This window comes from Colius striatus, chromosome 1 (assembly GCF_028858725.1).
Source record: "Colius striatus isolate bColStr4 chromosome 1, bColStr4.1.hap1, whole genome shotgun sequence".
Taxonomy (NCBI): Eukaryota; Metazoa; Chordata; class Aves; order Coliiformes; family Coliidae; genus Colius; species Colius striatus.
The window spans coordinates 21,458,108-21,745,829 of record NC_084759.1 but is presented as its reverse complement, the minus strand read 5'-3'; the positions used below and the strand labels follow the sequence as shown (position 1 = coordinate 21,745,829).

General features: G+C 43.8%; 2 protein-coding genes across 3 annotated transcripts; one reads left to right on the top strand and one right to left on the bottom strand.

Moving 5' to 3' along the window:
- Nucleotides 1–55,582: 55,582 nt before the first annotated feature.
- On the top strand, nt 55,583–97,874 carry SLC7A1 (solute carrier family 7 member 1). 2 transcript variants are annotated; one of them, XM_010200756.2, is made up of 12 exons: nt 55,583–55,647; nt 73,570–73,953; nt 77,966–78,124; nt 81,174–81,348; nt 82,792–82,916; nt 84,511–84,733; nt 85,540–85,679; nt 87,210–87,312; nt 88,793–89,004; nt 89,334–89,482; nt 91,659–91,767; nt 93,144–97,874. In XM_010200756.2, exons 2-12 carry the CDS (start codon nt 73,584–73,586, stop codon nt 93,251–93,253), a joined length of 1,875 nt encoding a protein of 624 aa, XP_010199058.1. In that variant the 5' UTR covers nt 55,583–55,647; nt 73,570–73,583; the 3' UTR covers nt 93,254–97,874. The 2 variants fall into 2 exon arrangements, with proteins under 2 accessions (XP_010199058.1, XP_061849318.1); XM_061993334.1 differs by lacking the exons at nt 55,583–55,647; nt 73,570–73,953 and adding an exon at nt 75,784–75,865.
- Nucleotides 97,875–102,947: 5,073 nt separating this feature from the next.
- On the bottom strand, nt 102,948–279,469 carry MTUS2 (microtubule associated scaffold protein 2). Its single transcript, XM_062020432.1, has 14 exons — nt 277,163–279,469; nt 268,569–268,809; nt 258,866–259,072; nt 167,597–167,758; nt 155,299–155,397; nt 150,328–150,536; nt 119,913–119,979; nt 118,044–118,258; nt 113,481–113,586; nt 111,336–111,409; nt 109,964–110,062; nt 108,182–108,301; nt 104,143–104,240; nt 102,948–103,688 (listed from the first exon to the last, which is right to left on the bottom strand). The coding sequence occupies exons 1-14, from the start codon at nt 279,452–279,454 to the stop codon at nt 103,472–103,474; spliced, it is 4,206 nt and encodes a 1,401-aa protein (XP_061876416.1). The 5' UTR covers nt 279,455–279,469; the 3' UTR covers nt 102,948–103,471.
- Nucleotides 279,470–287,722: the final 8,253 nt, after the last annotated feature.

Here is a 287,722-nt window from a genome sequence, read left to right as displayed (position 1 = left end):
CGAGTCCACAGGTGCCCAGGTGAGAGAACCCTGTGACCATGTACCAGCAGCTGAGCTTTCTTTCTTTCACAGAAATAAAGTCAGTGGGTATTCCACTGGAAAGCAAGTAAGCAAGAGTCTTCTCTCACACGCTGTGCTAACTAAGCAATGTCAGACAAATGTTCCTCATCGTCCCCACTGCCGGCGTCTCAGGAAAGGTCTTCTCTTAACAAGCAGATATGAAGGACACCTCAGACTTCTATTTTTGTTGTCCCGTGAGCAGTGACTATCTCCAAAGTCTTCAAGCATCTCATTGTTGTGTTTTTTTCCCCACCTGGTGCTTCAGCAGCCAACACTGGACACTGCTCTGCTGAGCTGAGTCCATGGCAAGGGCTAGAAAAAGACGTTGCCAGTGTGGCTGCAACATGTCACCGCAGACAGGACTCCCTGGCTCTGGTTGTTTGGGGTTAGTCTGAACTGCCCAGAGGAGAGGAACATGCTTTGATCCTCCAAACCAAGGGCAGACCCACTGTTCATGCCACTGTAGCCAGGCCCAGCTGCATCAGCTTTTTTCAAGTTGGATAAGACTTAAGTGTCGCAGCATAGAACCTTGATGGTGATCAAACTGGTCACTGGCATCCTGCAGCAGAGAGGCCATAACCCCTGGGGGTGTTTTTCCAGGTCATGGTGAGAGCAGTGGTGGGTCAGAGGAGTATCCTTAGCTCTGTCCATGCTGCAGAGGCAAGCCCATGCTGGCATGGAGCTGCACCTGAGGGTGGGGGACAGGGAGGGGAAGAGAGTTTGGGGAGCTGTTTTGGGATCTAGCCATGCTCCTCCTCTCACTGCTGGAGCTCCTTGTCACAGTGAACAGGACTGGGACCACCAGCCCCAACTCCAGCACCCTGAGCTGCCCTGGGAGGGCCTTGCCTGGTGGCTGCTCGGTTGCCAAAAGCAATTTTACCACCTCGAGGACTGTGATGATGATAATAACCTTATGCTTGCTGTTGGGTGGATTGGGCATGCAGCTGTGGGGCTGGGGTGCCCTGATGCAGCCCTGTCATTGGAGAGTGGCTGGGGAAGTGCAGTCGCTGTAGGTCAGTTCTGCCATCATCCCAGGGCTGCACAACTTGTCTGCACTCCCGGCCCCCGTTTCAGAAGCTGACCTGGATTAGCAGAGTACTGCATGGCTCAGCCTGAACCAGGAACAGCCTCACTGCCCTCTCCTTGTTCCCTAGGCCAGCACCCATGCCTGGGCTCAGAGCAACCCCGAGGCAAAATGCTCCCTGACGCTCCTTGGAGGCATGCTGCTCCCAGCAAGATGGGGGGACCTGAGCTTCCAGAAAGTGTCACAGGGGCCCAGGTCTGAGCCCGTGGCTTTTGTTTCCCTGGTTGACCCAGCAGCTGCTGCCAGGCCACAAACGCATTTGTCTCCCCTCCAGTGGCCTGTGTGGGAATGAGGGTTGTCTCCCTCTCAAAAGACAGTTTCTTCTGCCTGGTGGTTAAAAGGTCTGAGGAGGTTTTTGTTCGTGTTAAGTAACATCTATAGGCCTCTGTTCCTGGTCCTTTGTATCAGCTGAAAACCAGTGGTGAAGCCTGGGAGCAGCGTCTCCTTACCTTGGCAATGAAGGCAGCTGGGAGGTGTGGTGGCTTGCTGCCCAGCACCTCTGAGGAGGGCTGCCTGGTCAGGGGCCCGTGGCTGTGCTCCCTGTGTCTCTGGAAGGACCTGGCTGTGGCAGGGCTGGCACGTGCAAGTGCACCGGTTGCTGCGGGGCCTTAAAGACACTGGGTCAGTGCAGTGGTGTCTGAATCCTTAACTGCACTTTGTAACAAAGCACTTTCCCCCCATTCTCCTGGAAAGGGGAACTGTTTTGCACAAGTTATTAGACTCAATTATTTTTCTTTTTAATAACAGTTCTGCTGGAAAGGGTTGCCTGGAGCGTGGGTGTAGGTATTCCCCTGTGCTCCAGGAGGGAAGAGCTGGCCAACAGAAAGTCAACATGGAGCTTCCTCGCATCCTCCTTAGGGTGAAACGTAGCTTCTGCCAGGGAAAACCTGAAGGGTTCCTCTGATTCTTCACAGGCTGATCCCAAAACCTGGAGAGAAGCTTCTCCTTTCTCAAGTGGAAATATGAAAAATTGGATCAGAGCAAGCACAAATGCCTGGAGATAATAAAAGCTTCTGAGAGCACAACATCCAGTGCACAGCTCACCTCTTCAGCTGCTGAGAGGTATTTAAATGAGAGCGATTCAGTTCCTGCACCTTTGGGACGCTGCAGCCCTCAGCACCTGGGATCTGTGTGAGGCAGGGAGAGAGAAGGGCACCCTCTGTATAAAACCCTGAGGGCACGCAGGCATAATGGAGTCTGGCAGCTCCACACACTCCCCAACTTGCCAGAACCTCTCCTTTAGGGAAACTAGCAGGGTTTGCAAAGTCACAGACTGAAGCTTATTATGTGCTGAGTGAGCAGATAATGGGATTCAGTGGCTCCTGGAGTCCCCAGCCCTGCGCTGGGCAGGAGATCGTACATGCAGCTCCCCTGAAGCACAACTGCTGTGGGGACTGATGCTGGGCTCTGAGGTGACAGGCAGCGTGGTTAACAGAGAGAGGGGGAGGGAGAAAGGCTGAGGGAAGGGTACTGCAGTGCCAACGCCAGCCTAGCTGCAAATAATGCTGCTCCCAGCACTTTGGGGTTTTGCAGGCTGTCATATTGAGGCTGCATTGATTCCTGATACAGGTGCTGAATTTCAACATCTGATAGTCCTTTACAACTGCAGTTCTGGAGCTCATTTCTCTATAGAAGTATGATTTCCTTGGTGAAAAGAGCTTTGTGCCCAAAGGAAGAAGAGCTGGTTTGGATAGGGAAGGCAACAGTGGCTGGTGTGGGGGGCAGAGGCCATGGTTCTTCCTCTGAGGCTTTCACCAGGCCCTGCCAAGGTGCTGGCAGCAGCTGCAGACTGGAGTTCCCCCTCCTGTACCCGTTGACACTCCTGCAGTGGAATGTTTCTGCTTAGTGCTGTTTTCTTAAATGTGAGAATAAGGTCTCCACAAATGATGAATGCCAAGGCAGGTACTTTGAGTCAGCTTTATGGTGCTGAAAAGTGGCTTGACTTCTTGTCTTACTTTTGGCACAAAACCAGTTTCTACTGAAAACCACAAAAAAAAATTTCTGTCTTCACTAAAGATGCAGAAGCATGTGATAGATGCTGTTATTCATCTCCAGACTGAACACCCAGCCACAGTATTTGGACCTTACTCAACAAAATTTTACTTTTCCCCATGCAGTGTCCCCTCTTTCTACCTCTCCAGTACTGCATTCACTTCATCAGCATGAAAAATCACCATTCTGTGTTGCATAAACTCTTGGCAACACTGCACCATCAATCCTGCCATACTAATAAGAGGAGCTATGTTTCCTCTATGGCTATTCCATCACTGCTCACTTTTGGGACCTCCCTGCCCACCCCTCTACTGGATCAGACCCCGGGTGAGACTGCCAGGTTTCCAGGTGCTATCAGGGCACTACGAATGGACAAGTCTCTTTAGTTGTTTAAGAAGACCTTTCAATAATTCTGTAGCTCCGCATGGGTCTTGTACCAGTAGCCCGTGTATTTATTTTACCCTAGGAAATACCGAATTTGGCCAGCCAGGCTGCAGCAGCGGGAATCAATCTGCTTTCCTGATATGAGGCGTGGATCTTTTAGGATGGAGTTGTGTGGGGAGTACTAGCTGCTAGCTCTAAAGCTGTCATTACTAAGCAATCATAGGGAAGGTTCAGAGAAAATAGCTGAGAAGCACATCCCGCAAATCACGCGGGGAAGGAGGAAATGAGGCTGCTGCGCTCCAGCCCAACAGGCAAAGTGCTCTTGATTACAGACGGGAAGGTGGGCTGATGTGCAGGAACATCGCGTTATGCCTGAGTTTGCTCTGCTGTAAAAGAACATCGTGGGACACTGGGCACCAAACTGGAGGGCTGTTGTCTGCTGCCTCTGGCAGACCTCACACAGCCTTGCTCTGTTTCCTCTTCCAGTGCATTGTCTCTTCCAGGCCTTTTGCATTTGTATAATGCCAAGCCACATGTGATAAGGAGGAGGAGGGAGAGATGTTCCTACCAGCATGCAAATGCAAGTCTGGGCTGATGTCATATCCCTGTTAGGAAAAGGGCAGATGGGAACTGTGTCCAGTTCTGGGCTCCCCAGCTCAATAGGGACAGGGAGCTGCTGGAGAGTCCAGCACAGGGCCACCAAGATGATCAGGGGACTGGAGCATCTTTCATATGAGGAAAGGCTGCGGGAACTGGGGCTGTTTATTCTGGAGAAGAGGAGGCTGAGGGGAGATCTCATTAGTATTTATAAGTATATAAATGGTGAGTGTCAGAAGGTTGAGACATCCCTTTTTTCTATTGTATCCAGTGACAGGACACGGGGTAATGTGGAGTCTCCTTCCTTGGAAGTCTTCAAGACCTGCCTGGACAGGTTCCTATGCGACCTGATCTAGGTGACCCTGCTTCTGCAGGGGAGTTGGACTAGATGATCTCTAAAGGTCCCTTCCAACCCTACCATTCTATGATTCTATGAAAGGAGGTTGCATGCACTTTGCCCTCTGTAGCTTCACTGCTGTTGCTGAGGGATATGGTTTAGTTTAGCGATGGGCTTGGCAGTGTGAGGTCAGTGATTGTACTCAATCTTAAAGTTCTTCTCCAACGATTACGATTCTCTGTATTGGTCTCTTTGCATCTGTCTTAAAAGCTGAGGATTCACCTTATGTAAGTGTGTGAAGCTCACGTGACACATGATGCTGTTGTGCAAACCAGTCTGTTAGATCTATCAGACCTAATGGGGCTCTTGAACTGTTGGAGAGCTACAGCTGCCCGATAAATCTGCTCAGTTCTCCTCAGCCCAGACTACCCTGGGATTTATCAGTAAACTGGAAATTGCTCTTATAATTTCCTTCCTTTCTTTTCAAAGGCTACAAGCTGTGACTGGGCTGCCTTAGTTGAGAACTATTCAGCAAGCCTATGTTGTCTCTGAGCAGGCATGTGCTCTGCTGCAAAGGTTTTGGAAATCAGAAAGGCTGATTCTCATTTATGTGAAGGACCAGGTGTGCCACGAGGAAGGTTTCAGCATCAGCACATGTGAAACCTGGCTGTGGATGGAGCCTTCCAGTGCTTTTGTGTTGACAACAATGCAAAGGGCTTCCAGCCTGTTGAATCTAGACGATACATCATTCATTGGCAGAGGGTGCCTCACTTGTCCTCTGTCTGCATGCTTCATGACCCTAGACATCCTCCTCATAGAATCATTATGGTTGGAAAAGATCTTTAAGATCATCGAGTCCAACTGCTAACCTAACAAATTCAAATCAAAGTGATTCCTATTTATGGATGTGGCACAGCATCCTGACTGAGCACCACACAAGGGCAGCAACTGCAAAAGGGCTGATCAAGGACCCAAGGCCTTTTGGAGTCTCCTCCAGAGGAAATTGAATGAAATGACCTACAGAGTGCTGGAGTCCCAGCACCAACGCAGCTGGTTTACAGACTTTAATTAGCTGAAACTTCATTGCTTCAAGTTACCCTTGTTGCAGGAAATGATAATGCACTAACTGAAGCAGCCAGCACAAGGCTATTGATTTTTAGGTGTATGCTGATGGATGAGGAGCACAGGAAGCAGACTTGGCTGGTGTCCCAGGGTTGCCAAGGAGTAGCAAAAAGAAAAAAAAGTACTGAGAAATGCAGCCCCATCTGACTCCCACGGTGAGTTTTCTGTTGACTACAGTTATTTAGGTGGACCTGCTTCTGCAGGGGGGGGTTGGACTAGATGATCTCTAAAGGTCCCTTCCAACCCCTACCATTCTGTGATTCTGGGATTTGTCCCATATCAAACATGGTGAGAGCTGTGACAGGAGCTTCCCCGCTGAAAGACTTTATGTCTCTTCTGAATTCAGGAGATCTGAGTCCTCTCTGAGGCCAAATTCAAGTCTCTCTGGGATGGAGATGCCTCTGGATGTCTGAGAGCACCAAAATCCAGGCTGCATCAGCCTTCCTCTCCCACCATTTTCCTTTGAGGATGTGCTGCAAGAGACTAGAAGGGAAGAGTGGCTTTTCTCTTGGTGGCTTGTTATTTTGCTCTTCCTGTGGTGCAAATGCAGCCACTGAGGGATCTGAGGACATGTTTATCTGTCCAGGTGATTATGGTACCACTTCACTGGGGGGTGGCACAGCACTGGAAAAATGCTGTCCTGCTCTTGGAAGTGGACTTGGGGAAGACGGGAGGAGCAGGAATGGCTGCAGCGTCCAAGCTTCGTCCTGCCTTGGATGATGGTGGCTCTGCCTGATGGGTGATAAGGACTCCTATATACTTACAAGTTTGGCCTTGCAGTCTGGAGCGACATGAGCGATCCACATTAAGACCAATGTAAGAAAGGCCAGTCTGATAAAGGATAATTTATTTTCTCTGTTGCCCTTAGTAGCTCCAATTGAGGCCATTTTGCCAAAAAATATGTGGGTCATGAGACAAAGTATGAGGTGGTTCAATTGCTAACCAGACCATCTTTTTCCTCTGGCAAATATCTCACAGCTTAAAAAAAACCCCATGAAATTGTAGGGCTTCAGCCAAACAGCCCTGTTTTCCCTGTGCATCCTCTGCACAGGAAGTGGTCTCTGAGACCTTACATCAATATATTCCTTCCTGCCCCTCAGAGATCACTTATCTGCAGTTAGTTTGCTGCTCTTCCTGCAAACTGCTGAGCTCGTTGCTTTGCCTATTGAGCTGGGTGCCTTGCAAGAAAGCTTCAAATTCCCCTGCCTGGCTCAGTGTGTGGGTTTGAAGGCATTTCCCTCTCGTTGCAGCACAGCCCTGTCCCTGGAAGCTGTGACTGCAGCTCTGTCCCCGCAAGGCCATTTGTTTTCGGTGACACAACGAGAAAGCAATACCTGAGGGATAAAGAAGAACTTCTCAGCAAATGATGCCTTACAAGCCCATGCAGTGGAAATCTAGCTGTTTATTTTGGAAGGTTCAGGCAGGGGACACTGCTGGCTCCTTGACTCTCCAGCCCTTGCAGTGCTGCACCCACTGCATTTCTGACCCCAGGGATGCAGAGTGGAGGCCAGATGGCTCACAGTCATGTGGCACACACCACAGCTCTCACAGGGTCCATGGTTCACTTGCTTGCTTCTAAAGAGAAGGAGAAAAAGAAATACAAGAGGTTGACAGCAGTTTATGCAGCAAAGACACATATCATGGTGTATCAGGGATGGAGGCAGCAGCTTTCCACAGCCACAGCCTTGACCATCAGTGGGAATGGACAGATCCAGAGGCGCCTCCAAACTCGGGAGGTCAACTGGGCCACAGCTCAGCCCTGCCCCTCCCCCAACCATGGAACATGTGAGCACACATAGGTTTATGCTGGCACGTCTGTCCTAGGGTTTCATCCTTGATGCAGAAGGCTTCCCGAGCCATAGGCGTTGGCTCTGTGGTGAGAGGTTGACTCCAGGAGGATGTACTGGCACCCAAAAGCTTGAAAATTTCCCTCATCCTCTTAATTGATATAATTATCCAATTGCAGGAGTGAGATGTCAACCAGATTTGTGTCAAAGGGAGAGCCAGGAGGGTGGCTGCAGCCAGGTGAAACTGGCTGAAACACACAGTCCCTCAGCTGCGACTTCTGCTTGAACACCACAAAATTTCCCCTTGTCCCTGTGAGTTGTCTGAGCCACTTCCACTGACCAGAGCAGTGTCCCTGCTGGTGCCCCTGGTTTTCAGCAGGAACTGACGATGTCCTGGCAGGTTATTCCAGGAGCACAGAGCCTGTCAGTGTGCCCTCGCCAGGCGCTGGACCTGTTGCTGCCGTGGAGAGCATCCCAAAGGCAGCAGGTGTGTCTCAGGGCGCAGCCTGTGCTTCATCTCCTAGAAACCACCAAGAAGAGGGAGAAGATGGGGAGGAAATCCGTCCCAGTGGTGTATCTTATATGCAAACTTTTCTTGTATTGGCCATTTAATCCTGGCAGAGATGGCTCCAAATCTGAGGGCACCTTGAATGCTCACGCTCTGCCTGCAGAGATGGGCATGGCTGGGTGTGATGGCTGCAGGTGCTCGCTCCTGCTCTCTGCACAAAGTGTTGACAGCTCCTCAGTGCCAGCAAACGGGAGTGAGAAACTAAACTGGATGGTTACAACCACACAGGGTGTGTGGGCTGCAGGAAAGTGGAGGAGCCCTGACCAGTGTCCATTTCTCAGCCTGAGGAACAGCCCCTGCGTTTTGCTCACCTGTTTTAAAGTACATGTTACTGAGACTGAAATGCCTGCAGTGATGTGGTGCTGCAGCTGAGCTCTGAACATTATGAGAGCGTTTGGGCTCCTGGACAGGCTTTGCTAAAGGTAATTTGTCTAAAGTGAGGTTCAGGGAGACTTCTGCTCCCTTCCTTGTCTGCTGCTGCTGGCATGGTCCCAAGCATCCCCCTGCCCGTGCTGACCTCTTGACCCCGTGGCTGGACGCGGGAGATGCTGATCTCTCAGCTCCTGTCTCTTAATCATACTTTTTAAATTTGCTTTTTAATCTTTTAGTGCCATAGGTGCAAAAGGCTGTCATCACGTGGGCAAAGCCTCCTGTGCCTCCCTCCAAGGAGAAGCAGGAGGGCTTGGGATGAGCTCCCCTCAGGGTGGAGGGGATGGTCTGTTCCCCTCAGGCTCACCCTCACTGTGCATGCAGTGGGCATGCCGTTTGGGAAGCACTCAGGGCTGTCCTGCTCTGACCTGGCAAATGAGGGAGGAAAGGAAGAAAGCAGAAAGCTACAGCTGCAGACAGCTCATGGGGGCTCTTGGCTGAGGACTACCCACATGTTGTTAGTGTTATTTCGATCTGACTGGAGCCAGATGAAGCTGAAATGAAGGCAGTAAGAGAAGGATCACTGTGCTCTTCCCCTGATGTTGGGAACAGCCATGCTATGGGCTGGCAGGAGCCAGTCAGGCAGCTGTGTGGCCCCTCGAAAGGGATGTGGCTGGGCAGTGGGGCAAGGCCTGTGCCTTAATGCCCCAAGTCACTTGCATCCTCCCCATCTCAGTGAGATGGATAAGAAGGGCAGAATAGGCTTTGTCCTGGGCTCACGCAGTGCACAGCTTTTTTCTGTGAGAGAGGGTGAACTGAATGATGCTTAACTGGACTGTTTTCAAGGAAGTTGAGCAAGGTGAGCTGGAGTCCAATGCTGCATGAGCAAAGGTCCTACTGGCCATGTGGATGTCTTCAGGAGGCTCCTTAGAACATCAGAACTGTAGAGGGTGGGTAGATGTGTAGTCCACAGGCAACAGACAGACTCCCCTGCCCCCTGGGACTGGGTAGGGGCAGGGGGTGCCAGCAGAGGAGCACAAGACTGGATTAATATTTGAAGGCTTTTCCAGACTTGTTTTCAGTGACATTGTTTCTGTGCTCAGAGATGGATCTCTTTGTCAGACACAGAAATAAGAAAGTCTGGGTTATCAGGAGATTTTTATTGCAGATATATGTATCACTTGACCACTCAGTTGCCCAAGATGTGCAGTGAGCTCAAAGCACAACCTTTTCACACCGTCATAGGAGCCACTGCTGGCATAGCACAGCCCTCTGAGGAAGCAAGGTGTACAAACTCTCACTGCCTGTCCACTCATCTGTCTCACCAGCCAGGCAGCCAGCTGGGGCTGCCTGCTCTCAACAGCGTCTGGTGCTCTTGATCAGCTCTATCTCCATCTGGCAGGCAGGTGCCAGTGGTGAGGAGATCCTACAGGTGATGGGAGGAGTGATGGCTGCGTGGGCGAGAGGGATGGAGATATAAACGGGGAAGGCAGGAATGTGAGCTGGGTTATTGGTTGTAGGTTTGGTCTGTCAATGGCCAACACAAGGAGCTAGGGGCTCCAGCAGCACTCTGAGATGGCTCATCTCCCACTGGAGTTACTGGGGTGGGAAATGCAACATGAGTTAGGACGTGGTATGGGGATGAGCAACTGAGAGGTGAAGCATTTGGACGCAGGTCAGTAGGAAATCCAGCCTTGCTCTCTCTGCCATCCCCAGGAAAACCAGCCTCTGCAAAGCAGAGCTTTGGCTGGGCAGGTAGGAAAGGCAGAAGGGTGGGAGAAGTTGGTGGCCCAGCGAGTACCTTTGCTCCCTCTTATTTCCCCATGATCAAATCAGGGCAGTACATTTGCATCTCATGTGAGGTCCGAGGGACCAAGCACTTCGCCTCCCTCCCTGCCTGCCCCTGCCTCTGGGTCCTGCTGCCTTCAGGAGGCCACATGCTCATTAAGTTAACTCCTATTGTGCAGACTGCCACCACCCCTTAGGAAGCCCTGGTGAGTGCCAAGCATGGCAGACAGAGGCCGGGGCAACACTTGGCACAGAACAGAGAGGAAAATGGTCCTTTTTTTCCCTCCAACGGATGTACTCTCTGAACTCAGGGCACCCTGGGGTTCATGGGCTCCATGTGGCAGGAGGATGGTGGAGTGCAGTGACGAAGGGTTCTTCCCATTTTGAGAACATTATTTTTAATAACTATTGCATCACTTATCCTCTTCTGCCTATCTAGCCCTTTAAACAAATGGGCTTGTTTATAAAAAGAATCTTTGTGAGTTTTTTTACTTCAAAATCATTCCGTATCTCATCAATTCAAACACACTGCCAGTTCTGCTTATGGGGATAAAACTACTGCAGAGTGGGCTCCAGGAGCCCCTGGCCTAACTTCTCTGAACTGTTTTAATGACCTTTGTTTTTTAACAGATCCAGATGAGAAGTAACCTTCTCTGACTTATAGATGCCATTTTGCTGTATTCAAATTCAAGAGTCTTGAAAGTTGTTCTCATCTCGAGAGAAAACAGCCCCAGGATGCTTTTCGGTGTATTTCAAGGACTTCCTCTGCTGTTACCTAGAATTTGTGTCTATTGCCCTTTGATCTTTTCAGCTCCCTTTTTAGAGTCATGCCTGTTCCTATTTGTAAATATCCAGGCAAACCTGCTCCTATATTTTGTCATCTGCCTGGGCCTTGCCAAGATATTGCCAAGAGAGGAGTTGTGTGCACCTTATATTTGTCTGGAGTGGTGTCTTTCATGCCAGTTGTCACCCATGGGATCTCCAGGCTCCATTGAGACAATGTCAAGGGGAAGCTTTTCAAGGGCAAAAAGATGACCAGCTTGTAGGTTGGTCACCTCCTGGGAACCAGATAAGGATATGCCAAGAAATGCAGGTCTGCAATGCTGAAAGGCCTTTTAAGTCCAGCAGACGAGGCCACAGCTCTGTACGCACCTGGTTGTACGATGTGACTGGGTATTGGGGCCCTTCAGTGGAGCAGCCTTCTTTTGCCAGGACTGCCTCTTCTAGGAGTCTTATGACCTTCTTGAGCCTTTCAGAGTCAGTAAACTGTGGAGCAGCGCCCTGGGGTGAACCCTACAACTTACAGGGTGTTCGTGTACCCAGCTGCACCCGACTCCTGTGGATTGCATGGCCTCTTACGCTCGTGTTCATCACCATGATGATTTTTGGAAGTAATTTGGGGCAACTGTATGTACCCTGAATTTCATAGAAAGCACATCATGGTACACCAGAGCCAAGGCCTGTCACACAGTGCCTGGTGTTGGTGGAGTTGGGGACATGGAGGTCGACTGATCTGAGCTTGCAGTGGTGTTGCGGGAGGGGTGTCCTGGAGGCACTCCCCCTTCCCCCGCTGGAAGGGGAAACACTCTCATCCCTGCAGAGGACAAATGCAACCCATGAGAAATACACTCCATGCTCTCTCACTTGTGTTTGCTCTGTCTGTTAGTTGTGATGGAGAGGAAGGGCTGGCCTCAGTTTATGTATCTATTTTTCATTAAACGAGTCACTCGGAAAGAGGTGTCCTGCACACGGGTTTCCTTGATTAATCCTTGTCATAGAATCATAGAATCACAGAATCACAGAGTCATAGAATGGTAGGGGTTGGAAGGGACCTTTAGAGATCATCTAGTCCAACCCCCCTGCAGAAGCAGGTTCACCTAGATCAGGTCGCACAGGAACATGTCCAGGCGGGTGATTTCTGTGAGTCAGAGGTCTCCCCTTGCAACTCCCCTTCCTCACAACCTTTTCTTCTGGCTTAACTGGTGCTGGAATCAGATTTTAAAACTACCTGATAATCGCTGCAAGTCATTATGGAGAAGTCTATATATGGAGTTTGATGGGAGCCAGGTGAAAGCTCTGAGCCATGCATCACAAAGAGCCCCTCACCCCGGTCACCTCAGAAGCCCCGTGGGAGCAGGTGGCCACATGTGCTTGCCCAGCCCAGCCTGGCTGGTGTTTGTCCTCAGGGATGGGGAATGGCCAAACTGTTTCCACCAGTGGGTAGCAACCAGATTTTTCAGTCCTTGGGGGAGTCTCCCCCTGCTTCTTTCAGAGGAAAGGTATCGATGGTGAGACACCAATACAGGGAACATCCCTCATCCACCAGCGTGGGCCCCAGGTTCAATTCGCAGGCGCTGGTGGGGCCAGGGCTTGGTGAGATCCAGGCTGGGTGTCCATGGAGCTTGGCTTCCCCCAGGCTGGTGAGTCTGTACTTGAATAATGAAACTGTTGGGGATTAATAGACTTTTTAACTGGGGCTAGGGCTTGGAGGCAGTCCAGAGAAGCACAAGCTGCTCACAGCAATGCCATGACACACAAAGGAGCTGTGCTTATCAGATAAATTATTCATTGCCGTTTTCCCAGCTCAGCTCTCTTATTGACCTGATATAACAGATGAAGAAAGGTCTTCAGAAACTAACGGATGAGGTGGGACCGAAAGAGCAGGAGGTTTGGAGGGAAGCTCAGTGTGCAGGTAAACACCGTGTCAAATGGAAAACAACAGGAAAAGATTGAATTGGGAGGTGAAAAATGAGGACAAGCTGAAAAAACTGGTGGAGAACTAAGAGCAGAGGTGAGAGCTGTGAAAGTGGCAGCAGGAGAAGCACACAGCTAGGAACGCTGCAAGGAATAGAGCGTGCTCCTGCTATTTTGCTGAGGCCAGGAAAGAGCACGCTGAGGCAGCTCTGCTGAATGGGTCAGGGTGCTGGAGCATGAGAAACAGCAGAGACTCAGGGATGGGGAGCTGGAAACAAGCCAGCTGTGAAGGAGGCTGCCAGGGCCAGAGCTGCAGAAAATAAAAGATGATGTGATGAGGGAAACAGCTAATATGAGAAACTGCCCTGCTACTGAAGAGTTGAAAAAGACAGCTGTGATGACTTGGATGAGTGTCAGGAATGGTCCCTAAAAGATACCCTATATGGCAACACACACGGGAGTGTGGGAGTGTGAGGCACTGCAAATAGAATAATACCGAGCATGGGACAGGCAGAGTGAAGAGCAAAACTGAGCTAAATGGTTTGAAGACAAGGGAAGCTACTCCAAGACCGACAGGGTGGAGAGAAACCTCTTTATTGAGCTGGTGGACTAGGGAAAAAGTCTATTGCATAGAAAGGTTTAAACCTTTAAACAAGTTCATAGAAGGGTTTAAACCCTGACTTGACTCATCCAAAGAGCACCTCTCACCCAGGCACGGGGCTTGGGCAATGCCCTGGCGGGGAGGTGGAAGGAGGCATCCCACCTGCAGAGGGGGTAAGGATCCATTCATGGTCCTTTCTGTGTTTGGGGTTCACAACTCAGGATTGGGCCTGGATATTTTGTCAAAACCTGTGAAATAACGATCTTCAGACCACCTGGGCACCTCCATCCCACTGTAATCCTTGGAGCAGTGGCTGGAATTGGAAGAGCACCATCCCTTATTTTTTTTTCTATCAGGGAAGAACCGTGGGGCATCACAGCTGGCTGCTGGGAGCAGGGACGGTTCAGGAAGCTCTTTGATGGCTTTCTGGAATTCCTCTTTGCTTTGATTTACATTGAAATTTATATGTGCCTAGCTCCTGATTTGGAGCTTTGAAGTGTACTTCAGGTAGCAGCAAAGGGTCGGCGGATATTAAACGAATAATTAAATGAAGAGAAGCAGTCAGTGCAGACACAAAGCAAGAAAGCACTGCTGTAAGAAGATATGATCCCATCACTCTTCTCATAAAGATAAACCACGTTCCTTATGCAGATCAGGGTATTTGGCTTTCAGGGGTTCAGACAGGATTTACTTAGTTGAAATAACAAACATAGGCAAGAAAGAAAGCTTTGATTCATGTTGGTTGCAGTGCCTGTCTTGCCCACCAAAACCAGCCAGGGACTGTGCCTCTGGGCACAGCTACCAGGGAGAAGTGGGGTGGGAATCAAGGCATCAAGTAAGAATGTCACTGCTTGAAATTCCTTATCTGAAAGCAGTGCTTTGCAAGCAGTGGTGCAAGCTGCTCATCTCCCGCTGCCCATTGCCTTTAGCAAGACACCCCAAAACCAGGGACCTCCCTGCTTCCTACCCCTGGTGAGGTGCACCTTGCAGCATGAGTGCCTGGATTTGCAGGGCCTCCTCGCCCCAGGAGGATCATGGTTGATGGAAAAGTGAGGACATGGATAAAGGCTTTGTATTTGCTTTCTTACCAACAAAAACCTGTAGCCACAAATATATATGCAGAGCTCTCCTGATTGATAGATCCATCACGACTTGCTCCTCTCCAGGATTTAACTGTCAGCCTGTCAAATGCAGCTGCCCAGAGGCTGAATTTTGTTTCTGCTCCAACAGTTGCCAAATTCTCAGTCAATGCCAGCCTGTATGGCTGCTGTAATCCCCCACCGCACAGGCTGAGCCTTGCTCTGTCCCCTTGGCAGGGGCCCTGGGATAGGAGGAGAGCTCAGGGCATACATACCTCCAGCAGCTCCCGGGTGCACACAAGAAAACCTGAGAGAAAGGAAAAAGTGTCTTCATTTTTACAGGGAATGCCTTTTCAAGCATTCAAGAAGTGCTGGAGGTGAACTTGTGGCTGGGAAAGCAGTACATTGCTTAGCTTTGTTAGCAGGAGTAACACGGGAGTAACACAGTTTCCCAGGGGAAAACATCATTTTAAGGGTTTTTTTTTTTAAAGTAAGAACTAGCAAAATAGATTGAATAAAATCCTTGAAACAAGGAAAGAGGCATTACACTAATGAAATCACTTTGCTTCAACCCTTTCATAGTGAAATATTTGGCTTATTCTTTTGTGGGGCTGAATCTCATTTATTGTACAACAACAACAACAAAAAAGCCTTGCCAGCAGTTGAAATTACAACAACTGCTTTGACAGGCATCAAAGGATCTGCTCATCTTCCTCAAGTCTAGTTTCATAGGAAATTCCAAAATGTGTTGGTTTTCATCCAGCAGAGAATAAAAGCCCACTGCCAACCCGGGGAATTCCCCACAAAAATGGAAATTCCACCTCCCACACAGCACGAGTTACTCTCATTAGCTTTAGTTTCTGGCTTGCACACCCCTGATTTCCCTCTGCTTGCTGGAACTGCCTGCTCTCAGTGCAGGAAAGCAAGGCGGCAGGGTGCTGCCCAGCCATGTCTGCCCCAGCACTCCAGGAGAAGCAGCAGCTCCCAAGAGCCAGGAGCGAGTGGGAGCCCACATGGTTTCTCTGTGTTTTACCACCAAAAGCAGTCCAGGAAAAAACCAGAATGATGCTGGCAGTTTGGCTGAATGTGGTCATGAGGGCTGGGAGTGTGTTCGTCCCACTGAGAGGGAATATCTCATGGAGGAGGGAAAAGCTCTCCTCCAAACTTGAAGGCAAGCTGGACTAAAGCTTGGTCAAATTGTCTGCAAAAGGGGAATATCAAAGCCCTGCTGGAGCTGCAGCATGAACCAAACCTGATTCCTCCTGGGCTTGTTCTTGGCAGAAGTGTGTCCATGTGTCCAAGACACCTCTGCCTCGGTAGGAGTGAATTCTTCTTCTGGACCTGATCTCTATATCTGCCCAATGAACAGGATTGCTCCCACTGCAGCTTATCTCAGCTCTGTAATCAGGTTTCTTGATGAGGGGTGGACAAACTGATGTAGAAGCACTTGTGGAAAAACTGCTTTTCCCTCTTCACAGCATGAGCATGCCAGCTCATCCCCTTGAAAACTTGACCAGAAGCAGGTTGAACATAAAATGATTTACCATTGGATGAAAAATTCATGGGAAACTTTTTCCAACCCCCATTGGGTTGTTGGTTTTTTTCTCCATCTGGTTTCCACGCTTCAGCATCACACAGAAATTTTCCATGGAAAAAAACCCACATACTTGCCACCAGGAGAACCAGCTTACAAGCAAGTATGGTGGCAAGTATGTGGGTCACCATCCCATCCTAGATGTGCATTTGTGTGGACTCACCCTCCTGTGGCTTGCCCATTAAACCCTCCTTGGGGTTTAATGTTTAGATTTAGTAAGTGTTGCTGTTTCATCTAGTTTTTCATTCCATGTTTCCATTTATAAGGCACAACTATTGTTAGCATCTGGAGTACTTAAGTGAGCAACTGGGATAATTATTTATATTAAGGTAACACCAGAAAGCCCTCAGTGAGGGTGAGTACGCTGTGATTTTGCGTGTTGTTCAAAGATATGGCACAGCTTGTTTCTGCTCTGCCTTGTAGTCTGTCTCTTGCTTGTTATGTATTAAGGTAACAGAAATCAGTCTCCTAGATGGGCCCCGAACAGAGACTGAGCAAAAGTTGAGGATTTGGCCCACTGATGCTGCTGCACAGTCACAGGTAACGCCATGGAGAGTTGTCCCAAAGAACGCAGGTTCCTTCCAGATGCAGATCCTGGGGCAAGCTGGTGGGCTTTGCTTGCAGTGTCCCTCACCGACAGCTGGGGCACGGCTCGCTGCTGTGGCAAAGTGCCACCCACGCGGGCTGAGCTGCGCCAGAGGTGAGATGCTGGGGGCTCACAACCTGGTGACAACACAGAGCTGCTTTGGGGGCCAGCAGAGAGAGGTTTCCTCTGCAGAAAGGCTTGTAGCGCTTGACTACTGCTCTACAGAGACAGTAAAAGTGAAAAAAGACCTGTAATAAAAGCCACCTGGCTTGTTATTTGTGAATAACCTTGTTTCACTAACAGTAGTGTTAAGGGCTAAGCCTTAACAGATGGCTGAACCCTTAAGTGCACAGCTAAAACACCTCCTATGACATTGATATCCAAGGGAGTGGTTTGGACCTCTGACTTCCCTGCACCAGCTCTGTATAACCTGGCTGAGGAGCAGTGCCCAAATTCAAACTATAATCTGCATGTACCTCACTAGGGTGTTTTGATGGCCTCCCTTTGTTGACCACATGAGCAAGCAGGATTTGGGAATTGCTGGATAATTGCACTTTGAATTGCTCACTATTCTCTCAAACACAGACTCCACAGCAGGCACTAGTGCCAATTGTCAGTGCAATCCAAAATGCTCTGCCTATTAGTCTCTTTTTGAGACATTTGTCTGATCCAAGGCACCGTTGATCTGAACAGAGGTTCTTAAATAGTGATTTTGCCCAAATAGAACTCCAAATAAAAGTCCACAATTAAAACTTTAATTATTGCCTAAACATCTTTAGCTTAATTGACAGCTGACCAGACCCATGGGGACATTAGGGAATTAGAGCTAGTGCAAACAGAACTCTGATCTACTTCTTCACAATATTGTGTTAAGTAAAATCCTTGAATTCCTCCGGTGTTATTTTAAAGAACTGCATGTGATAAGTCAACCTGGGTTATGTGCGTACTGTGAAAAATTGCCAACTGTCCCACAGGGTAAATATGAAAAAGCAGCAGAGAAGACATTCTGAAGAAATGAGACTTTATTGACTTTTTTGTCCCACCTACAAAGGCCATCAATCAAATATTGCTGAAGACTGAGATTTGGCAATTTCGTTGTGATTCCAGAGGGTGGATAGTAAAGTGAATCTCATGTTGGCATGTCACTAATTGTGTGATTTTTCTTTTTTGAAGCAAAAAACGAAACAAAGCCAGGGAGAGAACAGGGACAGAGAGCAAGGAAACAAGGATTGTCCTTGACTTAGTCCCTTCTGACATGAATGACAGCTGGTGTTGGTCTCTCACAGGGACAGGACTCACATAGAAGAGGAATAAGAGGGGAAAGAAAAATTCAGCATCAGGGAAAAGGAGTTCTGAGCAGATCAAGAAAATCTGGATCCCATTCTTGGTTTGGGTTGGGTTTTTTTAAGCAGAGGAGGAAGGAGTAGAGACACAGGTATTGATTAAGTCTACAGTGTATTTTTTTCTTGATCTTTCCTCCTTTGCAGTTGCCAAATACAGCAGATCAAAACTGAATAAGGGCTTTTTGCCTGTGCCATACGACATTTCTGTTTTTTTCTGTCTCCTAAGTGAGTTTGTGGTGTGAGTAACAAGGGAAGAGGAGGAACTGGGGAGAGCTGTGTGCTGAGGGAGCAACAGGGGACAACAAGGATGAATGAAGGGTGTTGTGTGTGGAAGGGTAAACTGGGGAGAGTCCAGATAATAAATAATGAAATAACTTGTGCTAAATTATAGGACTCAGTTGCGAGTGAATTGTTGCCATGAAGTGGTGTCCCAGGTGAACCCAAAGTGTACAAGGACCTTTAGAATTTTTCCTGAGATCCCATTTTCAGATGTTGCTGCTCAGGGTTTGAGTCCAGTTAGAGATGGGACAACATGAGTTCAAACACTGTCAGTCATTAATGCTAGGGGTCTTGGTGGACAGTAGGATGATCATGACACAGCAATGTGCCCTTGTCGCCAAGATGGCCAGTGGCATCTGGGGAGGTATTAGAAGGGCAGAAGGTTAAAACAGGTTCTCCTCCCCCTCTACTCTGCCTTCATAAGACCATATCTGGAATATTGTGTCCAGTGCTGGACCCCTCATTTCAAGAAGGACAGGGAACTGCTGGAGAGAGTTCAGTACAAGGCCACAAAGATGATGGAGTGGAGCATCTCCCTTATGGTGAAAGGCTGAGGGATCTGGGGCTCTTCAGCTTGGAGGAGACTGAGGAGTGACCTCAGTAATGTTTACAAATAGCTAAAGGGTGGATGTCAGAAGGATGGAGCCAGGCTGTTCTCAATGATGGCCAATGATAGGACAAGGGGCAATGGGTACAAGCTGGAACACAAGAGGTTCCAAAGAAATACAAGGAAGAATTTCTTCACTGTGAGGGTGAGTGAGCACTGGAACAGGCTGCCCAGATGGGATGTTGAATCTCCTACTCTGGAGACATTCAAAACCCAACTAGACAAGTTCCTGTGTGACCTACTGTAGGTGGTCCTGCTCGGGCAGGGAGGTTGGACTAGATGATCTTTCGAGGTCCCTTCCAACCCTTAAGATTCTGTGATTCTGTGACATCTTTTTTCTTAAAATTTGAAATGAAACATCCTTGAAATGTCGGTGACAGTCCGATGAAAAGGGTTTATCACATAGCTGCCTGGAATGTGTATGAGAGGACAATGACAAGCAAGGAAAGAAGAAAAGAAAAAGAAGAAAGAAAGAAGAAAAGAGAGCTGTAAATGAGTGAAAATATAGGGTTTGTTTATTTATTAACACAGAATTTAACAATCCAGTTCTTATCACACCAGAATTTGTGTGGCAGTGGGAGCCTTTCCTTCCTATTTGAATCTGATTTCCAGATTATCTTCATTACTTTCCAGATGAGTCAAGACAGTGGAATGTTTCTTGTAGAATTGCCCAAAATGAGCTTTTCTTTTTTTATTCTATTCACTTGTGTTTCCATATAAAGTTCATAAAGTGCCTAGTCTTGAAGTCTTCTGCAACTGACTAGTTTCAATGGTAGCTTTGCACACAAACCAAAAAGGTTTTGTCCAAACAGCCCCTTGGTGCTGCTGCAGATGCAACGTATCAAATGATCTGTGTGAAACTGCCCGAATAGATGAGTATTTTTCAGTAAACTTAAAGGGAGGAGAGTATCCAAGCTCCTTGGACAACTCTAACCAATCCTGCAGTTATTTCTGTGGTGATAGAGGCTGATGAGAAAGGAAGTGCATGATGGGGAGAGGCACTGAGCTGCTTATCTTGCTTACCATGCCTTGATTCATCCATCTTAAAGGCAGACGCTGTAGTTGGACATGGCATCCCATGCTGAAGGCACTGACTGCTTAGACAGGGGAAGTGCAGATAGGCCAAGCTGAATTTGGTGTATGAATATCACTAAGTATTACGTTTACCTGAGCGCTAAGGAGAAACAAAAGTAGAAAAGAAAAATGGGCTCTTCTCTGGGTTTAATTATTACACAGAAGCTAAATGATCAGTTCTGAGCTCTTAAAAGTCTAATTACATGTACCATTGACAATGTGAAGACACCAATCTTATTTAACATATTCAGTTCCTGGAATGCACTTTGGGTTTTTTACTATGGAAAAAAGTCCCCTGAAAGTAACTCCTTTATCAGTGGGATTAGCTCCATCCAGAGTTAACTCCCTACTTAAGCCAATGGTGCCTCGTGAAACACCCAGGACCATACTTGGGTCTTGTGAGTGGTCATCCTTCATCATGCAGAGGTGCTTAAAACAGGGAGAATGTAGCTGGATGGCAGAGCCACAGCTATGGGACTGCATATATCAGGATGCTGGGGAATGAGTTGCTCACTCTACTTTTGCATGAGCTGATTTATTTTGCTTTCTTGTCATGAATGCAATTACTTAAGGGGAAAGACTTCCTGACTGCAGTTATATTTGCCCTTGCTACAGAGACATTCTCCATCTCATTGTGCTTAATTTACTTTCCTAACGTTGCTCTCAAAATTAGAATCCAAGCTTTGATACACCAAAAAGCATCAAGCAGGCCTCTCCAAAGCACAGGTAGTCTGAAGCCTGTGTAGAATCACCACCTTGGAGACTAGTGAATTACTGGAGACAGATTTTTTAGAGACAGATAATAAATAATAGGGCTATTTTTGGATGTTCTTTTAAAATCAGTGTCTAAGAATGGCAGCTTCTAGCAAAGTCTTCATTGTAACTGGGAAACGGATCCATCCATGGAACTCAATCACACACAGATCCCACAGGCTGACAACTCATGTTCTGTTACCTTTCTTTAATGCTGCATTTCTAAGTGATAATTATTTTAATGGGTGATTATTCTAGTTTCAAACAGTTCAAGGAGTTTCTGATATGGGTAAGCAGGTGTAACTTTTAAAAACCTTAGCTTCATATAACTTTGCTCTATAATTGATCATAGAAGTCTCTGTGACACAATCCCTAGAAAATGATGTGGGCAAAACCCATCATTTTATCTCCTTTGAGATAATTAGATCCATTAGACAAGGTTCTGCATTCTCTCTTTAATTATTTCCTCTGGCAATAAAACCTTTGGTGACTGTTTAAGAAATGATCCTAGAGTTCAAAAACTCCCAGGAGGAACTGTGGTGAATACAATTTCATTACGCACGGCGTAGAAAACTTATTATTCTATTTGCTGAACCTTTTGTGGTCTATTGGGAGAATCCTGGAACAGAGAGAGGGAAATGCCTCCTTTTTCTATGGGTTGCAAATTGGATCATATCTAAGTTTTAATTTTGAGTTCTGAGAGACCACTGCCAAATGAGTCAGTGACTAGATGAAAAAGAAATGCAACAAACTCCAATTTTCTTTTCTGTTTTTCAGTCTTGCCCTGGCTTTGTTTTGGAGGCAGGAGAGATAGAAGCTTGTATAAACCTCCTACATTCTGAAGGGAACCGCGGAAAGTAACTGCCTGGGTACAGACGCTCGTATTTTGGTGGTCATTGGATGAGAAAGAAAGGCATAACCACAAAAACTGTGCATATCAAGCCCCTCCCAAGCAAACTGCAACAAGTGCATACCCAAGGAAGGAAAACATCTGCTTTTCAAGAACTGCCATTGCAAGGAAAGGCTCTGGGGCTACTCTGGTGCCTCTGTTTCTCATGGTGAAGACTGTTGTGGGGGTGGATATATCTATGTTGGAAGTTCTCCCACATTCTGCCATTACAAAGTAGGGGATTACCCAAGGATTTTCCCTGTTATGAGTGGTTGTGAAGGCAGGTGTGCAAGCATCTGATGGACACATTGGGAAAGGGGAGCTGCTACAAACCACCATCTTCCCTCCTTATGGTCATGGGTGGGGAGGGCAGATGGGTAAGGATCTGATCTTGTCCTGTTTCTTACAACCCAGAGAAGATGTGTGGGAGGAGACTAGGCAGGGCAAGGTGTGGCAAGGAGAAGAGTACATGGTTTTCAAGTAGAAAAGAAGACATATGGGATCTTGACATTTTCTTTGAGTTGCCACTGCATGTATACATCAGCACCAAAGACTAGATTGGTCCATTTGGGATTCAGGAGGCCTCTGGTGTCCAAAATTCTCATTTTATTTTTTCTATTCTGATTACCTTCTTATTCCTGATGAATATATATGTATATGTATATATCAATCACAAATTTGTGATAAACCATAATAACTGAGCTTTCCCTGTCACAGTAGGACATGGTAAGTCAATAATACCTTGTATGTATTATCAGCTCCTCCTAGACAGACTTTCACAGTATTCACTACTCTATGTGGTCTGTGAGCCAAGAGGTCTCCAAGTGATGTGGCTAAAGCTGCAGCCTTTCTGAAAAGTCAGGTCTCCTCTAGCATGCTGTGTCTTGCAAAGATGGACTTTGTGATTAAAACCAGTATTAGGAAAAACCCCATCACATGTTGCTGGCTCAGAACAGTGTGATAGCCTCAGACATGAAGTGAAAACACTGACTGATCTGGTGAAATAGCTCAGCTCCTCTTCATTGACAAAAATATTTGGAGAAGGCTGATCTCCTCAGTGGTTTGGGCTGCTCTGCTGTTCCCACACAAAAATCTGGATCCAGCTCATAGAACTGGTCTGGGCCTAACGCAGTGCATGGTTACAGACCAAGCACTCTTCAGTGCCTCCACAACACCTACGTAGCCCTGGAAATGTTTTGGCTTGCATGGTTCTTGGATTAACAAAAAATATGTCTTTGTCAGCTCTCCAGGAGGACTGGTGATCTTTCGTCTGAATTCCTAACTGAGACCCATCCAGTGTCCTGAAGGATGGAGATCCTTTGATCATGTTTCATCAGCTTATTTGCCAAGCGGGTTTCTGTCAACTTTTGTTCTGTGGCTAGTGATGCAGTCCTAATTAGCCAGCAGTCTATTCTGCAATTAGATGTCAGCCTCTGGCTTCAGGCAATGGGCTTCTTGAGGAGGGCACTGCTGTGGCAAGAGTCTTACTCTGGGCTTCCAGGACCATGAGCTACTGCTTTGTCTCATACATCTGGATTCACTGCCCTCCTAGTGCGAGCAAGCTGGGACATCCTGACAGGAAGAACACTTTGTGGTCAGCTGTGAGAGCTACACAGAAGCCTGTGGTGAAATCTCAAAAGCAGCTATAACACCCAGCCAAGAGCTGCTCTTCTTACTGGCAGTTGTGCTTTCTCTCTGTGGGATAGCATTCTTCAGGCTTATGTCACCAGCCCAGTTGCACCATGTCCTTCTTTCTCCATGGAAGATCTCTTCCTCAATATCATGGCAATGGCACATTTGTGCTGGCAGAAAACAGGTGGGCTCTAAACAGAGAGAATCATCTTGTAACATAATCCTCCTATAGAACCATAGAAACAGAGAGAATCATCTTATAAAATTATCCTCCTATAGAATCATACAATCATAGAATGGTGGGGGTTGGAAGGGACCTTTAGAGATCATCATCTAGTCCAACCTCCCTGCTAAAGCACGGCCACCTAGATCAGGTTGCATAGGAACACGTCCAGGCAGGTCTTGAAGACCTCCAAGGAAGGAGACTCCACAACCCCTCTGGGCAGCCTGTGCCAGGGCTCCCTCACCTCAACAGTGAAATAGTTTTTTCTTATATTTAAGTGGAACTTTTTGTGTTCCAGCTTCATCCCATTACCCCTTGTCCTGTTACTAGCTACTATAGAAAAAAGGAGTATTCCAACCTCCTGATACCCACCCTTTAGATATTTGTAAATGTTAATAAGATCTCCCCTCAGTCTCCTCCAGACTAAACAGCCCCAGTTCCTGCAGCCTTTCCTCATATGAAAGATGCTCCAGTCCCCTGATCATCTTGGTAGCCCTGTACTGGGCTCTCTCCAGCACTTCCCTGTCCCTCTTGAGCTGGGGAGCCCAGAACTGGATACAGGACTGCAGATGAGGCCTCACCAGGGCAGAGTAGAGAGGGAGAAGAACCTCCCTTGACCTGCTGGCCACACTCTTCTTGATGCATCCCAGGCTGCCATTGGCCTTCTTGGCCACAAGGGCACATTGCTGGCTCATGGTTAGTTTATTACCAACCACCACTCCCAGGTCTCTCTCTGCAGAGCTGCTCTTCAGCAGTTCAAGCCCCAGCCTGTACTGGTACATGGGGTTGCTCCTTCCCAGATGCAGGATTCTGCACTTGTCCTTGTTGAACCTCATGAGGTTCCTCTCTGCCCAACTCTCAAGCCGATCAAAGTCCCGCTGAATGGCAGCACAGCCTCAGGGGAATCAGCCAGTCCTCCCAGTTTGGTGTTATCAGTGAACTTACTGAGGGTACACTCTGTCCCCTCATCCAGGTCGTTGATGAAGATGTTGAACAAGACTGGCCCCAGGACTGATCCCTGTGGAACTCCACTGGCCACAGGCCTCCAACTCGATTCTGTGCCAAAAACTTGGCGTTTCCACCCTGTTTAAAATTGAGGACCTTTCATGTGTTAGGTGAACATGATAACCACTACACTACAGAAACCTCTGCCAGTGCTGAGCCTCACTTCCATTACTACACTTCAGTCAAAGCAGAGCAATTCAAAGACTGCAAGTGCCAACAATTTGAGGATACCATCTTTTTCCCCAATAGGTTGGTCACAGTCAGATAAGAGTTCAGCTCCATGGTGCTTACTCATTTACCTGCTCTGCAGATGGCTTCAGATGGCTCTTGTCATGGGAATACTGGGCATGGAAGTGAGTGCTTTCTCTTGTGAAGCATGTCTGCATACATCTTGGTGAGCCCAGCTTGAAACCACCATGGCATTATGCTCAGGTGATCACAAAGCATTTAGACCATAAAACCATGGACTAGGATGTAGTGAAAGCCACGCTTGATGAAGACAGGGTGGCTAATTATTTTCCAAAAGGTCTTGGATGCAAAAGAAGTTTTGAAGAATAAATATCTGAGTCTGCACCTTTGAATGCAGCTGTTAAGTGTCTACAAAACAGCTCACATATGAGAGAGCAATGGCCACAAAATGCCATCAAGTATGGCGTCTTGTTTGCACTGAGTTTTCCAAGCTAAGTGCATGCCCAGCTGCTAGCTTGGAATAGAGGTTGTGTTCCAGCTTTTCCTGGTCTCTAAGTTGTCAGAAACACTCAGGGGGGTCTGTCACCAGGACAAGAGCACCCACCAGCCAGAAGGCACACAATCAGTTCCCCAGCTGGGATCATGCCATGAACCTGCCTCCTTTACTGAGTTGTATTATGGAGGGTTCATTTTGATGAACATCAGATAGGCTTCAGTAGCAAACAGCCTACAAAGAGAGAGGATAATTTATCCTAATTGTTACCGAATCTCCTGGGTGGGAAGAGGGGGAAGGAACAGAGAGGAGAATCTGTGTCACTGATCCTGCTAGGCATAGCTGGCTGACTTGGTATCACTGGTTTAAGTCTTGTGACAACAAAACATCACATTACAGCTCCAAATAGGGCCATGTGCTGTAAGGCAACTCTTCTGCAGGATCTGAAGCTGTGTAGGGTCTGTTGGCCAGTGATGGCTTGCCTTTAGCTTCTCAGCTTGAGATGGGATTCTCATTAAGCCTCTGTCATGCCTAGTTCTTCACTTAAATTACAGCTCAGCAGTGGTGTTTTAAAGCTTTTAATTCAACAGATGCCTTTGTGTGTGGACACTATCTCAAACCATGCTGGTGCCCTGATCTTGGCTGCAGTGACCTCTTTGGTCCATACAATTGCCTGCCAGCAGGGCAGGGCTTCTACTGAATCAGAAGAGATTTGTACATCTCCTCGGGAGTCTCTGTCACTATCACAGTCTTGGAACAAACTATCCTGTCTCAGTATGAAATCTCTCTATTCCAGTGATTTATCCCAAGAGTCAAATGTGTGCCTAATGGTCCTTGTGTCCCCTATCACCTGAGTCACTGGAAAAAGGCAGCTACTGCTGCACTAGATGCACACAAAGGTTGTTTAGTTTTGCCTTACTGTTAGTCAGTGCAGGCTGCTTTCTGCTTGTTTGAGAAAGCTGCTGCAGATGCAAGTTAATGCTGACATTTCTTTAACTGTTGGCATCAAGTAATAGCATGGCTGATGTTGCCTAGGGGATCAGCCAGACCCTGCAATGTCTCCTACTGCTCCTTGGTGCTCTTGGCTTGTGTATTTGCTGTAATTGCTTTCCCTGGCATCAAACGAGTGTCAAGCCATGGCCTCTCTGACAGACAGCAATCTGTCTCACAGCAAAAAAGATAAATAATTCCCGTAACATTTAATCATGAAACCTGGTGGTGGATTCTCTGCACTGTGCTGGAGTGTGCAGGGTTGGGGAAGCTGCTTCAATAGAATCAACCTTGCACCGAGGAAAAAAAAAATCCTGTCTCTGATGAAATATTAATTCGAGTTGCCAGCATCAGCATTCTAGGATTTTGCTTTTTCAAAGCCATCAGGTTGAAGGAAAAAAAATCTTTTTAGCACTTGGCCCACCAAGTACTGAACAGAGTTGTTCTGAGAGTTGTTTGTCAGCCTGATTCTTGCCTAAACTGCTTGAATCTTATTTTCCATTTGGTCTAATTGTCCCCAGCCTTGAAAGAAATTGTTCTGGAGCCAGTATCTGGCAGCAGGAGCACTCAGACCTTGCAGGCATTGTTAGAGCTGGGTTCCTGCAGAGATTGTTCAGAGAACTCTCTCATTCTTTTCCCAAGTTTGTTTGCCCACTATCACCATACAGCATTTTCTCATTTAAATGGAAGCTGCCCATCTGGTCTGGTCTCTGCAGTGTGCTTCTAGTCAGCTTCTAGCAGACCAGTCTGAGGGAGTGCAGCACTTTCTGGGAAAAATCAAAGCAACCCCCCTCTTCGTTAACTAACGAATCAAAGGTTGTACTCCAGCATCCGCTGGCAAGACAGCACAAAAATGGTGTTACTGCAAATGGGGAGGGAATCCCCGGAACACAGAGAGAATAATAAGAGGAGACTTGTGATTAGGCATTCCTCAGCTATAACAGCATTTTAGAGGCTCTTGCCAGGGCTGCTTGCTGTGGTGCTGTGCAGAGTCTCCTGCTACACAGTGCTAAACAGCTACGGGTCAGCCAGCGCTAGAGGAGCAGCCTCTGTCAGCAGCCTGAGCTCCAAGCAGCAGCTGAGCCCCACGTGGTACCATATGGCAGATAAAATGGAAAATGTCCCCAGTGAGAGGGAAGCCTTTCAAGGAAAGGACACAGCACAAGGAGCTGCAGGCTCAGTGGTAGCCACCACAAACAGAGGTGATGCTTGTCATCTGGAAGGAGATGCATAACCCACTGCTGCAGGCTCTCCATGGCTTTGCAGCAGCTATGGGGCTGCTGACAGCTCCAGAGCACATATGGGGGATCAGTCTGAAACCAAACTGGATATTTGTTGATTTTAAACTGTATACAGATGCCCAAATCAGAGTGGTGACAGAAACAGTTTTAGTAACACTGGAAGAAACACCATAGATAACAAGACATGCAGTAAATCTGAGAGACCACATGAACTAATCTTTACCAAGGAAGGGTGGGAAATGCAAGCTCAGATAAGCACCAAAGTGAACGTAAGTTTGCTATATTCAGGACTGTGTACATGCAGGCAACTGAATTTCTTTATTATTTGTGAAATCTTACATGCTGGATTTTAACAGAAAGGATGGGCTCTGAAGAAGTGAGAGATCGGAACTGAGGAGCATACAAAAACCTCTGCTGACGGAGAGGTTTCAAAGGATTCCTGTAAACCTGTTGGAAGGGAATGATTTCACTGCATGCAAAAGGAATGTTTTCTTTAGGGTATACTTGATGCCATATATTTTTCTACACTTGACACTCCAGCACTAGCAGGTCTCTGGCAAGGCCATGAAAAAACAGCATGTTTGATCACATTGAGCGCTCTGTTTAGGAGGTATTTTCTCCAGCCATCACTGAATTTGCATTCAGCAGCTCAGGTGTTTCATCAGGCCAATCAATCATCTTTTGTTTCTTGAACTATGGGGAGGGACGGAGTCTGCTCTCACAAGTCTTTTAAAGAGGACATCAAGTGAGCAGCTATCTAGTGTAGTACAGGTATAGCTGATGCTGCATTTGGGTGAAGAACTTGATGCAAGGCCCCTTCATTCTGCATTTTATCCTACACTAAGGCCCAGGAAAGCACATTGGGAAAGATTGTGCCAACACACCAAGCTGCTCTGACACCAGCTGTAGCACTTATGGAACACAGCTGCAGTACACTTGTCATGTCAAACAGAAAGATTTATGGAATACCCTGTTTCTCATCTTCCTCAAGCAACACCTGGAAGTTGCACAATGCAGAGAATGAAAAAAAAATGCATGCAAAACTCCTTTAACTGAAGAAATTGAAGGAATCACTTAAAGACCTTCTGTAAGGGCATCAGTAGGTCAACAAAGGTAGCTGTGGGCAGAGCCAGAGGATAGGTTTGTCCAGAGTGCAGATATTTCAGCCCAAGTGCCAACACATGAACCTCAGATATTACTGGGCCATTTTAAATCAGTGAGGTTGTTTAATTACTAGAAGTTACATGTTGTGATCATGTGTAGTGGCTTTGTCTGGGACAAGTTTTGGTAGCGGTGGGGCTACGGAGGTGGCTTCTTTAAACAAAGAGCTGCCAGAAGCTTCCCCTGTAGCTGACAGGGCCAGTGCCAGTGAATTCTAAGGTGGAACAGCCACTGACCCAGGCCTGGCCAATTAGTGACGGAAGTAACACCTCTGTGAATAACATATTGGAGAAGGGGAAGAAGTTACTGTGTAGTTGCTAAAATGCAGCAGCAGCAGGGAGGGAGAATGTGAAAACATCTCTGCAGACACAAAGGTCAGCGGAAAAGAAGGGGGAGGAGGTGCCCAAACACTGGAAGAAAGACTCCCCTGTGACCTGTGGTGACGACCATGGTGAGGCAGCTGTGCTCCTGCAGTCCATGGAGGCCACAGGGGAGCAGAGATCCACCCACAGCCCATGGAGGACCCCACACCGGAGCAGGTGGATGCCTGGAGGATGCTGTGACTCCGTGGGAAGCCCACGCTGGAGCAAGTTCCTGGCAGGACCTAGGAGTCTGTGGGGAGAGAGGAGCCCATGCTAGAGCAGGTTTGCTGTCAGGACTTGTGATCCTGTGAGAGATTCAAGCTGGAGCAGTCGATATCTGAAGGACTGTTCTCCTGGTGGATGACCCATGTTGGAGCAGGGTGTGAGGAGCTGCCCCCATGGGAGGCCCCATGCTGGAGCAGTTTGTGATGAACTGTAGCCCATGGGAAGGACCCAAGCCGGAGAAGTTTGTGAGGGACTATCTCCCATGGGGAGGGACCTCACAGTGTAGCAGTAGGAAGTGTGAGGAGGTCTCCCCCTGAGAGGAAGCAGCAGCAAAGTCCACCTGTGATGAACCGACCATAACCCCCATCCCCTGTGCTTGCTGGTGGGGGAGGAGGAGGGAGAGTCCTGGGAAGGAGGGGTACAAGGAGGTGTTTTAAGATTAAGTTTTTTATTTCTCATTTTCCTTGCTCTGTTCTAATTGTTCATTAATAAATCAAACTATTTCTTCCCAGGTTGAGTCTGTTTTGCCCATGACACTAATTGCTGAGTGATCTCCCTGTCCTTATCTCGACTCACAAACATCTCATCATATTTCTTTCTCCTCTGTCCAGTTTAGTAGGGGGAGTGATAGAAGGACACCTGGCACCCAGATAGGGCTAAACCACCACATCATCTCAATTGTTACTTGCTATTACGCTTAGCTTGAGGAAACAAAAATGGTGTGGAGAGCTGCCTCTTTAAGGGAGCCTGGCAAGAGCCTGGCAGAAAGAGCTGTGCTTGCAGAGATGTGTCAGGCAGCCCGGAGAAGCTGGACGTCAGGCTTTGAAAAGCGCCTGTCCCCATCAGCGTCCTTTGCCAGGACTGATTGCAGAACGTATTTAGCTTTCTACCATTTAAATGTATAAACGACTGCTCTGCAACTCAATTACAGCTCCAGTGCTCCTGGCCAGACTCTCCCTTGAAGGGCAAAAGGTGGCTTTCTGTGATTATTCACACTCCTAAAATGCTGCCGACTTGTTCTGACTGTTGTGATGCCACACTCCAGACCCAGAGCTGACAGTGGCCTCCCAGCTGGCTCTCCTGGACCTGCCTGCCCACCCTGCTCTCTCTGCCGGGGCAAGATGTCATACATGCCCTTCCTCAGAGACAGACAAAGACTAAAACTCTTCTTCTTGTTTTGGAGAAAAATTGCTACCATTTCTGATGAAATTTGATTTGCTGGGAATCAATTCATTATCTCTGAGAAAAGGGTTTCACAGTGGACACCCATCTCCTGTCCAGGCAGTGCGATGTGCTCTTGACTTCTGTGAGCAATTCTGTGCAACCCTACATTGAGGGGCCTGCGGGGAAAGGTACGAGCCTGGTGCTCCTCTTGTCTGTGCTGCACATGGTCACCAACGCACATCGCTCCGAACCCTGTCATGAGCTCCTGCAGCCATGGGGCACTCACGGCCACTGTGTCATTGGTGGGGAGTGTGGTGGCTCCACCATGAAGGAGTGTCACGGAGCCAGTACTTGCTGAGGGTCAGCAATGGTTTTGTCAGGCTCAGTGAACCCTGCTCAAGGTCAAGCCCGTGAGCCAGGTGATGGGCCTCCAGAGGCACGAGCTTTCCCAGTGATGGAGACGTGTTTTCACATAATGCTTCTTCAGCTTCCAAAGGCCAAGAAAGCCAGACTTGTTTGGGGTGAAAACATTGTGTGATTAGGGTAGTTAGGTATTTTCTGACTGAACTGAACGTTGTCAAAACTTGAGAAAGGAAATGCAGTGTGGGAAGCTGGAGACCAAGCTGCTACATTTCAGAGACAGCAAGTGTCCAAGAGGACAGGGCAAAGATAGAGAAGTCTCTGCTGTCAGAAAGACAGATGTTTACTGAGAGATTGGAGGATGATACTGCACTCTGGAGAAAAGTATTCAACACTATCAATGGGAAGGGAAGGCTGGGGAGTTTCTAGATGGCAGCACAACTTCAAAACCCATAAACAACATCCAACCACCGTGATGTCTCAGGGGACTGCATCCAAGATCTGGGCATTAGAATAAAGCCCTATTATAAACTTAGAAGTGGGAAGAAAATGAGTGATAATGCCCAAAGTCTCTTAATGCTGCAGAGGAATGGGTCACATTGGGAAAGCAGAAAGAGAAATCACCACATGCACTTAATTCCACGCTACATTTTCATTGTCAGACTCAAGTTTCCTGCAAGGGTAGCTCTTTCTCCCTGAAGACTGCATAAACTGTTCCTTCCTGATTTCCTAGTTGGAGGTAACTGTCTCAGAGCAGAAGGAGACATAGGCCAGGGGGTGGGGAAACCAAGTAAGCAGAAGGCACAGATTCTGTGGGAAGGGCAGTGAGCAGAAGTTCTGGAAACATGTTCCTATCTGGGAAAGATGTTCATATCTGCTTCTCGCTCCTTTGGTATGGTGCAGCTTGAGGGAAGGAGGGAACAGAAGGAAGCAAGCTCAAAGATGCTAGCTTGGGAGAGACTGTTTTGAGGCTGCAGATGGTCTACACAAGCTCACCCTGCACCAGAAGGGCTGTGAGACTCTAAAGCAGAGGAGAACTGCTATAGGCCTGAACTGCCTCATCATGGCAGGGTTATTGAACACAGATGAAGAAAAATGAGGTCTGAAGGGCTGGAAAGGCTAAACAAGCCACCTGAAGAAGAGAATCTGATCTGAAGTGTTTGAGCTTCTCTTTGAAGACTTAAATAGGAACAGGAGCAGGGTCTTTGCAGGGCTACCTCTGGTAATGCTGAGGGCACCCCTACTCACTGCTGGTGACATTACCCAGGTAAATGTGGGAGCCCATGCAACAGCTAGCAGCAAAGATCCCCGCTTACTGTCCTGTGGAAGAAGTGACTGACAAGCAAACCTGAGTGACTCCCAGCATCCAGACTGTTGGTGTAGCTGCAGAAGTAGAAAGGGATACAGAGTGTCAGGGAGCACAGACCACCGCAGGCACTGAAGAAGAAGAGGTGATGCTGCTGCAGTGATGGGGACTGCAATGACATATACAAGGTAGCTTTGCTCAGATATGGACTAAGACAACCAGGAAGACTGGGAAAGTCAAGGCTTCTGAAGGCTGTGAGCTGGTAACCCCAGCTGACCAAGAACAGAAGATGCCTGGTTCAAGGCATGGCAGATCAGTAGATGTGGGGAAAGGCACTGACCATGAATGGCTCCTTGAGGGAGGGATTTTAATCATGGGAATGCCTTGGTGTGCTAAACATGATGCTAGAAGGAAGGATAAGGCCAGGAATAAAACAATGACATCTGAGATCATGGGTGGAAGGTTTGCTGGAGGTGTCAGAGGAGATAATCTGGCACTTAAGGTAGGGAAGGTGGCATAAGTCTTTTGTGAGAGCTAGGCCAGACCATAGGCCTGGAAAGATCCACTTTTTTAGGATATTGGAACAGTTTTCTGAAGGACAGCAGGGTCTGAGTAGGGGAATGCAAGCAAAGAAAGAGCAGCTAGCTCAGATCAACGAAGATTTGAGAACCAAGAACAGACTGGAAATTGGTAAAGCCGAGTAATATATGGCTTCTTTGTGTGAGGTCCAGCTACAAGGTGCAAGAATTTGACCTGTGGAGGGCACTGACCTCGCCCCTAATGGAGAATGGGAAGAGCAAATGGGTATTTCTAGATGGTGTGTAATTTTTATGGGGGAAAGAACAGTCAAAGTCTAGGTGTCATTTAGTAACTACAATTAAGCAGGTTCAAGTAAAAGCTGCAGTAATAACTTCATTTGCAGGCAATACACTATGTGTGGGAACACTTGACAATAGAGGAGGATGCTCTTCACTCAGGAGAGTTCTTTGGGGCCACATCCAGAGAGGCTGCTCTCACAACAGCAAGAGCCAGCCTTGGGACACTTTGGTTTCAGCAGGTGCCTCACTGTGTTCTTCACACTGGAGGAGTTATGGGACTCAGTGAACTCACTTCTCAGCACCTGACCTGGCCAAGACTCGGGAGACCACATTAGCACATTAGCTGCACACTTTACAGCACTTTACAAACTGTTTGTATCTTAAGCCAGCCAAAATACTCTCCAGAGTACAGGCTTTGGGTGGGAACGGTTTTCCCTTTATGTGTTTAATGTGCTAGAGGGGCTGGGGTTTTTTCTTTGCTTTGTTTTCATAGCAATAAAGGGGAGATTGTAGGATCTTTGTTGAGGAGTTTCTCCAGCAGCCCAGCAGGAAATTCCACCTCGGCTGGAGAACGTGGAAAGAAACGAAGACCTACAGAGATAGTTAGGTACCGACATCCCACTGAAATATGGAATTTAAGCAACCAAATGTCTTTGTGGGTTGGATCACAGAATCACAGAATGATAGGGGTTGGAAGGGACCTTTAGAGATCATCCAATCCAACCTGCTGGTAAAGCAGGTTCCCCTCAATCAGGTCACACAGGAACATGTCCAGGTGGGTTTGGAAACCTCCAGAGGAGACTCCACACCCTCCCTGGGCAGCCTGTGCCAGGGCTCCCTCATCTGAACAGCAAAGAAGATTTTCATGTGTTTAAGTGGAACTTTTTGTTTTCCAGCTTGTGCCCATTACCCCAATTCCTGTCACTGGGCACTAGAGAAAAGTGTGGCCAGGCAGAAGGCCACGCCAGGGGCCCAAGCTTCTGTCCTTAAAGACAGCAGTGACTCTTCTTACAGGAACCCTCCATACCTCCCCGGGGATCTCAGGGGAGTGGACACTTGAGGCCTGGCCCAAGGGCTTGTCTGAGGACAAGGTGAAGCCCTATCAGCACCTGCTGGCAGGCGCGGCCCGAGCCCCGCTGAGCTGCCAGAAGGAAGGAGGCCATGCTGCGGGCCCCAGCCGCCGGCGGCAAGGCCCCATGGGGCCGCACGGGGGCGCCGCAGGACCTGGGCGCATGTCTGCGGCCGCGCCGCGGCCCGGGAGCGGCTGCTCGGCAGTTGCTGCCAGCCGCTGGGGTGCTGCGGGCCGCCCGTTCTGCCAGCCGCTGGGGTGCCGCCCGTTGCTGCCAGCCGCTGGAGTGCCGCCCGTTCTGCCAGCCGCTGGGGTGCCGCCCGTTCTGCCAGCCGCTGGGGTGCTGCGGGCCGCCCGTTCTGCCAGCCGCTGGGGTGCTGCGGGCCGCCCGTTGCTGCCAGCCGCTGGGGTGCCGCCCGTTCTGCCAGCCGCTGGGGTGCTGCGGGCCGCCCGTTGCTGCCAGCCGCTGGGGTGCCGCCCGTTCTGCCAGCCGCTGGGGTGCTGCGGGCCGCCCGTTGCTGCCAGCCGCTGGGGTGCTGCGGGCCGCCCGTTGCTGCCAGCCGCTGGGGTGCCGCCCGTTCTGCCAGCTGCTCGGGTCCCGCCCGTTGCTGCCAGCCGCTGGGATGCTGCCCATACCCCCGCCCCTGCAGATGCCGGGGGGTTCAAGGTGGAAACGGGCGCTGCATCGTGATGTGGCCCAGTGCATGGGTTTCTGGTAATTGCGCTGTCATTAGCGCAGAGGCGGTGGTCACAGGCACGGTATCCTTGCCCATGCTGGGGCTTGGCTGGCCTTCTTTAACAGAGTGGTCACATGCTCTGAACCATCACGTAGACAAGTCGCAGAGGTACTAAGAACGGGACTTATAATGGACTGCCTGGGTTATCAGGTGAGATGTGGACATGAAGCTAATTAGACCCCGCACCCAGAGGATGCATGTGGAGCCCCACCATCTAAGTGTGGTCCTGCTGAAGAAAGGACTATGTAATTCAGGTAGGAGGACAGAAATAACAACACCCGTGTATTACTGCAAGAACTGAGCGAGGGAAAAAATAATAGGGAAGCAGCAGAAGAGGGTGCAGGGATGTATATGATGTAAAACATCACAATGTGCTGTGTGAAGAACTGGCTGAAGGGGCAGAGCTCAAAGGGTTTTGGTAAATGGGGTTGCATCTGGCTGGTGACCAGTCACCAGCAGTGTTCCTCAAGAGTCAATTCCAGGGTGAGCCCTGTTAAATTTATTTATCAACATATATTTATCTAGATGTAGGAGTTGAATTAGCAACTTTGCTGGCATCAAACTAGGAGGTGCTGTTGACTCTCTTGAGAGACAGGAAGTCTTTTGGAAGGATCTAATAGATTGGACATTGAGCTATGATGAAATGTAGTGCTGAATTCTGCACTAAGATGGGCACAGGTGTAAATTGGGAGAGGAGTGGCTGGAGAGCAGCCCTGCAGAAAGGGATCTGGGGGTGCTGGTCGGCAGCAGGCTCAGTATTAGTGTATCCTGGCAGCCAAGAGGGCAGATGCACCCTGGGGTGCATCAGACTCTGCATAACCAGCCAGGCAAAATCACAGATTATCTGTTGTATCCAGTGTTTTGTGCAGCTGACCTGGAGTGCTGTGTGCAGTTCTGGACCCCACAATTTAAGAAGGTTGTGAAGGTCCTCAAATGCATCCAGAAGAGGGCAACAAAGCTGCTGAAAGGGCTGAATGTCCTGTGAGGAGCAGCTAAAGGCTCTAGGCTTGTCTAGTTTAAAAGAGAAAGAGGCTAAGAGGCAGCCTCATTGTTCTCCACAGCTTCCTGAGGAGGGGACACGGAGGGAGATGCTGATCTATTCTCCCTGGTATATAGTGCGGATGTGTGGGAATGGTTCAAAGCTGCACAAGCAAAGGTTTAAACTGGACATTAGGAAAGGTCTGTTAGGTGATCAAGCACTGGAATGGGCTTCTTAGGAGGTGGCTGATTCCCCATGCCTGTCTATGTTTGAGACATTTGTACAATGTCCTTAACAACATGCTTTAACTTTTGGTCAGCCCTGAAGAGGTCGGGCAGTTGGACTAGATGACCATTGCAGGTCTCCTCCAACTGAAAATTCAATTCTCTTCTCTTCTCTTCTCTTCTCTTCTCTTCTCTTCTCTTCTCTTCTCTTCTCTTCTCTTCCCTTCCCTTCCCTTCCCTTCCCTTCCCTTCCCGCTGGCTCAGATTGAGGATTTGTCCTCCAAAGCTCTTGGATTCCAGCAGTAGCTATAAGAAAGTTGTGGTTGTTTAGCCAGGTGTCCACCAAGTTGTAAAGTCATTCCCCCTTCCTAAAATGGACAGGAGACAGAGAGAAATATAATGAGTGGTTTGCAAGTCGAGATAAGGACGGTGTTGTGGTGTGGCCCAGCTGGCACAGAAGCACCACGACAGTGTCTTGCTTGGTGCCCCTCATTCACCTCCACCCTCGTTAGGATGGTGGAGGCCCCAGCAAGACGGGAGGAAAAAGGTAACCAAGGTTGTTGTGGATTGAGACAAGGGCAGGGAGGGCTTGCTGCCAATTACAGTTCCAAGAAAAATAGACTCCACTTCTCAACTTAGAGAGGAAAGTAGGAAAGTTTATTCTACTACCTACAAGAAACAGAACAGAACAAAAAGCAAAAAGGGAGTAGGATGATGAGCATAATTTTAATGAGCTTCTCTGGTGTGGGTTCCTCCCCAGTTACAGCTTCTGTGAAAATTCAGTCCCTCCCTTGGGACATGGCCTCCTTTGGCCATAGTCACTGCCCTTGGTGCAGGATCTTTATCAAAATCAGTCTCTGCCCCTGATGCAGGGTCTTAAGCAAAATACAAACAAATCTCAGCTTCACCAATTCTCTCCGTAGAATGCAGGGGAGTCTGTGCTCCAGCACACCTCCTCCTCTCTTTCCTCACTGACCTTGGAGTCCACATGGTTGCTTCTCTCTCTCTTCCCACTCCTTGCACCACCACCAGCCAGAAAAGAAGAAGAGACAGAAGAAGAAAAAACAGGAAGAACCGTCCTCTTCCAGCTTCATTTTAAAAAGTGACCGTGGAGGCGTCTAATTGGCTCAGCCCCAGAAGTGGGTCTGGCTCTGAGCTGGGGAGAGTTTTGAGCAACTTCTTACAGGAGCCATCTTTACAGCCCCATCCCTTACCAGAAACAGCTGCATGTCAAAAGATGATAGACAAAGAGATCGCTCAGCAATTAGCATCATGGGCAAAACAGACTCAACCTGGAGAGAAAAAGGTTTAATTTATTAAAGGAACAACAAGAACATGGAAACAAGAAATAAAACTGAATCTTAAAACACCTCTCCTTCCCAGGACTCTCTTTCCCTCCTCTCCAGCAGTGCAGTGGGTGGCGGATGAGGGTTCTGGTCAGTTCAATACAGGTGGACTTTGCCCCTGCTTCTTCTAAGGGGAGGCCTCCTCACACGTCCCATTGCTACAGTGTGTGGTCCCTCCCCACGAGAGACAGTCCCTCAAGAACTTCTCCAGCGTGGGTCCTTCCCATGGGCTGCAGTTCCTCATAAACTGCTCCAGCATGGGGCCTCCCATGGGGGCAGCTCCTCACACCCTGCCCCAACATGGGTCATCCACTGGGAGAACAGTCTTTCTCCACTAACCTTGGTGTCTGCAGAGATGTTTTCACATTCTCCCTGTTGCTGCTGCAGTTTAGCAACTGTGCAGCATCTTCTTCCCCTTCTGCAATACATTATTCACAGAGGCGTTACCTCAGTCACTAATTGACCAGGCCTGGGTCAGCTGCAGGTCCATCTTAGAATTCACTGGCACTGGCCCTGTCAGCTACAGGGGAAGCTTCTGGCAGCTCTTTATTTAAAGAAGCCACCCCTGTAGTCACCCCCCTGCTAACAAAAAATCTGGCCCAGGCAAAATCACTACAGAGGTGCATAGTGAAAAGTAAGAGCGGTGCAAGTATATACATAAACATTTGCTGTACTCCCCTGGGAGTGCTTTCCCAATCTCCATCTCTTCTCAGTTCCAGGGATTTCCCAAGCCCAATATAGTTTATCTGTAGCTCTGATGGGTCACTTTGATGGTTCTCTCTGCCAAGCATTTGTCCAGTGCTGCAGCACGTTTTGCATCCTGAACACCATTTGCATTTGACAGCTCCTGGCTCTTGTTCTGGAAGAGAAGTGAACACCCTCTCTATCAACTCATAGGATCCACTTTTCCCATCCGTCATTTCACAGCTCTGTTAGCATATCTTCTGTTAGTCGTCTCTTTCTGAAGCTACTGAATCCAAACCTACTCAGCCCCTCCTTAAATGTAAATCCTTCCATATCCTCAGTGTTAATCTTTCTGTTAGCTGAACCTTTCAAGTTCTGATATCTTCGTTTTGAGATGTGGGCACAGTTCTTGAGATGTGAGCAAACCAGAGCCATGACAAAGCTTTCCTTTCGGTACTGTTCTGTCTTTCTTAATGATTCCCTATGCTTAATTTGCCTTCTTAATCATTACTAAATGCTACAGTGACAGGTAATAAAGCAAGCAGAATGAGGGAAAGGATGGTGAAGGGGAAAACGGGATGGTGTTAGAAGCCTCTTTTATAAAACTCTAGACCTTTAATGTCTCCTTAATATCAAGAATAAATATTACTGAAAATTGTCAATATGCAAGAGTTTAATGCTCCAGCTGCCAACCCAAGAATATAGAGAAGTGATATTACACTTGTTCATCCCCACAAGCAAAAAGGGATATATTTTGGATGTTCATTGCATTTGGATGTTGATTGCAATTAAATGGAATCGGAGAAAGGATAAAAATTGCCTTTCTGTGTTTGTTTTTGGTAGGGATTTTTTTCCCAGTGAAAATGTCAAGAAACTTAAGAAAAGTGTTGAGTGGAGTTAACCAGTTTGACAAACTCAGGGTCTGCATATGAAAGAGTATAAGAGTTTACATCAGAGGTAGCAAATCTTTCAGGAATTTGCATGCTAAACAAGGGGAAAATGAATGAGGAAGTTCTCCAGCGTTACCTGGATGGATGACTGCCCAAGGAAGGACACTAGGTGTAAACAGTCTATGGGACCGGATAAAGAGGTCAGTCAGTCTAGGCAGCTATGTTTTGAAGGTCAGAAAATGTAGGAATTCAGTACCAGTTGCCAAAAGTCAAGCTGAGTTAGACCTTGCAGAGACCTGTGAAGATAAGTACTGAAAGGTTTGGTAACTGTATAAATAGAAACAACATTTAAAAAGGAGGAAGTAGGGGTGCTGTGTACAGAGTAGGAGGCTGAGATCAAACACAGTATTTGGACCACACTTAGATAAAGGGCCAGGAAGTTAATTTTGCTCCTGGAACAAAAATTCACAATGCTGAGGAAGGTGTCTTATTCCTTTGTATAGTAAATGAAAGTTACATTCCCAGGACTAAAATGTACCGCACCCGCTGTGGTATCTGAGCTGCTCAAGGGGAAGTGTTTAAGTCACCTGTCCAAAACTCTGACGTGTCTGTCTCTAGGTCTGTAACAAAACTTCAGCCACTCTGGCTACAACTAAGTTAGTAAATAAAACATGGTGAGTGACCAGGATGGTGTACTAGTCCATGGTTGCCCATGATGCTTAATAGCTCCTACTATAGGTATGGCATGTGCAAGAACACCCTCTCCCAGACAATGGCACAGTTCATGGGACTTGCCTATGGGCTTGTTTTGGAGAAGGTGAAGTCACCTGACACCAAACTGGGAGGACTGACTGATTCCCCAGAAGGCTGTGCTGCCATTCAGCGGGATCTCGACCGACTTGAGAGTTGGGCAGAGAGGAACCTCATGAGGTTCAACAAGGGCAAGTGCAAAGTCCTGCATCTGGGAAGGAACAATCCCGTGCACTAGTACAGGCTGGGGATTGACCTGCTGGAGAGCAGCTATGCAGAGTCCTGATTGATAATAAGCTAACCATGAGCCAGCAATGTGCCCACATGGCCGAGAAGGCCAATGGCATCCTGTGATGCATCAAGATGAGTGTGGCCAGCAGGTCAAGGGAGGTTCTCCTCCTCCTCTGCTCTGCCTTGATGAGGCCTCATGTGCAGTCCTGTATCCAGTTCTGGGCTCCTCAGCTCAAGAGGGACAAAGAACTTCTGGAGAGAGTCCAGTGCAGGGCCACCAAGATGATCAGGGAACTGGAGCTTCTTCCTTATGAAGAAACGCTGCGGGAACAGGGGTTGTTTAGTCCAGAGGAGAGGAGACTGAGGGGGGAATCTTATTTTCAAATATCTAAATAGTGGGTGTCAGGAGGTTGGGACATCCCTTTTTTCGATGGTATCTAGCAACAGGACAAGGGGTAATGGGATGAAGCTGGAACACAAAAAGCTCCATTTAAACATAAGAAAAAACTATTTCACTGTTCAGGTGAGGGAGCCCTGGCACAGGCTGCCCAGAGGGGTTGTGGAGTCTCCTTCTCTGGAGGTCTTCAAGACCCACCTGGACACATTCCTATGTGACCTGATCTAGGTGGCAGTGCTTTAGCAGGAGGGTTGGACTAGATGATCTCTAAAGGTCCCTTCCAACCCCTACCATTCTATGATTCTATGAGGGGTTTGCTGTGTGGATGCAAGCTGTGCTGTGCATCTTGCCCTCACCAACAGCAAACAGGACACAGCCCATCGTATTCAGTTAGTGCTGAGATGGGAATGATCTAAGTGACTGAGATGTTACCAAGATATCTTGGATGACCTCAGCCATATACTGTCAGGGGCCATTAATGACTGGATAACTTTTATTCTTAAATTGGTAGTGATCTCTTGAATTGTATATTCAAGGTTTCTTATATGTAACTTAATCTTAGACCCTTAGTGTGCTCTTGGTCTGACTTGCTGGGAGAGTTCTTTGAATGGCAGGATGTATGTCACTTTGTATCCACACATTTAAGCAGAGCCCCTAGGTTCAGAGGAGTGCAAAATTCCTGGGAGAAAAATGAGCGCAAGAGGGAGGCAACTTGCCCTTTGACAAGGGCAATGAGCTTGGCAGAGGGATCCTTGGGGTTCAGTTGCTGCTTTGAAAGGCACTGCCAGCCTCATCTGAACTCAGCACTCACACTTTCTGTTCTTTGAGTGCTCCTGATGTAATTTGGTCATAGGTGCTGATGGGAAAGTGGGGATCATTTGATTAGATGGTCTCTGAGCTAATGAGCCTTCATAAGTTTGGAAAAGATTAGGATCACTGCTCTGAATGCAGAAGCCTTTAATCAACTAAAGTTTCATTTTGGGCTGCCAAGTCCTCCTTCAGGTTTTGTCCTAAATGTCCAAAGTTTCCAGCAAGGACATTGAGAAGGGAAAATCTGTTGGGAATAGAGATGTGCACAACTGATGATGAAATGGTTGGAAAAGAAACCACAGATTTTAATGCACACTAGTTGAAAAGCAGATTGTCTCCATCCCAGAACTGTGAGAAGGTTTGAGCATGTAATTAAAAATCTGGAAGATTTTTCTTATCCTTTTTTTTGTTAAATTAGAGGTAAAACTACACAACTGGATTAACAGGAGCCACAGGACTCTGATTTTAGTAGTACACAAGATATTAAGACAGACTTTGAAGTAAAGCTCTAGAAAGGCACATGTTTAGATGAAAAATGGAACACAAAGGCAAGGGAGTTCTTAGAAAGAGATCATTTGGTTTATTTGACAAAAGCAAGTAACTTTCTTGACAAGAGAAATACAGCATATCTAATCTAGTTGGACTGCAGTAAAGTAAATGATACAGTGCTATCTTGGACACTGGCTGAACAGAAGAAAAGGTTACTACATAAACCAAATAGAAAGGAAGGTGAATGGCAGTGAGGCTAATGAGAAGGAAGATGATGTTGACTGTGTTGAAAGAGGACCGCTGATATGAAGAAAAGTTACTCATAGGTTTCCTTCAGGATCTATCTTGGGCTCAGTTTTATTTTGTTGAGGTTTTTAAAAATGGATTTAGCAACAACAACAACAACAAACCAGATTGGGTTGATAAAAGATGATTAGATTAAAGCTGGGAGATACCAGAAAGTGAATGGCTCAGAGTTTCTGATGTCAGTTCTATTGATTTGCCTGGGATCCTTCAGTGCTACTGATTTGATTTCATTATATGAAGAAAAGGTGTTACTAGCTGGAACGGTGCTTGCTATTTTTATTGCTATAGCACCAAGAGACTTAGCCACAGTTGTGTAGCGTCATGGTGGATCAGAAGAGGAAATCAATTTGTAAATACTAAAGAGGAAATGAGGACCTGCAAAGCCCTGCAGAGTACAGACCAACAGATGCCATTTCGTACAAGTTACAAAGACAGCCAGTGAGGGGCTGCAAAGAGGTCAATGCAGCAGGCTAGGAAGGGGGATATTTTTGCTGCATTTGGGCTGGGTATGAGCAGGGCATGCTAGAGTTTATCAAGGCAAAAGAAAATAATTCCCTCTCAGTCACAAGAAAAAAATCCCACAATCACCAGCATCATTTGTTCCAGGAATGCAAAGAACACCCAGTCAACACCTTCCATCAGTCAACACCAATGCGTACTGCAATGCACAAAGCGTCCTGTCCCTCTGCTTCTAGTCTCTCAGCTGAGAGTTTTACCTGTAGAGAGTGAGTGAAAAAATCCATAGAACTTGGATGTAGCCTGTGAGCTGACAGCAAGAGAATGAAACTGCTTTTTCTCAAAATTCAGTTGAAATTTGTCAGGGTACTACTGCAGATTGGGAGGCAAGAAGGACTTTCTGTGATTTGAGTAATTTAGTTCATCCTAAATCACAGTTTTGGTCAGCCTAAAATTCTCCCTATGCATAATTCTGGGCAGAAATTTTGTCGTGAGATATACAGAAACAAAGACAATCTCTCTTTCACCTGTAATGAATTTTAATTTTTTTTTAAGACATACTGAAAATCCACAGATCTATGTGAGGGTGATTTGAACCAATATTTTGAATCTTAGGGCTGATGCTCACTGAAGAAATAAATTATCCCTGAAGTTTAACTTTGGGTTGCTTCTTGCTTGGCCCCATGATAATAATCTTCATCAGGGAAAAGTGTAGTGGGTCTGGGATGTTAGTGATTTTTCACAGCAACTTTTGCAGTGCTGTGCTTACTGTTGATATCAATATTATGACTACTGCTCGCACAGCATCAGGGCTGTCCCTCCAGCATTCCTTCCCCCATCTTCACCAATAGCTGTGGGTGAGCACAATCTTGGGAGGGACCACAGCCAGAACAGCTGACCCAGGCTGACCAAGGAGATATTCCATACCATATGACATCAGCTCAGTAATATAAACTGGGGGAGAGGAGCAGTAAGGGGAGGCAAGATTCATTTCTGGCCTTCCAAAAGCAACCGCTATGTGTACTGCAGCCCTGCTTCTCGGGAGGTGGCCGGACATCGCTGCTGATGGGAAGTAGAGAGTAACAGCTTTATCTGCTTTTGCTTCTCTTCTTGGACGCACGGCTTTGCTGCTTCTTTATTAAACTGCTTTTATCTCAACCCACGAGACTCCCATCTTATTTTCTCCCCTTCCCTGGCTTGCTGAGGAGGTGGAGGATAGAGCAGTGTGGTGGGCACCTGGCATCCAGCCAGGGTCAAACTACCACAGCCTTTTTGGCGCCCAACGTCGGGCGAGATAATAGCAGTTTTACATTAAATGCATTGTAATTACAGTAAGCCAATGAGTGCAAAGTTCCTGTGCTGGTCACGGAGCCTTGCTGCTATGCAGCTTATCTTACACTTTCTAATGTTTGGGAACATGATGCTACTAACATTGACTCCATGCTACGCTCTAACCTTGATAGCTTTGCTAAGTTGGCTATATGATTTTGTGAAAAGGATGAAAGGGCCTGGGAACATGATGGCCCAAATAATAATAGTGAGTCTCATTCTGTTACTGATGGATTTACTGTGCTGTGGGAGCTATCTTATGGAGGTCGTGGAGCAACGCACTTCTTTCCCCTCAGCTCAGACTGATGTAGACAATTTTGTTATACAGACTTCCCAGGTCCTTAGTCACCCTTATATGAGAGTTTTAATATTACTAATTAACATGGCTGGTATATTACATATTTTGTGGAATCTGGATTCATCTGGGTATCAGAGAGGACAAATTTGGGATGGAAACATGTTAAAATGCCCCCTGAAGTGGCCAGTCCCTGGGTGGCAGGGTGTGTGGATGAATTTGGGCAAATTCCTAGGACGGTTAACACCTCCTGTTACCTGGGATTTTACACCTGAACAGATAAAAAACCCTGCTTTACTGGCACGCCACCTGATAGAAGGGTGTCTTACCTACCCTAATGAGGCCCATCAGGTTCAGGCACTATACTGGGGCCTAGCCTCTGCCTACCGAGCCACAGTCCAGTCCTCTCAGAGAACTATGGCCGAGGTGGAAATTCAAACTGTATCTGAGACCACCATGGTTGAGTCAGGGAATCAAACAACAGCCACAGTGGTTGCCCCAGTAGTGAAAAAGAAACAGTGGATAAGGAGGTAAAGTCCATATCATCGATTAGTAAGGGCAGAAAAGGAGGAAGAGGAAAGGTTAGAAGAAGAAGCTAGTCCTTCAGTAAAGAGATCAGGAGAAGGAGTGAAAGAAATCGAAAAGGAAATGTAAACTACTCGGTCCCTCACCTCAACAGAACTTAGAGATATGTGAAAAGATTACAGTCGCCAGCCAGGTGAACGGATTGGTGCCTGGCTGCTCTGATGTTGGGATAACAGGGCTGACAGTCAGCAATTGGAAGGTAGAGAAGCCCAACAGCTAGGATCTCTTGCTAGGGACCGGGAAATTGATAGAGGCATTGGAAAAAAGACCTCAATTTGTAGTCTCTGGAAACAACTCCTCTCAAGTGTACGGGCAAGATACCCATTCAAGGAAGATCTTGTAAATGCCCGAGGAAAGTGGACTAGAGGTGATGAAGGCATCCAATACCTAAGGGAATTAGCTGTGCTGGAAGTCATCTATGGTGATCTAGATAATGCTGAGGCCTCCACAGATCCAGACGATGTCCAGTGTACGTGGGCCATGTTGAGAAAAGTGATTCAGAGTGCCCCAGCTACATATTCTAATATCCTGGCAATGGTGTATCATCCAGACATGGACATACCAACAGTGGAGAGGGTATCTTCTTGGTTACAGAACTATGAAGAGAGCTCCTGCCCCTCCTCATCAGTGTGGGATGATGGCCTGACTGCCAGAACCGCCCCAAGAATTCGGTCATCCACTGCCCCGACCAGGGGAAAAGGAAGTCCCAGACGTATGAGTACACCACGAAATGAACTCTGGCTCTTTTTACATGGCCAAGGAGAGAATATGAGGAAATGGGATGGTGAACCCACTTTTAAGCTGGAAGCGTGTGTATGTGAACTAAGGGGGAAGACAGTTGTTAGAAAAGGACCACCCAAGAGGGCTGTCAGCATAGTAGCTGCCAGAACAAAAGAGGACAATCAGCAATCTCCAAGACATAGAAGAATTGCAACCACTTCCTTCGATACCAATGAGGAGACTTCAGGTCTGCAATTGCAAGGATCAGATAGCAAATACTCTGATGAAGAACAGAAATAGAGGGTCCCTGCCTCCAGCCAGGAGGAGGAAAGGGATGACCGAATCTACTGGACTATGTGGGTTCGATGGCCTGGCACATCAAACCCACAAAGGTATAAAACCTTAGTAGACACAGGGGCACAGTGTACATTGATGCCATCAAGGTAAAGAGGCACAGATTCTGTCTGGATCTCTGGAGTGACAGGGGGATGTGAAGAATTATCTGTATTAGAGGCTGAAGTGAGCTTAACAGGGGACAAATGGGAAAAACACCCCATTGTGACTGGTCCAGAGGCACCTTGTATTCTTGGCATAGATTACCTCAGGAGAGGGTACTTCAAAGACCCCAAGGGGTATTGATGAGCTTTTGGTATAGCCACTGTAGATGCAGAGAAAATCAAACAACTCTCTAGTTTACCTGGCTTCTCAGAAGACCCTTTTGTTGTGGGATTGCTGCAAGTTCAAGAGCAACAGGTACCAATTGCTACCAGGACGGTGCACCGGAGACAATATCCCACGAACTGAGATTCTGGCTCCCATCCGTGAGTTGATTCAACAACTGGAGGCTCAAGGAGTTATTAGCAAAACTCACTCCCCATTTAATAGTCCCATATGGCCTGTGAAAAAGATCTGATGGAGGGTGGAGGTTAACAGTAGACTATCGTGGCCTGAATGAAGTGACACCACCGCTGAGTGCTGCTGTACCAGACATGTTAGAGCTCCAGTATGAACTGGAGTCAAAAGCAGCCAAGTGGTATGCTACGATTGACATCGCTAATGCATTCTTCTCAATTCCATTGGCAGCAGAGTGCAGGCCACAATTTGCCTTCACATGGAGAGGTGTCCAATATACCTGGAATCGATTGCCCCAGGGGTGGAAACAGTCCTACTATTTGTCATGGTCTAATCCAAACTGTGCTGGAAATGGGTGATGCCCCTGAACATTTACAGGACATTGATGACATAATTGTATGGGGCAACAAGGCAGAAGAAGTGTTTGAGAAAGGGAAAAGAATAATTCAGATTCTCCTAAAAGCTGGTTTTGCTATAAAAAGAAACAAAGTAAAGGGACCTGCAAAGAGATCCAGTTTTTGGGCATAAAATGGCAAGATGGGCATCGGCATGTGCCTATGGATGTTGTGAATAAAATAGCAACTACGTCTCAACCAACTAATAAGAAAGAAACACAAGCTTTCCTGGGCCTTGTGGGATTCTGGAGGATGCATATCCCAGGTTATAGTCAGCTTGTGAGCCCTCTTTTGAGAGTAACCAGAAAGAAGAACTGTTTTGAGTGGGGCCTTGAGCAACAAGAAGCTTTTCAACAAATTAAACAGGAAATAGCTCGTGCAGTCACCCTTGGGCCCATCCGTACAGGATCAGATGTGCAAAATATCCTCTACACTGCTGCTGGAGAGCATGGTCTCACCTGGAGCCTCTGGCAGAAAACATCTGGAGAAACCCGAGGTCGACCATTAGGGTTTTGGAGCCGAGGATATCGAGGATCAGAAGCCCACTACACCCCAACTGACAAAGAAATACTAGCAGCATATGAGGGACTTTGAGCTGCTTCAGAAGTCATTGGCACAGAAGCTTACCTCCTCTTGGCACCATGTCTGCCTGTGCTACACTCTATGTTCAAAGGGAAAACTCCTTCTATACATCATGCAACCAGTGCTACATGGAGTAAGTGGATGGCGTTGATTACACAACGATCTCGGCTGGGGAAATCTAATCGCCCAGGAATCCTGGAAGAGATCATGGACTGGCCAGAAGGCAGAGATTTTGGAGCATTGCCTGAGTAAGTAGCTCGTGCCCAAGAGGCACCACCATATAATGAACTGTCAGAAGATGAGAGGCATTATGCTTTGTTTACTGATGGATCCTGCTGCGTGGTAGGAAATCATTGTAAGTGGAAAGCTGCTGTGTGGAGTCCCACATGATGAGTTGTTGAGGCCACTGAAGGAGAAGGTGAGTTGAATCAGTTTGCTGAAGTGAAAGCCATCCAACTAACTCTAAAGATTGCAGAATGAGAGAAGTGGCTAGTACTCTATACTGACTCCTGGATGGTGGCTAATGTCCTATGGGGATGGCTACAGCAATGGAAGAAGACCAACTGGCAGCGCAAGGGTAAACATGTCTGGGCTGCTGCATTATGGCAAGACATTGCTGACCAGGTGGAAAACATGACTCTGAAAGTACATCATGTAGATGCTCACGTGCACAAAAGCCGTGCCACTGAAGAACAATGGAACAACCAAAAGGTAGACAGAGTTGCCAAAATTGAAGTAGCTCAAGTAGACCTCGACTATTTATAGCTTGATGGGCCCATGAAACATCAGGACATCTGGGAAGAGATGCAACATATAGATGGGCTCGTGATCAAGGGGTGGACTTGACCATGGAAGCCATTACACAGGTCACCCACGAATGTGAAACGTGTGCCGCAATCAAGCGAGCCACACGAATCAAGTCTCCCTGGAACAGAGGCCGATGGCTGGGTTTTCAATATGGTGAGGCCTGGCAAATTGACTATGTTGGACTGCTACCACGAACACATCAAGGCAAGCGTTATATACTCACCATGGTGGAAGCAACTACCGGTTGGTTGGAAACATACCCTGTAAACCATGCCACTGCCCGAAATATTGTCTTGGGTCTTGAAAGGCAAGTTTTGTGGCAACACGGCACTCCAGAAAGAATTGAATCAGACAATTGGACTCATTTTTGAAATAATCTCATAAACTCCTGGGCAAAGAATCATGGCACTGAGTGGATATAACACATTCCCTATCACCCACAAGCCTCTGGAAAGATTGAAAGATATAACAGATTACTAAAGACCACGTTGAGAGCACTGGCAATAGGGCATGGAAGCAGTGGGATAAAAATTTAGCAGAAGCCACTTGGCTGGTTAACAGCAGAGGTTCAACTAACTGTCCTGGTCCTGCCCAAACAAAACTACTACATACTGTGGGAGGAGATAAGGTCCCTGTAGTGCACCCAGGGAAATGGCTGGGGAAGGCAGTATGGGTTGCACCTCCCATGGGAAAGGGCAAACCCATTTGTGGGATTGTCTTTGCTCAAGGGCCTGGGTGTACTTGGTGGGTGATCAGAAAGGATGGAGAAACTCGATGTGTACCTCAAGGAGACTTAACCTTGGGGGAAAAATAACCTGTTATGTGAGTTATCTGTTGTAGACAATGAGGTATGAACTTTGCAAGAAAACCGGACAAGTGGACAAACCAAGCCAGTGCTGGTGCCCAACACTAAACACACTGTTTCCCCTGGCCTGGATATTCATCTTGATGGATGACACATAAGTTATGGCCTGCTCCAGTGAACATCTACAGAGGATGAAAGATATAAGAATGACGTTTGTCTGTTGAAGAGTCGGGGTACTGGTTAATGAGAGTATATAAGAATGTATATGGGTTGTTAAGATGGTTTGTCTGAGCATGACATAAATGGTATGGAATAAGGGGTGGAGACTGTAGTGGGTCTGGGATGTTAGTGATTTTCCACAGCAGCTTTTGCAGTGCTGTGCTTACTGTTGATATCAATATTGTGGCTACTGCTCACACAGCATCAGGGCTGTCCCTCCAGCATTCCTTCCCCCATCTTCACCAATAGCTGTGGGTGAGCACAATCTTGGGAGGGACCACAGCCAGAACAGCTGACCCAGGCTGACCAAGGAGATATTCCATACCATATGACATCAGCTCAGTAATATAAACTGGGGGAGAAGAGCAGGAAGAGGAGGCAAGATTCATTTCTGGCCTTCCAAAAGCAACCGCTACGCGTACTGAAGCCCTGCTTCTCGGGAGGTGGACAGACATTGTTGCTGATTGGAAGTAGAGAGTAATAGCTTTATCTGCTTTTGCTTTGCTTCCCACTTGCGCGGCTTTGCTGCTTCTTTATTAAACTGCTTTTATCTCAACCCACGAGACTCCCATCTTATTTTCTCCCCTTCCCTGGCTTGCTGAGGAGGTGGGGGATAGAGCGGTGTGGTGGGCACCTGGCATCCAGCCCGGGTCAAACTACCACAAAAAGAAATACCAAAACAGACATCTTTTGTCTCCCCTTGAATTCTAACTTTAAAAAAATCATAGGAATGTTATTTGCTCCTTTTTGTGTAAGAAAGCGGATTATAGGATTTAATTGCGCCCCAACACTGGAGGAAGATGGCTTCCACTAACGAGCGGGAGGATGGCCTGACCAAGTGGAATAGACAAATTCAGCATATAATTTGACAGGGAAATTCAGTTTAAAACCACTCAATGTGTACTTTACACTAAGTTCAGCAGAATCAGAGGTGTATCTTCAGGTGCTAAAATGAATGTTTTATCCACTCACCTGTAAATCAAGATTCTGAAATGTTCCCAGAAGAGGTCACATGGCTCTTCTCAAGTATCTTTGTCTCCAGCACACAAAAGAAGAGTGTGACAAAGCAAGTCTTGTGATGAGGGTCCTTCTGGGGTGAGGCTCCTTCTCCTATGGGGCATGGCTTATCAGGAAGCAGCTGTACTTTGAGGAAAACAGTCTGGTCCTGTCTTGTCAATGAGTAAGCTACGTGCAGGCTCAGCTACTGAAAAATAGAGTCCAGGAGGTGATCAGATGGAGCTTTTTGCTGTTTGTATGAGATGTCATGAATCTGCTGAGTGTAACATGAGCTATAGGATGTCAGCATCGACACTGTGGTCAACTATGATGAGACTATATAGATGTATGGCTTGTAGGTCTTGAATGTTTATTTCTAAGGGTTTTTTTACTGGTTTTAAATACATAATTCAAATTTCACTTTAAAAAAAAAACCAACAACCCAAACACCTATACTCCCTGAAAATGAAAACTAAACCACCTGTTCCTCAATGCATGGAAAGTTTCTTTGAATCCAGACGAGTCCTCAACTTTTTAAATAAATGTACAAAGCCAAAAGGACACTGTGGTTTTCCCTAGAAAACTGTCTTAGCATTTCTCAGTGCCCTGTGGTGTGCATGGGTGTAGCCTTGTCTGTGCTTCACCTGTGTGTGACACCATTTCAGGGCATGTAAAATCCTAAATGACTTTGCCAGGAACAATGAACTTTCAAGAGCAGAAAGTACAAAAGTCTTTTTCATCTCCAGTGCTTTCAGAGAGCACAAAACACGTGAATTATACTAATCATTTCCAATAAAATCATGACTTTCTTCCCCTCAAATAAACACAAGATTCTCAAGGAAGTGTGCTACACCCATTAAATCTTAATGGGAAAAAGGAAAAAAAAAATAGGGAGAAGATGAATGAGCAAACTAGCCCAAGCGTGTTAGCAGGTGAAAGAACAGCTTTGCTCAGCACGGGACTAACCCAAAGCGGTAACAGGATGTTAGCTCTGGTTATTTTGAGAAAAGATTACAGAGAAAAGGGTGGTATTGAGGGTGTTGGCTTCAGATAAAAATCTGAAAATGAGTACAAAAAGCCTTGCCTTACTCCACCACCTCCCACGGCCTTGGCCAAGTGCATTCCAAGGCATATCTTTAGATTTATAATAAAATGCCCAAAACGCATGGAACACACTTCTTAGTATCCCACTTTCATAAGTCTGGAGTCACTCCATTCTTGGCAGGCACACCTCCCCTTGTTTTCAGCATTTTAGGAATAAAATGTGGCTGAGAGGACTTTAAAATCCACCACCTGATTCAAAGGTGACTTCTTGGCCCAGTTCTTGTCTCAGCAGTTTTGTTTGATGCATCTCCTTTGATTACTGGGTCTTGAACTACTACTGAATTCAACACACAAGCAAAGAAAAAAAAGAAATGGCATAAATCAGAGGGGATGAAACATGAGAGTATCCCTCTGGCCAAAGCAGGAAAGAAAATCCTCCCACTGAAATGGAAATACCTGTTCGTAATTATCTTTCACTAGTTTTATTTGCCAGTGGTTATTACTGTAAGGCTGAATAACTTGAAATAACTCCCACAACCAAACAAGAGAAGGAAAAGAGACAGATAAGCAGATCATTAGAGTTCATTTGGTTCGTTCTGTGTATTGCAATAAGGTGCATTTTAAAACTGCTTTAGAGACTTGCCTTAGCTGTCACTAGGATGCATCATACTGTTCATTCCAAATGTAAGGGTGACTAAAATGTGTAGATTGAACAACACTCTTCTCAAACACAACACACCTCCCTAGATGGGACTGGGAATTCCAAGGTTGGAATGCCACCTTCCAGCCCATAGAGTTCTATGGTGGGCTGCAATGTAGCTTTTCTGCAATCGAAATTGTGGAGCCCTGAGGACAGAGGCTTCTGTCAAAGGTGGCAAATACTCACCTTATGCCAATGGAGGGGCACCTAGCAGGACTGCTGCCAGAACATGTCAAGAAAGGCATTTACAAGAGAGCATCTGCCAGCTCCCAGTAAGAACCAAATGCTGTAGGAATTGGGAGGGACTACTTCACCTACAGTAAAGATACCACCAGTATTTTGGCTCTTTGAAAAGCAGTGTATCTTTCTTGCAATGCTTTCTTCCAACACACTATCTCTAATCCAGGAAAATCCAACCTGGCACACTTCTCTTGAAAAGCAGGAGCTCCCTTTCAGCCCCTGAGCTTGGAAAATGGGTGCAGCTTCCAGACCCTCCTCTCTTGCTCTGATATTTTACCTCCGGAGCACACAATGTATGAAACTTAGGAGTTTCTGGTGCCTTCTGCTGGAGACCAGGGCCTAGTACCTTGCTCTGACACCATGCAGTTGGCTAGTCTGTGTGCTCTTGGAAGGAAAGGTCATTGCCAGAGCCATGGGAGTTTCCCACCCACACGATGATGCCGGTAGAGCCCAGAGTGAGAGGTGATGGCTGCCCTTTGTGAAGCTAAAGCTTTTGAAAAGCCCATCCACCTCCTCCATCTTTCCAATTTTCCCCCTACACATTTTCCTACACCTTCATATTTGGCTACACAAATTCTGCAGGGAATGGCCAACTGCTTAGTCACAGTAGGTCTGCCCACCCCATTGCCTTTGTTATCACACTGCTCTGGTATGCAAGACAGTATTCACCTCACCCTAGTTTTACACATCTCGGCCACATCCACGCTCTTTATTGCAACAGGACTAGGGCATGTCCCTAAGCACAGTTCCGCAGGCAGGTCTATGGACTGCTTTTATATTAGACTAAGTTGGCCCAAGACAGAAAATGCTTATGGAACACAAAGGTTAATGTCCACAATATTAAATTATTTGACCCTCCAGGAGAGCATGATTTTGTGTAAACAGGGAATGGGCACAGGCCGTGCTAGCAGCTCTTGTGCCTAAGGGTTATTTGGGACACTGTTAGTTGGTGTGGATGAAAACTGGGCCACAGGCCTTTTAAAAAAAAATAGACAAACAGTGATTAAGTTCCATGAATATTCCTTAGCTTTGCTTAACTTAGAAGTATAGATGGAGTCAATGACACACTGTGTGGTCCCTGGCACAGTTTTGGCCTGGGGCAACTAGGCATGGTTGGATGTTGGCAATTCCACTTGCTCAGCTCTTGACGTTGCCACATCTTCTCCAAGGAACCTGAACATCAGAATGAATAATATTTCCTTCCTTCCAGTCCATTTCTTTCGTATTGCCCAAAGTTCATATAACTAGAGAGAGTGCACCTTGAAAACTGCCACCTGGCACCTCGTACCAAAAAGTTCTGAGCATAGGTTTCATACCCTCCTTGGTTTTGTTCAGGTGTTGCCTTTGCAGCTGCATCACCAGACAGGATTTCCTCTGTAAGCAGGCGAGGATGCCTACATATAGCCTGACTGTGAGACATAACCAGTCCATCCCTGTCTGCAGCCTGGCCTTTGGCTGGACATTGACTCACCTGGATGATCACAACAACAAGGTCCAGGACAGCAGAGAACAGAGGAAATAATGCTATTCCTGGGTTCTATGGATTAAAATGAGCTACGATGGGCTGACCAGCTTCTGAATTTAAAAAAAAAAAAAAAAAAAGCAATGAATGATTAAGGTACAACAAGTGATTTTTAAACACAGAATGTCTAGCAAAAAGCAGAGACATCCCAGAGCACTTGTTTGGTTGGGTTTTTTTTTGCCTGTTAATTTGTACGTGATGTTCTTGGGTACCTCAGCTTAGCCTAAAAAAGGGGTTTTTTTCCCTTAACAATTTTAGGAGCCATACTGTCAAACCACCAACCCCCTTATGTATGCAACCACATCTACTAATAAGCACAGGAGATGAACTATGGCAGTAAGAGGCAGAAGCAGACTGCAACATCATAGGTAGTGCTTTTCATTTCACATGGAGCAGCTGTTGAAGAAACATGGCAGCAAAACATTGTTCTAAGGCTTTCTGTGAATGCACAACCCAAAATGTCCTCCAGCCTTTGCAGTGGGTAATCATTAATGAGAATGGTGAAGTTATAATTGACATGAAGCAATTTCTTTATTGTTTATGCCTTTGCCTGCTTATTCACTGAAGGACCATTCTACTGTTCTGCTTTTGTTCTGGAAAAGACAAAGTTACTTCAGCTTTTCATTAACAAATGTGTTTCTTAGAAGCCTTCTTAAAACTATTATTTAGGTTTCCTCCAAATAGGTGTATTTACGGTTAAATGTCAAAATAGGCACAGTACTACAGCTGACGTTTCAGCACTACTGATTACAGCTTCATCATTACTTTCTACATTCTGCATATGCTTCCAGTAAGATGCTTTACAAAAAAGATACAGTACTTTTGAGTGGGCTGTTTATTTTTTTTTTCCATAGTACCATAAGTAGCATGCAGTAGTCTCACAGGACTTTTGGGATCCACTGTAACCTCCAGAACTTATTACTAAGTGCCTACTCAACCAGCACTTCCCCACTGCTTATTTGGATTTCTTTCCAAAACCATTCCTCCTCCTTTCTAGAATTCCACTTCAATGGGTTCTTCAAGATCCATGTTAAGTCCCACTCCACAGCACGCTTGAAACTTCTCCCATAGTAGTCTTACCACGGACCTTATGGATACTCTGAAAATGGGACTTAAGCCCAGCATTGTTCCCCATCCAATATCGACAGCTCTTTTTGGCCATTCACCCCAGTTTTCGGAGGCAGCCACATTAATTTCATCAACAAGAGATTTCCTTGGCTGGGACTATAGTACTGCATGGGAAGCAATGTCAGAAGCCTAATCCAAGTCCACCAGTGTCCACCTTTACTCCCTGCATCACTTCCTTGGTCGGCCACGTTTGGCAGGAGTTCATAGAATCATAGAATGGTAGGGGTTGGAAGAGCTCTTTAGAGATCACCTAGTCCAACCCCCTCGGCTATCAGAGCATGGCGAGCAGCACAGGAATGGATGGCTCAAACTCAGCCTCTCCATTCCCCAGAGCTTGAGGGAGCAAAAACCAAGCAGGTTTTCTCCCCAAACTGGACTAACGGCATAAATCGATCGCCTGTAACCTGCCCTTGAGGAACAAGCCCCTTCTTGCTGCCCAACCGCACTGTTCTCCGGCTACGGGCTCCAAAGGACGGGTTGCTCCCGCGCTCCCCTCCCACGCTCTGCCGATGCGCTTCCCGCAGGGGCTGCCGGCCTTCCCGGGCCCCCGCCCGGCGCTCCCAGGGGCCTGCCCAGGAGGGGGCACACGCTGCCAGCTCCCGTAAACCCGGCACTACCGGAAGGGCCCCACCTCGCCCGCCTCCCCATTCATTGAGGCTGCGGAGGCGGGGCACCGGGTAGAAACAGCGGCATAGGAGCTCCTCTGGGCCGCCGGCGCCGCCTTGCTTCCTGCCTGAGCCCGCCGGCGCCGCTTTGCTTCCTGCCTGAGCCCGCCAGCGCCGGGCCGCCCCTCGGTGGGGCGTCGGTGAGTGCGTGCGGGAGCACGGGGCTGCCCTGTGGCAGGCGGAGCGGGCCGCAGGCAGGCGGGCAGCGCGGCTCCCGCGTGGGGCATCCATGTTTGTATGATGCAATTAAAGCGGTGCAGAGAGCTCCCGGAGCCCTCCCGCCAAAACGGCCGCCCCTCCGTTTTCTCCCCGTGGCTTGCTCGCATCCGTGGTCTCCGGCCGGTCCTTCCCTCGGCAGCGCTCCTGGGAGCCGTCCTTCCCTGGCCTCCCCCCTACCTGCCCCCCACCCCACGCTGGAGGGGCAGTGTCCCGGTCCCTCTGCTGAAGGGGGGAGCCCCAAAAACGCCGGGGACGCCAGTCTGGTGGGAAGGGCCTTGGCTTGGTATGGGGATGAGGCCTATCATCATCAGTGCCCAGGTGCTGCTGGAGCATGTGCCCTGTACCAGCAGAGGTGGGCGTTGCCACCTCCAGCCCTGCTCTCCTTCTTCCAGAGCACCTAAGCGTGTTCCTGTTTCCCAGGTAACTCTTTTCTCGCTTATCTTGGCTTTGTGACACGAGCAGCGGCACAGAGAGTATGCTTTGTTGGCTGGCGAAGGCCCAGGTATCAAGGGCTGTTTCCCTGATGGTCTTCCCATGTTCAGGATAGCTGCCGAGCCTTGCTTTCTCTTCCAATGTGCAAAAGAGGCCAAGAATTTAAACACAGCTGTCATTTGCAGTGCTTGAGTCAGCCCTGTACCCTGCAAGTCCTGTGATGAGAACAGGGGCTTATTTCATTTTATTAGTCAGTGTTTTACAGGCAGCTGTCCTGACGTAGATTTGTATGTGTGTTTGTGGCAGGGCAGGGGGTGGGGAATGTGGGAAATACTGGAAAAAAAACTCAAGAGGGATTTCATATATAGCTAAGATTGGACGGAGAGATTTGGACTGCGTACAGAAAGACTAGTTAGTTTTGTTGCCAGCTGCTGGAAGCCTTAGTTTTAGAGGAGGGTGTCATCATTTTCGTAGGTTCTGTACAGACTTGGGGCAGAAAGGCAGTTGAACCTCTAAAGATTTCACAGGCTGCACATCTGGGCAGAAGAACCGAGGTGATCATGGTGCTGCAGCTTTATGAGTTTAGCAGTCTCTTCACTGAGTAGTTCTGTCACTTGTATGTGGTGTGCTTGAGCAGCAAACTCATAGTGATGTCCAGCATCAGGAGAACCAGCGGTCACCCTTCCTTCCTCTGCCCACTTCTGTGGGCTCCACTAAGGTGTAGGGGCATGTGAGGAAGAGATAATCAAGCATGTACCTGCTGCATGGGACCCTCCATGGTGGGACAGCTCTGCTTGTTGAAGCTACTCAGTGACATTCTGCTGTTTCCAAGTGGGAGGCGAATATAATGAACATTTGGAGATAAGAGTCAGAAACTTACTGTTCTGATCAGTTATTCTGTGGACTTTTGTTGCCTTCAGCAGTCATCCAAAATGCCTTTTAGATTGAATTTCTCTATATAGTGAGAGAATAGTTATTGCATGTCTGGGAATACTGCCCCTGACACAAAGAAGGAGCAAACTTGTTGATGGCCACAGCCTTTCAAAGGTTATTTTACTCTCAAGTATTTTGAGTATTGTCTGTTTTGAGTAATCTGAAGGGGACAGACCTTGACTGTGCTGCACAGCATGTGTGCTTTAGATAGTCAAATTGACTTTGAAATAAACCTATTTCCTGAACAGAACTATGAGAAGTTTAACTCTGTATTTGTGCTGGTTTTCTAGAATGTGTAAAGTTTTGAGCCTCACTGCTCGTAGGCTTGTGGTTATCAGCAAGGAGATGTGTTCAGAAGGCAGTCCTTGTTTTGGATGGGCTGTAACAGAAACCTGAAGCCTGCTAGGCTTCTAATTCAAGTACTTCATTTGTGACTGTGAGTGAGACATGATGGCATATATACAATATGCCCTTGACTCCACGTGGAGAGAGAACAGTTTGCTATACAGAAAGAATTAGCTTAGAAAGAAGAGCTATTAACTCTTTCTCTAATCTAACTTTGCCGAAACCTTTGTCACTTCCCCTTAAAAAAAAACCAAAAAAAACCCCCACAACATTCCTTCTCTTTTTTCCTGTGTAGTCTACTGCCAGATTTCAGTTAGGGTTCATCCCATATGGTGGTGTGTTTGAACACTGTCTCTGCGTTAGATTGTGTGACATGAATGAAGGTTGATGTGTGCCAAACAAACTGGCATTGAGTGTGATTGATGCTCTGGTCTGTGCAAGAGGGAGGGCAAAAAGATGTAGTGGTCCTTGTTTAGTCTCAGATGGGAAAGAAGACCAGGAGAAAATATGATTTAAGTGAAGGAGGGCAGAGATCTTTTGATATTTTTGCAATTGCTTCCTCTACTGCCCTTTGTTCACCCTTGAGGTATCAAGTTCCTACATCCACCATGACAGGTTAATGAGACTTCAGCGGCCTTTCATAAATGTCACTTGCAGCTGTATCCCAGCTTTCAGAGTGCAGAAGGTAGCATTCCTCTGGCCAGATGTAGTCATCTACTCCTGATGGCCAGCCAGGGGGAGGGGTGGACGTTCCTGGGGTGTGATTCATCTCAGCGCAGTGTGTTACATCAGATGAGTTGTGACCTTAAAGCCGCTTACTACTGCCTATAAAAGGAGGCACTGGGGGGATTAGCTCTGGTGTAAAAGCCTGCACTATAAATATGTTTATCTGAATTAACTTGTGAGGTTCCCAGATTCCTCTGTGACTTTGGGAAGAGCTGTGGCTGTTTGCGCTACAGGTGGGTTTGTTCAGGCATTTGAGCACTCCCTTCGTAGTGCTGTTGTTGCAATGTCACTGGCTACCTAAACCTACAAAAAAAAACCAAGCATAACTGTTGGTCAAACAAAACAGAGGCTCATACCTGCCCTGTGGCTGTGTTACTGACTGCACAATTCCTGACACACCTACCTGTGGTTTCTGGGCAGTTTGGCATTGTCAGGGATCAGGAGTAGGGGCCACCAACTTCCTGCTGCAGTTAGTGGAAACCTCAGGACCCCACTTACCTTGGCAGCACTTGCTGGACCAGCCTTCCCTTGGTGGAGGGTCAGCAACTGCTGCTTTTGCCAGGGTCCCTGATTGTTGGAGACCACCAAGGTCATAAATCCTATGAATGGTATTTGATACAGAAATGCCTTATTTCACAGTTTCCCAAATGAAATACTGTGAGATTTTTTGATTCCAGCTACATTTTTGAGTTTCTGGGGCTTTTTTTTTTTTTTTTTTTACTCAGCTGAAAAACAGTTCAGAAAACTTTACTTTTCTAGAGGTGCAGTTTTTGTGTGTTCAAGAGTTGCAGTAACTACTATAGGAAAAATGTACTGTTAGCTTCTTTGCTGAGCAGGATCTCTTGTTAAATTGTCCCATTAATCTAACCTTTTCTTCAGTGTCTGCTGTGGCTTGACTCCTTTTCTGAGGAATCCATGCGATTGATATAGTTACTAAAATACTGAATTTATTACCACCTACTTAATGGCAGTATTTAGCTTCATATTTTCTTACACCTCGTTCTCCTGCCTTCTTCTGAAGTGAGGAATTCCAGACTTCCACAGAAATCCCTAGCTGTCTTTTCTGAGCTGTACAGATTTTGCAGTTCACTCTTGCCTCGTTACTTTCTGCATCCTTGTCGTTTATGTCTTTCCTGGTAGGTCTTACTTGCCCATATGATTTTTAAATTACAAGGTTCAGGATTTTACTTGGTATCACAATTAATTACTGTCCCTCGTACCAGATCGTTTATTTATTCCTGGAACCTCTTCTGTCAAATGGGGAGGTGTTTTCTCACAGAGGTGTGCCGTGACCTGTATTATTCCTGGCTGCGTGTGAGCCTCTGTTTTACATTGCCGGGTATTTTATGTAGGTGAGACGAACTGGCTTGTAGGGTAGATGCACATCATCTCTGGCTGCAGTCATTCCTACTGAGAAGTTGACGGCTGCTTGCTGGCATCCCAACAGTAGGGGCAAATGCTGCTTCAGCTTCTCAGCTCCTGAGAGAGCTTGCCTCTGACTTGTTTCAGCTCCAATGAGGGTAGGTAGGACAGACTGATTCAGTGGTAGGGCTTTGCTAGCTCAAGTTAGCAGCTAGGCTATCCCTTTGAATTTTCAGCTAGCAAAGTAAAGAGTGTTGTGTATCTCTAGAAAATATTTTCTAAGTCAAATTAACAATGTTTGAGTGATCTGGGATGCTGTGCAGATAGCTCAGTGCACGGAGCAGAGGGTGGTGATGTCTGGGAGGTAGAAGGCAGTGGTGGTGGAAGCATTTGGGGACACTTACCTCTGCAGCTGATGCACTTGGAGTCCTGTGGAAACCTGTGTCTCTGCGTGTCGGCAGTGGACCACATCGGCTCAGTGGTTTGATTAAATCAAAGGTGAGTTTGCCTTGGGGTATTGGTGGGGTGTGGTTTAGTGCCACTTTTCATTGCTATAAAAGAAATACCATACAAAATGACCTTTTAATTTTATGGGTACAGCATGCTGGGATCAAGGCTTGCAAGAACTTGCTTCCAAAAGATCTGCTTCCTGCAACTGCCTCTGCAGTGGGGTTGGGAGGTGGTGTAACTGTGGATAGCGAGGGAACAGAAGGCCCCTCCTGCGAAACCTGGAGTTAGTAAGCAAAATAAATTCTGAAAAATAAGAAAAGAAGGGGGAAAAATAAATGTACAAGCTATAAATATTTAAGAAAATCAGACCACTAGCAATGCTAGTAGTAGTTTAATTTGGGGAATGCTGAAGTCAAGAGGCTTATTTGGATGTGTATATGTCAGGAATAAACTTATTGTGTAAGAAATTACTGTGATTTAATAACAAAACTGTTTCCTTAAGCTGAAGGAGAGCTTACCTCCTTGACAGATTCTTAAAATAAACTAGTTGGGAAAACTAGTGTTGTTGAGTTTGTGGAATTGGTTTATTTTATTGAAGTTACTCTCTTAGAAGGCAATTTCAGCTAGCAAAATAAGACATGAAATATACCTTTAGAAAATATTCCAGAGAGGATTAGTTGGCTCGTGTAACTAAAATACAGCCTTTCATCCTGAGGTTGCTGATTAAACTCCACTCGGGGTTGCACGCTGCCCGACAGCTGTTTGATGACCCTTGTGAGATACTTCCCAAGCAAAGGATGCTGCTGCATGCTGTGCTATTTGATTTGTTCCTTCCAAAAAGTTCACAAAACAGGATGACCTATAACATATATCTAGTGAAGATTTTTATTCTTTGTCTCACTTTGCAATTGGTCTGTGAATCAGGCTGATTTTTGTTCTTACAGCTTCTGAAAGTTGAGAGCAGGCTATTAAGAAAAATACAGCAAAATCAACCCCTCCTCTGTTTTGCTTTACTTGGAGCAGCAGCAAAAAGTTTTTTGCAAGTTCTTTGCAATACGAATTGTGTAGCTGTTAAGAGATATTGGCAATGAATCTATAATATAATTGTCACTGCAGAAAAAAATGTCATGGAGTTGAGGACCTGCTGGATAACTTGTCCAGCACTGTTTTAGCAACTTACTGAATTAAGGCACAGTGGATGCTGTATAGAAAGGAAACTTGTATAAGCACTGTTGTGCTTTGGCTACTCCAACATCACAGATGTTGGAGTACTTTTGAAGCTGTTTTTTCCTTTGAAGGAAATACCTGGGGAGCAGGACAGTGTGGTGCAGGGCACCATCAAAAGCACAACAGCAGCTCTTTCCATGCTACTGTTCAGACCCTTGGGGGAAAATGATAATTATCATTTGTCTCAGAGTTATTTTGCTTTAAAATTGTCCATATTTTTTTCCAAGTCCAAGTGCAGTGGAACTGATGAGAGTATTTACAGCCAGTAGTTTATTTCCTTCTTGCTGTTGCTTAAAGAGCCTAGCAGCAGCAGAGCTTATTGTACTTCAAAGCTTCTTGTTTTAGGTAAGTGACGTGGGGAGAGATGACACTGTATGTGCTCAGAGAAGTATGTAGAAATGTATAATACAACACTGCTTGGAGACTGTCGTATTTAGGTCTCTATGCATACCCCCTCCAGCCCTGTAAATATAATTAAAGGTGAATTCCTTTGATGCCAGAATGAGAATATGGAAAGATGCATTAAGGTTTTTAACATGTCTTAGTAAAATTACTCATGTTAGTAATTTTTATCTCAATAAAAAGTGCATATTTATTCCAAACATGATATTTTTGCTGCTAGACACACAGTAATTTTTCAGGTTAGCTGTATAACTTCCCTCCACAGGACTATGTGCTGGGTGGTTTTGTTTATCCCTGTCACTGTGTTCCAAGTGCACATTTTGGGGCAGAATAAGCTCTTACACAAAGGCCAGGGAGGTGCAGATGGCAATTCTAGTAAAATTAGAAATCTGAGTAAGATTTTAGCCTACAAACCATGCAACTACTGAGCTGATGGGGTGAATGACAAGTATATGGCCATTTTTATTTTATTTTTAGCTATGGAATTTAATCTCTTGTGTAAGCTGACTTGTACTTCTGAGCAAGTCAGAACAGACTTTCTTGGTGGAGACGTGAGTGGAGAGCTGGCTTTCTGCCACACAGGCAGCAAACCAGACTGTAAGGCTGGCTACAGCAAAATGCCTCCCCTCAGCCCCAGCAAAATTGGAGGCCAAGTCCAGACTGCATTTTGTACCAGCTCTCTGGAAGACTAGGCTCCAGCCAAACCTGCTACCTGGCTCTCAGTGCTCCCCCAGCTATCATGTCCATTAGGAATTGTTACAAGCTTTCTGCACAAATCCCTCTTGGGGCTGGTCAACCTCGAGTTAAGGGGATGCAGGGTCCTTTGGTGTGGCATTGTCAGCAGTGAGACCCAGAACGTGTAGCTTGTGGTCCTGCTTTCCCAGTAAAGCAAAGGATTCCTTTGTTTTGAGTCAAGACCCATTATGATAATGGAAGAAGTTTTTAATTGTGACAACAGCGTGGTGCTAAGCCATGCAGCGGTGCTGGGAGTATATCTGAGAAACATCTGGTCTGCAAACGTGCTAGCCCATAGGGGTAGCCAAACCCTGGTCTGTAGTCCAGCATGTTGCATGGACATGGGTGACCAGGGTCTGCTGCTGCTGCCCTGTGTCTCTGCCTCCAGCTGGAGCTGCCACTGCCCACCACAACCTACCTGCTGGCCTCCACCTGCTCCCCACTGCTCAGGGCAAAATCCACTGATTTGTACTCAATTTGATCTTCCCATTGTCTGCTCCTTAAAAATGCATACTGAGCTGTGACCTTACTCCGGTATGGCTGTCTTTGGGAGAGTCTTCTCCTTCCTGAAATCTGTCTCATTGCAAGTGTCTCACGTCTGTTCTGGGGCTGTTAACTTTTTATTTGTTTCCCCACTTCTGTTTTAATAACAAACTAACTTCTGTCTAACTTGTTCCCTTATCTCCTAAGAGACATTTCCTGTCTTTTTCCAAGGACCACAGTTGGAGCATGCTGAATGGCACAGCCTTGTCTTCATTTTATCTGGGTTTAAGAAGACAAGCTCACTTATTAAATATCGTTTATCAGAACATATTTTTTTTTTTCCTGCTTGATACTAAGGCTGAGTCCCTGGCAAATTCTGGGCAATGTGTGACTTCAAGAAGATCCCTATCAGTCTGTTTCAGGCTTTCATTCGGGAAGTGTAATTATCAGTGGAGATCCCCTCAGGTTTCATGACAAATTGAGGGAGTTAAATCAAGCAATTTTCTTGCAAAGTGTAATTTGAATCCATGCTGGGGAGCTATTTGAGGAAACTGTGCAAGAGCTGCTGGGAGACTTTTCAATTAGATGCTTTTTCAACAGAAAATAGTGATTGATGTAATGAGAGAAACGTGATGCCCTTTATTGGCTAGGCAGAAAGACTTCTTAACTTTTTGATCCCTGAGGAACTGTGGATGACAAATGGGGTGCTGTCCTCCTCCAAACAGCTGGGTACCATTTTGAGCTGCCAGAGGATCCTTACTAGCTGAAGTCTGGAGTTCAGGCTAAAAGAGCTGAGAGTGCTGAAGGCATCTTTCACTGGTTGGTACTTCTTCAGTGGGAATCCATTCTGGAAAGTGTCCCATCCTCTGCCTCAGCTGCTGGCTGTGGTGGCTTGCCACCCAGTTGGTTGTAGGCACAGCGCTGGGTTCATTTTGATGATGCTGCGTGCAGCACGATTCCCCAGGTGGTTATTCTGATACAGCTACAGGGGAGATGTACAGTATGTTGGAGGAGGAACATCTGGTTTCATGGTTTAAGCTTGCCAAAAGTAACATGCTGTCTGACTGGATCCGAGTCTTCCTTCCCTTGAGGCAGGATGCAGTATATCATTTTGTGTCCAATAGGTATTTCTCTAACCTGTTCTTATAACACTTGCGTAGTGGAGACTAATCTTGTGTCCTGTCTCAGCCTTCCATTGTGCCCACAGATAGAAAGTGATCCCAATGTCAAATTCCTCTTTGCAAATTAAGCCTAATACATTGTGTGTTTCTGCAGAAGCCAAGGAAGGGAATTAATGCCTGTCCAGCCTTTTACCTGTTGAATAGCTTATGATGTTTGATGTTAATCACAGTTCAAGCTTTGTGGAGAAGAATGATTGTCACTGAACTTCCATTCTGGAGACTGTGAAGCTTGAATTCTGGGAAGTTGAAATGTTCCCCTTTGCAACTTTGAGAGCTGTAACCTCCCTCCTTTATTTTGGTAAAAAATCACTACTCATTTCAAAATGGGTTTTGTATATCACCACAAATAACCCAGACAGAGTTTTCTACATGTGTGGAGATAAAATGTTGAAGTTCGCTGGCTTTGAAGTTTTGGGGAAGTTGAGGCTTCTTGTCCAGATCTGGGGGAAAAGGACGGTCTTTGCCATCTCAGATATTGTCCTGGGATGGGAGAGGAGTTTCTGACCTTGATACAACCAGTAGCTGTAGCAGTCTGGGAAGGAAGTGGGTGAGCTTGCAGCTGCAGCACCTGGCTGATCTCCCAAGGCAATACTGGAGCACCAGCACCTTCCGGATTGTCCAGCAGAACTTGGTGTTCCCCTTTCATAGAATCATAAAATGGTAGGGTTGGAAGGGACCTTTAGAGATCATCTAGTCCAACTCCCCTGCAGAAGCAGGTCCACCTAGATCAGGTCACATAGGAACATGTCCAGGCAGGTCTTGAAGACCTCCAAGGAAGGAGACTCCACAACCCCCCTGGGCAGCCTGTGCCAGGGCTCCATCACCTGAACAGTGAAATAGTTTTTTCTTATGTTTAAGTGGAACTTTTTGTGTTCCAGCTTCATCCCATTACCCCTTATCCTGTTGCTAGCTACTATAGAAAAAAGGGATGTCCCAACCTCCTGACACCCACCCTTTAGATATTTGTAAATGTTAATAAGTTCTCCCCTCAATCTCCTCTTCTCTAGACTAAACAATTCAGTAACTGATTGCTGGTAAATAGGTGGCATAGGGGTTAGAGAGAGCATCTCACTGTTTCTTTTCTAAGGGAAGAACCTAGACACCTAGAGAAGAGTGGGAAATGCTGTCTTGGAAATGTCCCTGGTGCACAGGAGTTTGAGGAACAGAAGCCTGCACCATCAACAGTGAGCTGATCCCTCAGCACTACCTCCCTGTGCTGTTAAAGCAGCTATGCTCAACAGAGGAGAGTAATATGGTTCCCTTCTTATGAGCAGTGTGTCTTTAAGCAAATGGTTAAGACTATTTTGTACACACTGCACACTCATGTGTATATGTCCCTTGGCTCTGTTTAGTGTGTAGTTTATATTTAACTAGATACTTTCCTTCTTTTGAGCAGCAAATGCCTTGCTAGTGTTTGGTCTTGGTTTTCAATGACATAAGTGGTCAAGAAAATCACATTTAGTATCTCTCTGTATATACTGATGTAATCTGCATTTCTATTGTGTAGTGAGATATATGCAGACATAGGCACACAGGTGAAAAATAAAAAAATTATGACAATCAAGAATGGAACAGTTTTACAGCACCTGAACATTCTTTGCCTGGTTACAGTACTTCAGCAGGAGAACATTCCTTTACAAGCTGAAACCAATGCAAAAAAATAGTTATTTTGGTGGTGTTTGGTTTGGACCCCATGACATTACTGCTGCTGTGGTGGGATACCTTCCAGCTTCACATATTGCTAACACTTGCTCATGCCCTTATTTTTCATCAGCCTTTTTGCTGGTGGCAGCCATCTGAGTCTGTTCTCAGCACTTGTCCTATGTGTGTCCTCTCTGAACTGCCTGCCTTGTCCAGCACACCTGACGGGGACACTTGCAGCAGCTTTGGGAATGCAGCAAGACACACTTTAGGGTCTGATACCTTCTTTGTTTATGTTTCTAGAAATATCAAGGGAAGTGTTCAAAAGTCTGTGGAGAAAGTTCAGCATCTGTTTTGTCTGTGCCCTGTCACTAGCTGCAGCGTAACGAAGCAAAACACTGGAGGTTTTCCAAGACAAGGCTTTTTGGAAGGACATAACCGCCACAGTTCCTGCATTACACTATAATGGTTTGCACCCAGGGCTGACGTGTCGTGGTGACTGTTGAATTTCCTCGTCATATTTCTGAATGGTGCTTCAAAATGCATTCAGTGGTTCTGGTTTGGCTCCTTACACCATAGCCTCTTTGCAGGCAAATCTAACACCTCCAAAACACCACCTAATGCTAATGGCATTAGGAGGAATTGAGGTTTTCTTTTTCTAGGGAATACTTCTTTGTGAGTGATGCTACTTTGAGGATAGAGTAGCAAAAATCAAGCTTTCAAAAGGCTGTCAAATGAGTTTGTTACCTGTCTGTCAATCAAAAAGTTGGCATCATCACTACATGCTTGTTCAGAGAGCTGACCAATGTTTAAACTGAAAACAGAAGGCCAAACCCATTTCATATTCTTTGCCAAACATGCCAACGTGGCATAAGCACAAGCTCTTTGTTCTGCAGCTTATTGGCAGTGATGGTACAGCTGTACAGAGAATATGTTTGTTGAAGACCAAAAGGGTCCTGAGGAAAAATAAGTCTGTCTGCAGGACATAGCTTTGCTGTGAGAGGAGAGCACTGATGGCAGCAGAGGTTTCCACGTGTTTCAAAATGGATATAAGCATACATGGGAGAATATTGAGTGGGGATTTCTGTCTGTGCATCCTCCAAGGAGGTGGCTGGGGAGTTCATTGGACTTGCAGCAGGGTCAGGTTTGGGTTTTCTTCTTCCCTTAGTAGAAAACTCCTTGTTCTGCATAGTTGGCTTTAATTTTATACTCTTCTGCAAATTCGAGAGCAAAATTCTCAGAAGCAGCAAAGCCTTGAAAATAGATAAGGAGTGGTTTTTCAGAAGCTGAAACAAATTGTAATTGTTTAGGAAGTGATAGTACTGCTTATGTAAAATGGTGCCTTTTCAGCTTATTTTTACACGTGGTGTTTTATGTTTAGCTGGACAGATGTTTGTTATGGTTTATTTTTGCTGTTAACCAGATGCAAGATTGCTTATTTTCTTATGGGATTGTTTTCAAGAATGTCCCTTTTTAAAATGTTGTCAATGGGGAAGGAAATCTGACAACCAGATATAATAGGTATGTTAACCATTAGATAAGAGGAGGAAGAATATCTTATTTTATTTGAAAGTTCAATACAGTCAAGACAGAAGAATTTGGATGGGGAACAAGAGTAACAAACAAAAAATGCCCTGTAAATAAAAGGCAAGGACTAGTAACAGTGGGTGGAATTTGGCCCCTATTGAAGTCGGTGGGAGCTTTGCCATGGACTTCAAGGGGACAGGATTTTGCCCAAGGATGTGGCCCCTGAGCCGGGGTCCACCCTGCTAGGTTAGCCAGGTGCGTCATTGCTTCCCACTGCTCTCAAAGCCCTTGGCTCCTGCTGTAACATGAAGGTGCCCACAGCCTTGAGGTGAAGCCATTTCCTACCCAGGATCTGAGCAGCCAGCTTGCAGCTTGGTGTTTCTCATTGGAGAAATGAGAGCCAAAGCAGGGGTTAGAGCTAGGTGTATGTAGAACAAAACTAATCTATGTTCGTCCACATCAAGTTTCCTCAACTTGAAGGTGGTTATGCACCATCTCATAACCCTTCTGGAATCATTTATGTCTTTTATGTGAATAGGACAGCGCTATGCCACAGGAATAGTGGCCATGCATTCACAAAAAGGCTCATCGTTTCAAGTGTGGTTGGGAGTGGGAGTGAGAGGAACCAGCCCAGGACACATTTCCTCACTTCAAAGGCAGAAGAAGGGCTGTTTGAGAAAACGAGATCACACCCAGATCCAACTTCTAAGGAGGGAAAAACCATAATCTCCACGAAAATCACCCTTTGATACAATTGTGAAGATAACAAATGATATCAGAGGAAAGCTTTGGGGCAGAGGTGTAATGGCCCCTGTACTGCAACCAAAAGATTGTTCTGCTGAAAAAAAACCCCTACTTGTCTTTATTGAAGGTCTCTGCCTAGCTGCAGTGGATATAATTGAAAGCAGAAGGTTAATTTGATACCTGATGATTCCAAAGCTGCAGAAACATGTAAGAGGTGCTTAGGGTGGTGATCAGTCATCTGTGAGGTGAGGAACAGTGCTGTGTGTGAGGGATGCAGAACACAGCTGTGGGGACTGTGCACTGTATCTAGCTCCCCATCTGTTATCTGTGGGTTAGAGGAGGTATTTTATTCAAAGCTGAGATGCTCAGAATTCCTGATGCTTTCTGCGCAGGATGAAGTTGATAGCTTCATCTTGCAGTCAGCCAGAAAAACACTGGATGCTGACATTAAGCCAACTGCAGGATGTTAGCTTTAATTTCCAGGTCTGCCATAATTAAATAGCCTCTCTTCTAAACAAATTATCCACAAGAATCAGTTCTGCTTTAGTCATGACAGCCATAGTACAGCTGTGAACACCTGTAGCTATTCCTGAGGGAGCTTAAAAATGAAATAATTTTGAAATATGTTTCTTGTGGGGGACTCTTTGGTGATACATAAGCTTGAAATTATTCATAGGTTATTATTGTTTTTCAATGAATAAATCCTATGTCTCCCACCCCCATAAACCTTACCAAATTAATGCCCAAATCTTTGATCACTGCAGTGATGGGCCGTTTCTGTCCTGGGGCCACTGCCCCTCTCCAGCCCCATTCTTGCCAAGGAAGTAGTTTGTTTTGACATGTGTGGCAATGGAGGGTACTAGATCTGTCTTCATTTTCAATGCGGAGATAAAACTTGGTTTGTGACCACTGAGCTAGGTTTGTTTTACGAGAGGTAAAATTTAGTTAAATTAAATGGCTAGGTAGGAAAGAAAAGATCTATTGTTATTGTTAGGTAGCATATATTTGAAGAGAAGCATTAGAGAAAGAGACTTAGCATCCACAGCTCCTCCGGTACCAGTGGTGCTGGAAGGAGGAAGGAGAGAGGCTGTCAGCTGCAGGGTACTCAGTCCACCTCTGGAGGGACTTCTTAGGTGAAGATAATGTCAGGGTGTGTACTTTTTTGTTCACCACAGAGCACGTCCACCTTGGAACTTTTGCAGTGGATGGTGGCAGGTGATCACTCACACACTGCAAGCAAGTGTATTATGGGTGCTGTCTAGCTCTTAGGGTTAGCCCTGTTCCCATTGTGTGGGCAGTGTAGAAACTCGCCTGTTGATGAGTGAACACACATCACAAACCTTTTTCTTTTTACACATTACCTGCACCAACCCTACAAGTTACCCTCCTCCCTCACCTTGGTTTTATGTGTAAGAAATGCTCAGCACCTTGTAGGATGAAACCCAGTATGGTCAGCAAGGCTGATGTCAAGTTGAGGTGCAAAGCTTGAGGAACACAAAATAACGTGTAAGTCACTGGGGTTGGGGGAGGCCTGGACCTGTGGCCTCACACAGGGTGAAATGATTCAGCAAGATCTCTGCCAAACTTCTCCAGTATTCCCCTGTAGTTGGTCCAGCTCAGCTGCAGGAGTCCATGTGGGCTAGGGGCTTTCTGCAGACCTTCCTGGCTCATGGCTCAGCATCTCACTGAGATGGGCCATATCCCTACTTGCTTTCCATTTTATGTCTTTATTAGTAGCTTCATCAGTGACTTTCCTGTATTATTCTGTGCTGCTTCTAACTCCTCTGTTCAGGCAATTGAATATCGAAACCTTGCTATAAATATTGACTTAGCAAGAAGTAAATAATTCTTTGCCAGTCCTCTGGCATTTCTTGATGTTTCTGTACTGCAGAATAAAGCTGTGTTTGTCCTGGAGTCCAGACTTTGATTCCGTGTCAAACTGGTCTCGGCTTTCACACTGTCTTTGGAAAATAAATCCATTAACACATCTCCCGTGGGTATCTTGCTCATAGTTGGCTGTAGTTTATGGCAGGGATTTCTTTATTTTGGTGGGCTTTTTTTCTATCTTCTGTAGTGGTTTGGGGTTTTTTTTTTTTAGTGCACAGCGCTGAGATCCTCCCTGTTTTCTGAGTCTCTGGGCTGAATGTAAACCAGCATGATCACTGCACAGGGTGGATGAGTCAGTCCTGTCGCTGTAGTCTTCATAGGATGCATGCATCAGTGGTATCTCTCCATCTGGTGGCAGTTAAGCAAAGCCCATAACTTGTGTTGTCCTGGAAAACAGTGAAATTCATGAGTGCTCCAGTGCAGGACTCGTCACCTTACCCCAGTTGAGAGTTCAGGACCACCCTGTCCCTGCTTTGGAGAGCTGGGCAGATGTCCAGCTGAAAGGAATCCTGGCTGACATGGGTTTGGGTAAGATCTGAGTGGGAAGGAGGCTCTGTGAGTAACTGATATATGAATGCACTTAAGTAGAGAGATCTGTCTTCCTACTGAAGGGAGAAGATATTTTTCCCTCTCTCTGTGTGTTGTGAATTTACATGGCTCATCAAATGAGGTTTTGATGAGACTGGCCTAAAACCTGTCTTTCATTAGTCTAAATCAATGTGTCTTGGGAGTATGTTTGAGAGCTGTTGGTGGAAGAGGCAATTCCTGACATGGTGGGACTTGTAAATCCTCAGCCTTGTTACTGCAGTTGTAATTACTTTCTCATAGTAGGAGGATGGACATAAGGCCAAGAGAAAGGGGTTTGAGCCAGGGCCATGAGAACTGTCTTGGAAAAGTGAAGAGAATTTTTGATTTTCTAGTTGACACTGTGGTAACAAAATTAAAGCACTGTATTTAATAGCTGACTCAATTAAGTTTCTTAGCATGTATTTTCCTACCTTTCACACTGGGTTTTACCCAGAGCTGATGAAGTACTGATCTCACTTGATCATACTGTAATTGCATTTAGTAATATTTCTGCCTGCAAATTATTCTCAGCATACTATTTATGTTAGTGTGCAATGTACACCACTGTTCCTATATTGGTATACAAGGTATTGTTCATTGGAAAGTGAATGTCTCAGTCCAGCATTGCACCTAAATAAAAGAGCCTTTCTCCTTTTCTGTAAGTAATGAAAAAAAAACCCCACATTTTAAAGCCTTACTGCTGACTTAGGGCTTAATAGTGCAGTGTAGTTCTCAGGCTGGGGCTTCTTGGAGCTACAGGATGCAGTCTGAGATAGAAGATGGTGTTCATCCTTGTAGACTGTGTCCACATGAGCAAGTAACACAGCTGTAGATTCGCAGAGCAGAGCGGTTGCTTCTGTGAATCAGATGTCTGCACAACGCATCTCACACGGGAGGTTATCCTGGAGTAGCTGTTTCTGCAGGCTGAGCACCCATTCAGTGTTGGGATGTTACCAATGCCCCTGCAGCATCCTCAGGTGTAGGTTCTTCCTGATAAGATGAAGTTTGTGTGCTCCAGGAGCTGTGGGCCAAACATTTACTTGAGTCATAGAATCAATTTATGATTCTGTCACATGCACTTTTAAAGTATTCATGCTCCAAATAGAAATGCTAATGGGCATTAAATCATTGAATGCAGGTCTTTCATAGTGTTGATTTTTAGGGCCTGGAGCCAAATCAGTTTGTAAAAGCATGGTGAGTTGTTGTTAGTGCCAGCTCTGTTACTCTGGCTTAGGTTGACTGTCATCTTTGGTTGGAGTGTGGCTCTGCAGGGACCTTCAAAGCTTCTTGGAGCTTGTTGCAAGTGTTGGATTTCTACCACTGGAGGCCTGTTCAAGGTGAGAAACATGCCTTCAACAAGTTCTCCAACACTGCTTTAGTTTTGTATGTGTTTTTCTGTGTATATGAATTAGGAGTAATCCAGCAGATCCTATGGAAACATCCTGTCTGTGGAGAGCATTGTATTATCTTGACTGCCAAATTGTGAATGAGGATGTTGATACTGGGATCAAGGTGGGATGGTGTGTGGGCTCAGGGAAATGGCTACAGCCAGTGGGAGCAATACTCAGAAGAGGAGGGTAAGGGACAGGTAATCCAAAAGAACCAGGGCATGAAAACGACAGTGAACCAGCAAAGTGAAACCTCTGTCAAAGAAGGAGGTGTGGTGCCCAGTGGAGAAGAGTGACAGTGTGAGTTCACCTGTGAGAGACTGGTATATGTATCAGACAGTTTCATTTGATCAGAGGCACAGGGAAGGTGGGAGACTGTTGGGTTTTTTGCTTTAAAGAGAAGAATGATAGCTTGACTCAAGTAAAGCTTTTGATGCAGTGCCACTCGGGAAGTTGTTTAAGAAGATGAGGACTAGTAGGAAACTGGCACAGTTGCAAAAGGGTTTTTAGTGAGAAGTTAGGGACTAGGAGAGGAAAACAGACACTGGTAGAGGAAATACTCAGAGGAGTTCTTAGCAATAGCTCTTGGGATGCTCTTGTTGCTTCTTCTGGTGGTGCAACAAGTAGCAGGGTGCTAATGGAATATAGTGTTGATCAGAGGGTGATTGAGAGGTGAACAGTTGCAGACAGGGCAAGGGACTGGCCATGTCTTTGGGGCTTGGATCGCTTGCCTTTGCAAAATGAAGGCTGAGAGGTTTATGAGTGATCTCTACAGGTACACTGGGGTAAGCACCTGAGTGGGGAAAGGCCTTTCTTGGCGCAAGACCATGTGAGTAAATGCTGCCTGCTGTAGCCGGAACATTGTTGGAGCTTTCCAGCAGTGGAGATAAGGCACGTAGATATTTTTTAGGGAAGGCCTGATGTTATGCCATGGTGCCTGTGCCAACTGGGGCTGGACTTGGCAGTGTAAAAACTGTAAAAAGTTCCTTCTAATGCTGTGCTCCTGGATTCAGGCAATGCTATGAGAAGGAGCTCACTAGCTGCTCTCTGAAGACAAGGATCCAGGCTGTCCAAGGACATAAATGTCAACGGGACAGGCTCCCTACTGACGTTTGTTTCACAGATGTCCTTGAGGAGCTGACCCCACTGCCAGTCACACTGGCTTCACTGATGGCAGATTTTACTGAGTGCTGTTAGTGTCTGTGTCAGGTAGATGCCGATGGATGGATGGATTTGTAGGCATGATGAATTGCATAACAAAATATTCCCATGGTGTAGCACTGCAAAATACATGTCTCATGAGAAGAGAAGCTCCAGAAGGGTTTCCTAAGGGATCTGTCCAAAGAGAGAGGTTTGCCTTACCCTACAGCAAACCCCATCATAATGCTTCAAGCAAAGGAGCTGCACCTGAACTACTTGCATGCAGAAGCTGTTGCATGCCACTATCTGGTGGTGCCAGCAGGGTCATACACAGGAATAGTGAAGACGCCAAAATGAAACCACAGCCGGAAACTCTGCCCATGGTTTCATTTCACACCTCTGTCTTGCAGTGGTTCTGTCCTGGAGGGGCAGGGAAGTTCAGGGAGCCTTGGTGTGCTCTCCCTTAGATTGTTGCAAATGTGAAACATCTGCCTCAGCTTAGCCAAGTTAAAGAAACTTGATTCTATGTGTCATTTTTCCTAACTTGTATCTGCTTCAGCCTGCGGAGTTGCAGGCAACAGCAGCCTGTGCTACTGTTTGTGGCTGGAGCTGAGATAGGGGAGATGTCCCAGCAGGCTTGTTTGATTACAGATGGTGTCAGTGGTTGCAGTGTGTGGTTTTGTTGTGCCCTTGGAACAGGAGCATGTGTGCTGCCTTATTCTGGGGTGTAATGCTCACTTCTTAGTTCACCCCGAGACTTAAAAAAACTATTTAAGTACATTTATATGCATGTCTTTTTGTTGCTAAATTGACAGACCAGGAAATCTGCTTGGAAATCTGTAAGACAGGCTTTCCACTTTTGGTTTGCCCACTTGTCTGTGGGTTGGGTGATTGTGGAGCAGGCTGGGAGCTGGGCTGGCGTGCCACATCTTTACCAGAACACATGGGCTTTGCAGCATGACTGAGAGCAGGAAGCAGAAAATGCTTTGGTTTTGTCTGTTTTAATTCCCCGTGCTAAGCCTGGACAAAATGCCAAAGGAGACATTTTGCCATGTGGAAGGTGGGAAGATTTATTTGTTGCAGTGTACCGGGGCTGTAGCAGCGTATCTGTGCAGTGATACTGTTTGGGGGGTATCCTGGTCCAGGTCATGATGTCAGCATCTTTCTTGCAGGCCCAAACACAAAGATGGAGTGTCAGAAAATTGTCAATTTTGGAAACCAACTTCTTCGCCGGAAAAACGTGGACTGCACTCGAGAAGACAGTCGGCTCTCACGATGCCTCAACACGTTTGACTTAGTGGCTTTGGGTGTAGGCAGCACTTTGGGTGCAGGTGTCTATGTACTGGCTGGAGCAGTGGCACGGGAAAACGCAGGACCTGCTATTGTTATCTCCTTCCTGATTGCTGCCTTGGCTTCTGTGCTGGCGGGACTCTGCTATGGAGAATTCGGGGCTCGAGTTCCTAAGACGGGATCGGCTTATCTCTACAGCTACGTGACCGTGGGTGAGCTGTGGGCCTTCATCACAGGGTGGAATTTAATCCTCTCCTATGTTATCGGTAAGTGTGGCAGGTGTGCTGCGAAGCCTTTGCTTTAGTCCAGCATGGTAGCCTGGTTTGTAAGATCAGCCTTCTTTGGGCACCTGCATTGCTGTCACAAAATAGATGTTGCACTCTTGCACTCACCGAGGAGTTCGGGACACTTCTGCAGGGCACAGCACTGGCGGTTCCTGTCAGTCGGTGAGGTGAGTGGTGTGGACTGAGGGTTTGTTCTGAGAAGCTGGATTATTGCTGCTGTGACTTTGTCTGAATCTGTGTCATCCCTTGGGCGTCCCCTGGCTGCTGCACACTTGCCAGGGAGCAAAACTGTGTATCCTCTGCTGAGAAACAAGCTGCTGATGGAAGGATGCTTTTATACAGCAGCATCTGTACTCCTCGCTGATCCAGGGTTAATTCTTGGTCCCTTTGAGACTTCTTAGAGTATCTGCAGATCAGAGTTTTGTGTTTTGAATGGCTGCAGGATTAAGTTCAGGATGATCTCGCAGGTTCAGAGTCTCTGAAACGTCCAAAGCAAATCCCTTCTAAGCCCTTGACTCCCACTAGGAGAGGCCTTGTATCAAGCTAAGAGCTTGCAGTGTACAACTCAGCTGATACATTGCAACTAAGCCACACTTTGCATCTTTCCAAGCACATCCTGGGCATGCTGATTGTCACGCCTGTTAAGGCTGCAGCCAACTTGCCAGTTGAGAGCAAAGACTTCCTAGCTAAAATGAAAACTGATGTTATGCTACATTATTAAAGAGATGGTTAGTTTTATTTTAAATGCATTTTATGGGATGTGAAGGTGTTACCTTGAAGATTAGTTTCCATGGTGCTACACAGAGTAAGAGCACATCATGAATGATACAGTGACATAGTAACTGCTTGTCTGAGATGGTGCTGGCCTTGCTCTGTGTGCTACCTGAAACCTTTTCCTTTTTTTTTTCTCTTGTTTTTAATAAGAAATGAAAGGATGAAAAGCCAGAGTAAATTAAGCTCATCTCTTTAGGAAATCTGGGTCCTGCAGTTCTTTTATGAATCAGGCTCACTGCAAGGAGAGGGTAAAAATAGGTTTTTTTAAAAAGTAGGCATATAATTTCCTCCAGACTTCTAAAATGGAATAAAATGCTTAAAATTATAAAATGCTTAGGCTACATGTAGAAAAAAAGCAACAGATTTCTTGTGATTTATCTTCTGTTCTAGAAGGGTAATGAAAAATCATCTCCTCCATGGTCCTCATCTAGTTAGTTATGTGGCCACTCCTGCCACTGCACTGGGCAACCAAAATGACTGTCATGGCTGTGGATGCTGTCCCAAGACCTGATCCTGCAAACGCACAATGAAAAGGCTGAGGCTGACATACTTTTTTGTTTGTTTTTTTGATCCTCCCATAATGGGATTTAAAGCACTGCCTCACTTTTTATTTCAGAATTGGCTGCTCAGTGTATTACCACAAGGCAGAAAATTCAGTAAAAAATAAGTAAATGTAATCCATGAATGTGTTCAAACACAACTTTGTTACTTTAAATTCAAACCTGTGATGAAAATGAGTGTTTGCAACTGGCTTCCTCAATTTGGGGGGAAGGATGGCTAAGCAGGAAAAACAACTGGGGGAGGATGTGAGCTATAGCAAGTCTCTTTATCTTACCCAGCCTTTCTCCCCATGCTAATTGTCCCTCTTGGGCGTGAGGACAACTCCCAGCAGCTTCAGGGGTGTGGAGGAGAAAGATATGTTGTCAGGCATATGCTGCCATTTGGAGAAGGGGGGGGGGGTGCTGAGAGAGGCAGAAAGCCAATCTTTTTTCTCAGTCGTGCTGCAGAAAATGCCAAGTAGTGCCACTGAAACCAGACAGGATGGTGGGAGCTGCATCTGTAAGGGGAGTTGGCCAAGTTGGTGTTTTCACGCTGAGATTCTCAGACATCTGTTCAGAAGGTATTGTGGGAGTGGAAAAAGAAATCCTGGGGTCCCGGGGTGGCCAATAGCGTGTCGTTAATGGAAGTGAGTTGCTGTGGGAGAAGACTGGTGTGGGGTCTTGGAGGTGGGTGATGAGCAAAACTGAGTGTGCAACTGATGGATCATGGCCTAGACAGAGGGGAGAAGGTGTCCAGGACCAGGATCTGGTGTGAATTTTCTTCTGGGATGCTGTGTGTTTGGGGAACTGTGCCAGGTTGTGGGAAGCAGTTTGGAAGCTAGAAACTGGTGGGAGCTGCTGGTAATAGGGTGAGTAAGCACATCCATGGTGCGTAGGTGCTGCTGGGGTTTCCTGGGCCAGGCAGTGACCCCCTATCCTGTGCCTGAGCTCGGCCGCCCTCCTGGGAGCCATCTGCTGTGAGCAGCAGCCAGCTCACTCTGGCAAGGTTATGCTGACCAAACCTACTAAATCCTTTTGGATACAAGCAAGATGTCTTTTCACCCTGCTCTCGAGCAACAGTAAGATACTCAGATATCTGTGATGTTGGAAGGATGTCAGATTCCCCCTCACTCAAGGCTGTTGGTTACAGAGAGTTTGGGATTAAGTGGCTGATAAGTTACACAGAACTGGCATTGAAGCAACTGGCATCTAACACAGCACATGTAGGAGCTGGTTCTTCCTGTCCTAGAACAATTATTAGAGCCAGGACAAAAAAAAAATCACTAAAGAAACAGTCTCTTCCCTCAAATTGTGCCAAAGTTAAGCTGAAAAATTGTAATGTGGCATACAGTAACTTTTGGAGTTTTTCAAGGTGGAAGTGGTGGCACTGATTTCCCAGATCTTTAACAGCTTTTACACTGTACACTTGGCTGTCTCAGTGAAGAGTAGAGTTTAGCTTATTTTTACACTGTTGCAAAGCTGGACTGGGGCAGTGAGCATTCCCAGCTTTGCAGAGGTGCTGCCCATCGCTGCTGCAGAGGATTTGGCTGCAGGAGAGCATGGACACTGACATGACTGTAGGTGCCAGAGTTGGGACCTGAACACCCACCCACAGGTGAGTGTGTCAGGACAAACTGTTCCAGGTAGAAAGGGGCCCCTGGCAGCATCCTCTGAGGAACTGCTCTGCAAACCAAAATCAAACCCAACCTCTTTCTTTTTTTAACTAGGTAATTGTGTACAGTAGTAATTATATCGTGCAATTAGATACTGTTATATATAGTGTACCATATAAGACATGAGGAGTATAATGACAGCTGCTTTTACGCAAGAGAGGAAGAAGTTGACTGTTACCCACACCTACTTATTTTAAACAGTGCTGTCCCTGTCTGCCCATAGCTCTTCACTGTTACTATTTCAGCTCTCTGAAATGACTCTTCTGGCCCAATGTTCAGACTTGTTGGCCATGAGACCCCAGGTTCAGTCCTCACCTTGACAAACTGTGTGTGATTTGCTGATTGGGAACCCCTCTGTGGTTTCCAGAAGACTGCAAGGTCATGCCAACAAGGTGTGACATTTCCCAGCAACAAATGCTGGGCCCAGAGAGGGGAAGTCTAAGCCCTACCTACAAGCAGGAGTCACTCTGCTTGATGGGATCACCAACATTGCTTACACTCACATAACATGTTCAATTATATCCGAGTCTTTATCCTACTTGGATGTTGTAGCAGTGGAGGTAGAAGCAGACCTGCATGTTGCTGGAGTGCAGAGCAGGGTGAGTGGTGTGGTCCAGCCTGTGGTGTCTCAGCATACCCTAGCTGGCTTCTGTAAGGTCCCCCTGCCTGGGCTGCAGTCGCCCACCCAGGGCTGCCAGGAGCTTCAGCCAGCACAACACTTAGATCTCTAGTAGCAGAAATGAAGTTGAAGGAACTTCAGGCTGCTGGGAGTGTAAGGAAGATGCTGATCTAGGCAGTATCTAAGGTGAAGTTGAAGCCAGAAGAAGCCAAAACAAAGCTTTGTTTTATCTTGTCAGCTGAGCATGAGTCTGAGACCCACTGTCAAAGCAGATGCCAAGGAAGGACCTGCAAGGACCCCTCCATGTCCAAAAGCCTTGCAAGGTGTCTGCAGTTTGGAACATGTGCCAGCCACGAAGGGTGATCTGTGTCCTTTCTGTCCTCTGGCAGGAACCTCCAGCGTGGCCAGGGCCTGGAGCGCAACGTTTGATGAAATCATAGGCCAGCACATTGAAGAGTTTTGTAAAAAACACATGACAATGGATGCTCCTGGGGTGCTGGCAAAGTACCCAGACATCTTCGCTGTGGTGATCATCATCATCCTAACAGGTAAAGCCTTGGAGGGGTTTGTCAGTCTTGGACCTCCTTCTGTAATTTCACTGCTTGCTTTTGGAATAGGAGCAAAATCCTGATTTATTTTAGACAACATATTAAAGTTCCTTTCTTTGCTACAAGCTTTGGATTGACTTATACAGCTGCCGTGGAGATAACACAGGGCGTAGCCTGTTTGCAGGGTCTTCAGTTAGAAGGGAGCATTCTCAATACTTTTCAAGACACTTTTAAAACCTTCCATGAAATTTTACATAAGGAAGAAAAGATGTCTTGTTATCCTCAATCAGGTATGGAAGTTTAATCTTTCCCTCCAGAAATCCTATTACACAAGAATTTGACTCTGTTGTTTTATCAACCATATTCCCCCTTTGATAATCTGCCAGTTTTCAGTGCCTCGAGCCAGGAGAGTGAGGGGAAAAAGAAAGGGACTCAGTAACAACCTCATGTACCACTGCTTTGAGGTTTTTAAAAAATGTATGTGGTCTTGTATCTTTCACTCATTGCTGAAAACTACAGAGGAATAAATATGTGATAAACAGTTAGGTCCTCTTTTTTTTTTTTTTCCTAAAAATGTGCCAGGGCTTTGATCAGAATTTGGAAAGGTTTTAAAACATAGTAACATATTAAAATCCTCTTACATCCTCTTGGGCAGAGAGGAACCTCATGAGGTTCAACAAGGACAAGTGCAGAGTCCTGCATCTGGGAAGGAACAACCCAGCACAGGCTGGGGGTCGAACTGCTGGAGAGCAGCTCTGCAGAGAAAGACCTGGGAGTCCTGGCTGACTATAAACTAACCATGAGGCAGCAATGTGCCCTCGTGGCCAAGAAGGCCAATGGCATCCTGGGATGCATCAAGAAGAGTGTGGCCAGCAGGTCAAGGGAGGTTCTTCTTCCCCTCTACTATGCCCTGGTGAGGCCTCATCTGGAGTCCTGTGTCCAGTTCTGGGCTCCTCAGCTCAAGAGGGACAGGGAAGTGCTGGAGAGAGTCCAGTGCAGGGTCACCAAGATGATCACGGGACTGGAACAATTTCCTTATGAGGAAAGCCTGTGGGAACTGGGGCTGTTTAGTCTGGAGGAGATTGAGGGGAGATCTTATTAACGTTTATAAATATCTAAAGGGTGGATGTCAAGAGGTTGAGACATCCCTTTTGTTGATGGTATCTAGCAACAGAACAAGGGGTAATGGAATGAAGCTGGAACACAAAAAGTTCCATTTAAAGATAAGAAAAAACTGTTTCACTGTTCAGGTGAGGGAGCAGTAGAATAGGCTGCCCAGGGAGGGTGTGGAGTCTCCTTCCTTGGAGGTCTTCAAGACCTGCCTGGACATGTTTCCATATGACCTGATCTAAGTGGCTGTGCTTTAGCAGGGGTGTTGGACTAGATGATGATCTCTAAAGGTCCCTTCCAACCCTACCATTCTATGATTCTATTATTCTATGATACATCTACTTCAGCTTGATCTTGCAAAGCATTGCCAAATTTAAGCAGATCTAAAAAAAAAACTCACACTTCTCATACCCCTCTCTGTGGTTTCCAGAAGGCAGAAGCTACAGTGTAATGCCAGCAAGGTTATCCCGACATTTCCTACTTTAATCAGGATGGCTGTCTCGCAGTGTGAGCTGTTCTCATGGGAACAGGCTTTTTAAGCAAGGGATACTTTTGTGTCCAGGGTTGCATTTGGATCTAGGACTATATATTGAGGACTGATGAAGTCCGCAGCAGCAGCCCTCTGTTTTCAGGATTACATCTCAATGGGAGAAAAGATTTTCCTCTTTGTTCATTTGTATATAATACAAATTGCTCTAGTTTCAAATTAGAATTTGGTCTTTCATCTCAGATCCAATTTACAGAATTTAGAACTCCTCACTTCAACACTACCAAGGCAAAAATTATGCAGATTACCAATGTTTTTACTCCTCTGCATGGAGCAAATTTCCTGGATTTGAATAAAAGAACGTAAGCCATTCTTTTCTACAAAAGACTGCCAAATGAACAGCTTTAGCACTACAAGTTTACACTTGTTTAGCACCGTAAATATCAGCACTACAAGTTTATTTCTGCTCACAGTATCTTGAACTTCAGATTTCTACAAGGTACCTTATAAGTTTTCCTGGGCAGTTTTATGAAACACTTCCCTGATGTGGCTGTCCTGGCTTATTTCCTATTTTAAAAGAAGGAAAGTTGAGTGCAGATGATGCTTCTCTCTCTTTGAAGTGTCTTGGAGTTGTAGTAAGGACACACTGTTGTGCTTCTCCCTCAGGCCCATGTGCAGTGTTTTACTGTCTCCCTCAGCCTCTTTCTTAGATTCGGGTTAAAGGTTTGGGTTCTTGAAAATCAGACACCCAAAGAGCAAGCTTGATTTCCCAGAGCTGATTATTCTGAGAGGCTGAGCTGTGCCTCAGTCAGGTGCTGGTTGCCAAAGCTCTTCTTCAGATGAATGCTCTTAAGACCATGGATGGAAGCCCTGCTCTTGTTGACCTACTGGCAAAGCTTCCATTTATTTAAATGGGAGCAGAATTCCCAAGATGCCACCTCATCTGTGCCTTCAGCACTTCAAGTAGCTGCCCTCCTGAATTCAGTCTCCACTCATATTTTCCCCTGTGTCTAAGGAAAGATGAATGTTGTTCATAACTTCTGCATGTGGCCAAGACCTCTAAGACAGTGTTCCTTCACGAAAAAAAGCAGCTGGAGTGCTTTTTCCAAGTCTCTGGGTGGATTCTGAGGCTGTGTCTAGCTGGCACAGCGTAGCGTCGCCAGGTGACCAGAGCTGGCATTTAAAGCACTGGATGCAGCTTAGCTGTGTTAGCAAAGCACTTCACGCTGAGTGGGAAGGTGTGTCACATCCTGCAGTAGAAATGTTTGGGCTGGACTCCTGGTCCTCCCTCTGGGTGAGTTAATCCTGACCTACCTGAGCTGCTTGGCTTTATGGAGAAGGGAGGTGTGGTGAGTTGGTCAGGGCGCAGCATGAGCAGAGCTGGGGTACCTCTGCAAGACCCCAGTGCCTGCTGCTGGTAGCAAAATACCTGACTGCCATTTTTTTCTCTAGGACTTTTAATTTTTGGCGTGAAGGAGTCCGCCCTGGTGAACAAAGTGTTCACCTGCATCAACATCCTCGTCCTCGGCTTCGTCATGGTCTCTGGCTTTGTGAAAGGGTCTATTAAAAACTGGCAGCTGACTGAACAGGATATTTACAACATCAGCCACAGCATTTACAGAGACAAGTAGGTTGGATCTTTTCTCCTCTGCTTTGAAATTGATGCATTTCAACGGCAAGATTATAGGGGGTCAAGTTTGTGTTTGTACAAGCTGCTCATTGAGCCTCTGCAAAATTCAGCCTGCTGCAAACAAGTTGCTTCTATAGGAAAGGTCCCCTCTCCTTCCCTACTGCTATTCCCATGCTAAGAGTAATTAGTGCAATAGCTTTAAAGTGTAACAGAAGCTCTTTGACTCATAGCACTTACTATTTTTGTAACTCACTCTGGGGTTTAATTTATCATTATTTCCAGAGTAATCCAGACTTGGGTTGTGCCATTTCTGCAAATAACAGGTCAGTTTTCATCTCAGTCTCATCACAGCTTCTACGAGTTCAGATGCTTACGCATACTAAGACTTGCAAATTTAGGGTTTACTGTAATTGCCTTAATTGATCTTTAGAAAGCCTTTTTGCTGAAAAAGTGATCAAAGTCACTTGTACTGAAGGATATCTAGCAGCAGGACAAGGGGTAATGCAATGAAGCTGGAACACAAAGTTCCATTTAAACATAAGAAAAAGCTATTTTCCTGTTCAGATGAGGGAGCCCTGGCACAGGCTACCAAGGGAGGGTGTGGAGTCTCCTTCCTTGGAGGTCTTCAAGACCTGCCTGGATATGTTCCTATAGGACCTGATCTAGGTGAACCTGCTTCTGCAGGGGGGTTGGACTAGATGATCTCTAAAGGTCCCTTCCAACCCCTACCACTCTATGATTTTATGATATGTTATACACAACACAGGCCCATGGATCTGGGTTCCTGATCCAGATTGCACTAGCATCAATATGTGTCTATCTGTTGACTTTGATGAGCTTTGGGTGCAGCTCAGCGAAACATTTTGTGCATTAGAGATACCAGCTCGTCTCCTCCCTCAGGGTCATCAGCATGGCTTGGGTGTGAGCTTGACACAGGGGATTTTGAAGCTGAGAGTGCATTGCTCTCTGGTGACTACTCACCTATGCTTTTTCTGTGTCCATCTTAAGTGAAAAGTGGACAGTTTACATGTTTTTCAGTCTTCAGCTTTCAGAATTACACATTGCGCTTTTTCAAAAGCTTCTGTTGAAATGGCTATGTGTATCTTCACACATGCGATAATATTAGGAGAGATGTTTGAGTATTTGGGCTATTTTCTCCCTGTCTTAGCCAAGACATTTTTATCTGCTCCCAAAAACCAGCGGCTGGGAGCAAACTCTGAACTATTTTTGTTCCATGCATTCCTCAGGCTGTTGCAGACCAGCCCAAAGCTCAGCAGTTGGTACAGCTTAGCACTTTGCCCGGTATTTATATGCTAACACATGAAAGGGAAAGCATTTTCTTTCCAGCTTCCAGTTTTGGATGTTGTCAGGAGCTATAGGAATAGTTTTGTTACTCCCACCTAGGCAGGATGCCTCCTAACCCAGTGCCATGCCTTTTAGTCAAACACAGGAAGAAAACCTCTACGGTGTCGGAGGGTTTATGCCCTATGGATGGAAAGGAGTCCTCTCAGGGGCAGCCACGTGTTTTTATGCTTTTGTGGGATTTGACTGCATTGCTACTACAGGTAAGAGGGAAGATGTCTTCATTTCAGTTACAAACCTCGATGCTGGTGGCTTGACTTTCCATAATATTGCACGGCACAGATAATGAGCCATTTGGGGCATTGCATTCATCATTCCCCCGAACCTCAAAATATACCTTTAGCTCAGCCACTCTTAACAGTCCGAGTGCTGAATGGGTCCAAATCCCTGAGTGTTGGTATCTAGCTGCTGTGGCAGGCAGCTAGACCTACAAAACAGGCTTCCTTCCTCCCCTGCAGGGCCCAGTCTCATGGTGGGTCACTGATGACACTAACCAGCTCAAGACTCAGTGATCTTAGAGGTCTTTTCCAACATGAACAATTCTATGATTCTATGAAAACACATCCAGCTTTTCTAGTTAGACAAACAAGGAAGGCCCAGGATAGGATGAGTTTGAACCTCTAACTCCAAATAATGCTTTAATCAACAGGTTATTCTGGGGTAGGGTTCTTCAGTGCCTTCAGAAGCTCCACTGACTTGGAGTATTTAGAGAGCCAGAGAAAAGAGGGAGATTCTGGGGAGTCTCTGCAGTCATCTGCAGCCTAAAGCTGTGTCTCAAAAACAGGGCGAGTTTTTACCCCCAAAGGTTCAGAGATCTTCTGAGAGAGAAGTCATCACCATTGTCATATTTCTTGTGGCTAAGAAGAAATTGCCTCCATTCCCTGCAGCAAGGAGGGATTATCCTTAATTTCACGTTTGGGAAGAACTGAGTTGTTTAAAAGGTGGAGCAGAGGGAGGAAGCAACCATCACAAGGCAGATGAAAGCAGTACTGCCTCTTGTTCCAAGGAGTTTGAGAAGTGTTGGCTCCATTACTCCAGCCAGTCCTAGGGCCTCTCCTTGGAGAAGGAGCACATTCATCTGCCTTTGATTTAGAGGTGTATTGGTCTCTGCTTATTAGTTCGTCCTTCTGAAGTAACAAACCTCAGCAGCTTTTGCTGTCAGAGAAGAGCAGCTTTTGTAGGACAGGGAAGACTCAAAGCTATTTCCTAATTAATCAGTGCTGGAATGTTGAGATTGTTGGGTTTTTTTACATACTGTCTCAACTTGGTTGTTGAAAATTTTCCATAAAAGTTGGAGGGAATCCTTTTTCTTAAGAGGGATTTTCAAAGACCTGTGTGATTTCCAGATGCTGTGCAAAGGCTGTCTTTTCCCTGGATCTGGGCACCTATGGTGCTGTGTTGACTGCGTAGTAGTTCTGGTGGAGATGCTAACTGAAATGGGCACCCAAGGATTTGCCCTGCAATTGCACAGTAATTTATTTTCTCATCAGTTGTGATCATTAGACTCTTCTTGGGGCTGCAGCACTGGTGGATAGTAGGGGTAATTGGAGGCAAAAATAGTCCTTGTTGGGGAAGGGACTGTTTTAAATCTGTTTTGTTTCTGTGCCCAAGTTTACAAGGCCTTCAGAACTGTGGCTTGTCAGAAGGAGTGACAGGAGCAGCAGACATGGAAGTGAACATGCTGTGACACGTGAAGTGAATGGTGCAAGCCATCAGCAGCATCACAGCCAAGCAGCATCTCGGTGCCCCCGCCTGCACACTCCTCCTTTACCTGTTGTTTCCGTTTCCTCCTTCTAGGTGAGGAGGTAAAAAACCCTCAGAAGGCCATTCCCATTGGCATCGTGGCATCCCTGCTCATCTGCTTCGTGGCTTATTTTGGCGTGTCAGCTGCCCTGACACTCATGATGCCTTACTACCAGCTGGACACCAACAGCCCTCTGCCCAACGCCTTTAAGTACGTGGGCTGGGACGGAGCCAACTATGCGGTGGCTGTCGGTTCCTTGTGCGCGCTCTCTACCAGGTGAGACGCTGCTCTTCCTTTCTGCATCTCTCAAGGCCAACATGTGTCTCCAGCTCCTTCAAAAAATGGTGTATGGCAGGCTTTTGCGTTCACTGCCTTCCCCTGGCTCAAGTGAGCTGAGACCAGGGATGAAATTCAGCGTCATGCTGTGATAGATTTCAGAGATGCACCTGAGCGGTATCAATTCAGAAACTCTCATTGCAGTGGCAGTGCCAGCATGTAAATAAGTCTGGATGTAAGAGTGTAAGTCTGGATTAAGTGACTGAATCATGGAAGCATCTTGACAGTGCAAGGATGGCTTGCTTGCAAGACGTTGTGGCCTGCTGGGTGGGGAGCAGACTTGTGTCAGGTAGTGCACGGTGCATCTTCCAGAGCTTATGGGGCTTACCAGCCATCTGTCTGCAGGTTGCTTGCAGGACAGCCATCTGGATGGGAGACAGGGCAGGCTGGAGGCACAGCATCTTATCTTCTCCTGCACTCAGGAGGCCTATTGTTTCAGCTCAGTTTAGACATACTCAGATGACCAACTCATAGAGGCTCACAGAAGTTGCAGCTCTCTTGCTACCTGAAAGTCAGGCTGTTTTCATTCCCCATGGCTAAGTTTAGGGATCCAGAATCTTAGAGCTGTACCTCAGTTGCCAGCTGTCAGTCAGATGGGTGTGTGGAGGGAGCCCTTGAAGGAGAAGCTGAAGTGAACAAAAGCCACCTGTTCTGTGTTTGTACTGCCTTAACTTGCTTTCATTTGTGTGCCTGTGCTTAGCAGCAGTTGCTGTAAGTAGATGATTTCCCCCATTTTGTGTCCTTAGTCTCCTTGGCTCCATGTTTCCGATGCCTCGGATAATTTATGCTATGGCAGAAGATGGACTTCTCTTTAAGTTTTTGGCTAAAGTCAACGAGAAGAGAAAAACTCCAGTAATTGCAACAATGACATCAGGGGCCATTGCAGGTAGGATCCAAAGACTTGCATGAATGCATGCAAAGGAGACATAAGCTCATCCCAGGAGCAGATAATGCTGCCTGACTCTGGCCAACTCATTAATCGGATGTGCTGCACAGTAGGACATCCCAGGGGGTGCCCTGGGTTTCTGGAGCATGCCCTGGAAGGGCTGGGTGAACAGGAATAGCTGCTGACTGTGCCTGTCCCTCTTTCTCAGAGCTCATTGCTGCCATCCTGTCTCATGCCAAGACTTGTCTCCGTCTGCTCGCTGGGTGCTCTGCTGGCCTTACAACTAATGACTGTGCTGTGGGAGCTGGGGCTGCCCCAGCATCCCTGCAGTGCTTGGCCTGGCCTGGCCACAGGCACCTCTGGGTGCAGCTCAGCAGAAGGCATCAGAGCAGCCAGAGACAGGCAGATGGCCCCTGTGTCACTGGTGTCTGTTAATCAGTCACAGCTGGCAGCTGTTCTGTTCTCTCCTGCCCTCTCCCAGTCCCCAGGAATATGAGAGTTAAACCTCCCAGGCAGCAAGGAGGAGCAGCAGCTTACTCTCTTCTTCCAGCCACCCCCTTCCCCGTGATGCCTAGTGAAGAGGAGAGCCTTGCTGCTTCCTCTTGTCCTTCTGCTGCAAGTGAAGAATGAGCTGTCAGGACAAGAATGTGCCACATTTGGTGGGGAGCCCTTCCACTTCTGCCGCTTCTTTCACAACTTCCTCTTCAGGTGTCCTTGGATCCAGACCAGAGATAAAAAGAGAAAAAGTAAAAAAACCCCACGTTTTGCAGTCCCTTCAGGTCCCTTCAAAGTGGTCTGTTGGTGGCTAGGGCCAAACCTCATGTGCAGCTACAGGGGCACAGCTTGACAGCTAAGCTTAAAGTTTGTGTTGGTTGTTGGGCTGCAAGTGATGGATTGAGGACAGGCTGGACCAGCTATGGGAAAAGCTATGAAATCTGGGACCATCTCTCCTCTGCTTGCTTGCTTCTCTTTCTGAAGGCCTTTATACAGAGGCCTATACAACCAGGGATTGTGTGGTGAGGGTGTGTAAGCAGGGAAATCTCTAAGGAGGGGCAGACTATCTACCTCAAGATGCCCTCCTTTATGCTTGGTCTCATTGTGTGCTGGTTTTGCCCTAGTTAAGCTGAGACACCAGAGTGAGGTGCTGCCTGTCCTCTGTTCTCTCAAGCTGCTTCTAGGAGACAAATGTGGCTTTAGGTGTGCTGCAGCTGTGCCGGTGAACTCTGGCAATGAGACTGTGGTTTAAACACCTGCTGATTGCTGGTAGCTGGGTGAACATATCCGTAGGAGACAAACATGACACCTGCTGTAGTAAAGGGATCCTCTGGTTCCAGCTATGAGGCAGTACTGGGACAGCCTACAAGGCCTGGGGTTATTAGTCTTGCTTCTTCTTGTCTCAAGAGAGCTTGAGCTCCCATGAGATCCGAACAACAGTCACAGCTGTGCTGCATAGTTGTTAACTCTCCTGAGATGTGCATGTTCTGCTGTGTTACTTATTCTTACTTCTCTCACCTCCCTCTTGTCCTACAGCTGTTATGGCATTTCTCTTCGACTTGAAAGATCTTGTGGATCTCATGTCCATCGGGACCCTCCTGGCTTACTCCTTGGTGGCAGCCTGCGTGTTGGTACTGAGGTATGGATGCAGAAGCAGCCTCTCTTGTACTACACAGAGAGAAAGCCACACAGTGATCAAATGCCCTTATAGTTTCCATGGACCCAGTAAAACCATGAACATCTCTAGCTATAAGCATATGAAGAACTTATTTCTTTAAGCTTATAGGGGATTGTGCTTGTTGAATCTACAAGGGGGTCCTCTGAACTTGGTTAACCCTTGGTCCACGCCACTCCTGCTGCAGTTGGCCCTGAGTGCCCTGAGAGATGTGCAAACAGGTAGGGATGAGAGATGGATGGTCCCAGATGCTTGTGTTGTCATCACTCTTGTTCCCACTGGCGATACAGTTTCAGGTCATCTGACTTTTGAAAGGGGATTCAAGGTAGTGTCTAGCAGCAGCAGCAAAAAAGCTGAGCATGTATTTGAAGGATTGGTGCCTTAGTTCATGCCTTTTAGAAGAGATGACCTCCCATAGCTTCCTTAACCTAAGCTAAAAATTGAGTCTCCTCATTGCTTGGCAACTCATGGACAACAGCACTCTATCCACAAGGACTGTATTTTCAAGATCACGTTACTGAAAAATACCTTTGTGCTCAGTGACTTAGTCTGATGCAGGTTTTTGACCTGCTCGTAGCAAATGTGCTGAGCTAAGAACTGTCTTGCAGCAGGTGAAGGGCCAGTGCTGTACTGTAATACCACTGCTCTGTTCCTATGCTGTCCACCCTGCCCCCTGAAAATTCTTGATGACTTTCCTTACCCTTCTTGCTTTTCCTCTGATTTCCTGGTCCCCTCTTCTCCGTACAGCTATAAATGGCTTTGTAATTTATTTCTGCAGGCTGCTGTACCCATGGTGTGGCATTTTCCCCATCGTAGGTTTGCAGAGCTGACAGCCCGTCTTGTAGCAGCGTGCGTGTGGATTTGGCTGCCCCATTGGCTGCCTGATGAGGCAGCAGCCGAGTTGTTTCCAAAGCTGTGGGATCCTGCCGCTACTACCCTGCTGTGGCCAGACCCAAGTTTTTCACTGCATTTCTCTATTTGCAGTGTTTCACAGAAGCCCTCATTGCAAGCACGTCTCCATAGGAGTGATTTTAAGGTGTCTTTTGAAACAGCCCTTGCCTGTAGTCAGGCTTATGACTGAGTCAACAGCAAAACTTTCTGTAAAATAGAGCTGAGGCTGGAAGAGGGATTTTTCTCTATAGATCCTCGTGTTTATACATTAGGGCCCTGCTGAATGAAGTGCTGTCCACATAGACCACAAAAAAAAAAGTCGAGTTCTTTGGTTGCCTCTGTACTGACATTACACCCAAGCTGTAGCTTTGCTTATGCCATGATGTTGGTATTCCTCACATTTTCCCCTGAAACAGAAGGGTGTAGATGTTATGGGGGCCTGCTCTGGTGCTACAGTGAGCTGGGGTGCAGCTATGACTATCTGTGTGGCTTATAAATTAATGGCATCCTGTGCCAAACCAATATGCTCTTTGTTTCCTTTCCCTTTTCCTAGGTATCAGCCAGAGCAGCCTAATTTGGCATACCAGATGGCCAGGACAACAGAGGAGACAGATAACAATGAGTCTGTGAGCACCAGCGAGTCACAGGCTGGATTCCTGCCAGAGGAGGAGGAGAGATGTTCCCTCAAGGCCATACTTTGTCCCCCAAATTCAGACCCTTCCAAGTTCTCTGGCTCAGTGGTGAACTTCTCGACCTTCATCATTGGTAAGCACCAGGCAGTGACCCAGCTGGTAGCAACTTGCACTCGCCATGGTGGAAAATCTCACTTCCTTGCTCTGGTTTTGAAGAGCTGTTGTAATGGCCAAAGTAACTAAAGACCCACAGATTAAATACATGACTTGAAAAGCAATCCACAAGTGAGGGATGTGACTATACAGGGGGAAGGGCCTCTCTCTTGCAGGTAGGTTTTTCCTATATTTGTGTTTTGTTTGATGAGCTTTCAGATTCTGCTTTGCCTACTTGTGGTTTTGGGTTTTTCTTTTCTTTCCTGTTCCTAAAAAAAGAATCAGTAAGCTTTTGGTGTCTGTTCACAGGTTTCCTTATCGTGGGTAGCTGTATCCTCACTGCCCTTGAGCCAAGCGTTCTGATAAAGGCTGTATGGATTATTGCTGCCATCCTCATTCTCCTTGTCAGCTTCATTATATGGAAGCAACCTGAAAGCAAAACAAAGCTCTCCTTTAAGGTGAGTGACCTGTAGCTAGGCAAGAGCTGCCGGGGTGATGGTTGGAGGAGGATGTGCTTGTTGGCCTCTGTCAGAAGTGGGGCCTTGGCCAAATGCATGTGCAGAAAATATAGGCGTGATGTGAACTGTTCCATGTAGAGCTGCCACTAGACCTGATGGTTTGAACTCTCCTGATGGTTTGAACTCTCCAGCTGACGTGACTATAACCTCTCGTAGTCTTCACTCGTTGCACGGAGGGATGTCCTACCAGAACCAAGCTCAACCTGAGTGTGATTTCCCACACTCACCGTGTCTAACCTCAAATATGAGTGTAGATGCTTTGCTGTCAAGTGCAGCATGGCAGGTGCAGCGTTGTGGCAAGCCCGCTGCCCAGCAATGCCCCCCAGGCAGAAGCACATTTGGCACAGAGAGAGGGGCTGAGAGGGTTAGCTGAGAGCTCAGAGGAGAGAATCGGGAGGGGAAGCAGTGGAATTAGAGCAGAGGTGACAATAAAGGACTTGGAAAGAAAAGTAAATGGTGCTGGAGTGAAGGAGTAGCTGGGAGGGCAGAACCTGGTGTGGAGATATGGCTGGGTGGGTAGGACAGTGCTTTGGAGAGCAGAGGGTTATAGGATATGGAAGAGACAGAGACTAGAGGAAAAGGGGATGGATTTGAAGTGCCACATCAGATCTTGGATACAGAAGGAGAGAGAACCCAAGAAGTAAGCTCATATGTGAGCATCAAAGGAGTACTGCTGAAAGGCTCTGAGAAGTGCACCTTTAGTCCCCAGGGAGACTAAGGGATGGCAGCCTTAAATATAAAGAGCTCTATCATTTTCCTGCCCTATCCAAGCACACCGTCCTTTCTAAGTTTGGTTATTTTTTCCCCGGTGTAATCCTGCAAGTCATGTTTTGTTATATCAAATTCAGGCTGTTTCTCCAATTTATTAAATTAGCTTTGGATTCTAATCCCATCCTCCAGACTGCTCTCATTTTGACTGCTTTTCAGTTATAATCTTTCAGCAAATTCTCAGATTTTAATAGCTGAATAGTTGCACAGAGTTGTGCAAGGTAGTGTTTACAACTCATCTTGGCGTTATGGGCCCACAAGTGGAAACAGAAATATCCAGGAGCAGCAACGCTGGGGGAGGTGTTGTCCAGACTGTATTTGCTGAACTTGCTCCTGAGCAGCGCTCTTTGCCTGACACTCAGGGTATTTTACCTCTTATTTTTTACCCTTGACCACTATCCTGTCTGAGGAAAAAAAAGATTAGACCTGTCACTGCTAAATCTGCAATGGCCATTTCTTATACCCCTGTTGTCCTTGAGACATTTACAACCTGACTGTTCAGTGATTTTTCTCCAAAGTCTCTGGGAATCCAAGGCTAACTGGTTTGTTTCCCAGATGTCTTTCTGTATTTCTTCTTAATGGGTAATTTGTCTCCCTTCCTTGGTCTTCAGAGACCTTACCAGTCTACCAAGAGCTCTCAGAGATGCCTATTAATAGTTCAGAGATCACTTCTGCAATCTCTGGGTACAAAACTCACCTGCCTAGGGAAATTTCATTTGTCCCTACTGACTTGACAAAGCCTAATTTAGAAGAAAAAGATTCTTCTTCTGCTTTCTAGTTTGTGTGCCCACCCCCTTTCTCTGATGGCGTGACGTTGGGCTTTTTTGTGAAGCTGAAGTCAGCAAAGGCCTGTGATGTTTTTGTAAATCTCTTTTTACCTGTAGGAGTGAAGTTCTCTTTCCACTTGGTTCCACCACATTCACAAACCTTTTGGTTCTTATAATTTGTCCTTTCTGATTTAGTCATTACATGCATTTGCCTTTTCTTTACATTCCCCGTACCACCTTCTCCTGCTCTTCACTAGGTGCCTATCATGATGCAGTCCTTCATTTTCCTCTTCTCGCCTTCCCACCACAGGTATTTAGTATCGCTACTAAAATTTGCCTCTTGCTTCCTTCCATACCCCAAAACAAGGACAGCCATTCTTAAAACAGCTGAACAACACTGTTCATGTCCCTCTCCCACAGTGCACCAATGTCCTCCGTTTTGGTCTAACGTTGCCTTCTCTCAGATCTGGCAGCTGAAGAGTTGGGGAACAGCCGTCGCCTCCCATTCACAAGGGATGCAGTGTTCCTGCCTGCCCACTGGCCTGTCCTGTGGATGTAATGTCTCCTTCTTTCTTTTTCAGGTACCTCTTTTGCCCTTTCTTCCTGTTGTGAGTATTTTTGTGAATGTTTACCTCATGATGCAGCTAGATGTAGGCACATGGATACGATTTGCAGTCTGGATGCTCATAGGTGAGTTTGAGAGTAAAAAATGCTGGGTTCAAAGTTACTAGATTTCATTAACTGTAAACGTATTGCAGCATTCTAGGGAGGGATTCTGCACTCTCATCATCTTCAGGCAAACTTGGTGATTTAACTGAAGCTATTTTGGCAGTGTGTCATAAGCCTTGTCTTAAATTCAAGGGTCCTGAAGCCTTTGTGAGGACAAAACAACAGCTCATGAACCATCTTTAGTGTTTTACTGCCAGCAAGAAACCATGCAATGTTTCACGTTGACTGGCCTTCAGTGGCAGCCCAAGTGGTGTGGCTTGTGCTTCTGGAGCTGAAGGGGCTGAGCTGTATCCCAAGGTGCTCCCAACAGCCGTGTGAAGCAGGCTGAATTGCCTGAAATGGCCAGGGGATTTGTTATGATGAAAACAAGTAAGATGAGCATCAGTTTCAGATGTATTTTACTGAGATAGAGACTGTAGGCACAAAAGTGGAGAAAGCTTCCTGCAGAAAACACTGCAATGAGCTTGCTGAGAAGCAGAAGTTTATTCTATAATCAACTGCTTGTTTGGGGCCTGGATAGATCATCTTTTAAAAACTGGTGCATGTCTGTCTTCGTGACTTTTTTCTAAGGAAAGCAGTGGCTCCCTGCTAGAAGCTGGCTATCAGGATGGCTGGGTATAATCCTGGTGTAACAGCAGATTAAACAGGAGCCATCAATGTGCGTCTTGGCCAAGAAGGCCAATGTGCACCAAGAAGGTTGTGGCCAGCAGGTCAAGGGAGGTTCAACTCTCCCTCTACTCTGCCCTGGTGAGGCCTCATCTGGAGTCCTGTTTCAGTTCTGGGCTCTCCAGTTCAAGAGGGACAGAGAACTTCTGGAGAGAGTCCAGCCCAGGGCCACCAAGATGATCAGGGGACTGGAGCATCTTCCTTGTGAGGAAAGGCTGCAGGAACTGGGACTATTTAGTCTAGAGAAGAGAAGACTGAGGTCAGACCTTATCAACACCTACAAATACCTAAAGGGTGGGTGTCAGGAGGATGGGATGCCCAGTGACAGGACAAGGGGTAATCGGATGAAGCTGGAACACAGGAAGTTCCACTTTAATGTGAGGTGAAACTTCTTTACTGTGAAGGTGAGGGAGCCCTGGCACAGGCTGCCCAGGGAGGGTGTGGAGACTCCTTCCCTGGAGGTTTCCAAACCCACCTGGACACGTTCCTGTGTGACCTGATCTAGGTGTACCTGCTTTAGCAGGATGATTGGACTGGATGGTCTCTGGAGGTCCCTTCCGACCCCTACCATTCTATGATTCTAGGATTCTGTAGCCTGTGTTGGTACATATTAGAAGTGGTTTCTGTTTCCTAAGAGACCTGACAGTGCCCTCTCCCCTTGTCTTCCACAGGCTTTATCATCTACTTCACCTACGGGATATGGCACAGTGTGGAAGCTGCCTACACGGCCTCTTCAGACGCGGAGCGGAGCGCAGACGCCGCCTCAGAGAGCTGTAAATGAGCACGGGGCTGGCGCGCGGGCGGCCGGGCGGCAGCCAAGGGCCTTGTGGTGGGGATCCTCAGCCCGGTCTCCTCCGGTTCGGCAGCGATACAGGAGTTGGGCAGCGTGACACAGCACTCCCCAGCCCTGGTGCTGCAGCTCGCAGCTTGCTTAGTAGCACAGTTAAAAGGGATCACAAGGAAAAAAAGCCACAGCTCCCGCCTAGTCCCGGCAGCTCATGTGGGGCTACGCGCCTCCCGTCCTCCCGCTCCTGGGGTTTTTTTGTTGTCCATTGTGTAGAAAGAAAACTGCTTCTGTGTGCCAGTTAACCTTAAATGCTGCTATGAAACCAAGCCTCAGAAAGGCCTTCCTTTCAGTTGCCCCTGGAATTACCTCCCCACAGATACTCTCCCTGGTTATACACGGAGCAGATTCTGCAGCGCTACTGTCAGGCTTAGACCGGATCCATCCTTCACGCGTCGTGAGCTGTACCCCACGTGTACGCACAAAACAAGGCTATTGCTGAACACCAGCTTTCTCCTGGTTCCAAAAGCCCCCACGAGACGTGCGTTCGTCCTTCACAGCGTCGAGTCGCATTGTTTTTGTTGTGTCGATCTCTTTGTTTAATCACGTGCTCACACGCTTTGCAGTTTCAGTCTCTCCGCAGCAGTTCCGTGTGTGCGTGCAAAGGATTTGGCCGTGAGGCTTTGGTTTGGTGTCGGCGGGTGGAGCGTGGCTGTGCCTCAGGAAGGGGAAGCACAGGGACATCGTCAGGGGCTTGAACTTCACCTGTGAGCAATGCCTCATGCCTGCCCCTGCCCAGGGGAGGGCTGGAGGGATGTGCAGGGGCCCCTTGCTCGTAGTAAAAACACCGCTAAGCTCTAGGGTGTGACTTGCTGAGAGAAACTTTCCCTTTGGGGCTGTAAATTATCTCCAGAGCCTGACTGTGGTTGGAAGGTGGGAAATGTAGAGTTGAGACCAGGGTCTGTGTGTGGTTGTCAATGCCTAGGTTTTGCTGTAGGATGAAATGCTTTTTAACAGATTCCCTCTGATAGCTGTCCCCAGACAAATGCACAACTCTAAAAAAGGCTTGTTAAAGCATCACGAAGGTGGGCCATGCCTACGTAATGCCACCGATTTAAATTCATGCTTCAACTTGAACTGGAAACAAACCATAGAATCACAGAATGGTTTGGGTTGGAAAGGACCTTTGAAGAAATCTGACCAGCCTCCTTGCCACAAGCAGGGACATCTTTCATTTGATCGAGTTGCTCAAAGCCCCGTCCAGCCTGACCTCAAACACTTCCCAGGACAGGGCATCCCAAACAGGCAGTGAAGGAATCTCTTCTCCCAGCCTGAGTGGATGCTGGGTGCTGTCCTCTCTGTCTTTGACACTGCTGCCCCTGAACACCAGACAGTTTTCAGTCTGTGTGTTGCCTCCCGTGTGTGTCGCGGGGTGCGCTTGGAGGGCAGTTGCCCCCACAAAATGAAGCCAAGAGGAGAACACCAAAATTAGAAGCCACTAGGTTGAGGTCTGTTTGTTTTAAACACAGGCAAGATCAACACACTCCACAGCCTCCTGAAAAGCACTGAAGGTGTGGTGGGAGGGAGAGAAGAGGCAAACTCAAGAGGGGAGCAAAATTTTCCCATTGTACCAAAAACATAAGGATATTTTTCCCTACCTTGGGTACCAGCTTCTGAGCAATTAAGGCATTCAGCAATGACCATTTGAGGGTGAATTCTGACTGGAAGTGTGTTTCCAAAGAACGTTATTTTAACATATACAGATTTTTTGCTGTATGCCAGTTGGGTTTTTTTATAGAAATGTTAACTTATTTATGTTATCTACTTAGGGATCTGTTCTGGTATTTATATTCCATAATGTTTCAGCTTCTGTGGCACGTAGTAGCAGCATGTAGAAGGAGGAAGGGCCCTGACGGTGTCATTTTTCTTTAGTTTCCTTTTCTCTGAGAAGGTTTGTTGGGAAAACTTTGTGTGTTACCAGATTTGGCATTGAAGGTCTGGCATTACCTGTACTGACCCCAGAGCCACCTGCTTCAGATTTGCTGTTGGAGGTGAGGATCTTCAGCCCCATCTCCCACTCCTCCCTTGTGCCTTCGTCAGCCCATCAGTTCCCTGGTGCTGCCATCTCCCTTGCTCCTTGTTGCTATTCAGCAGATACAAGGAGGTGGAGGAAGCCTGCAGCCCTGTGCAGGACAGGGGAGTGCAGGTGTCTCTTCGTGCTCTGTTCTGTGGTGTCCAGCTGGACCTGGGGACCTCCTGGCCCCAGGAGAGGACTGGTCGGGAGGTGATGGCTCTGGCAGAGCTGCATGCTCCTGCCTCATCCCCTCCAGGCTGCATCCACTCCTTGCTTGTACACTTTGTAAGCTGAAGGGGAAATTTGATTGACCTTTCTAGGACAACGTCAAGGACTTTGGTGAATGCATGGGTTTGGTTTGGTTTGCTCTTTTTCTACCATCTCTTCCTCCCTGCTGATGTCTGCATGTAACATAGATCACTCCAGATATCTTTGAAGACGTGCAACTGCTGCTATAAGCTTGCTGTTGTGGGTGAAACGCTTTAATTAATTTGAGCTTTTCTTTGTAAATAGTTTGGTCATTATTTTATTATGAGAATATTTTGTACAGATACAGAGCATTTTGCTGTATGAGGAGGTGGTAATAGAGGAGCGATATTTTTTCTTGGCACGAGAATATGTCCTTTTCTGCCAAAGCTGAGAGGTGTAGTAAAAATGGCCCGCTGGGCCGGGTCTTTCGGGGCAGACCCTGGCCCAAAGGACTGACTTTGTTTTGGGGTTCCTGCTCCAGAGCCCTTAGGAGCCGTTGGTGCTCGGTCATGGCAGGGGAGAGGGGGCTGCAGGGGACCACGCTGCTGCAGATATTGCTGGTGGTGATGCCATGTGTCGCTGGGTACTGCTGGGGTTTCAGAAGGATAAGGTTTTAGCTGACAGTGCTGGCTGTGGACATGCATACCCTTCCACCATCCCAGGTGAAAAACTCCTCTTCATCGCATGCAGAGGATGCCTGGCACTGCCTGCTGTCTCAGAGAACGGGAAGCAATGTGCTGGGGTGTTACATGTGTAAAGTCCTCTTCGTAAGTGATTGCATTTTATATACTAATAAATTCCAGTGGGGTTTGTTGAATTGCTCCTTGAGAAACCCACATCCAAGTGAGCATTGCTGTCACCTGCCTAAATGAATGAAGGCTGACAGGCTGGAGGGTCTTTGAAGGAGGGGAGGAGGAGGAAAGGTGCTGGTTTTGGTGCAGTAAGCGCCCCTCCAATCCCTCTCCTTCTTTCAAAGGAAGCCCCTTCCCTCTGGCAGAAGCAGCATCTCTCTTTGAAACCCCTGTATAACCTTTCAGTGTCCACTGGGCCCAGCTTTACGGCAGGTTCCGTTTCTTCCTTCTCCTTACCAAAAACTTGCACTTGTTCTGGCCAAGTCTGTGTGTAGGCAGCAAAGCAGCGCCCACGGCCTCCTGCCTGTGGCCTGGGCCCCGTTGCCTCCTGAGGCCATTGGCTGCGCTGCCCACAGTCGCTCCCCTCCTGCCCTGTCCCCATCGCCACCCTGGGCTGCCTTACGCTCTGCCTTGGGGCTGCAGGCAGGGTGAGGGATGCCCGACTCCTCTCTGCCAGCAAGAGCCAAACCTAGATTTTTCTCAGGGTATTTGCTCCTGACTCACGCTCCCAGGAGCGGGGCTTGTGTGCTCCCACTGGCGAGAGGCTCCTCACCTTCTTACTGCCGCACCAGGCAGTGCTTTGGGCAGGGTGACGCATGTTGTCGGGAGGCAGAGGGTTCCCTTGCAGCACACTGTGCCTTGAGGCCATGCTGGACAGTGGTTTGGGCAGGGTGACGCATGTTGTCTGGAGGCAGAGGGTTCCTTTGCAGCACTCTGTGCCCTGTGGCCATGCCAGGCAGTGGTTTGGGCAGGGTGACGCGTGTTGTCAGGTGGCAGAGGGTTCCCTTGCAGCCCATTGTGCCTTGTGGCCATGCTGGACAGTGGTTTGGGCAGGGTGACGCGTGTTGTCAGGAGGCAGAGGGTTCCCTTGCAGCACTCTGTGCCCTGTGGCCATGCCAGGTGGTGGTCTGGGCAGGGTGACACATGTTGTCAAGAGGCAGAGGGTTCCTTTGCAGCACTCTGTGCCCTGCGGCCCTGTGGGTGCAAGGAGCAGGAGGAGTGCGGTGTGCTGGCGAGCCGACTGCGGGCTTGGGTCCTGGCAGTACAGCGATTCTTGCTGACTGAAGCCATGGAAGAGTTTGTATATTTTTATTTTTTAATTGTTAAGCAAAATGTAAATACTTTTCTGTTGTCCATTGGATGCTCTATTTTCCTATTGATTTCTTATGGGCACGGTAAATAGTTTTAATGCTTCTTCTGCCAACAAATCTATTTTTAATCTTTTTTTGTCTTTGGTTTGTTCTGGTGTTTTTTTATAGTGTTGGTGTAGCGATTAAAGCCTTAAGTTTTGAAATGTGAACCTCCCGTCCCCCAAGCAAGGTGCAGGTGTGCAGCTACTTTTTATCCCGGCAGCACTGTAAATACATCTCCCCTGGACAATGCTTTTGGAACTCTGAAATTCACCTGTAATTATGTGGTACTGCATTAAAACATTTTTCTCGATAGCCAAATAAATGATGCCTATTGTTTACCCTCATTTGCAAGCCTGCTTCTGTTTTCCAGCTTGTTCCAACGACTGCTGGCTGTCCTAATCTGCAGGAGAACACTTGCTTTGGGAGCCGCTTGTGTTAACTTTGCCCGTCTTTCGGGTTTGCAAGGATCAGTGGGACAATACGTAACTGGGGGAGTGTGCCATGGTCTGAGGCCTGTGCTCAGAGCTGAGCAGCTTGTTGCTGCTGACATTGAGGTGAGTCCCTGCCTTGTAGTGCCAGTTCAGGTGTTAGATCAGTTTTTGTGAACCTGCAAAGTTAACCAAAAATTCAGCCAAGTGGCATAAATTTTGCCGGCCTTGCAAAATTTGACTGTCTTGGGAAAAAAGGACTGTGTAAGGAAGGAGGGCTTGTGCTGGGGGTGTTTGCAGGGTAGGTTCTGCGGGACAGTGCAGGAGGAGTCTCTGCCCCTGGCCACTGCCTGCTTTGGTTACAGCCTGTTGGTGTCTCCTGCCACGAGGCAGCAGCCCCAACCATTGCAGCTTTCCTCCTTCTCTCACAGCCCTTGCCACAGCGCTGTCTGTGCCAAGTGAGCCAGGGGCCCAGAGGGAAAGCTTTCTCAAGGACATTATCCGGCACATTCCTGAGGTGGGACGTGCCCTGGCCCCTTTTCAGTCCTTGTGGCAAAGCCTGAGGAACTGGGTGCCCTCAGTGGGCGGGCAGGGCGAGGGAAGGGAGTGTGGAAATGTGGGTGACTGACACGTTGCAGATGGTGCTTATCTGCTGCTGTGCCTGAACCACCAGCAGAAATGTGCCGCTCACCACGTCCTGAAGCACGTCATTGAATGAGAACACTGCATCCCAAGATTCCTGTTCTCCCAGGAGCCCCGGCTGTGTGGGAAGCACCCTTAAAGAATGAATCCATGGGATTTTTGATCTGATCCATAGCACATGAACCCCAGTCAGGTAACCGAACAGCCCAGCCTTGCTGCTGGGGGGCCAAGCGGCTGGCTGGCTTTGGCCTTTACCCTAAGGGGGTAACCCTGCCATGTTGTTTTTTCCCATTCATTCCAGTTTCTGTGGGCACAGACACACAGGAAACACGGCAGGACACGCTGGCTGGTGTGCGCCGGCCCACGTGTGCGCTGGCGCGCGGGTTTATTGTCAGGAATATATTACACTTATCTGTACAGCGTGACTGAAATCATACAAACTCTTCCTGTAATCGTTAGCCACAAAGGAAACGGGACCACAGAACTCCTGCTGGGTGGGAAACCCTGCTGAGGCTGCTCAGCGTGTCCATGGGACACAACCACCATCAGTGCAGAGACGTGAAATACCTGATTTTGCACATGATAGTTTTTCCTTTCCTTCCCCACGCCCCTGCTCGCTGCCAGCTCTCCCCACAGCCCTGCTCCCAATGCCAGTCTCTGGAGCCCTTCAGAGCAGCTGGCGGCTGGTTTTATTGCGACCACAGCCTTCTGCAGTGAATAAAGATTAACCAGATCAGATGGCTTTGGTTTTGAAGACGCAGGGGCAATAAAACCCGTTCCTGCTTGGTGCTGGCTGTGCTCCCTCTCCTGCAAAGGCCACCCTGCCCTGCCGAACGGGAAAGCCCCCGTGGTGGCCGCGGCATTTGGGAAGTCTCCAGTTCCAGAGCTGGAGATGACCCCGAGTCTGCAGGAAAGGCTGAGCTCACCTGGTGTCACGGCAGCTGCCTGGGGAGAGTGAGCAGGGCTCACTGGCTGCCCCACACAGGGGGGCTGCTCCCTTCCCCCACCAGCCCTGCCCCCCCCGGCTTTAGCTCCACATTTATGCAGAGGTGAGGTGAAGAGAGACGGCACAGAGGAACAGCAGGAAAAAGGAATAACCTTTTCTGGGGAAAAAAAGTCCATGTTCCTGGGCTTGCATCAGAAGTCAGCACCCTTTACCCGCAGGGATGGGTCGCTGCGTCCCTCCTGCTCAGGCAAAACTCCCTGGAGCTCTGCAGGCTCCAGCAGCCATGGGAAGGCTACAGCAGCCTGCAGGCTCCAGCAGCCAGTGGGCAGGCTCCAGCAGCCATGTCAAGGAAGAATCCAGTTGAAAGGCAGGATTGGGAGGCAAAACCCAGATGGCACAGGGATTGACAATGATAGCAAATGATGGTGGAGCTGGGATCAGTCTCATTTTTCCCCCACCCCCAATTCACTGCTGGAAGCATCTCTTTGCATATGAATTAAACCCAACAAAGTGGTAAGGAAAGCACCAGAAATAGAGGGAAAGAATGAATGGATTAAAAAAGCACAGGCTTGGCAAGCCCTACCCGGGCCAACAATATGTGTTGATGTGTTTAGCACGGGAAAGTTTAGATTGGCATCATGGGAACAACCCTGGCTTATCAATTCATCCTTTTGTAACCAGGGTAAAAAAGGAGTCCCCTAGAGACTACCAACAAGTCACCGAGACTCATCTGGTGCCTGCCAGCAGCGGCGTGCCTGCGCTGGTGCATGAGGGATGAGCGACCTGTGTCTTCTACCTTGACTTTGGTAAGGTCCCACACAATGTGTGTCTAAACTGGGGTGACAGAAGTTTGGTGGATGGGCATTGGATACGGAATTGGCTGGATGGCTGCATCTAGAGATGCAGTCAACAGCTCCATATCCAAATGCAGAGCCATGACAAGTGGTGTTCTTCAGGGGCTGGCACTGGGACCAGTGCTGCTTAACTGCTGGCAGACACAGTTGAAGCAAGGGCATCCTTGGTGAGTCTGCACATGACACCAACTGCTGAGTGGTGCAGTTGATACTCTGGAGGGAAGGGATGCCATCCAGAGGGATCTGGACAGGCTTGAGAGGTGTGCCCTTGTGAACCTCACGGAGTTCAACAAGGCCAAGTGTAAGGTCCTGCACATGGGTCAGGACAACCCTTTGTATCAAGCCCTTGGGGCACGAAGGGATTGAGAGCAGCCCTGCCGAGAAGGACTTGAGGGTAGTGGCAGATGAAATAGTGGACATCAGCCAACTGTATTCTGGGCTGCATCTAAAGCAGTGGGGCCAGCAGGTTGAGGGAGGTGATTCTGTACTCCACTCTCACAAGACCCTGCGTGCAGTGCTCTGTCCAGCTCTGGGGTCCTCAGCACAGGAAACACATGGACCTGTTAGAGTGAGTTCAGAGGAGGGGCACATACGTAACCTGAGGGCTGGAGCACCTCTCCTGGGAGGAAAGGCTGAGAGGGCTGGGGCTGTTCAGCCTGGAGAAAAGAAGGCTCCAGGGAGACCATATTGTGGCCTTTCAGTACTTAAAGAGGGTCTGTAAGACAGACTTTTTACCAGGCCCTGTAGTGACAGGACAAGGGGCACCACTTTTAAATGAAGAAGGGTAGGTTTAGATTGACCGTGAGGAAAATTCCTTATGATGGCAGTGGTGAGACACCTGGGAAGAGGTTGCCCAGAAAGGCTGTGGATACCTCATGCCTGGAAGTGCTGAGGGCCAGTTTGGATGGGGCTCTGAGCAACCTGGTTTAGTGGGAAAGTGCCCTTGCCCATGGCAGTGGGTGTTGCTCTCCAAGGTCCCTTCCAATCCAAACGGCTCTGTGATTCTATAATCTCATCGTTTCAGAACTGTGTTGGTGGGATGAAACGTGCCAATGCAGTAGGTATTGCAGATATCTGTGCATTTAGCAAGTACAAAAGTGATTAAAGTTGTACTTGGCAAGAAGAGGCTTGCTGTGCATGTGTGTGCTAAGAATCTACCTTACCTTCAGGCTGCGCTTGCCAGACACACTAAAATCTAGTAATGCTGCATTTCAGCAGGAGCAGTTGGTGTGGCAAGACCTATTCTAACAAGATGCTCAATTTACTCAGTATCACAGGATCATGCAAAAGCTGCTACAAAAATAAATTTCTCTAAAAGGGAGGAAAAAACCCCCAAAAGTCGCTTTTTCTTTGTTTTTAACACCGTGGAACAGGCCACAGGTGCTTTGATGGTGAGTGAAGCTATATCCAAGCTGCAGTCTGTGACTCCTGAGGACTTCCTGGGCAGGCTGAAGCACAGCTCCCATGCCAGCAGTGTGGCAGGGCCGTGCCATCCCACCTCTTCCTCTGTACTGCTGCCCTCCTGCCCCGTCCGCTGCTCCCTTTGACCCTGGTGCTCAGGCAGGAATGCATGCAGGCTCTTTGCCTCAAGCTAGGTAGAAAATCATGCCACAGATCTCTTTTGTTTTCTCTGAAGTTATGCTCAGGGATGTTTTCCTTGAGGGCCCTGCAGCCCATCCCACCCGGCCGCTCCTCGGTCTCGCAGTCCCCTCGGCTGAGGGTCACCCTGAGCTGGGGTGAAGTCTTCTGCTTCTAGGCAGTGAAGTTAAAGGTAGTTTAGCCACTCTTTTCCAAGGCTGCTAGAAGTGCTCTGTACCTTTGGGTACGCTTTAGCAACGTGAAATAAGAGAGGCATGTGTGGAAGGAAAGAAATGCTGCGCTTATTTGCACTGGTGCGGTCTGCCGCGCTCTGGCTGGCGTTTCAGGTGGGAGGAGGGCAGAGCACTAGCAGGTGTCCCCGGTGCCTCCTCCCAACACTGGAAACCTCTGGGCCAGCAAAGGTCAAGGACAAACAACTTCCTTTCTCCTTCTTGGGACTTAAAATAAATCAAAATGGACAGGAAGGTACAAAGAGATTTTCATTGTATCCAAAGCAGGACAAGGTAAACCAGAATCTAGCTACCATTTAAAGAGACTAAAATTGAAACAACTTAACCAGGGACCTCTTTCAACTCTGCTAAACCCCTCCTCACCTCTAGCCTATCTCCCCTTACAACATGGGTGCTAAGAGCTAAAAAGCAGTGAATGGTATGCATGTCTCATCTGGTGGTCAATGCAAAGGTGATGGTTTCAAAGGCAGTACTGTCTCGGAATCTCAAAGTCGCTGGTGTTCATGTTACATAGGGTACCACTTGGTGGTCACTTGGAAGGCGCTTCTGCTTCTGCGTAACTTTCTGTCTATCTAGATTGGATAGAAATATTCCTGGGAGGCTTAAACAGAAATGCATTTCCTTTAGATACAAGTCTTAGGCACGAGTTAGAAAACTGCTGACTGTAAAGAAAATATATCAGCACTTAGTAGTATCCAATAATATAAAAAAATGCAGTCCAGAACATCTTCAACTACATCTATATGTGTGTGTGTGCCTATATATAGGTATAAAGGTACAATACATACATGTATATAAACACAGACACATATACAGAAATATTCACAACTGGAACTGTATTTGCAACTAACCTGAAATACTGCAGCAAGAGTTCATTCTGATGAACCATCAATATAGTATTTTCCAACTTTTGGCTCTAACTATAGTTATAACGTTGACACACCAAACTAAACGTTTTGCTATCCTATCTGTCTGCTCTCCTAGCTTCTTGCTATCTTGTTTTGCTACCCTAATCAACGTGTCAGAACCAAGAGCTCCTATATGGGGACTGTGAGAGTACCCTGCCTCATGCAAAGCTATGCAGCTAAGCAACATGCTTGCAGCCACGAACCCCGGGCGCCTGTCACTGGTTAAACATCCTGGGGTGGTAACGTTTAGCAGGTTGGAGATGCGTAAGAGGCAGGGGATTTCTGGCACGCAGGTGCCGCGTCATCGCCGCAACGTTTTGACTTTTGCTGGAGAGGAGTTCTGTGATGAGCCACAATAAAAAGAAGCGGATGATGTAGGTGAGAGTTTCACAGGGCTCAGGGCTTCTCCCTCCTTTAGCTTCCAGAGTAGCTCTTCGTTTGTCCTGCTCAGCCTCTTCTTCTCTTCCACTTCTTTCTCAAAGTATTCTTGAAGATTAGCGTTCTCCTCTGACAGTTGCCTGGGGAGGGAAGTAGGACAACATGTTAGGCACAGCAGTGTGAAGTTGGTGGCATTAGCACAGACAGCACTGCACTTGAGGTAGGGCCAGGCACAACCCCCATCCCATCCCATCCCATCCCATCCCTGGCCTGGGTGTTGGTAGCATAGTCAGGATGTTGCTCCTCAAATTGCCCCGTTTCCCATCCTCATTACCCACTGACTGATGTTTCTCAGAGCACTGATACTGAGATCAGGAGCTACTGGCAACTTTGCTCTCAGCAGCTGGAAATTCACAGAGAGACAGGAGGCCTTCCTTATGTTAAGGTAACCAAACTTCAACAGAAAAAAAGCATTTTTTTTCATACGCAGATGAGGAGAAAATAAGTTTTTCCCTTTCTGAAATGTCAGCCTTGGGCAGTTCAGAGCTATAGTCTCCTTTCAAGCTCAGACAGATTGCAAATAACAGCAGAAACCTTGTTATGACAGTATTTTGCTCAATCCTGGCTCTGAGCTCTTCATTCTCCTGTTGCAGCACAGTGATTTTTTCTTCCAGTTTAAAATTTTTCTCAACCTGCAACAAAAGTAGGTTTGGTAAGTCTAAAGAAAGCCCAACACCCAATTCAAGAGAATCTGTTCTTTCTTTGTCCCTAGAGCGACTTCTGAAATGTGAGGACAGATGGAGGTGGTAATTTCGACAGCAGCTGAGACTTAGAGGTCTGATTCCCACCACATCATACTGGTGATGTAAGTGGGGTCATCAGCAAAGCCTTGGAGCACAGGCAGAGCTGAACTAGCCCTCATTTCTAACTGAGGAGGAGCAGGGTCTTAGTCTTGTCCAGAGCAAATAAAACACCTTCCTTGGTGGTGCCCCTCACACTTTCATTCCTGGGGAGCCAGCGTTACCAGCTGTTGCTCTTGGACAGGGAGCTGGTGGCACCTGGGTAGCAGGGGAAGCCCAGCATGGAAAGGGTAAGGCAATGTGAGTGTCCAGTCTAGCGAGGGATGAGGAGTGTCAGGTGGTATGACCTGCACCTTCCAGCCCAACTAACCTCATTGGACCTGAGCATCTGGAACCCAACCTCCAGGATAATGATTCCTCAGGCATGGGGAGGAAAGAGTTACCCACCAGGGCAGAGGGCCCAGCAGCAGCCTTGGATTGCTGCTGCATTCACATGGGGTGGCCTATCCTTTGGAGACACTCCACTGCCAACAGCGTGAGCTGAAATGACAGGCTTAAACTACACATTTATCTCAAAGCTACAATTGAGTGAAATGAATCCCATCCCAAACGCAGGTAGCTTTTACTCAGGGCAGTTCAAGGACAAAGTCTGAGGAAGTCAACAGCAGTGTAGTAAAACATCAGTAAGATGCTTATAGGTATGTACCACAGCTTCAGATCCCCCGTTTTCCCCAAGTTTTGAATCTGACATACTTTCCCACATTAGTTATTGGCTTTCCAGCAGTTTGAATTTTGCTGTTTTCAACACTTCTGGAAGAAAACAAGACAGCACAGGGTAGCCTTGTCTCTTTGTGAGCCTGATTACTGAATTTCCAAACCTTTTTAGGTAAGCCAAAATACTGAGCACTGGAGTTTGCAATAACTCACCCTTGGGCCCCGTTCTGAAACCCTCTGAGAGAGGAATGAGTCTCATGGGCACTTTCTCTGCTTTCTCAATAGTCCTACTAAGATGCAGCTATGCCAGCATGAAGCATGGGAGAAGACCTGAGCATCTCACCCGCTCCTGCCACCTTAGTTTCCAGCCTCTCTTGCAGCAGAGGAGTCAAGCCTGAAATGCCCTTCTGCTCCCCTGGCAGGCACCCCATCTTTCAGAGCATTTGGAGGTGCCCTGCAGATGTTCCAGCACTTAGAAAGGTCAATCTTTAAACAGAAAGCACTTGTGCCTTTCGACCACAGCAGACCCAGTGTTTTACTGTGATAAAGGGCAGGAGCAAGCCTGTGTGCTCACATATGGTTAATCATCCAAAGCAGCTAAATGACCAGGAACTATGCAGGCTGTTGCTTAGGAGGGTTTTTCAGCGTAACACTACGGTGCATGTTTTCAGCTGCTGGCTTAGCTCCAGGAGCAGCGTGTTGGAAGGAGCACAGTTAACAAGCCTCAGTTGTAAAGAGGCATTTTTCTTTACATCCACTTACTCAAGCATCTGTTCAGCAAAATAATCATCAGAGCTCTCAGATTTCCCCCCTAAAACGAAACGGCTCTTGCTGAGTGCTGTGCTGAGCCAGCCGTCCCAGCCCCCAGCTGAGGCAGTGCCTCATCCCGTCACCACACTCTGCTGCCACTGTAGGTTATGCCTCACAAAATGAATCAGCTTTCCAACAAAAAATGGAATGGATGGCAAACTGGAGTTCTTTGTTAGGGACCCCCCACATGCAGAGGATGAGAAGGCTGAAGAAGAGCATGACTTTAGGGTTGGGGAGACCTTTCCTAGCGTAAGCCTTGCTAGGGGCTGCTTGTTAATTGATACTTATGGCCCTAGAATCACAGAATTATAGAATCATTACAATTGGAAAAGACCTTTAAGATAATTGAGTCCAATCACTAACCTCACACTGCCAAACCCATCACAAAACCATGTCCCTCAGCACCTCATCCATGTGTCTTTTGAATATCTCCAGGGATGGTGACTCTATAAATGCCTGCACGTGCAGCAGCAAGACACATGGCTCAACCTTCCTTCTCTTGACCTCTCCAGCCCTACATGGTTAAGTGACTCCTGTAGAGCTGTGCGGTGTGGGCTGGTGCACAAAATGAAGCTGGACTACCACAAAGTTCCCCTTTCTCCATTCTTTCTATACCACACACCTCGCTGTCTAATGTACCCAGCTGAGCAGGTACTGCGTGAAACAGTGATACAGATCAACGGAGGCATGGGAGGAATTGAGGGTAATTGAGGAATTGAGGGTGGGCAAAGGGATGGGAAAAGACACCAATTTCTGAGTGAAATCCTGAGATGTTGTCATGGTTTGACATGACAGCCTTTTCTGGTAAGGGGGAAGGGGCTGCAAAGATGGCTCCTGTAAGAAGTTGCTCACAACTCTCCCCAGCTCTGAGCCAGACCCACTTCTGGGGCTGAGCCAATTAGACGCCTCCACGATCACTTTTTAAGAAGAAGCCGGAAGGGGAGGTGTCTTCCTCCATCTTCTTTCTTTCTTCTGCCCCTTCTTCTCTTCTTCTGGCTGGTGGTGGTGCAAGGAGTAGGAACGGTGAGAGAAACAACCATGCGGACTCCAAGGTCAGTGATGAAAGGGAGGAGGTGTACTGTAGCAGAGACTCCCCTGCATTCTATGGAGAGAACTGGTGAAGCTGAGATTTATTTTCATTTCTTTAAAGACCCCGCATCAGCGGTACAGACTCATTCTGATAATGAGCCCGCATCAGGGGCAGAAACTCATTTTGCTAAAGCTGACCCCGGACCAGGGGCAGCGATTCACTTCATTAAAGGCCCCGAGCCAGGGACAGTGATTTTGGCCGGAGGAGGCCTTGTCCCGAAGGAGGGGCCCTTTATCACTATGGCCGGAGCAGGCCCTGTCCCGAGGAAGGGACCCAATATCCACAGCTGCAACTGTGGGGAGGAACCCACGACAAAGCAGCTCATTAAACTTATGCCCAGAAGAGGCCTTGTCCCAAGAGAGGGACCTTGCAACTGCAGAAACTGCAACCGCGGTGAAGAATCCACGCCAGAGATATTCACCAAGGACTGTGTCCCGTGTGAGGGAACCTGTATCGGCAGAAGCCACAGCTGCTGGGAACAACCCACACCAGAGAAGTTTGTTAAGGACTGTGTTCCGGGGGAGGAACCCCGTGTTGGAGCAGGGGAAGAATGCCAGGAGTCATCCTCATCTGAGAAGACAGAAGCGGCAAAGCCCATCTGTGAGAGACTGACCACATCCCCCACTCCCTGCCCCCTTGAGCTGTTGCGGGGGGAGGAGGTAGAGATATCGGGAGCAGTGAGCTGGGCCCGGGAAGAAAGGAGGGATGGGGGAGGGAGATCTTAAAGTGCTGGTTGTAATTTTCTCATCATCCTACTCCCTTTTTGCTTTTATTCCGTTCTGTTTCTTGTAGAATAAACTTTCCTACTTTCCTCTCTAAGTCGAGTACTGGACTCTGTTTTGCCCAGAACCATAATTGGCAGTGAGCCCTCCCTGCCGTTGTCTCAATCCACAACAATCTTGCTTATCTTTTTACTCCCATTTCACTGGGTCCTCCGCCATCTTAACGAGGGTGGGGGTGAATGGGGGCATCGAGCAAGAAACTGTCGTGGTGCTGTTGTGCTAGCTGGGCCAAACCACGACAGATGTGATATAGTGGAAGTAGCTATGTAGGTTGACAGTGGAAGAACACACTATGTGGCCACTGATGAACCTCTTTAACTGTGTCTTTCCCCAGCCTCATGTGTTTTCTCACCTCCCTTTTAAGTTCATCTACTGTAACCACACCAGTACTTTATTACCTCTGTGATGTCTTCTCTGGAAGAAAAATGACAACTCACCTGTTTTTCTAGCTCTATAATCATCTTCTCCTGTTGGTGAATCTGATGGTTCTTCATTTCCAGAACATGTTTTAAGCTCTCCAGATCTTCTTCTAAGTGCAGATATGGTGCTTGTGTAGTCTAGGAAATATACCAGTGATTTTGATACCTGTCAGCCATAAATGCATCTTCAGCCATATCGTAGAGTCACAGAATGGTAAGAGTTGGAAGGAACCTTTAGAGATCATCTAGCCCAACCCCCCTGCCAAAGCAGGGTCACCTAGATCAGGTCACACAGGAATGTGTCCAGGCGGGTCTTGAAGACCTCTAAGGAAGGAGACTCCACATCCTCCCTGGACAACCTGTGCCAGGGCTCCCTCACCTGGACAGTGAAATAGTAAAAGAGTAAAATGGAACTTTTTGTGTTCCAGCTTCATCTCATTACCCTTTGTCCTGTCACTGGATACAACAGAAAAAAGGTTCCTCAGTGCACCCAGTGGTTTAGGAAGTCTCAGTGATGTGAAAACCACTTGGACCTGTGCCTCCATAGCCCATCTGAATTCTCTCCTAGACTATCCCTTTGGCTGGATAGCCAATGGTACTTTTCTTGTCACCAGCCTCATGGTTAGAAGGACAAGATGCCAGCTTGTTCAGCAACCTCATTCCTACTCATAGCTTGGGAACTACACAAGGTGTTTTATACTTGTGCGTGGATTTGGGCTTGGGAAAAATACAAACATGAAACTGAGGAAACTGGACAGGGGGGCTGGAGGTGAAAATGACAGTGTTCTGCCTTGCTTCCAGCACAGCATCACAGTGCCCGTTAACAGAGAACAGATCTGGTGGGAAAAAGCTTCCCCTCTGCTCAAGAACTGTGGATGTAGGAGATACTAGGGTTCCACTCCTGGGAAAAAGATGTGCTCTGAATTACACTGATGAGATACTGTCGCTGACTCAAGCTGTTCTGGATTTTTCCCAGTGTAACTCACACCAGTGAACTGCCTGGTGGTACTTGGCATTAACACCACCGCGACACAGAATTTGTCCTTTCACATCAGTCACATACTGCAGCAGAGGTGGAAACACACTAATGCTGTTTCCCATGGCCAAGCCTATTGCACACATTTGCCCTCCTTTCCTAAGGAGTTTTCTTGCCTATAAGCTCACAGGGCCACTGTGAGTGGTGAGCCCATAGCTCACCCCACTATTTTCATTCTGTCCCCTCTGTCACATTGATTGCCCATGGGGTTGTGCTGTGAACACTCTTAAATGCCTCAAGTTAAAAGAATAATCTTTTTTGGAGGGCCATTTCAGGGTTATTTAGTTTCAGATAAAGAAACAGTATTAGATGAAATAAATACCTAATTTCACTGTAAATAAACAGCATGGCCCAAGGAGATAGGAGTTGAATAAATACTTTACATGGCAGAGCTGTACCCTGCAAGTCCAGAAAAACCTGACAGAACACAAAGGATATCAAAGAAGTTGTTGGTTCAGGAGGCACAAAAATAGAAAAGACAAAAAGAGAGGAAGAAGGAAAAGAGCAGACAGTGGTAAGGACATACGAGATAGAGTTACTGTTTGTAGACAGAGCTACAAAGGCTGGGTGAAAGAATAAAGAAGTAAAATCAGAAAATGATGGGCCTAGGCTAAGATTTCAACTCTTCCTCAGAGATCAAGGTCTGGGGTCTTCGTTGAGACCTGACCTCCATCCCCTGGTGTAAGGAACCCATTGATAATCCACTAAACCCCATAATGTGAAACAAGTATCTTGCAGACTGTACAGTTAGAGTTACCATCTACCTTCAGTTGCTCCTCGTAGGTTTTCTTCAGAGCCTCTTCAAATCGGTCTGCTTTGGCCTTAAGAGACTGGTTCTGGAAGGTGAGGGTGTCTATCTGGTCCTGGAAGGGAGACACACCACCTGTGTTATCACCCCTCCTATGTTCACACAGGTCGGTCTGCATGGTGAAAGCACTGTGGGAGCTCAGCAGGGCTTAGAAGCCCCTGCAAGGTGGTATTTTATATGTAAGGCTGCTTGAACACACAGTGCAGTTTTTGATAACTTCATGCCTCAGAGAATCCCCAAATGCCTGCCTGACACTGCCTAGGACTAGTTCAGGACATGTCTTTGATGCTTAATCACCCCATCACCTTGTGCTGCGTGAGAATGAGCACGTCCTTTCTTAAGAGAACTGCCATGGGCTTGAAAGAGATCGTTTTTGTGGTTCCTAGAGTCTGAGTGAGGCAGTAGATATCCCATCCCTGCTTGCTTCACCTTTCTAGGCCTCTAACAAGCAAGGATGAGTTAGTGGTGTGGACTTTAAATGAATGACATTTCGTCTCAGAGCTGTACACAGGAACAGCATGTTATTTTAAGCAATTGTGTTTCTGTTACCTCCATAGGCATTCCTGTTACCTCTCTACATACAAGTGTAAAAGCCACAGTTGCTGTGAAACTGGCATTCTTATCTTTCATGTATGTTATTTCTTGGCTGCAAGGTTATACTAGTGCTTATTGCAAAGCTGCTGGCATGCCATAAACTATCACAGCCACATGAGGAAGGCTGTGACAGTTGCTGTGTGCAACAGTCTGTGCTAGTCAGGAGGCTTAAAAATTGGAATTCATCTCTTCCTACAAAATCAAGCTGAGCTTGTATTATGTGCTGTGGCACCTTTACCTTCTTCTCACAAGATCTACTGGAGTCTACAGTGTATCTACACAGCTGCCCCACATTCAGGCAGCAGGGAATAGTTTAAAGCACCATTGGGGAGGACCAAGCAGGGAGAGGTCGGTGTCTCTGAGCCCTGCAGGTGCCTGCTGGAGGATACCATGCAGACAATGTGGTGCTCACAGCCACTGCAGGTGCCAGAGCTCAACCCACCACCCAGCCACCAGCTCGACTGTGCTCCTAGTGCTGGGCTAGCAGGGTCAAAAGGACATTTCTATGCTTTACCCAGCTGCCTGTGCCTCCCTTTAGGTTTGTCCTCTCTCCTCTTTCAGACAGTATTTTGCTGAACTAACCAAAGTGGGGAAAAACTTGAGGGGGCACCTTTGCTGCTAGATCCCAGTTTGGACAGGCAGAGGCCAAGAGGTACTAGAGCTGGTCATAAGCAACAGCCTGGGGTGCTGGGACTCTGCCCATCAGAGGGGTGGGAAATAAGGACACTGCTAACCTGCAGTGACAGCCGCAGTCTTTCAAAGTTCTCTTCCAAAAGTGCCTTCTCCAGCTGGTGAGCTACGTTCAGTTCTGGAGGAGACACAGAGACATGGTGTTACACAGTGAAGGGCAGTCAACCAGGGCCCGAGAGCACGGACACCGCCAGCCCAGCACCATTCCGCATGCAGTTATCGGGCACGGAGGCTGAGTAAGAAACTGGTAGTGATAGACTCTGTGACCTCAGGCAAATCATTTTGAATCAACATTTCCTGCCCGTCCGCTGGTTGCAGGTACCTGTGTTTCCACGGGACCAGGTTCTGATCTTTGAGAAGTGCTTGGAATTCCCGGCTCCCAGGAGCTCTGAACTTGAGAGGGTCAGTCTGGCCCTTTTGGTTAACAGTTCAGAGTGAGTATCCCCAAACGAAAGGTTTTCAGTGAGATATATTTAAAGACTTGGGTTGCAATTTCTTTGGGGAGAAGGGGGCTGGGTGGGCATGAACTCAGATGCAAAAATGCAATTGACAGTGCTTCTCCAGGAGCTGTGGCAAGTGACCTGTGAGGTTTATTCTGTGAGGCTGACAGATCAAAGGTTGCCCTACTAGACTCATGGAGTCATAGAGTCATAGAATGGTAGGGGTTGGAATGGACCTTTAGAGATCATCTAGTCCAATCCCCCTGCAGAGGCAGGTTCACCTAGATCAGGTTGCATAGGAACACGTCCAGGTGGGTCTTGAAGTCCTCCAAGGAAGGAGCCTCCACAACCCCTCTGGGCAGCCTGTGCCAGGGCTCCCTCACCTGAACAGTGAAACAGTTTTTTCTTATATTTAAGTGGAACTTTTTGTGTTCCAGCTTCATCCCATCCCCCCTTGTCCTGTTGCTGGCTACTGTAGAAAAAAGGGACGCCCCAACCTCCTGACACCCACCCTGTAGATATTTGTAAATGTTAATAAGAACAACTCCCCCTGCACTTAAAAACAGCCACAAGTTTCATAACCAAAGTGGAATAAAATTTAATCTCTAAAATTTAATCTCTAATGCCATCAAACTGTGATTCTGTGCAGCAGTAGCACCCACTCTACGGAGTTCTGCCCTCTGGCCCCTGCTCACTAGCCACAGCAGCAGCGAGAACACCAGTGCTCTGGTGCCCTGTCCAGCTCGCCAGCCAGCAGCCGCTGCAATGCCTTCTCCAGGCACAGGAGGGCATTTCAGACCTGCGCCAGCAGCCCGGAGCACAAACGCTGGCCACCACAGCCTCCACAAGCCACAGCCAAGCTTTGTCAGCAGAAAATGCTAACAAAAACGGACAGAGAAGAAAGTCCTCAAGCAAGGAACAATTTTTTATTGTCTCTGCTAATTTAAAAATGTCCTGCGAGACACCATCTCTGCCTACAAGACAGGGGAAGTGACTGTTCTCAGCCCACATTATGCCCTGGGCTGTGTGCAGGTGACATGGTGCAGAGCTAGGCAATATGGCTCAGTTTGGGGAAACTTGTGGGAAAACATACTAGAGCTATTTAAAAAATGAGACCCTCATGTTTATGTCTAAGAAAGAAAGGGAGCTTGTAGAGATAACTGCTAAAAGTCAGGCAAAGCATGTAAGGAGACGTATTCAGATACTGAACTGGTAGGGAGGAAACAGCTCTGTCTGTAGCACCAAATCCTGCAGGAAAACAGGAGCGTGAACTAAAGATAAGAGCTGAGGTACAGACTGGCACCAACATGTGGCTTTGGTCTGCTCAGCATAGCCAGACTTTTGCTACTGAACATGATGAGTCTTGTTTTTAGAAGCAGTGAAGGCATTCAAGCACCTAAATTCAGATTTGTTCTGAATTCAAACAACTCAAAGAACTTAAGCCTCCTGAGCACCCAATCGAGAAAAGTCAGCGTGTGAACTGAGGTGGAATACAGACTCTATTCAATGGGCCAGGAAGAAAGCCTTATCTTTGGCCCAAAGACCCCTCAGATAGTTTCAGGTGCAAGCTACATGCTGTACAGGCCACGTGCTGCTTTCCCTCACATGAGCCTGGTGGTCCACTAGGCCAACACAAATTTTCTGTATCATCTGCTCTGGAGGAAGAAAACCCAGGCTTACAAAATCTCACTAGAACACCAACTGTTGCTCTGGAATAGCTCTGTAGCCACTGGGTTGTCTTTGGCTTACCTTGAATCTTGCAGTCATTCTCATTCTGCAATACCACAATGCTGACCTTGTGGTTATCTTCCAACTGTACCATTGCAGCTTTGTGTACAGCTGTGATGTCTTCCACCTGTTACAAAGACAATGAATGGAGACATGGTCACAGCATTGGACAAGTCGTGGTACACCAAAAAGCCTCTGCTAGAGAGCTCCAGTGAGCTGGAAAGAGTAAAGGGATCTACTGAATGTGACATCTCCAGCACCTGACCCAGTTCTGTTTGTTGCAAAAAGGGCACATTGACCCCTTGAGTGACAGTGTGTAGCCACTGCTGACAGTGTTCTTATAACTTAATGGTGAGGAGGTACATAAGAAAGCAAAAGGCCAAAAAGCCATGTATGAAATGTTCAATATTGCACTAATCTAACTTATACTAATGACACAACTCCCTCTAAAGGTCAGATAAACATGCATAGTTCTGAGCCATCCTAGTTTTTGTCTTCACAGTACTTTGCTGCAATGATTTATATTGTAAGGTCTTGAATTAACTTTCATGGAAAGAGCCTATGAATTATCCATGGTTGTAAAATATTTATTTCTAGAGAAACATTGAAATTAGTGTCAGTGGCTATGTAAAATGGATTGCCATCTATCACATTTTTACTTGGAAAAGAGTATCTCACAAAGAGATCAACACCTAAATTCCTATGTCCTCATCAGCTGTATTTTGAATTCACATTTAGCCAGCTGATTAAAAGATATGACAGCACTTTCTCCAGTGTCGACACAAAGAGCTTTCAGGCTGGTGTGGAAGTAAGCAAGATGACAGTGGAGACACAAAACTTTTCCCTAATCTCATATTGAGGCTAGAAAGAGGTCCTGCTGCTGCAAACAGCCCAACAAACTGCACCGTACAGCATGCTGCACACAGGCATCATGAGGGCAAGGGATGCAGCTGGAAGAGGGCTGCGAGCACTCAGTGGGTTGGAGACTCCTTTAGTACATTGTGTGTTGCTAGACTTTGCTAAAGGGAAAGCAAGATCCCCAATTATGGTGTTTTGATTTGCATCATTAAAGAAAATCCAGCGATAAGCATTGACCAAGGTTAAGGCAGTGGTCCAGAGCAGCCGTTCCTGAATGCGATACATTGATTTGCTTTTCTGGGTTTTGTAATCACAATGATCATATTCCCTACATTTAACACACTAACTGAGATATCTGGCAAGGCAGAGGCTCAAACTATTTTACTTTTCCAATTAAACAGCTGTTCATGGCAAAGTAACCTGACTGTAAACAGCTGTTGTGTTCACTGTTATGCTAAATAATAACAGGAAATTACTCCAGCTGAGCAGGTCCTGACTGGAAGAAATGTTATTCCACTGCATTTACCTGTCAAACGTACGTGTGAGATTACCCAAAGGAGGCAACATTTCCAGCTGTACTGGAGAAAGCATGCTCTTACAATGAAAGACAGGCATTTCACCTGGAATTTAAAATACCCCAAACTCATTTTCATAATAATGTAGGAGACAACTCAGTGGTGAAGAGTTGTTTGCTAAACAATGGAGACTCCGCCTGATGATATATTGCATGAAAGAACAGGGAAAGGGGGGCTAGATGACTGACTGGGTTACTAATGAGAGAGGGACTATTGCTAGACTTTTCCCAGAGCACCTTGTGTATCATATCTGTGTACTGAAACCTCATGAGCTGTGCCACATTCTTTACCTCACCCTTGCATCATACTCTATTTATTCATACTCTAATTGTGTCTCAGCAGAGCAGCACCCTATAGGAATGATTAAGCTCAACTCCAGCATCTTCAGAAGAGGTCTCTTCACTGCCACCATCCTTGGCAGGTAATTTATCTATAAAGCCAATTAAATATGTTCCAAATGGACTGCAGAGATTTCTGTGTGCTTCATATCCACATCCCAAATGACTCTTTTTAATCTTCCAGCATGACCTCCTGTCTGTTTTTTACAGCAGATAGTCTGCTTGGCAGTGGGAAGCAGAGATCTTGGATGCTAATTCCAGCTTCACCACTAATTTGCTCTATAGGCTTGATTAACTCACTTAACACACATCACAATTATTTCTGGCTACTAAAAGAAGCTCAAGTGGGCTTTTTAAGGCTTAATAAAGTAAAATCAAGAGGAGGCTCCAGTGGGAGAAGTTCGATAGGCTGCTGGACAAAACAGCCTGAGCTGAGCAGTTGAAGTGAGAAACACCAGCAAGCCAGGATCTCAGCCTTTGCTTTGCAGTTTTGCCCTTAGCTACAAGGAGATTTGAGAAATATTGGGATGCACTGGCACACATGATTGGTTGTGAGGACTTTGGCTCTCATGCTCTACTGAAAGAGCTGCTTCACCTCCTCAGAGACAGATGAGCCTCCAAAACCTGACAACTGTGTATCCAAAGAAACATCAGGTACTTGATGCTAAAGCTAACAGTGACTACAGCAATACAGTGTGGCAGACTCAGCTGTGATTGGAAAGTGGGATGACTAACTTCCAACTTAGAATCATAGAATCATTTAGGTTGGAAAAGACCTTTAAGATCATCATGTCCAACCATTACTCTCACAACCATTCTAGTGACCTCTTTTGAGAAACTATGATCATGTTGTTCTTACAGTAAGTTAGCAAAAATTCATGTTAACAGAACATTGGACTATACAAGTAACTAATGAAAATGTAAAATCGTAGCGTCATGGAATTGTTTTGGTTGAAAAGATCTTTAAGATCATCAAGTCCAGCCACTATCCTCACACTGCCAAGCCCACCACCACCACCTCCCTGAGCAGCCTGTGCCTGTATCTTACAACCCTCTCAGGGAAAAAGTTCCTCCTAATCACCAATCTAAACCTCCCCTGGAGCAACTTGAGGTCATTTCCTCTTGTCTTTTTATTTGGGAAAAGAGACTGCCTCCCACCTCACTACAACCTCCTTTCAAATAGTTGTAGAGAGCAATAAGCCTCCTCCAGGCTAAACATCGCCAGCTCCCTCAGCCGCTCCTCATCAGACTTGTTCTCCAGACCCTTCACCATCTTTGTTGGCTGTCTCTGGACAGGCTTCAGCACCTCAATGTCCCTCTTGTAGTGAGGGGCCCCAAACTGAACACGGTATTCAAGGTTTGGTCTCACTAGCACTGAGTACAGGGGGACAATCACTGCCCTGATCCTGCTAGTCACACAATTGCTGATACAAGCCAGGAAGCCATTGGCCTTCTGGGCCACCTGGGCACACTGCTGGCTCACATTCAGCTGGCTGTCAACTAAGACTCCCAGGTCCTTTTCCTCTGGGCAGCTTTTCCAGCCACTCTGCCCCCAAGCCTGTAGCGTTGCCTGGGGTTGTTGTGGCCCAAGTGCAGGACCCAGCCCTTGGCCTTGTTGAACCTCATACAATCGGCCTCAGTCCATCACACCAGCCTGTCCAGGGCCCTCTGAAGGGCCTTCCTGCCCACAAGCAGGACTACGCTCCTGCCCAGCTTGGTGTCATCTTCAAACTTACTGAGAGTGCACTCAATCCCCTCATCCAGAGCACTGATAAATATGTTAAACAGTATAGGTGGTGATTGGCGATCAACTGGATTTAACTCCATTTACTATGACTCTCTGGGCCCAGCGACCCAGGCCTCCATCTCAGAGTCTCAGAGTAGGTCCATCCAAGCCATGGGCAGCCAGTTTCTCCAGGAGGATGCTAGGGGAGATGGTGTCAAAGGCTACTTGACACTTGATCTACTAAAATCCAAGTAAATCACACATCTGTATGCTGATGAATAGAATCACAATAGATGAGAATATGAGAAAAATAAGTATACTTCTAGTTAAAGCCTATGGTGACCTATATCATCCTTCCTTGCACTGACTGACTTGAGAGGCAAAAACCCACCATCTCTTCTTGTGGTCCTGGGAACTTGCAGAAACACTTCCAAGAGCAGGTAAGATAAATCATAAACTACGTCAGCAAAAAATTGACTGGGGGAACAAATTCCTTCACAAATGCTAATGCCTGGTGATCCAGGAGAGGCAAGGCTTGCAACTAGAGCTATCATCTTCTACTAGACAAACTGACACACTGATATAGTGAAAGGAAAAAGAAGCCAAGGCTTTTGGGAACACCATTCCTCCTTCACATCAGACAGCAAAGCAGAAAAGTTGCATTAAAAATCATCTTGCATAAACTGAAATGAGAACTAAAAGACCTGCTTGATGTTTACACCATGTGTTGCATGAGCCCTCTCACTTCACTGCATTGCCCTTTAACTAAGCATTGCAAACAATGATGGGCTCTGCTCACCTTATCTGTGTTGAGCAGATTCTTGTACCACCCTTGGTGTCACACAAACCAACTCCAAGAGATGGGTTGGGGAGCAAATATGCATGAGATGCAGAGCTAGTCTTAATTTTTTTGTTGTAAAAGGTCTGGAAGCACATGAAGACGAGTCATGGCAATGTAATGTACTACTATTTACAAACACCATTGTTTGCTAGTGCCTTCATGCTGGAGTGGTTAATATATTTCAGTAGCTGAACCCACTCAGTACTGGCATAGTCCACTCTTCAAAGGGAATGGGTGGAAACTGACCTTCTCCTGATGCTGCAGTTGGATTTGCTCCAGTTGCAGACTGTGCTTCTCCTGCAGACTATTCCTCTTGGTCTTGTACTCCTCCTGCAGCCGCTCCTCCAGTGCCTGCAGCTCCTCCTGCTGCTGCCTTTGGAGCTGATTCAACTTCTCCTCAAAACACCTCTCCAGGTCCTCCTTCTCACTCTGTAGGTTCTTCCATCTTGCAGTGTTGAGAGCTGCAGAGACAAGACTTGCAGTCAGGCTCTGAGCTCCTCAGAAGCAAACAGTGGCATTGGATCTGTTTGGAGACCACTGAGCACAGTGGTTCTCATTGATGTTGAGGCTCCCATGAGTCTCAGCCATCAAAAACCAATCATTGTTGCTTCTCTTTCTGTCTCCTCTTATACACACATACACACACACCTGAATTTACCTAAATAGAGCCACTGGCAAAGTATGCAAAGTCCATGAAAAAAAAGAAGTATAATAATATTATTAATTATAATAATAATGACAGTAACAACAAGTTAATAATTGATAAGAACACCAACAATGCAGGGAACTCCATGGACCTCCAGAATGACTATCCAGCACAGTCTTGGATCCACAAGTTGAGGCTTTGAGGCTTTTACTTTGCCTTGAATAGAAGAAATACGAGACAATCACTTGACAAAAAGCCTTTCAACTGTGATATAAGACTCTTCTTTCCTCTTCTCTCAAGTCACAGTGTTGGCTAAGCCCCCACTTGCAGTGATGTGCCAAGAGGGCAGAAGCTATCTGGGGTCTCAAGGTGCATCCTGTGCACATGTTATGCAGGGGATGTGACTGACCACTTGACCAAGAGAAGGAGATGCATTCCCCATTTTCCAGCTGCTCATCCCATAAACTCATCTCTTGCACTAGCTCCATCAAGGATCTCTTGAATCCATTAATGCACACTTGCTTAAAATCTTTGTTATATTCAAACCATGACGTTGGTTTCATGGAACCAGAGAGGGCAAATGAAAGGCTGGTGCTGAAGGCAATCAGAAAAACTTAAAACTTATACCCTTGTGAACTAACACAGTGACCATGTTTCTGAATTCACAACCATATCTACAACTAGTTCCAAAAGGGGCAACTCCAATAGTGCCATCAAGTCAAGGATATCCAGTCTATTTCTCCATGTGGTTCCTCGCCTATATTGCTTCTATGCCCAGAGGACCACTGAGGAAAGGACTATCTCAAACCATCTTTCCCCTCTCAGAGATTGAAAGCACATTAACATCTATGGCTAATCTGCCTTCTGAAGCAGTACAGCTCAGCTGAGACCTCCGACTGCCTTTCTGGAGTATCTGGGGTTCTTACCAAAACTGTCCCCATGTTCTCCATCAGGAGTCTGTATAAACAGAGGGTAAATGGAAGCAGAGCTCTTTATCTCCAGCACTGCAACTCTGTTTCCTTCCCATGAGATTGAAGCCCAGAAGAACTCAGCCTGATGGCTGAAGATAGTGCAAAAGCTCATCTTCTTCTCAAGAGTTGCAATGTCTTACACACTTCCTGTCTCTCCTGCCTCGATCAGAAACCAAACAGGGAAAGTGGTGTGTGCAGACACACAGGGAATACACAGACCAAATGGGACATGCTGCTTTTGCTGTCTTGTAACTGGCAAGCCACCTCAGAAATATTAATAAGCAAGTTCTGAGCTTGGTGTCCTTCAGCTGAACAGCAAAACATGCAAATGCACGGAAGTAAGCGACGCATTCCCAGTCACTGTGGTGGTGGTACATGGTTAGATAGCAAAACCCATGGACTTATGAAGAATGATTTGTCTAGCAAAGATGAGGTGCAATTAGCTCCAGTGTGTGTGTGTGTGCGTGTGTGTGTTGGTATCTTTGTTGTACTACTTACCAGCTTCATCCCTGATCTTTGCAAGCTCGACTCCTAACTCCTTTACTTTCACCAGGACATTTTCATTCTGTTCAAGGAAAAAGAGAAGAGAAATATGTACAGTCCCTAGGATAAGCAGGTTCACATGTTCATTAAGTAAAGCAGATTAGACTGATTCCCAGATATCTTTCTTTCTGGGGGGGGGGGGGGAGTGGAATTATAATGAGTCCATTCAGTTTTTAAATCAAGCTTAGGAGTCATGACCCACTGGCTACAAATACCTTGTATCTCTATGCGCACACACTCGCACAGGATGGCTCAGAATACTCTACTGTGTGTCTAAAAAGACATTTGTATTTTTCTGTCATTTGGCGTTCGATCTGTGTACCATTTACAGCTGGACTGCAGGTAGAAGTTTGTATTAATTCAGTTAAAATACCTTCATCTATTTATGCCTGCATTTAACCACCTCTAAACATAGCAATATGATCACAGTCAAATCTGCAGAGCGGATTACTGTACTCGCACCATTCTAGGCCCGGTGGGCATACTCATACAGTTGCCAAAAACAGCCTGATGTTCATGCCTATTTCCACATTTATTTCTGGTATTTTATTGTCTGTAACGAACAAGAGCTCCTCCCCTTAACCTGTCTCAAAAGAAGTCTGAATACTTAAGGAATTAAATCAGGTGAGCTGGCCAAAGGAAAATGAAAACATATTTACATTAAAAACACTAAGGTGCTATCACTAAAGTGCACAGACTTTGACAGCAGGTATCTTGTGAGTGCTGTGCAAACTGACAAAGAAAAGCCTTGGGAAAATCTACTGGAGCTTGGTTTAGTACAATAAATTTCCTGCATGATGGTTCAACCATAAGGGCACTTTAAATTGGAATGTATCCTGAATCATACTAGGAAGAAGACAATGGAACATATCCTGCTGGGAAGATCACTAATGATTAGGAAAACTAGATCAGACCACTAAAAGTATGTCTCAGCAAAGGACAAGAATCTTTAAAGGACACTACAAAAAATCATATTCAGGAGAAAAGGCAGTGCAGTGGCAAATGGAATTAAAGGGAGTCCTAGAAAGTAAATCTTTCAGTAACAAGCAAGCAAGGCTAATAAAAATCTAGGGCACAGAAGATTGGTTTGGCAGAAGGATACATAGCAGATAGGATAGCAAATTAGTTCTGTCTTACCAAAATGAAAGGAGGGGGAAAAAAAAGGATTTCATACCTTAATGTACCTGATTATTTTCCCTGAATCTAATTCTTAACTCTCTTCAGAGAAATAACACAACAGCTTTATTTTTGGTAATACCAGGAAATGGGAATCTGGAATTTAATTAATCCTTTGCACACTGCCCCTTTGATTTCTGCCAGGTCTAAGGGACACATCACTTTGTGGAAAGTATTTTTCTGTAAAAACTGTGATTAACTGAGAGATGAAATGAGCTGATTCAAGAGTCTCAGATGCCTGAGGAGAGCCGGGTGATACAGTCATCCTTCTACCTCAGCTATGGGAAGAAGCCAGGCACGCAAGACTGAGCTCCTCCACACAGCCAGCTCCATACACTGCTGAGTAATGCACAGGGGTTGTGTGCCAGGACTGCAGAGTCCCCTGTCCTGACCGACTGCATTAGGCTCAGAATGAAATGCAGTGGGTTGTTTTGTTTAGTTGGGTTTTTTTAATTAGTTAAAAAGCTATGAGAAAGAAAAAACCCAAAACAAAGGTCTGGATAAATACAGCCTGGTATGTTTAAAAAAATCGCAGCCCTTCAGGCAGCCTTACAGAGATAATGTTTCCCCCTTTGGAGAGTATCACTGCATCTGCCCATACCCTCACTAGAGTCATTTTCAGAAGTGTTCTTGACAGATTGCCAGGACCAGTGCCCTTGAAGGTGTGTGCCCAGGGATACACTGGACTTAATACCAACTCCCACTATTTGAATCAAGCCGTTTGAAGCAAGGGAGCTCTGTATAAATCATTGTCAGCACCTACAGATAAACAGAACTCAGGGGGATTGTTACTATCTACTTAAATGAAGAAAATTGAAAGCAAGTAAAAAGTGACATCCTAGGAAAAAAACAAGTGTTAAAACTTTGATTCTCCATAGGAAAAATTACAGACTCCTTTTTTTACATTATATTTTATCTTAGATAAGGTTTGTCCTACCCTTGAGGACACTTGGTGGTGAGACTCTCTCCAAAAGAGTAGAGAGTCACCATGGTGCCAACTTAAAAATGCTACTGCTTAACTGAAGCTCCAGAAGAGACACCACCCCACCATGACTGTGGGCCTCCCTGCTGCCTCCCACCATTCTGGAGTCATGGTTTCCAGAGCAGCCTCTGGGGCTACCTTGAGCAGTTGATGTTGGCACAGCTCAGCTTTCTTTGCTGTCACTTGCCTGCCCTGCAAATCCTTCTTGCATTGTGTTTTTATTTTAGTTAGAGCTTTCTGCCCTTAAGAACCACATATTTATGTTTCCTGGGAGGCCAGATGTGCAAAGGGTTGCCCTCAGTGTTAAGGTCTCAAGTAGGTCCTCTTTCCCAGAGTGTTCTTTTAGAGAATAACAGTGAGTTGCTTTTCTTCTTCAAGAAAGCCAAGGTGTAGCTTTGGCTAATTGTCAGATTAGCTTCATGGTCTCTTGGATGTGCAGTGAACCTAAAAATCCCTGACATTTTCTGTTAGTGTAACCTGCTTTGTCAGTGTAACGTGATAGGTTTGGACTGCACACGTTCCCGTGTCAGTGCAAACATGACACTAATACAAAATTAAAAAGTCCCTCCTTGTTATCATCACTGTGGCTCTGCAGACAACCAGCCCTTCAGTGTCACTGCAGTGGGGATCCAGGAATGCTAGCACTCAGGAAACCAAACATCACAGCGGAACCAAACTGAACCTGACGTGAGAACGCAAAGCTCTCAGGTCTAGTGCTGACATTCATATAGGCTCAATGTCAAAACATCAAAGCAATGAGAACATTCACAAGCACGTGAGGACAAAACTGCCAAAACAAATGTGTAAGAAACCAAATTAACAGGATATCCCGTTGAATTAATCAATCTTCATTAATATTTATCTCAACAGAGTCTTTGAAAGAGATGAGAGGGTAAAGAAGGAACCATTGCTGCCCTCCCAAGAGTTTTCTGTCTAACAGGCTCAGCATTTTAAAGGAGTTTTGTAGGTGCCCTTTACTAGGCCACCGGTTGGAGTTGAGCCAATGAGGGAGAGTGACTCAGGGCCAAATCCAACTGGGGTTTAGAAAGGCTGAATGACACCAGTCATACAGCCATTCCCAGTGGGTGAAAAGGTCAGCAGAACTGTAAGGAGGTTATGCAATTATCCAGCCTTTCCATGTGGCAGGTGAATGGCAAGGGAGAAAAAAACTGCTTGGGTGTGGTTTGGGATTATTTTTTCTGCATCCATTTCAGTTCCTGAGAATTTAGATTCACCCTAAGACAAGAAAACATGTGGTAGTGATCAGTTGTTCATCAACCCTCGGTAACCTCACAACAGAGGGGTCCTCTGAGAGACTGAGCAAGGCAGGGAGCTGTTTAATTTCCAAGGCAGCTATATGAAAAACCCACTGATACCTGTTTGGGTCCTTAAAATACCCTCTCCTGAGGCAGTCCATGCCAAGGATGCATGGGACCTCTGGGCCAGTCACAAAGGACTGCATTTGCCACTCATTCCCCACTAGATCCATTTCAGCTTCCAATGCAGCTGTTGGGATCCTCCTGTGACTCCAGAAATGTACAAGTTAAAACACTGCATTTATTTTCCAGGTACTTTTAATAAATGATGGATTTCATTATTGCTTGGAAAACTTGCAACTTCATTGCTTGGAGAATGGTCTTCCATTGGCTGCATCCCAGGAAATGACTCTAATAGTGAAGTAATTACCATGAAGTAAAACTGGACTCATTGTGGAGATGAAGAAGACCTTCTTCTTCATACCTGTACTCCACAACACAGTGCTTAAGTCTTGTGTCTGGATTATGTCCCATCTCCTCAGAGAGAAAGAAAAATAGTACAGAACAGGTAGGATGATATGTTCGCTCTATGCTTTAACTACTGCTCTGCTGAACACAAGACACAATAGTGACTCTCTCCTATAATTTTAGTTTTATAACATACAGGCTCCCAATATTTCTCCCTTGAAAGGCTCAATGTCGGGCTGCATTTCAGCAAGTGAAACAGACCCTGAAAATGACACTTACGTGTTCTTCGTTCAACTCAAAACTCCCTGAGGATAGACTGAGGCATGACTTATATTGGCACAACATCCAAGCAGCTCCAGAACTCCTGATGGGTAGTCATGCAGGTAGAGAGGCAAGAAGGAAGGAGGAATTAATCCAACTAAATAACAGTGCCTAAAACTTGGCGGTGTAGCTCAGGAAAAAAAAAAAGCAGAATTTAGATAGAACTGCATGTGAGCACCTGGAAAAATAACTCTGTAAAAGGCACCATGAAATGGGCCTGAGGATGGGCAAGATGCTGGTGCTGTCCAAACAAAGGGACTCAAGGGGAGAGGCTGATCGGTGTCTGAGCAACCTGATCTAGTTGAAGTTGAATGTCTGAACCCTGTTCATTGCAGGTGGGTTGGACTAGATGACCCTTAAAGGTCTCTTCCAACCCAAGCCATTATATGATTCTATGAAAGGTTCTACCTTAGTTGCACGGAACTTCACTCAACAACTAGATATCCTCGAGGAGACATCTTCAGGTAGACAGGTCAAGATTCTACTTTGGACCAGGAATAATTGTAGGATAGGAAGGCAGAGTTGAGATTTGCCTTAAAGTATCTCTCCTCTGAGAAATGCAAGCTACATGAGCAAAATGAATTCATTAGAAATGCTAATTAATTCAATCTCCAGGTACTCATTAATGATAGGTAAGTAATAGTAGTTCACTGGACAAATGGGTCAGGACAAGCAAAGAACATCAGAAAATTGCCCAGATCCACATAGCAAGTGAACTGCAGCTAGGAAGTGGAGAGCCTGGAGTTCCCTCCCCACACTGACACATCTCCCCTCCCTGCTAACTTACGTGCTTACTTATATTCTGATGTCCAAATATATGTACAGCATCTCCATGAACACTTTCCAGTTCTCTACAATACTTCCTAAAAATATGCCCTGCACACAAGTGCTCTGTGGCACTTGTTATTAGAAGTGCTCCTTCAGAATAGCTTTTCTGTATCCAATGCTTTCAAAACATTAAAAAACCCACCAAACCAAACCTGTCCTTGCAAATGGTGCTTAGTCACTGTTGTGTTTTACTCAGAGTTCCCTGGGGCAAGGCCTTAAATTATTGTGTGAAAGCAAAGCACATACACTGGGAATTCTCTTGTAGCAATAAATATTTCAGATGATACTTACAGAAGCAATAACTGAATTCCACTGCAGCTGATGCTCAAAATGATCTACAGTCTTCTTTCCAAAAACAGGTACTTTAACACCGATCTTTCAAGCATGCTGCTTATCAGGTAATCCTCCCTCATCATACTCTTTAGGTAAAAGCTTACAAGCACCTAGATATTTCCCAGTGACTGTACTTCAACAAGTTGTATATTAAGTCATGCATTTTTTCTTAACCTGGTTAGCAGCACCCCTCAACCTATATTTGAACATAATAGGTAAATGGGAGACACTATCATCTTTGCATTAGACAGAGTATACGAATATGTTTAAAAGCCAAACTCTTGACAAAACACACTGCACAAGCATGTGCTTCTGCCAAGATAGTTTCTATTAAGCAAATTAAATGCATATGTTCATTTTCTCCCTCTTCTGTATATACTTTAAATCTAGGCAAATTTCCAGAAGAACAGCACAAAAAAGCTACACGTTAGAAAACTCCCACAACTTCTCTCACACATGCTCTTCTCCTGCTACCTGTAACTGTGCACTTACTTCTGCACTGACATTTCTAACATGACCCGTTTTGGCGCCTGGGAATTTATTCGATTTAGATTCACCCTGACACAAGAAAACATATAGTTTTGCCTTTCATTTCTCCTAGAGCGGGGGATCAATCCTCTGTCAGAAAGGAGAATCACGAGAGAGGTAAAACCTTAGGGCAGCCAGAGGGTGCATAATCTCTCTTCAAACTTTAAAACTCTGTATACACAAAGTTTCCCTTATAACTCGTACTCCACATGGTCCTTTAAAAATGCATGAAAAGAGTAGCAAGACATCAAGCCGGCGGCTACTACAGAAGATGCCAGCGGTCCCTCCTTGTTTCACGAAAACTCAACTCTTACATTTAGACTGCAGGATGAAATTATGTAAGGCGCTGCAGTGCCGGCGAGAAGCGGCGGTCCGACTCGCCCCCGGGGAGCCCGAGTGCAGCCCGCTGTAAATCAGCCGAGCATCGCTCCCCGCTCGCCACCCCGGGACGCGCACACGCCACCGGCGCCAGCGAGAAGCAGCTGCACCGGCTCAGTGCCTCCCGGGCCCTTCCCCAGAGGAGAAAAAGAGGCAAAAGTACCGTCTCGTCCTGGCACCGAACGCAGGAGCAGCACTTGCCCATCCTGGCAGGACCGCGACCAGCCGGACGGCCGCCGGGCTCGCCCGGAGCCGGAGGGTGAGCGCCGAGGGACGCCCCTGTGCACAGCGGCTGTCGCCGGGGCCAGGCAGGGCCGGCCCCCGTGGCTACCGGCTGCGCCCCGGGACGCCGGGGGCTGCCCGCGGCGCCGGGGGCGGTAGGGGGAGCGCGTCCGGCGGGCGGCCGTGCCGGGGCAGCGGCGGCGGAGCGGTGCAGCGGGCAGCGGCCCGGCCCCCCGCGTAGGGCCGCCCGCTCCCCTCCCTGCCTGCGCGCCGCTGCTCGCCGGCTCGCTCGGGCCGCTCCCGGCAACGCGGGTCCGGTCGCTGCGGCTGCCAAACGCGGGCCCAGGGCAGGGCACGGCCGGCAGAGCCATGGCGGGAGCGCGTCGGGACGAGGGGCGGCCGCGAAAGCTTTGGAAACTGCGCGGGCAAAGCGCCGGCCGCGGCGGAACCCGAGAGCGAGCCCGGGCGCCCCGAGAGCGAGCCCGGGCGCCGCGCGGGGGCCGGCGCCGGCCGAGTCTCATCCTCGAGCCGCGGTCGCGCACTGTAGTCCCGTCCCCGCCGGCACCTGGCCGGTGCCTTGCACCCCAACGCCTCCCGGCTCGCTGCCGGCGCGGCTCCCCAGTTCGCTTCAGGGCGGGAGATGGGCAGCGCGGCACGGCCGCGGCTGCCCGATGGGGACTGTGGCTCCGCACCGCCGCTCCGCACTGCTGCTCCGCGGCCCTGCGCGGCTCTGCCCTTGCAGCCCCGAGGCGAGGCGGGGTGCGGGGAAGGGGATCCGCTCCGAGCTGTCTGCTTTCCCCGATCTTCGGATACACTACATAACCTAACTCTAACCCTAACCTGCACATATACACATCTGTGCTCTATGTGCCCTCTCTGTATGTCTGTACCCTCTGGGAATACATTTTCTCAGCTGGACCAGGGTCATGGAGCTAGAGCAAACTTACCTCTCCTGGGCTGCTGCTTCAGGCATGATATATTTTTCTCTAACAACTTATACTGAAGATAGTGCTAGACAGAGGCAAAACAGTTCAGTGACCTACACTCAAGGTGGTATCTGCGCTGCAAAATGCCTACACTGTTTAAACTCAGACAGCATTATTTTCCTGAAAGCTGAATCACCACCAAACAGACAAAAACCCTACCTTGCCCTTAATGTTGAACAGCTCTGCTGTACAACACCAGGAAACTCAGATCTGTGCCTCTCTGGATAGGCATGTTTGTTTAATTGTATTTTCTACTGTGACTGGTGATGCATGAAGTCACTTGGAAAATCGTAGGAACCAAAAAGAATCTCCAGCAAAACTTTGTGTCAAATCACATTTAAATGCTTAGGTGACTTTCTAGTTTGCATCAAATTCATGTTCCCTGCTCTTCCTCATCCTTGCCAGGACTTTATAATAAAGTTTCAGAGTATCACAGACAAGAAATAATTAAAAAAACCCAACCAAAAAGTCAAAATAAACACCAAAACTTGAACCAAATAAAAAAATCTCACTCAACATACATACATTTTAAGATGCTTATCCAAAATCTAACTTTTCTTTATGGTATATGAACATTAATTTAGTTGGCTACTAAACAGCTACAGAGTGAAAGTAAAAAGAGATTTCCGTGTATGGTGAAACAAACCGTTTCATCCTCACTGCAGGAACTACTTTTTTGCTACACAACTTGAAGACCGTGACACAGATATTTTGCAGTCTAAATCCTGACTGAAGACCTCTCCTGGTTGACAATAAACTAACCATAAGCCAGCAATGTGCCCTTGTGGCCAAGAAGGCCAATGGCATCCTCGGATGCATCAAGAAGAGTGTAACCAGCAGGTCTAGGGAAGTTCTGCTCCCTCTCTACTCTGCCCTGGTGAGGCCTCATCTGGAGTCCTGTGTCCAGTTCTGGGCTCCCCAGCTCAACAGGGACAGGGAGAGAGTCCAGCACAGGGCCACCAAGATGACGAGGGGACTGGAACATCTTCCTTGTGAGGAAAGGCTGCGGGAACTGGGGCTGTTTAGTCTGGAGAAGAGGAGACTGAGGGGGGATCTCATTAATATTTACAAGTATATAAATGGTGGATGTCAAGAGGTTGGGACATCCCTTTTTTCTGTGGTATCCGGCAACAGGACAAGGGCAATGGGATGAAGCTGGAACACAAAAAGTTCCATTTAAACATAAGAAAAAACTATATCACTGTCAGGTGACGGAGCCCTGGCACAGGCTGCCTAGGGATTGTGTGGAGTTGCCTTCCTTGGAGGTCTTCAAGACCTGTCTGGGTAGGTTCCTATGCAACCTGATCTAGGTGAACCTGCTTCTGCAGCAAGGTTGGACTAGATGATCTCTAAAGGTCCCTTCCAACCCTACCATTCTGTGATTCTATGATTCTAATTGCCATAAAAAATCATCATCTCACTTGTAGACAAATTGCCACAGCCATTTCTCTGAGCTGGCCATTAGTACTACAGTATTTAGATCAACACATCTGACTATCAAGCAAGGAAAACAGAAACTCTGTTCTTGTTATACTTTTAAAGTGAACCATGTATTCAATCCCTCTACTAATAAAGATAGATTTGCTGTTTGTGTGTGATGATAAATCTAAACTAGAGATAAGCTACCAAGGTCTAGTCACCACTTTAGTATCCCCCGAGCACTAAATTGGAAGAGAAAGTTGAAAAATTATAGCTTTCTAGAATTACATCATGGAGGAGAACACTAGGAGAAGGAGAAGTACTTCAGGGTCAAAAAAGTGTGTGAACTTGGACATACCCAAGTCTTTCAGTCATGAGAGGTTCTGAAACAGTCCTCCAGTAGTAACAGAGGAAAAGACAGAAACTTTTAAGCTGAAATTTGATCGTTTTAGGGAAGAAGTTACAGGATTTGGTTGCTGGCAACAGGAAGGGATTGGATTTGATGACCTGGGGAGAACTTTGCTAGCCTGAAATTCCTATCCAAGCAATACTGCTTGTCTATCTGTGCATTGTCACCAATGTATTGCTATATATCTTGCTGATGGGCCGCACACAAAATGTGAGTGTGCCTCTGTCAAACTCCTTTGAATGGAGCTCACCCAGCAGATCTGATTCACATTGCCCTTCAAGGCAGAAAGGAGAGGTCTGTGGATAAGACAGAAGCCAACACAGCCTGGGAAATCCCATGCTGTTAGTTAAAAAAGCATCTTGCATAGAAGTTGTACATTTTTTTCCTATTGCTGACAGAAAATACAGGTAAGTCCCACAAAGAGAGATGTTCCTTGTTATTTACAGGATTAGCAACAGGGATAAGAACAAAGGCTATTAAAATCAGATTTTAAAACATAAAACTCATAGCACGCGACGAGCGACTTAACAGGAACTGTTTTACAGGATACTGGATCCTCCAACATTTATTGACTTCGGTGGAAACACAATGTAGTTAGCACCTGAGAGGGTAAAGCTCCTGGGCAATCAAAGCCCAAGGAAGACCCCTATGCTTTCTTAAATGTCCCAGGGGAATTGTTTAGTCTATAAACAATGCATTCTAATGGCAAAGAGGCATGATGGGCAGCAATTTTTCTTGCACTGACAGAATCAATGCTTTCCCCTGTGACAGGCATAACACAATTCCTATTTACTGTCCAAGCAATTACAATATTTTATGTCTATCTGAACTAAACTGAGAGAAGTAGGGTTTAATTAGCCTTTTTTGGTTTTGTAATTTACTGAAGTCCTGAAATATAGCACATTATTTAACTCCATAATGGTCTTTATGTATTTGTTAATAGACACTGTATGTAGAGGAGAAACAACATGTAATTTGTGATTCTGAACATATATTCTAACATATACAAGCAGCTTTGGATTCTTGCCCATTAGTATCTGATGTTTACCTACTCTATGGAGGTTTGCTACCATTCCCAGGAGAGACATAGGACTTTCTCTGGGTCTTCAGTGCTGGTCTGCAAAGGTTTGGCAAGTGTGAAGATCTCAAACAGAACCAAAGACTAGGGAAAGCTCTGTGAGATATAGGTAGTAATGTTGTGCTATGTATGTCACTGAGCAGAAGAATGCTTAAGTGAACCGTGTGCTATTAATCTTTTATGAAACACTGGCAGTGCTTGCTGAGAAGCACAGCATGTGAAGTACCTCAAACAAATATTTAAGTTGAATGGGTAACGTCTGAGGGCAAGAACAGGAAAAGACATTACAGGGAACCTCAAGGGACACAAATTTGTCAGCAGCAGGACTGTCAGCTCTGGGAATGGGTTGATAGGACAGTAATGGGTTATGGCAATAAACATAGGAAACTAGGAGAAAGCTGAGGATATGGAGTTATGGGATATGGAGAGAGATAATAGGTAGAGAAGGCTGAGGTGGACCATACCACAGGTTGAAAAACTGTTTCACCTGGTAAAAAACCCCAAAGCATGGATTCAAAGAGGAGAAACTGAGGAGGAAGGGAAAATTGTTCAGAAGATGGCATATCAGAAGACAAAGGGCTATACAGCAGAGAAGAGAGGCAGGGAACAGACAGCAGGAATGAGGAGATAAGGATGAAGGTCAGATTCAGATGACCTGGTGCATAACCGAGGCACCACGACTTCTGCGATGTCTCAGCTCTAGAGGGTGACGGCCAAGTCCGCACTCGCCGCCTCCTGGCATTCCCTGCGCTCAGCAGCCAGAGGCGACCGTGACACTGACACTAAGCACTTCCAAAGGAGGGCGTGAGGAGAAGCCTGGTTGGCAGCATTCAGCCAGGGCTAGGGTTTTGTCTAAGGCTGTGCCAAGGTAGGGTGAAAAAAAGCAATTCCAGTAATGCCTTTTGAGTAGGAGGCTCAGAAGGTGATTGAGTGGTGTGCCGCAAACTCTCATTCATGACGAAGATGGGAGAGTAAGGCAGGGAGAAGGGAAATACAGCACTGTCTGTGCAATTACTGCAACATTTTTCTTTGCACATATTCTTTTTAGTTTTTCAGTAAGCCAAGCATGAGCCTCAAAGCCTGCAATTGATTGCTAAAGATAATCTTGGTATTGTTAATTTTTCAGCGTCTGCAAGCAGCATAATTTGGAAACAGCCTCCACTAGTCCTAAATTGCCTTTCCAAGTTTTGCTTATTGAAAGTGCTAGTCACATCATATTTCTGTGAGCACTTCAAACCAATAAAGGTGAGTGCTGCTGTCAAAGGAGGTGATCTCATCCTCCCCTCTCCTCCTCACTTGTTTTATATCCTCGTTTCCTTCCTTATGGTAACACAAGAATTTGGGCAGTGAAGCCCCTGAACCCTTAATCTTGTCAGACTAAAAAAACCCCAGTGGCCCAAGGAAATGAGACAAGCAAATACATTTGCTATTACATTCATCTTCCTTGCTGGAGATGCATTATGAATTTTCTGTGGTGCAGCTCTGTTAATAACACGTCTCTCCACACTGGGCTTCAGACATACACTTGTAATACATTATTTTCCAGGTTGGGACTGTTATTTTTATTCTTACCTAACTTTAAAAAAACCCACTTGAATCAGAAAATGTAATATAGCGATTTGGGTGTTTCTAAAGATAGGAGCAGTCAGTTATGAGTTTCAGCCAGATGATTCAGCTAGAGTTGAAGGTCATGCCAGATGTCCCCAGAACAGCAACATCCCTTGGATTTACAGTAAGGTTTCACATTTTGTGTAGTACTTGGTACCGTGAGGTTTTAATGATCCTCAGGCAACTTACGGGGAAGCAAACATGTTTCAATTATACAATCACACTATTGTATATCTGGAAGAATAGAGTGTTTGCTCTAGAATTTAACAAATTAGCACGGACTAGATGCTCTCCGTTTCTCAAGTGAGAGAGCCCAGCCAGCTCTCATTCAGTTCTCATATGAGAAGAATGTGAGGATCTAAACAGAATTCCTTCAGACTTTAGTTATTTCTAGTGCAGCCTTACGTTTATTTTTATGTCAGTAGCTTGTAAGGCCATGGATTAAAATGCACCAGAGAACAATACTTTATTACTATGTCTTCTAGTTCTTGATATGTGGAACAGTACTAAGTAAGCATCTGCAGTGAATTCCTCTTGCTGACAAGGAATTTGTGTTTCCTCATACGAAACATCATTTATACACCAAGATCACAAGGAACTAAAACAAATGCATGTTTTCACTGAACTCCTCACCTGCCCTCTACCCAGGAATACATCCCCTGCAGGGCCATTTCTAAATTCCAAACCTCTGAGTAGCTGGAGGCAGATGGCCATTTTCTTAAATCAACTTTGCAGATAAATGTTCCCTTCTTCTCCCAACAAACAGGGAATCTCCTCTCTTCCACTTCTCAGTTATTCTGGCCCAAAGCCAAAGACAGCCTCAAGTTGCTGTATTTTGAGGCCAAGCAGAGCAAGGGACAAGTGCTGACATCCTGCAACAGCAATGCCAGTGGCAAAAAAATTCCAATGCCTTCACATGGACCAAGGTTTCTCCTGTTGGGAAGATTCCCAGTGCTCTGCTGAGAGGAACAGCACGTACTCATACGAATGAGAATCCGATATATCAGTTGTAGGCTTGGGACATTTTAATACAAAACCCCCCTAACTATTTAAAATACACATCATTTTATATTAATTTCTCTCTATCCAGCATCTGTGTAGTTAGAGATGGCTTCAGGAAGAAATAATAATAAACAGCCCTCAAATTGCTATATTAAAACTCCCACTACTTTCTGAAATGATTTCTGTAATGCATGTGAAGTTTTTGTAGAAAGCAGCATTTGAATCAGACCTCAGGGACGAGAGCAAGACCAGGGAATTCTAGGAGATTGCAGCTGAAACCTTTGAGAATCCATTTTTGGAACCAGAGAGCTCAGACCTGAAAGGGGAGGTAAGTGAGACACAGGCTGTGTTTCAGGTATCTGATTCAAAAGCATATCTATATGCATTTGGGTGCCTGTGAGGACAGAAAGAATATCGAGTGGATACACTTTCCACTTGAAAGGATACAAAAAAATAAATGTCAGTGTCATTGGAACACAATAATAACCATGTGGATATGTCTTCAAGTCATGGTCCACCTAACTCAGACCCTGCATCTAGCAATGATTATTGCTAGAAACAAGGTGCAAGAAGCCCTGCATTAGAGAGTGCGATGAAAAGCTGCTCCACATGGAGATCACATCTCAATATCTATCTGAAAACAGGCTTCCAACCTTATAATAGGTGTTTCCTCTCTTACACCTATTGCATCACCAAATGTTATACATCCAGATATTTGTGTTGCCAACAGATCTTTGTAGAATTTAAGGACAAGGGGATGATTCGATTAAATAACTTGATTTTTGCATCACAGCACATTACGTTTTATGCCATTACTGTTCTGTAACTGTATTTGATGAAAGCATCTCCTCTACAAAGGCATCCAGCAGTCAACTATAGACAGGAAGATGTGGAGCTGCTTCCTCTTATCACAGTGTTTTGTTCTAATAACTGTTCATCTCTACTGCTAAAATCTGGGCTTCCTTCATGTGATCAGGGTGCAACAGCTTCTGCTTCCAGCCAGAGGTTTCTGCTAAACCTTTCCCCGTTGGAGGGAAGAGCCTCCTGGTACACAGTAGTACCTTCTTTTGGTGATTCTTCTGCTCTGGACTCAAGCCACCTTGTCCTTTTTAAAAAAGAAAATCAGTTGTACACTGCAGTCTCTCACAGCAAAGGATTTTTCCAGTCCTCATAGTTGCCTGTTGCTCTTCTGTTTCCTCCCCACTTTTCACAGAAGTTTCACCTAGATCAGGTCACATAGGAACATGTCCAGGTGGGTCTTGAAGACCTCCAAGGAAGGAGACTCCACAACCCCTCTGGGCAGCCTGTGCCAGGGCTCCCTCACCTGAACAGTGAAATAGTTTTTCCTTATATTTAAGTGGAACTTTTTGTGTTCCAGCTTCATCCCATTACCCCTTGTCCTGTTGCTAGCTACTATAGAAAAAAGGGATGTCCCAACCTCCTGACATCCACCCTTTAGATATTTGTAAATGTTAATAAGATCTCCCCTCAGTCTCCTCTTCTCTAGACTAAACTCCATTGTTTCCTGAAGAAGTGTGGGCACCAATGCTGAATGTCATTTTATATTACAAGTCTCCCCAGTGCTGAACGTGCAGCTGTTACCATCCTCATGCTTCTACATGCTACATCTCTGTTTATTTACCCAAAGAAGTTGACAGTTTTTCATAGCACATGTTCACAGTAGGAGCTCATGTTGATTTGGCCTGACACCATAAACTCTAATTACTCCCGGAGTTATTCCTTTCCAGCTGACGCCTAGGCTACAGTTCTGTAGGCATGACCTACTGCATTTAGGTTTATTCATTAACATCTATTTGCATTATAACATGTTTCATTTGAATGGGCCCAGCCTGCTTCATGAACCAAATCACTCCCTACTATAGTCAGGTCCAAATACCCTCTCTGAGTCAAGTTCTCCATGTGGTATAGTACAAGTCAGTTATGGGATGGTGGAAGTGAATGAAGTCAGAATTGTACTGAAAGACAGGCCCAGGCAGAGCTGTTTTCAGCCTGGCTTTGCTATATCCACCATTCATCAAAAATAAATGAGTGGGGACGTGACCATGTCAGTTATATATGCTCATAAGCATACGCAGCTCACAGCCATAAATCAAATATGTGGCTACCTAGCTGCTAAAATCTATAACTAAAAACGACGTGGAATACAATGGGGATATGAAATTGCACCTGCCGTACCAAAGATCACATCAGAACTTCACTAATAAAGAAAACGCTCCTTTTCTGTCAGCATGTATATACAAGAGATTTTTGCAGATGTGGCACAGTCTCAAAAGGCTTAAAGGTTGGAATTTAGTCATAGTCTGTCTGTATTTTCAAGCCTTGTTTTGCACTGGAGCAACCTCTCATCTGCCAGGAACTTTCATCAACAGGGAAAGTTCCACTGTATTGCTGCAAAATCCCTCTTGTGCATCGGCTCAGAATGCATCTGTTGATGGAAGACAAGATATTTACACTCTAATCCCCTGAGACTGCAGCAGTAATTTTGGAGAGTTTTGCAGAACTTTCTAGCCAAGGAATATACAGTGGTGAGGGAACATAGTTAATAATCTTCTGAAGTCCTTCAGCAAATGACATATAAAAATGTATTTTTGGGGCAGGAGAGTAGTCAGAACACTTCTTTTTTTTGAAATGTGTCTAAAACTAAGTAACTCCTAGTACTCCCTTTTAACCAAAGATAGGTGAAATGCTGTTTTATGTGCAAGTGAAGATATTCCAAGACTATGGTAAAGAAATTAAAATGTTATAGTCATATGCATGGCACCTATACGTACATATAGCATATATTCACAGACTCACAGAATCTTAAGGGTTGAAAGGGATCTTTAGCAATCATAGTCCAATCCCCCTGCCACAGCAGGACCTTCTGGAGTAGGTCACACAGGGACTCATTCAGGTGGGTTTTCAATGTCCCCAGAGAAGTAGACTCAACAACCCATCTGGGCAGCCTGTGCCAGTGCTCCCTCACCCTCACACTGAAGACGTTTTTCCTTATGTTTCTTTGGAACCTCTTGTGTTCCAGTTTATACCCATTGCCCTTTGTCCTATCATTGGACATCACTGAGAACAGCCTGGCTCCATCCTCCTAACACCTACCCTTTATGTATTTGTAAACATTAATGAGGTCACCTCTCAGTCACCTCTTCTCTAAGCTGAAGAGCCCCAGCTCCCTCAGCCTTTCATCATAAGGGAGATGCTCCACTCCCTTCATCATCTTGGTGGCCCTGCGCTGAACTCTCTCCAGCAGCTCCCTGTCCTTCTTGAACTGAGGGGCCCAGAACTGGACACAATATTCCAGATGTGGTCTCACCAGGGCAGAGTAGAGGGGGAGGAGAACCTCTTGACCTACTCACCACAGCCCTTCTAATACACTCCAGGATGCCATTGGCTTTCCTGGCCACGAGGGCACATTGCTGGCTCATGGTCATCCTGCTGTCCACCAGCACCCCCAGGTCCCTTTCCCCTACACTACTCTCTAAGAGTTCATTCCCCAACCTGTACTGCTACATCAGGTTCTTCTTTCCCAAATGCAAGACTCTACACTTGTCCTTGTTGAATTTCATTAGATTTCTCTCTGCTCAACCCTCCAGCCTGTCCAGGTCCTGTTGAATGGGCACGGGAGGCTCACTGCAGGGCAGAGGGGAGCCTGCCAGTTTGCCTTCTAACATCCATTCATCTCTAGCTTAAAGGCAAGAAACACTTCATTAAGGACTAAGTTTTGCTCACATGACATCAAACATTTCTGAGACTATTCAGTTTACTACTATATATATATATTTGTCTATAAAAGTTTCCCTTACACCCCTTAGTGATTGTTTCCTGTTAGCTTAACAGACAAGATATTGATGTTTATACATGTGATAAATGTATACAATTTCAGTTTTACTCCAGCCTCCTTACTTTAGCAGTAGCACTCAATACATAAAATCACACAACATACTCCTTTTCTATCTCTCTCCCAAAATAATTCTCTCACTATATATAGCAAGGTCCCATTTCCCAGTGTACTAAGCAATTAAAAAAAACAAGGAAGAAAGGTAGCTTACGTTTTCCCCACAGATGAAATCAGAGTGAGATCATAAGAATAGCTGTGCATCCTGTTTGCCTCGGAGGCAGCCATCAGCCCCGCAGTGCAGCCAAGGACACGTACTGCTGCTCATTTCTGCAGCAGCCCAGAGACACGTGCTGCACCACAGGAAACACTGCCAAGGGCAGGTGGGACAAACTTGTGTGGGATGGAAAACATTCATCACCTCCCTTTGGTATAAGTGAAGATGAACAGTGGGAAGCGGGGTTGGACTAGATGATCTCTAAAGGTCCCTTCCAACCCCTACCATTCTATGATTCTATGAAGATGCCTGTCCACAGAAGGGAAATGGTACTCAATGGGCTCTCTTCTGCAGCTCATACAGAACTATGTACCCACAGACATTGCTGCCTCCATACCTCCTGACGTACATGGCTTTGCTTTGACTTCTTGCCTGCCCTCACTGTTGCACTTAGATCCTCCTCCAGCACTGCCTGTTGCTGCAATCCCATTGATGACCCTGGGCCCTGCGATGCCCCAGCCCTATTCCCTGTATGTTCACTGGCAGCACATCTTCCCTGAGGGTACCCGAGCCAGCAGAACAGATTGTGGGCATGTGCTTGTGTGCATGCAGGTGCGTGCGTTCATGTGCAAGGACACAAACTTGTGACTATCTTTCCATATAAATCTCCAAATAAACTAGACATATGTTAATGTCCAATACCCAGTCACTTTGACTCCCCAGTTTTTAATTGGGTCTATGTAGATGATAAGCACTCCAGAACTGGAAGATCATCTTTAGACTGTCTGCAAAATGTCTAGGCTTCTGTTGAGATAACTGTGGAATAATAAAAATGTTAATGTTCTAAATTCTGATGAGGTTGTTATACAGAGGTCAAATATTAAGTAAGAGGAAAACATTAGGTCAGCCAAGTGCTTTCTGGTTTTAACACCCTCTATTCAAGCCAGACAACATCTTTTTGTTCCTTTTCTGTGTAATTCAATTAAACACAACAAGCTAACATTACTTAAATGGATTTTATTGCATTGGCAAGTCAGAGGATAAAAATTGATTTTTTTTAAGTAAGGCTGGCCTTTACAAGCTATGATGGCTAAAACCAAATCAAGGCAATTAGACATTGAGCCTGCTATTTCTGCAATTAAAAAGCTGGCATGCAGATGGTTTGACAGACATTTAGCATTGCCAGACCTTTCTTATGGATAATAAATCACTTTTCTTGCTAGGCTGCAGAAGCAGTAAAATCCCTTAAACAACCCTAATTTCCATTGCACTGATCATTATTGCCATTATTCTGATGATGCCTATATCCATAATTTTTGGACCCATCTGTATTAACGGAGCTGTGCTGCTTTGCTCTGAGGGTAACGTAAAGCCACCAAACAAAAGTATTACTGGAGAGGTCTAAAAATACAAGCAGGGAGAAGGTAAGGGAGGCCATGGGTGTGTACCTGAGAGCAGGTGAGCTGCTGGGATGCTACAATGGGCATCTCCAGGTGAGGCCTCAGCAAAGGGCTGAGCCATCAGGTGATGCCTAACAGATCAGACACATGGATGAGGGGCATAGGGATCTGCCACGGGGACGTGCTACTGGAAAGTAACCAGCAGCATGTAAGTATGTGTCAAGTAACTTGGTGGTCATTGCATCTTCTGGGTGAGCAACTTAGTATTTGTTTTCTCTCTAGGTTGATTGTGACCTTCTTTAGTAAAAAATCTGGTCTTGAAATTACTTCTGAAGATTATCTATGAATCAGGGCATGGCCTCCCATTTTGCAGAATCTTTACAGACTGACATTTGGTCTCATCATTGACTGAATTGAAAGCAAAATCTTCTGAATAGGTGCACAAAACAACAGCTGTGCTGAAAGGTTTATCTCTTGAATGGAGGCTCAGTTTTTTGACTGCTGAAGAGATGAGGAGATCCCTCCTACCCAGACAGGGCAGAGCTCATCCACCCCACCGCTAATAGAGTTACGGCTTCTTTATTTGCCCTGTCTTAGTGAAAACTTTGTCCAGTCTTGCCAAATTCTCTGAAAGGTATCTAAAATTTCATTTGTTAAATATTTCTATTCCCTCATGGAAACAGTAAAATTCTTGAATTTCTCATGTAGTTAACACTTCCACAGATGAACCTTGCACCTTGTGATCTATTTATCCTGGGATGCATCAAGAAAAGTGTGGCCAGCAGGTCAAGGGAGGTTCTGCTCCTTCTCTGCTCTACCCTGGTGAAGCCTCATCTAGAGTACTGTGTGCAGCTCTGGGCTCCTCAGCTCAAGAGGGACAGGGAAGTGCTGGAGAGAGTCCAGTGCAGGGCCACCAAGATGATCAGGGGACTGGAACATCTTTCATATGAGGAAAGGCTGTGGGAACTGGGGCTGTTTAGTCTGGAGAAGAGGAGACTGAGGGGAGATCTTATTAACATTTATAAATATCTAAAGAGTGGGTGTCAGGAGGCTGGGACATCCCTTTTTTCTATAGTAGATAGTAACAAGACAAGGGGTAATGGGATGAAGCTGGAACACAAAAAGTTCCACTTAAACATAAGAAAAAACTATTTCACTGTTCAGGTGATGGAGCCCTGGCACAGGCTGCCCAGAGGGGTTGTGGAGTCTCCTTCCTTGGAGGTCTTCAAGAACCTGGACATGTTCCTATACAATCTGGTCTAGGTGAACCTGCTTCTGCAGGGGGGTTGGGGTGGATGATCTCTAAAGATCCCTTCCAACCCCTGCCATTCTATGATTCTATGGTGAACTGCCATGTCTTTGCTCTGTTATGTTCTTACTGGAGCTCTTGGTAGAGTATCTGTGGGGAGAAACCAATAACACAATCAAAGAAATTTTTAAAAAGTAACAATGATTGATCTGAAGAAATTGCCATTGTGGTATGTGTCCAGAAATAGCTGCTGTACTCTGCTACTGACCATGCTTGTAGGTGCTCTATGGATCCTGCAGCTACCTTGCTGGTGTTGGAGGTACCAGAGTTCAAGCATTTTCTAAGCAGGGTGCTGGTTTCTCATCCCTTCAACTGTCCAGGAAAAGTAACTTAGAAGAATCTAATATTACAGCTCCTGCTCAGGCAATTTTGAAAATGAAAGTTGTTAATTCATGGACGAGCAAGTTATTAATTCAGAGAAGTGAATGCTGACTTCCCAGTCAGTTCACAATCATTTCCATTGATCTGGTGAATAGAATCTGATGTCATAAATGGATTCAAAGCACTTAAGTTTCCCAATTACTCTGCCACAGATCTAACCACAGGAGCCACATAGAGTTTATGAAAGTGCTGTCCCAGGTTGCCTATAGAACATATATTCACGCACTTAAAGCAAATGCTACTAATACATTTCTGGCACAAAATACTGATCCAAAAGTGTCAAAGTTTCTGAAAGATGGAATCATTCACTATTGCTTGTTTTTTCTGATGAAACAAAGTCTCATTGAAAAATGTAGGTGCCTTGAGTCCAAAATAGATCCTTTGTAATACTTTGGCATTAACATATTGAAACTATATTTCTAAAGAACCCTGCCAGATACATACTAAATTTCCTTGAAAGGACAACGTAGTAAGCACAAGCACCATCAGACCACCAATAAGGCCACAACTGAGTGGCTGGGGTGCTAAGACCAAGGAGACAGATTGTCCTCAAGCCTAGAGAAACAGATAATAGAGCCCCCAAGCTCTCTGCTGTGGAAACAAAGGCCAAACCTAACATGAGGTTGGAAAGTGAACACTTTTTCAGTATATCACAATGTTCATGTAACCTGGGAATGGCATGGCCATTATTTCTTTCAAAGTACAGACTAAAAATAGATCCTTCAGCTTAAAGTGGAAAAGACATTCCAAATCTTAGAAAATTAAATGTTGTCCAGGAAAGAGATATTTAAAATGCATGATATTTAGAAGAGTGACATATTTCCACTGACTCCTTTGCTGAACCTAAAAGAATGGCATGAAAACATTGAGATTTAGGTTTCGCTCTGTCCCCTACATGAGCAAAAGTCACAATACCATTGGAACCTATTACCCATCATTGCTTTTCACATGTGTTGCCAAATCCCTCGAGCCCATTGGAAGCCAAACACCCTGCTTGGATTCTGCCAGCACCACAAGAGCCATTCCTGACCCTCATTCTGCTTTTCCCCTCTGAATGCAGTATAAAATCAAGGCTGTCAAAGTCAGTTGGTTACATGAAGATCAGTAACATAAACAAAAGGAGAAAACAAATTCACTTTTACCTGATACTTGGCACACAGACTGAATATATTTATCTTTGAGGACAACAAATGTCCATTTTAATGGGCATTTAAAACATTTTCAAGAGGAGCATTAGAATGCCTGGAGCTATTTATTTTTAAACTTGAAATTTAAAATATTTATGTTTAACTAACAAAATTCTCCAACCATGAGATAGAAACATACTCTAATGAGGGAGCTGTTTCAAAACAAGGTGATGGAACTACCCCAGCTCTTCCCAGGGAAGCATGTGCTGCCACCTCCCTCAAAACCAAAATTTGCACTGTCACAGTAATAGCTGTGAGAAACCCATTTGAGGACAGGGGAGAAGCCATGAGGTTCCTGCACATTCATTCTTCTGTCTTTCAGGGAAGGAAGTAGAGCAGGCCATGCTGTCTGGGAGTAGGGTAGAGTATCTGCAGAAGTCCAGCATTTGCTGCCAGTCTGGCTGCAAAGCTGGTGAGAGACTCTTCTGATCTGTCCCCAGCTGAGGCTCCCCCAGGACACTTGTATTTACTAGCAAAAAGCTCCACACAGTGATGGGATTGCAGCATTTTGTGTCTTACCTAAATAGGCTCATTTGAGTACAAGAGGCCTGAGGATCGTGCTGTGCATTGGATGGTGTCATGCCCTGTAGGGTAAAACACTGAAGGTGCAGCCATGTGCAGAAATTAAAATCAGTGCCATGTCTCTAGAGCTGCCTAGCATCAGTTACTGTTCCAAAATGAGAGATGCAGTGGTCAGGTGGGGCCACTGGGCAATTCTCCCCCCTGTCCTAGCACCACCTTTACCACTGGCTCTGTGAAACATTCACATTTCATCTGCAGCTCAGTGCGTGCTGCCCGCGCTGCACATAGGTTCCTGCTCACTTGCCTTCCTGCCCCCCCGCCTCCAAAAGTCAGTGGGCTATTTGCAGTAGGATTAGCCTGGCACTGCCGTGACTCCATCTCCAAAGCGCTGGCAGCAGTGTGCCACAGCCAGCCATGCCAGGCAAAGCCTGCTCCACGGCACAAATGAGGCTAGACAGGCCTTATCCTGGGACACCGCAAAGGAAAACAAACCTATGGGGAGAGAATAAAAACCTTCTAACAACGTCTCATAAGTGGAGTCCCCTGAGCACTCCTTTTTATTCCTTTCCGCAGTGGCCAATTTGCTTGGTGAAGATAATTAGCCCTCGATTAACACCACATCCATATCTATGTCTCGCTGTGTGTACATATATGTACTCACTTGTTCTACTTCTGACTCCTCCTAGACTGAAAACATGTACAATTAGCGTGTTTGAGGAATCTTCTCTTGATATAGAATGAATAAGCAGCCTTTTTACTAAGTAATTAGCTCTTTACCTACCATTTTCCCACCTATGCTCCCACCTGAATTTGCTCAAACATCAGCCTTTCGTGTTTCCCCTCAAAATTTCAGGCAGGGAAAGGAGTTTGCTGCTGCTCCCTTCCTGCTCCTCCAGCTGCCATTGCTCCTGCTGCCCACTGCTTGCTTCTCTAGGTATGAGTTACTCCCATTCCTCACTCTGCAGGACAGGTTTTAAGAAAATAATTGTATTAGAGATACATTTGGCCTAGCAAGCTTCTGCCTCCTCTTTTTATTGTTTTCCTGGTTCTTCTCCCTTCCTCAGCCTTATGGCCATAGGGCACAAGCCCAGAGCAGGGAAACCCAGCCAGACCCAGGAGAAAGGGATGCACCTCAGAGGCAGAGTTTATCCAATTGCTTTATTTGCACTGAGGAAGGAGTTGTGGAAGTGAGTGCACATCTCAGAGGAAATCCTGCTGTGGGACTGGTGCTACCCAGGGGCACACAGCTAAAATGTGTGGAACAGAATGCCCTGCCTGGCCTCACTCTCACCTCACACACTGCCTGCCATTTCTCAGCTTTCTCATGACACTCAATATCCCCCATCATCATCTCCACTCTCACCCAGTCACCCGCCATGCCCCTTGGATGCCCTTCCACAGCTGCAGCAGTGAGCAGTGCAGTGCCAGGTGGATGGAGATCCAGTCTGTGGGTGGACCCACCACAGAGCCACAGCATGGGCTGGCTACAGCACAGCACTCCCCCTCTGCCCAGCGAACAGGCATGTCAGTACTTACTTCCAAATTTGCATATCTCCATTAATTCTATAGCCCAGGACCTTATTTATTACCCATGCTGTCATCTGCACTGACAGAAGTGCTTATTTTCCTCACAGTCCATTCTTCTGCTGTCTCACTCCAATATCAGAGCACATCACAAATACTCTTTTTGTTTCTTCCATGGCAGCCTCATGTGACAGCAGTTCCCTGGTGTCACTGTCTAAGAGCTGGGCACTGAGACACAATAAAAACAACCCTTCTATCCTGTGCTAGGTGAGAGGGGAGGTCCTGCTGGCAGTCCCAAAGGGTGCAGTGCAGTGAGTGTGTGGTGTCTGGCTCTGCAGTCACAGCAGCAGATCACTGACACTAAGCACTGAGTGGTGCTGTGTGCGTGGAAAATGAGGGACACACTGTCATGGAGGTGGACAGCTGAGATGAAGTGAATCATAGAATCACAGGATCATAGAATTGCTTCAGTTGGAAAAGACCTTTAAGATCACAGAGTCGAGCCACTAACCTTACACTGCCAAGCCCATCACTAAACTAAACCACATCCCTCAGCACCTCAGCTACATGGTTTTTAAATATCTTCAGGGATGGGGACTCCACCACCTCCCTGGGCAGCCTGGGCCAGTGTCTCTCAGTGAAAAAGTTCTTCCTACTCTTCAATCTAAACTTCCCCTGGTGCAACTTGAGAGACCATTTCCTCTTGTCCTATCATTCATTACTTGGGAGAAGAGACTGATCCCCACATTGCTACAGCCTCCTTTCAGGTAGCTGTAGAGATCATGTCTCCTCTCAGTCTCCTCTTCTGCAGGCTAGACAATTCTAATTCCCTCAGCTGTTCCTCCTAAGATCTGTGCTTCAGACTCTACATTAGCTTCATTTCCTTTCTTTGGACACGTTTCAGCACCTCAATGTCCCTCTTGTAGCAAGGGGCTCAAAACTGAACACAACACTCAAGGTGTGACCTCACCAGAGCTGAGTACAGGGGCATAATAACTTCTTATAGGTCCCATGTAGCATTCTCTGTTAACATCCAGTCACTCAGAGGATGAGGAGGGGGAAAGATATTCAGCTGCTTTAAAGTTTCTCTTCCTACAGCACCTTACCTTCTCACTGCCCATCTTTTAGCATCTGCAACAAAAAAGCAACAGGCCTGCAAACAGGCAGTTTCTTTCTGTTCACAAATCCTGATCCACTCCTTGGGCAGACTGAGCATGTGTGAATGTCCTAAATGTCCCATAGCAGCTTCATTATAGAGCCTTCATTGTAATATTTGTGAGTAAAGCAGCACCTCTCAACTCTTCTGTTTTGCTGTAACTAGTAGCCACGAATACAAAATCTTGTACATTTCTACTGAAAAAGCAGTTTAGAAAGACTAAATGATGATAAAGCTTCTTTCTATGTTTTTTTTTCTCCCAAGTAAACAAAGTGTTTTATTTGTCTTGCAATAAAAAGGTTTTGGTTCACATCCCTAAACCTGTCAGGGTTTGACAAGTCCAAAATGTATTTTTTCCAGTGTACAGAATCAAAAGATTGAGTTCTTCTGACTGCTCTGGTCTCCAGCACAAGCAAAGAAAAGATTGAACTGGCTAAATATAAGAAATCTAGCCAAGCTGTAATAATGAGAGAGGAGTGGCACTTTTATAAGGACTGTTCTTGGGACAAACTCTAAACACATTTGCAAATGTTGGGAAAGTAGTGCCCCTGAAAGCTAGAAAGCCAGTCTTTCTGATGAGTGCTGGCTTCTTACCATTCCACCAGGCAGAAACAATGGACATATTTCTCCTAAACTCATTCTCAGAGAGAGTTATGAAAATAAACCATTTCCAGCTCAGCCTGAGAGAAGCACTTGAAATGTCAACCCAAATTACCGTTTTGGAGGCAGTGGTGGGAAATGCCAAGCAACTTATAACCAGTGCAACCAATTTTGCTGCTAACACAAGAAGTCATTAGTGTTTGTTTGGACAACAATAGTTACATGACACTGGGTGATGTACTGTCCATTCACAGGACAAAAACATCACTCTGAAAAATACACACAAGTGCACACTTATCTCAGTATTTGAATGGGGAAAAGGTTTTCATTGTCCATCCTAGATTTTGCAGGACACTACATTTACTTGTCTGGAAGGTGTGTATTGTATACTCTCTCAAAAGTAACCCACACTCAGGTATGGAGACAAACAAACATGCTGGTTAATAGTGACATGTCTTTCCCAATGTTGGCAGATGCAAAGTGCTGTGATGCCATCAAGTATTTCATTGCTGTCCCAATGACACCTGTGTGATTCCCCCATTCCCAGCTGATCCAGATGCACTCCTGTGCTGGGACTGTCCTGAGCAGTTTTTACCCCTGTGATGATGACTGCAGCACAAGACTGTGTTGCAAGTCTGGAAACTTCTCCATGCCCATGCAGAAAGCAGACAGACTACCCCATTCCCTTACCTGCTCCCATCCTTGAGGTCTGCAGCCAGGAAGGGATCCCTTCCCTCACATGCATTGTAGACCTGTGTGATGGATTCACTTGAACCCTCTTTAATCAAACTAGCAGTAATTTGGTACAGGCTGTCAGGATCTGACACAACATTGAGTACTAATTTGAAATTTCAGAGGGACTTGCTAGCCAGACTTTGCTTATCAGCTGTTGAGGCATGCTCTTCTGGCATTGGCACAGGTGCCAGGGACTCAGTACAGTTTGGCCATGGCAGTCTTCAGCACAAGCACATCTGTTCTGAGTGTATTAGCAGCAAAAGGTGGATTTGTTTTTTTCCTGTCTATGTCCAGAAGGATTTACTCTCCAGAATTTGTCACTTCGGGCTATTCTCCTTTAGATGGCACTGTTACTACTTCCAAGAGGGACCGCTGTGGCCACTTTGCTAAACAGAGCTGAAACTGAGCCGGCACTGTACGAGGCTAAGAAGCCAGATCAGGAGTGACCCGAGTTGGGGGGAGTTGTTCATGATATTTGCTATAATATGTTATCCTCTCTGCGGTATCACTCCAGCTCCTACCAGCCAGTTGTTCACTTTGGAGTATCCTTCAGAGCACAAGGGTTGTTTTGACACGATCCAACATCCAACACTACAAACTCAATCTGCTCTTTCTCGAAGCAATTCCCAAAGTCATCAAGAGTTGCACATGCACATCTGAGGGCCTTAGCTAGTTAATCTAATAATTAATAATAATTAAAAGCCATGTTGCCCATAGGCAATAGAATCATTACTTTTCAAAACTAGCCAAATGCTTATGTCAGAACTACTGCTTCAGATCTTTTTTTTTTTGTCCAGTGCATCACTAATCATCTGCTATGATTGCACAGGCTTTTTCCCAAGAGAGAAAATAAGTTTAACTGTCTTTTAATGGGTCTGTATTAGTTACTGCTACATGTTGTGCACTCCTTGATGCCTATTAAATTAATCTTGCCTATTAAGAGCATTTTCAAATGAGAGAGACATGATTCCAGGATACAATTGAGCAGTGATCTGAAATAGCAAGAAAACAAATCCCACAAAACTCAAGGAAAATGGTCATGCAACCTTAAGATTATTACAGCAACTCCTTAAAATTGGAAAGCACTCAAAGAAACTGCTGGTGCGGGCAAACACTCTTTAGTACATACTGACACTCTTTTTCTGCAGCTAAACATGTCTGCTGGACTACTTACACTGGTGCTTTATGCAACTTTGAAGAAAGAACAGGAAGCATGAGGAAGACAAGAGAGTCGCAGACCCGGGGACACTTTTGCTTGTGTGCAAAACACAGATCCTTTAGATGCTTTTAAGACTTAGTGCAGTCCTAGCTGCCTGGGAGCACATTTTCCAACAGAATTAAGCTCTAATTCAGAGAAAAATCTATGTTTTGGACATTATATTGGTATGGTGTAAAAAGAGAGACATACTAAAGTTAGTCTATAGGTGACTATCGTCACCTAAGCACCAAAGCAAGATTGGGCTGTCTTCTAAGCAGAGTAGAACTGACAGTTGGAAAAATCAACCCCAAACTTCTCTGGAGTAAGGCCCCACCTTGTTCCTGAACAAGTATTATTCCCTTGCCAAATTGCAGCTCTACTCAGACCCCAATCATCTTGCCTGCAGGCTTCTCACAAACAAATACACACACTTATTATTATTTTCATAATGGGACAAGTTTCTTTTTCCATGCTGCCCTAACTCAAAGCCAGTCAGCATAATTTTGCTCAAGCTTTCAAACAATGTCATCTCAGAAAATGTCTACAGATTGTATTTTCAAGTGACACTCAAAAACTTGGAAGCCCGAGTCTATGTTGCAGGACAATGGACTACTCAATTATGCAATTGCTTGAGTAGTCTCACATCACCCCACCACGTCGGCTGTCAACCTAAGCATTGAATTTAAAAGTGCATCAGCCTTAGGTCTCCCTGGAGGCTTCAGGCAAGACAGGCAGACACCCCAAGCAAAAGTTCAGATCCTTGGTGCTGTAATTAATCTTCTGTAAGTGCTCACCTGCCTTCAAGCACTAAAAACAGAAGCCTAAAGCAACCATACTCCTGATGTAGGTTCCACATCTGTGTGCCTAACAGATAACAGTGGGGCAGCTTATCACCCAGGGAAGCCAGGGGTGTCTTTGCCAGGGAAGAGGTCCATGTTAAATGGCTCCCAGCAATGAGCAGTAAGACACAAGTGTTTTGCCCTGCATTGAATGGATCTGCAGACATAGAGGCTCTGAGGTGACCAGGTAAGCCCAGAAGGGACTGATACTCAGACTGAACATGGGTGAGTCCAGTAGTGGATCTGAAAACAAATCTACATCTAATCCTGCCCAAGCCTAAAGTCACTTGAATTCCACAGATATATTATTTTTTACCTCCAAGCCCTCCAGGCACTCAGAGGGGTATTGCTGCAAACCCTCAGTTGTCCTGATAGTGCAGAGGAGCTGGGAACATGAGGCACAGCTATACCCAGCCAGGATTTGTAGAGCACTCTAAGTCCCCTGAGGTGTTCAATTTAGGAGGCATTCTCAGGACAGATCTAACAAGCATAAACAGGATAAGAGTCATCTCAAAGCTCAGTTGCAGCAGCTGTTCTCATTTAAAACATATCCAGAGGAGACAAGGGAGATATGCCCAAGCTTTCAGATCTCCTTCAGCAAATTTTGAATGAGGCATGAGATGAAAATTCTCTCCCTAGTAGACAATACATAGACAAAACTGGGCAGACACTGCTCTGCCCTTTTTTGTTTCCCTCTGCTTTCATCAAGGATGCTTTAGTCAGCTCAAAAAAAAAAAAAGGGGAGAAGAAAAAGTGCTTTACAAATGTCCATCAAGTCCAGAAATGTCAAGACTAAAGAAAAATGGGGAGGGGGGGGGATGTGTGTAAAATCCCCTGGGAAAGTATTTGAAATATTTAGTACTTTTTAAAAATTCCCCTTTTTTTCCGTTCAGCAGAGTTTCCCTCCTGGCAAGATCATCTCCTACTAAAGGAAAAGTGTGAACTATGGTATTTATTCAGAGGGAACCTTTCCCACTAATATAAAAAAACCCAACTGAATAAAGTTATTTCAGAATTTGTAAAGACTGTATGTGTCTTGGTATTTTTTTTTGTTTTCTTTCTCCCAAGTAATACTGAAAGTTTACTCTTGTCTCTACCAAAAGTAAGTAGACAGTTACAGATTTTATCCAAAACTTAGGTCCTACTGCTGGTAACCATCTGTCTGTTTCACAAAGTAGTTGAGACATCAGCTTAATCTGGGATGGAAAAAAATGCATGGGCATCAATGGAACCAGGTGTAGACCTCAGAGCCCAGCTAGTTTCCCAAATCACTAAATGGCTTTTGAAGCAAGCAATACCTACATGTCCTTCATGGTTACTGTGGTCCTCTTTAAACTTCACTAATTTTGTCTCACGTTTAGTGAATAAGCTTCTCTAATTACTGACAACATTTTCTTTATGTTCATCTGGAGTCCTGTGTCCAGTTCTGGGCTCCTCAGCTCAAGAGGGACAGACAAATTCTGGAGATGGTCCAGTGCAGGGCACCAAGATGATCAGGGGTATGGAACATCTTCCTTACAAGGAAAGGGTGCAGGAACTGGGGTTGTTTAGTCTAGAGGAGACTGAGGGGAGATCTCATTAACATTTAAAAAAATCTAAATGATGGGTGTCACGAGGTTGGGACATCCCTTTTTTTTTGATGATATCTAACAACAGGACAAGGGGTAATGGGATGAAGCTGGAACACAAAAAGTTCCATTTAAACATAAGAAAAAACTATTTCACTGTTCAGGTGAAGGAGCCCTGGCACAGGCTGCCCAGAGGGGTTGTGGAGTCTCCTTCCTTGGAGGTCTTCAAGACCTGTCTGGACATGTTCCCACGTGACCTGATCTAGGTGAACCTGCTTCTGCAGGGGGGTTGGACTAGATGATCTCTAAAGTTCTCTTCCAAACCCTACCGTTCACTGATTCTATGATTCTCTCTGCCTGCTGAATATAACCTCCTAATGCTGAGATAATGTTATGCTAACATCTTAAGGAATTGGTGCTTCTGTAACAGAGACCTCTCTGCCTGATCTGTGGTGAACAGGAACAGTAGATAATTACTGTGAGAAGGCAAACCTTTTCCTTCATCCAACAGCTTTGGTTGTTGAAATGCATGGATTGTTTCAGCATTTGTTTGCAAGTATCAATATCTCAGTTACTCTTTCTATTCCAGCTGCAGTGGTCAGGGATTGGGGCTTCTAAGTTTATGCATCTGCTTCACTTCTAAAAACATCCTGAAATCCCCCCATGTTTGTGGCAAATGACTCAGTCACAATTCTTCCTCTTCTAAGGTCATGAACTTTGATTTTCAAATACATGGCATCAATGAATACTCCTCAAAACATCTGTTGCAAAGAAATTACATGTTTTGCTCCCAAGAACAAAGTTCAAACAGCCATGGAATAAATTTGGCCAAGTGATCAGTGTAAAGGGAAAGTATCTTTCCAATAGTAAAAAGAACATATTGCACTTACCTGCCTGAAAAAGTGCTGTGTTGTTATAGCAAAGACATCAAAGCCACAGGTAGCCCTTTTAAGCTCATCTCGAATATTGCTCAATTGCTGGGACTGCTCATCACACTTTTCCTTCAATCTCTGAATGAACTGCTTTTCAGTGTCTCGACTCTCTCCTGGCTTGGGGGAGAATCCATTCTTTGGGGTGGCTGGCCTTTGCTTGGGATGTCCTACAAAGAAAAGAGGAAAAAACCCTCAGGGTCACCTACTTTGTAGGGATGGACATGACCTTTATGTGTTTTATGTGTTTACTTGTTAGGCATCTGCAATAGAGGTGTGTATCTTCACACGTGATGCTGAACTCTTCTGAACATCAGTGAAAGAAATGGGCACTTCCAGGCTGAGATTCACCTTATTCTATTGTGGAGATGGAAAACAGCTGTATGCTATTTACACTCCACACATGATTTCCTTGGCCACCTGAACACTTGGTGACCTGATAGAGGTGCTAGATTTCCTTTGTCTTTGCAGATTTCCTTTTGCCTCAAAATGGGACAAGGTGGGGCTGGATCTGTCATTGCCTGAATGCAAACACAGCACAAGTTGCTTACTACTGAGATATCACTGTTTCTTTTTATCAACAATACTGCAGCCTACCTTGCCAGTTCCCCTTGCTCTCACCTTTATAACACTTCTAAAGTTGCAGCATAAGCCATATATATATAAATAGTATCACGTAATGCTGACTGTTACATCACTAGCTCTGCATGGCTGCTCTCTCTGCACCATTGGTTACATCAAAATCTCTGTATGATCTGTCTGCAGAAATGGGTCCAGGCTGACTCTGCCTTCTCTGATGTGCTCCAAGCTGGCTTGAAGCAAGCCTGATCATGTATAAAGATGTGAAACCACTAGTGTAGCTCATCTTTAGGATATCAGCTCAAATATAGGCTCATATTCACATGAATGGCACAAGAATTAAAGATTACTCATGACAAACTACTTCAGCGAAGTGAGGCTTTAATTCTAAACTAAATTCATATGCTGCTTCAGTCAGCCATCTGTTTCTCTGGATATAGTCAGTTAAAAGGATGAAGCAAGAAGAGGTACAGTTCTGGTAGTGTCAGGTTGCTCAAGCCACTGCTTGGACAATCTTTTTTGTCTTTATCTTCTAGATTTCTGACAATTCTGCTATGCAAACATTTATGGTCAGCTGGGCAACACCTTTTTACAGCTTACTCATTCTTTTTCTAATCTCAGTCTCTCCTCAGCTGATGCTTTTTAGCTCATTCCTGAATACTGACAGGATTTTCTCGTTTTCTCCCTCATCTCCTGTCACCAATCTCAAGCTTTTAGCCTAGGAGCTACAATCAGTAATAAAGAGGGAGAAAAGACAGTCAGGCACCTTGTTCCCATGTGATATTAGAGATGGTGGACATTGGTTTGGATACAAATGAAAAGTGAGTATTCTGTGTTAGCAGAAAGTGTGGAGTATGTAAGAATCTGAAAATAAACTTCACATCTAGTTCTGTAGTCTTCAGCTTCTGAAAAGTAATACAGAAGCAATGTCTGCAACCAGTCCTCAGCAATGTATGTAACGGGACAGTCTTCTGTCATGGATGCTACCTACCCTTTTACTAAAAAGCAGGAGAATCCTTTCCGCAGAGATGCATCTGATGGTATGAGTTGGAGACAATTTGTGAAGTAGGCCATTGTTCCAGACATAAATTTGGCAGATTTTCTGTAGATATTTTAGATCTTTAACACTGTGGTCAGAGTGTGTAAGTGGATCCTTAGGGCAATTTTACTAGATCAGGCAGAGAAGCAGTATGGCTTTGCCAGAGAATTACCCCAGAAACATTTCCTATTTTTAAAGATCCCCAGTTTGTGTGGAGCCACTGGGACCATATCTTCCAACTTGCTTGACCATACTCTGGCTTCAGGATAAGCTTACAGGGAGCTAGCTCCAGCAGAGATGTTGCCTCATGTCTCCAAGTGTCTCAGGCTGCAAAGTGCCACAAGTGCCAAACAGCCTTTGAAACATTTTGTGCCCATGACTTGCATTGGCAAAGACAAATAACAGGTTTTGAAATAATTCAGGACTAACTTCATGATGTTTCAAGACCTAAAGAATACTGTACAGGATGTTAGAGAGAACTTTCCGTCATTAAGAGAGTTCAGCCAGCACAGATTATTCCCTCTATTCATCCTCATGTCAGTTAAAGTCTGTACACATTTTTGTGCAGGAATGGTATTTTCTTACAGCTTCTTTCAGCCATGTAAAGGGAGTCTCTTAACTGGGTAGTAGCTATTATCACAAAATAAGAAATTAATAAAAACAATAGCCATAAATATCTGTCTTTTTAGTATAAAAATCTCTGGTTGTTTAGGCAGCATGGTGACGTTACAACAGAAGGTACAAGGAATGGAGTAAGGGAAAGCCCTTGAAATCAGTCTGGTTCTAATTAAAACAGAAACCCATCAGGTTATTTTGTCTTACACCTTTCTAGCTCTCCTGTTCACTGGAACATTTGAAGTGCACATCGCTATGTTGTCCTTGTCAGTATTATAACCTGTCCTTGTAAATTAAATTGTGCTATTCTCCTCAGGGATAAATCTGAATTTCTCAGTTCATTTGGGTCTGAAAAGCAGCTCACTAAGCTTATTCTGCAATTGATGTCTCTCTTCTCTTGCTCTGCAAGGAATGGGGTATATATTAACGATGCTGGCCCTGATCCTTTTTGCTGGTGGTGCAACCAGGGGGCAGACCCAGTGTATGCTGCAATCCCTGAACCTGTTTGATCTGCTTCAAAACACACCAGTCTGTTTTATCTACCTGAGTGTTTGAACTAAGGAGATATAACAAGTGTATCCCCATAATTAACACAGTCCACGGGGACTTAGATGGAGAGTACAATTTATTTGTCTTTTATAATAGTCCAATTTCTGACATTACAGTAAGGACAGTGAAGAAGTTACTTTGAGAGGATTTGTAACAACCAATCTGTAGAAGGTCAGATGTCAGAAACAGATGGCCCCGTCCTGCAGTGGAGTGGAAGGAGAGCACATCATCTATGTATACAGATTTCAGGAATGGTTATTGCATCAATCGATAAAATTGAGATTTCTGCATCTCAAAATTCCCTTGGAAGTCTTCAGGAAGATGGATCCAAATTCTGAAGATCAAATTCAAGGCTAGGAAAGATTTCTATGACAGTCAAAAACCAGCACTGATTAAAAGGCACTGTATGTGAGAAGGCAGGTAACAATAGTCTAGAAATGGCACTCAGAAATTTTAGAGCCTATTTCATGGCCACATGTAGCTCTGGTGGAGTTACCCAGGGGACACACGCTCTCCTATCACAGACTGTAAATGCAGCACAAGTTTGTGATCCTGATGGAGGAAACGCTGTGCTACTGCCCCTTAGCCCCAGCTACACTCACTCTGTGTCCTGTTTAGTGGCTGCTTTTATTATTTTTTGAAGTTGTTAAAGAAGTGAAAAGATACCTGTCTTTATTATTTTATTATTTCAAAGAATACTGAAGCCTACTCTAAAAAAATTGATCAAGATGAGGTTTATTTTCTTATTTGACCCTTACAGTGATAACAATTTTAGACAACCAAGCTTAAGAAACCCTAAATCAGTCTGATGGAGAGAAGGCAGTTATTCAGCTTCTCATGAAGAAACATTTGAGGCCTCATGAACTGAATGTGCCAAAAATGCAAGCCTCGAGAGTCACCCATGGAAATGCAGGCCTTCATTTTGCTTTCTAATTCAAGCGAAAGCAAATCAGCTGTGTTGTAACATGCTGCCACAGCCATGATCAGTGCTGGTGCTTAAACTGGCCTCCTGCCGTTATAAACACTGGTGAGCTGCTGGTCTGACACTCTCTGCAACACATTTTCCTGTGGACCTCTCTTGGTTATCAGGTGCAAAATAGCCTGAAAATTACATGATTCAGAGGACAGTGATAAGTTCGTCTTTTTACCCTAGTATCTTAGTAAGGAGAAAATTCTGAGCCCTGTTGGTGTCTGGGAAGATTAAATTTACTGTTGTTTTCTTGACTTTACTGGTGGAGAAGAATAGAGATTGAACTTAGTAAACATGAAAAAGACCTTGATGCAAGTTACAGGAGCCAAAATGCTGTTCTACATATTTTATACTTTATCAACAAATTTAAGAAACGTGGGGTTCTAGCCCCTATAATTATAATTCAGGTACCATATAGCTGTAGAGATGCCATTTAAACTATTTTGGTACAGTCTGAGAAATGAGATAACAGAAGAATAACTTCAAGCACAAGGAAATCAGCAGGACCAAGACTACTCATTTTACAAGCACTTGCATCAGCCAAAGGCCAGCCTAAGGTACCTACAAGGTACCTTGTACATTTGTTAATGTACAGTTAGTAAACATTAATATAAATAAGTTATCTTTATTTTCGTAAATAAACAGAGATATTCTTTAGAAATGCTAGAAATGTTTGTGCCCATTGGGTGGTAAGCTGAAAATGCCCCAGTAGTGCTCTGAAGGTTATTTCCCTTTTTCCAATTACACATAGAAACAGCCCAGGAAATCTAATGTCTCTGCACAACATTAAGAGCAGTTTCTGAGTAATATACTCTCACTCCAGGTAATTGTCTGAGGTGTCTTTCATTTCTCTATACCTATCTGTTCTCTTTTTATTTAAGAAAATTGAAATTATAAAGAAAATACTCCTGTGCCCTTAAACACATAATAGCACATAATAAACACATAATAGCAACAGCTCTTTGTTTTGAGGGAGAGAAGATTTCACAGTTGTAACAAAGAAAACAGAAGTCTATTCTGCTCAAGCATTGGCATGATAAAGCTTACTGTACTCAAATGAACCTTGGACACAATCAATCTTCTAATAATAGTAGGTCTCAGATTTTAGTTCAATAAGAAGAGATGCAAATTTGACAAGTTTAAATCTTCCCTGAAATAGTGCTTTTGGGTTCATAAATACCTGGTGAATGGAGCTTAGTGGCTGTTACTGCTGATCTCTTAGGGGATGAGACAGCTGGTCTGTTAGCATCCTGATCTTTCTGTACTTCTTTCTTGAAACCTGTTTTTTTAAAAAAAAAGGTAGAAAGAAAGCTGTTTTGTAACTGTTTGCAACAGTACAGAACTATGTCACTAAGGTACATATCAGAATGACAAAACACGTATTTCACCAACACATATCCTGGGCTTTGCACAGAATGATGCTACAGAGAACAGGCTGAGCCAACATGCACAGCACTAAAGGTCAGAAGGCAGCCTTGCACACTATAATGGTTCTCCATTAAGCCACAAATTGCTACACACATAGCCCATCCTATCTGTTCTGAGCTCCATGTCCTGTTTCTTTACCTTGCTGTGCATCCTCATCCTGGGATGGAGGAGAAGCTGAGCAGGGCCGTGAAAAACTGACTTAAGCCACCTACAAGGCCCTGCTCTATCAACTTTTTCTCCAGGTTTTTTCTAGTTTTGTCTTTTCTAGTTACCAGCTTTCCCAAGAAGGTCTCATACAGGCAAGATACAGGCTTCTGCAGAACCAGAAGCAGGCAGGGTGTGTCAGGGCTGTGCTGGCTGCATTGCTCCTGGCAGGAGTGGGTCTCTGCCTGTGCATTAAGTTAGTCAGGGCCTGAGAGGCACAGCACGTTCACTACACAAACTCACCAAACACTGTGGCAGTGCAGGACACAACAGAGCCATGCAATTGCCTTGCTCTCCAGAAGGCTGAATCAACACCTAGTTTATGCTCATCTACAACATAGGCACATGTGCCAGACTGCCTCGCCTCCCCTCCTCTCCCCTCCTCTCCCCTCCTCTCCCCTCCCCTCCCCTCCCCTCCCCTCCCCTCCCCTCCCCTCCCCTCCCCTCCCCTCCCCTCCCCTCCCCTCCCCTCCCCTCCCCTCCCCTCCCCTCCCCTCCCCTCCCCTCCCCTCCTCTCCGTGTTTCTATCTCTCCAGATTTCTCCTGACTTCTGCATTTATCCTTTTTTTTTCTGCAGACACTAATTCTTCCCAATGAGAGCACGATACCCTGGTGTTACAAGGCTCAGGATGGTCTGTCACTTGTCCAAGCTCTGCAATCATCCACTGCTCCTTATATCAGGGAGATACAACTTCCTCTGAAAGCCAGAGTGGCCACCCAAGCTCAGCTCATCCCTCTTGCCCATCCACAACTCCCATCAAAATACCTGTGGGGACCACGCTGAGTGCAGTAACATGAAAGACCTTCTCTGTTTGTTTGCCCATGGTGTGACAGTTACAGCCACGGGATTTTGTGCAGAAAACACTCACCAAGGAAGTAAGAAGGAAAAAAAAAAAGCAAAACCCTGAGACATTAATACATTTTCCTGTTTGCTTTCTCATTTTTTACCACTAGTGTTTGTTGGAGGTAGTGTTTTAACCTGAAGGACTGTCACAGAGATTTAAAGCAAACCATTTATCATAAAGGAAAATCTGCCTTCTTAACTTTCACTTCTCTTGTGAATATGTTTACAGGTGTCTTGTAGGAAAACATCCCACAGAACCTCAAATATCTGAAGCAGAAAAACAAACCCATATTTTCTTGGTGGTGCTTAAAGACAGCATCAGTCCAAAAGCTTCCATTCTGCCTAATGCAAATGTGATCTGTCTATTTCAATAGTTGAGAGCAGTGATAATTTTATATGGGGATTGTAATCTTCAGGACACTTACTGGATGAGTAGTTTTTTGCCCTCTCCAAAGCCACAGCTAGTCACAGTTGCAGAATCAGGCTTATTCATTCACCCTTCCACTTCTGCCTGCACCAGGAATTGCAAGCAGTGAGCTGTCGATGCAGAATCTGGCTTGCACTGGAAGTCAACCTTCACATTCAAAACCCACCTGGACAAGTTTCTGTGTGACCTATTCCTGGGTGGTCCTGCTCTGGCAGGGGGGTTGGACTAGATGATCTTTTGAGGTGATCTTCCCACCCCTAAGATTCCATGATTCTGTGATTTTCTAGCACCGTCTCTCAACATTCACTTGCAGAGTGCTCCTGTGCAGAGCACATGAACACACACAAGCCCTGTGTCCAGCTATTTGTGAGAGGATGGCACAGCAGAAGGTGTAAGACCCTCTTTGGCTCCCTCCCACTGTTCAGAGGTGAATCTCACCATCAGTCATCAGGAATGGGTGGAGACTGACCTCATCTTCATCTGTTTACTTTGGTCCAGCTCCATTTTCCATACTGTTTTTGAACTGGACACATTGAGACCCTGCTTCTCATTCATGATCAATACTTTTTGCAGTGAAGTGATTGAGGATATAAATCTCCTGTTCCTGCCACCTGTACTTTACAGCACTGTACTTTACAATAGAGTAGGATATAAAATAAATTTATAGTGCCATTTCACTACTGAGGACCAAGCGAAAGCAACCTGAGATGGGAGCTGTGAGTCAAAACCAGAGCTTGCTTTATAAGGTGTAGTTTATATGGTTACAGATTTGAGCATCGCTTCTGGATGGCAGCGAGGCCTTGCTTTTTCTGTGGTTTTCAAAATAAAAATATGATGCACAAATGGGCCACATACCAAGCTTCTCTGTAAATTTTGCTATGTCAAATGTCAAACACAGACAACGGTAGGAAAAGCGAGTTTTCCTTGTGCTTCCAGAAATAACACGGGGCATATAAATACTTAACTGCTTTTGGTTTTGAGACATTTTCAATGAGGAACACCAGGGAAATTAGTTCAGCAACTTAACCTTCAGCAGAAAGTGAGGAACATTTCCCCAGTTAGAGCTGAGTTGAAAGAAAAGCCAGCAAAGCAGCCAAGAAGCCAAGCGAGTAGCTGGAGGGCAAGGCAAGGCGCCAGAGGTGAGGGCGGCTGCAGGCAGGGATGCCCCTGAGCACCAGAGATGCTGGCCCCAGAAGGTGGGAGATTGCAGAGCCTGCTACAGGTTGAAGGCAAAGGTGCACATGGGTATCTGGTGAGGCCTCATCTGGAGTACTGTGTCCAGTTCTGGGCTCCTCAGCTCAAGAGGGACAGGGAAGTGCTGGAGAGAGTCCAGCGCAGGGCCACCAAGATGATCAGGGGACTGGAACATCTTTCATATGATGAAAGGCTGTGGAAACTGGGGTTGTTTAGTCTGGAGAAGAGGAGACTGAGAGGAGATCTTATTAACATTTACAAATATATAAAGGGTGGGTGTCAGGAGGTTGGGGCATCCCTTTTTCTATTGTAGCTAGCAACAGGACAAGGGGTAATGGGATGAAGCTGGAACACAAAAAGTTCCACTTAAACATAAGAAAAAACTATTTCACTGTTCAGGTGAGGGAGCCCTGGCACAGGCTGCCCAGGGGGGTTGTGAAGTCTCCTTCCTTGGAGGTCTTCAAGAACCGTCTGGACAGGTTCCTGTGTGACCTGATCTAGGTGAACCTGTTTCTGCAGAAGGGTTGGACTAGATGCTCTCTAAAGGTCCCTTCCAACCCCTACCATTCTATGATTCTATGATTCTATGATCTCAGCAGGGACAGAAGAGTAGGATTAATAACAAGTGTGTGGGGGCAGTGAGGATAGCCACCCACCTTCAGTTTACAAGATTAGGAGAGCTGCTAAAGTTTGGTAGCATCAGCAAGCAGCAACCAGGGAAGCAAGGAGGGGTTGTGTAGTAAGGGAAGAGCCAGTGCACAGCACAGCCCCACTGGGAAGGGGCCAGCGAGAGGGGCACATGGAGCTAGTAATTATTCATCTTCACCTTCATAAGTAGAAAGGTCCTGGTCACCTCTTTGTGGCCCTCCTTGGTGGAGAGGGATTTAGGAAGAACACAGCAGCCAAAGGAAAGGACAATCCACATGAGCAAACTGTTATGGTTCTGCTAAGTACATCGCCCACAGAGAAATCTTAGGGGAAGAGCCATCCCAGTCATCAGACCTCAAATAAGAGCTTGTGCTGAATGTTCTTAAAAAAGTAGGGTTTGGTTTTTTTCTCTTCTCGTTTGAAACAACAGCTGTCAGCTGGTTAAAAGAGAAACATTCAGAAAACATTGATTTTAAGAGAAGTTCCCACAGGGAAAATTAGTTTTTAAGTGACAAGAGTTTGGGCTCCAAATTTGTCATTTCACAGAAATCTAGAATTTCAGGTTTAAAAAAAGTCTGTAGGAGAGCACTGGTGTGACAATAAGCAAAATGCTGTACTGCAGGGTATGGCACAGCAGGAGGCTATGCAGTTTCATCTTTTCTGCTTCAGAGTTTACTAGCAGGAACTCAAAGGTTATCATGTACACAAAAAGTTTGATGCTCAACTGTAACTCAGGAAACAAGATAAACATTTCAGTCATTCTTATGGGCCTGAGCGTGTGTAAAACTTCAAATACTTTGACTGCCACGAGTATTTTGAAATGTTAGAAGGCATTGTGTTCATAAAACAATAACACATGTGCAAAATACAACTATAAAAGGAAATCAAGCACCACAAGTGTATACCTCTTGAACCCACACGCTGTTTAAGTCTTGTTCTAAATCTGTCTTGTCACACATAGAATCACAGAATCATAGAATGGTAGGGCTTGGAAGGGACCTTTAGAGATCATCTAGTCCAACCCCCCTGCAGAAGCAGGGTCACCTAGATCAGGTCGCATAGGAACATGTCCAGGTGGGTCTTGAAGACCTCCAAGGAAGGAGCCTCCACAACCCCTCTGGGCAGCCTGTGCCAGGGCTCCATCACCTGAACAGTGAAATAGTTTTTTCTTATGTTTAGGTGGAACTTTTTGTGTTCCAGCTTCATCCCATTACCCCTTGTCCTGTTGCTAGCTACTACAGAAAAAAGGGATGTCCCAACCTCCTGACACCCACCCTTTAGATATTTATAACTGTTAATAAGATCTCCTCTCAGTCTCCTCTTCTCCAGACTAAACAGCCCCAGTTCCTGCAGCCTTTCCTTGTATGAAAGATGTTCCAGTCCCCTGATCATCTTGGTGGCCCTGTGCTGGACTCTCTCCAGCACTTCCCTGTCCCTCTTGGAAAAACACATTTTAACTCTGACCTGGAACAAAGTTTACTTTCGACTCTTAGTGTTATTGCCCATAGGCTGGAAATAGAGAGCTGCAGTTAGCTCTGCGCTAAATGCCCCTACGTTAGCCTTAATCCTGCTGGCTGTTTAAGCAAGGCTCTTAGTATTGAGTCTCCCAGCAAAAGGGTCCTGGCAGGGTCACCAATGACTTCCAGGAATGGCTTCCAAGGCTCTGCCAAACCCCTTCACTATGGGATCACATGGAGCAAGAAGTTGTCTTTCTGATAGCCAGGATCAAAGTCACAACTACTATTTTGTACATGCATTTACATTCCATTTAAGGCTACAGTTCTCTCAATGTTTTCTCTCCTTTGAAAGCCATATTTGCACGCAGAAATAGATATTTTATGCCGTAATATAACTGTGAGCATAAATACTTGGTCTTGTTTTATACTGGTGTGATTACAGCATTTGCTTTTGAAAAAAAATGCACCCAAATGCACAGTTCTGTAAAGGTATTTACATTTCCTAATTAACACACACAGCCTGCTTCAAATCAAACAGAAGGAGCAAAAGCAACATCATTAGAAACACAAGGCAAAACATTCCAGACATGATAAATCATTCAGCAATCACTTGGAAAAACAGCAAACAAAGCCACTTCTCCATTTCCCCATCACTGCTGAGTGCTAGCATAGGAAGCAGAGCCAAATACACCTTTTCATAGTATCATAGAATGGTAGGGTTGGAAGGGACCTTTAGAGATTATCTAGTCCAACCCCAGTGCAAAAGCATGTCCACCTAGATCAGGTCACATCTTCTCAAGAGCTGCTGCAGGACCAGTGCTTGGATTTGCCTACAACCTTCTGAGTCTTTGAAAACCAGTACACTGGGGTAGGCTTCAATTTGCTTTCAGACTTCAGTCTGAAAACATGCTAACAAATTACACATGGAGTATTTATTCCAAAACAAATCCCAGCATGTTATAGACATCATAGGCAATTCAACGAGACTGTCCGCACTCAGCTGGATTCCAGAAGTTCTCTAGTGTATTTTATAAGTTAACTAATGCAGTCTCCAAGTTTGTAAAACCCCAAGGAAGTGCCTTCAGTCACTCAGAGACAGAGAGCGCCACTTTGAGCTTTCTTCTGCCTTTCCTCCTGATACCCACGACTGGTCATGTCCTTGGTGAATAATGACACATCCATGTACGCATCGTTTGAGGCAAAATGAACAAAGCTGGAAATATGATGGATTCTGTAGAATAAGAGCAGCCTGATTCTCGAGAGAGACCCTCTGCTTCCTGTGATCTACGAGACACTGAAAGTCTGTGAATAAATGAGTAGATGCAGAAGAAAGACTACATATTTGTTGAAGAAGAAATTGCTAATGTTTGTACTTTTCCTTTTGTGTTTGTTTCAAATTTAAAGTCAATCTGATAAGAAAAAAAGAAGGACAAGGACTATTTCATTGACTCTCTGAAAGTGATTGTTTTCTTTATATAATGAAAAGAAAAGTCTCTTTATCTGGTATTAAAAAAGACAAAAGGCAAAAGCAAACCTGACAAACTGTTCTTTGGACTGAACAGCTAATCTCAGGGTAACTCAGAACATTCAATGTTAGTTGCAGAGTTAAAATAGCTACTCCTTCCCATCATTTTACACAGTTCCCATGGCGTTTTACTGTTGCTTCCTCACTCAGTTGTGCTGTGGTGTGTTTTAGAGTGCTTCCCAGGACTGAGGTTGGAGAACTTGCAGTTGAACATCTCACTTTCACCTGCAGTGCAGTGCTGCACATCCCTATGCTCAGTACAGGCATGGCATGCATGCACCCCACCACGTAGCCACTCTTCAGCTTTTAATGGAAAGCCTTTGCAAAAGAGAACAAAGTGGCAGCAGACTCTTCTCCCTTCATCCCTGCCAGGGCACTGGTGCTCATTTTTTCCCTTCAGCTGATCTTAGCGCATTCCTCTCCCTCCTGCTGAGGTTGTGTTGTCTGGATTTTGGAGAAGCTGATTAAAAGAAGCACATTTTATACTGCAGGCTTGCTGGTGAGAGCTGTGATAACACTGGCCTCCTCTTTTTCACTTTGACTGATTGTATTTAATGGCCTGAGGTGTTACGTATGATTTACTGTCATGTGTATAAGCACAGGAATTGACTGGGATAGTTTTTTGAGCAATGCTTTTGACTGTCTTAATTTAATGGGCCAAGAAGAAACAAGCTGCTCAAATGAGTTCCTTATTGCTACTGTCATTGCACTCAAATTAGGAGATTTCTTATGGGGAATAACAGTCACTTGTTTGCGAGACAAACATTAAATAAGAATAATAACCAAGCTGAAATACATATGTCACAACACACCCCAAAACCTACAAAAAGGCATAGAAAAGAGAAAATCCTTCTGCTCTCTAATTCTATAGACTGCTGGGTGGCAAGTCCAGCCTGGTGACAGAGCTGCGGTCTGGAACAAGTAGCAACCTGATGCTAAGGAGTTTGGATCAGGACTGCAGGTGCAAACAAGGGAGCCCAGAGCTATGTCAGTAACCTGAAGGTGAACCGAAGTTTCAAAAGATATGAGGGTCTAGAGATACCAAGCTGGATTCTCTGTGAATTTCTATGTTCTTAGAGAAGTGCGTGGCTGAACAAGATGAGATAGGGATGAGATGATAGAGGAAGCTGTATTATGTGAAGATAAAAACTATGCAGATCTGACCAGATGTAAACCACTTATCAATCCTTACACACAATGATTGAACCTTGTTTTCTTTCTTCCTGATTTGTATGCAAGTCCTTTTGCCTTTGTGGGAGACATGCAACCAGCTCCCCAGCACAGACCTACCCTTTAGTTAGACGTTACAGCTTGTGCATTACTCCTTCTGAACGTGCAAAAGAGGCCACAGCACTATAAACCAACACATTGATTGTTGTGCCTGTGGGCCTAAGATATTCAAGGCACACAGAACTGCACCATCAGCTTTGTCAGAACCACCTCTGAAGTCCTCTGGTCCCGCCTCCTGCTCAGAGTGGGTTGCACTAGAAGAGGTTGGTCAAGGCTTTGTCCAGCTAGGTTAGAGGCTTTTCTAAGGATGGAAGATTCATCACCTCTCTGAGACAATTTGCTCTAGTGTTTGACCACCTTCACAGGTCATCAAACAATGACTACCTTCATAGGCGGTCAAATAATGAGAACTTCCCGTGTTCTAACTTGTGTTTGGTGTCTCTTGCCCTGTCACTGAGCACCTCTGAGAAGTGCCTGGTTTTGTTCTCTATGTTCCCATTAGAGAACTGAAGACTGTAAAGAGATCTTTCTTTGCCTTGTCTGAAAACTCCAGCTCTCAGTGCACACAAAAGTACTGAATAAAGGGGTAAGACCACTGATGTTGCAGGCCACGCTCTGGCTAATGTAGCCAAGTACAACATCTAGTCTTTCTTGCTGCAAGGGCACATTGTAGGTTCAGGCTCAACTTGCTGTCTAGCAGGAACCCCAAACAGGGCCTTTTGGCAAAGCTGCTTCCTAGTGAGCTGGCCCCAGCCTCTCCTGGTGTATGGCATTATTCCCACAGGGGCAAGGCTTTGCGTTTGCCTTGTTTATCTTCGGAGGTTTCTGCAGGCCCATTTCTCCAGCCTGGAAAAGGGCCTATGAACTACAGCCCTGCTCTTCAGCATATTGACCAATCCCCCAATTTGCTGTCATCTGTGAGCTTGCTCTAGAGGGAGTGCTCTATCCCGCTTTTCATGTTTTTGATGAAGATGATAAGCAGTATTTGCCCAGTATCAATCTCTGATCGACATTAAAGTCTGCCAGCTGGATTTTGTGATGACAACACCCTGAGCCCAGCAGTCCAGCCAGTTTTCCACCCCCCTCATTGTCCATCCAAGCTCTGCAGCAAGCTGAGACGCTCTAGGACAATCACACAAAAACCTGGGTGTGAGAAGGCAACTGCAGGAAGTGGTTTCCAGCCACACTCATGCTGTTAAGTGGATACCAGCATGATTTTATGTGGAGAATATGTTACTCCCAGCCTCTATCTGTGTCAGCCCTCCCCAGAACTGCAAGCCTGGAGCAGATGAAAACAATGCTTCTGGCCAGGAAATAACCTAGGTCTAAAGCAATTTAATTATAATCAACTGATTGCAGTGCTGGTGACTGCATCATACTGCTTCTGGATGTAAGCAGGTATGCCTGCATGGACCTGCACTTTGTGACTCTCCAAACCTGTAAACATCAACTCAAGAATCACTGCTGGTCTGAAGCCCCTTTCCACTGCACAGTACAACCTCACATCTCGAGTACTATGTCTGGTTCTGGGCTCCCCAGTTCAAGAGAGGGGGAACTTCTGGAGAGAGTCTGCACAGAGACACCAAGACGATCAAAGGACTGGAGCATCATCCTTATGAGGAAAGGCTGCGGGAACTGGGGCTGTTGAGCCTGGAGAAGAGAAAACTGAGGGAGGATCTTATCAGTGCTTATAAATACCTAAAGAGTGGGCGTCAAGAGGATGGGGCCAGTCTTTTTCCTGGGATGTCCAGTGACAGGACAAGGGGTAACAGACACAAAGGAAAACATGGGAAATTCCACTTGAATATGGGGAGAAACTTCTTTGCTGTGAGGGTGAGGGAGCCCTGGCACAGGCTGCCCAGGGTGGTGTGGGGTCTCCTTCTCTGGAGAAGGAGACTTGGACATGTTTCTGTGTGACCTGATCTAGGTGAACCTGCTTTAGCAGGGGGTTGAACTGGATGATCTCTGAAGGTCCCTTCCAACCCCAACTACTCTGTGATTCTGTGTGTGATTCTTCTTGGATTACTAACCACTGTGGTGTATTATGCCGAGGTCTTTTTATGCATCCTGAAGGATTTGACAGATGGGGTTGGACTAGATGATCTTTCGAGGTCCCTTCCAGCCCTTGAGATTCTGTGATTACTAACTCTACCATGTCAAACAGAAGGGATTTGCCTGAAGTATGACAGAAACAGATTCTGGTTTGATTTAGGATCTGATTTGCCCCACACTGAACATTAATCTAAGGAATTTATGAAACAAATGCCCAGTGAGAGTGGGAAGCTGTTAATCTGCTGCCTCTGAACATTGACTTTTGCAGCGATTTCCACATTCTCGGGGAAATTTAAACCAGAAAATTCATTATTTGTGTGCTTCAGATATTCAGAGGAAGCTTTTATATCTTTTCAGAAGTGGATGTTAACTGCACAAGTTTCCAATGAAGAGCTGCATTCACCCATCTTTAAGCAAAATATGAAACGATAATAGAAATGGTAAATACTAGCAAGGTCATCACCGTATTTCTCAAAGCAGCTAATATATTTGAGTAAAATTACTGGACCTGCCTCACTTTTTCTAGTCAATTATGCTTTTTGTTTCATTTTCTACATGTTGACATGGCCTGTAATATGAAAAGGGGTGTAATAACACATGGAAAAGGACTGTGCAACACACTGAAACCTCATTAAGTGCACTCTTTTCATACACTCATCAAAAGGCAATCAGTTCATGTCTTCCAAACCATCCACATTCCACTGCTATTAATTTGTGGTTCATATATAGTTAAAATGAGGTGCATCTCTGAAATACAAATGCATAAATTCAGTGAGGTGGTGAAAAAGAGCTCCATACATGTGTACATCCAGTCTTTGCTGGTACAAACAGAGGTGCTTTGCTGGGAGGAGGACGGGCAGGTGAGTGGAGCCCCTGACCCCCAAAGTAATTTCAATGTTTTTCCAGTTGTGATGGATTTAATACGTTCTGGCAGCATCCCTCCTGCCTCTCTGCTACCGTGGCTTGCATAAGGAAACATGTGGGCAGTTCCCATCATGTCCCTGTGTTCAGAGATGGGAAATGAAGATGGTGAAGGGTCTGGATAACAAGTCTGATGAGGAGCAGCTGAGGGAGCTGGGGGTGTTTAATCTGGTGAAGAACAGGTTGAGGGGAGACATGATCATTCTCTACAACTATCTGAAAGGACTCCCAAGTAATGAATGACAAGACAAGAGGAAATGGCCTCAAGTTGCTCCAGGGGAAGTTTAGATTGAAGATTAGGAAGAACTTTTTCACTGAGAGAGTTGTTAGACACTGGCACAGGCTGCCCAGGGAGGTGGTGGAGTCCCCATCCTTAGAGATATTAAAAAGCTGTGTAGATGACGGTGCACTGGAACAGGCTGCCCAGATGGGTTGTGGAGTCTCCTTCTCTGGGGACATTCAAAACCCACCTGGATGAGTTCCTGTGTGACCTACTCTAGGTGGTTCTCCTCTGGCAGGGGGAGTGGACTAGATGATCTTTTGAAGTCCCTTCCAACCCTTAAGATTTTGTGATAATGTGATGAGGTTCTGAGGGACATGGTTTAGTGGTGGGCTTGGCAGTGTGAGGTTAGTGCCTGGACTTCATGCCATTTTAAAGGTCTTTTCCAATCGAAACAATTCTGTGATTCTGTTGCAGGCCATGGTGGGCTGCTGGATTGAGAGCTGTCCCTTTTCTGCACACTGACAGCTTCCTGGCTGTAGCTAAGCCTAGAACACATGATCAGAGTCAGACTAACAGCCTTGTTATCAGAAGAACCAAACTGACTTCTCTCCCCTGCACACCTGTAGGGATTCACACACTCACAGGCACAAGGACTGAACACTGTGCTCTACACAGCATGGAGGCAACTCAATCCAATTCAGAATGGTGCTTTGTCTCTGATAGGCCTGTTTACTTAACTCTTGACCCACAAGTTCACTTTTCGGCCAGCCTGAAGCACAGACAAAGTTTCCTTTTGTGTTCACCCACTAAGCAGACATGGCTTCTGGAGGGTCACACAAAGGTAACAACATGCTCTGCAGGAAACTACACCAAGACTAAGTGATGACATGGAAAACATCTGTTGACAGCCTCAGAACAATGACCAAATGAAGGTTATTTGGAAGGAAGAAAATAGGAGAACTTCTCTTAATGATCCAAATTCTTTATGGGCTTTTCTTTTTCAGCTTTGTCTCCACAGGTAGTAAAATCCAGCAATGGAATGTTTTCAAAAGGCTGTTTGGTGAGGACCAATAACATATAGACTAGATCTGTGTTAGCAACACTTGAGGCCTTCAACTCCAGACATAGTTCATAAAATGAGGTTATAGCTGTGTTGTTGACTATGCTTCAAAGAGGCTACTGCAAATAGAGTCCACATCAGTACACTGACAATGTGCCCAAGAATGGCATGAAAATTAGTCCAGTAAGCAGTAAAATGGCATCACAATCAGGTTTCTGCACTTCCTGACCTAATGCAGATGATATTTGAAATCTGGAGCACTTACCAGCAGGTGCTGTGGCAGTTTTTGGTGCTGGAAGTAAGCTCCTGCGTAGAGTCGCAGTGCTGCTCGATACCTGCATCGTGCTCTTGCTGCTCCCCCTGGGGACATCTTTAGAAGGTGTTGATGCCTTAGGAGCCGTTTGCTCTTCGTTTCCAAAGCTGGAACCTGCAGGAGATCAAAATTGCTCTAATTATAAGTTCATTAAAAATGTATGTGAACTCTGGCATACAGACTGAGCTTGTATCAGCAGTTCTAATATACAAAGATATATTCTCACTGCAACTTGGGCTGAGTTACATGGACTTACTCCGTTACAAATTGTTATGTAGAAATAAGGAGTTCCCAGTAACTTACTTAAATGTTACTAAAATAAATTCATAACTCTCATGTCCATTTCAAACACATTCTCATAATGAATCTTAGATTGCCAAGGTTTACAGTTGATATTGACCTCTTATAAAACATCTAATGGGTTTGATTTCGTCCTGCATTTGTCGTTTAGGGAACAATGATATTTATGGAACTAGATCAAAAGCAGGTGTTAAGCTCCTGATGGAGCCAGACTCCAACAGTTGACAACACCTGCTTTTTATCTAGCTCCATAAACGTATCGGGCTGCAAGGGTCATGAAGGAACCAAGTAATTTCTAAATATCTGGATGGACAATTTGTCTTTGTAGCTGCTACAAGAGCTACCCTACACATTCACTCTAATACTCAGAAATTGCTGGTTGTCAGAGTAAAGGGAAATAACAGGGCTCAGTGTTATAAGGCACTGAATTCTCCTAGCCAGTAAGGATTTCCCACCACCACTCCCTCAGATCACACTCAAACATTTCCATAGAAAAAATTAAAAACAAAAAGCAATTTGTAACTCTCACGTCCACTTCAATCACATTCTCATGATGAATCTTAGGTTGCCAAGGTTTCCAGTTGATATTGACCTCTTGTAAAACCTCTAATGGGTTTGATTTCCTCCTGCATTTGCCATCTAGGGAACAATGATATCCTACATTCCTTGTAGATGTAAGGAGATCAATCTTTTCTTAACATTTGAAAAAGGCAAAGTTGGAGTGTTGTCTTTATCTATTGAGTAGAAAGCCCAAGAGGAGCAAAAGATTGCAGCAAACTGGATGTGAACAGTTGCAGAAGGATGAACACTTTGCTTGAAAAAATGACTTGAGATAGAAATACATAGGATTTCAGAAAAGGGCTGTAAGTTTTCTTTCCATTATTTAAAAAAGATATAGCACAATACTAATTAGGTACTGCCTGCAGGAAAATGATAACATTACTTTAATAATAGATATGTCTGAATCTCCAGTATTTTTAAGATGTAGGCTTCTTTAATGCGTGCAAGTAAAAGAAAGATTTTTTTTAGTCTTTCTTACTGAAAATCCACTAGAGAAAAAAGTGCAGGTTAGAAAAGAAAATACTCTTTTCTGATAAAGGAAGAATGTACCTCTCGGCTCTTACAAAACAGCTTTAAGTTTTGCTGTGTCTTTAAAACTACTTGTGTATAAATCTTCATTTAAAGTGCATATCTGCAGCGTACATGAACTTCTATAACCACCTTTGTTCAAATAATAAGCAACTTTAAAAAGTAAAACAAAACAGTGTACTGTACACAGGAACATAAAATCTTGAAGCATTTGTCATCTTTACACTGCTGTGCACGTAACAACACCTCAGCACATCAGGTCATTGTTTTATATCTGAACTACAAGGTTTTTTCACTTGTGTAACAAACACTTAAGATTATGTGCTGAATTATCTGCTGACAGAACACTGCTGACTTCAGTAAAGTCAGAACAGCAGAAAATCTGGCCCAGTCTGGCCCAGTCTCCTCTGCAGCTGTGTAGGACATCTCTACCAGGTGCCAGGGGGATGTTACAGCATGTGTGTCCTCCACTTCAGTCTGTTGCATCATACTCCTGAAGTCATTCCTGAAATGCTCACACAGTCAATTTGGGTAGCACTGCTTGCAGAAAATTTTTACTTTCCTCAGCTATTTGTTTAAAAGTTTTAATTGTAGAGACAGTAACCTTGAAGACAAAATTATTCCCATTATTTGCAGGGAAATGCTGTTCAAGTGCTCTTTATTGGAATCTCTTTATTCTCTTTTGTGAAATGTATTATATGGAAAACGTTTCAAGTCATAAATCTGGACAAATGGAAGCAATTCCCACATCAAAGAACAAGGTGTCCAGGGGAGTTACATAACCTCTTATTAAAAAACAAAAGTAAAGAAGCTTTTCTACATATTGAAGTGCTGCCAGCTCCAAACACTTTTACTGTCTAAAACACAGCATAAGAGGTGTCCTAATTAATGAAATGACTGATGAACAAGACTTCACCAGGTCTCCCAAATTAGAAGTGCCCAGCCCCTGGAGAGCCAGCCATGCATCTTGTGCAGTGGCTGGGCAAACCCCTACAGGAGAAAAAAAAAAAAACAAAGAAAAGAAAGAGATTCAACTTTTGATCTTTTAATCAGAAACAGACTCTGTGAGACAAGCTGCATTGCTGTACTAGGTGTCTATGGAGGCTGGAGAAGATCATGATGAGGCAGGCTGCCTCCCTGCAGCCCACGGAGGTCCACGACAGAGCAGAGATCCATCTGCAGCCCATGAGGGACCCCATGCTAGGGCAGGTGGATATGCCCTGAAAGAAACTGCAGTTTATGGACAGCCGTCTCAGGAGCAAGGTCCTGGTCTGAGCTGTGGCCTCTGGAGAGGACCTCACGCATGAGCAGGTTTATTCTGAGGGACTGCAGCCTGTGATAAAGACTCATGCTGGAGTAGCAAAAAGTGTGAGAAGGAAGAAGTGGCAGAGGGGAACTATTATGGACTGACCACAACTCCATTCTCCATGTCCCCTGCACTGCTTGATGGGGACGTGGGATGGAGAAAGTAGAGGAGTTGGAACGGAAGAAGTTAAGCCTGTGAAAAAGGAGTAGAGGGAAAGCTGGTTTAGGGTTTTTTTAATCTTTGTTTCTCACCATTCAACTCTATTTTAATTGGGAATATATATATCAAATAATTTTCCCAAAGCTGAGACTGTTTGGCCTGTAACAGCAATTGGTAAGTGATCTCTTTATCTTTACCAATGAGCTTTTCCATCTTAATTTCTTCCCCATCCTGTTGAGGAGGGATAGTGAGAGAGCAGCTGGGTGGATGTCTGGCAGTCAGCCAAGATCAACTCCCCACAATAGCAATACCAACATATCCAGGATTTGCTGAGATAAAGCCAGTGTTTAACATAAGAGACAGTATCTCCCACTTTGTTCTTCACTCAGAGATGGAGCTGGGAAAGAGACAGTGGGGTGCAACACATGCATGTGTAATATGCTCCAAAAAGCAAGTGTTTACCGCTTCCATGGATATCATTAGGGCAGCAACTAGTTTCCCAGGAGCAGGGCAAGGTGAGCTTCACCTTGCTACATGTGATACTGGATTCCACTTTTCAAATAGCATTCAAAGAAGAAATGAAATTAAAGATACAGGAAAATGCACATTCCTCATGGTCTAAAAGCAAAATAAAGGTTTTAATTTACTTAGAGGAATTCACTTCTTGAAGCGAGATCAGAAAGATTATTCATCAGATGGCACTTATCAGTCCACCATGAGATAGTGCCTTCCACTATAATGAAGTATCTGCCTTCCCAGAAAGTCAGTTCTTATTTTTCAGTAAAAGCCCAGACAGGAACACTAGATATGCAGTGTGTGAACAGTTTCCAGGTGTTCACATCCTCTGTTGTAGTCTACCTCTTCCCTCCTACTCCTCTACTTTTGCATTCTATCTAAAGCAGAGAAGACTCCTTGCTTGCCTTTGAAGCACCTGGAAAGTCACCTGGGTGCTCCTAATTAAAACACTCTATTTTTGCAGACTCTGTACTCTGTGAGGAGCAGCACTGCTGACTTTGTGGGAAAGTATTTAACAGACTATAAATGATCTGATGGAGCTAAAGGCCTTCAGCTTCACTTTTATAATCTCCTGACTCTGAGCCCCAAGGAGTCCCACTCCTCTGTTCATAAAAAATATAGGGAAAAAGTAAAGGTGTTTGAAAACTTGCTATTACTTGGGAAAGTCCCAGCTGCACACACTCACTGCACACACTCATCCTCTACACTGTTGTGCCAGTAAAACCATGTAGAAGTTAGGATTGGCAATGTATTCATGATGTTCAAAGAAAACTATGACCAAAATCCCACTGGCTTCTGGATGGCTTGAGCCACCCTCCCTCTGTATCTGCCACTGTCCTCTTTGTCATCTGGCTCTGTGCTACAGCAGATCACTTCAGGGGCTCCTCACACTAGGAAAAGGAAGACTCTCTTGTATGTGTCACTATGAGCTTGTGTCTCTTGTATGTGTTCCTTTCCTCGAGTTACTGACAGAACTTACACAAAAGGATGGAAATATGGTATGATATTACCTATGACTGCAAACTCAGCAGGAGCATAGGTAGGGGAGATTCTGCATTTGACAAGAAATTAAGCCACTTTGTATGGCAGGCCTCAATCTGAGAGGAGACAGCAGTAGCAAAGGCTGTGTTCTGAAGCCCCACAGCCACTGGTTTCCCTGCCTGCACTCCAGAGCAATAGTCTCCTGTTGGAGAGCTTGCATGCTTTCTAGAAAAAATAGCTTGTCTGACAATGCCTATAGGTGTCTTTTTTATTCCAAAAGAGTACTAAAGCATGAGTGCAGCTCCTTCTGCAGCTCCTAGTCTTGTGGGCTGCTATGTAAAGCCTATTGAAATGGAGTGAGTTTCCAGCTCATGAGAGCAGCTGAAGCATTCATTGTACTGGCAGCAGGCTTGGAGCTGTTGGCTCCCTGACGCAGTTGTGGTCACAACTGAGGCACAGAGAACGTGCCGGCGTCGGGAATGTTCACTGAAGAACAAACATTTACCTAGGGTAACAGCAAGCCTTCTTCATCTTAAAGATTCTTAGACATTACTTGACACCAAGTGTAATGACAATGAAAGTATGTCGAGTTTCTGCAGCAGACATCCTACTCAGCAATTCTCAAGCACTTCCCAGTCACAGAACTGAATGAGCTTTACAAATAGCAAAGGAGTTGAGCCACTTTCCAAACTCACACAACAAGAGAATAGCAGAGACAGACAGAGAAAGCAAGCAAGCAAGTAAACCTGATGCTGAATTAGGCTGGAATGAGGTTTTTTCAGATGAAAAATATTGGGATGTATTATTCCCCTGAGTTTACCAGGCTGTATTTCTGTGACCCAGTTTTCAAGCACAGGTACAAGCACAAAATGAAACTTAAAATCACTCCCACAGGTAGTGATCTGATGAGGAACATATCTAAACTACTGTGAATAATCAGATGATGTTTAAAAGAAAAACCCGTGAGATGCACTTCTCACTAATTGGAACGTTTGCCTGTCCTTCAATTGGCATCCATTCTTTATTTCTGAGTTTTATTGGTAAAGTGGCAGGTAATTTTTATAGATTGCTTACATGATATGCAGCCTGTCAGATGAGCTTTTTGTTTCACTCTTTTAAGAGCTCTTGTTTTAAAGTCCAACATTGTGTATTTCAATATAATGTTTCCCAATGTAATTATCAAGAGATACAATTGAACATGGAGCTTTGTAGCTCCAGCTGAAACTATGCTACTGACCAAGCAGTACAGTGTGATTGTTAGTCCTCAGGGGTTCCTGTGCTATTACAATGTTACGATAGTCAGTGAGATTACTGGCCAGCTAATTTGGTTTATGTTGTTGCTGAGAGTCAATGCCTGATACTTCTGGATACGAGAGACCAAATGTACAAGTGATCAGGGACAAGCTGACGATAGGTTTCTTTTCTGTCCAGAAAAAGAAGAGGTTTAAGGATGGATTCACACTATGCTTAAACCTAGCTTACTTACCTCAAAGTATTTTTCCCATTAATTTTATTTTGGCTAAAAGGTGTTTGAGCAATAATCCCCTGGAATGTATTTATTTTTAGAGAAGGTTTGTGCATGTCTACATGCCTTTATAAAAGCTGTCTTTTCAGAAGTCTGAGCATTCAAAATTGAAACCTGAAATTTGAGTTTTGAGCTTGATAACTTCCACCAAAATCCCAGCAAAAATTTGCAGTGTCTGTCAGCCCACGAGCCAGCTCTCTGAGCTTTTGATCTCTCTGCAGTGCAAAGAACTTCTCAACCAGCCCCTTCACTGCTAGGGAAGGACTTTGATGCCATCATTGACGATTAATGACAGCTATGTGATCAGTCATGGCTTTTGTACGCTACCACTTACATCTGTATGAGATTGCTTTATGTCTTTACACTGTGCCCTCCAATCCTAAAGTCAAGCACCTTTCTCCTATGACACCTGCTACCCCATCACTTTGGCCCCTCAGATCTGGCCATGCAAATAGCTGTTGGGGCACACAAAGGGTTGGAACCCTACGAAGCTGACCATCAGCAGAAGAGAAGCCTGCCTCTCTGTACAGATGCATTGACAGGCTTCTCCTTCATCTCCATCTGCCTGTGACTGCTTCCACAGCCAGAGGCTGAATCCTGCCCTTCCAGCTGATCCAGGCAAACAAAACACAGAGGTGGTATTTCTGGCAGGGCAAAAGAAAGCATCACCTCATCAGGCTGTGTTTTCCTTCCTCAGTTGGCAGTTGCACTGCCAGGGCAGCACTGGCAACCCTACTTACAACAGGATGTCCTTGCAGACATGGCCTTTAGTTGAGGCTCAATCTACCAGGCTGTATCTACACTGATAAACAAAAAAAGATGGCCAAGTGGTGTAAGCTTGCTCATCCTGACACCACTCAGGCTAACTATATGTAGTGGTTTTGTCTAGGCCAGGTTTTGGTAGCAGGGGGCTACAGGGGTGGCTTCTTTAAACAAAGAGCTGCCAGAAGCTTCCCCTGTAGCTTACAGGGCCAGTGCAAGTCCATTTTAAGATGGACCCACAGCTGACTTAAGCCTGGCCAATTAGTAACTGAGGTAACACCTCTGTGAATAATGTATTGGAGAAGGGGAAGAAGACGCTGTGTAGTTGCTAAACTGCAGCAGTAACAGGGAGGGAGAATGTGAAAACATCTCCGGCAGACACCAAGGTCAGTAGAGAAGGAGGGGGAGGAGGGTGCTCAGACCCTGGAAGAGAGATTCCCCTGTGACCTGTGGTGCAGCCCATGGTGAGGCAGCTGTGCCGCTGCAGTCCATGGAGGCCACCAGGGAGCAGAGATCCACTCGCAACCTATGGAGGAGCCCACACTGGGGTGGGTGGATGCCTGAAGGAGGCTGTGACTCCATGGGAAGCTCACTCTGGAGCAAGTTCCTGGCAGGACATGGAGTCTGTGGGGAGACAGGAGCCCACGCCAGAGCAGGTTTGCTGTCAGGACTTGTGACCCTGTGAGGGACTCAGGCTGGGAGCAGTCAGTACCTGAAGGACTGTTCTGCCGGTGGATGACCCATGTTGGGGCAGGGTGTGAGGAGCTGCCACCATGGGAAGCCCCATGCTGGAGCAGTTCGTAAGGAGCTGTAGCCCATGGGAAGGACCCACGCTGGAGAAGTTCCTGAAGGACTGTCTCCCGTGGGGAAGGACCCCACAGTGTAGCAGTAGGAAGTGTGAGGAGGCCTCCCCCTGAGACGAAGCAGCAGCAAAGTCCACCTGTAATGAACTGACCATAACCCCTGTCCCCTGTGCCTGCTGGTGAGGGAGGAGAAGGGATAGTCCTTGGAAGGAGAGGTGGGAAGAAGTGTTCTGAGATTCTGTATTATTTCTCATTTTCCTTGCTCTGTTTTGATTGTTCATAAATAAAATCAAACCATTTATCCCCAAGTTGAGTCTGTTTTGCCTGTGATAGTAATTGCTGGGTGATCTCCCTGCCCTTAACTCATAAACCTCTCGTTATATTTCTCTCCCCTGTCCAGTTTAGGAGGGGGAGTGATATTAAGGCTTGGTGGACATCTGGCACCCAGCCAGGCCTAAACCCACCACATTATAGCAGCTTTTCTTAAGAGACATATCAGCCTGAACCACAGCCACAGTGTGAAGAACAGGGTGAGAGATGAGGAGACAGCTGGACTTGGAAGTCAAGCAGCATACATCGAGCTGGGCTGCATCTGCTTCCAGCTCATGGCAAAGGAGGTCTGCCAGCTTAGCCTCACCTGCAACCAAGTGGGTTTAAGAGAAGTGAAGATGTTTTGCCTTTGCCAAGTGGAACTGAAGTTCCTTCCTTTACATATTTTACTGCTTTTTAATGACTCAGAGGTTTTGAATTCTAGATTAACTTCTGTGGCACAGACTCATCTTTAGTGTCCTTCATATATAACAGATAGCAGAAATGGAACCTTCTGTTGATGCACCTCCTTGTATCTATAGTAATTTATTCATTTCACCTCACCAGTTAAAATACAGATTTTAGGATCCAGCTAAATGGATTTCTTACTTGAGTGAAGTTACATACTGCTCCCTACTGAAGTGTTATAAGCCTTGTTAGGCAAGGTGAAAATTTCACCACAAAGTAAAATTTCTGCATGTGTTATTGTTGAGTTGCAGACAACTTGCTGAGTATGTCAGAGTTGGGAATCATGTAACACGTTTTATTTGGTCTTTTGTGAAATGTTTCACCTCTACCAGGAAAGATAAGAATTCCATTATGTAATAAAATTTCACACTTACATCGGTGGCAGCTCTGCTTAACACTAGTGGATTACACAGCTGCTTGGCTAGCTGAGCTCGTTTGTATAGCTGGCTAATTAAAGCCCCATAGGATATAGAGTGAAGACAGCATGGTATTTTGCTGATAATGTTTGTCAGAAAGGATAACATGAAGTTACTGGAATCTTGCCAAAGACACCTGGACTATGCAGACAATTTACAATTGGCCTCAGACATCACTGAGTACCCACCTTCTGAAAGGGCCATCTCTTGGCACCGTTTGCAACTCAATTTCCAAAGGTCATTCATGACTAATCTTAATGGTTGGGCTCAACATTATTACAGGCCTTTTCCAACCGATATGATTCTGTGATTCCCTCCAAACTTTCCTTATTCAGTGCAGGACTATGACAACAGCAACAAAAAACATCCCAGGTCATGAACACTCTGCTGAAGAATCTTGTGTTGTACCCTCAGGAGCTGAGGCAGTAGAACTACATACTGGGTAAATGTTTGCTTTCTTAACTAAGAAAACATTTACATATCTTCTGTAAGTTTCTCCTAGACACAGTAACTTGATCTTATCATATAATTACTAAAGCCTATCAATTAATGGTAGGAAGGGCTGGTTCTGAACACCTGAGGAACACTTGAAGACAAGTAAGTGCTTATAATACTTTTAGAAGTTCTACTTGCTGACACAAGAAGAATATATTCTCTCTCAGTTAAACATTTAAATTCCTCTCTAAAGGTTCACTTTGGGAGAAGAAATAAGCAGCTATATCCAAGCAACAGATTTAAATCTCATGTTCAGTACTGAAATGAACTCCTATTGAAAGCTGAATTTTTAAGAAATACTGTATTTGATCTCAGTGAGAGCAGCTGGAGTGTTGTCTTTAGTGCAAGCCAAGTTTGACTTAGTGCTTTAGGAAAAATGCTATTCTCTATCCTAAGCAAAAAGCACATGAAGTAAAACAGGCAGAGTTTTACTTCTTGCAGAGGAGATGAGGACAGGTCCAAGAGATGCTTCTCCCCCTTGCTGCCCAGAAAAGTAGTCCTCCACAGCACAACCGTTCCCAAACTCTGCAGAGGTGTCAAAGCAACACCAAGTACTGATAGCATTTCTGCCAAGAACACATCCATGTTTCAGCTGCCAGAATGGCCCCTTGGATCACCAGTGATTGCCCAGAAGTTAGAACAACCAGAAAGAAGATACAGATAACATCCATTTTCTACTAGCACTAAAGCTTTAACTAGCATTCATTCATTTTTACTAGCACTAAAGCATTCACCAACCTATTTAGAGGGGGAATTTTCCTGGGTAGGAAGATTTTGATGTTCCTTCGTGGTATCTCAATCCCAGCATCCACATTTCTAGAAACACCAGTGTTGTAACATGACTTGTGCTCATGACCATCTGCTCTGATGGCACCATGCCTACTTCTGAACTGACATGCCAGTTTTAACAGGGCACAGGCACACACGAAAGATAGGATTAGACGTGACATCTTCTCTGCAAGAAGTTCCCCCTGATGGCAAGAAGTACCAAACTAGAGCCACACGCCTTATTATAAGGAATGACATCTGTTGACAAGTATAGCATTCTATCATCAACAAATGCTTCTTTCCTGAAATTGCTGCTTCTAATTTTCTTGATCACTGGCTTGGAGTGACATACTTGGACACTTAAAGGAACATAATTCTTGGTAAAAGTGTCAATAACATTCCAATGGTGTCAATGAATTTCCATCAGCTTTTGCAAACTGGATGCCATACCTCACCAGACTATTGAGGTTAAGTAATGCCCTAACAACTGCCAGTGCTTAAGGTCTGGTAGCATTCAGTCCTGCTTGTCACTTTCAAGCCACGATAACATATGCGCTACAGTTTACATGGAATTACGTTAGATCAAACAGCTAGTGAATGTGTCTGCCTCCTTCCTCAGCACAATGATGACTTCAGAGCACACAATATGGGCTAAGGAGGGGAGATATACTGAAAACTCAATGATGGAAGAGCCCTAGAGAGTCTCCAGTCAGTCACTAATTAATTGCATTTTATGATCTCAGGCACAGATTCTCAAGGCTGCTTAGGAACTTAACTCTTATTTAATTTCACATTCAAATTCAACTCACAGCACTTAATCACCATCACAGCCTTGAAGGAGTTTCAAACCAACAGTTGTCTCCATCTCAGAGTATGAAGGATGAAAGCAGCTGAGCAGAACCTCCAATAAATGGTGAGGAGTGCTTTGGTTGGAGGAGAATGGTAGTGACAGGTACCAAAGCAGCACTATGCTTTGAAGACAAGCAGGGAGGCATCTAAGCTGCCCAGAGCAGCCATTCACTGTGTCAGATCACGTTCATCCTCTTGGACAACATGCTGTTCACAAAAAAAAATTGCACATCTTTTATAGAATATCTTGGGTTAGCCTGGGGCATCATTTAAAATTCCTTCTTCCATAGCCCTGCAGGAGATCAGGCCCAGCAGGTACAACTGTTTGTCCTCCTAGATTTGGCCACTGTGCATCGGCAGACAAGGAAAAAGGTAGGGTGCCCTCCCCACTCATGTCCAAGAAACTGCCTGCTTCTTACAGTCATTCCTTCTACTCTTTCAGAAGAAAATTGTGTAAAACACAATGTTTACTGCTCCCCATACATAGAACAGCAAAAGTTTTCACAGTGGGCACATATTCCTGCCCTGTCCCCTAAGGTGTATCTTCTACAGTGAGGATATGTGCAAGAGAGAGCTGCAGGACCTTTAGAAGTTTCTAACTTTTTTGATCTGATTGATTTTTCCTACTGGTGGTACAGATCTTTTGACAAAGGTCATGTATTTATTTCTGTATAGCACATGAGAACGTGCTTTTCTCAGGTAACAAAACAGGTGTCTATTATAAATGACATTATACATGGAGAGTAAGCATAAGTTTTCAATGTGACCTGTTGTTAAAGATTTGCCTCATCTCATATTTACTAAAAACAGCGCCTTTAGTACACAATTTTTGAGAAAAACTCAGTTATATTACAGTAAGCTAATTTTACATTAGCAACACTGAATGCGGTGACCCAGTGACCCATTTAAGCAAGTTTTACAAAATGTTTTAGCTGTGGTAATATTTCTATGAACTGAAATCTAAACCAGCTGGCCCATAATATTTTTCCAGGAAGCAGCTGTTTAACTGCATTTATTGCACAAAATGAAAGCTCTTAAAAGTACGTAAGATCAAAAAAATGCTATTGAAACCCACAGAGGTTAAATACAGGAGGTAGGTTCTTAAAAAACTGACACTACTTTCATAGCACAAATTATTTATCATTTCTACTTGATAAAGTAACAAACATCTCATAGAATCATAGAATCGCTATGGCTAGAAAAGACCTTTAAGATCATGAAGTCTAACCACTAACTTCACACTGCCAAGCCCATCACTAAACCATGTCCCTAAGCACCTCTTCCACACAAAACCATGACAGGCACCAAGGCACCCGTCTGCTGGCACAGTATCTAGCTAAAGACAGCTTGCTGCTTGCCTGCAGTCAAGATATGGAATGTTACAGGGAGACTGTTACAACTGGTTAGAAGCAGAATACTGTCCTCTGTTTTCTAGATGCACCAGTGATACGGTTAAGCAAAATCTGGGCAAGATTAAGCAAGACTTCAGAGCCCTGGGGGCCCAAGTACCAGGGACAGGGGCCCAAGTGATCCTCTTCTCAGTGTTGCCCGTCAGGGATAGGGGTGCAGGCAGAAGTTACAGAATCACAGAATAGTAGGAGTTGGAAGGGACCTCGAGTTGAACCCTGCTGCTAAAGAAGGTTACACAGGAACGTGTCCAGGCAGGTTCTGAAAACCTCCAGAGAAGACTCCACACGACCCCCGGGTAGCCTGTGCCAGGACCCCTTCACCCTCATAGTAAATAAGTTTTTCTGTATGTTTAAATGGAACTTTTTGTGCTCCAGCTTTTGTCCATTACCCCTAGTCTTGTCACTGGACGCTACAGAAAAAAGGGCTGTTCTCTTGACGTATACATTTTAAACACTGAACAGCCCCAGTTCCCGCAGCCTTTCCTCATAACGAAGATGCTTCAGTCCCCTGATCATCTTGGTGGCCCCGCGCTGGACTCTCTCCAGAAGTTCCCTTTTCTTGAGCTGGGGAGCCCAGAACTGGATACAGGACTTCAGATGAGGCCTCACCAGGGCAGCGTAGAGGGGGAAACGAACCTCCCTTGACCTGCTGGCCACACTCTTCTTGATGCATCCCAGGATGCCATTGGCCTTCTTGGCCACGTGGGCACATTGCTGGTTCACGTTTAGTTTATTATCAATCAGGACTCTCAGGTCTCTCTCTGCAGAGCTGCTCTCCAGCAGTTCAACCCCCAGCCTGTAGTGGTGCACGGGATTGTTCCTTCGCAGATGCAGGACTCTGCGCTTGCCCTTGTTGAACCTCATGAGGTTCCTCTCTGCCCAACTCTCAAGTCGGTCGAGATCCCGCTGAATGGCAGCACAGCCTTCTGGGGAATCAGCCAATCCTCCCAGTTTGGTGTCATCAGCAAATTTGCTGAGTTGATATCATGCAGATTGATACCTGGCTTTATGGCTGGTATCTCCATCAGAGGTTTGGTTTCTATCATCACGGGACATTCTTTGACAAACACAGACTATTGGGGAGAGACGAGATCCACCTACCTAGAAGAAGCAGGAGAATCCTCAATAGCACGTTGGCTTCCTTAGTGAATTGTACTTTAAACTAATGAATTTGTGGTGTAGGGTCCAAAGCTGCAACTCTTGTATATCCATAAGCAACAGTGTAGATGAGAACGCTTTCCAGAGTAGTAAGGCATGCTCCTCAGCCCTTTCCAAAGGCAAGTACACATGTAATCTGGGCCGCAAACAGATGGAAATGGAACTCCGTGTCCAGTCTGAGAGTTACGATGTCATAAGAATTACAGAAACTTAGTATGAAAATTTACATGTCTAGACCACAATGAATGACTGCAAACTCTTTCAGAAAGGTAGGAAGAGAATAAGAGGAAGGGCTCCTACAAAGAGGGCAGAAATGTTCTCTTCACAAGGAGTCACATGGAGAAGACAAGGGGCAACAGGTACAAGGTGCACTTGGAGAGATTTCATCTCATCTTTTACAGTAAGAGTAGTCATTCACCAGAACAACCTCCCTAGGGATGTGAAAATCTCATTGTCGGAGATTTTCAAGTTGAGATTGGGCAGAGTGCTAGATAATCTCATCTAGGCTTGCTTTCCCACAGAAGTCTGGACCTCTAGGTTCATTCCATCATGGGCTATTCTACAGTTCTATGAAAGGTGAATAATAAATGAGGAACTCTGATTTCCAAAGCCAGGCTTAAAATGAGGACTATACATCACTACTCACTCAGAGAGTTGTACCAGAAATGGTGGTATTATAATGCCATTTATGCTCTAGACATATACTGCTTGCTGGGTTTGTAAATGCGAAAGATACTTGTCTGATTACTCAGGAGATGGAAAGCTGCACTTCAGAGGGCAAACACAGCATGGGCAGCCAGGCATGAAATTCCTCCTCTGACCACAGCACTCCAGAGCTCTTGCCACATGCACTGACAGCGGAGAGTCTTATCTGAGCAAGTAGCTTTTGTGGGCAGGAGCCATGTTATGCCATGTCAGCATGTTATTTCATGGTAGCTGATACTTTTATTATAGTTACTTTTAAGTCAAAGACTTTTGAATTGAAAATACTTTAAAGTGCCAGAGTCAATTTGTGGGTAGAACTCCTACTTGAAGAAGCTAATGAATACCCATAGGGGCACTGACAATAATATCACAATTTCCTGCACTAGTACTGGTTGCTTGGATTCAAATTACAAGTTATAAAAATGTAATTAATCCATGAATGCATCAGTGTGCAAGTTGCTGCCAGGTTGGACTCATGACTGCAACTGTGACATGCAGGTAAAACATTTTTTAGGATGGGACACTGACACATTTAGTGAAACGGCAGGTAAACTTGATTAAGGAAATGACATTCTAAAAAAACATGCTTACAAATAAACAACCCCTCTGGTCTCTTCCAACAAGCATTCAGTCCCAGCAGTTTTACGATTCTTCTTTTTTAAGCCAGCAAATACAATCCCTGACAACACTCCTAAATGGAGCATTGTTACACTTTTATGTCAGAACAATACTTAAAGGCCTCTCTGAAACTAACTTGATTGATGCTTTAGTTATGACAGAGAGTTAACTTGTCAGGATGCGATCAGGTGCAAACAATGGAACACCATTCACACAAGCTAAACGATTTCTTATTTGGGAAAAAAAAATCCCCACTTTATTTCTCAAAACTTCAGATTCTGTAGGAGAGCAGTCTCATGGTTTGTAACAAAACTGGGATGTCTTGTCATCCTTTTCTAATAGCAGTCAGGAAAACACTATAAAGAAGCACAATGAGATGGTATGTCATTGGATACACCAAACTGCCCTCAAGCAAACACTTCCAATGATGCCAATGGAAAATGCACGTTCCACCTAGCCTTTATGTGGCACACAAAACTGTCTGAGCTGTGTATGACTTGAAGGTTGCACATGTCCTACAGGTAATATGAAGTCTGGTTCCTCATGGGTGCCCAGGAAAAATATTTAGTTGAAAAAACGCATTCTGCTGCTACATGTTTGCTCTTGCCACACCACAGCTCTATGTCCAGTCAGGAGGAGAAAGAAAGGGTAAGCAGGTACCACCTGAACATCCCTGAGGGCACATAACTGAGCCCCCATGCCTTCCAGCAGCCTCTGTTTACAGTAAAGGCTAACTGCCCCATGAGCAGGAGGTAACACAGCATCCACTCTGAAGGGACAAGCTCCACAAGAGGAGAACATTGCTGTGTAGATTGAGCTGTCTTGCACTTGGCCTGGCTGAGCCATCTGACACTGTGTGGTCAGACTAATCCCATGTTCCTGAAAGGCTGTTCCAGCTCCATCAAAACGTCTTGCTCCCCTAGGAGCTGGCTGTTTAAAAGCCACTAACAGACTTCACATAAACCTGAATACTAGAAGTGTTGAAGCTCTGCCATAAACAACACCTAGCTACCCCATAAGGCACCCAACCAATGCTACTGAAAAACAGATGAGAAGTCCTCCTATGGTTTTGTTTTGTTTCAGCAACCCGCAGCAGAGTTGGAAACCCCCATGGTCAAGATGTGAAGGATTCAGAAAATATCAAATTAGGCAATGAAACAGAAAGTTGAAATTAAATCATGTTTGTGAACTGTGACTCTCTACGTGTTCTGTCACAGTCAAATCCACGAGGATTCACTGGGATAATTCAGTGCTTCCAGGCTACAGCTTTTTAAGGTTTTGTGTACTTACTTGGTTGAATTTGGGGCTTAGATTGGGGAAACGGAGAGGTTACTTTGTTTTTGCAAAAAAAGTCACTATTTATAGGCTCATGTTTCTAAATCCATCGCTTTGACAAAGCAAGGTTCTGATGCTACAAAGAAGCATAATTACCTGTACTCTTGCCATTCCTCTTTTTCTTAATTATGACCTTTGAAGATAAAGTCACTTCCTTATCTCTGGCATGTGAAAACTGAACTGCAGGATTAACCAGAAGTATCCTATTAATTCCACCTCTGTATGAATTATCCTGTAGTTAAGACCTGTAGGGGACTATTTAAATGAAAGCTTTTTTAATTACACATTTAAGACGGATTATTGAAGTGGGAGAGCTTCTGATTTTGTACAATTTTAAATCCTAGTAAAGTTTTTTAAGACACTTGAAATTGCTAACAGGATTGAGAAAGGGTATGTGTGTGTGGGGAGTGGGGTGGGGGTGTGTATAAGTGTGAAGGGGTCAAATTATTTTAAAGGGGCATAAAGTACAGACAGAAGTGTGATCTATAGTGTTTCAAATCAACACAAATAATGTTGTTTTGCATTGTAGGCACATTTAATTAATTGTATGTGTATTGCATAAGTGCAGAAATATTAAACCAGAGCATTGTCTAATGGAAAATTGTAATTCAACTGATTTCCATAGTACTTCAGTTGCAGGAAAAAGTCTCCAAAGCACCCATGCTCTTGAGGAGGAGTCTGATAGCTCTTAGCACTGCTAACAAATGGCAGCGGCCTTAGGAGAGTGTAAATGGTAGATCTCACACACTGCTTTGCTGGCTTTGCACAGTTTCCTTCTCTACGGTGGCACAATCTGACAGGCCCACCACACGCCCTTGGTGTTTCTCTTACATTCTTGAGCCTTGAAGGCAGGTTATGCAAAAATCAGAGCTGCTACTACTGAGAAAGAAACTTCTATTCCTTTTTGTTTTTCTTCCTTTCTTAGGACAAAACTGTAGTCTATGAGCATCTCCAAATCTACCTTTTAAAAACGTAACCTGGGGTTTTTTGAAAGGGCAGGAACACTGATATCTCATTACACTATTGGGTTAACATCCAGGCTAAAGGTGTACACAGCTCCTCCTTCTTTTAGTTATGATGATCTTTAAGCTATTTGAGTCCTACTGATATTTAAACATGTAGGTAGCAGCATAGCTTTGGAACAATGATACTGAAGACAAAGGAGAAGGCTTTTACAGGAGACAGAGAAGGTTTCCCACTGCAGAAAGGAGAATATTGGTTAAAACTAGCATATATTTTCTTTGTAAACTCCTTAGGATCAAAGAGACTGTCTGTGTCTCCCTCCAAACTTCCCTCATGGATGTTGCCTCATGGATGCAGAAACGAGTGGCAAACATTTCTGAGACTCTTTGCAGAAAGGATATGACCCCTTTTTGCATTGAAATTAGAAAATGTGTATATATAAGATCTGATTTCACCAGGCAGGACCTAGACATAACACAAGCACCTTTTATTTCACCTGGTGTAATTTTGACAAGCAGCAGAGAGTCACGCAAGTGAGCTCAAGTGTTTTACAAGCTGGTGAAGAAACGGGAGAGAAAGAGTTGCTGTTCATTACCTGAATTCTCCAAACAGCCTTCAAAGAAGAATGGTCCAGTCTGTCCCAGCCCTACACCTCATATCCCCAGCCCTGCCAGGAAGTGAGGGAAGGATGCAGGCTCACAACAAGCACTCACTGGAAGAGTGAACTACAACTACTGGCCAAAAATAAGGGGAACCCATCGCTCCTCTCCTCATCATTTTTTCTTTGTGATCTAAATTACAGTAGATCAAGAATTTGATATAATTGAAGATGTTGTAAGTTTCAGCTAGTGTCCTCTATTCAGTTCCCTTCCCTACAAAGGGAGCAGACAGCCTGTAGTATGATCCCATGTAGTCACAATTAAAAGGTATCTGCTGCAGAGATGGTAGACTACAGGTTTTTTGCTATCAAGATTTTTCTTGACATTGAAAAATGGAACTAAGTATGTAATGATTAGCAAGACATTACTTTGTCTGTGTTAGAGGCAAATCCTGGGCAATCAGCTTAGCTCCTCCAGCATAATTTTGTCCCCGCTCTTACATTAGCAAGGGAACTATGAAGATGGATTAATTGTAAATTGCTTGGGATAAAAGGTATTAGGTAAATATTAAATACTGTTATGGAAAAAAAAAGTTCATTTACAGATGAGGTGAGATTTATCCACTTTCATTTGCACCTGTGCAATTGTGGTAAAATGTGAGAAATCTTTGTTAAAAGCCACCTCCATCGAAGCTCTTAGAGCCTGCAGTGCAAGATCACAGCGGTCATTCGTTAATGAAACCCACCTTTACCTTGACAGCTTTCATTTTAAAACAGTGTGGCAACCACTGCTGTTTGCCTGCAGGAGGAAAGATGTGATAAGTAATGAGTAATTCATGGGTGCAAATATGAAGGTAACAAAATGCACTTTGAAATATTTATAAAATGCTGCTAGGATGCTGGTCTGAATTTTCAGAGCAAAACACCTAACAAGTTATATTCATACTGAAAGTGGTGGAAAAAAGATATTATGTTACACATAGAACCACACACACACACACATTTATATAAACCATACACCCACTACTTTTATAAAACAGTGGGAATTTTTAAAAATTTGAATTATTTGCATAAGGGATGTCAGAAGAAATATATGACACACAACAGTAGTATTGGGTCTGGGAGCAGTACGACTCCATATACTCCTCTAATAAGCATTCCTGAGTTTACTCTAGTATTATTTTAGCAGAAAGACATTAGGTAAGATAACTTGGGAGCTGTCAGAGTAGGTTTTCAGGTGGAATTTGAGCCCTGAGACACCTGGCAGAGCAATAGTGAAAGCTGCTATTCCTTTGAGTAATCCAACTAGAACTATGAAATTCTTGTTTCCCGATCTGTATTTCCCAAACCACATGCTGTTTCCCTAAAAGTCAAGCTGCTAATGGGCTCCCAGTGGGTAGGTAGCATTTACACTTCACAGGGGATATTTTTCATGTTACAAAAAGCAGATGCTTGACATACAAATGACCCCCAATATGGTAAGCAGAAACATTCACATGTTTCTGCAGCAGAGCAGTTCCTTGCAAAAGGCTGGGTGTGAAAGTAACCGAGTGACTCCTCTGCCAGGGCCAAGCTGAATTTCTCCTAGTTGGAGAGTTTACTCTTGCCTCTCCTCCTTAAAAGCAAGAAGTAATTTGGGGTTATATCCTCTTGGAAATTTTGCCAGCTAAAAGGATCATGACCACAATCCCATGGTGTGAGAAACTACTCTTGTCCAAATACAAGGTGGGCCAACTGTTACTCAGTACCAGCTGTCCAGGCTGCTGCCAAAGGATAGATTTTGCTGGTGATGTTGGCTTCAGACTGGACTATGCCTGAACTCTCGTGTCTCACAGCAGGCAGCAAGAAGCCTCTGTGCCTGGCATCCCTCCCTTACACACAGCCTTACAGACTTCTGAGTCAATGAACAATTAAATAATAGTGGAATAGGGAGAAAAAGAAGGCCCAGCCTTTGGGAATACTTATGATACTCCCTGTAACTGACAGTATCTGCTTTATCTGCTCACAGTCCATTGTGTACTTCATGCATCATAATTAGGTTTAGTTGGGGAGACAAGACAAGAAGGTGGCTGCTGTTGACCTGGGAGAGAGAGGAGTGATCCTCCTGTAAAAGAAAGCTCACATCTGTGGAGAGGTGGAAAGAGTGGCAACCTGTCCTGGGAGACACTGGGAGACTCCCAGGGAAATCCCGGGCGAGTGACTACTGCTAGGCCTTGTAGATGACAACGGCCCCAGGCTGCTGGGGGCTGGCAGAGATCAGAAAGTTATCAAAAGCAGCTGGACTGGAGCTAGCAAGACTGGAGGCAATGATCTGAGGGACATGGTTTAGTTTGGTCATGGGCTTGGCAGAGTGAGGTTAGTGGTTGGACTTGATCTTAAAGGTCTTTTCCAACTGTAATGATTCTATGATTCTATGCCCCCTTGTTTAATCCTCTCTCAAATAGTGATTTCTAGTTTGTGTTCTAACAACTCTAATAATACAACACCCTTCCAATGGCTCATTCTAACAAAAGTTATCCAGCACACTGTTAAACCAATGGCCCTGTAGGGCACTGCCAGCTCCTTCATCATGATGTGAATTCACCAAGCACCTGCCAAACCCAAGACGAAGAATAAGTGGTAGAAGGCAATGCATGGATCACCGTACCAGCCTGAGATATTCTGTGTTTAATGCTATGAACAAGCATTTAAACAAATTCCATACTTGGTAGTCAGCAACACAACCTCAGATATTTTTTTTTCATCACTGGGAATTACAAAGGATTTTGTCTGAGAGGGTGACTCAGTACTGGCCCTGCAGGGCACACGTGAAGATAATATTTTGAATTTCAGACCACATGTCTTCTAAGATAAGTATAGCCATGATGAGAAATTAAGATCCACTCCACCAGAATCCCAGGCTCAAAAATAGTCAGTGGCTTGTCAGTAGCTGGGCAAAACCAAACAGCTTCAACTTTTATAAGTGGTAACAAATTTTTCTTCTGGATTTACATGACACAGATTCATGAACTTACTTTGGAGTTTGTTTTGGTTCTTGTTTACATAATGAAAAGACAATAGAAAGCTTGAAAAACATACTGACTTTTTCACAATAGTCAACCCACCAGATATTGCTGTTTTGTGATTTTGTTCAAATTCAAGATGAAATTTTACGTGTTACATCACAGTATTCTCTGGAAGTGAGAAAAAGGGAAAAGTTTTAACAAAGGGTTCCTGTGAATTCAGAAAAGTAACAGACTCTGATGAAAAAAACCTCTACATCGGATTAATTTGGGGGGTGGAGGGGCTCATGAGTATTTCACCTGGTTCTTGTTAGCAGACTGCACGGAATTGTAACAAATCAAAGAAGCTTTTGCTCTTTGGGTGATCTGGAAGATCATTTCCATTTAACAATGTTGGTATCGTTGCCAGCTTCTACCCATCTATTTTCTTTTTTTTTTTTTTTTCAGCAAGCTGTTTCATGAATGGGACTAATAAAATATGGTCTCGTTTGAATTTATGTGCTGTGTGCTTTATGCATCTCTACTACAGTGACAATGACAGAACACCCAAGTACCAGTTATTCCCACCACAATGCTCCCACTACCCATAAGGTACAGTGTGAGCCCCAACCACAGTACTCTTAGAGACTTTCTGTGTCTGCAGACTCAGTGTTCTCCTGAAAAGGCTTCATAGATAACACAGAGAACCTTCATTGCATCACTGCAGCCTCTAACTACTGTGCAGGCTCTGGTGTTGTGGCAGGTTTTATGCCTGCAGGCCAAAGAGGTCCCACATCACTGAGCTCACTAAATAGTATTTTTCTTAGTGGAAAGCACTAATTTGGATCTTTGACCTTTTTTAAGCTAATTTTTACAAAATCTTTAGTCTCTGGAGTGGCTTCTGCCCCAAGAGAAACTGCAGTTTAATTATAAAGGACTAATCCCACTGCATTACACAAATTTTGTTTCCTTGGGAAATCATGAAAGGAAATAATTGAGAGAAAACCCAAACACTTAATTCCTTATGATAACACTTAAAAATGGAACATCTCCTAGAACAACCAGGACGGATTTTGAGATCCAAGGGAAGTAGGAAAAGCCCTGTGTTGTCTCTGACAAAATGACTTCAGTGATACTGGAAAGGATGCCTGGGTCTGGGCTTTCTAACTGGTGAGCTGTGAGAAATCTCTGTAATGCCATATGGACACTGCAGTTCAAGCAGGAATACAGCCCTAAATTGGGAGGTTTGACAATAAATTCAGCTGTCACATTTGCTACTAAAAGAAGAACTATTTTTAAGAAATATGTTATTAACTGAAACGCTACATGAATCCTTCAAAAGCTGAGACTCTGCATGGATTACTGAAGTGGGAGAGCTTTCAGGTTATGCTTAATACATGTCTTACTAATATAAAGCCTCATGATTGCTTTCAATGTGATTATGACCTGAAATCAACCTCCATTGTATTTGTCAAAGTTGTTAGACTCTTTCTGTGGTGGAACAATCACTTGTGCAAGCCTGACTGTTTTTCAGAAAGTAAATAGATGAGTCTCTTACTTGAGCCTGGAGGCCTGGACTCTGCAGGGGCTTACTCTACAAAACCAGGACCACCCAGAATCCCACATTACACATAAACAAACAGTCCCATACAAAGAACTCATAGAGAGTTGTGTTTTCCATTTGCTACCCAAAAGCTGAAAACAGTTCATTAAGAGATGGGGATGGTCTTTTGAGAGGTTCTCCTTCCTGGGCACTTCCAAAGTGTCAGGTGGATGGAAAACATTTAGGTCCCCTGGTATTAGGCAAACCACCACTGGGTTTGCAGTACAGCAAGCTAATATCCCGGCTGTCTGAAGCCTGGGTGGCACGGTGGGCATTTACTGCACAAAGTCTTACTGGGCTGTCCTAGGCGGTAGATAATCCCATGAGGACCCTCGTCAACTGTCAAGGGCTAGAGCCACAAGCCAGTTACTGTGAGTGCACCATGGCCATGTCTAAGCCAAGCAATCACAGCAACACAGACTGGCTAGTTCACAAATGGCATCCTTTCCATAGTCCAGATAAGGTAAGACAGTATGTCACCTACTAATTATATGAACAAGTACTATCAGACTATGTGTTAAATATAAACATAAACTCAGCGTCTGAAAACTGCTACTAGCCTTTAAGATAAAAGTTCCTTTTATTTATTGCTTCTCTTTCTGTAAACATTTAATTGCTTGCACAACAAGCAATTTTGAAAATACAACAGTTTATATAAGTTCTTTTAAGTATTTATAGAAGGTCTCTTCAAGCAGGGCTCAGAAACAATTCAGGATGCCTTGAAACAATTCAGAGTCACAATATGGAACACAGAGAGAATAGTCACAATCGCAAAGATATCTGATATCTAGCAACAACTACGACAACAGCAGTTCTTTGAAAACTGTGTAGGTGTATCTGTGTCACAGTTTTAAATGGGAGCACTCAAAGGCAGAAAACATCTCAGTAAGAAACAAAGCTCAACTGTGAGAGCTCTTGAGTTTGTACAGATCTTAACACAATGAGGCTGAACCTGGTTGTGCTCCTTTTTCAGCAGTATAGGTGCAGGGCAATAATAGACAATCACATCTTTTTAGAACATCAAGTCTCGGCTTTGGGGAAGCCACTTAAGAAAAAACATCAGCTCTATTGTCAGACAATACATCAAGCTAACTCAGTTTTGTGTTTTCACTGGTGATTGGCAGCAGAAGCTGAGGAAAAAACCACAGAAACAGAGAATAATAGAGTGAAACTTTCCCAACCCCAAAAGCATGGTGGTTTGGGGGCCTCTGAGCCCAAGGTGCCTTCTGTGTGCAAAGCAGCCCTCAGTGGCTTTCTCCTTTACAGACTTCTCCAGCTTTTGCTTGTGCCCAGGTAACTTCTTAGCATCCATCACAGCAGTGCCACACTTTAGTTCCTCTTTCTTTTTGCTTCATACCCACATTTCTGCCTATCTGAAGACCTTCCTGTTTCAGCATACAGCCAGCACGCCACCAACCAGGCACATGCATGGCATGGGGCTCAGCAGCAGACGGCTGGAAGTGGCAGCCACTGTGGCAGCCCAGCCCGGCAGTTCTGCTGCTGGTGCTCCTGTGCTCTGCCCTCGTTGTCAGCAGCATGAACACAGGGTGGCTTCTGCTGCCCTGCCCGCAGCTGCCCAGGCACACAGCTGGGCCTTCCTGGACCTGATGCCTCCTCCAATCCTGCCTTACAGCACTCAATGTATTATTTGGACACTGAAATGAACCCAAATGCCCAAGTTTGAAGCATGTGATGGGGCTGGATCCCCAGAAAATAATAAGCCACCTTTGGAAAACAAATAATTCAGCAGTAATCCCAAATGAGTAGCTAAACTGCACCTAGCCACTTCCAAAGGTCTCTGCCAAAGCATACAGTCAGTGCACACATGATGTTGAAGTACTTACATTCTGATCCCCATGCACTGTTTCCTCTCTTCTCTGACAAAAGATGCTTGGTTCCCAATCAGCTGGAGCAAGTCCAATATGAAGACCAAGCCTAAATGACCAGGGAAGTCTTCTGATAGAGGGAAGGTGGGTGGTCTTCCCTGACTTTCTTTTCCCCTTTCTCTTCTTTGGCTCTCTTGGTGTGAAGGCATATGTGTGTCATGGAGGGGTGCTGAGTGTAAGGGATGAGTCATTTGCTTTCCTTGCTGAGCCCTGTTCTGTGCAGATTTCAGTTGCAGAGAAGAAAAACAGACCTTTGTGTTGGGAATGGCCTGGGAACTAGCCAGCCTGAGCAAAACCACACAAATCATCTGGCTACGCAGAGCCCATTGTGGAGGAATGTATTTCTTGCAGGTCCTGAGTTCCTTATTGACTTGAACCCATCAATGTTTGAGAGCTTTATTGCAAGATGCTGCCTCCAAGAAAAAAAATTGTTTGCAAAGGCAACTGAATTCAAGCTAGGCCTCATATTCCCTTTTTAATACATTCCCATCGTATTAATAGAGATTCATTTTCCAACAGTAACGCGTATCGTACGTTTGCAAATCGCTTGTTTCCCAGATGAACAATTTATCTGTGTTGCCACTAGAGGTCAGCCCTTGTCCTGACAACACGGCGTAAAGGCAAAGTAAATCCCACGGGGACATCCTCCGGCAAACCAGACCAAGCCTAAGAGAAGGCTTGAGACTGCAGTTTACCTGAGGTGGAGACCACCTAGGAATAAACACAGGATTCTTTGTTTTCCTGATGGGCAGTCAGATCCTGGGTTTACTGCTTTCTTCTGCCTGTGTATCTGTAATTCTGTTTAATTGATTACTGATAACATGGGAAAAAATAGATGAAAATTCAGACTAGCTAGTCTGCTTGCCTAGACAATGGGATAAAAAAACGAATAAAGGCAAAAATGCTGGAGGGTAAATTGTTTTCAGCAAAGTTGAATTCAGCATTTGACAAAGCGGGAGAGTCCTCCAAGTATGCTGAAAATGGTTCTTTAGTTACAATTGTAAATTCATAATTTTGTGAAGAGGAGTCATTTAATGAACTGGTATGAACAATAGGATTAAAGAAAATCCCTTCTGTTGAGAAAAAAGCCCAACATATTCATCTGTTCAAACTCTTTGATCCACCGATCCAGGAAGTTATAAGCTGGATTGTTGGTTTTGTCTGGCATAGAGTTAATTTTCATCAGAGTAGCTGGTACAGGGCTGTGTTTTAGCTATGGGCTGAAAACAGTGTTGGTAACACAGGGATATTTTCATTACCAATGAGCAGTTCTTACACACCATCAAGATCTTTTCTGCCTCTCACCCCACCCCACCAGCGAGGAGGCTGCAAGGGGGCACAAGACTGTGGGGTAATCTCACTAATATTTACAAACATCTAAATGGTGGCTATCAGGATGTTGGGGCATCACATTTTTTCTGTTGTATCCAGTGACAGGGCAAGGGATTATGGACATAAACTGAAACATTAAAAACTTCCACTTAAACTTAAGGAGAAACTATTTCACTGCACAGGCTGCCCAGGGAGGGTATGCCCAGGGACCTGCCTGGACATATTCCCGTGCAACCTGATCTAGGTTGATCTGCGGGGGGGTTGGACTAGATGATCTCTAAAGGTCCCATCCAACCCCTACCATTCTGTGATTCTGTGAAGATGTTGGGAGGGGACACAGCTGGGATATCTACCCCAACTGACCCAAGGGATATCTCATACCATATGGTGTCATGCTCAGCAGATAAAGCTGGGGGAAAACAAAGGAAGGGGAAGCACTCAGAGTGATGGCATTTGTCTTACCCAGTAACCGTTAGGTGTGATGGAGCCCTGCTGTCCTGGGGATGACTGAACACCTGCCTGCCCATGGGAAGTAGAGAATGAATCCCTTGGTTTGCTTTGCTTGCATGTGCAGCTTTTGCTTTACCTGTTATTCTGTCTTATCTCAATACATGCTTTTTCTCACTTTTAGCGTTCAGATTTTCTCTCCCATTCCACCTTGGGGGCAGTGAGTGAGGGGCTGTGCGTTGTTTAGTTGGCGGCTGTGGTTAAACCACAGCACTGACAAGAGCTTTGCTGATTTGTGCAGGGCTCTTTCTCTATGTTCCAGCAGGAAATTCCCCTGTGAGAATTGAGACCACAGCCTGGTGCAGCACATTACAGTGAAACAAAAAGTATGTTGCCATGGGTCAGTGACTGGCTTTTGTTTTTGGAAATCAATACACTGTCATGAAGATACATGGTTTATTTCGCTGCTGCACAACCATCAAAGCCTTAGACTAGAAAAACAACATGCGTAGCGACACCATAAAATACAAATGTGACCTCTAATGTAGTTAGTGAGAAATGCAGCAGTGCCTGGAGTGAGGCTGTGATAAGAACACTGAACCTTTTCTTGCCCCATACATCTGTAACTGCTTCACTGTTGCCCCTGCCCCTGCACAAGTCAGTGGTCAAGCAATATTTCCCTCCACTTGTCCCACTTTTCAGGAGGATCTGAGCAAAATGCATAGAGACCTCCTTCACTCTTAGCATCATATTAGCATCATATATATCTAAAAGGAGCATTTCCCTGTGATCATGGAAGCAGAAGAGAGAAGAAGAAAAGGAGACAAAAGAGGTGACATCCACCGATTCCCCTCTGCGGCCCTTACAGGAATAAGGAAAAAGTTACGATGAAAAAAAGCTGTCCTGACAGAAGCCAAGAGTCAAGAGACAGAGTCACGACGTTGACTCTACAGGCAATGGCATGGTGGGACTCCATGCTAAGGTATAAGTGACTAAACCTAAATAGGATGCTAACTATCAACAGTTTTAAACATTGCAAGTCTATATTATGATGTAAAAGGGCTTTTGGAGACAACAGTTGTCTCACAGTGCAGAAGAAAAATTCCATAACTCCAAATTCATCTGCTTCACCATCCCTTTGCCAGGTGGGAAACTGTATTTTGGCAGGTCCACTGGATACATCAAAGTCTCTTTCACTGAGGCAGAGGGAGACACTAAAGGCCACTTTCTGGATCTACACATAAAAAACATGGAGTTTAAAAAAGATGAAACACAAAAACAAGGGAAAAACAAAGCATTTGAGCAGCAAACTTATTCTTGTAACAACAGTTTGTACAATTAAGTTTTTCATAGGGATTACAAATTCACAGACACTTGAGATCTATATACCCACAGAGTGGGTATACTACATATCTATATATGCCCAGAGTGGATGTATGCCAAACAGTGCAATATTCTCCAATAGCATTTATCTTCAATGGCTTATGAGTATCTCAAAACCTGGCAACAGTTAAAGTACCAATCTCTGAAACGTCAAAACAGTTTGTGGTCTTGTGTAGTATAAAACCTTAATGTACAACATGTATTAGCAAAACATGACCTAGTCAGGGTCCTGAAACGAAATACCCTGAAGCCCTGTGACCAGTGGAGGACCAAAGTATAGATATAAAAGAAGGAAAAAAAGCCAAACCTGTATTCAGTTTTCACAACTGACACTGACACTTTTGCAATCACAATTACCTCAACAAAAATGGGATTCACTTGCCTAAAAAAAATGGTCATCTAAATTTGAACTCATGACCCCACAACCTCCTTTATAATCAGCAGAGAAGAAGAAACATCTGCAGAGCCTCTCTTCCAGAAAGACCTATAGCATTTGCAAGAGGTACCTGTTTCTCTTTGCTGGTTTGAAAAGAAGCCTACGATGAGTACTTCAGACAGAGAATATCTAACTTTCTCAGGTGGATGAATCCCAAAGCTAATCTGCTTGGGCTTTTAATTTCTCATTTGCGAAACAATACAATGGGCCATAATAATGAAAACAATGATAATGACACAATTAATGCAGAGATGACAAAACCTAGCTCTCTACTCAACTGTAAAACATATGATGCAGCAATGCATGAAGTATTAGAATATTCAATTTCATTGTTTTGCTAAGCAACAAAGAAACTGAAAGGCAGTGAAATGCCAGTAAAACATAATAAATACATGCTGCTGATATGGCTGTTTGAAGCTGAGTGGGCTAACACCATAGTACCATTTAGACTAACTTGGATCTTTTGCAGTGGGTCAGAGTGATGCTCCAGGTGGGTTTGTGCACAACTGTAACAATGCACAATTTCAGAGTAAGAAGAATTAGGAGAATTGTGCAGTGTCAGTACATGAAGAATACATTTGTTCTGGGCATTTTTTGACTATCTTAGCATTTTAGTTTTGTTGACTTTTATTCATGCATGTGTACTAGAGATACAGAGAAAGTGTCACATCTTCAGAGGATATCGGCATAAGGTAAGGTAACAAGGTAGGAAATTTACAGGAATTTGCTATCTGTAAAAATAAAAATCGTTCATCCCTTACTTTGTCTGACCAGACGAAGTCTGGCTGTTCCATAAAAGAACATAAGAAAGCTTCTGAAGCGTAAGTTTTAGCAGGCCTTCTAAGCTCCTGATGTTATCAAATACAATTCGCTAGGGTTCAGCTTTACCCTAAAGATACAACCTTCCCTGAATCAATATTTCATGGATTAATTCTTTTAAAGCATGAAGCTGTTAGGTGAAATTGCAGCATGTAGTTTCATTTATCAAGCCTGTTCTCAAAACTATAAAACATTAAATAATCGAAGTTTTGACAACAAAGCCTCAAAATTGAAAACTACAGAAGCAGGCACAATGTATAGAATGGGCCACTTGTGGCTGACTAGTTTCACTGGTATGTTAACTAGGAGATACACAGTTGTTGATCACATATATTTTTTGCTGGGGAAAAAAAAGAGTTAAGAATGAAATGACCAGCCACTTATTTCCATATTTTGGTAAAGCACAATTTACTTTCCACTCATGAGGAAGATACATTGCGTGATTAGATGTAAGAGATTAAACTAAATTAATTGGATGTTATGGGATTAAAGAATAAATGAAAAGGATGCATTTGCAATAATCTTAATCAAGGGGATCTAATTTTTGAATCAGGAAACAGGCAATTTCCCTTCTTATAGTAGTCTCACTGAAATGAGTACATATTTTCTGCACCCAAACTGAGAAATGTATAAATAAGTATTAATAAAAAGCAAAGCTTCTAGCTTATCAGAAGATTCTATATGTGAAATTAAACTACAGCTATCACAACTGTGACTACAGTTACAACACATGCTATTTTGTGAGCAAAGGAGAGGATGATTGTTTTTTTTCTGAATCTCTATTTCTACAAAATGATGGATTAAAGCAGAAAGTTTTCCCATTAAGAACCCTATCCCATGCAGATCCTCTGGTGCTTAACTGTATGTGAGCTCATACTTTTGCTTTTCTATCTGTCCATACACTTAGAGAGTAGCTCTCCCTCTTCATAGCTGTTTGCTTTCAGGAAATTTGTAGGGATTTAATAGTTCTTAACCTTTCTAGTTCTATCTTTCTGTAGGAAGCCAGGTCAATAGAAATGCATGTGGCCTTAGGTATTCCTTCTGTCCTCAGCAACTTCACCATTTCAGTTTAGTATTCTTTTTCTATCCACAGAAACAGAATCTCTCCTCTTGTTCATACAAATGAGAAAAAAAAAGTTAAATATGCAAAATGAACTACAAACAAAATACTGTCAGCAACACACAAAACATCTGGGCTGACAAGTATTTCCTTTATATTTCACTAATTATGCAATTCATGGGTTTGTATGAGTGCATAAGCATAGGCTTATGCTCACATTGTACCTTCCTTCCTTCCTTCCTTCCTTCCTTCCTTCCTTCCTTCCTTCCTTCCTTCCTTCCTTCCTTCCTTCCTTCCTCCTTATCTTTCTCCCTTTCTCCTTTTCTCTCTTCTTTCCTCCCTTCCTTCCTTTCTCCCTTCCTCTCTTCCTTCCTCCCTTCCTTTCCCTCCCTCATCTCCCCTGCCTGGTCCCTGCTTAGCTCTTGTGCATGCCAGGACTGCAGGACAACATGTGGAGGTGGCAGCTACAGGCACTATACTTTGAGTCCTTATGGACTTAATCACACATAGTTTTTACTGGTATATATTACGTCACTTGGACATCTCTGAAGTCAGAACAATTATCTGCCTATGTTATTAAAAAAAAAAATCTTAGCAAAACTAACTCTCCATGCAAAGGATTTTACAGATGACCTTTGAGAGTCCACTTGGGCATTCAAAGATGGCCTCCCAATACCCAAGAACAATTCAAACCATACATTGCAACAGCCACTATTTTATCTTTCTCATTTATTTTACTCCCTTTGTTTTCCTCCTTTTGAAAACAAATCTCACAGTTGAAACACTTGTTACCAACTTCCTGCTTCTGGCATGTACAAGATCAAATTTGTTTGTTGGTTTGAATAATTTACACATCTGCACAGCCAGCATCTAAGAGTGAGGTGCTTATGTAAGGTCACAAACAGAAAAGAAGAAGAGACATCCTCTTTGATCCAAACACCTTTGTGTCTAGTGGCTCATTGCCATGAATCTTTTGCTCTTTGATTTCTTAAACTGTGTGCAAGGTTCAAAGCAGTGACAATCTTTCCAGAGCAGGGAGTCAGGAGCTTAGAGGCTTCGAAACTCTGTAAATATCTTTGTAGACATCATCAATATTTAGCAACCTAAAACCTCAGAACAAGCAGATTTCAGACAAAACCTAGCACTGTGACAATGGAGAAAAAGGAAAAAAATTTCCTCTGGAGCTATTACCAGCAGTCCTCAATCCTGCACCTGTTCCCTCCCACAGCACTGCAGCATCACTCAAACAGCAGAAGAGGAATACAAAACTGTCATACACTCATTTTTTAAGGATGCTGAAAGGCTTGGAGCCAAGGCAAGAGCAAGGCTTCCAAAAGTTTCTTGGGATATAACCTTGTCTGAGTCACCATCTGACAGTGTGCCCCTGCTCTGACTCAGCCCTGCAGTTCCCCTGACTAGGCTGTGGGGCTGTATGCACATATGAACAGATGAATACAACACCTTTCTGCAAAAAATGATGCAACGGCTGCTTAGATCACCCTCAAAAACTCTCATTCTCCTGACTCCTGAGTTGAAGTGCAAGGTTGTCAGCTTTAAGGAATCCACCTTCTGTCATCTGGTATGTCCTGCTGGAGCGGCAGATGCCATGGCACAGAGGAGGGTGGCCAAGGGCCCTGTTAGGATGCTCAGTAGCATGGTGCCCAGAGAACATCGGCACCACAGGCTACCCCATGGCTGCAGGCCTGGGCAATCATCTGTTTCTGGCAGGGATGTTTGCACTCCCCCAGTACTTGAAGGGAACGGGGAAGGTGGCTACGGCAGGATCTAGGCCTCCTCTGCTAAAGTCAGACTTTCAGTGTTCCTCTGTGTCTCCTTCCTGTCCCCTTGGGTCCGGCCTAGGCAGCTGTCTCTGTGACACCACCAACTGTCCCACTGCTGCTACACATGATACTAGTGATGCATATTCCTTGTCCCCAATAACTACCCCTGCAGTTTTCCCTTGGCCCAGCTGAAGGACTCATCTGTGACACCTTTGCTCACGGTGAACAGCGCCAGTGAATTCAATGAGTGAAGAAATGTGGGAAGCAGCACATAGAGGACTCCATGAATAAATTCATAATTTGCTGTGGGCTCTGTTGAAGTAACGCTGCCTCGCACTTACCAATACATTGGATTGACCTTCACAGTGCAATAATGCTTTCCCAGAAAGTGAAACCTTCAGATACAGCATTTGATTCATATAAGCACAACACTCCTCAGTGTACCTGTTATATGTTCATAATTAAAGCATGGCTGTTATTAGGAAGACAATTTGATAATGAAAAAGCATTTTTAAAAGAGACAATAAAGAATATCCAGCCAAATAGGTATACTTATCTATAAGTAATGTCTCTGGAATGAAAATGAGGTTCAAGTCATAATCCTGCATCAAGGCAGGCCCCCGTCCAACATGCACTGGCAACGCATGTGGTTCCAAAGTGAGATGTATTCCCCTTGAGATTACAACATCAAGAATTCAGCCACACTCTGCTCCTAAAAGTAGAAGAGAGTGATTCGTCTTCTACTGGGGAAGTAGCTTAGAAATGGGTGGGTTTTGTTTGATGACTTTTTAACTCATTTTAGACTAACCAAACAAAAGCCACTCTTAAGCCTTAGGCTACTATCACCAGTAGAAAACAAATCATTGTCTTCTTATTTTAGGAGCAGAATGCAGTCAAATTTTTGAGAATGGGCTAAAAAGTCACTGCTCTAATGAGCGAGAGAACCAGAGCTGACTCTTGGTTGGCAGATATCCACACCCCAAAGGTAAGAATGCACTCTATTTTTCAGCAGGCTCATTTTGAACAGTATTTAAGATCAAGACACATACAATGCAAAACTTGTTTGTGGCACCAGCGTGTTGGGGACAATAAATGGCTGCTAATCTGGCACAATGGCTGAGGAGAGGACCCAAGCTGGCCAGGGCAATGGTGTGCAAGGAGAAAAGGTCTACTTGTGCCTACTGCTCCCTCCAGAAACATTCAACAAGGCTCCTCCCTGGCTCTCTGTCTATTCTTGCCCATTTCCGCTGTCTCTCTCTGCCCTGCAGCTGGTCTGGCCTTTGGGGCTGCAAAACTCCCCTATTGAATCCAATGCAATAGGTCAAGGTAGCTTCTTACCCAAAGCTTTCTTGCCCCAGATAGGACAGACTGAACCCTGCCCAAATTGTGTGACCAGATGGTATTACATGATGCAAACAAAACTTCCTAGCTGGGAGGTTAAACACTCAGTCCTCATGTCCTCCTAGGGCTTTCCTTCAAACGTACTGCTGCTCTAGGCAATACCAGTGCTGCTGGCTCCTGGGATCAGGGTATTCCTGTCTGAAGCTTGCAATGAAATCTGAAAGCAGCCTCCCTTCACTGGGACTCCTTGTTTTCTTCAGGAACCTTTTGCAACTACAGGTATAACATGATCTACGGTTGCATTAGAATAAAACAGAAACATTACTTTTCCTTACAGTGCAGCTTTTATCTGAAGCTCCTCCTCCTCCTGGGCTACTGAGCACAGTTATTAACACGGCAATCCCTGGAGGACTCTCAAATCCCATGCTACAGCACCTCTTCAGCCTCTCCATGACTAGTCAAGTAGTCAAGCATAAAGGAAACCTGTACTAGTACACAGCCTCTTATTTTTCTAGCTTAGTCTATACAAAGAAAAAACAACTCTTTCCCAGACCATGACACACCATTTGTTTAGCCAATCCCTTCCTTCCCCCTGCAGGATGACCAAAAAAAATGTAAGCATTATTTACAGTTTTAGAAAGCACCAACATATAACTACATCATGACCTCCTCCTCAGACACTTCCCTACATTTAAATGAGTTAATTTTAACTCATTTAGTAAACTGTGAAAGACACCAGAAACTTTATTTAAATTCACATGCTTAAGGAAAAAAAATCATGGCTCTTGCAGAGGTGGAAAGCAAAATTAAACAGAAGTTCATGACGTATTCACTGGACCCATATGAACTTTTGAATATATTTGTTAAAATAATAGATAAATAGTGAACACTACATCTACACAAATGTATGGACTCATCAAGGTAGAATGATCTGGGTATAAGGCAGAAGGGATCATTTTGTGGAGTAAAATAAATGACTGTTTTGGTTTTTTTTTAAATAGAGAATTTTTGGCACCACTGCTGTTGGATGCTCACATATATACCATGAAGTCTGGGACCAGTAACACAGCTTTACCCAGCACCACTAGCCAAGGGTGTGAATGGCTTCTGTATTTTTATTGGTCTTGTCATAATTCAAAATAGATCTGTAGAACTGAGGAATGTAAATTAAAAAACGGTGAAAATGTGGCACACTACTGAAGCAGACACTGACACTGCATTTAAACTATTCCCAAAATGTCTCATCAAGTAATAGGCAATTCATCATATCAAAATTCCTCCAACTGAAAATATTAGTAATTAGGCAAGGGCTGTTACCACATGATAGCAGAAAGGGTATCGAGTTTATAAATACCAGCTCTGCTTATGCTTACAATAATGCTGGTAGCTATATATAGTACTGCTTCTGACGTAGTTAAATTTCAGGGCATGCTACACAGGGAGAATTTGGCTCACTTCAGTCAGAGGTTATCCTCAATAATAAATCTTTCTCAATTATTGTGTGTTTAAGTTGTCCTCAAATGGTGTACCTCAGGCCTACTGAGATCCCATCAATTCATACTTAAAGTAATATCATGTCTTCTTTTTCAGTTATCATCTCTTTAAGCTTAAATGAATCATAGTTAGAAGGAATAATAGTTCAGACACCACTGGCTTTGGATAATCTCCACCCAGAAGCAGGACCTGTGATGCCTCACCTCAGCTGTCACGGACTTATGCAGCAGAGAGTGACTGGAGAAAGCAAGAAGCAAATGTATTGTAGAAAAAATATATTGGAAATGGTTCTTCCTGAGACAGTGGAGGCTGTGATGCAAGGAAGGAGGAAGACAGACACCCATGGAGTAAACCACTGCACTGGAAGGTCTGGCCCCATGTCCCTTGCAGATGAGAAACTGCCAAAATTCAGAACACACTCTTTCTCCAGTATTTATCCTTAAATGTGACCCTGTCAAAATAGGTCTCTCATTTCCATTTGCAAACATTTTTAAATTCCATTTTGTACTTCTTTGTGCAACCTTAGAGGCAGAGCTGAAAGCTGTAATCTGAAGTGACACCTACACCGTTCACAATTTTATCCACTTTGCTTCTGGTTTTCACTTTGTGAAAAAACTCCACAACAAAACAGCTCTCACAGAGAACAAAGCTGAGCCCTAGATGGAAAAAAAACAGTAGCTGAACTGTAAAGATGGGTTAAAAACAAAACATCATTTTTTATAAAGGAGGCAAAGAAGTGTATTGATCAATATTCATATTGATCGATATTGCACTCCTAAGCCTCAACATAGCTTTATTTGCTTTGTCTCCACAAATATAGAACAATGCTCTTTTCTTTTCCAGCTGTTTCTCAGGCTTTCTTACCTTGTCATTGACAAGTACTGCACCTGAGGCAGCTGCTTCAAATTCACTTTTTGCTCCTTTCTTATTCAGCTATGGATATGGTTCTGCATCTGTGTCAGTTTTACCAAGGCGTCAAATGTTAAATCATTCTCAGTCCCCACAGAGCAGTGATCCAACCTCCACAAATCCAACAGGTATTGAAAAAATAGATATAAAAAATGTTATTGTTACATCACCCTTCAAGTGCCCAGAGGACACTAGCAATATCCACCTCATCAATGTAAATTTTCTGAGAGAACTGTTCCTACCCCCAACAAGGTCTTGTGTTTAGGAGCCCGGACAGTGCACTCACTTAATAGAACCCAAATGAAAACCCCAGTGATTATGCACTTCTATTTCTCTCAAAACAGCCTATATGGCAATGGGGAAAAATATCAACAATGTACATGATCATAATTTAAAGTACCTTTTCCTAGTACCTGCTTTCTTGATGATCAGCCAACCCTTTCAACATTTCAGTTTTAACATTAGAAGCAAAATTCTTGCAGTACAAAGTACAGCATCATGACAGAAAACTTTAAGCCCAAAATCTATCAACATATCATGCAGCTCCATTTGGCAACTGCTTCCCACACCAGAAACATCATGGTCCAGGTATTTGTCGTGGTTTGGCCCAGCTAGCACAACAGCACCACGACAGTTTCTCGCTCGATGCCCCCATTCACCCCCACCCTCGTTAAGATGGCGGAGGACCCAGCGAAATGGGAGTAAAAAGATAAGCAAGATTGTTGTGGATTGAGACAAGGGCAGGGAGGGCTCACTGCCAATTATGGTTCTGGGCAAAACAGACTCCAGTACTCGACTTAGAGAGGAAAGTAGGAAAGTTTATTCTACAAGAAACAGAACGGAATAAAAGCAAAAAGGGAGTAGGATGATGAGAAAATTACAACCAGCACTTTAAGATCTCCCTCCCCCATCCCTCCTTTCTTCCCGGGCCCAGCTCACTGCTCCCGATATCTCTACCTCCTCCCCCCACAACAGCTCAGGGGGGTAGGGAGTGGGGGATGTGGTCAGTCTCTCACAGATGGGCTTTGCCGCTTCTGTCTTCTCAGATGAGGATGACTCCTGGCATTCTTCCCCTGCTCCAACTCGGGGTTCCTCCCCCGGAACACAGTCCTTAACAAACTTCTCTGGTGTGGGTTGTTCCCAGCAGCTGCGGCTTCTGCCGATACAGGTTCCCTCACACGGGACACAGTCCTTGGTGAATATCTCTGACGTGGATTCTTCACCGCGGTTGCAGGGTCCCTCTCTCGGGACAAGGCCTCTTCTGGGCATAAGTTTAATGAGCTGCTTTGTCGTGGGTTCCTCCCCACAGTTGCAGCTGTGGATATTGGGTCCCTTCCTCGGGACAGGGCCTGCTCCGGCCATAGTGATAAAGGGCCCCTCCTTCGGGACAAGGCCTCCTCCGGCCAAAATCACTGTCCCTGGCTCGGGGCCTTTAATGAAGTGAATCGCTGCCCCTGGTCCGGGGTCAGCTTTAGCAAAATGAGTCTTTGCCCCTGATGCGGGCTCATTATCAAAATGAGTCTCTCCCGCTGATGTGGGGTCTTTAAAGAAATGAAAATAAATCTCAGCTTCACCAGTTCTCTCCATAGAATGCAGGGGAGTCTCTGCTACAGTACACCTCCTCCCTTTCATCACTGACCTTGGAGTCCGCATGGTTGTTTCTCTCACTGTTCCTACTCCTTGCACCACCACCAGCCAGAAGAAGAAGAAGAAGGGGCAGAAGAAGGAAAAGAAGATGGAGGAAGACACCTCCCCTTCCGGCTTCTTCTTAAAAAGTGATCGTGGAGGCGTCTAATTGGCTCAGCCCCAGAAGTGGGTCTGGCTCAGAGCTGGGGAGAGTTGTGAGCAACTTCTTGCAGGAGCCATCTTTGCAGCCCCTTCCCCCATACCAGAAAAGGCTGTCATGTCAAACCATGACAGTATTCTACACCTTTGGATTTACTGCCTTCTATCTAATGTACTGGATGCTCTTCCAAAAATAAGACAGTCTACATCAAAACAAGGATACTTTAGATAACGGAGGACAGAAATACTCAGTTGTCAGTGGGAAATCTGTTTTCACAAAATAGCCACTCCATCTCTGACATCTCAGCCCTTGGCCTCATGAAAGTCTTAAAATTATCTTCAAAAGCCAAGTCTGGGAAATTAAATTCCAAACTCAAGTGGATACTTAAAATTATGGATGCAGAGGGAAAGAACACAGGACATTTTTTTCCCCACTCCCAGATAGACCCTTGCTATTTCACAGCTGGGTAGTACTTTTCTTTCTTTATCCAAGAAGAACCAATCTCTTTTTCACCTCTCCCTTTTCCATCCATCTCTAGTCCTCAAGTATCAAGGACTTTTTTCTTTTAAATCATCTAACTATTACAATAATCAACTTAAGCTCAAAATACTTTAAACATAGTTTAGAGCTTACAATATCTATATCAGACCTGAGGAAGACCTTGTGTGTCTGAAATGCTGCATATTTTTTCCTTAATTCTGTCAGTTTAATAAACAGTATTATCTTGCCTTGTGAATATTTTGCTTTTTCATATCCCATACCACCCCAGCTCTAAGAACACAGCTACACAAATGTTTCAGCTTACAAAAACACTCAAATCATATGTTTCCAAAACAATATTCACTTGGATTTTAAGACACACCAATGCTTTTCAGCATATGCATTTACAAAACATAGAATCATGCAAGTGGTAATGATTTTAGACCTGTTCACATATGGTAGAGCCTAGGGAATACATGCTATGACTGTTCAAGGTTGAGCACCTATAAAACCTCTGTGCAGGCAGCACTAACTCTTCAAAGATGGATTTGTTTTACAGTTGTCTACTTATCTGAAGCAAAACATGCAAATCCTGGGTGGAGTTAAAGATAAGAGCACTTTGTTTCCATGCAAACACTAGGAAAGCTTTACAGGTGACAGGACTACAAGGTCTGAGAGTATCCAAGGGTGATCTGCTATATATCAGTATTCTAGTTTCATCCTGGGGAGGTTTTAAGCTCCTAATGTGGGACCTGGATTTGGAGGTGCTGCATGTAACCAATTCAGCAACAACTCAGACCCTGCATACATTTTATATGTTTTAGGAAAAAAATGTGGCTGACAGTATCTTACACTCCAGTAGTTTAACCTGACCCATACAGGGATACCACACTCACCAGGGTTGCAGTCAGTGTCCTCTTAGAGCATCACCACAAAACAACCAAGAGCCAGCTGGGGAGCAGCAGCTGTGGGAAGATATCTGTGGAGGAGTACAATGCATCCTCCTGGCATGCTGAGACAGGTCCTCAGGGCCATCAGCTTGGTGATCTACATCCTTTCATGAGTGCTGGCATCTGCACAGTTCTTCATCCTCCTCTGAAATCTCCAGGGATTTTTCCTTTTATACTGCTTTCATCACAGCCAGGGGCTCAGTGCATCTTGCACAAGCACAGCTGGATGGAGCAGGTACCACTCAAGTGTTTCCCCAAAACATTGTGCTTTTTTATGACATGTGGGATGATGTAGCCAGAGGGTATTTCCAGGATTTTCCTTTTTTTGCTTTTATATTGCACTTCTTGCCTCAATCTGCCAGATCTTTGACTGAATAGCATTTGATAGCTTTCAAGACATAGTATGAGAAGTTGTAATTTCCCAAGTTTAAAGAACAGAGAAGTGGAGGAGAGGGAGCTCCCCAGACCTGAGGTGCACTGAGTACATGGGGAAGCTCTGTCAATTTCTGGCACAGAATCACAGAATATTCTGGGTTGGAAGGAACCTCTAGAGATTATCCAGTCCAACACCCTGCTAAAGCAGGTTCCCCTCAATCAGGTCACACAAGAAGGTGTCCAGGTGGGTTTGGAAACCTCCAGAGAAGGAGACTCCTCATCTTCTCTGCGCCAGGGCTCCCTCAACCTCATAGGAAAGATGTTTTTTCTTCATGTTCAAGTGGAATTTCTTGCGTTCCACCTTGTGTCCCAGGTAGTAACATTGGTATAAAACCAAGCAATATAGCTAGGGTAGTAAATCAGTAAATAACACAATTTTTCTTTCTGGGTTGAATCAGATAGAAGTTTCAGACAGGAAGGTAGATTCTTACTCCATTACTTTTCATGCTGCATGTGTACCATCTTTCACATTAAGTGAAATATATAATGTAGAATTAAAATGGTTTTACAAAACAATATTGACAGAGGCATTACAGCCTATAAGCCCAGCAATTAACTGTTCCTCATTTTGTTTAAGATAGTATTAGTTTCTGTCTTAGCTTTGACAACTATTTTTCCTCATAGTAACACAATTCTTCCTATTTACTGTTTTTTTTAACCTTGTGTGAGAAGACTGCACTTACACTGGTTTTCCTGTACATCTAAATAAGCTGGAAACTGTGAAAAATTACTAAATCTTCCTTAACAAAATTACAGTGACTGAACACATTTATTTGCTTTCCTGTGGCACTGTGCACTCTGGGTGTGTTCAGAGGAGCTCCCTGCTAGTGGCTGCCTTATATATAAAGAATATATAATTTTAGTTAAATATTCTTCTCATACAAGCAATGTAATTAGAAAAAAAAAACCCCATAGTTAATTCTTGTATTAGTACATTTCTAAGAAAGCTTCATTTAGTTTTTTGAATTTAATATAACTCAAGAAAAAAACACCATTTCACAGAATTACAGAATCACACAATCTTAAGGGTTAATGTAACCAAAACAAATCCCTATCTCCGATCCTTCGATGTTTAAAGAGCAAATTCAGTCTTTTCAGGCTCTGCCATGCTTTGAAAACCTCTTGAAAAACTGATTGCCCAAGACTAGCTGTGTTATGTAGGCATAGAACTGGCATGACAGAAAACATTCCACCTCACATAGCTACTCTTGTACATTTTTAAGACCTACAGCCTTAAAAAGATTGTTGTTAGAGTGTCACCATTTTTCCAGATATCCTTCCAAGTTTTTGCAGTTTTGCTAAAAAACCCAGACACCACCACTGTAGTGATCTGTAGATGCTTGAAGTGAGGTCACTTGTGTTCACCTACAGCAGTCATGAGCATCAAGTTAATACCTCTTCTACAGCAGTCATGAGCATCAAGTTACTCTCACAGAGAAGTTGAAACCTCATAACCTAAGCCTTATTCAAGTCATGTGTATTGGCAGTGCTTACCAACGTAGGTACCAGTTGTCAGAGCAGCACAGAGTCTGTTCTAAGATTTTAAAGCATTTACTTATCACTTTCAAATGGACCACTTCTTGCAACTAAGCACACATGGGCTAGAGAATCCAATGCTATAAACAAGAGAGGGAGCAACTGCCTAGCTCCTCAGATTACCATTAATTCAACAATTCACTTATTTTTGAGCCAAATGGAATGCTTTCAAAGTGCAGGAAAAAGAACGTAGACTAGAGTGAATAAAACTTTTTGAAATGTAAGTATGTTTCAGTCCATCAGAAAATAGTATTTCATTTTTTTCAGGCTTTTGACCACTTAGAGTGAAATCCAATGTAGAATCCATTACAGTATTATGTTTCAAAAAAACCCTATTACCTGCTTAACTAAACCAAAACAGCACCAATCATTCTGAGTCTATTTTCCTAAGGCTTCCAGAAAAATAAAGACAATTTCTTTTTTGATATACATAAATGCTATCAGTAATGTCCATGGCTCAGATAAACTATTCAAGATCCTTCTTTCCTAATCATCTTCCCTGAAATAATCTTTCAGCTGGTGGCTTGTGATATGATTCAGGGGTAGACTGTCAGTGGCAATTTCATACACACATGATGACAGAGCAGAAGGTAGGACTGTAAGATTACACTTTCATAGAGCATTGTTGTTATGCAGAACTTAATAAAGTGCATCTGCCACTTGACTTAATAACAGTCTGTGGATATTACTAGACATTTTGAGCCACTTGCTGTTCAATAAACTTTAAAAAAACACTCTGATTTTCACAGCACGATCTTATAGTCCAGAACAGAATTTGGAGATTGTCCTTACAGATTTTTTGAAATAGAAGTCTCTGGTTATGTGTTGACACACAGTATTTGCTTTAAATAGGTTAACGTGAGAAGCAGCCAGGGAGCATTAGAAACACAGCAAACACAGATCATGCACTCATGCATTCCCTGAGGATGAACACAGCCAGGCTGCAAGCTAGGAGGATGCACGTAAAGCCTGTGAGATCACACAAACAAGACACAGTGCCAGCTATGCAGATGGGTGATCACAGAGATATCCCACACTGCAGGATATGCAGAACCAGGAAAAAAAGTGGCAGGTGGTACCAGTGAGCATGTGCACTCTGTAGCTCTGAAGGAAATAAATGGTTGCCAGGAGTCATCACGAAACTTAAGAAAAATTTCAAGTTCTGTGAATCTCTGTCAAATCAGAGTGACAGAGGCCGTTCCTTTGGATGCTGATGTCCCAGGTGACCTGTAGCAGCTCTTTCCAAAGTTATGCAAAACAGGGAGGGGGGAAGGATGATAACAGCAGAGTACATTAACCCATGATACAAGTGTATAGGTATCACCAGTCTCACAGTACTAGAGCACAGTGATCATTACGAGCTGAAATCTCTCATTCTCAACTTGGTGTATTGAAGGAGGAGATATTTTTTTGCACACTTTCAGTGAATACACTTCTGATAGTGACATGGCCTTCCAGATCTTCGTTCAACCAAATCCACAGCAGAGGCTTGCAAAGCCACTTCCTACTGATGTATCGCACACTCTTTAATCATGCATGGGACAGGATTTGAGTGTGCAAACAGAACTAACCTTACAGACACTTTTGCCACTCAGCTTTTCCCTGCACCCATGACTTTTCCCCTTCATTATTTTTTTCTGATTCCTGCTTTTTCTAAGGAAGGTGGATATTGCCAGATGGGTTGGTATCCCCTTGATGGGTGATATTTAAGAAGTCGGTTTTATTTTTGATGGATGCTGAGTTTTTGTTTCTTTCTTCTCAAGCTGAAAAGATGAAACTCACTTTTTGTTTTAAAAAGCCATAGGATCTGAAATTATTATTTTTTTTACTAGTTCTCCTTTGAATTTAAACCAGAACTTTGTGTCTTTTCAGCTCTGATCCTTGCATTTCTAAAATGCCACAGTGATTTTGTTACTGTGACTCCTAGTGACTTTTGGATGGGTCATGCTGATAACATGCAAAGTATTACACTGAGAAGTTACCAAAGTCACATTTCTATACCTCTTGAGACTATGAAAAATATTCCTACTTGATTTTCAAAACAATTGCTGAAAACTGTAACAAATAAAAAATAGATCACAGGCTGATTTATGTAGATTTTCATTGTTCGCTCCCCAACAGGCTGTGAGTCATAATTTCCAAAGACAATATGCACATCCCTAAGGGATGATATCAATTCTTCTGAAGGAAAATCTGTGAATGTCCACTGAGTTATGAAAGTACATTGAGCAATCGAGATGCAGCCCTGCAAATTATCAAGGGTAAATAGGTATAGAGGTCACTTCTGTAGTTTCTCTTCAATCGTAACTCCCAACCACATAAAAACTTTACTTCAAATTAGATTCCCACAATGTCCACTGTAAATCATTCAAACACTGCAAATGAAATGTGTTTATATAAATAATTACACTCTGAAAAATTAATGGAATTTTAAAGATGGAAATCTTAACCAGCAAACATGCCACTGAAGTAAAAATTCAGATTCCTACTTTAATCCATACCACTGGGGGAAGGGGAGTTCTGGAAGAAAGATTCATCTGGAAGGATGCAGTCACACAGAGACTGAAAGTCAAGACATCAGGGAGATGAGAGGCTTGTCCTGTGCTTGAGCTCCCAACACACTGGCATAGATCATAAGCTCTGTGACATATAGACACGTAAAAATCAGAAGCTTCACATAAATGCTATGGCATGCTAAATAATTAAAGATGAGAGATTTAATTTATCATGGGGTTTTTGCCCATTGCCTTCCATTCTTTCAGTTCAGAGCAATAATTCTTCTGGTTAAAAGATTAACTGCTTTAGTAGTTTAATTAAAGCAAAGACAGGTTTATAGTTTCAATATTATGTGAAGTCTGATAGTGAGTGTCTCCATCTGTTCTGTCACTGGGTCCACTTTGGTTTCTATTTGAAAAACCAGGCAAAAGTTAATTTTTTTTTTTAAATGACAGACTTTTTCTTGTCACAGTTTATTTAAAAGTGTATCATTAATAAACTCTCATTCCCCATGCTGTTACCAGTAAAGGATCTGCAGAGTATTCCCTGAAAAATATCAGCAAGTAGGAGCCTCATAGGTAGTAACAACAAAACCCAACCCAAATCTCCAGGGAAAAACAAGCCTTAAAGAGTGGAGTAACGTAAGAGGCCTGTGGGCAGTGAGAGAGATTGGATGTATCATCCCTAGTCTTTGGGAAGAAACACTGGTTTCTGTTGCCTTTCATTTTTTCTTCTGAAATGCCTTACAGGAGACTGGTCATTATGGAAATACAACACTGTGTTGCTTTGAAAATAGTGAAAATCCAGTTCACAAGAAATGTGAGAATCATTCTAGCTTTCAGCAGTAAGTTAAAAGGACAGCTGCTTTTCTGAAGCCTTTCTTCCGTGTGCTCCAAAACACAGCTAGATGGAAAATACAGTGTAAGGGACAAATCAATTATTTACTACATAGTCGTTAACAAATCTGTTAAAAATTTTCCGAAGATGGAAATAATTCATGTGTAACAAAATCAAACTGGGATCTCTAAGATATACAGATAGGGAATGTGTGACAACCAAAATGATGCTTCCTGAGCAGGGATTTCAAACTCATCAGGTTTTGCAGTATTCACTGTCCTGGGAAAAAGTGTTCTTTTAACAGCTGTGGTTTTTTTGATCTCTCAAATGTTTTATTATGCTCTGAAATCTCTTTTCTATCTTCCACAGGGAGAAAAACATCCCTGTTCAACACATGGGACTCTTGGTAGGGTACTTGCTATAACTGTGTTTGCACTGCAACAGACAGGCTTTGAAAGCTTACTTGTCCCAGATACCACACGTAAACTATATCCAGAAATCAAACCAGGTCTCCTGTGGACTATTCTTCTGAGCTTAAAATCAGGGACAGAAACAGAGACAAGCTATGTGGGTTGAACCACAAAGCAAGGCTAGAGCAATGCATGTTATAGCTGGTCTGCATTTCAAGGCAGCAGATATTGTGGGTTACAGAGCAGACAGCCCCCTTTCGAACCCTGAAACAAGACACAAAGCCCAGCACAATCTGAGGAGCAAAATACATTTTCTCAACAGTTATTTTCTTTTTATTGCTGTAGTCATTTGAAGCTCTCCAGAGGATGTGATGCTAGTGCAACTCCCACATATCTTGGATTGATGGGCAAAAGGTTAAGAGACACCACTGCAGCCTAATTGTGTGTGTCTAGGCATATTTATATCCATACTGGGGGGTAGTCTATCAGAGGAACAGCCACCTCTCACCTCAATCGCTCCTCGACTCTTTCCAAGTTGGCACTGCTGCTAAGGATGGGCAGACACCTTCTACTGAAAACATCCATTTTCAAAAAATCTGTCACTTAAATAAGCTTTAATAACTTGAAATATTATTCCCCACCACCTTATTAGATTTTTTGTTTGTTTATTTTAAGCTAAAAGGGTTCAGATTTTTCTTTCTCTCAGCAGTGCTGCCTTCCTCCGACCACAGGCTGGATTGTGTGCAGGGAATAAATCCAGGCTGGGCAACAAGAAACAGCACTTTGCAGCATATTGTTCTGTGCAGAATTCCAAGGTTTTGCTGCAAATGCTGAAAAAACACATTTCTACTGGTACTCAACAGGATGACAGGCTTGACCAACACTACTGGGAGGCTGTCAGTCAAAATGGCAGGGAATTAAGGGATGAAAAAGCACAACACTTTTATGGTTAAGGAAACTCACCACCATGCTGGAGAGCGACCTAGCTTCCAAATCCCTATGGAGGGTGCTACATCACCCAAATCAAATGTTTTACAGGCAGTTGCAATTTGCACATTCCTCCTTCTCTGAGCATCTGACCCAAGACCTTCTCATGTGACTTCTGGTAGGATTGCTCAGTCTCTATGAAGGGGTCAGTGAGAGAAGTCCTTCCAGCAAATAATGAGTACATTGGTCATAAAAAGAAGTTCTGCATTTGTGTTTGGAGCTGCCTATAGCTATTCCTTACGAATCCAGAACAGGGTTAGAGAGTAGACAATGAATAAGTTCTAAGGCCACACTTTACACACAGAAACTGCCATAAAATCATGAAGAACTCTTTTATATTTGAAAAAGCTTTAAGCTGTTTTTACTTAAGTTTTGGGGGGTTTTGTGCAGAGTTATAAGCAGTCATATATATAATTTGCTGATACACAGTCACACATCTGCATCATAGAACCATAGAATCATAGAATCAATATGGTTGGAAAAGACCTTGAAGATCACCAAGTCCGACCACTAAATCTCCTTGGTCCTGCTGGTCACACTGTTGCTGATACAAGTCAGGATACCATTGGCCTTCCCGGCTACCTGGGCACACTGCTGGCTCATGTTCAGCTGACTGTCCATTAACACCTCCAGTTCCTTTTCCACAAGACAACTCTCAAGCCACTCTGTCCCAAACCTGTAGCGTTGTCTTGGGTTGTTGTGGCCTAAGTGCAGGACCTGGCACTCAACCTTATTGAACCTCATACAGTTGGTCTTGGCCCACTGCTCCAGCCTGTCCAGGGCCCTCTGACCCTTCGTGCCCTCAAGTAGATCTATGAAACCTCACAGCTTGGTGTCATCTGTGAATTTACTGAGGCTGCACTCAATCCCCTCATCCAGATCATTAATAAAGAACAGGCCCCAGCACTGAACCCTGGGGAACACCACTGGTGACCGGCCACCAACTTGATATATCTCCATTCACCGTCACTCTCTGGGCCTGGCCACACAGCCGGTTTCCACCCAACACAAAGTAGGTCCATCCAAGCCATGGGCAGCCAGTTTCTCCAGGAGGATGCTTTGGGAGTCTGTGTCAAAGGTCTTACTGAAGCAGGCCTTAAGCAGGCCTTACTGAACAAGCAGGCTATATAAAAAAATGAAGTAGTCTGCATAAAAAAATGAAGACAGATATTAATCTTTTTAAAATTGTCTCTACTCCAAACTATTTTAACCTCTTGAAATGAGATTTTTCATTAATAGATGGTGTCTGGATTAAATGCTGCACTCTCAGTTTTTCTTCTAGTATACCAAATATGAAGCACATTTAATGTGACAAAAAATTCACATCTTTATCAATATTTCATTAGTAGTAGAATGTGTCTTCCTCGATGCCTTTTGGCAAATATTAATTTACTGTACCCTTCATAGTTAAAGGAAATCACCTGCTGTTTCATATCAATGCAAAGAGGAAAACAGAAGCCTTCAAATACTCATTATCAGCTCCACTCCATAAAGGATATCTTGTTTGTTTGATTCCCTTATTAGATTGCTCTTTTCTTTGTTATACAGAAAAAAACAAAGCACCCGACAACAACAATAAATCTAATTGTGTGAAAGGCTTTCATGTGTTTTTGTGTGAACAGGAACAGACAAATCTGGTACCTCAGTGCTTTTCTCATTTAAGTACATTAATATTTTCAAAGGCAATAAATAAAATGTTGATTTCAAAGCCTTATAGTTAAAATACTAGTCTAATTTGGGAAATTAGAAACAAAAGATTGAGAAGGAGCTGCAGAGCTAAAGGTTCTCATAGTGCAGCAGCAGGAACTACACATATTTTGTGACCTTGCTTTGCAATCAGTTCATGCAATTTGGTAGAGGATATCATTGTAGTAATTACATATGGGTTCCCTGCTGCCACAGTTATCCGTGGTCTTCCGGGGCTCAGAGGACCAGTGTTTCAGTGTGATAGATTGCTATGGAAAATTGCCCGTGCTAGAAAGCAAGCTGTCTGATAAAAAGAAGCAATCATATGACTGGTTCCTTGGCCACAAATTCAGGGATGAGGATCACAAATACAAAATGAGTTTTAGTAACTGAAAAATGATGTTTTGCATGTTATTGTTTCATTCTGATTGTCATCAGACACTTTTATTTGAATGCCAAGTTCCTCAAAACTGATGGATTAAGATATAAATAAATAACAGTGATGGATTAAGATATAAATAAATAAAACACAGCCCCTGCCATCTTTCCCAAGTCTTCTGAGAATATGACCCTGGAGGTCAGCTAATCTTTGGTGCCTGGAACAGAATGGGGTGCACATAACCTGCCCTCCACAGTCACCCCAGACCTGGGAATGCTTCCCAGGTATGTAAAGAAAGGCTTCACAACAATGAGGAGGTAATTCCATCCTATTTTCAGCTTATTACAGGTTGGCATGAAGCTAAACCCCTATACTAAGTATATTTTAATTTTCTAACATCACTTTCCTTAGAAAGACTATTATTATCTTTTCACAACAATGGACTGCATGTAGTGAGCAATATTTTTTCTCATTACTTTGATTTTATCTCTAAGCTCAGCTTCTTTTTACCTTAAAAAGTCACAGCCCATTTACAAATTCACATTATTCTCAACATGAATGACAGAATCACACAGAATCACAAATATTTCTGTTTTCAGCAGAAATATTTTGAAGACAAACTTTTATTTTATTTCTTATTCCAATAGCTTGCAAATGCCATGAAAGTGTTCTGGCTTAGTTAAGAATCCCATAATAAAGTTCTTTCTAAATTAAAAAGTTTATATACTTTTTTAAGTACAAACCCAAGATTTTAGAAAAAAATAACATGTTTGTAGAAAGTATCTGCAACCTCAGAGTCAGCAGACTGTTTAGGTTTTCAAAATGGAGAACACTGCAGAAAAAGTTGGCGAGGACATACGAACTTTACTCTCCTGTGCAAATGGATCACGGCACAATCTTTAGTTACAGAGACACATCGTGGTCAGGTCCCAGGTTCTACAGTGTACCAGATATGGTGCTGGAGGGGTGCTCACTGAGCACTGAGGGCTCAGTACCAATTAATCTCCAGCTTCACATGGCAGTTGTAATGCTGGCTTCCCACCAAACAGTAACAAGCCTAAAGCATTACAGAGATCTCCTTTTATATACTGCTCACCTCAAAACACTGTGTCTCGTTATACTCAGATTTTTCCTGTTCATAGGACCACCTGTATGCCAAGAACCAAATGATCAGGAGTGCCTGTTTCTGGAGGTTCTGTAACAGCCAGCCTATTAACTCATACAGGCAGGCAGGGATGCTGAGCAGTTCACCCTTTAATGGTTTGGCCCTTAAGCCAGAGCATGAAGGGTACATCCAAAGCTCGTGGAGAAAGAAAACTGGAGTGCCCAAAGCTTATGGAGAAATCTCAGAAATTTGCCTTTTCAGTTTTTCCTTAGTCGTATTGATCAGAAATGGGTTATGCAGAGCACCATGCAGAAAGATTGCTGCACAAGTGTGTGGAATTAGAAACCCTCAATCCAGCAATTCCCAGAGAATTAAGAAAATACACATATGGATAATGCAGATTGTGAATTTATAGGAGTGTTTGCACAAGAAGGCGGCAATATCTCATTAGGGATGGGGAATCTGCACAAGACAGACAAGGAATAGCTAGAAGGGACAAGTTAAATATGTAAGTAATTTTGTTGGGAAATAACTAGAGTCAGTTAAACAGAAATAATTAAACTGAAGATCAACAGCAAGAATAAACAAGGAAAGACCCTGAGTAGATGTCAGGGCATTTATTTGTGATACGAATGAAGCCAGTCAGTGCTTTCTCTAAGAACTCTACAAGCACAGCCAATGCTTGTCCAATGTGAAATTACACAGCTAGGAAAGTCATTAGCTGGAAAGTAATAGGAAGATTTGCTAAGACTCTCAGCCAAACAAGTAATTAATAATTGAAGGGCATATGTATCTGATGCAGGTCTACTGTACTTTAAACAATTACCAATACAGAATATCTTTGCAGACAATTAGCAAATTTGACAATCCCTCTTAACTTTTTGGGATGCAAAGTTCTGCAGAATAATTCCTTAATTTTATGTATGCATGCATGTGACCTGTGTGTGTATGTGCATACCCAATATTTGGCAGGTTAGAGGTGTGTGCACATAAATACGGGCTACAATTTCAATATCAGCAGAAGACAAATTATAACTAAAAGTATAGAGAGAAAACTGCATTGAAAAGAAGTAGTAGAGAAAAAAGAGAAAAATCTTCAAGCATATAGACTCATAGAACTATGAAAAGTGCTGAAATCAAGGAAATCTGTGAAACAACACATCATGGCCCATTAGACACAACATGAAAATCTTGCAGCTGTAATGCATTTTTGTTGAATGGATTCATTCATTCCTTTGTGGATTTACTTTTCTCCTATGGTCAATAAAAATTATACCCAGGAGAAATTAGACAGTGGTATTGCTACGTTAAGATGACACAGACCAAAACATGTTCTCCATAAATCAGGGTTATGCCTACTTAAAAGATATACAGCAGGAGTTTCCTAACTATTCTTTAGGATTGCCTGTCATATAAACCTGTCTGCTTCACTAAGCCAGGACACTAAAAAGTCATAAACACCAGCTTGGGGCAGCAAAAAGAGCAGTCATATGCATATCATACAGAATTGAATATATATAAGACATCTATGGCTGTCTTATAGAACGATTCTATGATGTGATTCTTTTCTCCCTTCGAGCCATTTAAGATATCCTGGGATATCATTTCATGTGTCCATGACTCCATACAGACACATATTTGCCTTAACTGGTGGCTCCGTACTGAAAATCAATGTGCACATAACACATAAAATTTAGGTTCTTTATAGCTCTTCAACAGATTCATGTGCCACATATTTTCAGTAGTTCTTGTTGCAGGTATTAAAAGGTATTTGCTAATAACAGTCACAAATAGAGCAAGTGGAAGAACTATTTCTATTCTCCTTGGTAGCACAGTGGTTGAGAACAGCTGAAAGACCTTTCTGATAGGACTATCCAGAAGAACATCTCTTCATACTGAACCAACAAGACGAAACATTAAAAATGTCTAGAAGAAATTAGCAATTATACTTTGCAGTAAAACCACTTGGGAAGCATTAGGAAGTGCAACCTGGCTTTCTGCTCATTTTATACAGTGTGACTCGTAATCAAATAGTGATGAATATGACTGGTGTGACCAGTTACCATATTTATGAATGAGAAAAAAAGAGAATGGTGAGGAAATGTGTGCTGAGGTTGTGGGAAAGATCTCCAACTCTGTTGTTTTAAAAAGTACCAGAGCTAAGTGAGATTGCTGGTTGCGTGCTTCATGAAGGCTGCTCAGTGTGTGCAGAGGAACCCATCCGAGCATGAAAAAGCCGCCAGGAAATGCTGGCCTCCAAGGAATAACTCACCACTCCAATATTAAACATGTGTAAATTATTTAGCGTGCCCTTTACACAGATTTTCAAGTGAGGAGAAAGCAACGAAAAATCACCAGCAACTAGTTACTCACTGTTAAAAATACTTCTATGTCATCCTAAAATCTGAATGCAATTAAAGAAGAAATGAAGGATATTTGATTTGTCTAACACTTTACTCCATGTGTATGTTGCTGTTTCTAGCACTGGTATCACTGTGTCTCACCTTCTGTAATTCTATGGTAATGAAGCAAATTTGAGAAATGTAGGTACAACTCTGACCTAAAATAATCTTGTTAGTCTGAGTCCACCTACAGAACCTTACACTGGGAAGAAATACCTATTTTTTGATGTACTGGAAAAACAAATACAAAACAGAATTTCCAGACAATGATTGATGATCCTTTACCTCAAAAGCAGCCATGTTATGAACACAATTTTCCTTCAGCCCAATGGATTCATGGCATGGGCTGAGACAGGTGGAGGGAGAGCTCTTCAATCCTACCCCATCCTGCTATCCAGGGAGAAGACAGGTGAGGAGTGCACACACAACTCACATGAGGGAGCAGGGCGAGGGCTGCCATCAGTGCAATGGTTTGTTAAGGTCAACACAAGATGAGGACGTCACCAGATGCCCTGGCAGAAAAGGAGCACAAGCCACAAGCAGGAAAATGGGGAGATGTGCATTATGGTTTTTTACCTCAATTAGCAGTTGTTTTTTTACAGGACCTGTCTATGCTAGATCCTGAGTACGTTTAGAAATGTCTACCAGAGAAGTCCTAACTATTTAGTTTGATAAATTCTTCTAAGTCTTCATATGTACCAAATGTATACGTATTTATAGAAAAAAATCCAGGGCTGGAAACAACTCTACCCAAAAGTAGTCTGGCTATCTATAAAATGTTGGCTCACATCTCACTCTTTTTCCTTTATCTGGGAAGCTTTAACACAGCAATCTCTTTTGACTTATAATTTTGTTGTCTATACAAAGTTACTGCTAACAAAGTTTCCTAATACCTAATTCCTCCTCAGTTCATCCCACTAGTCCCCATGTGACCATTTTCATCAATCTTAACTGCTCAAACAGTTTCAGGTTGCAGTTACATTGCCTTGCATCTTTATCTCAGAAGATGTGTATGTGTTAAACTCCATCAACTTCTCTCCTGAAATAATTCTCTGTCAATCCTTTTATGTTTGCATTTGTACTGCTTTGAATTCCGTAACACTCACCTTTCAAGAGAGAGACAAGAACAACCGCCACCAAAGAAGAACTCAGAATTGCATTATCTGCTTTGCACATTGCTTCAAAGGGGTTGTTTTAAAAGGAGATGGTTGTTTCCCTCGTTGCACTCTGTTATGATAACTTGCTCTTCAACTGTAGAGAAATCACTCCTTTCTTTTTCAAAGATCCTAACACCATCAGTTGATGGCTAATGTGCTAATGCTAATATTATTTACAATTACATAATAACATCCACCAGATGTTTTACAGGCCAATATGACCAGAAGACAAAGTTTATTATAAATTACTCCTACAAGCTATCTCCTGAGACATTAACTTCAATTCAGGAGCAATTAAGGTATTTATCTACATTAAGGGCAAAAAAAAAAAATCTTGTCTATGACTTATTTCTTTGTGTTGCTTTCTTTCAGAGGTCCTGCAGAGTTTGGTTCTCCAAGTCTGCAAGGCACTATGATATATATATGCCCCTAAAAGAGCACATATTCATAACTTTAGACCTTGTTTTAGGCTTCTGAGCCATACAACTGGAGAACCTGGCAAAGAGATGTTTCTGGGGTGATCAAAGCAAATTGCATACCATCCTGTGGACACTGTAAAATAAAGAAATCACAAATACAAAAATTCTTGCCACTGAGTGACCAAATTCTATATAGGAGATTAAAACTCAAGAATCCCCAAGCCTTTACATGCCATGCCAAGTGTCTTGGAAAACTGAGGTATGTACCTATTTTTCTATTAGAAGCAGCCCTGCTGGTAGCTAAGTTAAACACACGTATTAATGTCTGATGGATCAAGGCTGATCTTCCCTAAACACCCTGATTCCACACAGTCAGATACAAAACATTAATAAATATGAAGACAAGTTTAAATATTTTTTTAAAAAATATCTTTGTATTCGAAAACAGAATAATTGAAAAATGGAAATGGGAAGGACACAGTGAGGTCATGTGGTCCATTTCCCCACAGAAAGACAGAATCAGCTGCAGCCATGTCAGTCCTCAGGACCTTTGTTGGACAATGATGCTTCCGCAGCCTCCCACACAGCCTCCCCTGCTTACAACATCCACTGTTTCTCTAATGTCTCACTTCAGTGATTCTGCAATTTCCACCCATTAATACATGTTCTATCCACTCTGGGTATTGTGAGCAGACTACTACTTTTTTGCAACACCTGTTTATGATTTGAAGACTTACTGCATTGGACCCAGCTTTTCCTCCTTAGACTGAAGAACCCCATTCTCATCAAACTGACTGCGATATTTCATTGTAAGGAATGGTGTTTTTCTACCTCTCTCCTCCCCATTTTTCAGCACAATTTTTTTTTATTCCAGATATTGCACCAACCTGTTTGGTTTTTCTTCCTTCTGCCTCCTTTTATCCTTTTACCTTCTCTTTTAGTGAAAATAATAGTGACAAAGAAAAAATATAGGGAATCCAAAAGTCAAAAGCTTTAAAGGCTGGAAACTTCTGTCAAAACTAATTTAAGAGTTTTTTCCTTTGAAAATGTGAAACTACATCTTAACATACAAGTTGGACACATGCAGCAGCATCTTAAAAATTTATTATGAATGTGCTGCTGTTCTACTCAGTGCAAAAATAAGACAGGGAATACAGCTACAATTATGATGACAATTTGTAATTCTGAAAAGAAAATTCTGTAACTGTAGGCAGCTTCCATTATACTTCAGTAACTTGAGATGAATGAAAGCACTGATGAAATAATCGTGGCTATTCTACATGTATAAAAATCAGAAGAACCTCTGTTCACTCACTGCTGCTGAGATTTTCACATGATGCTTAAAAATATTCTGGCCTGACTGTGTGTCTTGTACCTTAGTAAGAACATGTGACAAAATAAAAGGACTGACTGGAGAATTTGTACAGAAATTCACTGTCCTGATATGGTGAGCAACAATATCACCACATAGTCCTGTCCACAGTCTGAACAATCCCATCTTAAAAGTTGTGGGGCTTTTTTAGATACTTTTATGTAGAAATTACTTCTGAATCTCCCTCCTTCTACATTAACAACCTTCTGATTTCTAAATTTATTAAAATTTCAGGTCCAAATTTCCTCATGGCCAAATGTACCCCGGTGTTTTGAAGCCAACACAGTCTTTTCATTTAAGTTATTCTTTCTCTTCACTTACAACTCCTATCAGAATATTTACACATCGCACTTTTTAATGCTAAGCAAGATGAATCTTTTAAGTCTTATTTCATGTATCAAGCTTTTCATTCCCCTGATGATTTACTAACCCATTTTCTTCATCTTTGGGGTGATGCACACATTCATGCTGGAAGCCAAGGGAAAAAAAAGCAAGGCAGAAAGGCCTGGTGGACATTTGTCCCCAGCCACCAGCTCACATGCTCAGCTGTAACTGCAGTGTTCATAGAATGAATCATAGAATCATAGAATGGTAGGGATTGGAAGGGATCTTTAGAGATCATCTAGTCCAACCCCCCTGCAGAAGCAGGGTCACCTAGATAAGGTCGCATAGGAACATGTCCAGCTGGGTCTTGAAGACCTCCAAGGAAGGAGACTCCACATCCTCCCTGGGCAGCCTGTGCCAGTGCTCTGTCACCCTCACAGTGAAAGTTCCCTTCCAGTATTTGCCAACAGTCCTCACACAAATGATGGTGAAATTAAATAGTTGCATTATAACAAAGAAACCATCACTGATCGCTAATTGACCACCTATATATATTTAAAAGCTCCATCTACTCTTTGCCAAACTAGACAAAACAAGGGAATTTCACCCTACCTGCTGCAATGGACTATTTTCTCCCATAACTACGGCGCCTGTGTCCTGGCTGAAGTCAATCTCTTTTGATTAAGATGCAATTCTAAAGAATGTCTCATCAAATTCTTAGGGGATGGAGTCCATATTCCTCTGCTGAAACAGCAGTACTTTCTGGGATTGTTTCTGATATTTTCAGGGTCATGTGCCTTTGATAATATTAATAGTAACAAATAAAACCAGACCTTCCCGTTGAGATTTTCTCAGCTAATGACCTCTTAGCTTGTATTAAAAAATCCTCATATTAGTTTCTGAGTGCAGAAACGTGTATTTTTGTACAAGCGAATTTCATCCCACTTCTACTACGAGAGACTTCAATGTCATTTGACCCTCTTTGTATGATAACCAAATATCTTCTTTATTGATGCAGTTTTCACACTTGAGATTGTCAGCAAATTTCATTAACACACTCCTACCAAGGTCAGAAATTAAAATACTAAATAAGATTAGCTCCCAGATCAGTTTTGGAGGGCCTCATTAATATCTTCACCTTAGTCTAACACTTCCTTTTTTAGTAGCACCTGATCTTGTCTTTCCTCTGGCCAGTTCCTCACCAACAGTGAAATTCCTATACTAATCCTACTTTCTCCAGATAAGAAAGCATGTTCCTCAGTGGTGTTGTATCAGCGATTTGCTGAGGCTCAGGGAACTGGCATCTTCTGTGCCCATAGACTCTGTTGTCTAACCAAAAAAACAATTGACCCCTTTGAAAGGAAGCTCCAGGAAGTGGATCTTGACTCTCTTGGATATCCAGCTGTGTTCCCATTCCATGGAAAAATATTATCCCCATCTTAGTGTGGAAGCAACTTTCCACAGATGTCAAAGAAAGCCATCAGCACAGTGCCCCTGGCAGATGGCTGCATCTCGTGCTGCTCCCATCACAAAGATATTTGCAGGAAGGGAGGTCAGGGATGCTGCTTGCTTGGGAAACAGGGTCTTGAACAGGAGATGGCAATATAACTCATTCTCCTCGCCTGCTGTGTCTAAATGACTCTCTCAGGGATATTTCTCTGCCCACCCTTGTAAATGACCCCTGTCCCTCTATTCCTCTCTTTTTCTTCTTGCCAGTAAGACAGAGCACTCTGCCACCACACACACACACACACACACACACACACTCATCTTGGATCTTTCATCTTTAATTCATGATTATTTTTCTTCTGACACAGAAGATTTATTCAAACAACAATCATTTGAGTACCAGCTGATAGTCTTTGTTATACAAAGACTAAAGGATCAGAACAGTCTCTACATACTAGCGTTATCTTAACCTCAATGAGGCTTCCTCGGAAAGGCTGGAGTGCCTTCACCTCTTATATGACACACTAAAGACCATATGGAAACTCATTTAAAAGGAATGAAGTGCACTGACCTTCCATCTTATTGCAATGCTTCCAAAGATCATCAAAAGCCAGAACAAAGCCATGGTGACAGATATATGGAGCATGGTGTATTCTTTTATTGTTACCAACTGAAAGCAATTTTTATCAATTACACACACATCGAGCACAGATTACACATTGGTTACATGTTATTGCTGTGCTTATTGTTACAGTCAGTACCTTGCTGTGTTAGAGCTGACAATACTTTTGAGCAGAAATAAATGCTTTAATTTAAGTAGTGAGGGATAACAACTGCAGTTAGTCCATATAAGAAATTAAATTAATTAAGCCTGCATTCTGTAGAGCTGCTCATTAATGCCATTTATTTAAATTTTACTAGATATAGGCAGACTCTAACCCTGACAACATTGCACAACTGCAAGGTGTGCTAGAGGAACAGCACTAAGGCGCAAGCAGTTTGCACTGTGCTAACCCATAACCAGAGTACAGGGCTGAGAAAAACACAGACCATGATAAAAATCAACAAGAATCAACTTGAATAGACATTTTTGAGGGCCACAGAAAGATACCATGTAGCCCTCAAGACATTTTATTGTTTAAATAATAGCTTTAAGGTGTCACAATTTCAGGTTTGTGAGTGACTTGAATCATGCACTGGAAACTTTAGAGCATTTTGGATTCTCTGCTTGAAGCAGGTATTAAATTATTTCCTTAAGGCTGAGTTAGCCTAATGGCAAGGGAGTCCAAAACAATGTCAAATTATTCATTTTTAAACAACTCTGAGGATTTATGCATCACCAAATAGTATACAAGTTTGATTTATCTTTTGCTGGTACAGTCAGGATTTAGCATCAAGCCCAGGATTCAGTCTTTGCTGCCTAGGTTTGAAATATTTAACGCTTCCTAATCCAATATGGAAAGTTGGGAGACAAAAATAAGTAGAGCACACTACTTGCTACTCTATTTTTGATAGCTTAGTGATCTTTTTGAACACTACTGCTTAAATAGTGTGAAGGATTTCTGAAGGATAGAAATATGTAAGCTACAATTGGTCCTTTCTCCAGTAAACAGTTTCCAATAATCTCAGAGGGAAAGAAAATGCAAGAGAAGCATACATCCCATATATGTTATGGGAAAAACAAAACACATTATGCAAAGTAAATGGTGCATGCCTCTCATGATTAAAAGGATGTGGGAAAACATCTGGACTCAGTGAATCTCGTCCTCCAAAAATGGAGACAATGCAGTGACTACTGGGGAACAAGTCAAAGAAAGCATAGACATGTGCCTGGATTTCCCTCAAAATTAACCAATGCTACAATGACAGCAAGTGTGAGTGAGAGCAGCAGTGGCCGACAGCCTCCCAGCACAGACCTCTGCCAGCAGACCAGCACCTGAGAACAAAAGCCTGAGAACAAAAGCAAGCCTGATGGAGGAGAGTTCATTTCAATAATACTCCAGTTAAGCCCCCACGTTCTGCCTCCAGGCTCTTGTGGATGGATATATGCCTGTACCCCAGCTGGGAGATGTGGCTGATCTGCATGCCCAGGAGAGATTTAATCTAATAGTGGTGCTGACGTGATGATTATGCAGCTAGTCTGAGCGTATCAATCTGTGTGACAACCATGTGTATGATGGTAATATTGCCGGAATCACAAGCAAGTAATATGACCTTCTTCAAAGAAAATCCCAGTGTTCTTGACTATCAATTGGATGTAAACCAGAAATAGATATGACCTGAGGTCAAAGATTTACTCCATTGTGGTGGTTTAGCCCTGGTTGGGTGACAGATGCCCACCAAGTTGTTCTATCACTTGCCTTCCTAAATTGGACAGGGGAGAGAGAAATATAACAAGAGGTTTGTGAGTCAAGATAAGGACAGGGAGATCACTCAGCAATTACCGTCATGGGCAAAACAGACTCAGCTTGGGGAGAAATTATTTTATTTATTAATAAATAATCAGAACAGAGCAGGGAAAATGAGAAATAAAAACAAATCTTAAAACACCTTCCCCCACTCCTCCTTTCTTGTGGAAAGACAGAGAAGGGCAGGATTCAGCTCCAGACACCTTCATATAGGTATGGCAATGCAGGCGTATCTGTTTGAGCTGGGTAGATCACTGACAACCTAGACAGGTGGAAGTGTTTAGTGGACTATCCATCTTAGTCTCAAACATACCTTTCACATAGTCAAGAGAAGAGCTGGACTATCCCCAACTTGCTGTCTGTACCATCTGTTTTAATCAGTTAGAGAAGACACTCGATTACAGTCTATCCTGATATAGAAAGGGGGCACTTTTGTTCTGATCCTCTGAAAGTTGTCTTGCACCAGGATTTAAGAGAGCAGTATCTGGAGCTGGAGCTCTCCCAGGGATGGTCAGGCTTCAAGCTGCCCTGAGCTGTTCCACAGAGATGCATAAAAGCTGCATAAATTTAAACTGAATCACTGTCCTGACTGTATGAGGGGCATGCCAATATACTCTGATGGATGAGATCTCATGCTTCAAAGAAAGAAGAGAAAGAGCTCCAGCAGTAGTCCAGATACAAGAGGAAGCAGTGTCTTCCTAAAGGTCTTCTCACTTCACCATGGGATAGATCTGGCCTAGGGGTCACATCTAGGCAGCGTCTTTATACAATGAAATTAAAGAATTCCAAATACCAAACTCAAGCACTGTATCCCTGATTGTCTCTGATTAGCTCAATTATTGACTTTGTTTTTTTGCTATTCCAATGATTTCTGTCTAACACAAATCTGCTATGGAGAGAGTGAGTGCTCAGTAGTATGTTGCCAATACACACTACTTGACTTCTGAGACACGAATAGACATGAATTACCTCTATTTTACTTACACTTGTGCCAAATTTCAAGACCCTGCAGCTCATTAAATCTACAGGCAGAGATGCTGATTGTCCAGTAGCCAAACACCAGGGCCTCAGCCACAAGACTTGCACCTGAACAACTCATGAGCCACATGTGTTTAAGAGCTAGTTGTAAAATGTGATCTACCCAATGGTGTTGCGTCTACGAAAAGGTTTGCTTTTAAGACATAATCATTGCTTAGGCGTGTTCAAATGCTGCATCATCCCTTCATTCACTGTATATTATCAGCATTTTCTTTCTCCACCGAAAAAAAACTCATGGAATGTCACTCCGAAGTGCAAATTCTCCTACAAAAAGTGAAAGGAATGCATTACATATACCATGATATATCATCCAGCCTGCTTGTCTTTCTCACTTATAGAACGGTTTTAATTGCTATGACAAAGTAAAAATCATTTATCTGTCAATGACATTCTGAGTTAAATCATCAAGGATATAGAGAACTATTCAAGGCTGAATAAACATTTAAAGTCTTCAGGGTTAATTTTTTATGTCTCACTATATTTTAAGACAGAGCCCTACAGTCTCACCTAGGAGGGAGATGGAAATTTTCCTAATTTTGATTTTCTTACGAATACCTAGTACTTATCTTTTTTATTTTCACAGAAAATAACACATACAGGGGCAAAATACTCAGTAGGGGCAAAGTGACAAGACAGATGCCCAAAGTAATTAGCAGAAAAGCTCTGCAAGTATGAGTGCATAGTTGCCTAATGTCATCTGTGGTAATGTCTCTGAAAGGGAAGAGAAAAACCTCTTGAAGCAATCTCTGTAGATTTCTACTGGAGTTTACAGTTGTGTCAATAAAATATATCCTGGATCAACAGCATCAGCTGTGTCAGGCAGATGTTAAATGGTCATCACAGACATTTGAACTTCATTTTTTGCTAGCAAGACATCATCAGCAAATGCAATCAGTGCAGGTTTATTTCTTTGATCTGACTTTCAACTATGTAGCTCTAATGCTTGGATTTTTGTTTTACACAGAACCTAGAGCTCAAGATAGGAAAGCCCAGTATTTAGGATAGTTTTTGTCTCCACCACAGCAGAAAGAACAGTCAGATGTGAGAGATTTTTATCCCCAAAGGGGCACAGCAATTATTCACAGTTGGAAGCTAGTGTCAGCAGCAAGAACAGCCTCCCGGGACAATACTGAGAATAAGTGAAGAATCCTTCCTCTTCTTTCTGTGCAGTTACAGGTCAACATCTTCTCATTAAAACACTCATGTCTTCTCATGAAAGCATTCTCGATATAGCAAAGATACACTACTAATTTCACTTTATAGATGAAAAACTAAAGCACAGATGCTTATATTTACATCCTTACAAAATGAGCCACCAGGTGCCTTGATTCCAAATATTTGCTATCCAATGCATCCCAGTGTTCCTATCTTATCACAAGAATTATCATCAGGCAATAAAGAGCCCTTCTGTATTAGCAAAAGGAAGGTCAAGATATCTGTTTGGTTGCTGGTCAGACGCAAAGGGTAAGTTTAAAATTAGCTAGTGCTAATGTTGACAATGAATAAGGGAAAAATAATGGAAGAGCTGAACTAAAAACACAGTATCTGTCCCACCAGCACATTGCTGCCAGGCTACATCTTTTATTAAGACAGTTATACAAGCCTATGGTACTGTTTAATCATGCACCAATACTTGTTTTAGAGACTTGAGAGTAAAACTAATAATAATCAGAATTGGTGTTAATTAGCTTCACTCAATGACTCTTCTATACAAGTATCAAGTTGGACTCACTTGCAGCATCTCTTTATCAAAACTTACAAAGCCAATCCAAAACTTACAAAGAGCACTCATCCATATGCTTGTAGGCTCATTTAACTAAATAAAACTTCCTATTGTCACTGTCTTATCTTTGGAATTTATGGCTGTACATATAACAAAATGAAAGAAATGATGTTACTAATTTTAATGTAACTGGGAGAAGAAGAGATAAAAATATCTATTTGCAGATGTTCTCAAATAGCAGACATAAGAATTATTCTTGCTTTCAGTTAGTTTCCATTAGCTACTGACTGGAAACTAATAGGAGGCTGTTCACAGCGGAAACATTTTTCAGGCCGCAGCAGTATTTCATAAAGATCCTTCTCATAGTGCTTCAGGGCTAAAAAAATGTTTTGAGTTGTCTGACAGCCAATCAGAAATCACTGTCCAGAGCTCTAACAAAGGAGAAAACGGTGAGAGGCTACAGTCAGTCACAGATGTCTCCTTAGAAGAGGAGGTAAAAAGTTTAATCGAGGCTATTTTAAAAATGTTCTGAGCCACAGACTTTCACCACCTCCTTCACAGACAGCTATGTGGCTGTACATATGCCACTCATGAGTATTTTATCTTCTCTCGCTGCCACATTTCTTATTGCTTCTATAATGTTGTGTACAATCCATTAGAGAAGTTAAAAATGTCTCTGTGCTGTCCTGATACAATACTTAATTCTTTTTTTCATACTTGGGGACAATGATTATTGTCCTCATGTCCTTTGACTTTGTTTTCACATCATTCAAGGACAAACACCTTGTTTAATCTTCTGATATACTGTAAATTCACCTTCCTAGTCCTGTTTTTTTTCCACCTGTTCCTCTGGATTTACAGCCAGTGAGGGCTGCTGTGAAGAAAGGGCTGGAGGAAGTCTGTGCAAGGGCCTCCTTCTTCCTTTCAGGAGCTGTCTTCAAGCTGAAGCTCTCCTCTGTGGTCCCCACCTGAGCTACGTCACAGCCATGCCCATCCCTGGTCATGGACTCAGCTGGTTCAAACCAGGACTCTGGTCAACAGGCTATTTTAGGGCTTGGACCTGACTTACCATGATGGGACTGTCTGGTGATCACTGAGCTGGGCCTGGCCCTGTATGGTTTCCCAACCTGATTCTGACCCTGACCCATAGATGTGCATTCCTCAGACTTGCCTCATAACTACGGATTTGTCTTTGGACGTTTCTAGTTACATACACTACACAGTAATGAGGAATGGCTGGAAAGATAGATAAACATTGTATGTAAAAAATTTATGAAGTTCTACTTAATATTTTGACCTAGAAGTAGACTGAGTACACTTTAAAAGCTAACTATCAGCATAACTTCTGCATAGATTTGAGCTGGCCAACTTTTCCATCTCTGAAATGAGGCTAACAGTTATAAGCACTCCTGTGGTTTCCTACAATCACTACAGGAAGTCCAAAAGAAATATTACCTCTTTTAAAAAAAAAAAAATAATAATCCCTTCAGAAAAATAATATAAATGAAATGATTGCAGTGGACAAACAACACATTAGTTATTAATCAACTGAAATACAACACGCAGAGTTCTTTAATACCCGCAAACTATATCCAAGAGGAGGGGAGAGAAAAGAGTCCAGCTTTGTTTCTCTGTATCTTTTTTACCCATCTTGCAAAGAACAATCTTTGGTTAGTTGGCAGATTTGAGAAGTACATTAGAGTTTCTGGGACCCTGAGTTGCTCCATCTTTATGAAGACAGATATATGAAGGTCTAAACACTCTAGATCATTATGTGTACAAGCTACAGCATCTTTTTTCCTTCTTCTCTTAAGATAAAAGTTACTCTGCTCAGTTCTAGTAGTGGGTGTAATACAGCCTACCTAAATAAGCCTGGACATAGAAGTTCAAGTTAATATTACAAAGTTTCTAATGGTTTCCAACTATGACAATCACAAGGAAATTAAACCTTTTCCATTTTTCTTTCAACAGCTAATGTCAGGAAGGAAAGAATTCTTCTTGCTATACCATGTTATTGAGAATTTATCTACAACCACTTTTGAAGAGAGTCTGATTATATTTTCATATCAATGTTTGCAGTCAAACATACTGACTAGCAGGTGATTCTCATAACAATAATGTTGATTTATAACCGAGAGCATACAAGATACAGAATAATCAGATAAGAGTTCTACAATACCAAAAATAATTAAAAGTGTTTTGATGAAGCAACTCCTGCAAGTGAGTGCACAAAGATGGCATTGGATGCGTAAAGAAGATGATCAGGTAAGAAGTGAAAAGTCAGTGCAAAATAACTTGCAGAATTTCCTTACTTCTATTCATAAAACATTCAAAACACACCTGGATGAGTTCCTATGTGACCTACTCTAGGTGGTCCTGCTCTGGCATGGGGACTAGATGATCTTTAGAAGTCCCTTCCAGCCCTTGAGATTCTGTGATTCTGTTATTAGTCATTTGGCTCACAAGATAGTCAGGAAATTGAAGTAATTTGTGAGCCTGATGACATTTAAAATAAGATTTCTGAGATTTACAGCTCCCAAGCATGGAGATCTCAGGGATAACTCTTTATTTCTTTGTTTTGTACATATGTATATAATACAGATATCCCCACTGTCATGGTTTGACATGAAGCTTTTTCTGGTAAGGGGGAAGGGGCTGTAAAAATGGCTCCTGTAAGAAGTTGCTCAAAACTCTCCCCAGCTCTGAGCCAGACCCACTTCTGGGGCTGAGCCAATTAGGCACCTCCATGATCCCTTTTTAAGAAGAAGCCAGAAGAGGAGGGTTCTTCCTGTTTCTTCCTTCTTCTGTCTCTTCTTCTTCTCCAGCTGGTGGTGGTGCAAGGAGTAGGAAGAGAAACAACCATGTGGACTCCAAGGTCAGTAAGGAAAGAGAGAAGGAGGTGTGCTGGAGCAGAGACTCGCCTGCATTCTACAGAGAGGACTGGTGAAGCTGAGACTTGTTTGCATTTTGCTAAAGACCCCGCATCAAAGGCAGAGACTCATTTTGCTAAAGCTGACCCCAGACCAGGAGCAGCAACTCATTTTGCTAAGAACGCCGAGCCAGGGGCAGTGACTCACTTCATTAAACACTCTGAGCTAGGGGCAGTGACTATGGTTGGAGGAGGCCATGTCCTGAGGAAAGGACCCAATCACTTCATTACAGACCCTGAGCCAGGGGCAGTGATTCTCTTCATTAAAACTATGGTTGGAGAAGGCCGTGTCCCAACAGAGGGACTCTATAACTTCAGAAACTGCAACTGTGGCAAAGAATCCATGCCAGAGACATTCACCAAGGACTGTCCCCCGTGTGAGGGACCGTGTTTCGGCAGAAGCCGCAGCTGTTGGGAACAACCCACACCAGAGACGTTCATTAAGGACTGTGTCCCGGAGGAGAGATCCTGTATCAGAGCAGGGGAAGAATGCCAGGAGTCATCCTCCTCTGAGAAGAGAGAAGTGGCAGAGCCCATCTGTGAGAGACTGACCACATCCCCCATTCCCTGCCCCCCTGAGCTGTTGGAGGAGGAAGGAGGTAGAGATATTGGGAGCAGTGAGCTGGGCCCGGGAAGAAAGGAGGGATGGGGGAGGGAGATCTTAAAGTACTGATTACAATTTCCTCATCATCCTACTCCCTTTTTGCTTTTATTCCATTCTGTTTCTTGTAGAATTAACTTTCCTACCTTCCTCTCTAAGTCGAGTACTGGAGTCTGTTTTGCCCGGAACCATAATTGGCAGCGAGCCCTCCCTGCCCTTGTCTTAATCCACAACAACCTTGCTTATCTTTCTACTCCCATTTCTGTGGGGCCTCTGCCATCCTAACAAGGGTGGGGGTGAATGGGGGGCACTGAGCAAGAGACTGTTGTGGTGCTTCTTTGCTAGCAGGGCCAAACCACAACACCTACTTGTCTGGTTAGTGTGATATACTGAGAGCTGGATTTGCAGGAAGAGCTGCATGCCTGGAGGACGGAAGATGTATTGCTCCACCTTCACCTTCCACAGCACTTATCAGATGTGCTTGGTCTCATTCTCCAGATATAAAAGGCACTCACACCTGCCTGGCTTCCAAAGGACAGGGTCCTCTTTTCGGGGATGCAACAGGTAGAGAGAATGTGGTGGGTCAGCTGGTGGGAAACCCTGAGTTGGACTGAATTTGTCATGGAAGGTCAATGGGCCTTTTGTTTTTTTAACTCTTCTCTGCAATTTCTCTACACTTATGAACAAAACAGTACCGCTTAGTGTTAAAAAAGCTGTTCTGAGTGTAGCCCCTAAGTGAAAGTACAGGTCACAGAATCACAATGACTGAAAAATCAATAAGTAAGGCTGAGGACTAACAAGAGTAAACATGTTGGGAAGAAGGACAATCCAAGAATAAAACCAAATAAATCACCAAATGTCCCAGAAGGGACCAAGGCTTAAGTACCAATGAAACATGTACCAAAGGATCCAATAAAGGATCAGAAGCAAAGAGACTTTATCAGCTATCAGACCTTGATACACAAGCAGACACTGTTGTTCCCCAGAACAACATTTTCCTTCTATTTCTATATGCCAGTATACTGGAGGAGCTATTGGGAAGCTTTTTTACAGTAAGAGTTGTTTAGAGGATAAGAGATGCTCTGCTGAGAGCTGCTGAGTGGAAAGTAACACCAGAGTTCCTCTTAGATTAACAGCTGAGCAATTCAACAGTGAGATGTGCTTCAGTCTTAAGACCAGAATGCCTAACATAATGCAGTACTTTAAAAGCTCAATTTTCTCAGGTACTTGGAAACTCTAGCATGGAGGTCCACACATGTCTCTCATTCATTTTTTCAACAGCTTGATCTTATTGACATTATAAGGATAGCTTGGTAAGTGTTTAAATTTGTTCACTTATTGTGGTTTCTAAGAAGCATTCAGTTCCTGGTATGGGAACACATAGAAATGTTGCAGATTTAATTCAAACAAATCCTGACAGCACTAATAAACCATTCCAAAGGATGTCATAATTTATCATAATCATTTAGTCAATTAGAACTTGCCCCAGTCAGAAATGAAAAATTACTTTTAATCTATTAAAATATCAGGGTAATGACAAAGCCCTGTTGCAATCTACAAAACACTTCACAGTGAAGGCTGGGACACCAGTGCCAAGCCAAACCAATTTTATAGCTTCTTTAAAAAAAATGAAACTGGGTGGCCTTCCACATTCAAATATTAGAAATAAGCACTGACAAATCAACACGAACTGTCCCTTTATTTGCTATTACAGATACATTTGCTGGATACCCTTTTCCTAGATATTCTTTTGCAGGTGAAAAATGTTTAGTCTACAAGCAAAGCAAGTAGCAATATTTCAGATTGCAATCTTTTTTTCATGACTGCTAAGACATTATTTGCCATTACATTTAAATGGCAGGGGTTTGAGCCACTGTGACCACAAACTGCGCTAAAGTGGCATATTCCCAAGCCAGTTTGGAATCTTTTGTGGTAAATCTCAAAAATTGTTCAGTAAACAAATTTCAAGAGGTAGTTTCCTCAGAGAAAAACATATAGAGGAAAATATTATATTGTAGTGCTCACTTGCACATGTAACAGCAAAAAAATGCTATTAAAGAAGTAGTTGGAACCATCCTAAGCATTTTTTCTCTTACGGCGTTTGAGGAAGATCAAGCAGAGGTTGGGAGGCAGTGTTTTCTCCAAAGGAATCTTTCTGAGTTATGATGTTTAAAAGATTGCCAGGAGACAGGATGCTTTCTCCTGGATGAACATTTACTCACAATCAGGGTGGCTCAGTTACTAGACATTTATTTCTAGCAGCTGAGATCCACAGAAATAAGAAACTACAGAAATTTACCCTGAAGCAGATTTTGAGTTCCCTCATATTAGGATTTGAAGATGACTTTCTGTTCCAGTGGAACAACTGGTGAATCGCTGCTCTGACAACAAACTTTAGGATGCCAAGATTATTTTCATTTTCATTTTAGAGACCCAAGATGTGCCTTTGATGCCACTCATGAGACAATGCAAATGCATTCACAGCAGAACAGGTCACAGCAACAGCTCTGAAAGCCAGCATAAGACAAAACTACCTGTATTATTCTGCCCTTCGTGCAACTGGCAATTAGCCCATCCGTTCTTCTACAGCTCTTCCACCTAAAATGAATATAATCACTATAGAAGAAGGAAAATAATTTGACTTTCTATTTCTAAAATAACTTGTACAGCTTCTAAAATAACCACATATGTGAAGAGAAAACTGTATCTCGCCATTGTTGGGTATCCTCAGACAGCTTTGGCCCAGTTTCCTTTAATAATGCATAAGCTAAATATGCACTCTCCTAATACTCATTAATCTTGACACAAAGGAAACAACTAAATAAATGCTAGGTGACAAACTGCAAATATTCATTGAAAAGAGCAAAGACACAAAGACAGCACTGTAAGTGAGAATATCTGATGCTTCTAGTAATTGGATTTTCAGCAATGCATGGATACATCCCATTCATTTACCGAAATAATGGTGAGGACCACCAACACTGCGATTTTGTCATTTTGATATTTTTATTGCAAGGTACATATAGGAACCTGTTCTCTGTTTTCCAATACTCTTTTTCTCATCCTGCACTGTAAAATACAAGCACCCATCTAAAAGATCACCAAAGACATAGCTAACACAGATGGTTAAACACAAACAGAGAAACAGCAGCAAAATGTCTGTCAAAATACATCACCTGCAATAAGCCTGACAGAGCTCTATGAAAGCACAAAGTTACTAAGCCACACATTTGCTTAGTTTTACCCAAGTCTTATTAATGGACAGAATAATAATAGAAGTTTGAAATCATACACGGAAATGTATAAATTTTTAGAAAGAGAAAAGAAGTGACAAAGGAGAGTAAATAGCTTTATTGACAAGCTGAACATGTAGGTGCTCTTAATATCTTTGTGACTCAACAGCTTTAGTTAAAACTAATCTTGAGGAGGAAGTGCCATGCAAAGTACTGAATTTGCTGAGGACAGAATTATTTAAGCTACACAAAATGACTGAGAATGGACAGGAATTCCAGGAGGATCTAATCAAAGTGGGTGATTGGGCAACGTGATGGTAGATAAACTTTAATGAAGGTAGGCACGAGGCAATGCTTAGCAGGTAAAACTGTCCACTTCAACTTTATACTTACTGATTAGCCAGCACATTAGGGGGAAATAAACCAGCAGCCATGATAATATTGTCTACCTTTTTCTCAGTGTGGTAAGAAAAGGTCGCTGAAGAAACAGTTTTTCTGTGTGAGTATTGTCTATTTTCTCAGTGTTTGCTGTCTATTTGTTCAGTGTTTGTGATTCATATGAAACAGTAGTTCAGCTTTTCAGGAAGAGAGCAGGGAAGAATAGGATTGTGGAGAATAAAGCGTTAGCTGGTGACAATTAGGTGATTCCAAACTCACATGAGAGGGAAAAAAAAAAAAAGACATCAGCAATGGAGTTAATACAGCCTGGTGCGTTGTGTATTCTTCCTGGACCCTCTTGTGTCTAAGAGGGCGAGTGTTTTTAGCAAAGGTTTCTGCTGACTGGAACACTTCCGTGGCCATTCTCCCATGGGGATTTCCTGCTATTAAGGATGATGAGTTCATTTTGCAGGCTTTCCCTCAGAAAGAGCATCAGTAAGATCTTGTTTCCCAGACAAAGTGAATTCCTCAAAACTTGTAGTAGTTTATGTTGGACATTTCTGTGTCAATGCTGAGCGTGTCTGCACTTTCGTGTAAAGGAAAGCACAGGGTACATGGTAAGATCATCAGTTACTCTATGGAGAAATAGAAGAAAGCTACTCCTTTGAACATTTAAAAAGGTATCATCACCCTAAAGGAAGCAAGGAGGAACTCATGCTATGGCTCTGCCTGCCCCACAAGTGCCTTTTCACTGCAGTAAGATTCATGGAGCAGGATAAGAGGTGCAGATTTGAATTCAACATCCCTGGTAACATTCCCTGCAATTCTCCTTCAAGGATGACCAAGCTACCATCAGCCCCTGCCAACAAGGGGCTTTGCTGGGGACCAGCATATTCAATGGAAAGCATCTTATTTTCAGAGGTGTAACTTAAAATTGCGTCTTTACCCCAAACTTCTCTGGTGATTCACATGGCTCTGTGTCTGTTTAGCTAGGCAGGAGCTCCTAGCATGCTGAAAAAATTCCTGCCCTGGACATCTTGTACCATAAAACAAAAGATTCAGGAACAAATAAGTTAAGAATGAGAAAAAATAAATTATCTATTATTAACTATTTTGCAGCAACCAGACCAGTACACTAAAAAGAGAGAAAAAGAAAAACCCAACAAAATACTCAATATGTAAACCACAGAGTCTTAATGTCATGTCCTGAAGTTTTTTTCTCAGGTAGACCCTGAAACCAACTTCAACAGCAAGATTAACTTGAAAATACTGTTTGCCTGATTTGCTCATCTCAGGATATACAACTTATAGAACCTCCGTAGACTAGGAAACTGTAATCAGTATAATCACATTTTTGTACTGAAGTAGTATGAATGGAAAATGACATGACTGGGATTCACTTTGCTCAGAGAACATGGTAACCCCTGAGGAGAACAACCTATACCTTTCATAAAAAAAGGGTTACACAAAGAGGGTAAATACAACTGCACTAGAACCAAAGGGATTTTGACGAAAAGATATTAGAGGGAAACAGTGAAGCTTTCAAAAACACCTATTTCATAATAAATATTACATTACTTACATCTCCTCAGATGAAATTTCTTGCTGCCTGTGCAAACATTTTCAGCCATTAATGGAAGTAAAGAGACCACACAAAATACAGCGACTAACAGAATCTCAAGGATTTCAGGCATAAAAGAAATCCATCCTGGGAAGCATCTATCACTATTTTAGTCCTTATTTACTATTTCCAACTCAAAAGTACCAGGCTGCTATCCGGCACCTCTGAACTCTGTGTTTCCATTTTCATTCTTGTTAAACACGCAGCTAGGAAGTAATCTGCTTAGCAACCAGCACAAACATATAGCACCAGAAGAAAAGAATAGTTATTTGACAAACAAACTTGGATAGAAGCCAGCTAAAAGACCCAAAGGCACCTCAGTCAAATGTCTGTGTTTTCTGAATAAACTATAAATTAATAAGAGTAACAGCAGGGATAGACTTAATCAACAGTGATTTCAGGGCATTCCCATGCAGGTGGGATATTGCTTGTGCATATAATGTTATTTTGGCATATAGACAGAATAAATGAGAAATAGTTGGTTCTTCATGCAGATTTTCTACTGGGTAATTTATGCAGCTGAAACAAATAGTTTGGTCTCCTGCTCCTCTCAGGCTATCACCACTGTCCCTGCATCAGCAGGAGTGCATGCCAAGAGCCCTCACCAAGAAGGTACCGGGTTGCTCTAGTACAGCCAGATCCACATGGCACATGCTAAATGAGATATATCCTTTTTTTACTTTAAAAAACATTCTTGTGGCTGTGTGAGCAATTGAATGCTACTGCACTTGGGGCATTCTGAAAAAAAAAACAAAAAACAACCCAGTGCAACAGAAGGGAAGGATGAGATTTAGACTTTTTTTTACGCAGAGGAAAAAGAGAAGTGACTGATGGTACTGATGTAGCTTCTTGCTTCCTTTCAACACATAAAGACACTCAGTTTTTGAGGATGTGGCCTCCCATCCTTCAAAAGCCATCCACGTGCTACATCAGTGTAGCCCTCAACAGGGAGAATGTTTTGAGACAGGAAAAAACATCTCTCCAGCAAGCAGCTACTCTAGCCAAGTATGTCCCTCTAGCCCACCAAAGTATGTTATTGAGGTCAGTGAGAAATCGTGGCCCTGTGCATGTTTTCCCACCAGATCCATGACCGAGACCTATGAGGCCTTGGCAATTTTCTGCTGCCTGACTTCTAGGGGAAATCAGCAGCAGAAGAAAGCATGCAGGAACCCTTCAGTGCAGCAGGAAGGGCTATAAGGACATCCTCCAGTTACTCTCCAGGCTGGTCACTGTAGCATATTCAGAATGAAAAAAAATCTTTCAGATTGCATTCTGACAAAAGACCAAGACAACAATGACTCTAATGAGGGAGAAATATGTAGGTAGTCACTGAGATAGGCTCCAAATGGATCAACAGCATATAAGGCTGATCATATTCTCTGCTAGAATAAAAACACACACTTTAAAGGACAAATGACTCATGAAGAATTGGTTAAGCAGAATACATCATATGCAGGTACAGAAGTGCAGGATGCTGCTACTACAAGCAACTGTCTGGGGAGAGATCACAGCCCAGTATCATCATCCGTACATGGGAAAAAGAAGACAAAAAATAGCAGAGTTGGGGGTGGTAGAATTGTGATACAGTTTCTGAACATAAATAGAAAAAGCTGTATTCCAGGAACTCTTGATATTCACAGAAATAATCTTTCCATTAATCTGTACTTGATTACAGTGACTGTTCTCAGAATGTGAATAGCTGCATCTCTGATGTGACACATAGCGCAAGAAATAAAAGATTCAGCTTTAAAGCACACACAGCTAAAGATGGAGGACAAATTTTGGAGAGAATTACACATTAGCCACGATGACAAATGGAAAGTTAACACTGACAGAGTAGAAAGCAGACAGATCAAAAGCAACCAATGTCGAGCACTCATCTTGAAGAGATGGCAGCAGAATTCGAGGTATCAATGGATCACAGCTGACTCAGCACAGAGTAACAGTTCAGAAAATGTACCTGTATTAGTCACTTGCTTTCTTTATATGAGATAAGAGGAAAAAGTGAATTAGAACCCTCAAACTATAGAGACAACTTACTGGGCAAAAATGAGCTTTTTCTGTTCCAAGGCAGACAGAGAGTACCACCGGGAAATGAAGTCTTTCACACTCTCCCGCTAGGAAGCAGACATACCAGTTACTTTGGCTGCACTTCATTTTTCAGACGCTTCTAGCAAAGATTGAACAATCATTGCTTAAAACACACATGAAATCCTGGGCATGAGGTAATGGTAAATCCTGCCTGTTATATCACAGAGATGGAAGATGGTGCATATTGACACAGCTCCCCTGGGTTTGGTGTGCATGGACCCATGGCAGATGTAACATGGCCATGTAGGCTGCCACACTGCCAGTCCACTAGGAGGCAAGGGAAGCTGGGAGACCTAAAATCAGCAGCTCCTTCAGAATGACAGATACAGCTCTGCAGCCTTCTCTGACCATACTAAGCCAGCTCTTGTGTAGCTAGTGCCACATGTAGCTCAGTCATGGTGAGTACTGTAGGTACCACCTTCTGCATATCTGAATTCCTAAATCCTTGGTGCAAACATTGTTGTCCAAATGCCAGTTTTAGAGATATCAATGCACCTGAGACTCTGCATGGCATTGCCAGACTTCATAGGGGCAAACAAGGCTGAGGGTGTCCCCTAGGCTCTCCAAGGCAGCACCAGAAACCTACAGTCACACAACTGAATTCCTGCGCCCAGCATCTGCCTGTGCATTCGCCCAGGCATTATCCTTCATCATACATTCAATACAGCTCTTCTGTCTCATTTGTGATAGGAATCTTTCTTCTGACCAAAAAACCAAACCACCCTGCAAAATCTGCCACAATTAAAAGGCATGTTTATTCCCAGATGAGAATAAACTGTCCCTTGGTAAAGGACATCCTATCCAAACAAGTCCTTTCTCAACCAGGCCTTCTAAGACAGCCCTTAGACAGACCTGGGCAGGTGGTTGTGAGAGCTGAACCTTCTAACTCCATTTTATAGGACGAACATGTCATTTTAACACCTCTGACAAGGCCATGCTTTATCAAGTGCATGAACAGCATCTCATGCCTGGCACTTGCAGGCAGAGCTCCAAGGTACCATACATAGGTTCACAGCCCTGACTTTCTGTTATGGTACTGTTAAGGACAGAGCTTGGTGTTATGGAGGTCCTGTTTCTGCTTCATCAGGCTTGGAGGTCAAGATGTAACCTGAAGGTTTTTAATGTTCCTTGTGCTGGAGTAAGTTGCTCAAGGCTCTTGCAAAGAGAAGGCCTGCACTTGCATTTATTCTGACTATGAGTAACTTCAGAGGGTGTATGAAGGAGACAACTGTCTCTGAGTAAAGGAGAACCCATAAGCAAACTGACTGGTCTAATTACTCAAGAGTATCCTACCTGTGGTTTCTGAGTTAGACCCTAGGAAAAGGTGGTAGTTTATACATCTGCAAATATGCTCACTTTCACTCAATTTTTTTCTCCATAAGAATTCTCCACTCTACAATGTAGTTATTTGCAAACTAGCTTAAAGGGCTCATTCACTGCCAAAGCCTACTTATATGAGAAGGAAACAATTTTATCTGCTCTTGATAAAAGAAATACATTTAAGACTGGATGATACTGCGTTATTTTGGTGCCATGCAAGGTGACTCAATGCCCTCCAAGAAGGCTTTCAGCTCTGCAAGGTGCAAGTGTTACATGACAGCAAGGGATGCTGGACTGGCCTGTAGTTAAAGGAGAACCTCAAGTGATACACCCACAGTGAGATGGGATGTGTCTTCAGAGAAGGAAGTACCTTGGGGCAATATTCAGGGCAGGCATACCCTTATTACAGCTACAATAGTCACACACAGATCATGGTGGGCTTTCTGATGTCTACCTGCAAAGCCACAACCCAGTCTGGCATGGCCACAGAATCAAAGAATCACAGAATTGTTTAGGTTGAAAAAGACCTTTAAGATCATCAAGTCCCATTATCAGACACTGCGGGGACCTGGAAAAAGAGCATTTTGCTTCCCTAGCAGTCATTGTTGTTTGCCATGCAAAGTCTTCAGCACAATTAGCAGCCAACACCCGTTGTGCTCTTTCTACAAAGGATTATCTCCCATTTGCTAAAGAGGTGAGCCCAAAATGCCTCTCACCTTGTAAAGCCAGCATTACTTCAGCTGTTTAGGAAACAACCTGCTACTGCAAAGGTTGCTCCAGGGGTGACATTCCCTCTTTCATCTCACCCAAAAGCAGCCTGGGACACTTGCTTGACAAAAGTATCAGTACTAAGAGTACCCGACCCAGGGACAGAGGTGAGTGACATTGGGTCCCAAAGTGTGCATGGAGCAGTTAAATGAGGTAGTGGTGTAAATAATGGAACAGCTTTTTAAGCAAACAGCAAGAGGTTTGAGGATGGGCAGTGCTGCTGCAGGCATGCAGTGCTGCTGTGCAGTTTATCTCTCAGAAACGTTTTGATAGGATGCCTGAAATTAAATTGCTTAGATGGTGACTAATCAATCCAAATGGCCAAACTATCACTGGTAAAACCAAACAGCAAGTTAGACTTTCTTATTGCATTCGTTCATTTTAACAACCAAAAGTATCATTCCAAACACAGGGAAGGAACCTTTCATTTGACAGTATCTCTCCAAAGCCAACTAGTTTAGAGGCATAATATTAAAATGTTGACAGTTGCTGATAAATATATACATATTTTTGCAAGTAACAGATAATTTTTAACAGTTTAATTTAGTGTTTTTTATGATGGGTAAGATTGGTGCTTTCATACCAGTGAATACGCCTCTATTGCTTCAGGAGACATAACTGCTATGCATTCTATCATTTCATACACAATAACTTCTTCCTCCCTCCCTGGAACAGAAATAATTCATAGGTAAGGGTCTTACTGTGTCATTGCAGGGGGTCCTAGCTAGTGTTACCTAATAAAGCATTCAGAGACTACAACTACTCTGAAACGCAGTTTAAGTCATGTTAAGGTCACTATTGTACCTTGAGGGAAGGAAAAGAAATGACTTTCTTTGGTACTTACATTTAAAGAAACTATTGTTTGATTTCAAAACTTCCAGCCTATCTCCAGTCTGTTTCTTCGTCACAATATCTGATGTCACTGAAGTTTCAGCACACACAATTCCCAGTAGCTATGATACATTTAGAACATCTTTTAAGGGCAGAGCTCAGGGCCGCAGCGTGCAATGCCAAGCCATGCACACGCTGCAGAGCCTCTGGCTGGAGAACACCATTTGCTTAGGTCACAAGCAGTGCTCATTAGCACTTGCAAAGTCCCAAGTATGTGTATGGGATTCAACAATTACTTGGATTAAGAAAATCCAAATTGACTCCCACATGTGGCAGTGCTGAGCACAACTGGGTCACTACATCTCCAGTGTGTGAATTCTTAAATCATTATAAATGCATGTTTAAGAGATTAAGTAACACTATCTAACGATTCAGAAGGATTTTAAATGCCGAGACATTTATCAGGTCAAATATATATATCTTTCAATTGTTTTCAGTAATGGATTAAACATATGCAAAAGTTTTCCCTAATGTACCTTTAGCTACTGTTCAAAATGAGGTAGTCTAACAAATGTATTTAGGACAATGAAAAAAAAACTCCATGTGTGGAAATGGGACCAAAGGCTTTATTCAGAATCCTTTGAAGAATTGCCCCCTGTGTTTTTTAATCAGCAGTGTGCTGGTACGAGTGCTGCATGTTCATAAAGCTATATTAGTATGCCTTTTCTTGCACTGGGGTCCCTCTGGCATTGGATAGGTTAAGCAACTTCTGGTATTAAATTAGCACACTGATTTCCTCTGGTAAGAAAGTTCCTGTGTCTTAAATTACAGATAAACTATTTCAATAGAGCCTAGGAGAGAAATTAGTAAATGTAACTCCTACAAAAAAAACACAACCAAACCCAACAAAAAAGTAAACACACCTCAGTGATTGCAAAGATATGATGCAAAGATTGGCTGAAAAATTATTTTAGGGTATTTTTAAACCAGACAGACAAGCATGTGTTTATTCAACATAGCTGAGCTGAGCTGATCTGACCTGACTGTATTTCATCAAACAGCATATAGCTAAGGAGAAGGCTGAACATTTTAATCTACTCACTACTGCACAATAATTAAGGAGAAATATATTTTCTGCAATTGCAGCTCATGCTGGGCAGCTTTTCCTGCATCCTTATTTTAGAGCCACTTGTATATTTACTTTATTCAGTTAGTGAAGTGACCTTGGTTGGAGCAAGCAGAATATGCCAGCTCTTCTTTTTTAAAATGCTCCAGGTTTCTTCACTAATCCATCACTAAAAGCCACAAACAAATTCATTCTGAATAGAGCTTAAAGAGAACCTGGATGCTCACTTTCACTTATGGAAAGTTTTGAAGGTGACAGGGAAGAGGATAGGCACATTTAAAAGTGTCATGTCCTCGAGCTGGGAGAGACTCAAGCCTATAGGAGTTTAGATGGGTAAAGCCAGCACATAAATATAAGCGGCATTACTACACCTCACCCTTTCCAAGAAAAAGGACTTTCCTGTGCTGTACAGATTTTTTTGGGATGCTACATGGTACATCGCATTAAGATGCACGTACTGTGCACGTACTGATGCAAGTACTTGCACGTACTGTGTTTGCAAAGGGATACCAATCTTCACAGGAAAACAGGGACTGGCCAGAGAGCTATGGTCTTGAGTCCCCTTTCTGGCTCTGCCATTTCCCTGATGGGTAGCCTTGGTCAAGCCATGTCAGTTCTGAAAGGTTTAATTTCCCTGCCCTTGCAGGGGATTGTTAATTGACTTACATTATGAGAAGTTTTACAAAGTAGGGTTTATATTACCTCTCTATAACTGTCCAGGTTTGGGAACCACACTCAGATAAAGTACAAGCCTAAAGATGTAGAACCAAAAAATATCAGAGGTCTCTGAAAGTATGGCCTGAAGCACTTGGATTGATTCATTTCTACAGAAGGGAAAAGAGATGACACATGACAATGGTCTTAAAATATATAATAGGCAGAAACAATTCTCTGCATATGTACTGGGCTGAAACAATTACCTGCATTCTTTTCAGGATTTCTGCGAGAGAAATATAGGTTTGACACAGAATCACAGAATCATTTTGATTGGAAAAGACCTTTAAGATCATCAAATCCAGACACTAACCTCACACTGTCAAGCTCACCACTAAACCATTTCCCTCAGCACCTCATCTACACAACACTTAAATATCTCCAGGGATGGGGAATCCATCACCTCCCGGGGCAGTCTGTGCCAGGGTCAGACAACCCTCTCAGTGAAAAAAGTTCTTCCTAATCTCCAATCTGAACCTCCCCTGGTGTAACTCGAGGCTGTTTCCTCTTGTCCTATCATTCATTACTGAGGAGAAGAGACTGACCCCCCACCTCACTGCAACCTCCTTTCAGGTAGTGAAAGAGAGTGATCATGTCTCCTCTCAGCCTCCTCTTCTTCAGACTAAACATCCCCGGTTCCCTCAGCCACTCCTCATCAGCCTTGTTCTCCAGATCCTTCATCAGCTTTGTTTCCTGTCTCTGGACATGCTCCAGCACCTCAATGTCCCTCTTGCAGTGAGCGGCCCAAAACTGTTTTCAAGGTGCAGCCTCATCAGCACTGAGTACAGCAGGACAATCGCTCTCCTGGCTCTTCTGGCCACACTCTTTCTAACACAATCCAGGATGCTATTGGCCTTTTTGGCCACCTGGGCACGTTGCTGGTTCATGCTTAGATGGCTGTCCACTAACACTCCCAGGTCCTCTGGGAAGCTTTCCAGCCCGTCTGCCCCAAGACTGTAGTGTTGCCTGTTGTTGTGGCTCAAGTGCAGGACCTTGCACTTGGCCTTGTTGAACCTCATACAACAGGCCTCATATCATGAGTCATTTCCAAAAAGTCAAAAAGGAATAAGCTTTCTAGGCAAGTTCAATCTTTTAAACATGTTATAAACAGCAGTAGAGAAAAGTCTGCCCCAAATTGTGGAACTATAACTGATTATGCTTCAGAACAAGGACATCTCACCATGCTGCCCTGTTTTCAATCATACTATGTCTTTGTTCTCCCCAACAAAGCTTTGTGAAACATCTTACATATATTCATTATAATTCCTTAATAGGAAAACATATATGTTATCAAACACCATTTTTTCTGGCTGCATTCTGTTTATATAGACTTCTACTTGTGCACCAGAATACACATTAGGACCATGTTTCTAGTTCCATGTTTTGCGTTCCATAAGAAAGTGCCTTCAATGGCTAACTACTCTCTTCTTTATTCTTTTATTAGCTTGTTCTAATTTCCCTGCAGTTCTCTCTTTTCCCTACCCAGTTTTAACAGGGAAGAAGCTCAGCTGCTGGTTTTGTAAAAAAATTACTCATAGGAATATCAGAGCTCCAAGAAACTGCTTCATAAATTTGAATACTTTGATATGATAAATGCCAAAGCCAACTTTATAGAGATAAAGGACTGTATGTACTTCACTGCTGAGACACTTATATGCCAGTTCTCCTTCAGCTCAGCAGGTCTAGAGGGGATATAGTTGCATCACATAAAGGCACAAATGTTCCTAAAACTTTCCCCAAGGAAGCAGAGCTTTGTTCCACCGGAGATGAGCGCAAGCGGCTAAATGTGCAGTTTGTGTCAAAACACTTCAGTGTCCCAAAACATTATCACGCTCTCCCCAACACAGTTTGGGAAAACCATCTCTTCCAACACATCGTTCCCACACCTGATGGTCATTTTCCCTGTTGTGTTTCCAGGAAGCCCATCTCTGGGTCTCTCAGACTAACCATCCTGCCACAGAGCAGGTCCAGAGAGCTAGAGGCACCTGGGCTTCAAATATTCCACATAAATCATCTGATATGCTCCAAGACAGCTCATGGGAGAAATGTGGCACATTAACATATTCCTCAATTCTTCTTTCCATGAGGCTGTGATGGCCACACTTGCCTGCCTCCCAACAGTTTTCTGAAAGAAAAACAATTGATCTATACAATACTCAGCAGCATCTTTCAACAGAAACTTCTTTACAAGTATCAATACATTAATCTGCACTTAGAGACAATCGATTGACAGAACAGATTTGTCCACTGAAAGTAAAAATTTTTTAGTCTAGCCATAGCATGTGGCACAACAAGGGTGAAATCTGTCACCACATCCCATCACTTCAGCCAGCAATTAAGTGCAGGGCAACTTCTACAGAACTATGTAGCTATAAATAAGTTACCCTTCAAGTGGCTACTAATGTGTTTTGTTGGGTCTTTTTTTAACAAAAGTGAGATATTTGCAAATGTAGGTTGTTTATTATCTGCTATTGCTGGATTCCCACTTGCAATCACAATGGAAACACCTTGTTCCCAAGGCGCCTGAACGATACGGATTCCCAGCTGGTGCTGCAGCACAGTCTGCTGGAGACCTCTCCTTCTAAGGTATGTGGCAGTGAGTGGTCTCCATGAAGCCAATTAAAGAAATTACTCATGTTAATATGAGTCCAAGTGATCCTTAAGCCCTTAATTACTCACTGTACTTTTATTGTTCAATTCCTATGCAACACTGAGATCCTGGAGAGTTTTCCACGAAACCCTGTGCTGCAAACCACCACAGCTCATCAACACCTTAAGACTCCTGATGCGGGCTGGGTGCCAGGGCCACCCCCAGCTAAGCCATCCCTTCTCATCTCAACACTCACAAATAGCTCTGAAATTTTTTGTAGTCTTTTATCAATTTACTTTGAATCACTACCAGAAGAATTGCTTAATCTCCACTAAAAAACTGCAAAGATGAAGCAAAGTGTAAAACTTAAAGCTCCTCTTACCAGATGAATAGTGATTTTTATAAGGTGATTTGTTACTGTAGCTTTGCTAAAAATGTTGCCAGAATTAACAATTTGAAATCTGCTCAGCTGAGTTTAGACTGTGAACAACAATAGTCCAGTGTTGACTGTGGCTTATTTATCTCCAGGTCTGTAAGCTAATCCTAAAGAGAAGTGAAATTTAAATTCTAACCTTAACCAAAATGCTGTAAATAACACCTCACTTGATAATCGGGAATATACACTATGTAAAATAAATTAAATGCTGTACCAGCCTGGCTTTCAGGATTTTATGAAATGTGCTTCTGCATCTCAGCTCTCACTCTAGAGGCACATTTGTGTTAATATTAATCAGGTCTAATATTACACCAAGGGTGGGGGTCCAAGAAAGCTGAGAGCATTTGGCTCACAGCTGTGCTCCTGCTTGCAGTGGGACCCTCAACTTCAGGGTGATGCAGCTGTGCGAGAGGAGACATCAGAAGATACCATCAGCCACGGAGCATGGCTCCTTGGATACCAGGCACAGGTAGAGCAACCCTGTCGCTGGCATCAGCAGCATGTCAGCCATGGGCAGCACTGATTATGCACAAATTCAGCTCATTTGATTGAACAAGTTCTCCCCTGCAATCGCTTGGTTCAGCCTGAGCTGCCAATGTGAGATGCGAGCACATCTCACTCGGCTCCAAGTTGAATGATGGCAATATTTCAAGCAGCAGGAGGACCTTACGATGGGGATGGAAACTGAGAAAAGTTCAGAAGGCCAACTCTGGAGAAAGCCCTCACATCTTTACAATCCATCCAGTGGGAAAAACTCCAGTGGAGCTTCCTTCCTTGAAAATCTCCCTCTAAAATACTTTTCAAAATAGGTAAACTTTCAAGCAAGTATGCAGTAGTTTCCAGGAAACATTAAGTTTTGTGCCTGCTGTAGTGGAGGCAAACATTAGCACAATTCTTATTTACTACCAGTCTTCCAAATCACATGTATCACTGGGAGTGTGCATGGTGCCATGCAAGTGATGGGCAGCACCAGTAAGACAGGGAGTCCTTTGTCTAAAGGCATGAGACAAATCAGACAAACAGAGGTAGCACGTGGGCATTTTGGAACGAATACTAACTGAATGACCACTTTAAAAAAAACTGTTAAAATAGGGAACATAGTGTATTTTAGCAGGATAATATATATGGTCATAATACATGGTCACAAGTATGTGGCCATTTGGGAAAGGGGGAAGTCGTAAAGTAATGATTGTAGAGAACAGAGGATCACTGTTGATCACAGAGAAAAAGTGGATGAAGGAGAGGCTCTTTGCAATCAGGTATTAGGATATCAGAAGCATTAAGAAATAAAGCTAGAACCTAATCATTCTTCTGATACAGAAATATTTCTGATACAGAAAAACTTCTCACACACACACAATAATAGTAATTAAGAAATGAGCACTTCCATCAATAGTGATTAAACATCTATTGCCCAAATCAAAAGTGTGTAAATACAAATGAGAGGCTTTTACCCTCTCTTACAGCATGGCCTCTGTCACATCTAGAAAATTGTCCTCCCAAGCACCAGGAACCTTATCCTCACCAAGGCTGGGCATGACCTTGCTGCTTTGCTTCACCTCTGTCCAGACAGCAGTGCAGGAGCACTTCCCATAGTCTGAGAAGCTGGTGAGATACCAGCTTAGGGGAAGGTTTGTCGTCTGCCCAAACCAATCTTAAATTAAGAAAAGAATAAAAAATGACATGGTTACAAAACTGTAGGCTCCATGAAAAAGCCAGTCTTTAAAATGTACCAATCTTTAATGTTTTAGACTAGTTTTACTAGTTGAGGGTTTTTTAACACAGTAGCTGGCATACCCTAAAATGGGGAATACCAAGTTAATCCTGTCTGCAAATTGTTCAATCTGTTGGTCCACAGTTTAATCTTCCAACTGTGACCAATAATACGCTTGTATCAGGGGCTCTGTTCAATGAGCTTGATTTTTTTAACCTGCAGATAGTTTTGATTTGCACAACAGGCAGATGACCGTCCAGAGCTGCACACGTTATCCCAAACTTCCCACCATCACAAGTGAAGTCCAGTGCAGGATCCTTCGTCAGCCATGTATAATTCAGCATCTTCTTAGAGAAATTGCCACTCTGCCAAAGAAGTGGGACTGACTTGTGCACGCAGGAGAGAGTTTCTCTGCATCAGCTTTTTTCTTCTACTTTTTCATGCATTTGACTTTCAGATTTAAGCTTTTTTAAACTACATCTTAGACATACTAACTATTAATGTGTTTGGAAGGCATACAGAGACCATGACGCTACCTCTTATTCTTCTTACTTTCCCACACTGCTTGACAGTGTACAGGCCTGCTCTGTATCTAAATTTACAAGCTGTGACAAGTGATAAATATCCTAATTCTAAAAAGCTATTGTGTACCTCTGAGACAATTAAAATTCCTTAGATACCTAGATGCAGTACATAATACATTTAGTCAACATTAGAACATGTTTCAGAAGGAACGTTTTATCCCAGGACGCATACAAGCACCTAAAAATAGGCCTTCAGTTTAAATAAAAGTATTGTAATAATGTTCACTGGGAAATCCCCTTTCTTCAGATTATAAAAGTAATATTAACTCCTAGATCATCTCATGCTGTGCAGTAAGGACTGAGCAGAAGAGTTTATAAAAAGCTCCAAATAAAGTATAGGTGGGCTTTTTTAGGAGAAAACTTATGCATTTTTAATTGTTTCATCTAACCCAAGAAAGTCTCACCACACATTTCAGGGGACAGATAGAGCCCCACACAGTTTAGCAGTAGGAGAAGAGAATACAAGGGTTTTCTGGGTTTGGTTATAAGATGTTTTGATCAAGAAAAACTATTTTATTCAAAACATATCATTCGTTACTTAGTTTTCCTTACTCAGGTTTTTCTGGAGGTTGTACATACCTTTACAGGAACAGCTGTCAGGAACATAGTATAACTGTAATGTGTGACAGAAAGGAAGTTAACCACTAACTAAACATAAATATTAAGCTAACACAGCACATGAAATGTACAGTATTTTTGAAATGCAAAGCAGTGGCAGGAAACAACTCATGCTGGCATAGTGTCTCCCAATTTTTATTTGCCAATTAGAAGCTATTTTTTTCTTTGTTGTAGTTTAATTAAGGAATAACATGGAATTTGTCTTGAGAAGGTTGCTTTTAGAAAGAAAACAAAGAGAGAAGACTGACATCATGTTCAGCTGGAGAGAGGTTCACGACATGAAAGAACCAACTGATCTGGGCTCGTTTTGTGTCACTAAGGTCCATAGTGCAGCATTAGTGCTGTTGGTAGTTGCCACTGGCATCAGTCCACCAGCCCACCAGCACAGGCATCATCTTCATTGCATTCTGGTAAGCAATCTCTACTTTTTACACAGAAACACACAATGTGCAACACCCAATAGCTCAATTCAGTCAGTGTGCACTAAATAACACAGAAACCTTATGATTGTTTGGTGGGTTTGCATACAGTAAGAGATGTGTCTCATTTGGAGATGACCCTCACCAGCATATAACTGGACATTGAGGTTTGCATGGGAACATTGTCAGCTATTCTGGCAAGGTCCAGTTCCCATCTATGAATCAGAGCACTTTCTTCTCTCATCCTAAATGTTCATGTTTCTGCATAAATATTTCTGTCTCTATGGACATGGTGTTGGTAACTTACACTGTGTGAAACCATATCAGCAGTCCATGAAGTAGGGAACAGTATAAATTAAAGATACACACCACGTAGCCCAGCTTAACTGACTCCTTGCTACAAGGAACAGAGAGTCAAGGCTTGTTTGCAAATCACAGTTCAACCCAAACAGCAGCCCATCAACCCCACAGACGGATCCTCAAAGCTGCCACAGGGGAGGCATGCTACCATGGCTCACATCCAACAGATTGAATATTTGCTAGCTGCCTATGGCGATATTGCTGATATCTAGTGTGTCAATAGCCTACAGATTGTGCTAACTCCCATCTGGGAGGAAAATACTGTACAATTGTTTCCATTTTATGCAGTTTAGTGTTCTTGGTTGAAGGGTCTCTGTCATTTTTGTGCTGGTTCAAGTTTTACTTATTTGAGATCTCAGTCAGCTTTCTTCTAGCATTTAAATTGACTTGGGAAATTCCAAATTGAAAGCCTGTGGTCCTGCACCTGTCACAAGACAGAGAACCACAACATTTTTAGCTGTTTACAGTCTCATGTAATCTTGCCCAAGCCTCTTGAGACCATCAAGCAGCGAACTGGAAGGAAAGGCTGTTAAGGCTGTAATTTTCAAGTTCTTGGATGGCAACTAACAGATTTGTGGCCATACTGAAAGCTGCAAAAGATGCTGTTTCTTCTTTTTAATGCAGATATTCTCAAGAGCATCTGAAGACTTACATAAATGACCTCAATTTTAGCCTGTTTGTACTAGTTTAGTATGATGGAAAAAACATCACGAGTGAGATTCCAGCCCTACCTCTACATGTGAAAAGTTGTTCCACTATAAATACTGCTGCACTCTTTTGGCTGTAACACTTCTCTTGCTGCTAAATTAGAATTCTTCAGTCTTCTACAGTATTCATAATGGGATCAAAGATTAGAAACTTCTTTGAAGTTTGTCTTCTGTTGCTCCACTGTTGATACATACCTACACTAATCTACCACGGTTTTCCTAAACTAATCAGTCACTCTCCCTCCCCAAGAGGCAAGTATAGTCATTTTTTCAAATCCCCACTTATTTGTGTTCATTATCCACACTTCATTTTGCAAGAGCATAACATTTTGTTAATTGATTTTCATGTACTGTAAAGAAGCCAGCTTTGTTTCCTGAAACCTTTAGGTCCAAATGCGATTTGCTGGTAATGTTTACAGTACTTATGACTGGTCCTGTGTGCATAACAAATCCATAATTTTTCACCTTTGACAATAGCTATTAATAATATGATTGCAATGAGATAATCCCAGAGTCACTGTTCTAATTTGGTCTTTCTTGAAAGAGGTCAAAAAAACCTCTGGATCTCAAGGTTATTTACCACTTGTTTAGGAAAACAAGTTAATAGTCTCACTAGCCTGAAGCAGAAATTACTTCTTGTTTAGGAAAAAAATGTTAACAGTCTCACTGGTCCTAAGCAGAAATTGCACAAGGTAAAATGTAATCGCAAAAATCCTTTCAAAATTTACATAATTCAAAACCCTGACATAGGTATTCCTTTGTCTCACTGTGACTCAAAATTGGCTAGTAACTACCATCAGACTTCTTGGATCTTTAAATTAACGCTTTTTTTTTGAGAAAAAATAAAGCTCTTTTTGGAAAAACAGCTATTATCAGAGTTTGTAATTATTTTTGTCATTGACAGTATTTGGTTCAGTTGGACACTTGTTTGACTCATGGATTTTAAAGCCCGAAGCAATCACTGTGCTCGCTGGCTCTGACTTCACAGACAATACAAAAGGCAGAATTGAACTGTACGCAGGATCCACTGTTTTGGGGACGTGGTTCTTTATGGATCTGAATGCATCTAGATTTCCACAAGCTTAAATTTCAGAAAGTACAAAAGCTGTGGATGAAGTCAGTGAAATACCCCAGTGATGAGTCCCGTAGTTAGACATCCAGAATTCACCTCTCCTACATATTGATTTACAAATTGCAACCAAAAGCATGAGACATGCTGAAGAGGAAAGTTTCTCAAAAGTCCTGCAAGGTCATATTTCATTAGTGGGACACTTTAAAGATTCTAACTGTGATTCCATTAGAAGGCAGATTAGTCCAGAGTAGTATTAAAAAGACAAAAAAAAAAAAAAAAAAGAAAAAGTTTTTAAAAAGGAAAAAAAAGAGAAATGGAAGAGCTCTCACTTCTTCAAAGCTTTATGTCTTATTTTTTCTTTGGGCTAAATTAAGAGATTAATCCACTCCAATGAATGCCCACAGGGTTCACTTCTAAACGAGTATTTTCCCCCTCATCAGATAGAATAGGAAGATTAGAGTATGAAAAGGAGACAATTTATAGAGAGTTTTCTGGCCTTCAGAGGGGTTTTAATTTGGATGTGACAGATATGTTCCAGCGACTGCTTGCCTTCATGTTTTCAAAAGGACAATTTTGGTGTTACTATTCTGCCTGCTGTGCATCCCCAGAAAGACTTGTGCTAGTTTTATCCCCCTGCAGGCTTCGAACTGACTGTGGCTTTTCCCCAGACTTCAGAAGTTGCACTCCACCAGCAACTCTCTTCTAACCCTGGCTGCAGAGGGGACCAGTCTCATGACTGCCTCACATCTGTTGGAAGGGGTTTCCTTCAGGCTCCTCAAAGGCAAAATGTTATTTAAAGATTCAAAGAATTAATTTTAGACATGGCAACACTGAATCCTTTGTAGCCCTCAAATAAATAATGAAATCCATTATACAGCAATAAAAAAGAGTCATTGACCAGGGCAGAATAAAAACAGCCACAGGATACCTTTAAAACAAAGAAGGGGCTGATGAAACAGCCCAATATTGGGGCACCTAAGCAGGCTGCCACGGTAGCAACATTCACAAGACTGATCACTGAATCAACATCTCCCCACACTGTTAAAGGAGAGAGATAGTTGTAGTGCCTGTGATGAAAACAATCTAATCATGAGGCGATGCAGTGTCTTCTTCAATGAAACTGGTGTCTGGCAGCTTGGTGTGTGAGTGGCTTGAACTACTTTTTACCCTCTGCAGATTAAACACTAAGAGTCACAGTGACTAAATTAGGCACTCATAATCAGCCAAATAATCCTGTGTGGAAATGGGCCAAGAAAGAGGATTTGTCACTACCCATTTCTTTGTTGTCATCCCATTACCCAGTACCTGTGCCAACTTTGTACTCTCCCACCCTGTTTTGTGGATGAGAAAGTGAGGTGGATAATTTAGGTCACGTTCATAAAGCCAGACAGAAATAAGTGCCAAAAACTGGAATGAGAGCTGGCGGTCTGAGCCAGGACAATTTTAGCACACAGACACAGAATCTCTCAGGCCAGCCTTCTTAACACCTATAACCACAGATTTTATACGGCATTCTACAGCAATAACAAACATGATGATTAAGCACTCTGTTGAAGTTGAGCTGGCATAAGAGCTGGGCAAAATTCTTTCAACTCTTCTCTGCTTACAAAAAGTGGGCTTTGCAGAACTGAGAATTTCATGGGTTTTCCCACTTTTGACAAACTTAATCTCAGTGAATTTGCAACCCTTCCAAATGTTTTATGTTGGCATCTTCATATAAAAGTAATCCTGCACTTCCAAACCAGCTTGATCTTCCTGCTTCTTCCTAGTCACTGAAGAGTGGTACAGACCCTCCCGGTGTAGTGCTGCTTCCCTCTTCCATGTGCTCGATTGGGTAGAGGAAGAGGTAACAGCACAAACAATAAACGCATTACCTAAGTTATTAAAATATTACCACATTAAAAATACTATGACAAAGCACCAGATCTAAACTCCATTCAAATTAATAGTTGATCTACATTTCAGCACTGTTGAAGAGAAACTGTTGTGCCTCTACCTCTTAAATTGTTCTTTGAATGTTTTTTTTTTTCCCCAGTTGTAACAACTAGAGTATGAAAAGTAAATGCTGAGAGTCTGGAAGGCAGCTAAAATGTCTTTTCAGCCCTTGCTCTTCCTGGCTGACATGTGGCACTTTTCAGATGAAAATCCTAATAATACTGTTCTATTTTAGTCTTATTCAAACTGAAGTGATGGCATAAAGCGATTCTTCCATCAAAACAGTAATATAAGATCAAGATCAGAAGTGGAAAAAATGTATTTGTCATGTAGAAAAATGAACAGAAAATCAGTCATAGAAATATTACTGGCATATATTTTCATATAGGAAAAGCTTTGTATTTACTTGCTTACATATTTAAGGACAATTGGTATATCTGTCCGCTATGTGACAATTCTGAATGTTCTACTTTTTTTGTGGAGGCAGCTAGCCATCTATTCAAGGCTTCTGTGCTCACTTTAATTTCCCCATTTCTCCACCCACCTGAATCTGACACTTTGACACTTTTGCTTATTAGAATGGAAATTTGACATTTAGTAAGGTCAAGAAACACAAAGTCAAAAACCAGTGCGAAATCTGTATGTTGAAGAAGAGATAACAGAAGTTTACATAACACATACAGTTTCATATTCCTATAATTTAAAATGAAACAATAGGTGTCATGAGATACTATTCATCACCATTTTCTTGCTCTGTCTGAAAAGAAATTGCTTCAGCACTCAGAGCTGTGGGTAGATATTGAATAGCGCTATGTCTTTAGTCTAGCACCTTGCTGGAGAAGAATTGCCTCTAACACCATGCTATTATTCTATTTTAAGAATCTTAAGCAAGAGAGATTTCATCACTTGAGTTAGAAGACTGTTTAACAGATTAGTAGACCTTATGACTACAAAGTATTTCCTAGTATTATACCTACATTCTGCAATTTCCTAAACTTACAGCAGTGATCATACCCCAACTCATTCTAAACAATCCATCCTTCTTCCAATCCTCCACACATCAAAATGTTTCACAGTGCTTAACAAACTGTTTCCCATGTGGTACTTACAGCACGTTAGATTCTATTCTGATCAAGTACACAAAACTAATGACGTGAGCAGGATATTCAGCCTATCAGTAGAAATGCAGATCCAAGCAAATGAGAGAACTCTAAGCCCCTTAAACTAGTAAAACAGGAACTACAGCCTGGGCATTGTGTTACCCTACTGCAGAATCACAAGACAATATTGGGAGCTTCATCCCACAACTGTGAGCCTTTGGTAGACAGTATGAACCTCTTAGGAAAATTTTACTGAGGCAGACGCAGGAGAAGCTTCAATATAGTGTATTTAAAATTACAAGGGAAAATAAGTGAAGTTAGGTATTTTGTTATGTCAGCTATTTAGGAATTTTTCCTTTACATTTACACGATTGTTTCACTCCAAATCATACAGGTTTCAATCTTAACATGACTTTGCTAGTCATTCACTTTTTCTCATATTTAGCAGAGAATACTCACACCTCTCTTTGACTGAAGTATCTGAATGTTTCAATTCTAGCCAATTTAGAGTGTAAACAAACTCAACAAGTTTTTGACATACAGTTGAGTATGACCCTCTAGCAGCAGAGTCCTATTACAACAGATCCTGCTTTGCACCTGACAGCACGGCTGTCACAGCTGGCATGTTAGCAGCAGCAGCAGCCTGGCTTATACCCACACTCCAGGAACACGACTCCAGGAAAGACCAGAAGACAAGCAGGCAAGTGCTGCACAGCCTGCCCCGTCCCTACCATGGGAAAAAGAAAAAAACAAACAACACAGTTCCACCACTGCAAATCCATTTAGTTCAGTCAATCAGACTATATGAACTATTGCCAGGAAGTCAGACAAGGAGCATAGCATAGGGTCTATGCACATCCAGGCTTACTGCTTCAGAGAGGTCACAGGACAGGGAGAAATCTGGTGAAGAACAAAGCTGCGGCATGGCAGCTCCATTAATGAACTTCCCTGCAACACAAACATCACATCTCCTTACTCTAAACAAGTGTGGTTTTACTCTCTAGACTGTATTTAATCATTATTAGTATGTCAAAATGAGACACTACTTGGAATTCTGAAAAGAAATGTAACCATCAGGAATTTGGGAAGAGATATCTGTCAGGGGAGAAAAAAGCAAGAACTAGATCTCACTAGGACCCCTTCAACAATCACGGTTTCCCCTAAAACATCCTGCCCCTAAAATAAACCTATATTTTCCTCTCAGTCAGCCATAGTCATCTGCTTTTGGGAAACCTACAATACACCATTATTTTTGTTTTGGACAGATACAAGATCTTGAGGTGAGCCTCTCCATTTATAATCTCTCCATCTTGTAAGATGTTTTAAATTATTTTTGTTTCCCTGACATGCAGAGATGCTTCCTAAATAAGAAATTGTGTTATCATACACATTTGAAGATTTCTAAAGTGAGATCATTTCACATTTTCTACCCTACTGAGCTAGGAAATTAACAGTAAAACTTCACCCTGCCCTCTAGGAAGCCTGATGTAGTCAGAAACATGATCTTAGGTAGTAGCTACAGAATCAGCTATTTATTTAATTTAAATAAAAACATTCTCCCAGAAGATAGTGAATGGAAGAAATAATATATCACGCTAAGTTTCCTGAGCCAATACTTCCCCTGCTTGGTGTTCCTTTCTGTGCATGCTGAAGTGCACTGTTGATTTGTGTTAAATAAGCTGCAGTAGAATGGAAAACAGCTAATTTGTGCTCCCTGGGTGTTGGGCAACCAATTTAACTCTTGTTGGCACATGGACTATAAATAGAAAAGATGATGCAGTTTCACACTGATAACATTTCTATGACAGTTAATAATTCAATAGCAAGGAGACAATTTTTAATTCCTACCTGTCTGCCCTATCAGGAGTGATGAACAGGAGTTGTGTTGGTGATGTCAGGTATCTTCTCATGTGATGACATACCCAAGGCCTGATATCCTAAACACAAGGCATGCCCCTACCTGCTTGGCAACACATCACCTCTTTCTCTCATCCTTCCAGGAGGAAGCATTATCCATTTGGAATCACAGACAGGTACAAGACTTCTGGGCTGGACAGCTTTGTATGGCACAGGAACCACATCAGAGAGGTGACCCTCAGGAGGTGCTCATTCTCTTGCTCTCCCATGGAGGTGGAGGGAAACTAGGCAAATACTTATTTTTCATCAGATGACAGTCTGAGCTCGTCTCTACATGAGTTTGTACAGGCAGAACACTTCTCTTGGATAATTTTCATATCTGTCATAAAGATTTTTGCAACATGCACAAGTTGGTCACAGCACCCTAATCCCAACATTAAAGAGGGTTAACATCTTCGACCAAGTGAGCTGGAACAAAATGTGTGCACCAATTACCTCCATATCCTTCCAGCGATTTAAATATGGTTTTAGTTTTTATGGGCTTAATGTACAAATATAATATAAAAATACACCAGAATCCCTAAATTAAAACAACTTATTTAAGGACAACTTAAGAGTCAGATGTAACTTCCTGGGTCTGAGATGACTAACACTTCTTCCACATTTTTCTTTACAGCACCAGACCAAAGGACAAGCTTTCCAAAGATGTAAATGTAGGGTAAAAGCACAAAGCAAAAGAGGTTGACTGCCTTCAAAGTAAAGTTTATAAGGAAATAAACAGAAATGCGCAATGAGTCCAACAGCAAAACAAGACTCTAGTGTATGTTTGGGGGCACTGGAAAAGTTAGAAGTCCCTGGACACATTAGTCTTTGGCATTTCAATTATCTCATATAAAAGAGGAAAGAGAAAATCCTTAGGGTGTTTAACTATTTTCAGTTTCTTTATTTTAATTTCAAATTAAAAAACAAATATTGAAAGATCAAGGAACCTGCAGCATCTTGTCTTCTCTGGTGCTTCACATCACCTGCTCCCCCCCATTTGCACCCCTTCTGGGCTGATACCACTTGCTTTGATATTGACACAGTTCAGGCTCAATCCAGTCTTCAAAGAAAAATGGGTACGAAAATCCTTCAATCCCCCTTTCCGCTCTAAGCCCAGGGCATGAGCACACTTCCCAGGGACTGCACTCCCCAGGGACTGCACAATCCAGTGGATATTATTTTGTACTTAATAAAATCAACAGTCTTTACAGAAAATCAGATTTGAAATGACATTTCAGTCACAAGGTTCTTCCAAGTCTGATAAATGGGACAACAGCTACATTACCAGTTCCGATCCCTTTCATATCACTGCCATTATTAGATTAATTTTCTAAACTGAGTTTATCACACTACATATTAAGAGGTTGAGAAAAGCAGATGAGAAAGACCATGTTGCTCATTTTAGATAAAACTGCTCTGCATGGCTACAATGTACTTAACAAACATAGTTTACTGTGATTATTTACTTACTTCAGCTTGCAAGAAGGGATATTGAAAGTAAATCAAAATTCAAAGATTCCTTATGTTCACTCAATGGGGTTTGCTCTGCAGCAGGCAAACTAGCCCCTTCTACATGCAATGTACATTCAGCACCTATTCACCTATTAAGAATATATTTTTTTAATTACACTGGGAAATTAAGATACCAAACCTACAACTCAGTGGCACAGAAGAGATTAGCGAGCACTGCAGATTACATCAGCCCTAAATTAGACACAAACTCCAGTCTGGACAATCCTGGAATACAGCTACTTAAAATCTCGCCAGAAAGAAGGACACTTTTTGGACTTACGGTTGGTTGTCCTGCTTTGATCACTCTGAGCACTGTCGTTTGACTGGTTGCTGGAGACAGAGGATACACTGGAGCTCCTGACAAAACCGAATGCGGCCAGCTTAGCTGCTGGCAACCGTGAATAACCTGGAGGACGAAGTCCAGACTGGCAGGGCTTGGGGAGATTTGATTTTGCAGCAGTTGGACATGAGCCTTTCTTAAGATCAGCTGAAAGAATGAAAAAGAAAGACATTTTTGTTAAATAAACTGGGATGTACTGAGCATTACCTTGACCACTCAACTACATAAAGTCAATATAAAGACTGAAGGCAAGTTTTAAGGGCTGCTCAAACTCCTGTTATTCCTTGCTCCACTGAGAACAATTACGGGCCACAGTACTTTTTAAAACATGAAACGCAGCAAGGACCCATGAGGCATAACTCAAACTTGCAGCAAAGTGACACAGTTCAAGGCTGCCAAGAGGTTTTTTTAATGTTATCTTCTTTTATGCTGTATCATTTTCTAATTTTACATTTGTTATGTCCCAATTAAAGTCATACACAGAGATAAACACACTACACATAGTCTGCAATTTTGGAAACTATTGTAGAAAGCTAACAATCCTCTTCAGGGACACAGGACTTTTTTGTATTCCATCAAAGAAAACAATTCTTTGAAGTATTTCTTTTAAATTTTGGTTAAAGAAAATGCCCTTTTCTTGCATCAAGCCTGGGAATAAACAATGTGACCTGTAAAGTTGTACTTTCTTAACACCAGTCATTTCCACTGATGCACTTCTCACTATAAACCATCAGCTTATGTGAATGACATCAACCAAGTCTCAGACAACCAATAGTAGGCTTATCACAGATGAAAGTAGACAACAACAGTAGTTCAGCTGTCATGTCTGCATGTGGTAACTACGAACTGGTCATCTGTCTCTAGCTTGTGTCCTAACCCACATTCTGCTAGTCTAGGCAAAACTTTTCTAGGCGAATCCAGACCACAGGTCCATAAGTGCTCCGAATTGTTTTCATGCACCAAAAGTTCATGAACATGGCAGGATTATCTTCAAGACCAACCATTAAAGTTTGCTTTTGATTAGAAGGTCTGGATACCAAGTGGATTTGGACCTCAACTGTACATAAAATTTCGATAGAGCATGTCTTTGTAGGTTTTTCAATATCAGATTCCCATTCCTCACAGAATCCCAAGCAGTAGAAATATAGATTAAAACCAAAAAAATTAGTAAAGTTCTCCAAAAGCTGAGACAAAGTTAGGAGACAAAGTGGCACTAAAACTATCAACATATTCTGCCAGATAAGGCCACAAATTCACTATTTTTCCATTCTTATTTGGTGAATGCTATTTGTGCTCGACTCAAACTTCAAAGGAAGAAGTGAACATTCATAATATAAAGAAAAAATAGAAATTAACTGCATGGGGTTTTCATATTATTACAGTATTTAATTCTTTTGTAAACTATGTAGGTCACAGCCTTATTAATTTTAATGAAGCATTACACTGTGAGGAGACTTTACAGGAAACAAGGCTAACTCCTTTAAGCAGAAAAATGTTATGGGGATTTTGATAGATATTTGTGTACCTCATCACAATAATAATACTAAGCTTTGTTTACAAAACTAAGCCTTTCATTTGAAATAAAAATACACGTAACACCAAACTAATAGAGTTTTGTTATCCTCCTATAAAACACATTCACACAAAAGACATCAAAAATGCTTCTTGATCAATGCTTGAAATAATTTATATACTATAGACTCTTAAAATGCTTTTTATTTTGTACCCACTTTATTAAGACACAAGGAGATGGATGTCTGAATGCAACAACTTTACCAGCCCAAAGGAGGGCTTGTTGTGGAGAGTAACACAAATGAAAGTGACAAATATCTACAGGGTGTAATAAGAGACTGCTAAGATCCTCATTCACTTTTTTTGCCACCAACAGGGACAATTTTAGAGTCCAATCCTGAATCTGGCTTCATTTGGACAACGTGAAGATGTGCTCAGATGTAGCTGTGGGCTCCAGGTACAGGTGAAGAGCAGTGCAGGCACGTTAGCAGGGAGAATAGATAAGCAATGTTTACTGCCAGGCTTGCACAGCACTGATTTGACAGTGATCTATCACAGATGGTTTATAGTTATCTGCAGGGCACCATCAAGCCAGACTTCTTCCCTCCCCACTGCTGGAGACATTCACATCCCGTGGCAAGACATTACAGCACTTGATCTCAGTGTTTCCCTCAGTGCTACCAGCACAGCTCAGAATTAGTGTGAATCACGTGTGAATTTTCATGTAGGAACAAGCGTCCAGTGAAAGGCTTTCAGGGCCCCAAAAGCTAGAAATGACATGCCAATCCTCTTTCAGATAGAATCTCTCTATTTGAGAGGACTAATAACTTCCTGCATTAACAACTACTGCACGGCAGGATTTAGATTGGTTTATGCCGGTGTAAGGCTGCACTTTTACCACGGAAGGATGATCCTGTGCTCTCTTCCTTCCACAATCAGACTCATCATGTCCCCATCAATGCTGATGCAGACACTTCACCAGTATTTTGGATGGGTCAGACCATCTTGTTTAGCCAGCTGGCTGCACACTCATATGCTTTCTGGGCACAGCCAAACATCAGCTTTCCCAGCTACCTAAAGGCCTAATTACACAAGGGCAACTGCATGTGATAAAAGGCATATAACTCAGTCACAGAATGCAAAATTTTCCCTTGCATTGGTGACATGATCAAGCCCAGGTAGCCTTCAGATCTGATACAGAGGCAAGTACCTATGGCAAGCATCAGCAGAAGCAAGGAGCCTGCCCAGGTCAGAGGGCATACCAGGAAGAAGGTATTGGACTGTCTTTTGTGGGTTTTACAGGTTTCCAAATAATACAACAGGCTTACACTACCTAAGCTGAAAGCTGAGATTCCTTTTTCCTGAGAATCTCTGAAAATCGATGTGGAGGGAATAATTTTCCATTTTCCAGCAAAAGCTACAAATATCACAGATTTCCTGCAGTGGAACAGGGGAAATTCCATTGGGGATTGTGGTTACTAATGGTTTTATTTAAAAAGCATTTGAAATGCACTTGCCCTAGGATGGTGAGGTTCACCTGGGACTCTCATATCCCCAGCTCAACTGCAGAGATGCCCTCACCAAGTCTCCAGGCTGTCCATTCTCTGCACCATGATACGACCAAGCATCCACGGCCCACGGCACACCAGGCATCATGAGTGTCTCTGAAGAAGACTTTCATTAAAACCAGAAGGTTTCTGGTGACAAATTGCCCAGCCATCTCTACATTTTCTTCAAAATCATTCTCCCAGACCCAGGAAGATGATTTTGTGGGTTTTTTTCTCACACTTTTGTGCATGTTTCAGTTTATGACTTCAATTCACATTCCCCCTAAACTAACAATATTTTATATCTTGAACTTCTCTTCTGTATCACAAGGTCCCGGGAACAGGACATAATCCTCATTAGGAACGCACTGAAGTCCTTAAAGCCAAGTCATTTTACGTCATCTTTCTCATTAAAATACATGAGACATCAGCCCATTGTATGTATTTTCTGTTCTAAGTATCATCAAGTTTTATGATGGCTATTCCATCTTCATTTCTGTTTCTTAAAGTATAGAAGTACTCCTGCAAACATGATCTGGGAGTTCAAAACAAAAAGTTATTTTAATGAGCAGCTTTCATTTTTATAAAAATCTGCCAAAATAAGCTCAAAAATTGGCAAAAACTCTTTCCAGCTGTCTCACTGCCTGAAGCTAATTATAGAATTAAGTATTGTTGTCTGTATGGCACACGAGTGATTTTCTATGACACTTCAAGCTGTTTCTGTCTAGAAACATAAAAACATTTTGAGGTAGTAACTGACTGACACAAACAGAGGTGCCTGGGGAGCCTTAAGAGAAGGCTCAGCCAGGCCTCTTATGCATCCCTGCTGCACATAAATGGCATCTCTGTGCACGTGTATATGCAAACTTCATGTGACTTCTCTACAATATCTCAATTAGGTTTTAGCTGAAATGAATGAAAAATCTGAGGAGTTACACAAGTGTGTTCTTTTGAAAAAAAAGTAGCAGTTCCAGACTTCAACTCCACTTGTGATTTGTGGATCCTTTGTTTTCTTGTTGGCAGAGTTTGGGGATGTTCTTTGGTTGTTTTGTTTGCCAAGCATTTCCATTAAAACTTTAATCATCAGGTGTCATTTTCTCTCAGAAAGCTCAGGGCTTTTTATGGGATGCTCTGAACACCATTGTTCTCACTTCATATTGTGGAATCTGGGGCAAAGTTACCTGCAAGGTCACTGAATTTGTCAGAGTTAATACAAGCAGAGATAAACCATCTCAGAGTTAACCCAGTCATTGATGTCTTTGCAGATTAAAAACAAATCGCACAAGTAAGAAACTTACTCTGTTGCCACTACCTTTGTGGTTTCTCTGATAGAGACATAATGACTTTTCTCTGAACAAGAACTGAGGGAAGGGGCTTTAACGCAGGGGCTTTAACGATTTACACCTAAACAGCAGTGAGCAGGTTGAGCCTAGCTCCCCTGATTGCCTCCATCCAAATACTGGCAAGCCTGGGACAGTTCAGTGGTCACTGCTGAGCAACAATTAATTTCTGATCAGCCAGTCCACTATCATAAAGTAGGAAATACTCATCTCCCCCTGGTTCAGCTTTAAAAGCCCCAAAAAGCATCTCTGTGCCTTCCCAGCTCCCAGGCTGGTTAGAACGTTCTCATGACCCCAAGAATTTGTCAGCTCACGCTTCAAACTGCAAATGCCTGTGTTTGCTTTGTAGCTGATGTGCAAAGCAGCAGCACACCACAGAAACTTCCAGCACAGGAACTGTCAGTGCCTGAGCCACACTTGCTTCATTTTCCACTGAAAGCCCAGAACAGCAAGAAAGTGTTTGCCTGCTGCTGCACACAGATTGTTATTGATACCATTCTTATGACTGACAATTTGATACAACAATCACACAGACAACCCTTCTCATATGTTGAATTCAGTTCTTTAAAGACGCACTAATTGCTGGGAGCAGAGAGATGGCATATGGCTGAGTCTCAAGTTTGGTGACAATGTCCTTTGCAAACTCTGGTGAAGAATGTGTGTGTCTCCCTATGAAGCACACAGTTTTCCTTTATGAAATAAAGTCAGATTGCTCTTGCAAAGAAAGGAGACTCAACTGATTAGACTGCAGATCAGCAGAGCATAAAGAATATTTTCCTTTCCACTTGTCACATCTTTCCTTCAACTTTTAAGTTTGCCAGCTCAAATACTAGTATTTCAGTCTGCAAACCTATAAAATTAGCACACAATTGGAGCAGCAATAATGCAGCATTTCCAAAACTAACCTCAATCCCTTTTCTATCATCAAATTTCATTTCCTTTTTCACATACTAGGTATTCCTGATAATAAAAATGAAAGCAAAGCTTTCCTATCAGGAGAAAGCTGCAGACATATTGTGGCATTCATAATGAAAGATATTACATACATGTAATGACACAAATAAATGCATATGTCAGGGTGTGTCTGAGTAATTAGAAACACTGCTGTCCTGATTTTTATATAAATTTTATCTTTAACACGAATTGACTTGCTTAGAAATGAGAGGAACTACTAGACCCTCAGGACTGGCAAATTTAATACACAGAAAGGTGATAAAGAAACATTTCCTTATCTCACTCTTTGAGGAAAAAAATATCATAAATACTACTGAAAAATGTAGAATTAAGTGAAGTTAATAAGCAGAATTAAATGAAGTTTTAATGATGAATCTGTAATACTTTCAGACATTAATGCCATCAAAAGAAATGGCTAATTAATGCAAATCCTAACATGTTTGCTCCAAGATGCCTTTATAACCATGAAAAACATATTAATACTGTACATGTTATAGACACAGTATCCTTCAATACTTGTTTTGAATTACAAGATTTCCACAGAAAGGGCAGAGACAATTTACATAAAACAAAAAAATGTGTGAAGCTTTCATAGATACTATTGCACCTTTAAATACATTGTGATTCAATGTCTTCCTATCTTTTCCATGGTACAGAACTGTTTTTCTAAGAGTCAGGCTCCTTGCCTGACCCAAGTGAGGCATAGCACTGCTCAATAAGGAGCTTGCAGCCAATGCCAACACGTGTGAGAGATCACACTTGTGAGATCATTCATTATTACTTTACTTTCTACTCGGTGTGTCTTAAAACTAACGAAACTCTTCAAGTACTTGTAGTACATGTGGTCCATCACAGCTGTTCAGAGATTTAATGAGCAACTTTACAGTCAGGTTTATGAATATTAGTATTAAACACAGGCCAAACCACTCAGCTTATCAGTGCTGCTTAAACAGACTACTACATTATGAATAGCATAGCAAAGGGGAATAAAATCCTCATTATGAGGCACTGCTGCTGTCCTCAATACTGTGCCATGGCAATTTCAGTTTAAAAGCCTCCGTGGTACCTCACACTTTGTCATAGGATGGCAACTGGCTGGATCCTTCTGCTTCCATTACCCCAGGGCAGGACTGAAATCACTAGGATTAGAAACTGGATTAAAAGCTCAGGATGGAGCTGCAAGAGATGCTGATTATCAGTCTTCAAGGCAGCACTGGTATCCCTGAGAGAGAAGCACCTCCTAGTCCCCGTCTGCTTTTGCTGCAGTCAGCCAAGCCCTCACACCCCACAACACTTCTGAGCAAGGTTCTTATCAGCTCCACTTCCAGTATCCTGACCATATGTTCATGCATTTCTTTTGCTTATATTTCTAAATATGCCTCTACCAAAGCTGTATTTAATCCTGTTTCTCACATATTGCATAAAAAACAATAATGCAGATTAAAGTTTAACATCACAATTAACTGCCAAATTAAGGGAAAGCATTTCAAAATGGTCTGGGGTACCTTAAAACACTGGCTAGATGGTGCCTAGCACTACTTAGAGCCCCACATCAACTCTGGCATGCCACGAGTTGTTGTCCCATCCAGCCCCTTCATGGCAGCCAGAGACTCATCTCTGGTCTGCGTGTGTGCACTAGCATGGACACAGCCACATCAGTTAGTTCTCTGCTGCCCTTCCACTCCTGTGACAGCCTTATCCTGTCTGCTGTTACTTCAGTCTCTTTCATGAGCAATTTAGTCTTCTTAAAAGGTATTATTAAAGGTGAAAGGACTGGTATACTAACCTATTAAATTAAATGTTGCTGAGAGAAAGATTAAGTCACTTGAGGTATACAAGCTAAAAAGCTTTGGCAAGGAAAAGGTGATTATAAGCCATTTTTTGAATAAATAATTGGGAAATAAAATACCAAAAATAAAATCATGTAAACACTATTTCAGAGATGCATGAAAGATGAATAAGAGGAGGCACTGAATCAACAGACAGCAATGAGAAGTGTTTTGCAACAGAGTAAGATGTTGCAGAAAAATTAAAAATGTTCTTCATCTCAGAAGGAAAATGGAAGATGATTGTCAGAAGTGAAATCCATGTGTCCTGGAACAGACAGTGAAAAACTAGAGACATCAGCAACGTCTCCAGAACAAGTCTTGGGTGATCTGAAATCAATAAAAACAGTCAGAGCCCAAAGAGCAGATGAGATACACTTCAGGAACCTGAAAGAGATGGCAGACAAACTCCTGCACTACTATGAGTTTCTCTCTAACAGCATCTTTGAAACAGAGAGGTATGAATTGACTTGAGAGGAACAAACAAAATAACGGTTGTAGGAAGGAAATTATGGAGAGCGATGAATTATATTTGACCTCCAAAGCAGACAAAGTCCAAGAAATAATCAGTGATAAGATAAAAATACCCCAACATTTGAGAAATAGGAGAACTTTAAGAAATACACCTTTAGTGGAATAGAAATCACACTAACAGCTACTGCAATTTCCTCATGCATATGTCTCATCCTCTGACATTTTTAAAGGCAGTATTACAGACAATTAATAGGACTGATAGGCTGATAGTGTTTAGATTTTACAATGACACACAATACAGGAAGAGAGTAAATTAATACATACAAATCAAGTTCCTATAGGCATTAAAAATGGCTAAAGGAAAGTCATGTCTACAGTCGTTGACAATGCAGGGTAATAGGGATGACGGACAGATGAATAAAAATCAGGCCAGTGCTCATTTCCGAGGGTCAGAAAAGACAGTGGATTTGTTAAGACATTCTGTTTGTATATTCCTGTCACATCCACCTCCCAAACTGCTTCCTGTTACACAATGACTTATCCTACTCATATCCTGAACTTATAGCCTCTTGTCATTTCATTTAGATAGAAAATATGATCCAATTGCTCTCTACAGCTGTATTCCCGTGTTCAATGGGCTGAATTAGTATTTACCATGCAGTGTGCAATCTTGGGATTGTCTCAGAAGTCATACACAGCTGAGCTTGGTCAGCTTCTGCTAACAGTGTCAATGTGGATAAACTTCAGATGCAGGGTCAGGTAGTAAAGGACAGTGGTAAGAGGCACTGTGTTACAGAGAACCTTGATCTTCTGATAAACCTCAAACCCTGGCAACCTGTATTACTGACTGATACTGTTCTCTCAGGATAAGTACAGATACTCTGGCCCATTTCCATTCTAATTTTCTCTACATTTCTTCTGCAGCTTAGCATCAAGAAACAGACACTCGGGAGACAGAATAATGGTTTTCAAATACCTGTGAAGAGGAGAAGATTCCATGTTAACCCCATAGAGAAGTAGATGTAAATTGCAATAAAATGGATTAGGCAAAACACTAGGGAGAACTTTTAAGATGAAAACAGGTAATGCATCAGAGCAATCTTCTTTCAGAGGCTTCGGTATCTCATATGAAATGTTTTGATAAATAGTTTTTAATGAATAAGTTAAACATTTATCCAAAGGAATCCAATTCTTGGGGCAAGAGGAGGGGCCATGACATCAAGTCATCACCTAACTTTATTCCTAATGACTATTTTTAAAAATCTCTGCAGACTTGTAGGCTGTTAAACAGCTGCAATGTTTCACTCTGGCAGTGACTGATTTTCAGTCATCTGAACTTGCTGCTGTATACTGTTAAAACTTCCAAACTTTTCCAGACTACCAAGCAGTGTCTTGTGCAAGTAATTATCATCTCTGTCTTGTCATACACTTCGCCTTCTGACACTTCTCTTGCTCTTCCCTCCCCTGTAATTCTATCCAGGGTCATGTTGTGTTGGACAGTAGGTGGGAAGAAAAAGGCATTAGAAACGTTGTTTCCAAAGAGGTGTATACAAGGGCTTCAGAGAATCAAGATCTCTGCTGTCACATCTGAACATTGCCCAGGCTTTCAGAGCACAACATGGTGGGGAATATCATACTCTGACTGAAAAATGAGGTCTTTGAGTTGGAAGAAAATGTTCCATTATCTTCGGTGGGAGAAAAGCAAAGACTTTTCAGGCATTTACAAGAAGGAGGGAGGTAAAAGAGCACAATGAGAATTATTACTGAAATTGATTCTCCTTCTTTGACAATGACCTGTCAAACAACCTTTGTGCAAGTCCCAGACTCTCTGCTCATCTTTGCTGCAAGATAAAGAGACAAACCTCAAAGAGTGCAGTTGGAGTTTTGTAGTATCAGGTCAAGATGTTGTTCATTTTGTGAAATTTCTGTCTGAAAAAATTAATAATCTTATTGGTGACTATAGTTAAAGGAAAGAAAGTACACACTTTACCTGAACCATCAGGATGACAGAGGCCGGGAGCACTTGTTATTTCTCCTTCCTGATGAAGACAGCTACCTGAGGATCTTTGACTTGCAATGAGAATCCTGCTCTTTGCAGATGGCAACCTGGACACTGCACCCAGTCCTAACTGTGGCTTCAGTATCATGGCAGATCGATAAAAACTTGGAGGGACCTCGTAGTGAGTATATGGTGGAGGGCAAAATTCATCTTTCGCAGGTCTTTCTCCAACCTACAGAAAAATCGTTAACACGGGTATTATGCAATAAATCAATAAACCCAGAAAATACAGAGCTCTAAATTGCTTACAAAAGCTAATTTTTCCTTCTTGTCAATCTGGGCTTTGGATCACTGCAGACTGATCATCACTTTCAAAAAGTGCACATTATAGTCTCAAGACACAATTAAACCCAAATAAAGAATTCACCTCTTTCCCAAAACAGACAAATGGAAGACATCAACTAGTAGAAATTAGTGAAAATTAAGTTTCTGTTAACAAACAGTGTGTAAATGAAAAATTTATTAGAAGTTATTTAAAATAGTCTTACTGAGATACAGTTCTGGAGAAAGTCAGTTTTAACTTCCTTAGTTAAAAATAAAGGTGAAGGTATTTTAACTTAATTTTATAAGAGAAATGGTTTTGTCACATCTTTTTGTGTCAGAAAAAAACCCCAACCTCTACATGTTGTTACTGAAAAATGTCCATCGTGATCTATGCCCCTGAAGTTCCTGAAAAGAGACTTGGTTGTGGAGGTGGACACATTTCTGTATATTACATTTTCAGGGGGCTGTTGAATCAGGGATATAAAATCCCCTTTGAATTGGAGAAAAAAGAAAAGCAAATTTGCAGAAGTGAAACATTTACTGTTTATCACAAATAGATGCTGCTTTGCTAAAGTTGGTGACAAATCTCTTGGTATTTTGATTACCAGAGTAAGTGCTGTGAGGACAAAATAGTAAGTCCCAATCACAGAAAGGTCAGGGTTGGAAGGGACCTCTGGAGATCATCCAGTCAAACCTATGCTAAAGCATGTTCCCTCCTGTCAGGTCACACAGGAACACGTCCTGACAGGTTTGGAAACCTCCAGAGAAAGAGACTCCACACTCTTCCTGGGCAGCCTGTGCCAAGGCTCCCTCAGAGCAAAGAAGCTTTTTGTCATGTTTTTGTCACCAGGCACTACATAAAGAAGATTGACCACAGTAGTCTTCCCAAGCTGGAAGTGTTTCCAGCAACTTGTCTCTTCCCAGGGAATTTGCAGTTGGAGAACAACCTGGTTCTTCAATTCAGCCCTTGCATCTTTCTACATTCAAACAGGACTCTCACTCCCACCTTGCTGTGGTTCTTTGTGACGAACAGAGCAGTATCTGTACTTTTCATCTCTCATTTGCAAAGAACCATTTGGTCTTCTGGGAAGAGTTTAACTTCTGTACTGTTTTCTTATAAAATGCAAACCCATCATAATGTAGGAAAGACCCATGAATATTTTTTTTCAATGTATCCCATTTAAGCAAGAGAAAAAAAAAAACAGCTTAGGAAATAAGAAATTTGAACTAAATTTGTTTAAGAATTAATCAAAAAGTGCCATAGGCTACTTAGGAAGAAATGTAACTGCCAATTAATTAACGGTGCTCTAAGTTATGATGCATATAATATGTCAAATCAATTTCTATTTAGCAATTATAAGCATTTAGAATATGCACTTCAACACTGGCTATAAAAGCTTTGATCCTAGCTTCTTCAAGAGCTTTAATTCTAATTTAGAAAATCTTTAAAATGCTAAGAGACAAGACTGGGAGGGCAGATGCAACAAGCACTGAGCAATGTTTTTGGTCTATATCTTTGCCTTTGTTTGCAGTCCTTTTTCTCACCATTAGATTTTCCTGTTTCCTTTTTTATTATACTCCTGTGACCTACTTCTCCAAGTTAAGATGCTGTTTTTCACTGTATAGATTGTCTACACTTAGGGGATGCTTAGCTTCTTATTTTCAACTTCTGGATATCTGATTGTTTTCCTGGATAACATTTAGTGAACTTTTCTCTCCCTGATTAATTTATTTCAATCACATTCCACTACACACTTCATATTATTTCATCTTTCACTTGCAGTAAACATACCAATGCCAAGTACTTCAGTATAAAGAACAGAAAAAAATCTTTAAATATCTTTAAATACAGAATCCATGTATTTTTATAAACTGAGTCTGCTTAGACAAACCTTCAGTCACCTAATTTTTCTTCTTATTGACAGTATGCTAGAAGTAACGCTGAAGTGCAACAAATGTGCATACAAAAACAAACAATCAATTACAAGCATAAAACATCTTCTCAAGCTGAGAAAAAATTAGAAGGATTTATAATAGAATCATTTAGGTTGGAAAATACCCTTAAGATTATGAATTCCAACTATAATTTACCTAAATTACTCAAGAAATAGTGCTTTTTTTTAACAGATAAGTTTTGGAGACATAAAAACACATTATTTTTTTCTTTTCTATTTAATGGTGAATGCATGAACTGTAAAATTTAATTGTTCTCAATAGAATTGTATGCAGTTAATGTCTATAAGGTCATTTTAAAGCTCTTCAGAAAGATCTGTTGCAGTCTGTCAACTTAAAAAGAAGCTCATCTCAGAGTTTTACTGTGTGTGGCTGTCTGCTCATTCCTCGCTCACCCTGTTTAATCAATTTGTTAGAAAAAGCTGGAAAATCTGGAGCAAATACTTGGAGCATGCAGGAATTTGCACAGGCTGAGTAATCCTGAGCACAGCTGGCAGCATGGCCAGCAGGTAAGGATGCCCAACATTGTCCTTCATGTTACTTTGTTTATAACATCATCAAACATTAACGCCTCAAGCAAGAATTTTCTTGTCAAGTGTTTGCTTCAGGCAACTATTTGGGAAAAGAGTTTGGCAACAACAGTTCAGGCAGTTCAAATAATGAGATTATGGGGGAAAAATTATAGTTTGACTATGTGTAAAACTACCCCTACCTCTTTTTCCCCTGCAGGCCTTTCATTTCAACAGGCTCCAGTCCATGCTCTCCAGAGAAGAAAGATGCCCGGGCTGGGAAATGGACTCAAGGAAGTTGCTGAATGAACAATCACAGTCTTGTGAAGGAAGGCAGGAGAGCTAGCAATCAGCAGGCCCTTAGATCCTTAGAGACCTTCACCAGAACCAGAGTTCTTGGCAGTAGAGAGTGAATTCATAAATAGTGAATGAAGTGAGCGAACAATCACTCTCTGGCAAGGCATGGACATATCCATCCAAGTAAACTCTCACTCTGCAGACCAGGCTGGTCTGATCCATGTTGGTCTTTGCGAACAGGCTCTGGGTGTACACATGCTGGCAGAGATGGACACTGAGCTGGGGAGTGTGCTCCCTATCCTGCAGTATCAAAAACTGAGCCTTGGGAGGCTGTGCCCTCCCATTGTTCAGTTCACTAGCATGATACGGTCTTTGGGTCCCATCGATTGCCCTGTTACTTCCCATGGAGGTAACTGGGGACACAAAGTGGCCACAAATTCCCATTGATGCTGACTAGAAGAGACTGAGGCTCTCAACTCCCCTTCACTAAACTAGCTGTAGTTTAGGCTCTAAAGGAGGTAAAGGCCTGAGCCGTAGCTGGGACAAAACTCCTGTAAGCAAAACCCTCAAAGGAGTAAAACACGGTGAACACCACTCATGTAATTAACATATGAATAGCAGGTGTTGTTTCTAAGACTCCTTGATGAAGGAACAGAGAAAGTTGTGGGTACAGGGAGTCTCACACATACCTCTCCCATTATATGAAATTTGACATCTCAACAGCCTAAGTGAGCCTTCTCTGAGCTGTCCCTGCTAGGCAGCATTTCTACATAGTGGTGATCTTCCTTTGAGTAGGGACACCTCTTAAGGTTGCTCCTCAAAGCAACAAGATATTTTACCAATGACAGATCATGGAATGAGATCAATTTGAGTTCTCCCTAGACAGCAAGTGGACAGCTGGCCAGGCAACTCTCTCCTTGAGCAGAGATGCCTTTCAGTGTTCATCTCAGCTTAAATAAGTACACTTTAAGCAGAATGAATGACTTAGAGTTAGAACATTGTATGATTTACAGCTGTTTGCTTAGGTTTACTTACTTAGCATGAGTACTTGTATTTGCCGAAGACTTAGGCCACAAGCTGTAAACTTTCACCTACTGAATGTGCACCTACTTCAGCAAAACATGGCCTCCAGAGCCAGCACAAACCAGAAGATAAGGAGATCACAACTGGCATCAGCAGCTGCAACTAGACAACATAACGGTCTGTCTGCAGACACTGAAAGAATCCAATAAGATGTCAGAAGATCTCAGCCTAGAATCAGTGTTGGACCAAAAGACACGTGGAAAGTGTGTGAAGAGTGTGTGAGGGGCAGATGAATAGTCTATAAGGATAAAATTGCCCAAGGATTTCTTCGTTCAAGTTCCTTTCTGGAGGCACCCAGCTCAAGCTGACCGTGTTGCTGTACCACTCTAATAGATTATTTGCTTGCAACTCTGCTTTGAGAAATCTAGGGTTCAAACTTTGGAGCAAACTAACACTGGACACCTGGACAGGAACTCCTTCTTGAACATCAATATCTGAGATCCCTTGCCTAAGACTAAGAGAATCTTCCTTACCCAATGCAGACAGACCCCTTGTTCAAGTCCTCTCTGAGAAGGAATTTAGAAGGCAAGAGGGTCCATTCTGAACCCCATGAGTCAACAAGAGGTATTCCTTACAATTTTTGCATCTCTCCCATTAGACAGGAACCATTGACCTAGTCTGAGACTAAGATTAGACCTAGCTGCTCTCAAGATCATCAGGAGTTTAGAAAGCAAGGGGGTCCACTCTGAAACTCATGACTCAATGGGAGGGTCTCCCTTACTTATTTGCATCTCCAGTCAACATAAATAATATGGAATGTAAATAATTCTAAAGGGATTCTAACTCTATTTTCCTTTATACATTTCTTCCACTTAGTTCACAGAATCGTAGAATGGTAGGGGTTGGAAGGGACCTTTAGAGATCATCTAGTCCAAACCTCCTGCCATCTAGTCCACCCCCCCTGCAGAAGTAGGCCCACCTGTATCATGTCACTCAGGAACACGTCCAGGCAGGTCTTGAAAACCTCCAGAGAAGGAGACTCCACATCCTCCCTGGGCAACCTGTGCCAGGGCTCCCTCATCCTTACAGTGAAATAGGTTTTTCGTATGTTTAAATGGAACTTTCTGTGTTTCGGCTTCATCCCATTACCCCTTGTCCTGTTGCTAGCTACAATAGAAAAAAGGGATGCCCCAACCTCCTGACATCCACCATTTAGATATTTGTAAATACTCATGAGATCCCCCCTCAGTCTCCTCTTCTCTAGACTAAATAGCCCCAGTTCCTGCAGCCTTTCCTCATAAGGAAGATACTCCAGTCCCCTGATCATCTTGGTGGGTCCTGCACCGAGCTCTCTCCAGGAGTTCCCTATCCTTCTTTTCTACATGTGGGGACACACTGATCCTGGGCTTGGAGGAAGTGGTGCTTGAAGATTGACCAGTTCTCTTGGGCACCTCTACCATCTAGAATCTTAACCCATGAGATCCGTCCAAGCAGGTCTTTGAAGAGGCCAAAGTCAGTTTGCCTGAAAACCAGGGTCATAGTCCTGCTTTGTGTCCTGCTTCTTCCACACAAGATCTTCAACTCTACCATCTTATGGTCACTGCAGCCAAAGTTGCCTCCAACCTTCATATCCCCAACCAAACTCTCCTTATTTGTCAGTACCAGGTCCAGTAATAGAGTGAACCTTGCCATTGAACTCTATTATGTCACACTTTTACAAATTTGTGTTAAAATCACTTTTGCTTATACCTTTGATGGTGATTATCTGAGTGATCAAAACACTCATCAGGGACAAGGGATTGCCTACCTTTTTTTGGATGAAGACAGGCATGAAAGATCTATGTTCACACCAAGATGAGGTTCTAAAAAAAAAGAGTACTTGAGCAGCTGTCAAAGCCACAGGCAAGGCTGCCCATTTAACCTTAACTCAGTTCTGCTACAGACTCAGTCTCTCAGCACAGCTGGACTGCCTTCATGCCTGAGCTGGGAATTTTGTTTGAGCTGTCCTATGTGGGCTCTAGTATAAGCGACTGAAGGAGCCCTGCAGGGTCCCCAGTGCATGCAGGCAGCCCTCTAGTCTTCCTGACAGAGCTCTCCAGGTCTTACCTTGGAGTCTTCTGTTCTGAGATGATATCTTCCTATTTCTTCTAGCTCATGATACCCAGAGGAGTATCTAATTGTTCCTACCATTTAGCTAGCTGAAGGGTGCTTAGAGATTACAAGTGTGACTGATAGCAGCTATTAACACTCCCTGTCATAGCTATGTAAAGGGCTATAAAATGCTAATCAAACTTCTCCAAAGTCCAAAATGGATGGGTGAAATAGGGCAACCTGGGATTTTTTTCTTTCACAAACAGTAGTCATCCTACTCCAGTGTCTCTTTGTCTCCAAAATCTCCAAGTCTTCAGCATTGTTCATTCACCAGGGTAATTTTGATCTATCTCAGTCTACCCTAATTAATTTCTTTTGGGCTACACATCAGACATCTGCCATGAACCTCCACTGTGCACAACTGCTTTTCTAAGCATCTGTTCAGCTCTGTGGATCAATTTTTCCTTCTCTTGATCCATGCCGGAGACAAACTAGTACCATTTGCGTACTTCTAACTAGATGGAGAGTAAGGTAATTGCTTGAAGGATGGTAGCTGAAGAGAGCAAATACACCCTCTGCTAGCAGCTCCTGACTCCTAGGCTAATGCAAACTCATCACACAAACTGCAGTTTGATTGCCTTTTCCTTCTCAGCTTCTTCTCCAGGTAATCCAGCTTCTCTGAAGAAGCAGCTTGTTTGCGTTCCAATCTTCTGTTGCTGAAATACCCATCCAAAGTCATATTTCTTGGAGAAGCAGCAGCAGATGCTTTAGACTTTCTCCAGACCATAAGTATCCTCCTTTCAACCTTAGTCTAGAGTAAATCATGCTACAGGCTTGCCACAATCAGAGTCCTTCTCAGGTTAAGAACAGTCCTCAGCAGTGCACAGAAATTTTGTTCCCCGATGTGTCTGCTGATCCTGTCTGATTATCTAAACCTCAACTCTATATGTCATAGTCACTGATGGTCTTCAGGGGGTCATGTCACCCTATAAACAGCCAAACATCTGCACAGTTTGGGTTATTTTGGCTTCAATTTCTGTTGCTACAGGTTAAACAGTAATAACCTAGCAATTTTCCCTTGCCTTGCACGGTGATCATGAAGATCTGCTAATAATGGCTGGCACAGACAAGCTCACAATGACTTTAATCATTTCTCCTCTGGATGTAAATTATAAGGGACAGATCTGGAAAGTGAAGTTGGAGGGGAAACAACCACCACCGTCCTTTCTGTGTTTGGGATGAGACAGTGCTCTATGACAAACTATAATCCATGATCACTTCAGTACATTGACTGTCAACATGTCGTAAGGGGCAATCTACACTCACACATGGTATCTTAATCTGGGTTTTGCCAGCTTTTGATTGTCAACACTGTCATCAAATATGTTATTTCAATGCTGTTCCTTGGATAAATACTGTATGTAGAATTGTCTCAATAACATCACAACACATACAGGAAAAAAACTTATATCTTTGGGTTTGTTTGGGGTTTTTTTAAATACTGGTTCAAATTAAAGACACTGGTGTTATCTTCAGTATTTATAGAAAAAGCTTGGTTGCTGAGCTACCCCAGGTCCCAAGCAGAAGAAAAGAGCACATCATAGACCCGAATGTCACTCCTTCTTTCCTGTCCTTTCTCCACCTTCCAAGCAAGGTCAATCTCCCTCCATTGTTGTCACTTCCTAGCATGGATTTCAGGGAGCTAAGACTCCTGCTCAACTTATTAAGGAAGAAACATGAAACATCAGGAGCTGGAATTAGCCACAAGGACTTCCACCACTTTTAGGCTGCTCGGGAAGGCTTTCCAGTGAAAGGAGGTTTCTTACTTGAGATGCAGGTCCATATAACACATGGCATTAAAACTGGTCAAAAGTAAATCTTTTCCTGTATGCCATATATCACATAAAAAGAGCTCTGAGAGTCCCTTGGCTTCAGTACAGTTAAAAAGAAGGGAATTAGTTTAGATCTCCAGTGCTCTCTCTGCAAAATCTTGCCAACTTTTCCATTAAGGAGGAAAAGTCTCTGTGGGCAAATTACATTCATTTCCCAATTCTATTCTTTAAGAAAAGAAAAAAGAAATTCTGTTTATGAATAAAATCTAACCGTGTGCCTTTTCCTTTCTAAACATCTCTATTTATACTACTAGCAGGTGACTGATTTGCTGAAAAACACTGGGGAAACACAGTGACAACTTCTAGTCACAGATCAGACATTGCAACAGGCCCGTATCCAGAAACAGTTAAGTAAGTTTACTTTTAGTGATCACACATTGCCTTGATTTAGGATTTATTTCTTATTTGAGGCTTGAAAACTAACTTCTGGCAGCAAGAAGGAAGCAAATGACCATCACCTGGCATACAAAAGAAGCTGTCACAGCTGCCTCCTTACCTCCTGCAGAAACTTCTCGCTCATTGGACCAAAGTGATGGCCTGGGGGCCTAATTCCTGACACCACCAGCCCAGAACTGAAGAGTCTTGGCTTCTGGAGGTCAGGTTTGAATTTGTCATACAAGATGCTGGTGGGCTTTGCCTCCTCTCCATTGGACACTTTCTGCTCTGCAGAGATGGGCATGCCACACGCTGCAGAGCTACCAAAGGGCAGTCCTGTCGGTGCAAACGGAGGGTCCAGCTGCTCTATCGAACGAGGGTTTCTCCTAATGTAGGTGATTATTTTAGGTCTCACGGGTTTGGGCCTGGGTATGGCAGGTTTCATCTCCATGCCTTCTTCCAGCTTTTCACTGCAGTCACTGTCCACACCCATCTTCTCTGCTAGGGAGCCCTTGGAGTGGACCAGAATAGGTTTTGGGATGGTGCTGCTGCAAGCAGTCTTGATAGGCACTTTAGGGGTTATGTTTAACAACTGCGTACTGTCAATGGGAGGTAGGACTGAGGAAGGTGACAGTTTGTCAACATGAAGTGCATAAAGGTCTTTCAAATTACTGTTTGATAACGTGGGCTGACTATTAAGATCCAGCGTTGCCACTGTGCACACAGGAGTTGGTACACATAAAAAGGCATCAGCCTTTGCCGAAATATAACAGCTCTCTGGCATTTCCTCTGGAGGATGTTTCTGTGCATTATCGGTCTTTTCACTCAGAAAGGAAACGCCTGAGTTTTCCACATCACTGTTGGGATTGTCAGGTTGCTGGTTTGACACCGTCTCTGCATGGCACGTTCTGTGCTGATCTGAGAGATCAGAAGTGGGAGCAGCAGCATCCTTGGTGCTTCCTTTGACTTGCGTCAGTTTATTCTCATTAACTTTAATTGGTTTGCTGGCAGGTACACTAATATTATGTGCAAGAGATACCTGTTCACCCACTGCTTCAGCACAACCTGTGTCAACTTCATGTAAATTTTCATTTTTCCTAGGTGTGACTTTGCCACTGGATTTACTACCACAGGTGAGCGGGAATATTGATTCTGCTTCTTTGTCAGTATAATATTCCTCACCAACCCCGACAGTTGCCTTGTTGTCACTGTCATCGCTTCCCCTCTCTTCCCCACCGATGGCAACGTTATTACTCAGCAACTTGTCATCATGATGAGTTACCACCTGGCTTGACAACGTATCCTCTACTTCATTACAAGTGTCTTGAAAATGGGATGCTTCAAATTTTGAGACATCAGACCCAGAGCCTTTCTGTTCCTGTACCTCTGTTTCTCCATCTTTTTGACATCCCAGGAACTCCACAAGCATAAATCTCTCAATCTTTTGTTGACACTTATTTTTAGATTGTAGAGATGGTGCAGTCCTAAACTCCAGTTTTTTACTTTTATCACCCTGACTTAATTGTGCTTCTGATTTACTAGCAATCTCATTGGGCTTAACAGCTGAATGTTGAGAATGAGAAGTATGCAGTGTGCTTTCAACATTAACATTTGGTACATTTTCTGGTTTACTTATTTTCTTGTTCCCTGAGGTAGTCGGTTTAGAATAAAATACAATATTTTCCTCTGAGGTATTATCAAGTGGATGAAACACCACCCCAAGAAAATGATCCGTGGATGTTTTTTGTGATTTCTCTGTGTTTCCTATCAAATGGTGTGACCTGTCAATGGAGTCCAATGATGCAGAAAGCGGACGTTTACACGACACGCGGCTGACACAGTCTTTCGCAAATGTTTCAGACTGAGGAGAGAATTTACTTGGTCTTCCCAAAGAAAGCCTTTTTATTCTCTCCATCTCCACAGCCCTGGACATTTTACCTTTAGAAAAGTTCTGGGCGAAGTCCACATCACCTTTGGAAATAACCTCCAGGTTGGGATCATTTGTGCTACTTTTTAAGTTGGACAGACTTTGTCCTCGGCTAATCCTGATATGTCTTGGTATATCCTTAGCTTCACCAGTTCTACAGTCTTTCCCCATGTCCCTGCTTGTGGAGGAGGGCAGCTTACTCTCACCAGTGTGAAAGGTCCGAGAGTCTTTGAAGGTGGCGAGAAGTTTATTGTGCTCTGTATTCAGATGAGTGACTTTCTCTGATCCTTCCAAGTGTATGCTCCCACTTCCATCAGTGAAATCACGCTTCTTAACATCTCCTTCAACGGTTCTAACTTTTGTCACAATTTGGTTGGCATTAGTATCCCCCACACTCAATATGCTTTCATTATTATTTTTTATTTCACTGCAGTTGTCCTGAAGCTGGGCATAACATGACTTGTTTGGGATTAATGGAGCACTCATTTTGAAGCTTCAGGGGACTGTGGTTTTTGGCAGTCCTAATTAATGAGAAAGCTTTTTTCCCTCCTATCAGGTTAACTACTAAGCATGCTTCAGTGATGCATTTAAATTAAAAACTGATCAGAAGAAAAATCCTCGACAGAAAGCTTGGAGTCTCTTGTCAGAGTCACATTTTTGTGCTGCTCAGTTGTCCTTTGTGCAACCTTTGGACCTAGGAAATCTTTCTGATGTGTAGTAGAGATGCTCAATGAAAGCAAAATAGATCTCTCAGGTTGCCTCTGAAGGAGAGCCAGTTAATCCAGCCAACCTATAGGAAAAAAAAACAAAAGCCAAACAGATGTTTACATTGATGACAGGAATCCTGTCAACTAAACCAAAGTTAAAATCAACAGCACTCCCAGGTACATCCCCAGGACACAGTGATTTCAAACATGTTAGATGTGTTTCAGTCACAGCTTTAACTTCAGCAAAGTTTCTTAGTGTGGCACAGATCCCTGACTTGAGAAGTTAAACAATTCAAACTATCCTGCTTAGAAGAGTGGTTGCTATTGTTTTTAAGCCATGCAGATTTACAACTGGAAATAAACATAAATAGCTAGATGAGCTTAGGACCCTGTATTGAGGATCTAAGCACGTTTGTATTGCTCTAACAGTGTCTACTGTTGCACTTAAAGCACCACTGCATAGGCAAGCCATAAGTTCCAGGTCCATTAGGGGACATTTATGGGTTTCTCTCCTTATCTTTAAGAATCACTACGATACTTGTGCTGACACTCCATCCTCTCTGGTATTTCTTAGCCAGATTTATCGATGTCAAGATAGCAAAAATATGGCTGGAGGCCTGAAAAGAAAAACTGGTTTTCTGAGACAGTTGCATATGTGTATGTTCAAATACAAAGGATTATACACCAATCCTGATACAGTGCATCTCCTTTTGGCTCCTATGCCATGCCTAAATACACGCTCTGTGATATTTTTGTACCCTGTACTTTCATACCCTTCATCATAAAGAAATATGGACAGTAGGAATCCAGACGTACCCCACAGTTCCCAGAAGGCAGAATTCAAAGCACTTACAATGCTCCCAGCTATGCTGAGTTTCTGATCAGGGGCTCTGATTCAAAGTGCTGATTAACTCCACTGCTCTGTCCACAGCAAGTGCGAGTGTGGGTCCCTATTTCTAACACCTGCTATGAGCAGGTCCTCCCAGTCTTCACATTCTGTTCAGCTCTGCTCACAACATCTGGCTCTGAGAACAATCCAGTTTCTTTATGCAGCGCACACAGATGTTAGTTGAGTCTGGATTCAGGCTCTTGGCATAGTTACAGCTCTTCGGCAAACAATAAGTAAATTAATTCATGACACAGAACACAGTATTAAGAATTTCACTTCAACACCACAGAACTGTATTACTATAGATCTCCACAAAGCATTGTGAAGCAAGACTTTTAAACTACTTCTCTGTTCTGCTCTTATACTCTTCACTAGGCAAAGCTTGTCTGATGTTATGTTTGGTTAGCTAGGAAGGAACACTGATAGGTTCCAGAGGAGCTGAGTTCAACCAGCTCATGTTTCTCCTTCAACTGGCAAATAGCAACACTCTGTGGTACCAAAAGTATGGGACACGAAAATGACCAGAGGACTGGAACATTTATTCTATGGAGATAGGCTGAGAGAGTTGGGGTTGTTCAGACTGGAGAAGGCAGCTCTGGGAAGACCCTATTGCATCCTCTCAATGCTTAAAAAGAGCTTAGAAGAAGGATGGACAAAGAGTTTTTTACCAGGGTCTGTAGTGACAGGACAAGGGGCAGGTGGGTTTAGACTAGATATAAGGAAGAAAGTCTTTACTGTGAGGGTGGTGAAGCCCTGGAACAGGTTGCCCAGAGAGGCTGTGGATGCCCCATCCCTGTTGCGATGTGTTCCAGTGTTCAGAGGCAGGTTGAATGGGGCTCTGAACAGCCTGGTCTAGTGGAAGGTGCCTCTGCACATGGCAGGGAGGTTGGACTAGACGATCTTTAAAGACCTCTTCCAACCCAAATCCATTCTATGATTCTAAGATCTATGAATTGAATAGAAACTACAGTGAGGAAAGCCCTGAGGAATTGAGAAAAAAATATTTCAAGTTCTCTCTTCTGGGGTGACAACCAGTCTCAGATTAAGGATGCAACAGACTTGAAGAATCCATTATATCCTTACAATTAGCATCCAAACAACTATTCAAAAAATTTTCTTCCCCTGCAGAATATTGCCAGTTTAACTTGGTAACTTGTTTTACAGTTACTATTGCAATGAATACACAGAATAATTATTCTGTGTTTGAAAATAATACAAAACTCCCTTTGGCTATAAAACATACTGACAGCACTATACTCCTGCTAAATTCATAAAAAATATATAATCAAACATATATGTCAATGAATACCTTATTAATCCAGTTTTCTCTGTAAAGGAATACACGGTTTTGCCTTTGGTTCAATCAACGTGATAAAGACTTACATACTGTCATAGGCGTATTTGGGAGTAAGATGTATGGTTTTGTGTTACATTTGAGACCTTAGAAGATTTAATAATTCTTTATAAATAGCTTCTATTTAAGAAGCTTTGGCTTGGATTTTCTGCAGAATAGTTTCTGCGGCAGTGTCCAGCCTCAACTTTACTATGCTCTTTGGAGATGAAACAACTGAGCTGTTCTGCTGGCTGTTTCTCTATTTTTTATTACTCACCTCTCTTGGCTGATGCTGGCTGGCATACACACATCTAAGTCACTCCCTGCTGTGCAGAAACACTGTGAGATGATAGATATGTGAACCTCCTAACTCTTCAGATGCCCTCTTTAACACAGGAGCAGGGAGTAAGAAGATACTTGCTCCCAGCAATGACAACACCTCGTCATTTAGCAGCATCTCACTGGGGACCCTGGACAGAAAATATCCAGGTCTTACAGTCTGGACTTGGTATATATAAACCCTGATATGCATAAACAATTTTTTTGATACTGTTTAGTGTAAAAATATTCCTTCTAAATTTCTGAGAGTGGAAAATTAAGTCATAGCTCTCTATGTCACAGCATCTTGGCAGGATGCAATAATTGTATTTGTGAAAAAATTTTACAAAGTGACATGAAGATGCCAAACAGTAGAATAAAATTACATCCACCAGACTATGGTTAGCTGTGAAACCTACAGGGAGAAGAAAAGTTCACGGAGATAGAGATATAATTAAATACTTTTGTTTAACTTCAGCAGTATCAGTTTCCTTTTGAAATGTCTGTCTCTTAAGAGCCTCTGTTCTAAACTTGAGGCCATTTAATGATGATCTAGGAAAGAAGGTTGTAAGAGTTTCTTCCCATCTACTATTGCAGTTCCTCCCCTACACTCTGCTCCATCCTAATCTGCATTTAGCCTACAGGTTCCACCCTCTGGAAACACCAGGGAGAAAGTGAATCTGAGCTGGATGATTTCAGCAGAGCTCAACTTTGTAAAATGTGGCTGGCTGGAAAAAAGAAAGCACCAGTCTGCTTCTAAATACTAACAGTGGCTTCTTTTTGGTTAAACAAGCAGTGTACAAAAATTGGTATCCTTAGTAAGCATGAAATAAAAGAGAAATGGTAAAGCATTACCATGTTATTGACTGTCATTTTCAATTTCCCACAAAAATAAAGCAGTGATAATTATGAAATAAGCAAAGGAATTATCAAAACACATGGAAATATTGAAATAAAACCTGAAGTGTGTTGAGAAGTTTAACTCCTGTATAAATATTTCCTAATGCAGACTGTCACAGCTGCTTACCCATCCCAGTACTTAAAGTCTAAAATCAGAATATTTACAGCAAGATAGCCTAAAAACATCTGGTTGTATGGTAACACTGTGGCTTAGACTATTTGCTCTTTCAGTACAAAGTGGAAGAGAAGCACCTGAATACCTTATTGGCCATCTGACACTGAATCGATGTCTCTTGCTGTTACCATGAAAAAGAAAAAAACAGTGGGTTTGCAAAGGGCTGAGGCAGAGCCAGTGGCCTTTGAATGGTCAGCCACGGGACAGCACGCCCTCATCGGCTGCCTGCTCCTGCAAGGTAAATGCTCTCAACCTGATGGGTAGTGGGATGAGGATCACACAGGCTCCTGGCTGTGTGTGGGGACTCTCACACTTGCTCACTTTGTCGTGTCTCAGAGAGGAGTCATGAGGTGTGATGAGGTGTTTACTCTCCTAGAAAGTAGCTGCGACTGATCACAACTCAGTTGAAATCATCAAGTGAGAAGCCTCCAGTCATTTTCCTCAGAGACTATCCTGGTCAGGAGCTCCAAGTCCACAACCCATTGCAGCATCCAGGACAAAGGCTGAGTATAAGCTCCAGCTCTACTGCCCTCTGCATGGCCAACACAGATTTTAACAGAATGAGCATCTTTGAATGTATCACAACACCCACAGATAAACTCCTTCAGAAACAGACTCCAAGAAAGAAATCTCAGCCCACAGGAAAGACACTGTCTGACCAGTGCAACGATGGAGGACGATGCATGAAAGTATATAAGGAATATGCTTGCCCGAGGTGGGAAACTGATGTGGTTTTCACAGTTACTGCAGAAAACTGGCATGAACAGCAGCCTCCTGTTTTCTCCAACAGAATTTCTCAGGAAAACTGGCAAACCAGCCACAGCCTCACTGATGCCTTCTCCGAGAGACAAGACAGCATTGCATCAAATGCCAGGGCTGCATGTTGCCAAGAAATGAGCTGCACAGATGAAACAAACACAGTGGCAGAAGGGAAGAAGTCAAGAATATCTTCTTGAGAAGCCTAAATCATTAAAAAGAACTACTAACAGTGATGGAAGTTGAAAGCTGATACAAGGATATTTAAAAAAAAGGGCAATAAACCTCTTGGAATGGGGAACATATAATTGGAATTAATTAAAAGTGGCAGAGAAGTGCTCACGCAGGCATGTGATGATTTTGTTAATGTGATTTGGAAGGCTAAGAACTAAGATTGGGATACACTCCCCAAGAGATTTTATTCCTAACAAAGCAGACCCAGCTGTTTGGGGAATTACAGAGTAATCTCATCACTGGCAGAACTTACGGAAATGTTGCTGTATAACACGCAGAGGACAGTACTTCAAACAGACAACTTTCTTCCTTGACGGGCAATTAAGACATATGAAGAGAAGGGAAATGGTGGAGCAAATGCTAAATTTTCACACACTGAAAAATGGTAAGAAGGCTCTTATTCACTCACAAAACTAAAACAATCTGAAAATATTAGAGGCTTTTGTAGAATGTGATTCTACAGCATTTCCAGAATTTCAGTGTCTTAGTATTTTAAGGCCTTTACAGTCAATGAATTCTGATATTTTAATATTTTATATGATTGCCTATTTTATATCTATATACAGTTATAAAAACTGGGTATAAATAGCTAATGGTTTCATATGCCAAAGCAAAGGTTTTCAGTCATATTTTATTTGTTATTCACTAATAAAATGGGTTTTAGTTTACCCAAATTATTAATGAATTTATGCTGGTTTATCAAATTTATTTTATCAAAGTCTTTACGAACAAAACGGGTTTTAAACATTTACCACATTTAGCTTCAAATTTTTCTAAATCCAACTTTTATATTTTACAGTTCCAAATAATATTTCAAGATCAAATTTACTTTGTGTTGTCATTTTTCAATGTGTTTTGAATGGCAAGTTGGGTGACACCGGAAACTTACTTCCTCTACCCAATTTAGTATTTTATTCTTCTAAATAATAGGGTGGTAACAAGCCCAGTGGAGGACTCTGGTTCTTGCTTTCACTAAACCTATGAGGAGACATTTCTTTTTCACTTTTTTTATTGGGTTAATATTTCTCCTTTACTTCCAGTTGCCATGTCACATGAAGGATATTGCACATACCAAATGTGCCAGGTGTGGCCACAAATCCACACGGCCGCTTGCCAAGCTTCTGAGCACCTGAAAACTGAGCCCATGATGAACGAGATGGTGATGTCACTGGAGAACTGAGAAGGATTCAGCCCAGGTCCTGCCCACCATCACAATCAATTGAAAATCACCCAAATCAGAGTACAACCTTATCCTCTACATACTGTGTGCTTGCTTTCTTTGCTTACTTTCCCCTGGGATTTTGAGGTCAAGCCTGCAGTAATGTAATTTCCTTATACAACACCCCTGAGAGATCTCTGGGAAGCAGCACAATTCCCTGGTTGCTGGAAACCATGGTCATGTGCAAAACTCCCAAAAGCACAGCCAAAAGTAAAGTTGCTAAAGCAAGGCTGTCCCCTGATTATCCCAAGGGAGGAGAGGTAGTAGCATCTCTCTCCACAACCTGAAACAACAGGATTGAAAAATCATGTGGCAGCATGAGACTGCAGCCATGGTCTCCTGGCAATATCACAATATAAAACTGGCTTACAACTGCAACTTTCCTTTCTGAGAAGTATTTCTAGAAATTTTTAATTCCCAATGTATGGCAATTGGAGGATATTAATATAGTAGGGAGGCCAAAGGGATTACACTGTTTTTCCTTTTCTGAATATCCGTTTTCAGCACTGGGCCATTTTATCTCAGGTGCCCTGCTATGGATGGGAAACAGACATGACCACAAGCAACTGCTCTTGGCTAAAGAAACTTGTGGCTGCTTGGTCTTCCCAAGGAACAGATCCACATCTTTTCCTGCCACAGCAGTTGCAATGGCAATGCAATGAGCAGAAATCTTTATACAGCTTCTTAATTTACCTCCAGTTACATTGTGAGGATCAGTACATCTTCAATGCAAACAGAACAAAAACTTTACCAGATAATGCATATAAATTATTTCTTTTAAAAAAACCCAACTTGTAAATGTGTGGGTTTGGGGTTTTGGGTTTTTTTGGTCAAAACTGCATTTTGTAATACAAAACTGAAGAGTTATCCTAATAATTTATTACCTCTGAGGGCTGAATTCCCAAAGCACGTTATGTGGAAAGGATCCTGCTGACTGCTATTTCAAAGGACCACAGGATTTCGGATTAAAGATTCTCATTATCAAAACTGACAAATTATTTTAATTATTAACATCAATCAAATCTCCACAATGCATAAGCCTTAATAGGGTTTTTTTCAAGACTTCTTTTTTAACATTTTTATTTGCTCTCAAATGTTGCACTGCTGGATGAGACAACACGCTGATATAAGCAATCCTATTAATCAGATCTCTCCTCAAAAGGCAGAAGCTTCTCATCGTCTCAGCAATGGCAACCAGGAAGTTGATTCGATAACCACAGCAACTTATCCTGAACAAATGTCTTTTTTTATTTTCATTTCAGATAAGTACACCTGGTAGAAGGTATAGGAACAGCTCATACTTTCTGAAGCACAATGCTATTCAATTCAGGACTTCAAAGAAAAATATCAGAACCTCAGGGAAAGCCACTGTGAAGAGAGATGGTATTAGATGAAGGCATCCTGGCTCTTTAAGTAGTAAGAGCTGGTAAATCAAGCAAGGCAAGACCTCAGCCCAGAGCTCCAGCCCATGTAGATCTATAATGCCACAGCCACAAGCAAAACACAGGCAGCATGAGAAAACCTTGAATCAAAAGCCCAAAGGACAGAAATTTATCACTGATCACCCCAAGGCACAGTAGAGCAAATGAAAACAGCAAGAAAGCAAGCAGTAAAGCAGTTTTCTTGGAGGCAAGTATAGCCAAGGCAAAAGCTGATTCCTCCCAAACAAGTGGTAACAAATGGAAGAAAAATGATGCATCGAACCAAGTCCATGCTGCCATAGCTCAGTTCACAGGACAAGTTACCCCAGGGATGACACCAAACACATGGCACAGGGACAGCTCTGCACTCTTCCTTTTGCCCCTGGGTGCTCACAGGGCCACTTAACCATTTTAAGGTACCGTTTAACCACCTGGCACTCCTGGCACAGTGCCACTAATACTAATAGGAGACAGTACAGAGATGCACCATTAACTCCTGCTGTTCTCCACTGTCAGATGGGAGGGAGCGGCAAAGAGATCCTGCCCATTCTTTCTGAGTACCTTCACCCTGCAGAGCCCAGCCAGCAACTTAATATGACCCTCTCTGTCCAGAAACATGAACAGCAGTTTATCGTAAAATCTGTTAACAGTTGGATGGTGGAAGTGCTGGGCCCCAAAACACTGCTTAATTTATTTCTGTACAGCACAAAATCTTGACATAGAAAGGCAATTCTGAAATGTTTCCAAAATGATCATTGTTTTTTTTGCTAAGACTGCTAAATCTTTCCTGCCTTCCAAAAAA

Coding starts and splice junctions, on each gene's coding strand:
- SLC7A1 (XM_010200756.2), top strand. CDS start 73,584: ATGGAGTGTCAGAAAATTGTCAATTTTGGAAACCAACTTCTTCGCCGG. Junction 81,349..82,791: donor CACAGCATTTACAGAGACAA/GTAGGTTGGATC, acceptor CATGCCTTTTAG/TCAAACACAGGAAGAAAACC. Junction 91,768..93,143: donor TGCAGTCTGGATGCTCATAG/GTGAGTTTGAGA, acceptor TGTCTTCCACAG/GCTTTATCATCTACTTCACC.
- MTUS2 (XM_062020432.1), bottom strand. CDS start 279,454: ATGAGTGCTCCATTAATCCCAAACAAGTCATGTTATGCCCAGCTTCAG. Junction 167,759..258,865: donor TCAAAGCAGGACAACCAACC/GTAAGTCCAAAA, acceptor GATCTCCTGCAG/GTTCCAGCTTTGGAAACGAA. Junction 104,241..108,181: donor TTATAGAGCTAGAAAAACAG/GTGAGTTGTCAT, acceptor CTTTTGTTGCAG/GTTGAGAAAAATTTTAAACT.